This window comes from Euwallacea similis, chromosome 12 (genome assembly GCF_039881205.1).
Source record: "Euwallacea similis isolate ESF13 chromosome 12, ESF131.1, whole genome shotgun sequence".
NCBI lineage: Eukaryota > Metazoa > Arthropoda > Insecta > Coleoptera > Curculionidae > Euwallacea > Euwallacea similis.
In genome coordinates this window covers 4,267,021-4,496,986 of record NC_089620.1, presented here as the reverse complement: position 1 = coordinate 4,496,986, position 229,966 = coordinate 4,267,021, and the positions used below count along the sequence as shown (strand labels likewise).

The following is a 229,966-nucleotide window of genomic DNA, read 5'->3' as shown; positions in this document are numbered from 1 at the left end:
GCAATTTTTTTTTCTACTCCGTTATGGTTTACCCAAATGCCTATTCTATCTTCTCTAAACTCTCCAAGTATATTAAATTGCTTTAAAACATTTATGATCCACTTACTTAGATCTTTAATATATAGCTTTATATCGCATTTGTTTCTTTTTTTAAGGTTTAACATTAAATATATGATGCGCTGTCCTGGACCATGATATGTGTGTTTACCACCCCTTCCTGTTTTATATATGGGAAATAGTTTTTCAACAATATCATCAGCTGTTGCACTGATTCCTGCAGTGTAAAGTGGAGGGTGCTGGAGTAGCCATACTAATTCGTCTGCTGAATTATTGTGAATTTGTTGAATTTTCTCTTCCATAGATTTTACGGCACAGTTATAATCAATAAGCTGATTAGATATTAGCCATTCTGTCATGTTCAATTTCTTTTTTTTTAGTATAGCAGTTCGTTCTTTTCCTGTTATTCCAGTGTGTGACACTGAGCGCAGCCTTTCTTATTCCTAATATACTTAATACTAACTTCTGTGCTATTTCTCCTTAACAAACATAGTACATGACAAATGTTTAATTGTTTGTCAACACAGGTCCTCTTTACGTATAGGCAACTTTTTTTATTGAAAAATTCAGAAAAATGTTGTATAATTATTAGTAGATTTTAGGTAAAATACATGGCAAACTCAAAATTTAGCATAACTTTCAACAACGAAATTTCAGAGTGTCTTGCTGGACTGGCTAAAATAAGAAATAAGTCCATTAAAGAACTAACAGAGAAGCTAATACAAGAAGCAATTGAAAATGAGGAAGATAAAATACTAATTGAGCGTGCTGCTAAACGTAATGTTTCAGGTGTAAAGAAAATTAGAAGTGAGGATGTAGACTGGAATACAATATTATCTTCATAGAAAGCGTTCTTGAGAAAGACCTTCCAGCTCTTCCAAAAACAATAAGATTAAGGATTATAAATGCGATAAATAAGCGCCTTACAATTGATCCCATTAACCTTGGTGAGCCATTATATTACAGATTTAAAAGACAAAGAAGATTAAGGGTAGGTGATTATCGCGTTATCTATTCCGTAAGTATTATAAAATATGAAGTGGTTATCACAGAGATAGGACACAGAAAAGATATTTATAAGTAAGTACATCATATAAACATTAAATATATTTTTACTCCTTCCTGATTCATTTTCTACCTTAGGTGGCTTCGCTCAGCTCAAAAAAAAAGCTCATTCTTTTTGCTACCCCTTATTGTGCCTGCCATTTAACTACTGTGTAAAGATTGCTCTCAAACATAATGTTCGTACGTTAGTATATCCTTCCTGTGACACCAATTGATATAATTCTACCACAAATTCAATTTTTTAGGAGGCACATATGAATTTCAACATCTTTCAAAGAAAAAAAAGCGCAGTATTTACTAAATATTCTGCTTTGCAGCTAATGATGGAGCCAAGTTGGAGTAAGCGTGATTATGTAAGTTTTGCTGAGGAAGGTTACATAAAAAATGTTATTGCCTTTCGAGCAATCAATATGATTGCAAATGCTGCATCTTTGGTACCTCTTACTCTCTGCCAGCTTACTGATCAGGGGAAATCACAATTAAAAGTTCATCCATTACTGAAATTACTTTATTCTTCTAAGAAACTCTTTCTGCTAGTAGCTCTTTTTTAATCAAGACATAACCAAATTCACTAGCTTTCTTGCTTAGAGTCTTCACTATTTTTTCCTTATATAACTTTTCATAGTAATCAATGCCCTTCTCTACATATTCCTGTCCATACTTTAGCATACTATAAAAAATGCACGCCAATTTCCTAGCCGTAGCGGTAATCGCTTTCGGTGCTCCTAGTCGTTTTTTTAACCTTCTGCAATATGCACCAATCCCACCGTTGCTTCTTGACACACACTGGGCAGCCATCCTAAAAGCATTTGCAGCACGAGCAATAACTTTGCGAGTTCTCGTCCCAAATACTTTTTCCCCTGTAACTTTATTAGCAGGACTTAGCCCCAACCAAGAAGTAAAGTGCTTCTCTGATGGCCATTTATCGTGGTTCAAACCAACTTCTGAGATAATTGTTTGTATAGTTAGCACATCAAGCCCAGGAACTTTAGTAAAATCAATACCGGTTACTCTATACAGTTCTTCGTGTAAAGGAAAGTCTGGTCTGTTTTTTGAAAACCTATTCTTTATTTTGCTGCATCGCTTATTCTCGTCAGATTTTGTTTCAAATGTTTTGTAATATTGTTCGATGCTTTTGTCGCATTCTGCTATTTTTTCCTGATAAATATTATACAATTCAAATTCTTGCTTTAACACAAATAAGAGTTCCTTTCTGTAGTCGCCTTTTAGCGCTTTTGCCATGGTAGATCTATCATTTCTTATCCGTACATCTCTCAATTCTGATAATTTTTCAGGATTCCTTTCACCTTCAATTATTGCTTTGATAATTTGCATACCGGTCACTCCAGTAATATCACTTATGACTTTGTGTAATTGAACGTTCATTTGAATTAACGCTTTTTGCATACGTAGAATATGTGTGGATGCACTTTCAATCAGGTTGCTACGTTGCCTAACGTAATTACGCAACACACACATTTGATCATCAGGTCTAAACGACCCATGGAGTAATCCATAGCTGTGTAATTGTTGTAACCATTGACAGTCTTGAACGTCGGATTTTCTACCAGGCACGTTCTTAATATATCGTGCATTTACCAATTTTACCTCAAATCCATATGACTCAAGTATTTGAAACAAAGGAATCCAATATACTCCTGTTGATTCCATAGCTACTGTTCTAACTTTACATTTCTTTAACCACCCTGCTAAGTTATGAAGATCAACTGTAAAGCATCCAAATTTTTTGACACGTTGTTCATCTCTTCCTTCAGGTACACATACATAATGTACAGCTGAGCCGATATCAATTCCTGCTGTATCAGGATTCACTATTTCTAGTTTACTTTTTGCCTTTATCATGGTAATTATCCTACTATAACTTATAATGGAGAAGCACTTAAGCTTGGGACGGTTAGATTATACAATCTTCTAATCGAGGTAGTCATAATAGACTCCATCAGTGGTTTAACCGTTCCTCCAAAACCACGCTCCTAAACGGGCACTTAAGCACCATTGATCAGTCGGTTATAACTGCAGAAGTACTTCTTGATAAATTATATATAAAAATTGCTATGGAAGTGAAGAAATAGTTTCTTTCCGGTTTAACAAGATTTTTTTCTTGTTCGACGCTCCTAATCCAATGACATCAAAATCGGAATTTATTGAGGGGATTGTAACTTATCGGTTAGTTAACGGCAATTCTTATATATTGATGATTGAGTCACAGAATAGTAGAAAACCACCAACAGAGCTTTATCTTCTGCGCCCAGATAGGGTTGAAATTGTTCCAGGGAGAAATAACGTTCCTTATATCTATCGTTATACCATAAATAACAACAGTTATGACTTTAAAGTTGATAAACTAACCGGACGTTCAGCAGTGTTGCACCTTAAAACCTTTAACCCTTTGAATGATTGGTATGGGTTATCACCAATTGAGGCAGCTGCATATAGCATAGATCAACATAATCAGGCGGGTGCTTGGAATCAAGCGATGTTGCAAAATGGGGCAAGACCAAGTGGTGCAATAGTTGTAAAATCAGCAAAAGATGGAAGTGGTGGAAGTTTAAGTCAAGAGCAGTACCAATGCTTAAAAGAGCAAATAAATGACCATTATTCAGGTCCTGTCAATGCTGGAAGACCGATATTGCTTGAAGGAGGCTTGGAGTGGAAAGAAATGAGCTTATTGCCAAGGGATATGGATTTTATTGAGTCCAAACACAGCTCAGCTCGTGATATTGCGCTAGCTTTTGGCGTTCCGCCGCAGTTGCTTGGCATACCAGGTGATAACACTTATAGCAATTTAGTCGAAGCACGCTTGTCCCTCCGGGAGCAGACGGTTTTACCAACGCTAGAAAATATTATCTGTCACCTGAATTCTTGGCTAACACCAAAATTTGGTGAAGATCTGTGCTTGTCGTACGACAAAGATGCAATAGAAATTCTCATGGAAAAAAGACAAAAGTTGTGGAAATACGTAGAAAACGCAAGCTTCATGACGCTCAACGAAAAGAGAGAAGCATTTGGCTTGCCACCACTGCCAGGTGGTGATGAGTTAGGTTAAGTTTGTATCCGTTCAGATGAGTTTATTGTCCCCTAAACCGTACACGTCTAACAAGCTACCGCTAGAGCTTGTGAAAAATTCTCTATTTTTATTCCCTTTAATTTACTGGATAAGTTGTCTACAAACAAATCTGATTTAGTGCAGATCTGCTCTATTTTCTCAGAAGATAAAGAGGAATCTAATTGATTCGCTATACCAGACACTCCATTTAAAACTACTCCAGCACCATATGGTACATATGACGCAGCGTACATAGCACTTGACGTAAAATCTAGTAAGTTCTGAGAAGAAGTGGTAATTTTATACCCTACTGTGTTTTTATCTTCTCCTTTGCATTTTTTAAGCACTTTTGATGCACCATGGGGAATATAAGACATACCAACTATACCATATGAAGCCCCATTTAAGGCGTATGATACAACTACCGTTGTTGCTGATAGCGCTTTAGATCCATATTTTGCAGTATAAAGCAATGGCTTAAGGGCATAAGAAATAGTTTTACCTTGTGATTCAGATTCAAGCAACGAATTTAGTTCTTCTTGTGTTGCTGCACATTCAAAAAATTCTTCCTCATCAATTTCTGCAAGATCGATCTCTTCAAAACCCTCATCAATATCTACAGGAGCCACTGTTTCTTTTATAGGGCTAACTTCTACATCACTTCCAACAATACTTGGATTATTAGAACTTCTGCCAAAAAGATTCGAAAGCATGCTAAACATTTTTTTTACCTACAACTTAACGCTCATATCAATATATTAACCTAATATTAACCAGGTGTCAAGCACATATGACTCTTATAAACAGATGTTAGTAAATTAACTATTTTTCTTGCCAACCAGAGCGATGAAGATTTGGTCTACATCAAAACTCATCTTAGGACGCCAAATAGGGCCATCCAAATGCATATCGATATAGATTGGATTACTATAATTTGGTGGTATGAAAAAGAACCTGAATATAGAATTTAAAGCGAAGTTAGATAAGGTTAAATTAGAAGAGATTGATCCTGATGCTTGATCAATCCCGAACTGTAAACTAGTTGAACATATACCACTCTTAATACTTGCTTTTCCGCTAATATTTTCAAAAAATGTCTTGCCATTATATATATCAACATAAGCAAGTGTGGAAATTTCAGATTTATTCTTACTGCTTAACAAATTAGTGATAAATGAATTGAAATCTACATTAGTAACTTCTATTCCTTGCGCTTGTAAGTTTACATCTCCTGATAAGTTACTAGCCCAATCATGAAAACTTTTTCCTTGAGTTTTGATTTCACCATTTAAGCTTACCTGACCATTTACATTGTCAATTCCTATAACCTTACCAATCTTTTTAGTGTCCAAATTTACAATAGAAAACCTTGTATTCATTGAGTCTGATCTTAAATAACCCTGAAAAAACACTTGCCCGCGTTCTAATACGTAACTTGCCTGCCTGATAGTGATAGTGTTGTTTCTTATTACCGCATCCAAATTAAAATCTTTCAAAACATTATGCTCGGTTTTAAATTCTGCAGTATTGATTTGCACATTTGCATCAAAGCCTTCTTTGTCATCCAAAAAATCAATCTGCTTTGTTGACCATTGAATTTGATCTATCTCATTTCTTGAATTTCTTTTCGTCTCTACTAAATTCGGTAATGTAATAATTTTTCCATTAAATTTACTGCCCGTAAGGTTAACATCTAATAAAGGTTTGGCGTATTTTTGATCTGCTAATATTTTTGCATTACCGGTAATATCGAAATCTTCTCCAGATAGTTTTATTTTATCTGCAATTAGCTTACCTTTTTCCATTTTTAGCAAAAAATCCAAATTTTCAATTTTCGTATCATTCAATGTAAGGTTATTAACACGGGCCTTTATATTTGTATCATACTGAAAATTTTTCAGCCATTGCATTTTAGGTAAACTGCTAAATAATGAATGATCATATTTATCTGCATCAAGATTATGCATGCTAAATTCACCATCGATCACACTGCGTTTTTTTGTGTGGCTTACTCTAATTGATCCTTGCAAGGATTCCTTATTATTTAGCAGTCTAATGTCTGAGATAGATAATATTCTTGGTGCAAGGTGCAGTTTAGAACTTAGTGTAAATTGATTTTTCTGGTTTTCTTTCATCTTTATAGAAGGGAAAAAACATGAAATGAATGACTCAAAATCATTTCCTTCGACTAATAAATCACCGTTGAATTCAGATAGGACATTATTGTTTGAGATCTCTCCTGATAAATAAGATATATTATTGATTCCAGGAAATTTAAGAAGCGTATTAACTTTTACTTTGCCATCAGTGGATTTTAGTACAGCACGGAAATTGTCCAATATTTTGTTTTGATATTGAATGTTAGAAGCTTCTATATTAAAATTTAAGCTCAAGTTCTTTGGCACAACTGCTCTAAAACATTCCAGAAGGTCTTTTATATTCGTTGTTCTTTGTGAATCATTTTGTATGGAATCTAAGTCAACTTTACTGAAGCTAATATTGAGATTAGTGTGATCGCTTTTTCTATCGTTTTGTATTGTACCACTGGCTTGCATGCTTTTGGAATCAATTTTTAAGTCAGTTACCGTAAACTCACTTTCGTTAAGACTTATATTGGATGATATCTTGATATTTTCGCTAGGAATAACACAAGGGAGAAAGCTAAGATTAATGATTTTTGCTAAATTACTCACAGAACCGGAACTATTATTAATCGTTAGTGTTAAATTACCCTGGAGTTCTTCTTGATTTCTATTACCTGTAAATAGCAAATTTACAAAATTTGATTCAACACTAATGTGTACGTCCCTTTTTGTGATATCAACCTTTCCTGAAAAATCGTAATTATTATCACCTACCTTTACTTTACCAGAGAATTGCCTATTTTTTTTTACAGCAACCTCCTTTATGTTAACAATATCAGCGAAATCACTCTTAAAACTTACTTGGCTGTCTTTTATTACTATATCAACTATGTTACCACTGGCTTTTGCATTTATAATATTAAGTAAATTTTCTTTATTGCTTTTCATGCCAAACAATGTGATTGACTTTGGTTGCAATGAGAATAAAAGCAACGATAGGAACGATGGCCTTATTTCAATTTTTCTTACACTAATTAAATCTGATAACTTTTGCTCTTTATTTTCGTTGTATTGTATATATACATTATAGATAGTGAGCTTTGGGGTAATCAACGAAACTTTAATTTTTCCTCCAATATGCACTTTAGCATCATACGTCTTCTCCAACTCTTTTATAACATATCCTTTGTAGCCACTCCAATCCTTAAAAGTTGCAGCAACATGCATGAGAATTAATAGCAGCGAGATTGATAATATAGCATATAAAGAAAGTCTCATAATTTACACATGCTTAAAGTTTCCCTTAAATATTAAATAGAGAATACCAAAATAAACAATAACACTCAAAGCTATTAAAGTCGTTAAATAAACAATACGAGCCAACATTTTATCAAAAAATAATCCTGCCAACAAAGAATTAAAAATATAAAGGGCTATTGACATGACTACCGTTGCTACAAAAATTTTCATGACATTTAACAATAACGCTTGGCTAACCTTATACATTTTATTTATTGTTAAATAACTAATTAATAGAATAGAGTTTATCCAAGTGGAAACGGAAGTAGCAATAGCAATCCCCGTATGCTGATACTCGTTCATTAACAAAAGGTTTAGCACTACATTAATTCCAAGACACATTAGCGAAAATATGGTTGGTATTTTCAGATTGCCTTTAGCAAAAAATGTGGGTAGCAATACTTTATTTATAATAAATGCAGGTAAAGAAAGAGAAAATGCTATTAAAGTGGGAACAGTTTGCTGCACTGCATAATGATCAAACCGGCCGTAAGAAAAAAGCGTAAGTAAAATTATGTCGGGAATAATGATAAAGGCAGCAGTTGTTGGCATAATTAACATTAATCCTATGTTGAGAGCCTTGCTTTGTATTTTGACTATATTTTCAGTATTATTTACCTGTTTTGAAATTAAAGGAAGAAGCACTGTACCAATTGCAGTACCGATTATTCCCTGCGGTAGTTGATTTAGTCTATCGGCATAATATATATAGGACACCGCATTTGGTATAAAACTCGCCATGATTGTGTCAATCCATACACTTATTTGAGTTACACAATTGTTGATAATTACAGGTATCACACGCTTAAAAAACAACCTTACTTCATTGCTTAATTCAAGGCTAAAAGAAAAAGCTGCCTTTAACTTGTATGCACTAAATAGTATCAAAAGTAGCTGGAAAATTCCTCCTATAAGGACAGCTATAGAAAGGTTGTGCGCTGGAGTTTTTACGTAAGGCACAAACAAACTGATGATTAAACAGAGATTCAAAACGATTGGTGCAATAGCTGTTGAAGCAAAATGCTGCTTTACTTGCAGCATTCCACCAATAAGTGATGCAATTGAAACAAAGATTATGTAGGGCATCATAATTCTTGATAAAGTAACAGTAAGGGTAAACTTACTTTGGCCAAATCCAGGAGCAAAAATTTGAATTATATAAGGGGAGAAAGTTTGCATGATAAGGCAAAAAATTACTAAGATAATAAACGTAATGGATATTACACCACTTGCAAAATTAAATGCCTTCTTATTATCATGTGATTCTGTTGAATATAACGGTATAAAGGACGTGGTAAATGCTCCCTCTGCAAAAAATGCGCGAAATAGATTGGCAAAGCGAAACGAAGAAAAAAATATGTCTGCAAGAGAGTTTGCACCAATAACCGTAGCAATCAATACATCTCTTATTAACCCTGAGATCCTTGAAATAGCCGTAAAAAAACTAAATGTGAAAATACTTTTAAACATACCACTACTTCATTAGTATCAATACAATTAACTATAATAGTAAAAGTATCAATGAAAATATTTATTGGCTAAACTTAAAACCCTCTGCAAAAGGAAAGTTAAATAATCAATTGACTATTTGCGCTCGTATGTTAGATATTTTATATCTTGGCGGGCGTAGCTCAGTTGGTAGAGCGTCAGTTTGTGGTACTGAATGTCGCCAGTTCGATCCTGGTCGCTCGCCCCACTAAAATTTTCTGTTTGACGGAGATATGAACAAATGGTAATATATCAATTAATTAGGGAGGTTATATGGATGAAAGAGATTTAATACTTTTAGGTGCAGTATCGGTAATAGGTGCATTTACAGGTCTGGGATTGAGTTTTACAGCTTTATCACCTTTGGTTATAGGTGGAATTATTGCCGCCATTCCTGTAATATTATTAACTGCATATTTTATATGCGATAGTGTAAAAGAAGGAAAATTCTCCAAAGAAGCTCTTTTCTTCTTTGCTTGTATATGCGTTGCAATTGGAGTTGGCCTTGCTGCAGCCGCAACTGCTATTTTTCCTGGTGCAATGCTTGGAATGGGCTCTGCAGCTTTAGCATGTGCAACAATAGGAGTGATAGCACCGATAGCAGGGTTATTTGCAACCATGGCTATAATATTTGCTGCTAAAAAAGTGAATGAATATATTATATCATCTATAGTTGAGTGTTTTTCTTCAAAAGAGAAGGGGTACGAATCACTTTAAACCAATTAAGTAAGGTTTCTGCTTTCTGTTATTCTAGTGTGCAGCATATAGCTGTACGAACATTTGTTTGCAAAGGCAGTGTGTTAAGTGTTATAGCCGGTTTTGCCTCAAACACAAAGGGGTGTCATCCCAGTGCCCAGACACTGGGATCCAGAAATTTTATTAAGTTGGTAAGCATAAAAGTAGCCTTTTTATGTTAAAATACAACGTTTTGATGATTATGAAAAGGCTGGATTCCAGTGTCAAGCACTGGAATGACAAGAAGAGGACACTGAGATGACATTATAGGGGCACTGACTACCTGCCACACAAATTACCTGCAAACTGCAATGTTTGTACAGCTGTACGTTACGTGCTGGCATGACATCATTTGTCGTGCGAATTACCTTAGCAAAAACGAATGTGCGTATAGTTGTATGTGCAGTACGGAGTAACAGGAGAGGTATCACTATAAAATTTGACATTAACCGCTAATAGTCGGAATATTAGTAGGGTACGAATTACTTAAAAAGCATGCATAAATATGATGTAGTGGTGGTAGGTGGTGGTCATGCAGGGTGCGAAGCTGCTGCTGCTGCAGCTCGCCTTGGTGCAAACACGCTGCTTATAACTCATAAAATTTCAACTATAGGGGAAATGTCCTGCAATCCAGCAATCGGAGGAGTTGCAAAGGGTGTTGTAGTCAAGGAAGTTGACGCTCTTGATGGAATAATGGGAAGAGCAATCGACCGAGCAAGCATACACTCAGTCATTTTAAATAGCAGCAGAGGTGCGGCAGTGTGGGGACCACGTGCACAGGCAGATCGAAAATTATACAAGCAAGCAATACAGGAAATTATTCTAAATTATAATAATTTGACGGTAAAAGAAGAGTCAGTTGACGATTTCCTTATAGAGAGTAATAACAATGGAGAATTGTGCATTAAAGCTGTAATAACAAGCTCAGGGGAGCATATACTGACAAGCAAAGTCATTTTAACTACAGGAACTTTCCTGCAAGGTGTGATTCATATAGGAGAGCAGGTAACTCCTTCGGGGAGAATGGGAGATAAGCCTGCCGTAGAACTTGCAAATACGTTGAAGAAGTATGATTTTAGATTAGGTAGACTGCGTACCGGAACTCCACCAAGGCTTGATCGTGGCACTATAAACTGGTCAATATTGCAAGAACAAGTGGGTGATAACTCACCTGTGCCGTTTTCTTATCTCACAGAAAAAATTAACCAACCTCAGGTATCATGCTTTATTACCCATACTAATGAAAACACGCATAAAATAATTAGAGAGAATCTGCACAGGTCAGCTTCTTCGTATTTGGATGATATTATAGCACCAAGATACTGCCCATCAATTGAAGTTAAAGTTAATAAATTTGCAGAAAAAAGTAGTCATCAAATATTTCTAGAGCCAGAAGGCCTGGATGATGATACTGTATACCCGAACGGAATTTCAAATTCATTGCCTATTGAAGTGCAGCGTGAAATGATAAAGAGTATCAAAGGACTTGAAAACGCAGAAATACTAAGGCCTGGATATGCAGTTGAGTATGACTATATTGATCCACGAGAACTAAGCCATACTCTTGAAACTAAGAAAATTAAAGGCCTATATTTTGCTGGCCAAATTAATGGCACCACTGGATATGAAGAAGCAGCAGGGCAAGGAATTATTGCCGGGATCAATGCAGCACTTTCTGCATCTGAAAAAAAAGAAAGCTTTGTTCTTCATCGCACAGACTCATATATCGGCGTAATGATAGATGATCTAGTCATCAAAGGGGTGATCGAACCTTATAGATTATTTACCTCGCGTGCAGAATATAGGCTAGCTATCAGGTCAGACAATGCAGATAGAAGATTAACACAAAAAGGTTATGATATTTCCCTCGTTTCGCATGAGAGATACTCTGTTTTACAGAATAAACTTGAATCCATTAAGCAGCTTGAAGAGAAGTTAGGGAGTCTGACGATTACTCCTGAGCAGCTTAGGTCTTATGGTATCAAAATATCTTATGATGGGATAAGAAAAACGGCACTAGATTTACTTAGCTATCCAAACATCGACTGGAATAAATTACAAGAAATATGGCCGGAGTTAAGCAGCGTCACGCGCTGGAATGACAAAATGGGACACACCAAAGCGGATAATAGAGCTAAGAATGAAATATGCGAAGCGGTTGAAATTGAAGCAAAATACAAACCTTATCTAATAAGACAAGAAGCGGATATGAAGTTTTTACGAGAGGAAATTAACACTCAAATTCCAATTGATTTCAACTATTCACAAGTTAAAGGCCTGTCAAGTGAAGTAATAGAAAAGTTGCAGACGATAAAACCAGCGACGATTGGCATTGCAAAGCAAATACAAGGCATCACTCCTGCAGCGATAGTGAGCATATTAGTGTATTTGAGAAACAGGAAAACGAAAGTGGCTGCTAATTTTGTATGAGGTGTTCTATGTCAAAAATCGAAGAATTTCGATCTTTTATGCGTGAAACAAATGTTGACGCATTTATATTGCATACTAAAGATGAATATTTAAATGAGTATTCAGAGGAGCTAACAAAGCTGTGTGGCTTTACAGGAACAAATGGGCTACTTATCGTTACAAAAGACAACAAGTGCCCATTTTTTACGGATGGACGCTATATCACACAAGCTCACAATCAGCTCGATCAGGGCAATTTTCAAGTATATAATATACAAGAAGAGGATCCACGCGAATGGATAAAAGCAAACTTAACATCGACTGCCTCACTAGGTTATTATTTGCAATATTTTACCGTAAAAGATATAAGAAAGTATGAGAATATCTGTAAATTAATACCCTGTTTAGCTGGAAAAAAAAGTGACTATCGAAAACAAGCAGTGGTTTTACATTCTATTGAATATGCTGGTGAAAGTAGTAAGGACAAATGTGAAAAAGTCGCTAAAAGTATAGATAAAGAAGCTGAAGCAGTGCTTTTAACTGATCCAAATTCAATTTCATGGTTATTAAATTTAAGAAATGAAAATGCTAAATATACTCCATGTATATTGGGCCGTGCTATATTGTATAAAAGCGGTAATGTTGATTTGTTTATTCAAGATAAAGAACATTCAACTATAGAAGCAAATTTAGGCAACCATATAAATATTTTTGATATTAGTGGGCTAGAAAATTCGCTGCACAAGCTAAATTCAATAGTTGTAGATCCAAACACAACTCCAATGAGTATCATGGCTGTAATAAAAGATAAACAGGTAGCTGAAAGAGAGGATCCTTGTTTAATTCATAAAGCAGTAAAAAATCAAACTGAAATAGCTGGGGCTATAAATGCGCACATCAGAGATGGAGTGGCAGTTACAAACTTTCTACATTGGCTTGAAAATAATGTTGGTACAGAGCTTGAAGCTGAAGAGAAACTCTTAGAATACAGAAAAGAGCAGAATTTGTTTAAGCAACTAAGTTTTCCAACAATTTCAGCATTTAATGAGAATGGAGCAATAATTCACTATCGTGCAAGCAGTAAGACGAATAAGGTAATTCAGAAAAGAGGACTATATTTGATTGACTCTGGTGGCCAATACCTTGACGGCACAACTGATGTGACAAGAACTGTAGCAATTGGCAGTCCAACTAATGAGCAAATAACCCACTATACAATAGTGTTGAAAGCTCACATTTCTATAGCAAGTGTTGTCTTTCCCCCCGGCACTACTGGTGGAGAATTGGATATATTGGCACGTACGCATTTATGGAAATTTGGAATGGACTATATGCATGGTACAGGGCATGGAGTAGGAAGTTACCTATCAGTACACGAAGGACCACAAGCAATATCAAAAAGTAATAAAGTGAAACTCACGCCAGGGATGATACTTTCCAACGAACCTGGCTATTACATTCCGGGAGAGTATGGAATAAGAATTGAAAATCTGATATATGTTGACAGGCAAGAGAATGGCTTCTTAAACTTTAAACAACTGACCTCTATTCCATATGATAGAAGACTAATAAATGTGCAAATGCTTACTAAGGATGAAATTGAATGGATAAATGGCTACCATCAATTTGTCTATAAAAACTTAGAAAATAGCGTAAAAGATAAGGAATGGTTAAAGAAGGTATGTGACCCTTTATAAGCAAAGGAGCATTTTTTATTATTTAAAAAGTATTAATGCAATTGTGACAGGTATTTTGTATTGTTTTTAATTTTAAAATAATATATAATAAAGAACACGTATTTTTAGGTAGGTTATAATTATGATAGACAAAGGGCAAGAAGATGAATTTATGAAGCAGTATATGGATACTTGCAAAGAGCAAATAGAAAAATTAGCCAAGGATCCTGAATTGCTTAATCAGACTTTAAAACCATTTATGCAAATGTCTCAGCAGCTTATGGCTGGTGGTATGTTAGAAGGGGATATGCCTGGCATGATACCTGATTTGGGCAGTATGGATGTTAACAAGATGATTGCTCAGATGAAGGAAATGATTGACTACATAAGAGGTAACTATAAGGAACTAATGAAAGAGCACAGCTCGCAGATTCAAGAGCTTGATGAATCCAGTAAAAAGCTAAGAGGCTTAGTTAAAAAATTGATAGAAAAGATCGAAAGTAAGTAAATAACATCTGGATTTCTGTCATTCTATATACAACTTTCTAGTTGGACGGTAAGTCGAGGTCAATTATTGATGTCATGAAAGTAGCTGACACTGGTTCCTTTATGACGGCAGTGCCCAGAGGTGTCATTCCAGTGCTTGACACTGGGATCCAGGAATTTTATTAAGTTGGTAAGTATAAAAGTAGCCGTTTTATGTTAAAACACAACGTTCTTGATGAGATTACGGCAAGGCTGGATTCCAGTGTCAGCTACTTTCATGACACCATTTGCTGTGCAATTTACCTTCAAAAATGAATGTTCATACAGTTAGTGCGACCCGAAAGTCGTGATTTTGTGATGGTAAAATTCCATCTTCCCTAGACATCGGGGGTAATGTATGTCTCACATTTTAGAGAGTGGCAACCTCTAGGATGCAAGCATGAGATAAAAGCAGGTAACACTAAACCTTATAGTGAATCCCTGCAAACAGAGTTAGATATGGTTACGAGAGGAACCAATGCCTGAATTGTCGTAACGAACGATATGCGAAATAAGGTTGGTTAACGCATAGACCAAAAGGTACGGAGAAAGTGGATAATTAGAACTTGACTGGTCTGATTAAGATGTTTCCCATCTCCCGGCAAAAAGTTGGAACCTAAGTCTAACATGAAACAATTTCATGGAACGGAGTAACATTATAGATGCTCTTATTCTTTAAGCAGGGAGCCACCCGTATGCACCTATAATGAGGGATTGTCTAAGAAGCCAAGGCCTAAAGTAATGTTTAGGATATGCTGACGTGGACACTGTAATTTGGAAGGTAAAGTTGTGAGTAGTGGTTAATATGTTATGAGCCAACATTAAGTGTTAGGTATGAATGAATACGACTTCTCTAGTAATATAGAGAATGCTGTATTTAAGCTATAAAAACAAATTTACCAAGCTTTGAAATGTTAATTACATGGAGAAGTATGTATGACAAACACCAAGTTAGAGAGAAGCCGGATGTGGTGAAAGTCACTAGTCCGGTTTTGAAGTCGAGTGGGGAGAGGTGACTTTCTCCACTTAGATAACTGAGCTAGTGTACATAATTGCACATGGGTTTTTACAAATTTGAAAATTAGTGTTAAATAAAAATATAAATGCAAAAGGAAAAGAAATGATTGAACTTAAAGGCCCAGAAATTTGTGCAGGCGGAAATAAGAAAAATTTGATTATTTTTTTACATGGTTGGGGCTCAAGTGGCGATAATTTCATTCACCTTGCTAAAGTTATGAGCAAGTTTTTACTGGGTTCATATTTTGCAGTACCCAATGCTCCGTTTGAAAGAGAAATAGGTGATGGTTATCAGTGGTTCAGCTTGGAAGATCGTAGTGAGGAAGCGCTATATAATGGAGTAAAAAATGCTACATCAATTGTAAATCATTTCATTGATACAAAATTAAAGGAGCTTAATTTAGAAGATACGCAACTTTCTTTAGTTGGATTTTCTCAAGGAGCAATGCTTGCAATACATACAGCTCTCACCCGCTCTCAATCCTGTGCATCAGTTGTTGCATACTCTGGTAGGTTTCTTTCACCTTCAAAAACTGCACCAGAGATCAAGTCAAAACCTAACATATGTGTTATCCATGGTGATGCTGACGATGTGGTACCTTTTTCGTCTCTCGACTTAGCGGTTAAAGCTCTGAAAGAAACAGGGGTAAATGTTGAAGGGCACCCAATTCATGGATTAGGGCATATTATCAATGAAGAGGGAATAAAATTAGGAGTAGAATTTATTAAGAAGAACTTTAAAAATTAATTTTCATGCACTTGTTTTGCTTTGGTTATGGATATGTAGCTAAATTTTTATCGAAAAAATTACTGAACTTAGGTTGGAAAGTTAGTGGCACATCAAGAAGTAAAAATATACAAAATGTAATCCTCTTTAATTATGAGAAAGTTAGCCAAGATCTACTTAAAAGCGCAACGCACGTTTTAATTTCTATTCCTCCAGATGGTGATGATGTTGTGGAGAGATATGGTGATTGCCTGCAAAATGTTAAATGGTTTGGTTATTTGTCTGCAACTAGCGTCTATGGTGATCACTCTGGTAATTGGGTGAATGAGGAATCTGAAACAAAACCTATAGAAATCAGAGGAGAAAAGCGCCTTAGATCTGAAAAGAGGTGGCTGAATAGCAAACTGCCTGTACATATTTTTCGTTTAGCTGGAATATACGGTCCTGGTAGGAACGTGTTAATTGACTTGCAGCTTGGCAAAGCAAGAAATGTGAAAAAAGAAGGGCATTTTTTTTCTCGTATTCACGTTGAAGATATATCGAATATTTTATTTTCTTCCATGCAAAACATAAAACCTGGTGAAATATACAATTGTGCAGACGATTTACCCACTACACAATCTGAAGTGGTAATATATGCGACCAAACTTCTCAATGTTAGCCCTCCAGAACCAATTGAGGCTTCTTCCCTACCAGATTATGCACAGAGTTTTTATTTAGGATCAAAAAAAGTAAGTAATGTTAAAATTAAAAAAGATCTTAATGTCTCTCTAATTTACCCTAACTACAAGGTGGGATTAGAAAGTTTGCATGTAAAAAAAACTGAAATCACATCAGAATGATAGATAGGCTTATTGTCACTGCCATTAAGTTAAGGAAAGAATAGTTAAAAACTGAACTAAAAAGTCAGAAATAATTAAGGATTTATGACAAATACTGAAACAGAATAGAGTAAACTTTAAAGCAGATAAACTCTGAAGTGTAAATTACTTAAGAAATAGTGACCTTACCCAGAAAAAGTGGAGAGAAAGAAAAGAGTTTTTTTGGGTAAAATAAAATTTTGGAGGATTAGAAATGGTAAGAGAATATACAGCAGAATTCAAATTGGAAGCTGTTAAACTGGCAAATGAACAAAGAAAGGCAGGTCAAACAATTACAAAAACAGCAAAGGATTTAGGAATAAAGGGTGGTTTATTAGGAAAATGGATAAAGAAACACAACGAAAAAAAGTCGGCAGCAGAAGCATTTCCAGGTAGAGGTAACATGGCTCCTTACGACAAAGAGAGGTTTGATTTACAAAGAGAGTTAGCAAGAGTAACAAGGGAAAGAGACATTTAAAAAAAAGCCCTGGCCAGTCAAAAAGAGTAAAATATTTTTTTATATAGTAACTGCTATAAAGTACAGGAATTATGTAGGATTTTCTGCTAGTGGCTACTATAAGTGGACCACAAGAAAAATAAGCAGTAGAGAATCAGCAAATAATGAGCTACTCGCAGCTATTCAAAAAATATATCAAGTTTCTAAATGTAGATATGGAGCTCCTAAAATTCATGCTGAATTGAAGGCTTTGGGTAAAAGTTGCAATTTGAAAACGGTGCAAAGTATTATGCAGAAAAATGACATCAGGGCTATACTGAGAAGAAAGTTTAAAATTAAAAAACAACGAACAGATAATAGAGCTGTAGCTCCCAATATACTAGATCAAAACTTTATTGTTGATCAACCAAATAAAGTATGGGATTACTTACATCAAAACCAAGGAGGGATGGCTATATTTGGCAGCAATAATTCTCACGTATGGTAGTTAATGAGTAGTGCAATAAATAAACAATTGGTTATGAACTCTTTATTAATGGCCATTAATAGGCGTAAACCTGTTAAAAATCTACTGCTGCACAGTGACCAAGGTTCACAATATACTGCGCAAGGGTATCAATATCTCTTAGCTGTAAAGAATATAGATGAGTAATAAAGGCTGTTGTTACGACAATTCTGTTGCAGAAAGCTTCTTTAGCTCATTGAAAAGAGAAATACTTATTGATACTTCACAACACTCTGCTCAACAAACTAGAACTGCAATATTTGAATACATAGAAATTTTTTATAACAAACAACGTCACTATTAACTATTGCATTCCAGAACAATTTGATGCATCATTCTTTTTGTAAAAAACATTCCAAACTTTCTCTCCACTTTTTCTGGGTAAGGTCAACCAATGATTACCTATCAATCTCACCAAAAACTATATCGAGTGAGCCAATAATTGCTGCAACGTCAGCAAGCATGTGTCCTTTTGCCATAAAGTCTAAGGCTTGTAAATGCGCAAAGCCAGGTGCTCTTATTCGGCACCTATAAGGTCTATTGGTACCATCTGAAACTATATACACTCCAAACTCACCTTTTGGTGCCTCAACAACTGCGTAAGCCTCACCTTCTGGTACGTGATATCCTTCTGAATAGAGCTTAAAATGGTGAATCAGAGCTTCCATAGATTTTTTCATCTCTGCTCTTGACGGTGGAGAAATTTTTCTATCTTCAGTTTTTATTGGCCCTTCAGGCATTTTCTCTATGCACTGCTTCACCAAACTGATAGATTGCCTAATCTCTGCCATTCTAACTAGATAACGGTCATAACAGTCGCCATTTTGGCCGATCGGTATATCAAAATCTAGTTGATCATATATCTCATATGGCTGGCTTTTTCGCAAATCCCAAGCAAGCCCAGCAGCGCGCAACATTGGGCCACTAAAGCCCCAATCAAGTGCCTGTTTAATTGATATTTCACTAATTCCTACAGTGCGTTGCTTCCATATCCTATTTTCTGTTAAAAGTTCATCAACATCGTCTATATATTTTGGAAATTGCTCTATAAACTTTGCAATATCCTCAATCAAATCTTCTGGAACATCTGCTGCAATTCCACCTGGCCTGATGTAAGCTGCGTGAAACCTTGCACCTGAAGCTCTTTCGTAAAATTCCAGTATTTTTTCTCTTTCTTCAAAGAGCCATAAAAGAGGGGTCATTGCTCCAACATCAAGTGCTTGAGAAGAAACGTTCAGTAAATGATTTAGTATTCTCGTAAGTTCACAAAACAAGACACGTAAATACTTTGCCCTAATTGGCACTTCACATTGCAACAATTTCTCCACACAAAGTGAATATGCATGCTCTTGTGACATTGGTGATACGTAATCAAGGCGATCAAAATAAGGCAAAGCTTGAAAATACGTTTTATGTTCTATTAATTTTTCAGTACCGCGGTGCAAAAGCCCAATATGGGGATCTGCCCTCTCGATCACTTCACCATCCATCTCTAAAACAAGACGCAACACTCCATGTGCAGCTGGGTGCTGAGGTCCAAAATTTAACATCATTGTCTTTAGATCGGGCATGTCCAGTAATTTAAGATATTAAAATTGTATAGGCTAAAGTGCGCTCAAAGTCAATAAACTTCTTGCATAGGCTACAACTATCATTCAATAGAAACAAAAACTTTTACAATGGCTAATAAGTGTTGGTAAAACTAAGTCACTTTAGCTATAGAATGACAAAAAAGGTTTGCATTAGCCAAATTTTTAGTTGAAGTAGCATAAGAGGTTAAAGGAAAAGCTTTGTGTTAATGGATTCATTTCAGGTATAGTATAGATAATACCACAATACTTATAAAATGGATCATGTTGTTAATGCGTATAATAGACTTGACACTCCTATAGTCAGGGGAGAAGGGGTATATCTTTTTGATAAAGATGGTAAAAAATATTTAGATTTTGCTGCAGGTATTTCTACAACTTCTTTAGGGCATTGTCACCCATACATTACAGATAAGCTGAAAGAGCAATTGAGCTCACTATGGCACTGCTCTAACATTTTCACTATTCCCGAGCAAGAAAGGCTTGCTGAGCGTTTAACAACCCTGACTTTTGCAGATAAAGTTTTTTTCTGCTCAAGTGGGCTTGAAGCAACAGAAGCTGCAATTAAGTTTATTCGTCGTTACTTTTATTCAAAAGGGCAAGCAAAACGTAATCGTATTATTACAATTGAAGGAGGCTTTCATGGCCGCAGTATTGCTGCAATTTCTGCTGGAGGCAGTGAAAAATCACGCGAAGGTTTTGCTCCGCTCCTTTCTGGTTTTGATAAAGTGCCAAGAAATGACACTAAAGCATTAGAAGAAAAAATCAATAATGAAATAGCTGCTGTATTTTTAGAGCCCATACAAAGCGAAGGTGGAGTATATCCACTAGACGTAGAATATCTTCAAAAAGTAAGGGAAATAACAAAAGCTCAAGGAATAATTTTGTGCTTTGATGAAGTGCAGTGCGGATATGGACGCATCGGTTCTTTATTTCATTATCAAAATGTCGGCATTGAACCTGATATGCTAACCTGTGCAAAAGCTATGGGTAACGGTTTTCCTTTAGCTGCATGTTTAGTGAAAGATTACATAGCAGAAGCAATCACTCCAGGAACTCATGGATCAACCTATGGTGGCAATCCACTTGCCATGACTATTGGTAATGCAGTGCTCGATATAATGCTAAAAGAAGGCTTTTTTGATCATGTTAAAAAAATTAGTAAAGATTTAAAAGAAAAGTTGTTGCTTTTAGCTAAAGAATTTCCTGAGATGATTTTAGAAGTTCGTGGAGAAGGGTTACTAATGGGAATAGAACTAGCAACTCCTGTAGCTAATAAAATTATTAGTCGATCTCTTGATAAAGGTTTAATAATAACTAGGGTTTTAAACAACAAAGTAGTAAGGATAACCCCACCACTTATTATTGAGGATGAGCATGTGAACGCAGCGTGTAATATGCTTTATGATTTATTTTTTAAAATTAAAGATATATAAAATTTGGCAATATAAATTTAGGCTTGCAAATGCCTCTCATAACATGTAAAATTAATTTTGTTTTTTATCACAATAACATCGTACTTTAATGGATTGGTTATTGGTCTTAGTATCATCAGCAATTTTTATTTTGTTAATTTTATCGTTTTTGTTCTCAGGAGCAGAAATAGGCTTAACCTCAATTAGCCGTTCTCGAGTTAATAAGTTAAAGCTAGACGGTAACAAAAGAGCCAGGATAATAGACCGCTTATTAAATAGGAAAGAATTGACAATAGGAACGGTATTGCTCGGCAATACAATTATTAATATTACTTGCTCTGCTGTATTTACAGCAATATTTATCAATCTTTTTGGAAATGAGGGCATTCTCCTATCAACAATTATAATGACATTTTGTATTTTATTGTTCTGCGAAGTTCTACCAAAAACTTATGCTATTCAAAATCCTGAAAAATTTGCATCATTTTCTGCTTATTTTGTATTGTTTTTTGTAAAGATTTTTTCTCCATTGACGCTAGGTATTCAATTTATTGTTAACCTCATCTTGAAATTATGTGGACTGCATAAAGATAAGGAAGTGATATCTGCAGCGGATGCAATGCGTAATATGATTACTCTTCACCGCAGTGAAGGAACTATGTTACAACAGGATTTAGATATGCTAAGCAGCATACTTGATTTGGCTGAGACAGAAATATCACAAATTATGACCCATAGAAGAAACCTATTTTCTCTTGATATAGATCGGAATAAAGAAGAGTTAATAAGAGAGATTTTAACCAGTAGTCACAGTAGAGTACCTTTATGGCAGAAGGAACCAGATAACATTGTCGGGGTGATTCACGTGAAAGATCTAATAAACGCCTTGCGTGAAAAGGATAGTAAAACAGAAGAAGTTGACATTGCCCAAGTTATGTCAAGGCCTTGGTTTATACCAGAAAGTACGCCGCTCAGCGTGCAACTTCACAACTTCCGTAAGAACAGGAAACACCTTGCATTTGTTATTGATGAGTATGGAGCACTGCAGGGAATTGTAACCCTTGAGGATATACTGGAAGAAATAGTTGGGGAAATTTCGGATGAACATGATTTGATCACGGAAAATTTTATAAAGAAAATATCTGATAATATGTATCACATAGAAGGAAAATCTACTATTAGGAACATTAACAGGCAGTTACACTGGAATCTCCCTGATGAAGAAGCTACAACTCTAGCAGGTATGATTGTGAATGAAATAGAGCGCATTCCTGACGAAGGCGAGGAGTTTTCCATGTATGGTTTTCGCTTTAAGATTTTAAAAAAAGATAAAAATATTATTACTGTTGTTGAAGTGCAAGTAAAAACTGGTAATACTAGTAGCAGCAATTAATTAGTGGAGTTTCATGGAAGATACAGTAAAAATAACGGCTGAAGAGTTGAAGGGTTACATAGAGAGAATCGAAAAACTTGAACAAGAAAAGAGGGATGTGCAAGATCACATTCGTGATGTATATGCAAAAGCTGCAGATGAAGGTTGGGATACAAAAGTGATGAAACAAATTATTAGGCTGAGGAAGATGGATGATGATGACAGAGAGGAACAAGAAATATTGCTTGATACCTATAAACGTGCATTGGGAATGAACTACGAAGAAGAGTTAAGTGAATAGCAGAATTGTAATTGGAATAAGTGGAGCATCTGGTTCTATTTACGGTGTGCGTATTTTAGAAGCGTTGAAAGACGTCGATTATGAAACTCATTTAGTGATAAGCAGTACTGGGAAAATAACTTTAGCTCACGAGATTAAAGAAAAACTTGAAGATATTATATCGCTTGCAGATTTTTACTATTCTGAAGAAAAAATAGGAGAAAAAATAGCAAGCGGCTCATTTAAAACCTCAGGGATGATTATTGCTCCATGCTCTATGAAAACAATGTCTGAAATCGCATCAGGTGTTACTTCCAATCTATTGACAAGAGCTGCAGATGTAACGCTAAAAGAAAGAAGGAAATTAGTTCTTATGGTGCGAGAGTCACCACTACATCTTGGGCATTTACAAAATATGTTAAAATTAACGGAGATGGGAGCAATAATTGCTCCACCAGTGCCAGCTTTTTATATTAAACCGAAATCGTTGGATGATATTATTAATCATTCTGTTGGCAAAGTATTGGATTTATTTGATATCAAATTACCTGACTTTAAGGAGTGGCAAGGAAGTGACAATTATTATTGATGGTAAAAAAATAGCAAATGACCTATGTGAGAGGCTATCACAAAAAATTGATATTTTAAAGAGAGAGTATAACATTTTTCCTTGCCTGAAAGTAATTCTCGTGGGTAGCAATCCAGCAAGTCAGGTTTATGTTTGCAACAAACAGAAAAAAGCAGAATCAATAGGCATAAGTTCTGAGACCATTGTTTTGCCTAATAATATTTCAGAAGATGAATTGATTGAGAAAATCAATGAGTTAAATGAAGATCCATCTGTGCATGGCATTTTAGTACAGTTGCCTTTACCAAATCATATTAGTGCAAGCAGAGTAATTAATGCAGTGAGTATTGAAAAGGATGTAGATGGCTTCCATGATGAAAACGTTGGCAGATTAGTTAAAGGTGAAAAAAACTGCCTTATACCTTGCACTCCTAAAGGTTCTTTGCATTTAATTAAGTCAATTGAAGAGAACCTTTCCGGTAAAAACGCAGTGGTAATTGGTAGGTCAAATATCGTGGGCAAGCCAATGTTTCACCTGCTATTGCAAGAAAACTGCACTGTCACCATCTTGCATTCACAAAGCAAGGATTTAGCTGAATATTGCTCTAAAGCGGATATAGTAGTTGCAGCAGTCGGAAAGCCAAATTTTGTTCAAGCAGACTGGATAAAGAAAGGTGCAATAGTGATCGATGTTGGCATAAATAGCGTTAACGTAGGAGAACAAAGTAAGCTCGTAGGTGATGTTGACTTCGGGGGAATAAAAGAAAAAGTCAAAGCTATTACCCCAGTACCCGGGGGCGTTGGCCCAATGACCATTGCATTTCTAATGATGAACACTGTTATTGCTGCTTGCTTGCAGAAGGGAGTTGATGCTTCTAATTTCATTAGTTGAGGTATGAAGAGGAAGCTGTATGAAGATAGAATGTACCACATCTCACAATTAATAAAAAATTGAGATTTTTGAAATTCCTCGGTAGTCAAATTTATTAAATATTTAGGATCATCATCTATTCTTTTTTCTCTACAAGTATAGCTAAAGTGGCTTAGGTTTACCTACAATTTGAAAAACAACAAATTCGTCATTCCGCTACTCGTTAGCGGAATCTATCCTGCGAATGAATCCATAGCTATACGAACATTCATTTTTGAAGGTAAATTGCACAGCAAATGGTGTCATCCCAGTGCCCAGACACTGGGATCCAGAAAAATTGATTGTAAACAAACGACTATACAACATTTTCAATAAAATTACAAAAAAGCTGGATTCCAGTGTCAAGCACTGGAATGACATCGTTTATTATGTGATATCGTGCCATATTGCAATGTTCGTACAGTTGGTGCGACCCGAAAGTCGTGATTTTGTGATGGTAAAATTCCATCTTCCCTAGACATCGTGGGTAATGTATGTCTCACATTTTAGAGAGTGGCAACCTCTAGGATGCAAGCATGAGATAAAAGCAGGTAACACTAAACCTTATAGTGAATCCCTGCAAACAGAGTTAGATATGGTTACGAGAGGAACCAATGCCTGAATTGTCGTAACGAACGATATGCGAAATAAGGTTGGTTAACGCATAGACCAAAAGGTACGGAGAAAGTGGATAATTAGAACTTGACTGGTCTGATTAAGATGTTTCCCATCTCCCGGCAAAAAGTTGGAACCTAAGTCTAACATGAAACAATTTCATGGAACGGAGTAACATTATAGATGCTCTTATTCTTTAAGCAGGGAGCCACCCGTATGCACCTATAATGAGGGATTGTCTAAGAAGCCAAGGCCTAAAGTAATGTTTAGGATATGCTGACGTGGACACTGTAATTTGGAAGGTAAAGTTGTGAGTAGTGGTTAATATGTTATGAGCCAACATTAAGTGTTAGGTATGTATGACAAACACCAAGTTAGAGAGAAGCCAGATGTGGTGAAAGTCACAAGTCCGGTTTTGAAGTCGAGTGGGGAGAGGTGACTTTCTCCACTTAGATAACTGGATTTAATCCCAGTATTTTAAATGCTTTATCTTTGGACATGTTACTATTACCGGACTAGTATGATTTTGTCTTGTAAATTTATTCAACAACACTACTCTAACTATATAATGAAAAGTTATCTACAAAGTGTTTATGAAGATGGTATGAAAATCCAACTATCTAAAATCAACAAATATTTATTAGTTTTACTGATTACTGTCTCAGCATTTCTCATATCTGGGCAAGTATCCAGTTCAAGCAGTATCGAGAATGATTTTCAAGATTTACAAGAAAAATTACCATTATTGAAAGATCAGGATTTGTTATTTTTAGATCCAGCTTCAGCTTTAAATTATGGTGATAGGGCCGGTGAAAAAGTGTTAATGGTTATAGTTCACCATACTGAAACATCAACATTAAAAGGTACAAAAGATATGCTGAATGCTAGAGGATTGTCAGTTCATTTTATTGTCGATAGGGACGGCAGCGTTACCTTAATGGTTCCATTAGAGAAAGAAGCATGGCATGCTGGTATTAGTTATGCAAGAGTTAAGATAAATAGCAAGCTTGAAGAGCTGCAGAAGCTTAACAATTATTCTGTAGGTATTGAAATTGTAAACACAGGACTTGAGCCTTTTCCGGAAGAGCAAATGAGATCTGTTAAAGAGCTGATTTTATACCTTATGGAGCGTTTTAAAATTAAAAGGGATATGATATTTAGTCATTCTGAAATAGGAACTATAGTGCATGATCCAGAGCTTAGCTATACAATGCGTAAACCAGATCCACACAAATTGTTTGATTGGGAGTTATTAGAGAAAAATGGAATTGGATTGCACATAAGTGATAGAATAAACCCTAAAAATGCTAAACAGCAAATGGGCGAAATATTGTATAAAGCAGGTGATAGAAATGAAGGTATTTTGAAATTAAAACAAAGGCTGAACAAATTTTTCTATAAGATACTACCCTGGAATGATAAGAAAGGTAATGTAATTTTTCCTGATAATAATACTGATTACTCAGATGAGTTTGATGAGAATTTTGCATGGGTTATTTATCAGTTTTCAATACATAATTTACCAAGAGAAATTAGAAAAGATTTACTTCTGAAATTAGAACAAGCGGATATATTTCCTGAATTCTTTAGTAAATATAGTCATGGTATTTCTTCTAGCTATCTAACCTTTAGTGAAAAAATTAAATCGACTCTACAACCATGTTTAAGCAAAGTAGATTATGAGAATTTATTATCTTCTCTTGCACAATATGAGAATAACATTTCTCCTGATGCATCTACCACTTTAATGTACAAAATTAAGTTATACTATGATTCTTATTTAAAATATCGCATATGGTCTTCACTTTATGAACCATTTAAGCTTAATGTATTGGAAGAGTTAGACATTTTAAAGAGTGGAGTGTTATCTTTAAAATCACTAGATAGCTCTAAAGCTGCAGAAGTTTCCAGTTTAATTGATAGCTTTAAAGTAGATATTTCTTTAGAATTTCAGGGTTTTGAAAAACAGTGGTTTCAGGAGTTTAAGAATGCTTGGAGACAAGAATTTATACCTTCCCTGGAAGAACAGATAACATGGACTGCGCTACATGAAGCAATATTGGAGTATTTAGAAAAAGCAAAGGAAGAAATTTGTTAAACGAAAACTTTTTTTAAGATCATTTTTTCAGCAACCTATCACGTGCCGCGTTTAACTTTTGTGCAAAATATTCCGAGCCTCCCTTATCTGGGTGAACTAACTTCATTAAATTTTGATATGCTTTATTGATTTCATTTTGACTTGCCTCAGGATTCAGCCCTAGTATCTTTAATGCTTCATCTTTGGACATGTTATCACCAGTGTAATTTTCAGTACAACTTCTACTGCTATTAAATTCGTTCAAAAACTTACTCAATATAGAGTTCATCATGAAACTTATGTTATTTTTTTTTGTCAGGAAAAGAAAAAATACAACAACGCTAGGCAAGACAAATGTAACTACTATGAATATCAAAAAAAGGAAAAAGATGAATGACATGTATATTTTTTTATCATTTTATGATTAAATAGTAACAATTATAATCGTCATGGTAAATAACATGTTCATCCAGATTGAAGAAACACCAAACCCAAATACGCTAAAATTCCTTCCTGGATTTGAAATTTTAAACGAAGGAGAAACGGCTGATTTTTCAAATGCAAATGAGATAAAAAATTCTAAACTAGCAGCAAATCTTTTTCAAATAGAACATGTGGTAAGAGTGTTTTTTGGTCATGATTTTATTTCAGTAACAAAATTGGGTGGAATTAATTGGGATATATTAAAAGTAGAAATTTTAACTACAATTATGGATCACTTTACTTCAGGTGGAAAAGCACTAGATAAAGAAGGAGTGAATGATACAGATAAGGAATTTTTTGATGAAAGTGATATAGAAATTGTAAATAGAATAAAAGAATTGATGGAAAGTTATATCAAACCTGCAGTTGCTCAAGACGGTGGTGATATCAAATTCCGTGGCTATAAAGATGGAATAGTTTATGTTGAGCTGCAAGGAGCCTGCTCTGGATGCCCAAGTGCTGCAATTACCCTCAAGCAAGGAGTGCAGAATATGCTGAGCTACCACATACCAGAGGTTGCGGGTATAGAGACCACACTATGACTAATCAAACGGTTAGAGGAACAAAAGATCTCCTGTTTGATGAATGGTACAAGTTTAAATACATTCAGCAAACAGCAAATAGAATCTCAAGTCTATACGGCTTTTTGCCCGCCCAAACTCCAATATTTGAATACACGGAGGTTTTTACAAAAACCTTAGGTGATAGCTCAGATATCATCACTAAAGAGATGTATAGCTTCAATGATAAAGGGGGAAAGAGCATAACTTTACGTCCTGAGTTCACTGCAGCGATTGTCAGGCTACTCATTGAAAAAAAACTGCAAACACCGATAAAATTATTCTCAACAGGACCTGCATTTCGCTATGAAAGACCGCAAAAGGGAAGACAAAGGCAATTTCATCAGATAAATTTTGAGGTTTTTGGCATAGAAGATCCAAAAGCTGATATTGAATTGATATCACTCGTTCAGCACTTACTAACTGAATTTGGCATCAATAAAAATGTAAAGCTGGAAATCAACTCTTTAGGTGATGGTGAAACAATAACTAAGTATAGAGAAGCTTTGATCTTATACTTTACAAAGTATCAAAATGATCTATCAGAAGATAGCAAAAATAGGTTGATCAAAAACCCACTCAGAATACTGGATTCCAAGGATGAGAAAGATAAATCAATAATTTCTGATGCGCCTAAAATCAGCAATTATTATACGAAAGAGTCCTCAGATTTCTTTGAACAAATACTAAATGGATTAACAATTCTTGATATACCTTATACCGTAAACAATAAACTAGTTCGAGGTTTGGATTATTATTGCCACACAGTGTTTGAGTTTGTTACAGAGGATTTAGGTGCACAAGGGGCAGTTTTTGCCGGTGGAAGATACGATAATTTAGTATCTTCAGTAGGTGGAAAACACACTCCAGCAATAGGATTTGCAGGGGGTATTGAGCGCATAATGGAGTTAATCAATTATTCTCCGAAAGAAGAGCGACCTATTTACCTAATTCCAATCGGTAGAGAGGCTGAAAAACATGCTTTAACACTTGCAAATGAATTGCGCAGAAATGGTTTATATGTAATCTATGAATATAGCGGAACGCTCAGAACCCGAATGAAAAAAGCAAATCAAGCAAATGCTAAAGCTGCTTTAATTTTTGGCGATGAAGAATTGAATAGTAAAACTTTAAAGATTAAAAACATGGATACAGGTGAAGAAAAAATAATTGCTCGCGATAACACAATAGAAAATATCTATTAGGAGCAATGCAAATGTTTTTCTCAGTCAGCTATAGAAGAAAATTCGTCTGCACAAGAATTTTTCATAGCATTCAATGTATCATAATCTGTAAAATCTAATTTTACTGGTGTGATAGTAATAAATCCTTCTTTTATTTTATTTACACTACCACTGCCTGAGTGCTCTCGAGACCAATTTAAGCTAAAAGAGCCATTCGAATTTTCAGTAAAAGTTAAATCCCCATCAATGTTATATTCACCTTGTTCAGCAAATTCTACTCCTTTTACTTTTTCCGTAGCAGGAAAATTTACACTCATCACTATGTTTTTAGGCCAACCAACCTTAACTAGCTTGGCAATAACCTTTGGTGCAAAAACCTTTGTATTGTGCCAGTCTATTTTATCATGATAAACTTGGCTCAGCGCAATAGAAGGTATAGACCTTGCAGCACCTTCCATTACAGCACCAATTGTTCCTGAATAACAAATATCGTCCCCGACATTTGATCCAATATTTACTCCGGACAATATTAAGTCTGGTTTTTTATTCATAACTTTATTTAGCGCAATAATGACACAATCTGCAGGAGTACCAGACACACTAAATTCCCTTTCACTATGTTGTTTTATTCCAATAGATTGTTTCACTGGATAATCAAGAGATCTTGCAGCTCCGCTTCTATCAGTATCTGGTGCCACTATCCATATTTCTGGCGCAAAATTCCGTGCAATCTCTTTGAGTAATTTTATTCCTTCACTTCCAAAGCCATCATCGTTTGTTATCAATATTATCATATACAATACTCAGCTATACAGTTCCAAATTATGTAAACCACTGGCTGTAAATAAACTCATGAGGCTTTAAGTTTCTTTGCATAACTGTGGACTGTAACAAAGAACCTGCTGTAAATCAATAGATTTCTTGCACAGGCCATAACTGTCATTACAATAGAAACGAAAAAACTTACTTGACAAACTCCGCCAGCCCCCTTATCATGAGACTGAAGCTATTTATTTATCTTCGCAATCTGTGCAGGTTAATGACAAAAAGCTTAGGGTATTTGGCGTCTCATGTTTAATTTTTCGCACTACGTGCATCGCATGTCTTTAAAAATTTCTGGGTTTTTACCTATATAAGCCGAAACGCGCTTACAAAGCGTTTAAGACAGCAAAAAACGTCAAATTGACAAGGGAGAATTTGAATGCTAGCTACTACGGGGTTTCTTTGCCTTTTTTCCTGCTTAGTAAGTTTCTTAAACACTTGCGGTGTAGGTTAGTTGCAAGTTAAAAGCAGCTAAATCGCTCTTAATCAAGCGTTTTAGAATAAAAAAAACGCCGATATTTTAGTACATAGTAAATAGCCAACCACCACGGGGCTTCTTTTGCCTTTTTTTTCGTTTGGTAAATTTCTTAATGTTTGTAGCTAAACGACAACCGTCATCCCGCTGCTTGTTAGCGGGATCTAGAGATACCATGACGGTATAGTATCTTGCTGCTTGTTAGCGGATGAGATACCGCGAATGAATCGCGGTATGACGTGTTGCTTGGGTCAGCTATAGTATTTCTTAAAATTAATAATAAATTTCTTGGCTAGCAAGAAGCTGTAAATTTTTCTGCGAGACCTAAGCCGCTTTTGATATAGCTAAAGGTTTACTGATGATTTGTCTCATTCCACTACCTGCTGACTTACTTTCTGCTTAGCATATCCATCAAATCAGATTCTTTGAGTTTACTATGGTCAACTTTACTGAACTTATTTACCATAGAGCTCATTTGATTATACTGCTTAATCAGAAGATTAACGTCAGTTACACTTGTTCCGGACCCCTTAGAAATTCTAAGTCTTCTTTTGCCATTTAAAATATCTGGATTTTGCCTTTCTTTTTCAGTCATTGAGTTTATGATAGCTATATATTTTTTCACTTTACTATCATCTGGCACTCCACTGCTTAGCTTTTTTGTGAATGAACTAGGGATGAATTTCATTATGTTGCTAATGCCATCCATTTTACTCAGAGTTTTTAACATTCCCACTAGGTCGTTTAGGTCGAATTTACCCTTTTTTACTTTCTTTTGTAACTTATCAATTTCTTCCTGACCAACAATCTCAGCAGCTTTTTCAACCAATGATACAACATCACCCATGCTAAGTATCCTTTTTGCAATTCTATCGGGATAAAAATCATCGAGGTCACTTAATTTTTCACCACAAGCAATAAATTTAATTGGACAATCGGTGATCATTTTCATAGAAAGAGCAGCACCACCACGTGCATCACCATCAACACGGGTGAGAATAATGCCGGTTACACCTATTACCTCATTGAATGATTTGGCAATGTTGACCGCATCCTGGCCTATCATTGCGTCGGCTACTAAAATAACTTCTGCAGGTGAAGCTATTTCCTTTACGGCTTTCAACTCATTCATCATATTATTGTCAATATGAAGCCTGCCTGCGGTGTCTAGTATTAATACATCATAATTATCGTTCTTTGCTGCTGCTAGTGCCCTTTTTGTAATTGCAATAGGCCCTTCATTTATTACTATAGATAAAGTTTGTACGTCTATTTGTTTACCCAGCACCTCAAGTTGTTTCTGGGCAGCCGGCCTATAAATGTCTAAAGAGGCAAGCATCACTTTTTTCTTTTGCTTTTTTAGCTTTAAAGCAAGCTTTCCTGAGGTAGTTGTTTTACCTGCACCTTGTAAGCCCACCATCATAATCACAGCAGGGGGTTTAACTGCTAGATTTAAGTCACTTTTCTCTGATCCGAGAACTGCAACTAAATTATCCTGCACAATTTTAATTATCATTTGTGCTGGAGAAACACTTTTTATGACTTTTTCCCCAATCACTTTATCTTTAATGTCGTTGATGAATTTTTTTGCAACTTCAAGTGAAACGTCAGCTTCAATTAAAGCTATACGTATTTCACGCATGGCAAGATTAAAATCATCTTCAGAAATGATTGACTTTCCTCTCAGTTTACTAAATACAGAATTTAAACTTTCAGTTAACGATTTAAACATAATAGCATTAGTAGAATACTCATTAAAAAGAGAGAAGAGGCTGAAACAAAACTCACTGAGTTATAACCCAGCACTTCTTTAAGTTTAGTAATATTATTAAAGTATAAACCAGTAAGTGAATTAGTCAAGTTTTGCACTACGCTGGCAAACATTTCTCTAGTTTTAGAGACTAACTGATTGAACAGCAAGACAATATAGGATATGAAAACTCTAAAAATCCAATCAACATCCATTTTAAAATTTACTCTCGGGTAAAATAACTTGCGTAAAGGAATAAACAATAAAGTGGTACATAGTAACAAATTAAATTGCGACAAAATATTTTTTGTGTTGTACACAAAATCGAAAATCGAAGGTTTATTGTAAATAGGTAAGTAAGGATTGCCAGCGATTACGCATATAAATGCTAAAATAATCATAGTCATTTTGCCTCCCCTCTCTGCTAAAGGTTTTGACTTACTTTTTGCAATAAATAAGTAATAAAGAAACTTTAGCCCAACGCTTAAATGAAGCAGCAAATTTAGAACCTTATATAAATTTTTGTACCCTTTTAAGGCAACAGTGTTCATTTCAATTTCAGCTGTGATATATGATTTACTGATAAATCCAACGGTTCCAGGAAATGCAGCCATTGTAAGTATTGCGATTATAGCACACATGCCTTCCATTGATATCAGTTTACCCACTCCATTAAAACTAATTGTTTTTGTTTGTGAAATAATCGAATTACTAACCACAAACAATAATGATTGATAAACAAGAGAGAAGATTATATGCAGTATCAAAATTGGTATTGCTTTTTCCGAAGGACTGAGCAAACTTCCTGCAATAATCAGCAAGCCCATTTGTCCTACAACGTTATAGCATAAAAATCTGCGAATATTTTGCTCAAGAGAAGCAAATATAATACTGTAAATTGCAGTGATGGCGCCTACAAGCGCTAATATTTCAGTACAATCTTGCCATAGGTTATAAGTGTGTAAAAGCATCACTAAAAAAGAGACTTTAGTGGTAAATAAAGAGAGATATGTGGTGCCATGTAGCGATGCAGCAGGATATGCATCAACAACCCAAAATGAAAAAGGAAAACAAGCGCAGTTTATCAATAAACCCAAAATTATCAGGTTAGTGCTTTGAAGTGCCAATCCTGCTATTAATATAACTCCAACGAAAAAGTGTACACAAGCGTACCTTATTGCAGGTCCACTATCTCTACAGCCAGCTGCGATAGTAAAAAATGCACTGACGGTCATTAATTCACAGAATATTATAACCAATATCATATGTTCAGATAAAACTGCATAAAGTGAACTAATAGTGTAAGCAGCAAAAGATAGCATCTCTGAAAAAGTCAAATTTTGTGCTGGTAGAACAGCTAAAAATGCAACTGATAAAAAAGATATTAGTATGGTACGAAAAGATAAATCAAAATCTAGAATTGGGAGAGACCAATTTACTGCAATGCTCAAATTTTCAGGTAATTTTAGGACTATAACTATTAATACAGTCAGTAGAAGTAACAGTGACGATTTATAAAATTGCACAATAATTTAAACCAATATGGTTTATGCTATCTCAATATATGAATAAAATCAATTTGCATATTAACCACTAATTAAACTAATTATCATATAATTATATCAGAGTTTAGAGGGTTATAGAGAAACCGGTCAGATTAGGTTTTTAATCTAATCTGACCGATAGCTTTAATAGTGAGGTAAGCTTTAATATAGCATTCTTAGTTCACAATGCTACACTCGTGCATAATTTATTTTTAATTTGTGCACGAGCGTTAGTAAATTATTTACTTTTTGAAATAAAATTTGGCATCACTTTAATATTGAGACTTAGTAAACCTCAGTAGGGCTGCCAGTTGGACCCATAAGAATTATTTGCTCACCTTCTCTTAAGTGTCTGCATAAATTAGTGGAGCCGCCAGTTTCAAGCACAACAGTGGAAATAATTCCTTTTTTTTTGTCTACTTCAGTGCCGGTTACAGCTATACCTTCCATAGCAAGGTTTGTATTATTGGCTTTTCTGCCATTGGTTTCAAAATTTTGCAATCTAAAGAATTGCCCAGGCTTAAAATTCTTTGCCGCAAGTGGTACTTTGATCACTATTTCCACAACTTTGTCTGTTAAATATTGAACTTTTATAACCTTTGCAGTGAATTGCTCTTTGATTCTATTAAAGAATTCTTTATTAGCCAGGTCTTCAACACTTGACCACGCATTTTTTTTCTGGCCCACAACATCACACACTGGAATGACAGAAACGAAGCTATTAACTCCACTCAAAAGCTGAGAAATAATAGGGTAGCCGTTCTTAGCACTTGCCATAGCTTTCACGACGCTGCCACTATACGAAGGGTGAAGATCACCAAAAAAGCTGATTGTTTTATTGCCTTGCTTATACACTAATATTCTATCTTTATTTGGCATTTTTGGAGAAAATATTGGATCTATTTCTTTTCCCAATGAATTCAATTGAGCAAAATACCCATTACTTAATTTAAAATGCTTTTCATCTTCTGTTGCAATAACCGTATTTGGCTCAGTACCTGCTGCTATAAAAATAGAACGTGCTTTTATACGTTTGATTTCGCCGGATTTTGTGTCTATTAGTTTTATTGATTCAGCATGGTTATATTTATCCGTCACAACTTCAACTGGCTCTAAGTTTTCAATAAAGTAAATCCCTTCTGACAGCGCATTTTGCACCTCTTCGCTATTTAATCGATAACTTGGTGAATCTTTTAGCTCTTTTCTATATATAACTTTCACTCCCCCGAGACTCTGCATCAACTCTAATATTTTTATTTCTCTATTCTCTTTTTTTGCTAACTTTTGCTTTTCTCGGATCAATTGTGCGTGTGATATAAACTCATTCGCAATTTCGCGCTCTTCTTCTGTCCAATCTTTTTCAACACAGTCCTTTCCATACTTATCAATTAATATCTCATAACGAAGAAGAAATTTTTCTACTTGAATTGGATAATACGCTAAAGCTTCAGTGGCAGTGTCAATTGCAGTAAGCCCAGCCCCTATTACAACTATCGGCATACGAACTTGCAGATTTGCTATAGAATCAAATTTAAGAGCGCCAGTCAGTTGTAACGACATAAGAAAGTCAGATGCCATACGCACTCCACGAGCTAGTATATTCTTTATTTTGATCATTCGTGGCTTGCCAGAGCCAAGTGCTAGGGCAATGTGATCAAAACCCGAGTTGAACGCGTCATCAACATTAATCGTGCCACCAAAACGAATGCCTCCATAAAGTGCAAAATGCTCACGTCTTTCCAGCAGTAATCTAATAATCTTTAAGTAATTCTTATCCCACCGAGAAGTAATACCATATTCTGCCACCCCACCAAACCCTCCTGCCACGCGTTCACTCAATTTTTCGTGTTTGAAATCTTTAATTAGCTGGAAATTATCGATCAAAGGTTCAATCTTTAGTCCATCAATGGCGATAACGTTATGCCCATCATTCAACAAATGATGAGCTAAATTAAAACCAGCAGGACCAAGGCCTACAACTAGAACATTTTTTCCAGTGTTTCCTCTTGGCAATGGACGCTGAAAATTTAAAGGATTCCAACGGCTGAGCAGAGAATATATTTCAAATCCGTACGGTAAACTGAGCACATCATCCAGAATCCTTGTTTCAATTGCTGGCACATTTACGGGTTCTTGTTTTTGATATATGCACGAATTCATGCAGTCATTGCATATTCTGTGTCCAGTAGCTGCACATAACGGGTTATCTATCATCACAATTGCAAGACTTGCTATGCTGTACCCTTCGCTTTTCACCAGATTCATTTCTGATATTTTCTGCTCTAGTGGGCAGCCGTGCAGTTCAACTTTTAGTGGAGATTGTCTAAAAGTATTGTCGCTATTAATTAGCCCCTTTGAGCAGCTGTCCTTACTTTGCTTATGACAAAATATGCAGTAGTGAGCATTATCTAGTGCTTTATTCAAACTCACCTTTTTGCTTGTTAGATCAAAACCATATCGTCTTTTTACTTCATTTGAATGCAGCACTTCAACTTTGTCTACTTCTTTTTTAGAAAATGGTATGAGGTTTTCGTGGTCGATTTTTTTATGAATACTGAATAATATACTCTGTTTATTTTTTACTCTCCACACTGCATATTGTGCTGCAAGTTCTATTTCTTCTTTGTGATTTTCTTTATCTTCAAACCAATGCATCACCTGCTCAGCAAAATTTTTTTCTGTTGTTGGCAAAGTGAGAAAATGACTTAGTTTGTTAGTAATATCTATATTCGCCACATTAGTGTATTTCTTCAATGCATAGCGTTGGACAAATAATCTTTTGCACTTATATATTACAGCAAAGTCGTTGTGCTTTTTCTTTAGCTCCTCTATTTCTTTTTCAACATTGAAAAGTTTTGCAATAAATTCATCAAGTAAATATGAGAGGTCTACTATTAACTGACTATCTGTCATCCAAGTAGCTGACCGTCCTTCTTGTTTTCTAGATCCCAGTGTCAAGCACTGGGATGACGGGGGGTGAAACTGGGATGATGGGAGGTGACACTGGGATGACATCGAAGAAGAAGCTGCTTTTTCTCTTGCTTCAATTAATGAACAAAACAAGCTCTCATCACATGATTTGATATAATTCAAAAATGTCTCATCTAATTTTATTAATCCATTGCGAGTATATAGATTAGAAAATGAGATGTTGAAATTCAGCTTCATTGCTATACTATACAGTGTACATGCTGTTTCTTACAGATGAAGATTTTATTTATTTTGCAATACTGCTGAGATTGTTGCTTCTGCAACTTTTTCTTCGCTAACAGATGCAATACACCTAAATTTGTGTACACCTAAACACACACTTTGAATGTTAGCTTGAAGAATCAATGTGTCCCCTGGAGTAACTAGCTTTCTGAATTTTGCATTTTCAATGGATCTCAAGTAAACAACTTTATTTTCTATTGTTTCTTTACCTAGAACACATATAGCAGATGCCTGAGCTAGAGATTCAATTATCAAGACTCCTGGCATTATTGGATGACCAGGGAAATGGCCAATAAAAAATGGCTCATTGAAAGTCACATTTTTGATTGCTTTTATACTTTTACCAGGATCACACTCTATAACCCTATCTACTAAGAGAAACAGATAAGAATGTGGTAGTATTTTTATAATATCACTGATATTAAATTGCATAAGCCTACTCAATGCCTTTTAAAGCAAATTCAGGTATTTCCTCATTTATATTGTTTAATACCACATCCGATAAATCAACTTCATTCATGGAGTATAAAACTTGGTTCTTTTTTGAAATAAATAGTACCAAATCTATGTTGTTTTTTTCTGCCGTTTTTTTAGCGACTTCTTTTATCTTGTTAAAAACACTCTCTACTGCGTCTCTATAGCTTTCTTCTAAATGTAACATTTTTTTAGCGTAATTATCTCTAGTATTTACAGTGTGCTTATTAAACTGTTCTGTCTTTTCTTTTTTTGCTTCTTCTGACAAAAGTTCAAATTCTTCTTTTGATGGCTTAAGTTTTTCTAACTCACTTTCAAATTCTTGTTGTAATCTAGAATTCTGCTCCTTTATTTGTTGTTGTATGTTTTGCAGAGCAAGAGATTCATTGATAACTTTATCACTATCAATAATGGCAGCCTTTGTGTTCTGAGGTTGATATCCTACAAACTTATACCCCACAAATAAGGAAATAATTAAGGCAATAACTGATATAAATAACTGTATATATTTCATTCAAATCCCCGCTTCAATAGAAAATTTAACATTTGGTGATGGTATTATATCATAAGATTCCTTTACTAAAGGAAACCCAAAATCTAATCTAAGTCTACCAAAAGGAGAAGGCATTGAAAAGCCAAAACCTGGTGACACTCTTATAAGCTTACTATCATTATATGGATCTTTACATTTCCCATTTTTATTATCTAAGCCAAAAAGTGTTGCATAGTCAACAAATAATGAGCCTTTGATACCAGCATAGTCATATAGTTTTGGTAGTGGAAAATCTACTTGCTGTGTTAAATTAAAATAAGTTTTGCCTCCTAACGAACTTTTATTGTTGTCTATTGTTCTTGGTCCGATACCAGAAAGATCAAACCCTCTAATCTCATTACCCCCTTTAAAAAAGTGCTGGCCAATGTTTAAATCTTCATCGGTATAAGAAAAAATATGACCTGCCGCCATCTTAAAGCGTAGTATTATGCTATCGTCAATTTTACTTAATATAGGATGCGTGTAAAAAGACAAGAACTCAGATTTTAGGAAGTTTACATTCCCTCCCAATCCTGAAATATCCTGACTTATACGCAATAAATATCCTTCTTTTGGAGCATAAAGATTATCCAGTTTATTATACGCTAATGTGTATCCTACTGATGAAATCTGATGTTCACCTTCTTGCCCCTTTATTATATCAGAAATGTCATTGTCTTTTCCACCCTTATTATCCATGTTTATACGGTTATACTTGTAAGAGTAGCGAATGGAATTAGTTAAGTTTTCTATAACTTTGTATGATAATTTTGTTGAAAATCCCATGTCACAACTATCGAAGCTAGTGTGTGGTTTATCTTGTTTTTCATAAAATATGCCCACACCTAGTGATGTATCAGAATCGTTAAAATTATTTTCAACAACCTCTACATTAGTAGAAAGTGAATATTTATTTTTCTCAAGAACAAAAGAGAGCTCTTTACCACTACCAAATAAATTACGATCTGTGAAATCAGTTTTTACAAATACTCCGCCAGGAAAGGACATACCTCCTGCTAAAGATAATGAGGCAGTTCTTTTTTCTTTAACATTTAAGTCAAGATTTACTGCATCGTCATTAACTGCGTAACTATTTACTTTCACTGTTTCAAAAAAATCACTACTCATTAGTTTTTTACGTGATTTTTGAATCTCAGATATATTGTATGCATCACCTTCTGCTATACTTAGCTTACTTCTGATCACCTTATCTAAAGTGCGATCGTTACCATCAATTGTAATTTGATTTATATAAATCTTTTTACCTGGCAGCACTATGTAGGTTACATCTACAACATTGTCACGCTGCGCATACTCTGGATTAACTTTTGCAAATATATATCCTTTCTCATTTAAATATTTGTTTATTTTTTCTACTGTATTATTAATTTTAACTCTATTAAATATCTTATCGTTTTCCTCTGTTATAAAGTCCAATATTTCTTCTTTTAGGCTCAAATCCTGAATTTCAGTTTCAATATTAACCTCATTATTTCCAAACAAATACTGCTGTCCTTCGTCAATCAAAAAAGTTAACTCTGTTTGATTGTTATTATCAACCTCAACAATTGGTTGAATATTATTTTGAAGATATCCCTTAGACGAATAAAAACGATCGAGCAATTCTGTGTTAATCAATAGATATTGCGGTGAATAATGATTTCCGCCTTTAAAAATGGCTCTAAATAACTTACTAAATATGTCATTACTATGTCTTTTGATAACTTGCTCTAGCTCATTTTCAGAAAAGTTTTTATTGCCTATAAATCTTATATCCTTGATTTTAGAGGTTTTACCTTCTTTTATTTTGAAAATTAGATTGACCCTATTACTATCAAGCTTATTCAGCTCATATTCAATTTTAACACCAACCTTACCGTTATTTCTATAAGTAGTGACTAAATTCACTAAATCGTTTTGCAATTTTGTTTCAGTAAAAATAGTTAGCGATTTTGACTGAATTACATTATTTAGCAGCTCTTTGCTGTTAAATAATTTATTACCCTTTAATATTATCTTGTTAATTAGTGGATTTTCTTGAATTTTTACTACTAAATTTTTTTTATCATCTATGTAAGCATTAACACTAGCAAATAGCTTTGTTTTATATAAACCTTTTATAATCGAATCTATATCATCGTCGTTTACATAATTACCAGGTTCCAATTTTATATAAAAACCTATTGTTTGATTGCTTACACGCTCATTACCAATATATTTGATATCTTTTATCTGCATTTTTTCCTTATTTTCTAAAGCAATAAGTAAAGCGGGAAAAATTACTATTAATAATATGTAAAGTAGCTTTTTCATATTTATTTTAAAAAAGACTCCTAATATCATTCGAAATTGCAATTGTCATCAGCAAGAACAAAATGAAAGCACCAAAGGTAGCCTCATATTTTTGATATTTCAAACTTAAATCTCTACGTATAACTGCTTCTATAATATAACGAAATAAATGCCCACCATCCAATGGTGAAATTGGTAGCAAGTTAATCGCAGCTAAACTAGTTGAAATCATTGCCATGAAATACACAAACGTAATAAATCCCTTTTTAGCTGATTGCCCTGAATATTTTGCAATTTTTATTGGTCCACCTATTTCACTTGCACTTCTCTTACCAACAATAATTTGAAAAATAGCTTTAATCGTTAAGCACATAGTGTGGTAAGTTTCACTTACTGATAAGCTCGCAGCCCCAAGAAAAGACGACTGCTTTAATGTATTGACTGAAATAATCCCTATAGTTTCTCTTTCTATTGTGTTGCCAAAGACATCTCTACCCTCAACTGTCAATGGAGTCAGGCTAGTTCTATGCTCCTCATTATTTCTGCTATACTTAATTTCCATCCTCGTCTTGGGATTCGACATTACCACACGTGAAATATCTTCAAAGTATTTTATTTTATGCTCATTGATTTGTGTAATAGTGTCACCTGGCAACAAACCAGCTTGCTTAGCTGCACTACCTTCGATTACATTTTCAATCACCGGTGGAGTGCGATAATAACCTGCTATGCTAAAAAATATTGTAAAAGCTATAACAGCAAATACCATGTTTGCAAAAGGCCCTGCAAAAACTACTGCTGCTTTTTTATGCCGCGGTTTTGTATGAAATGAATACAACTTTTCTTCTTCCGTTAATTCTTGTTGATCAGCTGGAACACTCGCTGCATTAGTATCTCCTGGCATTTTAACATAACCACCCAATGGAACAGCGCTTAATTTCCATCTAGTTCCAGACTTATCGTTAAAACCAAAAATTTCAGGGCCAAAGCCTATAGAAAAAGATTCAACTTTAACTTTGCATGCTTTGGCAACAACATAATGCCCATATTCATGCACGAATACTATGACAGAAATTATTAAAGAAAATGATAAAAAATAATATATTCCATCGCTAAATTGATGGATAAGATTAGAAATTAATTCCACCTGTATATTTAGATCTTAACAAAATGTTAAGTATATTAAAATGCGCCTCGCTTGACAAGTATTTAGTTTAACTTTTAAATTAAAAAAAGTTTAATTGTAATGACAGATACCTCACTACTCAGAAGAAAATTAATATATAGAAGCTGGCATAGGGGTTGCAAAGAAACCGATATACTTTTAGGGCATTTCGCATTGAAATATCTTGATAAATTTTCCTTAAGCGAACTAATCGAATACGAAAAAATAGTTGATCTTGATGATTACGAATTATATTGTTACATAACTCGTAAGACAAACCTCCCTCCTGGCTTGAATAGTCAGATAGTTAATTTAATTGCTTGCTTTATTGAAGCTAATCCTTTATGCACTCAAGATTAGTGATAATCTTATTTACCTTATCTAGTACCTCAGTATATTCTATTCTTTTCTCGTTTCTATACTTTGCGCGCTCTTGATTTACTTCATCTAATCGCTTTGTTAATTCTAAAATTTTATCCTCAAGAATTAGTGCTGCAAGTAAGAAATTTAATGCATCCGAACCCTTACCTCCAGTTTTTTGAGATACAGAACTAACTAACTTGTCAAAACTATTAGCAAGGCGTAATAAATGATTCCCCTTCCCACTTTCGCAAGATATTTTATATGTGTTATTACGTATAACTATTTCTACTACTTGCATATGGTGCTAAAAATTTCTATCGTACAGTATAAACTCAAACCCCTACTTTCATCTTATTTATGGTATAAATTTTTATTCATTTATCAAATCAGATAATTTTTTACTGCTACGAAAATATGTTTTAAAGTATTGATTCTTTGTAAACTTCTGTAACATTAAATGGCTTGTTTCTTTCAAGTTATAACTTCTAACTGAAAAAGAACCAAACCCCCTAATTTCAACTCTATTATGATGTTTCAATGTGCTTGAAAGTATCCCAAAAAATCTATCAACTATAGCTGCTATAACAATCTTATCTAAAAAAGGATGTCTTTTTGCTACCCTCGCTATTATATCAGACTTTGTTGCCATTTATATGAAGCCAAAATAAGTAAACCTTATCACTTAGCAGATAATGCTATGTTATATTCTTCAACACCCAATACTTCAACTTCTATTTTTTCTGATATAGAGAATTTTTTATTCTCTGGTAAATGCTCTTGATCTATTAGAAGGGTTACATCGTTCTCAACTTCAACGACTAGTCCATTCTCTTCTCTCTTACCTACAGTAACCTGTATTTTATCGCCTACCTCAACTTTCTTTATCAGTTCTTCAAGAGGATCATACTCTATTTGTTTTATTCCAAGATAAATTCTTGCCCGATTCACGTTAGCCCTTATTACTTTTGCTTCTATTTTATCACCTACATTATACTTCTTTATCTCATCTGAACTATTTTTAGACCAACTAAAATCTTTCACATATATTGTCCCTTCTACGTTCTCATCTATTTCAGAATCACCGAAAGCAACAGATACATATGAGCCGGTATTATTCTTCACTTCACCAGAAACAATAGAACCAGGAGGATATTTATTGATAAATACTTGCCAAGGGTTGTCTACACACCTTTTCATGCTTAAACTCATCCTACTCTTAGCAATATCAATACTGAGAATTTTTACATATACTTCTTGTCCCCTTGTTACGAGACTACTAACTGGTAAATTACTCTTAACCCAAGTTATTTCTGACGAGTGCACTAAACCTTCAATTCCAGGTCTAAGCTCAACAAATAATCCATAATCTTCTATGCTTGTTACATAACCCTTATGCACACTATCAACTGGATATTTTGACTCTGCATCTTGCCAAGGGCTATCTTCTAGCTGCTTCACACCCAAGGAAATTTTAGCATTTTCCTTGTCTATTTTTATAATTTTAACTTTTATAGTCTGACCACAAGTAAAAACTGCAGACGGATGACTTACCCTACTCCAAGAGATATCTGTAATATGTAACAATCCATCTATGACTCCCACTACATCTGATTCATGAATACCGACAAATACACCGTAATGAGTGATACTTTTTATTTTCCCTTCTATTATATCGCCTTCATTTAAAGATTCTAAAAATTTAATTTTTTCACCAGCGTGCAATTTTTCTAACACCAGCTTTCTTGATACTACAATATTGCCCTGCTTCTTATCCATTTTAAGCACGATGAACTTTTGTTCAGTTTCAATAAGGTGCTTCGCATCTTTTACTTGCTTCAAATCCACATGACTCAGCGGTAAAAAAGCGCTTATTCCGTCACCAAGATCAACAATAAAGCCACATTTAATTGAGCGTTTAATAACTCCGCTTACTTCAGCCCTTGTAACTGTATCTTCTTCCAACTTATTCCATTTTTCGTCCCTAATTGCTTTTTCACGACTAAGAACAACATTACCATGATAATCTTCAATTCTTTCCACATAAACTCTGATTTTCGAGCCAATAATGACCTCATCATTACAACCGAGTTCCTTGATCAAAATTCTCCCGTCAGATTTTAAACCAATATCAACCACAACGTCGTTAGGGTTTATTCTTGTAATTACACCTTCTACCACATCTCCTTCTTTAATTTTATTAATAAAAGAATCCTCAAATAGGACATTATCCTGATCCTCAAATTGACCTTGAAATATCTCTTCTATAAACTTGTTTGATGATAGCTTTCTGATAGTAATCGGTAGATTTACAACTGGATTATTATTATTCATACCTTTAACTTAAACTTTATTAGAATTCATACATTATATAATATTAACAATTATTGACAAGTAATTTTTCATTAATTCATTTCGAGAATTATTTGAGCTATATAAAACTATAGTGAGAAAATTGTATATGTATCAAGAATATGCTATTTAAGGATAGTAAGTGGATTAGGTCGTTTTCCAGAAGGTCCAGATTAAAACCGGATGTTGATGAAACATTGGAAAAATATTCTATCCAAAATAGTAAGAAATCTATAGAAGAGATCATAAACTCGCACAAAAGAATATGGGTAGAAATAGGCTTTGGCAACGGTGAAAATATGCTTTACCAGGTGCTCAATGAACCTGATCTATTGTTTATAGGATGTGAGCCCTACTTAAAGGGGGTTTCTCGCTTGCTAACAAACATAGAAATACAAAACATAAAAAATATTTTAATGTGGACAGAAGATGCAAGAGAATTGATTGCAAATTTTCCTGATAACAGTGTTGAAAGATTCTTTATTCTCTTTCCAGATCCATGGCCAAAAAGAAGTCACAATAAAAGACGATTAATTAATACGGAATTTTTAAATTTATTAGCAAAAAAAATACTTATAACAGGGGAAATATTCATTGCAACCGATCATCAGGACTATGCAGAGTGGATAGCATCACATATAAAGCAGTGTAACTCTTTAATCTATAGGGAAGACGATTTCACAAGTTATACTCTTACAAAATACCACAGAAGAGCGCTCAAAGATCAGCGTAAAGTGAGGTTCTTTAAAGTAAGTGTTATTAATAATTTGCAGACTATGGATCAATAGAGTTTTTGCATATCTCTTTTACGTTAACTATAGATTAAAAATAATAAAAAAAGAGGGAGAAATAGAGTAAATTCCTTTAACTACTTCTCCTTATGAAGGAATAGACTTCTCCTAAGAAACTCACTCAACTAACTCTTCTTGTTGAACTAATATGTAGCCAAATTCGCTCGCTTTTTTGATCAAATTTTTTACAATTCTATCTTTATAGCGTGTTTCATAGTATTCCATTCCTTTTTCTACATATTCCTGTCCGTATTTGAGCATACTATAAAATATGCATGCCATTTTTCTTGCAGTAGCTGTTATTGCTTTTGGTGCTCCTAGTCGTTTTTTCAATCTTCTGTAGTATGCACCCAACGCACTTTTACTCTTTCCTACAGAATGAGCAGCTATTCGCAAAGCATTTGCAGCACGGTTAATGACTTTACGTGTTCTTGTATTAAACACTTTTTCCCCTGTAACTTTATTAGCAGGACTGAGTCCCAACCACGACGAAAAGTGCTTTTCTGTTGGCCATTTACTGTGGTTTATACCAACTTCTGAAATTATGGTTTGTATACTTAATACATCAAATCCAGGAATTTTAGTGAAATCCATACCAGTGATTCGGTGCAGTTCCTCATACAAAGCAAAGCTTGGCTTACTTTTGCTATTTTTATTCTTTTGCTTACTTAGCTGTTTGCTTTCACAAGACTTTGTTTCAAACGTTTTATAATAGGCTTCAATATTTCTATCACATTCTGCTATTTTTTCTTGATAAATATTATATAGTTCAAATTCTTGCTTTAGCGTGAATAAGTGTTCTTCTCTATAGTCACCAGCTAACGCTTTTGCAATAGTAGACTGATCATTTTTCATTCGCACGTCCCTGAATTCTGCTAATTTTTCAGAATCTCTTTCGCCTTCAATTATAGCTTCAATGATTTTCATACCAGTTATCCCAGTAATATGACTAATAACCTTGTGTAATTGTATATTCATTTGAATTAATGCCTTCTGCATACGTAGAATATGCGTAGGTGCACTTTCAGTGAGATTTCTGCGCTGCCGCACGTAACTGCGCAATACACACATCTGATTATCTGGGTCGAGTAGACCAGTGGAACTTCCCCCCCAGCCCCTCACAGAACTGTGCATGAACCTCTCGATTCACACAGCTCCCATTATTCAGTACTTTGATTACCATACCAACCTCCAGTGGTAAAAAGTATTCGGATTTTCTGTTCTCATTTTTCCTAGAAGTTTCCTTGCTAGTCTTTTTCCAATCAGATATTTCTTACTTACCCACTTTTCTAGATGCCGCTCTACATTATTAAGAAGTTTATACATCTCCGTTTGGTAAAACCTGCCATAATACTGACACCAGCCTCTGACTATTGGATTTACTTCCTTTGATATTTCCTCCAACTTCTTTCCTGTAAATCTATGTATTTTCCATGACCTTATGGTTTGAGTGATCTTTTTCTTGGCCTTATTGCTAATTGCAGGTAGAAATCCAACAAAATATTCTCCTATTTTGCTCTTTGCTCCTCTAGGTCTAAAGGTATATCCTAGAAAATCAAAGCTTTGTATAGGAAATGTATTCTTCCTGTTGCTATTCTTACAGTACACTATCCGTGTCTTTTCGGGATGCAACTTTAGCTTATACTCAGCCAATCTTTCTTCAATCTTTACTCTCATAAAGTCTGCCTGTCTCTTAGTTTTGCAGTGCACTATTGCATCATCAACATACCTTTCAAATGGTATTGTGGGGTAGTTTTGCCTCATCCACATATCAAACGCATGATGCATAAATATGTTAGAAATGATTGGGCTTACAGAACCTCCTTGCGGAACTCCCTTATTCCTCACTTCCCTAGTGCCATCTGCTTGTTGAATAGGGGCTTTCATCCACCTCTCAACATACAGTATGACCCATTTGCAGTTTGTATATTTCTTGATAGCTTGCAAAACTAATTCGTGATCCAGATTGTCGAAAAATCCAGATATATCAAGATCTATCGTCCAATCGTACCTCCAGCATCTCTTGCGTGCTGTATCTACCGCATCCAGTGCAGATTTATTCGGTCTATAACCATATGAATCCTCGTGGAATTTTGGCTCTACTAGCGGCTCAAGATACATAGAAGCTGCCGTTTGCCCTATCCTGTCGAATACTGAAGGAACACCTAAAATTCTTTGTCCTTCTCCCGTATCCTTCGGTATTGCTACAGCTTTTACTGGCTCTGGAAAATAACTTCCGGATGACATCCGATTCCATAGTTTGTACAGATTATCTTTTAGATTTTCCTCAAACTTTGTTATCGAAACCTCATCTACACCTGCAGCACCTTTATTTTTCGATACTTGTTTATAAGCTCTCCAAATAAGTTGTTTCGGTATATCAAAAGACTTTGTTTTATTCATTAACTCCTCCCTTTCGGTTGATAAATAATTAAAACTAAATAACTCAGCCCCTTCGCTCCATTTCCATTACAGAAACTTCTTCGCTACTACGAGCCGATCCGCCCCTGTTTTCCGCATCAGTACTCTCATCCTTAGAGTTTAGCTCCTCGAATTTCTCCCTTATCATCGAAACGACAGGTTCCCGCAGTTCCACACAATAGCCTAAAATAGATTCACGCCACCTCTATGCCGGACGCCACCTATCCAGTAAACAAGTTCCTGATAGGTTTATCCCAAGAGATTCAGGAGCCCATGGTTTTGACGTCGTCTTTGGAATTTCGACACTTCATCAGTGGTTCATTTTCATTCACCTCTCTATTTTACACATGATGCATAATTGCACCTTTTCCATAACGCTCACTACCATAGCTCTTTACCACAGCAGCTTATGGCTGTTTGAAGCCTATTCTTGCAAACCGACTTCAAGGGGCCCACCCTCATCTATTGTGCAGCTTTGCACTTAGTTTGCTCATTTTTTTTTTTTAAGCATTCTTTGTGTCTCTACGGCACACCCTAAACGATCCATGAAGCAGTCCGTAGCTATGCAGTTGTTGGAGCCATTGGCAATCTTGAACGTCAGACTTCCTACCAGGTACATTCTTTACATGCCGTGCATTTACCAATCTTACCTCGAATTTATATGACTCAAGTATTTGAAATAAAGGAATCCAGTATACTCCTGTTGATTCCATAGCTACTGTTGTAACTTTACACTTTTTCAACCACTGTGCTAAGTTATGAAGGTCTTCAGTAAAGCAGCCAAATTTCTGAACGCGTTGTTCATCTCCTCCTTCAGGTACACACACATAGTGTACAGCTGAACCAACGTCTATTCCTGCTGCATTAGGATTCACTATTTCTAATTTACTTTTTGCTTTTTTCATGGTAACTCCTACATATAATTTGTTACAGGGAAACGCTTCAGCTTGGAACGGTTGATAGTACAATCTCCTAACCGAGGTAGTCTAAATGACTCCATCAATGATTTGACCGTTCCTTCCAAGACCATGCTTGCATACGGGCACTTAGGCACCATTGAAAATGTCGATCATAACTGCAGAGGCGCTCCCTCTACAACTATACTTGAAAATTACTAAAAACTTAAATTTGTGTGTTTCTTTCTGATTTGACAGATTTTGTCTGTTCGATGCTTGCATAACCCAAACTAAGTAGAAAAAAGGTATCATCCAAGTAGCCCCTTTCTCGTCATGCCGCCGCGGCGCTAACACGTAGCGGGATGATGAGGCTTATCGTCATGCCACCGCGAACCGTCATACCGTCACGGTATCTCTTAGCCGCTAACAAGTAGCGGGATGACGGTTGTCAGGTTAGCTGTTATCCCAGTTTTTGACACTGGGATGACAACGAAGGGCTACTTGGATGACAGGGAAGGATGCTGGAATGAAGGTTTTTCAAATTGTCGATAAACCTAAATCTATAATAACTATTTGCCTTTTTTCTAGGTTATGCAAGAAGTCTACTGAATAACAGTAAGATTTTTCAATCCTGTTCCACAGCAAATTTTAGTGCCATGTGAGTAGTTATGGTGCTGTTAACAATCAAAATAACAAAAACTAAGATGGTGATTAGTAGTGTATAAATATTCAAGGATAAATTTTCAAATTGAGTTAGCATTTTAAAATATACAAAGGTTGGCATTATCATTGGCAAAACAAGAATTTGCGATACTCCTGATGCTAAGTTGTTTTGACCAATCATCAATGCATTTCCAGTAGCTGAAATATTAATGATTATCAGCGTATTAAATAATAAAGACACTCCAACTGCTATTGAGTGTTCAATACTATTGCCTAGAATTGCAAAGCTGAATATGGAAGAAATTACTGAAATCGGTAACCCAAATAATAACCAGTGAGCGAAAATTTTATAAGCAACTATAAGCCTAGAAGAGAGTGGCTGTACAAAGATTTGCTCTAATATTCCATCATGATAATCAGATGTAAACAAATTATTTGTAGAAATCTGCAAAACAAATGTAGCACATATCCATGTTAATATTAACATAACTTCTTGTTTATTGTTGTTTTCAAGTGTAAATGAAGATAAACTTAACATTATGATAAAAATACATACTATATAGGTAAAGTTCTTATCATCTATTACTAATTTTTTTATTGAGTCGATCATACTAGGCTTTTAAATGTTTATTATAAATTATAGTGTTTACTTTGAGGTAGTATAATTTTTTGTTCATAAATTATATAGGTTTTATTATTTTTTTGATAATGCAATTATGGAAAAGTTACCAAAAATAAAGTCACCAGAAGATTACACTCCTTCAGAAGATGAAGAATATATGAGCGTAAAACAACTGGAATACTTCAGCTTAAAGTTACAGTCAATACTCGCTGAGCTGGAGAAACAAGAACTAGAAGAGAATAGTATTGATACATACTATTCTGATGGAGATAGTGGAAACGAGGAATTAATCAAGCGTCGAAAAGATAGAAAAGAAAAAATTAAGGAGGCGTTAGAAAAAATAAAATTAGGTACTTATGGTTACTGCGATGGAACAGGAGAAGAAATAGGAGTCGAAAGACTTAAAGCTAATCCGCTTGCTATATATTGTATTGAAGAGCAAGAGAGAGTAGAAAAAGAAAAGAACGTGTACAACATTAACGATTAATTTACACATAAGTGGTGAGCCCATTGGACTTCAAGAGGAGCAAGAGGCGCTGAAGTATGTTATGCTATAAAGAAAGTGGAAAATTGGACATTCTCAACTTGACTCCTGCAGATTAAAAATTAAGTTGTATCCGTTCAGGCAATGGTGTCAACTTAAGGAAAAATATCAGCGATAGTGTATAAAATTTCTCTCTAAATTTTTTATCATTAAATTATCCAAAGAGTGCAAGGGACAGCACTTTTGTTTCTATTTTATTGCAACAAAAAAGTTTAAAATGTGTCTTTTTTAGGTGAGGCATGCAAAAAGGAAAAGATCTTATCTTACAAATTAAAAATGCAATATACTCGAAAACTTTTCAGAAAATCCATTGTGTTGAGTTTTACACGAACAAGAAAACTTCCTTTTTCGACAGTATTTTCTATGATTTTAAAGTTAATTAAAAAAGTTTGGGAATAGAATGTGAACTTATGGAGCCATTGATATGTACCCTCAAAGCAAGCTTTTTCTAAAGCTAAAAAATAAAATGAAAGGACAGAAAGTAAGAGTTATAGTGCTGACATTAGCCAACTGAGAAACAGAGCTTTTGACCGAGACTTTGGAGCAAAGCTTATGTGTTAAGGTGGCACATAGAGGAGTGCTATAAACGACTCAAAGTAGGAGCAGAGTTAGAGAATTTTTCTGGAGAGGCTGTATTACAAGAATTTTGGGCAAACTTGGTCATGTGCAATATATTATCGCTTCATATGTGTGATGCACAAGGGCCCAGATCAAATTACTGAGTATCGTTTAAATTTTTCAGTTTTATTTGGTGTAATGAGGCAGAAACTCTATCAGGTACTTATTGCGCCAAAAAACTTTCAAGTCCTTTTTAAGTATACGCGCTAAAGTTAAAATCCGACCGGGACAGCCGCAATAAAGTAGATAAGCCTAAACGCCATCATGTCTTTAGGAGAGTTTGCTAATGAAAGTTCTTAAGTTGACGCCATTGGCTGAACGGATACGGAATGACACTATCCTTTTTTCTGGATTCCAGACTGGAATGACACCTCTGGACACTTCCGTCGTAAAGGAACCAGTGTCAGCTACTCGGATGACACCTTTTTTCTACTTAGTTTGGGTTATGCAAGAAGTCTAATGAAGTGAAAATAAATTTATTTACCAAAATAGAGTTGCCTTGGTCTACAGATCTTAGTTTCTTTATCATTTATCATTTCATACCACTGAGTAACCCAACCAGTGGTTCTTGCAAGTGCAAAAATAGGCGTGAACATACTTGAAGGGATATCGATAGCATTCATTATTATACCTGAGTAAAAATCAACATTTGGATATAACTTACGCACGATAAAATATTCATCCTTTAAAGCTATTTCTTCAAGTTTTTTTGCAATCTTGAGCAGTTCATTGTTTTGTTCTAGTTTACTTAGAACCTCATGGCAAGCGTCTTTTAATATGCGCGCGCGCGGATCATAATTTTTATAAACACGATGTCCAAATCCCATCAATTTAAATGGATCTTTATCATCTTTAGCTTTTTCGATGAATTTATCTATATCTCCACTTTGCTCTATCTCTTTTAGCATATTTATAACTGCCTCATTAGCTCCACCATGTGCTGGTCCCCAAAGTGTAGCAACCCCTGCAGAGAGGCTTGCAAACAGATTAGAACCAGCCGATCCTACCAGTCTGACAGCCGCCGTAGAAGCATTCTGTTCATGATCAGCATGGAGAGTAAATATTTTATCCAAAGCTTTTGCAAAAAGGGCGCTTTTATCATTATCAACAGCATCGCCAAATATCATCTTTAAGAAATTTTCACTGTAACTTAATTCATTGTTAGCATTTATGAATTCCTGATTGTTGATATGCCTATAAATCATTGCAACAATTGCAGGAACTTGCGCTATTGCAGAAATTCCAAAGTCTAGATCTTCACCATTGACATTGTTGCCATGCTTTTCATAGTAAGATGCTGACAAACTTGCAAAACATGCAACTAAGATTGACATAGGGTGAGCAGTTTTTGGAAATGCTTTAATTACATTTGTAACTTGCTCTGATACTTTGGATGATTCTTGTATTTTGAGAAGAAATTTTTTGTGTTGCTCTGAACTGGGTAGTTCACCATAGAGTAATAAATAAATCACAGCAGTAAAACTATTATTCTCTGCCAAATCAGCTATATCATGTCCCCTATATTTAAGTACTCCTTCATCTCCATCAATAAATGTAATCGAAGAAGAACATGAAGCTGTGGAAACAAACCCTGGATCGTAAGTGAATAATCCTGTTGTCTTATATAAATCCTTGATATTTAACACATCAGGACCTGTTGTTCCGCTTAATACAGGTAGCTCGATTTTTAATCCATTACTTAGTTCTAATAGCACTTTTTTATCCATCACTTAAGCTACTTAAATTTTATACAGAATATACAAACTGAGGAGTATATATTAATACAGTTAACTTTACATTAACCGTATTAAGCGGTCATCAATGCTTTTACTTTTGCATTTAAGCGACTTATTTTACGCGCAGCAGTATTCCTATGAATAACACCTTTATTCACACACTTGTGTAAATTAGATTCAGCATTCCGAAATGCCAGAACAACATTTTCTTTGTCGCCAGACTTGATTATATCAACCAAATTTCTAATAGCAGTGCGAGTTTTACTTTTCCGCATCTTATTTATTAAAGTGCGCTTTGCTATTACCTTTATCATTTTTTTAGCACTCTTATGATTTGCCATATATTAATACCTAAAATACTGTACTTTTCTTTTAATTATAAAGCTTTTTTGTTAATTTGCAATATCAGTTTTTTCTGTGGTTAATTTACTACTTCTCTCTTCAATAATTTTTTCTAAACTTTGCAAGAATTCATTTTTGTTTAATCCAGGATGTATTGGAGGCAATATTTCTATTACTGCCTTTCCGGGATTCTTTCTCAGAGAAAGTATGCTTTTTGGCCAAAATAAACCAGTGTTTAAAGCAACCGGTAACACAGGAACAGATAATATGCTATATAAAGCAGCAATACCTGGTTGATATTTTATATTTTGGTTTATAGTTGTTCTTGTACCTTCAGGAAATATTATTATGCCTCTATTTTCTTTTATACGCATTTTTGCTAATTTAATGATATGACGCATAGAACTGATACCATCTGAGCGGTTAATAAAAATCATTCTGAGCGCCATGAGATGCAAACCAATGAATGGAATCCATTTCAATTCACGTTTTAAAATAAAAACCGCTTTTCTAAATAGTAGTATAAAAATAAATGTTTCAAATGGAGATTGGTGTTTTGATGCAATTATAAAAGGTTGCTTAGGAATGTTTTCTATTCCCCTCACTTCATATTTAATGCCACATAATAAACGCAGCATGAATAATACAACTCTCACCGAACAGACGAGGAAAATAGTCATTATACGCACAGGGAAGAGAATTACAGGGAGAGTAATTAAAGTATAGAATACTTCCCATAATATAAGAAAGAAATTAAACAATAAACTTGAAATCACAAACTCACATAAATTTATTTAAATTTAACTTTATTACAAATTAAAAACAATAAATTTAATTATTGATCATCTGAGTAATAGGATGCGAATCAGCTAATTTGTCCTTTAACTTTTCGTTAGCAATATGAGTATATATTTGTGTTGTAGAAAGGTTAGTATGGCCAAGAACTTTCTGTATCAACACAATATTTGCTCCGCTATTTAGTAGATGGGTAGCAAAAGAATGCCTAATCACGTGTGGAGAGATTTTATTTTCATCAATATTGCATTTTCTTGCTAACTCCTTCATTAATTGACCGACCCTCTGCCTTGTAATTGGTTTATTAGGTTTATCACCTGGGAATAGCCAATCAGACTCCTTTCTGTTAGAGAGCAGATTGTCACGAACTGATAAATAATTTCTAAGGCTCTGCAATGCTTGTTCATTAAAAAGAATTTGCCTCTCTCTACCACTTTTTCCTTTTATTATTATATAGCATTCTTTGTTATTACTGTTTATTAAATGCGACACTTCACATAATTTCATACTAATTAGTTCAGAAACACGCATTCCAGAAGAGTAAAGGATATCTAAAATCGCACATAGCCTTTTACTGCTTATCTCTTTATTCGATTCGCTTGCTGATTTTCTCACTGTGTCCATTAGCAAAAATATTTCTTCGACACTTAAATACTTAGGCAAAGGACGAGAAACTTTTGGATTCTTTAATTCAGCATCATTAGCCGGCGTTGGATTAAAATCTATTATTCCGTCATTAAATAGACACTTGTAAAAATTTTTCATAGCGGATATTTTTCTTGATATAGAGCTACTTTTATATTTTTTTTGTGTACATAAAGATTTCACATAATCTTTAATATTGGTTTTGTTTACACCAACCAAGGTAGTGCCGCTTTCCAATAAAAATTCTTCAAACTGGTGTAAATCCGAACGATAACTTTCCAGAGTATTTTGTGTAGCGGACCTCTCTGAAGCTAAAGCATCTATGTAATATGTTATGTAAAGATTTTCTTTTTTATTTTGCGACTGTTTATTTTTCATTATCAGCTCCTATATTTATTTCTTTGGCTATAATTTGATTAGAAGTGTTCCCTGTGTTTCTTATGAGAAAATATGAGACAAATAAAGCATTTATCAATAGAGTGAACATCACAAACTTTTGCTTTAACCTTTTTCTTAAATTTAATCTTACTCTTATCATAGTTAAATTATAACGTTAAATCTATAAAAAACACCTTATAAAGTGAGCTCTACTATAAATATAGAATACTTCTTAGCTGTATCTATCTATATTTATTATAACATAACATTGATTATAATTCTAACATGGACAGATAGAGATTTCAATTACGTTAGTGTTATGGGTGTTAATAAATTTTTAATATACACCTTTACAAAAGAAGAAATCAAATGGCATCTTTTTTTAATAAAGTGCTAATAAAAGGAACTGTCACATTCGACCCTATAGATTCATTATCTATCTTCTCTATAATTTTATCAATGCTATAGAAAGAACGTTCTATTCTTGCTAAAATATAATTAATCACTTTTAAATCAATTTTTAACTGTTTATCTGAAAATCGTTTTATTAGCATAATTCTTAATAATTCCTCGCTTGCAGGCAAAACTTTTACGCTGATAGTTGATAATATTCGAGAACTTAAATCTCTTAATTTGAAGTTAAGCTTTTTTGGTGAAATTGAAGAAGTGATTAGCAGCCTCTTGTCACTTTCTTTCATGTAATTGTAACAATGTAATAACATTGCTTCATCTTTAATGTTTTGTACGTCTTCTAAAATAAAAGCATCGCTATACCTAATCTTGCTTACGAAGTTATTCACATTGATAAAAATTGCATCGTTTATTGATTGCCAAATATGAGCAAGATGAGTTTTACCGGAGCTTTTAGGTCCAAAAAGAATCAGACATTTCCAAGATAAATCATTAACTACCGAATTATACACGTGCTTATTTTCATCTAAGACGATGTAATTTTGCCGACTATAATCAGCTTGATTGTTGTTAAATAAATTTAATTGCACGTTGAACCTCTTACGTAACCTCTTTCTGGTAGTAATTTTTGCGCAGAAATTTACTTACGCTCCTCAAATGTGTCAGGTATTCTGGGCTCATTTCTCCTCTTACCATAAATTGATTATGCAAAAGGTCTGTTAGCCGTTTTTATAAAGCTCACTTTTAAAATATTTATTGATTGCATATTCTACTGATACATTGAACATTGCTATTATTGGAATAAAAAGTAATATACCTATAAATCCAAAATATGAAGCGCATATAGTAATTCCCAGAATAATTACAGTTGGATGTATATGAACTTTTTTTCCTATTAATAAAGGAACTAATATGTTTGAATCTATTAATTGCCCAACACCAAATAATAGCAAAACAGCAGCACTTTCAAACCATCCACTAAATTGAGTGATAGCGCTCAAAAACCCAATAATGGTATATAATAATGGCCCTACGTAAGGTATGAACGTTAACATTCCTGATAAAATTCCAATAACAATAGAGTGTTTCAATCCGATTATGCTCAGGCTTACAGAGTAAAAGATCATCATGACAATACATACATTTACCTGCCCCTTTAGATAATTAGATATAATGAAATCCACTTTGAAAAAATAATCTGCAATTTTTCCCCTGTAAGGAATAGGGATTAATTTATTAGCTTTTTCTATAATTAAAGGCCAATCACGTAATATATAGAAAAACACTACAGGAGTAATCACCATTAATGATACCGTGTTAAAGCTTGAACTTAACACTTGGATTATAAAGTTACTAGCAATATCAAGAGCATTCATGAAATAAGATACATAGTTGCTGTAATTTTCTGCTAGATTTTTAGATAAGTGATCAAATAAACTATCCTCGATTTTTATATTAAGAAATTCTAATACAGAGGGGATTACTTTAAGCTTTAATGAAGGCACTTTACTCACTAAGAAATTTAATATTGAAGTAATTTGAACATATATAATAGGTAAAACAAATGTTATGACTAGTATAAAAGCTATTAATAAAACAAGTATTATAAAAATTACAGAACATGAACGTGGTATTCTATACTTTTCAAACTTGACTACTAGCGGATTAAACAAATATGCAATAATAATAGATATTAAACATGGAAAAATCATAGGACGCATCAGGAATAACATCCCTATTATAAAAAGCAGTATGAAACAAATAGTTATATGACGTTTTTGCATGTGTTTAGCATAGCTAATTTAATGAAAAATATGCAATTTATTTTTCCTATGTTGAAAGTATTTTACGATTTGTAATACTATCGTTTTTTACTAAAATTTAGTTGTTTAATCCGCAGGCAAAGATAGATTTTGAGCTCTCTAAATATCTCTTTTGCTATTATAATTATGCTAGTTAATAGGGGAAGTAACTTTTATATGATGTCAGAAATTTTATTTTTCGGAAAGAGAGGAAAGCTTCTACAAAAAGAAATATGTGCGCTAAGAAATACAAAATAGCAGCATTAATAGTTGCAGCGGGAGTAGGCAGTAGATGCAATTCTACGATTCCTAAGCAATATATAAAACTGGCAGGTAAATCTGTTTTATTTCATACAATTAAAAGATTTCTGGCTAACCAATATATAGATTACGTAAGAATAGCAATTCATAGAGACCATGAAAGTTTCTATGAGAAAGCTATATCACTAATTACAGACACTAAATTACTAAGCCCTGTATACGGAGGAGAAAACAGGCAAAGTTCAGTTAAACTAGGGCTTGAAAGCTTACAAAAAGTTAACCCAGATTTTGTAGTTATACACGATGCTTGTAGGCCTTTTGTGTCAGATGTTCTGATAGATAACTTGGTTGAATCTATGATTAATGATCAATATACAGGAGTAGTTCCAGCAATAGAAGTTGAAGACACTATGTCATTGGTGAGTAATAGTTTTATTGAATCTACGATTTCAAGAGGAAAGCTCAGAGCCATACAAACCCCTCAAATTTTTAATTTCAAAGAATTATTATCATGCCATCAATCAGTCAAAGAATTTACTGACGATTCATCACTAATGGTAGAGCACAAAAAACATGTTGCGATTATTAAAGGTGAGAAAAGCAATTTTAAGTTAACCACAAAAGAGGATATCAATATGGCAAAGCTTCTTTTTGAAGAGCCAAAATTTCGTGTCGGAGCCGGTTATGATATACATAAGTTCATTAAAGTTCAAAATGGTGCTGAAAGCTTTATAAAAATTTGCGGTGTGAAAATTGAGCACAACATGGCAATAGAAGCACATTCAGATGGTGATGTTGCAATACATGCAATCGTTGATGCAATACTCGGAGCACTGGGATGTGGCGACATAGGAGAGCACTTTCCTCCTAGTTCCTCTGAATGGAAAGATTGCAATTCATCTCACTTTCTTGACTTTGCTGCTAAAAAAGCAAAGGAAAAAGGGTACAGCGTGTCTAATTTAGATATTACTATAGTTTGTGAAGAGCCTAAAATATCGCCTTACAAAGTAGAAATGAAGAAATTCATATCAAAAGCATTAGAAATTGATGATGAATTTGTAAATATCAAAGCAACCACTGCAGAGAAATTAGGTTATATTGGAAGAAATGAAGGAATAGCAGTGCATGCTTCTGTGTTATTGCATACAAACTTTTATTGGGAATAGAAACGAAAAAACTTACTTGACACCCTTCGCCAGTCCCCTTATCATGAAACTGAAGCTATTTATTTATCTTCGCAATCTGTGCAGGTTAATGACAAAAAACTTAGGGTATTTGGCGTCTCATGTTTAATTTTTCGCACTACGTGCATCGCATGTCTTTAAAAATTTCTGGGTTTTTACCTATATAAGCCGAAACGCGCTTACAAAGCGTTTAAGACAGCAAAAAACGTCAAATTGACAAGAGAGAATTTGAATGCTAGCTACTACGGGGTTTCTTTGCCTTTTTTTCCTGCTTAGTAAATTTCTTAAACACTTGCGGTGTAGGTTAGTTGCAAGTTAAAAGCAGCTAAATCGCTCTTAATCAAGCGCTTTAGAATAAAAAAAACGCCGATATTTTAGTACATAGTAAATAGCCAACCACCACGGGGCTTCTTTTGCCTTTTTTTTCGTTTGGTAAATTTCTTAATATTTATGGCTAAACGACAATCGTCATCCCGCTACTTGTTAGCGGGATCTAGAGATACCGCGGCGGCATGACGTAGAACTGCTGTCATTCAAGTAGCTGACGCTGGTTTCCATCCAAGAGGGTGTCATCCCAGTGCCCAGACACTGGGATGACACCCTTCCTGGCGGAGATTATTCTCAAATCACAATGTTCGTACAGTTGTGGCGGTATGACGTAGAAAAACTGTTAACTTAAATCTATATTGACATGTCCCATTTTACGCTTATCCCTAACCTCTTTTTTCCCATATATGGTTAAACTAGCTTTTTCGTTGCTCAAATACTTATGAGAATCATATATATCATTACCTATTATATTTTTCGTTATACAAGGAAAGCGTAATACTACTTCCTGCATAGGTAGCCCGCATATTATCCTAACTAGCTGTTCAAATTGACTAACGTTACATGCATCCAAGCTCCAGTGGCAAGAATTGTGAGGTCTGGGAGCTAGTTCATTAACTAACAATTCGTTATCTTTAGTAACAAAAAATTCAATAGCCAGAATTCCTATTACATCGAGCGCATTTGCTATTTTCTTTGCAGCTCGTTGTACCTCTTGAGTTAATTTACTATCTATTTTAGCTGGCACTGTTGAAGTATCAAGTATTCCATCAACGTGGTAATTTTCTGCTATAGGAAAAAAAGCTACTTTACCGTTTTTATCTCTTGCAACGACTATTGAAACCTCTTTCAGTAAATCAACACTTGCTTCAAGAATGTACTCTGTATTCCAATCAAAGGAAGCAAATTGCTTCACTTCAGAATCATTCTCAAGCACATATTGCCCTTTTCCATCATAACCCATTTCTGTTGTTTTCAGCCTTGTTGGATAGCCAAAAGCTCTACTGTTTTTCAGTAGCTCATTATAATTTTGTATACTTTTGTATTCAGCAGTTTTTATACTCAAGCTTCTAATGAAATCTTTCTCTCTAAGCCTATTTTGCGCAATGTGTAACGCTTTTTTACCCGGATAAAAATTTACATCGATATCAATTGCACTACATGGAATATTTTCAGACTCAATAGTGACCAAATCCACACTCTGTGCAAAAGATTCAAGCGCTTTCTTATCAGAGAAATCTGCTATTGTGAAATCATCAGCAACAGAGCAAGCCGGATCGTCTTTAGCACTGGCAAAAACATGTGTTTTTTGTCCAAGTTTTGTTGCAACGATAGCAGTCATTTTACCTAATTGTCCACCACCTATTATTCCTATTACTTTTTTGCTAAGCGCATCTGGTTCGTTCATACTATAAATTGATATTTCCTAATTAAAGTATACTTGAAAAATCTATGAAAAAAGTATATAATTAGAATATTATCTTTTTATCATGAATATTCTATAATGATTCTAGAATACACATTGACTACCAACTTTGTTGGAGTTACAGTTTTACCAATTTACATTGAAGAGCAATCCATTCCTTATGAAAATTGCTATGTATGGATGTATAACGTTAAGATAAAAAACAAAAGCCAATCAACTATTCAATTGTTAAGTCGTCATTGGCAAATAATAGATTATAAGGGCAAAGTAAATGAAATTGCCGGAGTTGGTGTTATCGGAGAACAGCCTGTGATAAAATCTGGAGAGGTATTTAAATACACAAGTGGAACATACTTAAATGTACCGTCAGGAATAATGCAGGGTAAGTATGAATTTCTGAATGAAGAAAGCATAAAAGTTTTTGAAGTTATGATACCACCCTTTTCTTTGGATAGTCCATACATCAAAACTAGACCCCATTAACTGTCAAAATAGTTTATTTGTAACCAGACTGCATTCTGTGATTTTTAGCAAAGTACGATCTTTCATTTGAGCTTTCTTCAATTTAAAATAAATACAGAAACTAGCTATCTTCAAAAATATGGTTGAATAATTGTTAATAATAGTGTATAATTATTAATATTTTCAAGCATTTTTGCCATGGCTCTTTCAAAATTTCTCGATCCTCGCAATGATTTGTGTTTCAAAAAAATCTTTGGAACGGAAAAAAATAAGAATATCCTGATCCACTTTTTGAACGATATTTTAGGGTTTACTGAGATAAATGCAATACAAGAAGTTGAGTTTCTTAGCACTATTATGGATCCCGAAGTTGCCTCTGATAAACAAAGTATTGTTGATGTTCTCTGCAAGGATTCTCACGGAAATAGATATATAGCAGAAATGCAGCTCGCTAGAGACAAGGGCTTCGAAAAACGCGCTCAATTATATGCCGCTAAAGCCTACTCAAGACAATTAGATAAATCTGGCAACTACATTGATTTAAAGAAAGTCTTCTTTATTGCTATATCAAATTGTAAATTACTTCCTGAAGAAGTTGATTATATTTCTACTCACAATATACGTGATATAAAAACTAACGGCCATTACTTAAAAGATTTTCAGTTTGTCTTTATTGAGTTGCCTAAATTCGCAAAAAATAAAGTAGAGCAGTTAGAAAGTATAGTAGAAAGGTGGTGTTTCTTTTTTAAATACGCAGAAGAAACAACAGAAGAGGACTTAAAAGAGATAGCAGAAAAAGCGCCAATAATAAAGCTAGCATATGATGAATTAGACAAGTTTCGTTGGAACGAAAAAGATTTAGTAGCCTATGAAGAAAGGATAATGGATCTACGCAAAGAAGAAGCTATTCTTGAATACAGACTTGATCTTGCTGAAGAGAAAGGTATACAAAAAGGTATAGAGAAAGGGAAAATTGAAGTCGCAAAAGCAATGCTGGCTAATAATGTTGATGTCAACACTATTGTTAAGTTTACTGGCCTTTCTATTAGTGAGATTGAAGAATTAAGTGGAAATCTGTGAACGGTTACGTTTATTTTTTATCCTTATCATCAAGTGTAAATAAGGTTATTGTAGAGATTAAGCCTATTATAACTATTATTAACGAAAATGGGGCAGCTTCTCTATAGCGCTCATCGCTTACAAGTTCATATATTCTAGTTGATATAGTTTCAAAATTAAATGGTCTTATAATAAGTGTTGCTGTGAGCTCTTTGATAGTATCCATAAATACGAGCAAAAATCCCGATAATATACTCTTCTTGATGAGAGGGATATGAACATTCAAACATGTGGAAATAGGTCCATGACCCATAGTATATGCAGTCCACTCAATTTCATTTGGTGTTTTTTTGAGCCCTGACTCTACCGCCTTGAAAGATATAGCAAAAAAACGAAATAAATATGAGTAAACTAATGCGCCAATAGTTCCTACCAAGCTAATTTCCACAATATATTGAGTAATGAAAGAGGATATTCTGCTTAAAAATATTATTATGCTAATTGCGATAATTGCATTTGGAATTGCGTAGCCTAAAGAAATGAGACGTGCTACATTATTGATTACCTTATTTTTACGCGCCGTATATCCAATCATTATTGCAATGCTAATTGAGATTAGTGCGGTAATAACTGATAAACTAATGCTATTTGCTATTATGTTATAGAATCTTGCTTCGTATATGAACAACCCCTTCTCTATGCTCCAATATATAAGTGGGATCACTGGCAAAGCAAAACCTATCAATATTGGTAATGCACACATAATATAAGTGCAAATTAACGGTATAGCACCACTCACACTCCGTTTATTGTGATAATCTGAATTGGTATTGATTGAAGAGTAGGATATTCCTTTTTTTTGTAGTTTTTTTTCGATAGCTATTAGTGTTACAACGAAAATCAATTCTGCAACCGCTAAAACAGTAGTTGAATATTTGTCATGCAGTAAAAACCAGGTGCGATATATTCCTGTCGTAAAAGTATCAATAGCAAGAAACTGTGGTGTGCCGAAATCCGTAATTACTTCCATTAGTACCAAGGACAACCCTGCTATAATTGATGGACGTATGGAGGGTATGATGACAGAAAACAGGCTCTTCAATGAGGAGAACCCAAGCGTTGACGCAATAGTGACTGAGTTACTAACATTCTTTAGACTTGAGCGGACTAACATATAAACGTATGGATATAGGCTGAATCCCATTACTAATATTCCACCACCTAGAGATTTTATTTCAGGAAACCAATAGTCACCTTTGCTCCAATCTAAAATGTCTCTTAATAAGCTCTGCACCGGACCCGAAAACTCTAGCGTATTTACATAGACGAACGCTACTATATATCCAGGAATCGATATCGGAAAGAACAAAGCAATCTCAAAAATTTTACTTCCAGGAAATGAAAAAAATGTAGTGAGCCAAGCTGGAATTACTCCAAATATGAAGGATATTCCCCCCACTCCTATCATCAAAATTAACGTACTCAGTATATATTCAGGGAAAAGTGTGCTGATTACCCATCCGGAATTTGCTGTATCTGTAAATAGAATTGATATTAATGATAATATTGGACAGACGAATAATATACTTACTAGAAATAAGAATATATTTTTAAATACTCTTAAAAACATTAATTTGAATCTATATTTTATATTAAAATGTTATATGTAAAAACTGAAGATATCCAGTAATTATAGCTAACCCAAGAAAGGTTTCCCTACGTTATACCGCCCAGTTATCTAAGTGGAGAAAGTCACCTCTCCCCACTCGACTTCAAAACCGGACTAGTGACTTTCACCACATCCGGCTTCTCTCTAACTTGGTGTTTGTCATACATACTTCTCCATGTAATTAACATTTCAAAGCTTGGTAAATTTGTTTTTATAGCTTAAATACAGCATTCTCTATATTACTAGAGAAGTCGTATTCATTCATACCTAACACTTAATGTTGGCTCATAACATATTAACCACTACTCACAACTTTACCTTCCAAATTACAGTGTCCACGTCAGCATATCCTAAACATTACTTTAGGCCTTGGCTTCTTAGACAATCCCTCATTATAGGTGCATACGGGTGGCTCCCTGCTTAAAGAATAAGAGCATCTATAATGTTACTCCGTTCCATGAAATTGTTTCATGTTAGACTTAGGTTCCAACTTTTTGCCGGGAGATGGGAAACATCTTAATCAGACCAGTCAAGTTCTAATTATCCACTTTCTCCGTACCTTTTGGTCTATGCGTTAACCAACCTTATTTCGCATATCGTTCGTTACGACAATTCAGGCATTGGTTCCTCTCGTAACCATATCTAACTCTGTTTGCAGGGATTCACTATAAGGTTTAGTGTTACCTGCTTTTATCTCATGCTTGCATCCTAGAGGTTGCCACTCTCTAAAATGTGAGACATACATTACCCACGATGTCTAGGGAAGATGGAATTTTACCATCACAAAATCACGACTTTCGGGTCGCACTAGCTGTACGAACATTGTGATTTGAGAGCAATTTCCACAAGGGAGGATGTCATCCCAGTGCTCCTTTTTTTGTCATCCAAGTAGCTGACACTGGGATCCAGCTTTTTTGTAATTTTATTGAAAATGTTGTATAGTCGTTTGTTTACAATCAATTTTTCTGGATCCAAGTAGTCTGGGCACTGCCTTTGTGTTTGAGGCAAAACCTGCTATAACATTTAACATACTGCTTTCACAAACGAATGTTCGTACAGTTGGTGCGACCCGAAAGTCGTGATTTTGTGATGGTAAAATTCCATCTTCCCTAGACATCGTGGGTAATGTATGTCTCACATTTTAGAGAGTGGCAACCTCTAGGATGCAAGCATGAGATAAAAGCAGGTAACACTAAACCTTATAGTGAATCCCTGCAAACAGAGTTAGATATGGTTACGAGAGGAACCAATGCCTGAATTGTCGTAACGAACGATATGCGAAATAAGGTTGGTTAACGCATAGACCAAAAGGTACGGAGAAAGTGGATAATTAGAACTTGACTGGTCTGATTAAGATGTTTCCCATCTCCCGGCAAAAAGTTGGAACCTAAGTCTAACATGAAACAATTTCATGGAACGGAGTAACATTATAGATGCTCTTATTCTTTAAGCAGGGAGCCACCCGTATGCACCTATAATGAGGGATTGTCTAAGAAGCCAAGGCCTAAAGTAATGTTTAGGATATGCTGACGTGGACACTGTAATTTGGAAGGTAAAGTTGTGAGTAGTGGTTAATATGTTATGAGCCAACATTAAGTGTTAGGTATGAATGAATACGACTTCTCTAGTAATATAGAGAATGCTGTATTTAAGCTATAAAAACAAATTTACCAAGCTTTGAAATGTTAATTACATGGAGAAGTATGTATGACAAACACCAAGTTAGAGAGAAGCCGGATGTGGTGAAAGTCACTAGTCCGGTTTTGAAGTCGAGTGGGGAGAGGTGACTTTCTCCACTTAGATAACTGGATTCATTTGCGGTATAGATTCCGCTAACGAGTAGCGGAATGACGGTTTTTCAAATTGTAGAGCCACTTTAGCTATAACAGCCGTACTATTGAATATCTTTATAATTTTGTATATCATGTTTTTAGTTGATAAGTGAATAATCATGAGCTTCGTCATTGCAACTTTCTATCATTTTGTAGAACTTTCTAATTATTATGACATGAAAGACGAAATAAAAGCTACATGCAACAACGTTGAGTTAAAGGGCACTATACTCCTTGCAGAAGAGGGTGTTAATGCAACAATATCTGGTGAAAGAAACGCAATTGATAAAATATTCGATTTTCTACGTTCTGATTATAGGCTAAGGGATCTTACATGGAAAGAGAGTGCAGCAGAATATCAATCATTTAGCAAGATGAAGGTAAAATTAAAAAGAGAGATTGTGAATCTTGGTGTAAGCAATCTTGATATTTCCCTTAAGGGTAAATATGTTGATCCAGAGCATTGGGATGATTTTACTTCTCAACCTGACGTTTTAGTAATAGATACACGAAATGAGTATGAAGTGAAATTAGGCAAGTTTAAAAATGCAATTAATCCACACACACAATGTTTTCGCGATTTTCCTGAGTGGGCAAAGTCTTTCTCTGAGAGTAAAGACCTGAAAGTGGCTATGTACTGCACTGGTGGGATTAGATGCGAAAAATCAACAGCGTACATGAAAAATCTTGGATTTAACGATGTGTACCACCTGAAAGGCGGCATTCTTTCTTACCTTGAAAAAACTTATAATAAAAATGGTAATTGGGAAGGTGAGTGTTTTGTTTTTGATGATAGAATTGCTGTTGATAACTTACTTACTCCAAGCAACACAATAAAATGCATATTCTGCTCAAATCAAGTTTCAACTGATAAACTGAAATCAGTTCCACGTGGCCAGGTGGTTTGTTCTGATTGTAAACTTCAGTGTTATAGATATAATAAATAAAACATCATACTGCTGCAGTTGTATGCATGTTGTGATTTGAGAGCAACCTCTACCAGAAAGGGTGTCATGCCAGTGCCTAGACACTGGCATCCAGGTTCTTTTTTTCTAGATTCCAGCGTCACACGCTGGAATGACAAAAAAGCTGATTTTTAACGTAGATAATGGTTATGCAAGCATCGAACAGACAAAATCTGTCAAATCAGAAAGAAACACACAAATTTAAGTTTTTAGTAATTTTCAAGTATAGTTGTAGAGGGAGCGCCTCTGCAGTTATGATCGACATTTTCAATGGTGCCTAAGTGCCCGTATGCAAGCATGGTCTTGGAAGGAACGGTCAAATCATTGATGGAGTCATTTAGACTACCTCGGTTAGGAGCGTCGAACAAGAAAAAAATCTTGTTAAACCGGAAAGAAACTATTTCTTCACTTCCATAGCAATTTTTATATATAATTTATCAAGAAGTACTTCTGCAGTTATAACCGACTGATCAATGGTGCTTAAGTGCCCGTTTAGGAGCGTGGTTTTGGAGGAACGGTTAAACCACTGATGGAGTCTATTATGACTACCTCGATTAGAAGATTGTATAATCTAACCGTCCCAAGCTTAAGTGCTTCTCCATTATAAGTTATAGTAGGATAATTACCATGATAAAGGCAAAAAGTAAACTAGAAATAGTGAATCCTGATACAGCAGGAATTGATATCGGCTCAGCTGTACATTATGTATGTGTACCTGAAGGAAGAGATGAACAACGTGTCAAAAAATTTGGATGCTTTACAGTTGATCTTCATAACTTAGCAGGGTGGTTAAAGAAATGTAAAGTTAGAACAGTAGCTATGGAATCAACAGGAGTATATTGGATTCCTTTGTTTCAAATACTTGAGTCATATGGATTTGAGGTAAAATTGGTAAATGCACGATATATTAAGAACGTGCCTGGTAGAAAATCCGACGTTCAAGACTGTCAATGGTTACAACAATTACACAGCTATGGATTACTCCATGGGTCGTTTAGACCTGATGATCAAATGTGTGTGTTGCGTAATTACGTTAGGCAACGTAGCAACCTGATTGAAAGTGCATCCACACATATTCTACGTATGCAAAAAGCGTTAATTCAAATGAACGTTCAATTACACAAAGTCATAAGTGATATTACTGGAGTGACCGGTATGCAAATTATCAAAGCAATAATTGAAGGTGAAAGGAATCCTGAAAAATTATCAGAATTGAGAGATGTACGGATAAGAAATGATAGATCTACCATGGCAAAAGCGCTAAAAGGCGACTACAGAAAGGAACTCTTATTTGTGTTAAAGCAAGAATTTGAATTGTATAATATTTATCAGGAAAAAATAGCAGAATGCGACAAAAGCATCGAACAATATTACAAAACATTTGAAACAAAATCTGACGAGAATAAGCGATGCAGCAAAATAAAGAATAGGTTTTCAAAAAACAGACCAGACTTTCCTTTACACGAAGAACTGTATAGAGTAACCGGTATTGATTTTACTAAAGTTCCTGGGCTTGATGTGCTAACTATACAAACAATTATCTCAGAAGTTGGTTTGAACCACGATAAATGGCCATCAGAGAAGCACTTTACTTCTTGGTTGGGGCTAAGTCCTGCTAATAAAGTTACAGGGGAAAAAGTATTTGGGACGAGAACTCGCAAAGTTATTGCTCGTGCTGCAAATGCTTTTAGGATGGCTGCCCAGTGTGTGTCAAGAAGCAACGGTGGGATTGGTGCATATTGCAGAAGGTTAAAAAAACGACTAGGAGCACCGAAAGCGATTACCGCTACGGCTAGGAAATTGGCGTGCATTTTTTATAGTATGCTAAAGTATGGACAGGAATATGTAGAGAAGGGCATTGATTACTATGAAAAGTTATATAAGGAAAAAATAGTGAAGACTCTAAGCAAGAAAGCTAGTGAATTTGGTTATGTCTTGATTAAAAAAGAGCTACTAGCAGAAAGAGTTTCTTAGAAGAAGTCTACTTCTTACCCTTAATCAACTCTAAAGCCTTCTTCAAATCTATGCTTTCAATATCTGCACTCTTGCCCAAAGCAACGTTTGTTTTACCGCATTTTATATAGAATCCGTACCTACCGTTGCAGATAAAAACTTCTTTTCCTTTTTCATTAAGCCCGAGAGATTTTAACTCTTTGCGTGGACTGTTTGCAATAATTTGTACAGCTTCGCTCAATTCTGTATTCAGCACCTCTTTGGAGCTTTTCTTAAGAGAAAAGTATCTACCATCATAGAAAATATAGTACCCAAATCGCCCAAGGCCTATTTTTACTTCCTTTCCGGTTTCAGGGTGTTCTCCGATTACTTTTGGCAAGGAAAGTAACTGAGTAGCAGTGCTCAGATCAATATCATTAACATTTATATCTTTTGGTATAGAAACCGCCTTTTTCTTTTCTGACTCATTATTAAACTGCAGGTAAAGCCCAAAAGGACCCTTTTTAATTACTACCTCTTGTCCTGTTATATCATCTATACCTAAACTTTTTGGATATTCTGAATTGTCGTTACTACCTGTAATTTCTTTTGTATGGTTGCATTCAGGATAGTTAGAACATCCAAGGAACACCCCGGCTTTTCCAAAGTTCAATTTCAATATGCCATCAGAGCAAGCAGGGCATTTTGTATTCACCTCTTTTCTTCCTTCTTCTGAACAAAACCAATCGACTACCAAATTGTGAATGCCGCTGAAAACTTCATCATGTGTCATTTGCTTGACAGAGTTTACATGACCAAAAAATGGCACCCAAAAGTGGCCTAACTCTTTTTTCCAATCTGCATGTCCATTTGAAATTAAATCAAGCTTTTCTTCCATTTGTGCTGTGAAGTCATACTCTACACAACGCTGAAAGAAGGTTTCTAAAAATATAGTAACGATTTTACCACGACTGCTTGGAATAAACCTTTTGCTATCCAATGAAACGTACTCACGATCTTGTAATACCGAAATAATTGCTGCATAAGTTGATGGACGACCTATACCGATTTCTTCCATTTTTTTTACGATACTCGCTTCACTATAACGAGGTGGCGGTTGAGTGAAATGCTGTTTTGGCTCAACTGAAATCAGCTTACATGCTTCCCCTTCCTTCATGGCAGGTAGCAGGCCTTCATTTTCAGCTTCCATGTTATCTTGATAGACTTTATAAAAACCATCAAAGAATATACTTGATCCACTTGCTCGCAGAATTACTTTCTGGTCAGTAGAACTAATTTCAACTACCACTTGATCAAGGATCGCCGATTCCATTTGACTTGCAATGGTTCTTTTCCAGATTAAATCATACAATTTAAATTGCTCTGGCGTTAAGTAATCCTTAATACTACCCGGCGTTCTATTGATATCAGTTGGACGAATTGCTTCATGTGCTTCTTGAGCATTTTTGACCTTTTTTACATATTTACGAGGAGACTGCGGTAAATATTTATCACCATATAATGACTTAATTGACCCTCTAATTGAGTTTATAGCCTCATCTGCAATATGAAACCCATCTGTACGCATGTAAGTTATCAACCCTACAGTTTCACCACCAATATCGATACCTTCATATAAATTTTGCGCTATGCGCATAACACTTTTCACATTAAAATACAGTTTATTCACTGCATCTTGCTGAAGACTTGAAGTAATAAACGGAGGAAGCGGGTTTCTCTTAACTTGCTTGCGTTCTACTGTGCTTACAGCATATTGCCTTGATTCAATCTCCCTGACTAAGTTCTTTGCTTCTTCTTCATTCTTAATATCAAATTTTTCTAGCTTTTTATTGTCATAGTGGCTTAGCATAGCAAAAAAAGCCTCATCTTTGCTATTTTGCATTTCTGCTTTTATGCTCCAATACTCCTGTGTTATAAATTTACTAATTTCATCTTCTCGTTCGCATATAATCTTTAATGCAACAGACTGCACTCGCCCTGCAGACTTGCTTCCCGACAATTTTGTCCACAGCAGTGGTGACAAACTAAATCCAACTAGATAATCCAAAGCTCTACGTGCTTGTTGTGCACGTACTAAATCCATATTAATTTCACGTGGATTTTTTATTGCTTCTTGTACTGCTCTTTTTGTTATCTCATTAAAAACTACTCTATAAATGTTGTTTTCATTACTGATTGCTTTCTTTTCTTTTAATGTCTCTATCACATGCCAAGCCATTGCTTCCCCTTCTCTGTCTGGGTCTGTTGCAAGATATATATCTGATGTTTTGCTTGCGGCTTTTACTAACTCTTTTATATACTTTTCTGCTTTTTCAATGGTCTCATACTTTATAGCAAAATCATTATCCGGATCGACGGAGCCGTTTTTTGCTGGAAGATCCCTCACATGTCCAAAGGATGCAGCTACTTTGAACTCTTTACCCAAATATTTACCTATTGTCTTTGCTTTCGCAGGTGATTCAACTATTAATAATGCCATATTGTTAATTATTTTAGTACTTAAAGATAATATGTTGAGAAATATACGATAAAAAGTAAAAAAATATTTTAATAGGTCTTGTGAATTTTACAAAGTAGGTTGTTCATGGTTTCCAGAAAACCCTTGGACGTTGCTATTTTCAAGTGACTTTGAAGGCTGATTACAATAGTATATGATCGCAGCAGCAACCAGACAACAAGCTCCAACCACTATTCCCACCGCTAACATTTCTAAGTGAACTGCAATAGCTACTCCTAAAGCAACTCCAGCCACTGTCAGTACAGAGGCAGTTACAATAGGCAGTTTGCTCCTCTTTTCATTTTGTGGACTTGGTCGTATATTATTGTTCTGGATGTCATTTTCTTGATCTGAAACTAGTATTTTAGTACTGCCACCTTCAGAAACTTTACCATGCTCACTATCACTTGCACTTATGTGTTCAATAGTGCCGGTTGTTTCACTTACAGGCTGAGAAACTTGCTCATCAACACTGGAAGAACAAGCTTGATCAATTGTTTGATGTTTTGAGCTGCTATTGCTTTCGTTTATTATTTTATTCTTTATGACTCCTGCAAATGCATATAGCTTCAACCTAGGAACATGCCTCTCTTCAAAATCTACAAAGTCGGTAAGATGCTTCTTTATATTCCTAGGTATTAGTGTGGTGCAATCTTTTTTGTATTCCTGAAAGAAAGTTTCTATGTCAATGAACTTCATCGTGTGAAAATCACGTTTATACTGTTCTGATAAAACTTCAATTAATGGTTTATAATTGTGCAGAGAAATTTCTTTTTTTATTTCGTTAGCTTTATTAATTAGAGTATAAGCATATTCTGGATATTGCCTTTGTAAGCTTTTTTGGTTATCAAACTTACTGCATATATCTTCATTTTTTTCCCATATACTTACTAATGTACTAGTGTCACTTTCCTTCAAAAAGTCATGTAGTAACTTATCTTCCTCCTCAAGTTTTTCGTATTCACCTAGGCACCTATTCCAATATTCTGACATTTCCCTTGTAAAATTAGAATTATGTTGTACTAGATATTCTGGCTTTTGTGCATTGGAACCTTGTAACTTAATTTCATGTGCTATCAGAAACTCCGCTGCACTTTTGTGTTTCTTTTCAACAGCCAAATGCAAAGGAGTTTTGCCACGCGCGTTTTGTAAATTAACATCAGCCTCTGCTGCTAATAGAGCATTCACTGCATCTGTATGGCCATTTTCAGCAGCCAAATGTAAAGGAGTATCGTAAAGCCAACAATCTCTCACATCAACATCAGCCCCTGCTGCTAATAGAGCATTTATTGCATCTGTATAACCATTTTCAGCAGCCAAATGTAAAGGAGTCCATCCATTTTCACTCTTCGTATTAACACTAGCTTTACTTGCTATTAGAACTTCTACTATCTTTTTATGGTCATTTGCAATAACCCAATGTAAAAGAGCCCATCCATAATTCCATAAACCATCACTCGTATTAATATTAAATTCTTCTGCCTCCAATAGAGCATTTACTGCTTTTGTATGGCCATTTTTAATAGCCAAACGTAAAGGAGTTTCTCCATTATCATCTATTGCATCAATATCAGCCCCTTCTGCTAATAAAGCATTTATTGCACCCGTATGGCCTGTTTCAGCAGCCCAATGTAAAAAAGTTTGTTCCTTCTTACTTTTTGCATTAACATTAACCCCCGCCCCCGCTTTTATTAGAGCATTTACTACCTCCTTGTAACCAAATTTTGCAGCCCAATATAAAGGGGTCAGTCCATTCATATCTTTCGTATTAACATCAGCTCCATTTGATATCAGAGCTTCTACTACCTTTTTGCAGCCACCCTTAGTAGCCAAATATAACAATGTAAGTTTAAAAGAGGCAAGACCTGTATATAAGGTGAATTTATAATTTATGTTAAATCTATCATTTTTCCAATTCTGGAATGTACTTAAATCTATCCTCTGTAACCTCTCTTTTATTTTTTCGATTATGTTACCCTGATTTAAATCACCATCAGCATTTACTGCACTTAATATTTTTATCCACTGTTCATATTTCATAACTTTTCTCTACTAAACACTATACAAGCGTTTTATCCGGTATTTCAGCAACTGTCAATTTTGCTAACAAATCACGTAAAAATTTGTAGAAAACACTGGACTCCGTAGCATTACAAAAAATCCAATTATTTTCTCCTAAGAAACTCACTCAACTAACTCTTCTTGTTGAATTAATATGTAGCCAAATTCGCTCGCTTTTTTGATCAAATTTTTTACAATTCTATCTTTATAGCGTGTTTCATAGTATTCCATTCCTTTTTCTACATATTCCTGTCCGTATTTGAGCATACTATAAAATATGCATGCCATTTTTCTTGCAGTAGCTGTTATTGCTTTTGGTGCTCCTAGTCGTTTTTTCAATCTTCTGTAGTATGCACCCAACGCACTTTTACTCTTTCCTACAGAATGAGCAGCTATTCGCAAAGCATTTGCAGCACGGTTAATGACTTTACGTGTTCTTGTATTAAACACTTTTTCCCCTGTAACTTTATTAGCAGGACTGAGTCCCAACCACGACGAAAAGTGCTTTTCTGTTGGCCATTTACTGTGGTTTATACCAACTTCTGAAATTATGGTTTGTATACTTAATACATCAAATCCAGGAATTTTAGTGAAATCCATACCAGTGATTCGGTGCAGTTCCTCATACAAAGCAAAGCTTGGCTTACTTTTGCTATTTTTATTCTTTTGCTTACTTAGCTGTTTGCTTTCACAAGACTTTGTTTCAAACGTTTTATAATAGGCTTCAATATTTCTATCACATTCTGCTATTTTTTCTTGATAAATATTATATAGTTCAAATTCTTGCTTTAGCGTGAATAAGTGTTCTTCTCTATAGTCACCAGCTAACGCTTTTGCAATAGTAGACTGATCATTTTTCATTCGCACGTCCCTGAATTCTGCTAATTTTTCAGAATCTCTTTCGCCTTCAATTATAGCTTCAATGATTTTCATACCAGTTATCCCAGTAATATGACTAATAACCTTGTGTAATTGTATATTCATTTGAATTAATGCCTTCTGCATACGTAGAATATGCGTAGATGCACTTTCAGTGAGATTTCTGCGCTGCCGCACGTAACTGCGCAATACACACATCTGATTATCTGGGTCGAGTAGACCAGTGGAACTTCCCCCCCAGCCCCTCACAGAACTGTGCATGAACCTCTCGATTCACACAGCTCCCATTATTCAGTACTTTGATTACCATACCAACCTCCAGTGGTAAAAAGTATTCGGATTTTCTGTTCTCATTTTTCCTAGAAGTTTCCTTGCTAGTCTTTTTCCAATCAGATATTTCTTACTTACCCACTTTTCTAGATGCCGCTCTACATTATTAAGAAGTTTATACATCTCCGTTTGGTAAAACCTGCCATAATACTGACACCAGCCTCTGACTATTGGATTTACTTCCTTTGATATTTCCTCCAACTTCTTTCCTGTAAATCTATGTATTTTCCATGACCTTATGGTTTGAGTGATCTTTTTCTTGGCCTTATTGCTAATTGCAGGTAGAAATCCAACAAAATATTCTCCTATTTTGCTCTTTGCTCCTCTAGGTCTAAAGGTATATCCTAGAAAATCAAAGCTTTGTATAGGAAATGTATTCTTCCTGTTGCTATTCTTACAGTACACTATCCGTGTCTTTTCGGGATGCAACTTTAGCTTATACTCAGCCAATCTTTCTTCAATCTTTACTCTCATAAAGTCTGCCTGTCTCTTAGTTTTGCAGTGCACTATTGCATCATCAACATACCTTTCAAATGGTATTGTGGGGTAGTTTTGCCTCATCCACATATCAAACGCATGATGCATAAATATGTTAGAAATGATTGGGCTTACAGAACCTCCTTGCGGAACTCCCTTATTCCTCACTTCCCTAGTGCCATCTGCTTGTTGAATAGGGGCTTTCATCCACCTCTCAACATACAGTATGACCCATTTGCAGTTTGTATATTTCTTGATAGCTTGCAAAACTAATTCGTGATCCAGATTGTCGAAAAATCCAGATATATCAAGATCTATCGTCCAATCGTACCTCCAGCATCTCTTGCGTGCTGTATCTACCGCATCCAGTGCAGATTTATTCGGTCTATAACCATATGAATCCTCGTGGAATTTTGGCTCTACTAGCGGCTCAAGATACATAGAAGCTGCCGTTTGCCCTATCCTGTCGAATACTGAAGGAACACCTAAAATTCTTTGTCCTTCTCCCGTATCCTTCGGTATTGCTACAGCTTTTACTGGCTCTGGAAAATAACTTCCGGATGACATCCGATTCCATAGTTTGTACAGATTATCTTTTAGATTTTCCTCAAACTTTGTTATCGAAACCTCATCTACACCTGCAGCACCTTTATTTTTCGATACTTGTTTATAAGCTCTCCAAATAAGTTGTTTCGGTATATCAAAAGACTTTGTTTTATTCATTAACTCCTCCCTTTCGGTTGATAAATAATTAAAACTAAATAACTCAGCCCCTTCGCTCCATTTCCATTACAGAAACTTCTTCGCTACTACGAGCCGATCCGCCCCTGTTTTCCGCATCAGTACTCTCATCCTTAGAGTTTAGCTCCTCGAATTTCTCCCTTATCATCGAAACGACAGGTTCCCGCAGTTCCACACAATAGCCTAAAATAGATTCACGCCACCTCTATGCCGGACGCCACCTATCCAGTAAACAAGTTCCTGATAGGTTTATCCCAAGAGATTCAGGAGCCCATGGTTTTGACGTCGTCTTTGGAATTTCGACACTTCATCAGTGGTTCATTTTCATTCACCTCTCTATTTTACACATGATGCATAATTGCACCTTTTCCATAACGCTCACTACCATAGCTCTTTACCACAGCAGCTTATGGCTGTTTGAAGCCTATTCTTGCAAACCGACTTCAAGGGGCCCACCCTCATCTATTGTGCAGCTTTGCACTTAGTTTGCTCATTTTTTTTTTTAAGCATTCTTTGTGTCTCTACGGCACACCCTAAACGATCCATGAAGCAGTCCGTAGCTATGCAGTTGTTGGAGCCATTGGCAATCTTGAACGTCAGACTTCCTACCAGGTACATTCTTTACATGCCGTGCATTTACCAATCTTACCTCGAATTTATATGACTCAAGTATTTGAAATAAAGGAATCCAGTATACTCCTGTTGATTCCATAGCTACTGTTGTAACTTTACACTTTTTCAACCACTGTGCTAAGTTATGAAGGTCTTCAGTAAAGCAGCCAAATTTCTGAACGCGTTGTTCATCTCCTCCTTCAGGTACACACACATAGTGTACAGCTGAACCAACGTCTATTCCTGCTGCATTAGGATTCACTATTTCTAATTTACTTTTTGCTTTTTTCATGGTAACTCCTACATATAATTTGTTACAGGGAAACGCTTCAGCTTGGAACGGTTGATAGTACAATCTCCTAACCGAGGTAGTCTAAATGACTCCATCAATGATTTGACCGTTCCTTCCAAGACCATGCTTGCATACGGGCACTTAGGCACCATTGAAAATGTCGATCATAACTGCAGAGGCGCTCCCTCTACAACTATACTTGAAAATTACTAAAAACTTAAATTTGTGTGTTTCTTTCTGATTTGACAGATTTTGTCTGTTCGATGCTTGCATAACCCAAACTAAGTAGAAAAAAGGTATCATCCAAGTAGCCCCTTTCTCGTCATGCCGCCGCGGCGCTAACAAGTAACGGGATGACGGTTGTCGTTTATCCATAAATATTTAAGAAATTTACCAAATAAAAAAAAGGCAAAGAAACCCCGTAGTGCGAGTTTTGACTCTCTAATGCTTTAAGTTGGCGCTGTAATAATGTGCTGACGCTTAGTTTAAGCGCGATTTGGCTGAATGTAGAAAAAATTTAAAAGACATGCAGCCGCTATAATTTTATATAATCTGCTAATAAACACCTGAGTTTTTTACTGGATTTTGTTGTTGAGTCCGCGCGGATCAAAAACAAGTTTTGAGTCAGAAATACTCTTAGTGCCATGATAAGGGCGCTGGCGGAGTTTGTTAAGCAACTTTCTATATAATATTTTCTAAAATAAATAGACTTCTCGCATCCAATTTCAGCAGCGCGTGACACACAACTGCAATGACAAGGTGTCGCAAGATAAACATCATATTCACACGAAGTACTTGACTTCACTTGTACTAAGAAGCATTTTATATATGTTGTGTGCCCGTAGCTCAGCTGGATAGAGCAACAGCCTTCTAAGCTGTGGGTCGTAGGTTCGAATCCCACCGGGCACACTCTTATATCAATACTTTCTATAAATCTTCAAATACTCTGGCACCACATTTTCAATTGCTAATGGTCGAACCTTCATTGTTTCAAGGTCAACTGACTTTTCGATTGAACTATTCATCATAACTTTCACCTGATCTTGAGTAAGCATAGGGTTCGTATCTCCGGTTATTGGTTTTAGCAGCATAGAGATAATTTTATTTTCTAAAAAGAAAGCTATTAACTTTGCCATTGGAAAAGATACATTGATCAACAAACACTTTCTGTTAGTAACATTCAGAATAAACTTCAATAAGCTTTTGAAGGAGTAAACCTTTGGTCCACCCATGTTATAAATTTTCTTGTCTTGCTTATTAAAACTGATAATACGATATACTACTTCAGCTAAGTCTGTTACACATATTGGCTGAAATTTAGTCGTTCCATTGCCAATTAGTGGTAAGCAAGGAAGAATAGTTGCTAATCTTGCAAATTTATTAAAGAAGTTGTCTTCTTTACCAAATACAAGGCTTGGCCTAATTATTATTGCTTTTTGAAATGCTGAAGTTACAGCTTTTTCACCTTCCAATTTACTTTTGGCATATTTTGACAACTTGCTATTTTCTATTCCCATAGCAGAAAAATGTATCATCATAGATACATTTTTCATTTTTGCAGCTTTTGCTATCCTTTCAGCTATTTTAACGTGAACAGCGTAAAAATCGTGCTTTTTTGCTTCATATAATATTCCCACTAAGTTTATAGCTACATCACATTCTTCCATACCCTCCAGAACTGATTTTTCATCAAAAAAATCGCCTTTAAATATTGATATTTGTCCTAAATTGCCACACAATTTTAAACAAGCAGCTTTTTCCTGATTACGAGTGAATATCTTTATCAAATATCCTTCTGCTGCCAAGCGTCTTACGATGTGTTTCCCTATAAACCCCGTTCCACTAAAAATAATTACACGTTTTGTCACGATTAAAGTTCCTAACAATTTATTACTGTAAATTAATACAATGATTTTACTTAATATTCTATTATGAATTCTTGTATAATAAGGTCCATTTTCATTCCTCGTGAGCCTTTAACTAGAATTGCGTCATTATTCTGAATAATGTCAGCTAAATTACTTTTCAATTGATTAGAATCATTAAAATGTGCGCCTCTCATATTATCTGGCAAAAGCTCATGCAATTCTAACATAAATTTACCAACTGTATAAACTTTATCTACATTATTTTCTGTGATAACCTTAACCAGATCTGTATGAAATTTTATGCTTTCATCACCAAGTTCCAACATATCACCAAGCAAAGCTACTTTTCTCTGATTAGAATATGTACTCAAAGTTTTTATCGCAGTTTTCATCGAAGCAGGGCTGGCGTTATAGGAGTCATTAATTAAATGTATATATTTTCTATTGCATTTGACCTTATGAATATTGCCTCTACCTTTCGCTACACTAAAATTCTTAAGTGCAAGTGGTAATTTTGATAAATCAAGTCCGAGGCTTTGCACAACTGCTGCAACAGCAAGTAGCGAATAAGCAAAATGCTCACCTTGTACACGTAAATTACAGTTTATAATTTGATTATCACTCAGCCTGATTTTTAAACTTAATCTATTAGCAACTCGGTTTGATGTCATTCCAGCGCGTGACGCTGGAATCCAGTCTTTATTATACAACCGTCTGATATGCTCATTTGCAATTGAACTTCCTGGATCCAAGTAGTCAAGCACTGGGATGACAGAAGATAGTGCTGAAATGACAGAAGATTCATTGTTTCTTATTAAGTTTAGTAAACAAACTTCAGCATTTTTATCTTTACCGAAGCTTATTACATTTCTATTGGCGCGTGATGAGAGATAATCGTAATATTTATTATCTCTGTTCAAAATCAAAGTACCGTTATTTTTCATACCATATAGAACTTCTAATTTTGTTTGTGCAACGTCAAATAGTGATGAAAAATTTTCAGTATGTGCAGGTTCGATGTTGGTAATAACTGCAATATTCGGATTACTAATTTTTGATAATTCTTTTATTTCACCAGCTTTATTCATTCCCATTTCAAGAATTAAGTACTGGCAGTTTTTTGGAGCTTTCAGAATTGTCAAAGGCAATCCTATATTATTATTTAAGTTACCTTCGTTTGCATGGGACACTCCATATTGCGATAAAACAGTATGCAGCATATCCTTTGTAGTGGTTTTCCCGACACTGCCTGTAACTGCAATAACTTTAGCATCAATAAGAACATTTCTAATGTAGTATGATGCCATATCGTGCAAAGCTTTCAGGGTATCTTGTACAATCATGAGAGGGAAACTTTTATATTTACCCTCACTCACTATTGCAGCGACAGCCCCTTTTAAAAACGCTTCATGCAAAAAATTATGGCCATCAAAATTCTTTCCCTTGAGGGCAATAAATAAATCACCTTTTTTTATGCTTCTTGTGTCCGTTGAAATATTTGAGCTATGTATCCAATTACAACCATTTACGTCTCTTCCGCCAGTTGCATCAATGATATTATTTGTGTTCCATTTAAACATAATTTAGAGTATTCTTTATAATAAATTGAACAATAAAAGTAGCGAAAATACTACATGTTTTAGACAATGTGCAAATAATGGTTGCAATCCCTATAATTCTATCTTATAATGAATATAGAAGTTTAAATTTTTTCGTCTATAATTAAAATGTATTTAGTTATAGAAACTACCTTGGAGGTATGTATGGCAGAATCTATTTGGGCTAAGATAGGCGGAGCAGTTAAAACAGGTGTAGAAGCTACAGGTCGGGTGTTTGCTCTTGTGCCTAAAGCACTTATTTACCCTATAAAGAAGCCGTTTGCTTCAACGGGTGAAATGAAACATGATGCTACAGTTTCGTTAAAGAAAGCTGTTGGTATAGATGTACCTGAAGAAGAAAGGGAATATGATCCACCTATAGAAACCACACAGGCTAGTAAGGATCTTGGTGTGCAAATAACAGAGCAAAAGAAAGGGATAGGAAAGGTAAGTTTTTTAGTGTCAAGAACTCTGACGGGAGATATACCTTATTTGAATGATGAACAATTGAATAAAATAAAAGCACTAAAAAGTGAGTATTCAAACATCACTATACATAGAGAAGAAAATAAAATTGTAATTGAAGTTGATGTTAAAAAAATAATTGAAGACATTAAAACTGACTATAAAGGAAAGAGTCCAGAGGAGATAAAAAAGCTTGCTATTGAAGAAATTAAACAAAAAGTTGACGGTAACCTTAAAGATCTAGCAAAAATTACTGGTGGAGAATTTAAAGTTCACACAGACTTAAAATTGCTGTATGGTATTGCAGAAAAATTGTATAAGGAATATGATAATCAAAAGCAGTCATCAGAAGCTACGAAACCTGCAGGACTTACAAGTAGCGAAGGGTTACTAAAGGCTGGTCAGCCTTCAGAAACTATAGCTTCAGGTGAGAAAAAATGGGCGCAAGAAGCTATAAAGCTAGGTAAGTCGCAAAGTTGTGGAATGCAAAAATAAGTTATAGGGGAGTATTATGAGTGAAGCTAAAAAAATAGAGGAAAGACATCATAGTCTAACTGTTCCTGGGGATATGTATCACTTACAACCAGGAATTATTACTGGAAAAAGGGTAAGTGGAATAGAACCCTTTTTGAAAGAACAGCAGGACATGGTAAAAGTAAGGGAACTTGTAAGCTCTTTAAATCTTGAAGATGCTTCTGGTGAAGCGATAAAACCACTATCTACACCTAATGTAGAGAAAAACGAAGAAAGAGGGAAAGGTCGCTCTTAAAATATGAGCAATGAAGTTTATGATAGCGATAACATCTTTGCTCAAATATTAAGAGGTGAGTTACCTTGTGAGAAGGTACATGAAAATGAAAATGTACTAGCTTTTCATGATAAGTACCCTGACGCGCCAGTTCATATTTTAGTTGTACCAAAAAATCAGTATATTTCATATGATGACTTCATTCTAAAAGCTCCTGAAGAGGAGATAATAAGTTTTTTCAAAACTGTTAGAGAAATAGCACACAAATATAATCTAGAAAAAACAGGATATAGATTAGTCACTAACTACGGTGAAAATGGAGAGCAGGTTGTACCACACTTTCACGTGCATATTTTAGGTGGTAAAAAGTTAGGAAAGCATGTAAACTCATAGTGTTATATGTTTTGTTAAATGAGCGAATATTTAACCATAGTAATCTTTATCTGCGTATCAATTGTAGTATCTTTTGCTTTAGGTATATTGCCTATGTTTCTTGCAGTGAGTAAGCCAGATGGTGAAAAGCTTTCCACATATGAGTGTGGCTTCAATCCACTATCCAGTGCAAGGAAAAATTTTGACATTAAATTTTACCTAGTTTCAATATTATTTATAATATTTGACTTAGAAATTGCTTTTCTTTTTCCTTGGGCTGTTTCTTTATCTAAGATAAGCTATGGTGGATTTTGGTCTATGATGGTATTTCTTGCAATACTCACTATAGGTTTTATCTATGAATGGTGTAAAGGTGCATTAGAGTGGGAGTAGTTTATGACAAATCAAATTCTATCTAATGATGACTGGTGTCGTTATAAAAAAGAAGGGTTTCTTGTCACTAAATTTGGTGATTTAACAGATTATGTAATGAATTGGGCAAGGTCTGGTTCATTGTGGCCAATGACATTTGGTCTTGCATGTTGCGCAGTTGAGATGATGCATACTGCATCCAGCCGTTATGATCTTGATAAATATGGTATAATGTTTCGTGCAAGCCCACGTCAATCAGATGTGATGATTGTTGCTGGCACACTAACTAATAAAATGGCAGCAGCATTGCGCAAGGTTTATGATCAAATGGCAGACCCGAAGTATGTTATTTCCATGGGAAGTTGTGCAAATGGTGGTGGTTATTACCATTACTCTTATTCAGTAGTCCGAGGCTGTGATAGAATTGTGCCAGTTGACGTGTATGTCCCTGGATGCCCACCAACCGCTGAGGCGTTGCTATATGGAATGCTATGCCTACAAAACAAAATAAAACGGACTCGGAATGGATAAAACTGCAAAGTATATACAAAAAAAGACCAAATGCGAGTGCATTCAAAAAGATGATGGCATTATTGTAATATATTCAACTTTAGATGAAATTGAAAAGCACCTATTCTTTCTACGTGATGATGAAAAGTGTAGGTTTGAACTATTAGTTGATATTTTTGGGGTTGACTATCCAAATAGAGAGAAGCGTTTCGAGCTAATATACAATCTGCTCAGCATTGTGCATAATATTAGAGTACACATAAAGCTTCAGTTATGTGAAAGCGACATGCCTCTAAGTGTAGCGAAGATATTTAGTACGGCTTTGTGGTTTGAGCGTGAAGTGTTTGATATGTATGGAATAGAGTTTTCTGATCACCCTGATTTGCGTAGGATTCTAACAGACTATGGATTCAAAGGTCATCCAATGTTAAAAGATTTCCCTCTCACTGGTTATGAGGAAGTAAGATATGATATAGAGACAAAAAAGGTTGTGTATAATCCTATAGATTTACCGCAAGATTTTCGTATGTTTGATAGCTTATCGCCTTGGGAAGGTAAAACCATAAAAGTAAATACAAAGGAGTAGAAAATGACAGTACAAAGAAAAAAAATATCTTTAATCGGTGCAGGAAATATCGGTGGAACTCTCACCCATATGATTGCACTAAGGGAACTCGGTGATGTTGTTTTACTTGATATTAGTGATGGAATACCACAAGGTAAAGCACTCGACATAGCAGAATCATCCCCTATTGATGGATTTAATGTCAATATTACTGGCACAAATAGGTATGAAGATATAAAAAACTCCGATGCAATTATAATAACCGCTGGCATCGCTAGAAAACCTGGAATGAGCAGGGATGACCTCCTGCAAACCAATGCTAAAGTAATGAAGGAGGTTGGCGAAAATATTAAAAAATATTCTCCAAACGCGTTTGTAATAGTGGTTACCAACCCTTTGGATGCCATGGTTTCAGTGGTGCATAAATTTTCAAACCTTCCAACTAATATGATTGTTGGCATGGCAGGAGTGCTTGATTCTTCCCGTTTTCGTTACTTTCTTGCAAGTGAGTTAAATATCTCAGTTGAAGATATATCTGCTTTTGTGTTTGGAGGACATGGCGACACTATGGTACCACTAATCAATTGTGCTTCAGTTGCTGGAGTTCCACTTACTCAGATTATCGATATGGGTCTTATCACACAGAAAAAAGTCGATGAAATAGTTGAACGCACTCGCAATGGCGGTAAAGAAATAGTTGATCTGCTTAAGTCTGGATCTGCATACTACGCTCCTGCATCTTCAGCTATATGCATGTTAGAATCATATTTAAAAGATAAGAGGCGCATATTACCATGTGCTGCTTACCTTAATGGTGAATATGGTGTAGAAGATTTGTTTATTGGTGTTCCTGTAATTATTGGAAAAAACGGAATTGAAAAGATCCTAGAAGTTAAAATGAATGATAGTGAACAAGAAATGTTTAATAAGTCTGTAAACTCGGTGAGAGAGCTGGTGAAACTTCTAAGCTAAATTAAGTATCCGTTCAGCGGAGTGGCAAAATAAGGTAGACAAGATAAATCAAAAAATCAAGAAAAAGTGAGTTTACAACAAATGATGTCATCCCAGTGCTTGACACTGGGATCCAGGGATTTTGATTGGATACTGAGTATAAAAGTAGCTAACCTTATGTTAAAACACAATATTTTTGGTGAGGGGTTGCATTAAAAGCTGGATTCCAGTGTCAAGCACTGGAATGACACAACCATAAAGTGAAACTAGATCCCAGTGTCAGCTACTTGCATAACACCACTTTTGCTTCAATATTTGCATATTAGCCACGCCCTTGAACAGATACTAAATTAATTGCTCTATAGAGTTTCTTTGAGCTTAAGTTTCGTAAATAGCCTAAAAAAGTTGTTTGTAGTTATCTCTGCCACTTTATCAGGTGACTCATTCCACAACTCTGCCAGACAATCAACAACGTATTTCACCATTGCTGGTTCATTCTTTTTTCCCCTATAAGGCTCAGGTGATAGATATGGTGCATCAGTTTCGACTAAAACACGCTCGCGTGGTACATTTTGTGCAATTTCTCTGAGTAAGCTCGCATTTTTAAAAGTAATAATTCCAGAAAATGAAATACATAACCCCAAATCTATAGATTGATAAGCAAGTTCTTTAGAGGAAGCAAAGCAGTGCATTACTCCACTAAAAGCACCGGCTTTCATTTCTGACCTTAACATATCGATCATCTCATTATCAGCGCTTCTTGTGTGAATAACTAAAGGTAGTTCAGTTATTCTTGACGCTTCTATATGTAATGCAAAACTTTTTTTCTGATTGTCTTTGTTGTCAGATTTATAAAAATCTAACCCGGTTTCACCGATACTAATTACCTTTTGGTTCTTGGTAAATTCAACTAATTCATCAACATGTATACACTCACCGTTTTCTATAGCAGCATCAAGCGGATGTATACCAACAGAGGAGTAGACCTGATCATAGGATGAAGAAATTTTTAATAACTTAGGAACATCGTCAATGCTTACGCATATGTTATGCAAAACCTTTACACCATTTTGCTCTGCCCTTGAAATTACTTTTGGTATTTCATCGTCAGAAAAATAAATCAAGTGGCAATGAGAATCTACTATCATGAGCTTATTGTTGAGGCTTTTATTATAGAAGAAAACTCTTCTATCACTGTTTTATAAACTTCTTTTTTAAATGATATAGCACTGGCTACTAAACTATCTATACCTTGCCAACGCCACTCTTTGAACTCTGGATGACCAGTATAATTAATATCAATGTCCTCATCCTCTCCGCAAAACTTCATTAAGAACCACCTTTGCTTTTGACCAGAATATTTTCCATTCCAGCATATTGGTATAACTTCTTCAGGCAAGTTGTAGTATATCCAATCCTTGCTTTTAGTTATAACCTTTACTTTATTAGTACCAACCTCCTCTAGCAACTCACGTAACGCTGCTTGTTCCAGTTCCTCACCATCATCAACACCTCCTTGTGGCATCTGCCAGTAAGAATCGCTATCAAAGCGTTTTCCAATAAAGGCATGTCCTTGTCTGTTAAATAGCATTATGCCAACACAAGGACGGTACTTATCTTTCTGCTCAACCACGAGTACGCTCTGTTTTTAAATGATTTGTTACAGAAGTTTTAATTAATTTTCCATTTTTTTCTTTCTTCATCTCTTCAACAATTTTCTTTGCAACTTCCTTTGCACTCAAGTTCGAGTTATCAATTTCAAGCGAACCCTCAGGTATAAATAGCCTTTTCCCTTCAATTTTCTTTATAGCAAAATCCGGATCAGTAATTTTATTTTCCTGATATCTCTCTTCTGATTGGACACGTCTTACTAGTTTTTCATTATTACAATGTAATACTACAGAAAAAATTTCCATGTCCATTTTTTTACTTAAATTTACCACTGAGTTATATAATCTTTGGTCATAGGGATCACCCTCTATCAATTCATTTGTAAATATATAATGTTTTGATTTTACGTAGTGTTTTTCCAGTATTGCTAATACATTTTCCCTAACTGCAAAAATTTTTTCCCATAGGTCATCTGGAACTTCAGCGTTTTGTAATTTAACAATATCAAATATAATATTATTGAATAGATTATTGCTTACTATTACTGCACCAATGATTTTACACAGTTCCTTTGCAGTAGTAAACTTACCACTGCCTGGAAAGCCGATTAAGTAGATGAGAGTCTTGCCCATAATGAATACTAGTAAAAAGCTATTTTCAATTATATAAAAAGTATATACATTGTACATACTAAAAACATGATGATAAAATAGATGCAGGTAATACCTTTAACAAGTAGTTGCATTGAAAATAGTTCATATTTAGAAATTTTGAGTATATAATTATAAATGAATCATATAACCTGTAAACAATGCTTAGCAATATGGAATCGATAAGAAGTACAATTGAAGAGATAATAGATCAAAATAAAGGTCATGATATAGTAACTTTTGATGTGCAGAATAAAACCGTTATTGCAAAATATATGATTATTGCATCTGGTGATTCAAGCCGTCACGTTAAAGCTTTAGCTGAGCACGTAATAAAAAGCCTCAAGCCACATGATAAAATAGATGTAGAAGGTATGGATGAAGGCAATTGGGTGGTTTTGAATTTTCAAGGCATAATGGTTCACATATTCAGGCCGGAAGTAAGGGAGTATTATAAAATAGAAGAGTTATGGAATTGATTATCCAGATAGCTGGTACACAATTGCACAAACGTTGTAATTTTGAAGGCAACTCCTGTACAGGTAGTGGTGTCATGAAAGTAGCTGACACTGGAATCCAGTTTTTCATGCAATTTCATCGAAAACGTTGTATAGTGTGCTTGTTTATAATTAAGTTCCAGTGTCTGGGCACTGGCTTCTCTATTAGGGTTACCTTCGGCATTAATGACAGGATAGACTGGGGTTTATAAAATGAAACACGCATCTGAATTTTTAAATTTCATCCAAGAAAGAGGGTACCTATACCAATGCACAAACATTGAAGGACTAGATCAATTATTATTGCAGAGCAATTATATAGTTGCATACATTGGGTTTGATTGCACAGCACCAAGTCTTCATGCTGGTCACCTAATTCAGATTATGATGCTCTGTCACCTACAAAAATTTGGTTATAAGCCGATAGTCTTACTTGGAGGTGGCACAACAAAAATTGGTGACCCATCCTTCAAAGATAAAGCAAGAAGCATCTTGCCTGTAGAGAACATCAATCAAAATACATCCAGTATAAGGAGAATATTAGAGAAAATGGTGTCTTTTAATGACAGCAAGACTGGTGCAATGATAGTAAATAACGCAGATTGGTTGGATAACATAAAATACATAGATTTTTTGCGTGATATAGGAGCTTATTTTTCTGTAAATCGTATGCTAAGTTTTGATAGTGTGAAAACCAGGCTGGATAGAGAGCAAACCTTAAGCTTTCTGGAATTTAATTACATGCTATTGCAAGCTTACGACTTTATTGAATTAAACAAAAAATATGATTGTCGTCTGCAGATTGGAGGGTCAGACCAGTGGGGAAATATAGTAAACGGAATTGAACTTGGAAAAAAGTTGAATTTACCTGAGCTATTTGGCCTTACCATGCCTCTTTTATTAAATGCACAAGGAAAAAAAATGGGCAAAACTGAAAGTGGAGCAGTGTGGCTTGATGATAATATGCTAAAGCCTTACGACTACTGGCAATATTTTCGCAACGTTGATGATCAAGATGTTGGACGTTTTTTAAGATTGCTCACTGATGTGCCAATTGATGAGATTAGAAAATTAGAGTCTTTAAAGGATCAAGAAATAAATGAAGCAAAAAAGGTCTTGGCAACAGAAGTGACAAAAATATGTCATGGTGACAAAGAAGCGGAACTTGCACAATTTGCTGCAATTTCTGCTTTTGAGAATGAAGATAGCTCACTACTTCCTGATTACATCATAAAAAAAGAACAAGTGGCAAGCGGCATATCCTTAGTAGACCTACTACATGACACCGGTTTTGAACCTTCAAAAGGCGCTGCAAAGCGTTTAATACAGGGCAACGGATGCAAGATTAATGATAATGTTGTAAACAATATTGATCATGTAATAAATTTCGAGAGCTTTAAAGATCAGCCATTTATAAAATTATCTGCAGGAAAGAAACGCCATATAAAAGTTGTGGTAGATTAGGTCTCGAAGTAAGAAAACAAATTTTATACAAGTGAGAAATTAGATATGGAGCAAATTTTCAAAATTCGAGAATTATGTATAAAACAACTGGAAAGATAGTAGAAAGCGAAATTCTATTATATATAGCTAAAGTGGCTTAGGTTTACCTACAATTTGAAAAACAACAAATTCGTCATTCCGCTACTCATTAGCGGAATCTATACCGCGATTCATTCCAGTTATCTAAGTGGAGAAAGTCACCTCTCCCCACTCGACTTCAAAACCGGACTAGTGACTTTCACCACATCCGGCTTCTCTCTAACTTGGTGTTTGTCATACATACTTCTCCATGTAATTAACATTTCAAAGCTTGGTAAATTTGTTTTTATAGCTTAAATACAGCATTCTCTATATTACTAGAGAAGTCGTATTCATTCATACCTAACACTTAATGTTGGCTCATAACATATTAACCACTACTCACAACTTTACCTTCCAAATTACAGTGTCCACGTCAGCATATCCTAAACATTACTTTAGGCCTTGGCTTCTTAGACAATCCCTCATTATAGGTGCATACGGGTGGCTCCCTGCTTAAAGAATAAGAGCATCTATAATGTTACTCCGTTCCATGAAATTGTTTCATGTTAGACTTAGGTTCCAACTTTTTGCCGGGAGATGGGAAACATCTTAATCAGACCAGTCAAGTTCTAATTATCCACTTTCTCCGTACCTTTTGGTCTATGCGTTAACCAACCTTATTTCGCATATCGTTCGTTACGACAATTCAGGCATTGGTTCCTCTCGTAACCATATCTAACTCTGTTTGCAGGGATTCACTATAAGGTTTAGTGTTACCTGCTTTTATCTCATGCTTGCATCCTAGAGGTTGCCACTCTCTAAAATGTGAGACATACATTACCCCCGATGTCTAGGGAAGATGGAATTTTACCATCACAAAATCACGACTTTCGGGTCGCACTAACTGTACGGACATTGCAATTTGGGCCTACCAGGAGGGCAATGCCTCTTATCCAAGTACCCTCTTCTTGTCTTGTCATCCCAGTGCTTGACACTGGGATCCAGGAATTTTATTAAGTTGGTAAGTATAAAAGTAGCCGTTTTATGTTAAAACACAACGTTCTTGATGAGATTACGGCAAGGCTGGATTCCAGTGTCAGCTACTTTCATGACACCATTTGCTGTGCAATTTACCTTCAAAAATGAATGTTCATACAGTTAGTGCGACCCGAAAGTCGTGATTTTGTGATGGTAAAATTCCATCTTCCCTAGACATCGGGGGTAATGTATGTCTCACATTTTAGAGAGTGGCAACCTCTAGGATGCAAGCATGAGATAAAAGCAGGTAACACTAAACCTTATAGTGAATCCCTGCAAACAGAGTTAGATATGGTTACGAGAGGAACCAATGCCTGAATTGTCGTAACGAACGATATGCGAAATAAGGTTGGTTAACGCATAGACCAAAAGGTACGGAGAAAGTGGATAATTAGAACTTGACTGGTCTGATTAAGATGTTTCCCATCTCCCGGCAAAAAGTTGGAACCTAAGTCTAACATGAAACAATTTCATGGAACGGAGTAACATTATAGATGCTCTTATTCTTTAAGCAGGGAGCCACCCGTATGCACCTATAATGAGGGATTGTCTAAGAAGCCAAGGCCTAAAGTAATGTTTAGGATATGCTGACGTGGACACTGTAATTTGGAAGGTAAAGTTGTGAGTAGTGGTTAATATGTTATGAGCCAACATTAAGTGTTAGGTATGAATGAATACGACTTCTCTAGTAATATAGAGAATGCTGTATTTAAGCTATAAAAACAAATTTACCAAGCTTTGAAATGTTAATTACATGGAGAAGTATGTATGACAAACACCAAGTTAGAGAGAAGCCGGATGTGGTGAAAGTCACTAGTCCGGTTTTGAAGTCGAGTGGGGAGAGGTGACTTTCTCCACTTAGATAACTGGAATGAATCGCGGTATGACGTAGGGAAACCTTTCTTGAGTTAGCTATAGCACTATAAAATTGTCCGCAGGGCCATATAAAAGTCGTGGTGAGTTAATAAATTTTTATGGAAGAAAGGATATATTAGAAAATTGAGGGTTTTAAAGGAGGTAAAAATGAGACTGTATTATAAAGATATCACAGGTCTTATCAAAGAACCCTACCGCTCCAGAGGAAGGGATTATTTTGACAAAAGAAAGGTACAGATTATATCTGTTAATGAATCTCAAGCTAAATCAAAGGTAGTTGGATCAAATGTATATCGAGTAACACTAAAGCACGATGGTCCTCTTTTGAGTGGAACATGTTCCTGTCCTGCATTTGTGTATTATGGTCCATGTAAGCATATGGCTGCAACAGGTTTTGCTTTGGTTGAACTTGATAGAAAGGAGTATCGATCGTCTGCGCGCCCAAATGAACAGACTCTCTTTGAAAGGTTTTACTAAGAAAAACAAAGCAAGAGCTAATTTCAATAATTACTCGTTCCAGTAAACATTATCCTGAGATTTTTGAAGAACTAGAGGATAAAGAATATGAGCAATTTATTCAAAGTGAACTTTCAGAATCCGAGAATTATGTATAAAACAACCGGAAAGATGGTGAGATCAGGTAATCTATGGCTAAGACGTCATACCGCCGCGGTATCTCTTAGCATAGATCCCGCTAACGAGTAGCGGGATGACGATTGTCGGTGAACCTAAGTTACTTTAGCTATAAATATTTAAGAAATTTACCAGATGAAAAAAAAGGCAAAAGAAGCCCCGGTTACTATCTATTTTCAGTATTGGCGTTCTTTAAAGTCTTAAACACTGCAATTTAGCTGCTTTTAAATGCAACTCACCTTAGTTTAAATGTTTAAGAAATTTACTAAGCAGAAAAAAAGGCAAAAGAAACCCCGTGTTAGCTAGTTGTCACTCTCTAACCCTGCAAATCGGCGTTCTATACTGTCTTAAACGCTTTATAAGCGCGTTTTAGCTTATATAGCTAGAAATGTTGTGAAGACATAAGGTACACATAGTGCAAAAAATTAAACATGAGACGCCAAATACGTTGAGTTTTTTTGTCATTTAATCTGTACAGAGAAGATAAATAAATAGCTTCAGTTTCATGATAAGGGGGCTGTTAAGGCTTGTCAAGTGGTTTTTTAGCCACGTTTCCCTGTTATAATGTTTGTTTGCTTGACCTAAGATCCAGGAGTATTTAAACTGAACCCTATATAGTACTAAAAATGATAGGAAATCTAAGCGGAATAGTTGATGAAGTGTGCAGCGATCACATAATCCTGAACGTGAATGATGTTGGCTATATAGTGCACCTTTCAGCCAAAACTTTAAGTACTTGTGCAATTGGAAGTAGAATCAAATTACTTATCGAAACCTATGCAAATAACAGAGAAAACACTACTCAGCTATATGGTTTTATAAGCAAAGAAGAACAGCAGTGCTTGAGGTTGCTAGTTAAAGTAAGTGGTGTTAGCTATAAAACTGCAATGTCAATTTTGAGTAAATTAACTCCAGAACAGCTATTTTTGGCAATTATGAATGAAGATAAAGTAACACTCAAGATGAGTGGACTTGGCTTGAAACTCATAAATCGAATCATCACTGAATTGAGTGGCAAAGTAAGTAAACTAGAAATAAATAACAATAACTTTAATCCAATTAATGAAGATGCCCTTTCAGCATTGATCAATCTTGGGTATGAAAAAATGAAAGCTTATGATACGATAAAAAAAATACAAGACGAATCGTCAAACCTGGGCACTAAGGACATTATTCGCATGGCGCTTAAGGAGCTCTTAACATTATGAAATCAATATCGTGCGGTAAAGAATATACTGAAGATGTGCGCAATATTAACATCAGGCCTGAGCAACTTGATGATTTTGTCGGGCAAAAAGACTTAATACAAAATTTAAAAGTGTTTATAAACGCTGCACAGACAAGAACTGAAGCTTTAGATCACGTCTTATTGTACGGTCCTCCAGGGCTTGGCAAAACAACTTTAGCACAAATTGTTTCTAAAGAATTAAGAGTTAGCTTTCGCGCAACTTCTGGTCCTTTACTTAGTAAAGCTGGGGACTTAGCTGCAGTGCTTACCACTTTAAATGCAAAAGATGTTCTATTTATCGACGAAATCCATAGATTAAATCGCAGCATCGAAGAAGTTTTATATACTGCTATGGAAGATTTTTGCTTGGACATATTAGTAGGTGAAGGTCCATCTACTCGCACTTTAAGGATAGATCTACCACCATTTACGCTAATTGGAGCAACTACACGGCTTGGATTACTTTCTGCGCCACTCAGAGATCGTTTTGGCATTCCTTTGCATCTTGAGTTTTATTCTTTTGAGGAGCTAGTCGATATTATAAAAAGAGGCGCAAGAGTTCTTTCTGCTGAAATTGAAGAGGGTGCTGCACGGGAAATTGCCTGCCGTGCGCGCGGTACTCCAAGAATTGCTTTGAGGTTACTCAGAAGGATAAGGGATTTTGTTGAAGTAAAAGATGATAAAAAAATCACTTATGAAGTCGCTGATTCTGTATTGCTAAAATTGGGTGTAGATAAAATGGGACTCAATAAACTTGATGTGCATTATCTAAGATTTTTATTTAACACCTCAGGACCTGTTGGAATTGACACTATATCTATTGCGCTATCTGAGGATGTTGGCAATATTGAAGAAACAGTAGAACCTTATTTAATCAAAATTAGTTTTGTAAAGCGCACACCAAGAGGACGCGTTCTAACCGACCAAGCAAAGGAGTATTTGAGCTTTCAACATTAAACATCATAATTTATATTGACTAATTGGCATGACATCTATATGTTAACATTTATATATTAAGAATAATGGAGGCATATATGTTAACTAATAGCACTGAAACTGTATCTTTGATTGGAACTTCTTCTAATCTAAATATCAGTCCTTCTGATAATAATCCAATTTCGGATACTAAAAATGTACCTAAATCAACACTGGATGAGAATGTACCTAAATACGTCACTCTTAATAATGAAGAAAAATGGAATGAGTTCTTTGTAATGCAGAACAACACTTCTACTAATACCACTAATAAAAAGAAACCAACACCTTATATTCATAAGGATAGTAATGGTATATATACATATACTGCTCGGGATGAGAATAAATATGGTGGTAAGAACATTATAGGCAAAGTTGCTGAACAAATTAAAGAAGCGATATCTAAAAATATAGAAAATAATGATATAGAATTTATAAAACTTAAAGAAAGCAAAAATGAAGATAATATTATTGAGCCTGCCGTAAGAATTGCGATGGGTAGTAATACAAAAGAAATAAGCATGAGTGACATTCTAAATAACGATTTGTGCAAACAATATGGCGGAAAGCAATTACATTGTTGATAAACATGGAACAAGAATTTATGAAGTGGCAAATGGGTCATATGAGATGACTCTGAAGTGGAATGCTCAAGGAAAAGAGTGTAACATAAAAATTAGCATTCACGATGATGGTTCTATAAAACTTATTGAGGGTAATGGTGTTACTATGGAGCAATTAGCTGCACATAAAGAAGTAAAAGTAGGAAGGCAATATGAAGCAAAACCTTTACATGAAGCGCTAGCACCACAATTACGACAAAAAAGCTCTGAAGCAGTGAAAATTTTGTCGCAACCTTCAACAGATGTAACAGAGAGCACAACACAAAAACATCAGGCTCCTGCTGCTCAAATGAGTAAGTAAGAAAAAACAAAAGTAGTAATTAGTATAAGTTGCTTGCACCTGCAAGTAACTTATACTCTTATAATGAGCAACATAATACTACCAAGAAATTTCTACGGGCGGCCGACCTTAACTGTAGCTGGAGAGTTATTGGGAAAAGTCCTCAAATTTTCTAACTTTAGTGGAATAATAACCGAAGTTGAAGCCTATATAGGAATGAGTGACCCAGCTTGTCATGCAGCTAAGGGTTATACTAGCCGAACCTCAGTAATGTTTGGTATGCCGGGGTTTTCATACGTGTACTTTATATATGGGATGTATTACTGTTTAAATATTGTAACAGAAGCAGAAGGGTTCCCAGCAGCAGTGTTAATACGGGGATTAAAGCTCATTGAACCGCTTGAGGCAAATTTAGGTGGGCCAGGAATATTGTGTAAAAGATTAAATATTACAAAAGAACATAACAAACAGGACCTTACTATAAGCCACGAATTTTGTGTTTATGAATCTTACCTCAAACCAGATTATATTTGCACCCCGAGAATCGGAATTAGTAAAGGCCAAGAGAAATTTTGGCGGTTTAAGATTTTCTAAACTTAAGACCTTGCGTAGACTATTTGCCAATCGGATAATCACCAGTGAAACAAGCATCACAATATTGTGGTGCAGCATTGTTACGCTTTTCTGCTTTAACAGCCTGATATAGTCCATCAATACTCAAGAAGGCTAGGCTATCTACTCCTATAACTTCCTTAATTTCCTCTACAGATTTATTTGCAGCAATTAAATCTTTGTACTCTGGCGTATCTATTCCATAAAAACAAGAATGCTTAATTGGTGGGCTTGAAATTTTGAGGTGAATCTCTTTTACTCCTGCATCCTTTAACATAACTATTATATTTGTTAACGTACTACCACGCACTATACTATCATCTATTAAAATTATGTTTTTACCTTTCAAAATGTGCTTATTAGCATTGAATTTTAATTTTATTCTAACTTTACGTACTTCAGCGGTTGGTTGTATAAAAGTTCTTCCTATGTAATGATTACGAATTATTCCCAGTTCCATAGGTAACCCTGAATGCTTTGCATATCCAATAGCTGCAGGTATTCCAGAATCAGGTATTGGTACAACCATATCCATATTGTTTTTTGGTGGGCTCTCTTCTGCAAGTATTCTTCCTATTTCTTTTCTTATATCATATATGGACCTATTCTCCATTATGCTGTCTGGTCTTGAAAAATAAACGTATTCAAAAATACAAAAACTTGATTTTTGCTGTGGGAAAGGAAATGCTGAAGCTAGATTACCATTTCGATCAATGGTGACTAACTCACCTGGTTCTATTTCTCTAACAAACCCTGCATTTACTATATCAAGAGCACAAGTTTCAGATGCAAGAACATAAGAACCGTTTAACTTCCCTAAAACAAGAGGCCTGATTCCAGACGGATCACGTACTCCAATAACTACTTCTTGATTGATTGCCACAAAAGAATAAGCACCTTGTATTTGCTTTAATGCATATATAAAACTCTCTAAGAAGCTATCTTTTTCACCGCTTGCTGTCAGATGCACTACTACTTCTGTATCAATATCTGACTGAAAAACGCACTCTTGTTTAATTAATTGTTCGCGTATTGGAGAAATATTAATTAAATTACCATTATGTGCTATGGCAAAATCCCCAAATTTGCCACTTTTGCCAAGCATGGGCTGCACTCCAAACTTATTACCACTTGTTGAGTATCGAACGTGACCTATTGCACAATCTCCAGGTAAGGATTTCTTTATTTCATCTATATCATCAAATACGCTGCTCACTTGACCTTGAAAGTGATAAGAGTGCAGCTTATCGTTGTTACTGGTTACTACGCCAAAAGACTCTTGACCTCTATGCTGCAAAGCGTGGAGAGCAAGTATAGAGTTAAAAGCAGCACTTTGGTTGCAACTTATGCCAAATACTCCACACTCCTCACGCATTTCATCTAGCATAAAAACTATTAAGTAAAGTTAAATTTTACTTTAGCATAGGTAAAATACAAGTATTTTGTTGTTCATCTGCTTTTATTGCTAGCAATAGCCCTATACATATTAAGCTTGCAGCAGTTGTACTTCCTCCATAGGACAGAAATGGCAATGGGTCGCCTATTACAGGTAAGAGGCCCATTGTCATTCCGATGTTTATAAAGAAATGAGCACTAAAAAAGGCAAAAATGCCGATAGATACCGACTTAGAAAAATAATTTTTTGACCTATAAGCAATAGAGAGCATTATAGCAAGCAATGTAGTATAGAGTAAAATTAAAGCCATGCTACCTAAAAATCCCCATTCTTCACTCAGCACTGCAAAAGCAAAATCTGTACGTTTCTCCGGCAAAAATCCAAGTTGAGTTTGACTTCCGTTAACAAAGCCCCTACCAAGCAAACCTCCTGAACCAATAGCTATTTGAGATTGCTGCGCATTATAACCTATTCCAAGTGGATCCACTGATGAATCCAAAAATGACAATATCCTTTGCTTGTGATAAGGACGTAAAAAAGGCCAAATAGCTGGTACTGCAAAAATGCCAAGCGTTCCACATATTATCGAATGAGATCTTTTTATTATTGCTGTGAATATAATTGACATCCCTATAAATAACATTACCATAGCTGTGCCTAAATTAGGTTGCTTTAACACCAAGAACACGGGTAAGAAAATAATTATAAGTGCCTTAAGCAATCTTTTAAATTCCATCATTTTATACATACTCTGCTTATCAAAATAGCGAGCAAGCGCAAGTATTAAGCCTACTTTTGCAAATTCTGATGGTTGCAAACTAATTGATCCAATTCTTATCCACCTTGTTGCACCCATTATGTGTGAGCCAAAAAAATTTACTGCTAATAGTGAAATCGCTGCTGCTATATAAAAAAAGTAGGCGTACTTCAAATAAAAATCTAGCTCTATGAATGACATAGCTATAGCGAGTAGGAAAAAGAAGGAAAATATGACCAGTTGGTGAATCGCAAATGGCACCCACTTTCCTCCAGCAGAAGAGTATTGAACAACAATGCCAACGCAAAACAGCGCTATCACGTTAATGACTAATAACCAATGAATCTTCTTCAGCCTACCCACAATAAAGACCTTATAACCTTAAAGTATAGTAAAATATGAAACAAAGATAAAAATCAAAAAACCAACTTCTCAACTACTAACCGAATTGGAGTGCTATATATTCCGGTTACTACTGTTAAAGCTGCCATAAACAATAGACAGAAAAGCATAGGAAATGGCACATCATTAATTTTGCCTAGTGTCATTCTAGTGCGTGACGTTGCATCATTTTCAAAATACATTTTCTCTACCATCTTCCACATGTATATTAGTGCAAGAAAAGAACCGGCAGCAAAAGCTATCAGGGAAATCCACGCGCGAGATTCGATAATTGCTTTCATTATATACCACTTGCTTACAAAGCCATTTGTTAAAGGCACACCGATTAATGCTAAACTGAGTAGAGTGAACGCAAGTGCTGTATAAGGCATTGATTTCTTGAGTCCCGATAAATTCTCTATTTTTGTTGTATCAAATTTGTAAGAAATACATCCTGCAGCCATAAATAAAGATGTTTTTATTATGCTGTGGTTTACTATGTGAAGAATTGCTGCAAATACACCTGTTTTTGAGTTAAAACTCAGTGCTAAAATTATATAACCAATTTGGCTAATACTAGAGTGAGCAAGCAGTCTTTTTATGTCTTTTGCGGTTATTGCAAATATCGACCCAAATACAATAGCGCAAAGTGCGAGGATAATTATCACATTGTCCAGTAGCGGCTTAAACAAGAAAAAATTTTGATGAAAAACAGTATAAAAGATTCTGATGAAAACATATATCATCACTTTTGTCACTGTGCCTGAAAAGAATATGCTAATGAAACTTGGCGCCTCACTATATGCATTAACCAGCCACCTGCTTAATGGAAACAGTGCCATTTTGATTGAGAGACCAACAAAAATGAACAACGTGCCAAGTTTTATGATGTTGTTATCGTATAATGGAACTATTCTTTCAGCCATGTCAGACATATTGAGCGTTCCAGTCATTGAATACAAGAGCCCGATGCCAAATAAATAAAATGTTGCACCTATTGTTCCACTAATTAGATATTCAAATGCTGCAACCAAGGCTTTTTTATCCCTTCCCATTGAAACTAATACATAAGAAGAAAGAGATGAAATTTCCAAGAAAACGTAAAGGTTAAATATGTCGTTTGTTACTAGAATCCCGAGCAGTCCGCTTAAGCATAGTAGAAATAGAGAGTAAAAACCAGTGATTTTGTTTTTGCTAATCTCTTTTTCGTTAATATAAAAGCTATAAAGCACACTAATCAGCGCTATAAAATTCACTAGGGTTAGAATTAAGGAATTTAACACGTCGATTCTTAACTCTATTCCATACGGAGGAGCCCAATTTCCAAGGTGATAAGTTATAATTTCACCTTTATATGTTTTAATGAGTAGTATTGATGAAATGATAAGAGTGATTGTTGTTGCAATAAAAGAAATAAACCAAGATACCTTGTGTTTCTTGGCAAGAAAGCAAAACATTGATGCAATTATTGGGATAATAACTTGTAAGATTGGTAATTGCATTAAATTGTTGTTAATATATCGTTAAAGTATTAGTATATATAATACTTTTTGTTTTAATACCCTTATGTTATCTAAAATTTGTAATGCAATAAAACGCCTATTACGAAGAGAAGATAAATTTGTAGGAAGAGATGAAAATGGAAATTCTTACTATGAATCAAGTAAAGGAAAAAGGTGGGTTATGTATGGCAGTGTTTCTGAGCCTACAACAGTGCCTCCGGAATGGCATATATGGCTTCACTATACTGATAATGTAGTACCAGTTAATAATAAAAAAAGAAAAGTAAAACACACTCCTAATTTAACGGGTACAAAAAATGCATACTATCCAAACCAAAAAGTGAAAAATTACTATAAAAGCTGGAGTCCTGATAACTAAAGATGCGAAGGTCAAATATACTTGAAATAACCGCTGGATTATTTGTATTAATTTTTACTATTTTTCTGATTTTCTTTGCTATTGATAAGCTATCTTACATAAAGAAAAACTATAAGGATTGCTATAAAATATATGGTCTTTTTGCTAACGCTAACGGTATAGGAGTTGGTGATAGTGTCAAGATCTCTGGTGTAGATGTTGGAAGCATAACTGGTGTATCACTTGACAAAGCTACCTACGTAGCACGAATCGATATGTGTATAAGCAAAGACATAAAATTGCCAATTGATAGTTCAGCTCTGATCACTAGCAGTGGAGTTGTTGGCAGTAAATTTGTTAATATATCACCTGGATCAGATATTAAACTAATCTTGCATGGTGGTAAAATAGAGTATACTCAAGCTGAAGCAAATATGGGTGGAATAATGGACAGAATTCTTGGTATGTTTACAAAGTGAAAATGGCAGGATTCCAAGTATATCCGTTCAGGTAAAGCCTCCTGTAGTTCTAAAGTATTTAAGGAGTTTGCCTTATTTCTTGCCTTTTCTACCGCTTGCTTTGGGGTTTATAGTATAGAAAGTGCCTTAACAGTTGCAGTGCATGTCTATTAATGATAAAATGAAGATTAATTCATTTTGATATTATGATTGGTTTACTGTTTGCCGTACTATTGTTCCTCTGTGGTAGTGATGCACTTGCAAAACAAGAGCCACGTTCAATAGCTGGAGATAATCACATAAAGGTAATAAATTATAACCCACAGGCTATACATAAGTATACGGGTTTTTATGGTTATCAGTCCAGTATATTGTTTGAACCAGGGGAGGTAATACAAAACCTTTCAATGGGTGATTCAACTGGTTGGCAACTCCTTCCTCAAGGTAACAGATTGTTTATTAAGCCTATAGATGATATTGCCGATACTAACGCAACTATAATTACCAATAAAAGAGTTTATTACTTTGAACTTCATGCTGAAGAAGCAACTGGACTAGATGATCCAAGATTAGCATATGAAGTAAGGTTTCTTTATCCACTATTTAGCAGTGATGAGATTTACACAACAAATAACGGTGATATCCTCGAACAAGCTAGTCATACCATTATTCCTGATATAAACGATATTGAAGTTGTAAAGAAGGGTTTAAATTTTAATTATTCCATCTCGCACGTTAAAGGCAGTCAGTCAATAATACCAATCAAGGTTTTTGATGATGGAAAATTTACATATCTACAATTCAATAAAATAAACTCTGATTTCCCGGCAGTTTTTATGGTTGATTCTGCAGGATATGAGTCTTTAGTAAATTTCCGTACAGTTGACAACTATCTGATAATCGAAAGGGTAAGTTCAGTGTTTACCTTAAGGAATGGATCGAGTACAGTTTGCCTATTTAATGAAAACATGCCTTTCAAAAAAGGTAAGTGATTACTATCTAAAGGCTATAATGCCCGAGATATGGGTGCAAAGTTTTTTCTATGATGTTCTGTAATTCCATAAAGGCCAATAGCGTTAAGGTGCTCTTTTGTCCCATATCCTTTATTTTTATACCAATTATATTCAGGATGCTTATTGTGCAATTCTTGCATAAGCCGATCTCTCGTAACTTTTGCAACGATTGAAGCTGCTGCAATTGATGTACTCAAATTATCACCATTTACTATGGATTTCACTTGCCATTTCACTTCAGGTGGTTGATTACCATCAACTAGCACATAATCTAACTCTAGGTCCAAGTCTATCAACGCACGTTTCATTGAAAGTTTTGTTGCTTGCAAGATATTGTATGAATTTATTTCTTCTACGCTTGCCATTCCTATACCAAATTTTGCAACGGATATTATTTTTTCATATAGGACTTGCCTACATTGAGGAGTCAACTTTTTCGAGTCGTTGATTCCATCAATAATTGTATTTCTATCAATAAACACTACGGCTGCGGATATTACTGGACCAGCTAGCGGACCTCTTCCAACTTCATCCACTCCTGCTATCACTCCTGATAATTTATTTTCTAATGTAAAGTCTGGGTATTTCATAGGTTTTTATAATAAGAAAGTTATAGTAAAAACTGAACAGATAATAGAAATTATCCAAAATTTCATAACGATTGCATTTTCTGACCATCCCTTCTTCTCAAAGTGATGATGTATTGGTGCCATAAGAAAAACTCTTTTTCCTTCTCCATATTTAAACTTTGTATATTTAAAATATGATATCTGAATAATAACAGATAGAGTCTCTATTACAAAGATTATTCCAATAATGGCAAAAAGCATTTCTCTTTTAATTAGGACACTAGTTAACCCTAAAGCCGCACCTACCGACAAGCTACCAACATCACCCATAAATATTTTTGCTGGATGTGTGTTAAACCACAAGAAACTTAGAATAGCTCCTATAAATGCAATGCAGAATAAAGTAATATTCATATCTGCCTGAGTTATATATGCAATTAGCCCCAAAAAAGCAAAGGAAGTGATAACTTGAGTTGCAGCAAGGCCATCCAAACCATCTGTGAGATTCACAGCATTAGAAGAGCCGACAATTACAAACGCAGCAAACGGAACATATAGATAGCCAAAATCTATTATTACTCTTTTAAATAGGGACGTTTTTGTAAAACCTTCAGCAGAGTATAGCTTAAGTATAAACACACCAACCAGAGCAACAATAAACTGAATAAGTATTTTGGTTTTTGCACTTAAACCTCGATAGTGATTTGTCTTCAATTTTAAATAATCATCAATAAATCCAAGTAGAGCAAAAAATAGAGTTATCAATATCAGCAGCAAAATTTCTGGTGTTAACTGAGCCCAGAGTAAAATTGGTAATAAAGAAGAAATCAGTATTATTATTCCGCCCATAGGTGGTACATTCTTTTTTGTTATTAAATGACTTTCTGGTCCACATGATCTAATTGGTTGCCCATCTTTGCTTATTTTTTTTAGAAGCTTTATAAAATAGGGAAAAAGAATAAACCCAAAAACAAATGAGGTAAAAAATACTTTTGTAGCTAAGATCATCTGCTTACTTAAATTGACTAAGTGTCATACCACCTATAGCTAATAAAGTCAACTTCTGTCATCCTATAGCCTGACCCACTTAGATAACTGAACCTGTGGCAGGTATTACATAAGAGCATTTCCCTCTTCTAAATTAAAACGCACTTTTGCCTCCTTTGCAGTCTATACTTTAGATGTATTTAATTTACAAATACTAATTATTTATTAATAATGGTGATATGTAAATATAGTTATAAAATAATTGTTACACTTGAATTCCTTCCTGGTTTCTGTTGTTATCAGAACATTTAAAACACTTTAAGAAAGCTGCTTAGTTAAATTAACTTAGACAAGTAAATAGCAGTTTTGCAGCCTGTTTTTATGAATGATGATAAAATGTTGTAGCCAAATGCGCTTTCAGCATTGTGCTGAATTGCAATATCTTTGTGCTCTAACTCCTCGTCGCGAAATTTACTTATAGTTTCTCTTAATTCCCCATCTTCTAAATGTGAAACTTGCTCTTTGTAGTGCTCCCCGATAACTTCTTCAACTGCAGCAGTGCAAGCCATAGCAGCTTTTTTGCCCATAATGGCAGTTGCAACGCCAAGCGACACTCCTAAAACACGCCAAACAGGCAACAAAACAGTAGGACGAACTTTTTGCTCTTTGATTTTCTCATTAAAATAGTGAAAATGCTTTTTTTCCTGCTCTTCCATTTCAATTATTTCATTGATTATAGAAGATTTCTTAAGAATAAATTTTTGACCAGAATAAATGCAAATAGCTCCATATTCTCCAGCGTGATCTACTCTAATTGCCTGTTGCAAGAACTGATTGTTGCTGTACCTTAAATTATTTAGATTTCTTTCTTTCTCCACAATACACCTTACCTGATACGAACAGAGCTACTATGAGATAAATTAGATTCCATGTTGCTAAGGAAACACCTAGAACGTAATGAGGTCTGTCACAAGATGGAGAGTAATTAGGATTTAGTAGATTATTTCTGAGCTCTTCTATACTAACGTTACCACTTGCTTGCTCTGTACAACCTAAAACATCATGAAATAAGTGGAATTCAAGACCTACATGATAAAAAGATATTACTGCACCTATGAGGTAGCTGCAAAACATTGCATAGATTAGAATTTTGTTGTCTTTAAGCATGCACGCTACTGCAAGTAATCCGGCGATATAGTAAACTATTCGCTCGTATGTACATAACTTGCATGGCAGCATGTTGAAAAAGTATTCTAGCACATATGCAAAAATTAGAGCAGCGGCACTCGACAGCAGAAAGATTGCAGGAATTCTGGAATTATTACACATAACTTTAAGTAAATTATCCCTGAAAGTATAAAGCAGAGTATTCATTTTACATAGGGATTTTTATTTTTTTTCAAAAGCAATCTAACTGGCACACCGTCTGCAAAGAAATTTTTTCTGAGATCGTTAATTAAATAGCGTTTGTAACTTTCATCAACACTTTCAGGTATGTTACATATCAAAGAAAAAGCTGGAGGTTTAGTACCAATTTGAGCGATATACTTCATTTTAACTGCTTTGCCTTTTACAAGAGGGTGAGAATGTTTTCCTACAGCATCTATGAGCCACTTATTCAGTTTTGCAGTGCTGATCTTCTTGTTCAAGGATTCACTCACTTCAAGACACTTATCTATCACATCACCGCAGCGCATGCCTTTTAACGCAGAAATTGTTATAGTTGGCACTTCCAAGAATAACCTGGTTACTTCCTGTTGTTTGACAAATTTTATTAACCTGCTTCTGTCATCCTTACCTATTAAATCCCACTTATTTAAAACAACAATAATCCCTTTCCCTCCCTTAATTGCAGCTTCACCAATTGATAAATCCTGCTGCTCAATACCAACTAGGGAGTCTAGCATTAAAACTACCACATGAGAGCGCTTGATTGATTCCATGCTTTTCTCAACAAATCTTGATTCTAAGCCATCTACAACATTCGCCTTTCTGCGGATTCCGGCAGTGTCAATTAGAGTAATTAACTCTCCATCATGATCATATGTAATATCCACAGAATCACGTGTGGTACCTGGCTCTGAACTTGTTATTAGTCTGTTTTCTGCAAGTAAACCATTTAAAAAAGTTGACTTGCCTACGTTTGGGCGACCGATTATCGAAATTCTTAATTTACCGGACTCATTAGAGCTCTTATTGTCATCCCAGTGCTTAACACTGGGATCCATACTATTTTTTTTCTGGATTCCAGTGTCAAGCACTGGAATGACACCGAAAGGAGGACTATTTGCACTGATATTTTCAATAACACTAGCCAACGCATCATAAAGATCAACCATACCAAGATTATGTTCGGCTGAGATGTATACCGGGCCAAGAAAATCAAAAAACTGTAAATAATCAACATTTTCAGACTTATGACTCTCGCATTTATTTGCTATGAGGATTACAGGTTTATTTACTTTTCTCTTCAGCCACTTTGCAAACTCTTTATTTCGCTCATTTTGCACTTTTGCGTCAACAAGAAAGAAAATTATGTTTGAACTGGATAAAGAAAACTCTATTTGCTCAATAACTTGCAGTGAAAAACTAGTTTGGTCGTTCCATCCTCCTGTATCTATAACTTTAAACTCCAAATCGCTAATTCTCCCTATTCCCTCACGTCTATCCCTCGTCACCCCTGGGATATTACTCACTACTGCTGCTTTTCTTCCCACTAATCTGTTGAATAGGGTCGATTTTCCAGCATTTGGTAGGCCTACTATGGCGATTTTTAGCATAATTCAAGGGCATCTTCTATGTAAAGTAAATTATAATCAAAATTTTTCAATTTAACTATTGACTTTATAGATCACGCGAGCATACTAAACTAGAGTTTCTTGTTTTATTATGTCAAGTGGGGGGTATATGATAGGTTAAGATAAACAAAAGCATAATCCAGATTCGATAGATGAGGGGTATGATACTCGTCCTCCTACTCCTACTAATTTTGAAGATGGTGCCATAGATGAGTCTGAGGATGAAGGTACATCTGATCATAATGTACCAAATAAAACGTCTATAGGTGAACGATATCCTAGTTTTTATAGGTATTTTACAAATGAGCCTGAGGATGAATCTGATCGCAATATATTAAATAAAGCTTCTATAGAAGATGATAAAGATACACCTGATCACATATTAAATAAAACGTTTATAATAGAAAATGAAGATGAACTTGAAGATTTAGAAGTAACGGGCGCGCCTCAACCAGACATAGCAATATATAAACAAGTTGATGAATGTGTACGAAAAAATACCTTAAGTACATTATTGAATACAAGATGTCAAACTAACACCTCACACTTGTATAGCAATGAAACAGTCGCAGAGGGAATAATAAAGAAATCGCTAGAACTCATAGCACTTAGAGAAGATAAAAAGATCCTGTTTGGTATGCCATGTAATGTGTTCTCTGAGAATACATCATTGATAGATCATTTGGTGCAGAGTTTAAATGCCATAAAAATAGAAGAGTTATCCACTTATGAAAGAGATCAACTAGACCTTCTTTCGTCAAAAGTATTCGACCTAGTTTCAACAGGCACTTATATGAGTGAGGAAGCTTTGAAATTCTTACCACCAGATTTGATAGAAAAACGTAGCAACTATTTATCGAGCCTAAAACAAATTGTATCTGACAGCATTGAAAAAGATGTGACAAAAGATGTTACAGTAGAAAGAGATAATGGACTTTATTATATACAGTGTCCAGAAGAAAGTGTTATAACTCCTGCAAAATTTCTGAATAATCCAGAATTTCAAAATTTAGATGGAGCATTAAAGATTGGGGAAGGAGATGATGTAATACGAATACAAGATGGAAAATATCATGATATAAAGGGCAGGTTCCAGATGACTTTTCCAATAAGCAACAGTGAAAAGATTGTAATGACTCTATCTTCTGAAAAGGCTGACAAACCAGAAAATGCCTCAAGCTTTGGCAAAATAATAGTACATATGGATGATAAAAGTTGTGAAATCTTCTCAAAGTACCTAAAAGAGCTAGAAAAAGAACCTCGTATAAGCAAGGTTGTTGAAGCTGCTAAAAGTTTTGCACAAACGAAAAGCAGTGCAGTTAGTCCACCTCTTTCTAATATGAAAAGTGTTGACACATCGCAACATTTTCAAAGTAGTGACCATGAATCACCAGAGCATTAACAATTATCATACATACATTGTTGCATATAGCAATAGTGTATGTGTATAGTTAGTAGGGTTTGTAAACTTAATAAAGTCTACAACTAATTTGAAAACTACTTTATTGTATGCAAGACTTTAAAATACTAGAAAATCTAAAAACCAAAGCACTAGAAGCTGAAAAAGGAGGCGGTTCTGACAGGATTACCAAACAACATGAAAAAGGGAAATTAACTGCTAGAGAAAGGCTCAGTATATTGCTCGATGAAAGTTCTTTTGCAGAATACGATAAATTCGTAAAACATCATGCAAATGATTTTGGCATGCAAAATGCTAATTTTTTAGGTGATGGGGTAGTGATTGGTCATGGTACTATTTATGGCAGAAAAGTTTTTGTCTATTCTCAAGATTTTACTGTCTTTGGTGGATCACTTGGTGCGTCACATGCAAAAAAAATATGCAAAATTATGGATATGGCAATTAATGCCAGGGTTCCAATTATTGGACTAAATGACTCTGGTGGAGCCAGAATTCAGGAAGGAGTAAATTCTCTTGCTGGTTATGGAGAAATTTTTCAAAGAAACGTAAATGCATCGGGTGTTATACCACAAATTTCTTTAATTATGGGCCCATGTGCAGGAGGTGCAGTTTATTCCCCAGCATTAACTGACTTTACTTTCATGGTGAAAAACAGTTCATATATGTTTATAACCGGGCCAGATGTAGTAAAAAAGGTTACCTACGAAGATGTAAGTTTCGAAGACCTCGGTGGAGCAAAAATTCATACAAGCAAAACAGGAGTAGCGGATTTTGCATTCAATAATGATGTTGAAATGCTGCTAAAAATGCGTGAATTCTTTACTTTCTTACCAGCAAATAATCAAGAATCACCAAAATCTGCACCAATCTGTAATGATGTTGACGACATTGATGAATCCTTAAACACTCTAATTCCTACCAATCCTAATACTTCTTATGATATGTATGAACTCATTGAAAAAGTTTGTGATGAAAGGAATTTCTTTGAACTGAAACCTGATTTTGCTCGTAATATCATAACTGGTTTTGGTAGAATTGGAGGAAATACTGTCGGTATTGTTGCAAATCAACCTATGCACCTTGCAGGATGTTTGGATATTGATTCTTCAAGAAAAGCTGCGAGGTTTGTAAGGTTTTGTGACGCATTTAACATTCCGATCATCACACTTATTGATGTTCCAGGATTTTTGCCGGGTACAAATCAAGAATACAATAATATAATACAACACGGAGCGAAACTGCTTTACGCTTACGCTGAAGCGACCGTGCCGAAAATTAGCCTTATCACTAGAAAAGCGTATGGTGGTGCATACATTGTTATGAATTCGAAACATCTAAAAGGTGATATAAATTATGCCTGGCCAACTGCTGAAATAGCTGTGATGGGTCCTGAAAGTGCAGTTGAGATTATATTTCGACACGAAAAAGATCAGCAAACGTTAATTAAAGAATATAAAGAAAAATTTGCTAACCCATTTTTTGCTGCATCATATGGATACATTGATGACATTATAGTGCCAAGTAAAACAAGGTATCACTTTTGTAAAGCATTAGAGCTACTCAAAAACAAGAAGGTAGAAAGGATATGGAAAAAGCATGACAACTTACCTCTGTAACTTTCTTCTAAGCCTTGCTTACAAGTTAAGCAATATTATAAGTATAATCAGTGTGCCGTTACCAAGACTCGAACTTGGGACCTCGTCATTACCAATGACGTACTCTACCACCTGAGCTACAACGGCAAGTTTATATATTATGATAATGAATAACACAAAAAAGAATAAGGAAAAAGAAGAGGAGAAAAAAAGATTAGCGAAAGCTTTAAAGCAAAATATTTTGAAAAGAAAAAAGCAGCAACAGAGTAGACAGAGAACCCTTTCAAAACTCGTTTGTGGTGAGGAATTTTTAGGAGAAAGCACCGCAGAATACTCGAATGTATTTGAGAACGACAAAATTACCATCAGAAACTTAAGTTTTGAAGGAGGTATCATGCCAGAACTACCGGAAGTGGAAGTAATCTCTAATTTTTTGCTTGATAAAATTAAAAACAAGCAAATCAGTAATGTTATAGTGAATAATTGGAATTTACGTGCCCCAATAACAAAAAATATTGATGATATGCTAAAGGGCAAAGTCATACGCAACATCAAGCGTAGAGGTAAGTATACCATCTGGAATACAGATGGTAGTGTGGCTGTAATCATACATCTTGGCATGAGCGGAAAGCTTATATATGCTGACCACGATCAAATGCGGAATAAGCACGATCACGTGGTATTTTTATTTTCCGACAATACTTCAATAATTTTTAATGACCCAAGAAGATTTGGATTAGTTATCGTTTTAAATAAAGAACAAGAAACGGATTTTTTTAGCGATTTTGGAATAGAGCCCCTCACGGATGAATTCAGTGGAGACTATTTACAGGAGTTGCTGAAAAACAAAAAAGTGAATATCAAATCAGCGTTAATGGACAATAAATCAATAGTTGGCGTAGGCAACATATATGCTTCTGAGAGCTTGTTTAGAGCCCGTATATCACCACTCAGGTCAGCAAAAAACTTGACCTATAGAGAGTGCGAAAAACTTGCTGCTGAAATAAAAAATACTCTGAGTGATGCAATTGCTGCAGGCGGTTCAACACTGAAAGATTATGCACAGCCATCTGGATCTGCTGGATACTTTCAAAATAACTTTTACGTATATGGTAAAGTTCAAAAACCTTGCAAGATTTGCAATAATATCATAACACTTATACGACAAAATGGCCGTAGCACTTATTTTTGCAACGCGTGCCAGAATTAAGATTTTATTTTTTGATATGATATTTTCACTTGAAAAAGATCCATTTGATTTGTTTTCAAAGTGGTACAAAGCAGTACTTAATTCTCCGTGTGAACAACTAACTGCAATGACGCTAGCAACTTGTAGCAAAGACTGTATTCCATCTGCAAGAGTGGTATTACTAAAGGAATATAGCAAAGAAGGTTTTGTGTTTTTCACTAACGTAAACAGTAAAAAAGGGAAAGAATTGACTGAGAACCCCAAAGCTGCGTTAGTGTTTCATTGGATAGAATTTGCTAGGCAAGTGCGAATTGAAGGAGAGGTTAAACTTCTAAACGATGAAAGAACTGACAAATACTTCTCTTCTCGAGCGCTGGGTAGTCAAATTAGCGCATGGTGCTCAAAACAATCGAGCATTCTGAAAGATTGGCAGGATTTTGAGCAAGCTATAAAATTGAAGGAAAAAGAATTTCACAATACACAAGTTTCTCGTCCTGATTTTTGGGTGGGATTTTGCGTAATCCCAAAAGTAATTGAATTTTGGCAAGAAGGTGAATATAGGAAGCATATTAGATTTAGATACACCCTTGTTGAGGGAAGCGATTGGAAAGTGGAACAATTATATCCCTAGCTACGCAGATCCTTCTTAATTTACCATTGAGAATTGGATGACACCCTACTAATCCGAATTCTGGATTAAGGATAAAAAAGAGCAAAAATATCAATAACTTATAATTTTATAGCTAAAGTGACTTAGGTTTACCGATAATTTGAAAAACAACAAATTCGTCATTCCGCTACTTGTTAGCGGAATCTATGCTGAGATACCGCGGCGGTATGACATAGGGAAACCTTTCTTGGGTTAGCTATAGAAGGTCAAGGACTGCAAATTTTTCATTAGACAGGCTTCTTATACTTTTGGTGAGGTTAAATTTTGAAGTGAAAATTTTAATAAATAGCAAATAAACAAGTTTATCAAAAAAAGAGTTAAATGTTAGGATTTTAAATAATACAGCATTCCGGACAATTTAAAATCAACCTGGGATGGAGGAAGTTAGTGGCGGTCACATACTCTTTCATCACAATGATAAAGGAGCTTACCTTTATCTCTGACGTATTTTAAAGGAATTTTGGGATTATTGATGTCTTTACCACCAGTATCATGCCATTTCTTTTCCCATGTAATATAATATGGTTCAAGGTCTTGCGGCGTTAATTTATATATTTCTTTTAGCTCTATTCCTTCATAAATAGCAAATACCCAATCCACCTTTCGGTATTTTGCAATTATTGTCGGATTCATATGATGATGAGTAGAAAAGCTTTTTGTAAGAAGAGCATTTACTAATTTAAGCTTATATTCATTACCATACTCATCAATGGCATCATTTCCCTCGCGTGCTGGAAGAATAGTGAGTCCAGTTAGTAATAAGACTTGTAGGATTTTCCCGCCGTTATCCTGAAAGATATCATTTATACCATGCTTAACAGCAAACTCCTGATACTTCCGTATATGAGGAAATATATCTTTCAGACATTTTCTGTCTTGATCCTGATTTAGAAGTGCAGTAGGTTCAACACCAAGGGCATCTGCTATGCGCTCAACATTATCTATAGAGATATTTCTCTCACCACGTTCAACGGAGCCTATATATGTTCTGTGTAATTCACATAAATCAGCAAGAGTTTCTTGGGAAAGCCCTTTTATATTTCTTATCTTTCGTATATTCTGGGAAAGAAGTAACCGCAAAGATTGTTTTTTTATTTTTGTCATCTTTGTAAGATAATAGTTGACAATTATAAGTCTACAGACTATAAGTATCTTTCATATGGCACATATATTGGAAAAATTTAAATTTAATAATAAACCCACATATACTACAGATAGGGGAGCTGCATATTGTGGAGACTCTCTTAACCTGTTGCCGCAATTACCAGATAATAGCTTAGATCTCGTAATAACCAGTCCACCGTTTGCTTTGCAAAGAAAAAAAGAATACGGAAATGAGTCTCAGGAGGATTATGTTGCATGAATTTGTAAAATTAGTATATAGAAAACTTAAAAGTACTGGAAGTTTTGTATTTGATCTAGGTGGGGCTTATGAAAAAGACGTGCCATCCAGAAGTTTATATAATTTTAGAGTGCTTCTACATTTCTGTGATGACATAGGCTTCTTCCTTGCAGAAGATTTCTATTGGTATAATCCTTCTAAATTGCCAAGTCCAATTGAATGGGTAAATAAGAGAAAAATCAGAGCAAAAGATTCTGTTAATACAGTATGGTGGTTCAGCAAAACTGAGTGGCCTAAAGCAGATGTCACAAAGGTGCTAGTGGAATACAGTGGCCGCATGAAAAAACTTATCGAGAATCCAGAGGCTTATTATACTCCAAAAGAACGACCATCAGGCCATAATATTGGTAGTAGCTTTGGTAAAAATGATGGAACCATCAAATCTTTTGCAGATTCCCAATTCAGAATCTAACAGCCAGTATCTTGCTGCATGTAAGGAACTAGGTGTAAAAGAGCATCCAGCTCGATTACCTGCTAAATTACCTCAATTTTTTATTCGGTTTCTAACACAACCAGGTGACGTTGTTTTAGATATTTTTGCTGGTTCTAACACAACAGGTTTTGTATGTGAGCAAGAAGACCGTTACTGATTAGCATTTGAAGAAAATAGAGAATATCTTGCTGCATCTACTTTTAGGTTCTTAGAAAAAGAACACTCAAAGGGAGAGTTAGAAATTATCTATCAACGCATTGTTCATGGTGAAGAGCAAGTGTTAAAGGCTAAGCAGTCTGTATTGGATCTTAAGTTCACTCAGCAGTCATTAGTAGTTTAGTTATGCTCTTTGTTCATGGTTTTCCCGTTTTGAGCAATAATTTTTTATATAAGCATTTTTGTTGCCTATCCTCAACACTTTCCACATTAGTGTTACTAGCAGAAGTTACTCTTAAATGTTTGTTCATGTTAGCTAAAAACGTTAAGAAATTTACCAAATAAAAAAAAGGCAAAAGAAGCCCCGGTTACTATCTATTTTCAGTATTGGCGTTTTTTAAGTCTTAAACGCTGCAATTTAGCTGCTTTTAAATGCAACTCACCTTAGTTTAAATGTTTAAAAAATTTACTAAGCAGAAAAAAAGACAAAGAATCTCCGGAGTAGCTAATTATTCCACTCTTTATTTTAAAATTTGACGTTGGGTGATGTCTTAAACGCTTTATAAGCGCTTTTCAGCTTACGTGGGTAAAAACCCAAAATTTTTATAAAGACATAGTATGCATATAGTGCAAAAATTAAACAATAGTACGCCAAATACAAGTCTTCTTGTCGTTTTAACTTGCACAGATTGGGAAGTTAAATAATATAGCTTCAGTTTCATGATAAGGGGGCTGGCGAAGGGTGTCAAGTAGTTTCTACCCGAAACCACAATATTCGCACAGTTGGAAAATGGTTGCGGGAGTAGGATTTGAACCTACGGCCTTCAGGTTATGAGCCTGACGAGCTACCGAGCTGCTCCATCCCGCGTCGTTGTTTATTTAGTTATTATATATACAATAATAGAAAATAAAAGAACAAAATCACCCCATGGTTGTAACTTTTCTCGACATAATAATTAGTTATATACGTCATAATGAAAAATATAACTTGATACTGTGGCTTCCTGTTTTTCAGTGTGCAGGAATTTTAACCTATTTTTCCCTAAGTTTTGAACCAAGCTGCATATCTATTTTTCTTTTGCTTTTACCCACACTAATTTTGATTGCAATATTGTATAAAAGGTACGCGATATTGTGTATCGCTTTAATTGCAGTGCTCATAGGATTTACAGCTAGTAAATTAAGAACAGCTTTAGTTGATACTCAAATTCTTGATAAAGAGAGATATGTAAAAGATATCGTTGCCACAGTGAAGGATATTAACGACAGGGGCTCATATAAACAATTTCTGCTTTCTGTTGAAAAATCCCCTACTATCTCAAAATCCTCTCCTGTTATCCCAGTGCCCCCTTTTGTCATCCCAGTACTTGATACTGGGATCCAGAAAAAAAAGATATGGATTCCAGCGTCACGCGCTGGAATGACACCGGATAGAGCTCTAGATAACATCAGAATATCAGTTAGAACCAAAGTGGAAAAAGGCATTAAAATAGGCGATCAAGTAAAATTATCAGCAAAACTCTTCCCTCTAAAGATTGCGCCTTCGGAGTATGCATACGATTTTGCAAGAATAGCATATTACCAGAAAATAAGTGCAACAGGTTTTGCAACAAGCAAAATAGCCCTACACAAAAAGGCTGAAGCAAGGCAATTTCTAGAGTATATAGAATCTTTCCGTCAATACATTTATGAAAACCTGCAGCAAAATATCAAAAAACCACATGCGGATATAATCTCTGCATTACTGATCGGTAAAAAAGATGGCATAGATCAAAAAACTATGGACGCGATACGAGATTCAGGTATAGCACATTTGTTTGCCATATCTGGTTTGCATTTATCATTTGTTGCTGGTCTGTTTTTTGTAGTGTTTCGTAATTTATTCGCAATATCTGAAACTTTGACTCTTAAGTATAACACCAAGAAAATATCTGCATTTCTTACTATCTTGCCAACCACGTTCTATTTGTTGATTACCGGTATGCAAATTTCTGCTCAGCGTGCCTACATCATGGTGATTTTAGTACTCGTTGCAATAATGATAGAGAGAAAATATCGAGGGTTAATAGCAATTGCGTTTGCTGCTGCAGTGATACTTATCATAGAACCAGAAGTAATTTTAAAGCCTGGCTTTCAGATGTCATTTTCTGCTGTTTTGGCACTGGTTGCCAGTTATCAAATTAATGCTAATAAATTGTTCAAAATAAAAATAATGAAATATTTTGTGTCGATAATGATTAGCTCAGTAATAGCAAGTTTAGCAACTGTTCCGTACACGATATACAATTTTAATTATTTTTCAATTAGTGGCATTATCACAAATTTAGTTGCTATACCAATAGTTACATTAATTATTATTCCACTTGGAATAATCTATGTTTTGTTGATTCCTTTCGGTATTGAATGGATTATAGCGCCACTTATAGAACGCCCAATTGACAGCATTTTGTATATAACAAACGCTATCGCTAGTCTTCAGTATTTGGTTATTCCCATTCGCACTTTTCCTGCATCATCAATTATTATAATAACACTTGGTTTATTGTGGCTGTGCTTGTGGGAAAGAAATTGGCGTTTCTTCGGAATTTTCTTTATTGTGCTGGGTATTTGCTTTAGCACCGCATATAAAACCCCCGACATACTAATAAATGCTGATAATGTTGCTGTAAAAGAAAGTGATAACTTACTATATTCTCTCACCAGGAAAAATAGGAACTTTGTTGTCAAAACATGGGCGAAGCAAAATGGGCAGAACCAAATTTTGAATCATAAAAAATACAATAACTCAGATAAAAGGCTAAAGTGTAACGATTATGGCTGCATATATAATAAAGGAAATAATAAATCAGTGTTGCTAGCTTATAAGGAAGAAGATATCTTGAGAAACTGTAATAGTGTTGATCTGATAATTCAATTAAGTGAATTCGACTATTCAGCTTGCAACGCTAAAATTATTAAACATGCTGATCTAGAAACGTATGGCACACATTCTGTTTGGTTAACAAATCGTTACGTAAAGATTAATACAGTGCGCTCCAATAGGCCTTGGCACATGTTGAAAAATTAAGAAACTTGATTTTAAGGTTTGGTTAATGTATACCTAAATAAGTTTAAACTAGAAAAATGTTATGGTTACAGACACTCAAGATCCTTTCAAAGACTATTTTGATTTTTTAGGATTTAGAAAACTTTCTGACCAGCCCAGTAGAATTTTGAGCTCTATAAGAAAGTATTCTGGTACTATATCGATAGCAAGTACCATTGCTACTCTTATAGCATTTACTGCCTTTTCTATTCAGCCTGTTACAGTAAGTATTGCTGGGTTTGCGTTCACGCCAGCACCTCTTGCCTTTATTCCTCTTACAGTTCTCTTATTTACTGCTGTTATAAACTTTATAAATACACAAAAAATAAAAGAGAATGAGATAGATAAAAAAATAGGAAACTATCAAGTTGATGAACAGTACAGCCAGATTGCTCAAGAAGCTAAAAAAATTGAAATTGTAACAAATTTAGATAAAAAGGGGAAAAAGCTTTCAATAGTTTTACCAATTTCTAAGACGCAGAGAAAAATACTAGAAGATATAGAAGCAGAAAATAGAAATAGGATTCTCTTGTTTACAGGATCATATGTATTTGGTGCTATTATAGTAGTTTCAGCAATATCACAATCCATTAATGCTCCAATAATATTAATAGCTTTATTAGTCGCTATTCTTTTATGCATCATATCAACACTTAGCAATCTAATAAGTAATAGCGTGGATCATGAAAATCATACTATTAGAAAACACAGTTCTTTAGGTCTTCTACTTCCATACTGGTCTGGAAAGGGCATGGTTGTATCAGTAATAGAAAATAAGCTTAGTAAAAAGGAAAATGAACTAATATCTCTAATGAAAGAACTGCTTAGTCCGTTTTACAACTCATTTGACAGTAACTTTAAAAAAGCTTGCGATTTACTTGATAATAGTCTTTTAAAGCCTGCAAATATTAACATTAAAGAAACGCTTGATCGCCTAAAAAAAATCAGAGAAGACATCAAAAAAGATTTAGATTGGCTACATGCAGAAATTTCAGAAGTTTTAAACAACACTAAAGAATTGACAAAAAAAGCACATTCACTAGATATTGAAGGTACTTTTTCTAGGTTAGAGAATGCTATTAAAATTGCTGAAGATAAGATTGAACGATTTGAACCAAGCCGCTTTGTAGGCTGGCTTCAATCAACTACGCAGTCTAATAATAACGAGTTCCTTAGCATGCTAAAAAAGTTAAAAGAGGAAAAAACGGAATTGAAGGAGCAATTAAACGTAGTAAGGAATGAATTAGAAGAAATAAAAAAGAAGCAAGCTCAACCAAGTACGCCTGATTTAGAAGCTAACAATGGAAATAATACTAATAAATTATTAGTATTAGAAAATAAAGTCAAAGAACTACGTGACACAGTTAGAAAGTTAGAGCTGGAAGCAGAACAAAATAAGCTGCAGCAAAAGAAGGAAAAGTTAGAGCAAAAAAAATCTGAACAAGAAAAAACAGATGAATGGAAAGAAAAAATCAACGGCAAACCAAGTGACTTTCTATATTATTTATTAGAATCTATTAAGCTGGAAGAAAAAGATAATAAAGAAGAAAAGGTTGAGGCAACATTACGAAATTTTGATAATAAAGTGACGATCCACTGGAAAGATGGCTCTCAAACAATTTGCCATATTAAAAAACAAGGTGATCTGCAAATTGAGTCTAGCGCAACAATGTTTACAGACCCAAATGTTCAAGCAGCATGGGAAATGGCGCGGGGTAAATCACTATAGATCACTCAGTAATAACCTTAAGTGTTAATAATGATAAAGAGAAATTAAGGCTAGATATCTACGTAGCTGAAAAGTGCAACATATCACGCAGTAAAGCTCAAAGATTGATACAAAATGAGCAAGTGAAATTACTTGGCATACCGATAATTAATAATGATCACATAGTAAAACCAGGTGAAGAGTATATAGTACATCTCGTTCAACCTGACATATCCACATCAATTGAGCCTAACTACGACATAAAGCTCAATATCATCTATGAAGATGAGGACATTATAGTTCTGAGTAAACAAAGTGGATTAACAGTGCACCCAGGTGCTGGGACAAACAATGATACGCTTTTGAACGCAGTTATCGCTTACCTTGATGTAAGACCAGGAATTGTTCATAGACTCGATAAAGATACCAGTGGGCTAATGGTAATTGCAAAAAATGAAGAAGCCATGGTTTTTTGTCTGAATTGTTATCAAATCGTAAAATAAAGCGAGAATATTTAGCAGTAGTTTGGGGAGCATTATCTTCCCAGCAGGGAGCTATAGAAATTAACATTGCTCCCAAACGCGGTAATAAAGAAATGATGTGTGTTACAAAAACAACCGGAAAATTAGCAATCACTCACTATTTGGTGCAGAAAATTATAGGACAAGTAAGCTTAGTCAAATGTGTTCTAGAGACAGGCAGAACACACCAAATTCGAGTCCACATGAGCCACATAGGACATTCCATAGTTGGTGACCAAGTTTATGGAAAAAATAGTAGTAAAAGCACAAAATATGCTAAAAACTCTAGTTTCATTCGTAATTTCAACAGACAAGCACTACATGCTTACAAATTAGGATTACACCACCCAAAAAGTAAGGAATACATGGAATTTATCTCTGATTTACCGCAAGATATAAAAACTTTAATTGGTGAGTTTGACAACATATCTTAATAACATTCGTATTAACCTGTCAATATTATCATCCATGTTATCAGGAAGTTAATTAATGAAAGAAAAACTGCTGCACTACCTAGATCTTTCACCTTTTTTGAAAGTATGTGTTGTTCACTGGAAATACGCTCAATTGTCGTTTCAAAAGCAGTGGGAGTGTTAAATAAACTGTGTCAAACCGCATTTTTAATTCAACTCAATTTTCAATCTACCAGGAAAGAAAATATCAAGCTGAGAGATGGTTAACGCCCAGTCATGTACAGGCATAGTCCATTTTTCCTCTGCTTTCTTTATAGCACAATATACCTGTTTATACAAGGCATTTGTGCTGGTAAATGAACCCTTAGTTTTAGTGAATTTTCTGATCTGTCTATGCAACCCCTCAATTGGGTTGGTAGTATAAATTAGGCTTCTAACAGGGCCAGAATACTTGAAATAACCAGACAAATTTTCCCAATTGTTCTGCCACGATTTTACAACCAATGGATACTTTTCTCCCCATTTTTCTTCCAGCTCAAGTAAGTAATTCTCAGCAATTTCTCTACTTGTAGCACGATATATTTTTTTCAAATCATTCATGAAAACTTTTACATCTTTGCTCGATACATATTTTAGTAAATTCCTTATTTGATGCACGATACATAGCTGTACCTCTGCGTTAGGAAATACGCTGTTTATTGCTGTAGGAAAGCTTTTTAGACCATCAACACATGCAATTAGAACATCTTCTACCCCTCTTTCTTTGAGGTCATTTAGCACCCCTAACCAGAAGTTAGCTCCTTCGCTTTCAGCTAAATAAAAGCCCAAAACTTCTTTTCTGCCATTCTGATCTATACCTAATATATTGTACATACATTTACTTACACAACGTCCATCTTCTTTCACTTTAAAGAACATTCCATCCATAAAAACTATTGGATAAATCGCTTGCAGCGGGCGGTTGCGCCATTCATTGATTACTGGTAGCAGTTTATCAGTAATGCTGGATATCTCTGCTGCTGATATTTTGTGATCATAAATTTCCTCGACATGTGACGCTATATCTCTATAGCCCATACCACTGGCAAATGTACTTAATACCTTTGCTTCAAGCTCTGGATGTAGGCTTGTTTGTCTTTTTCTGACTATTTGCGGTTCAAAACTTCCTTCTCTATCTCTTGGCGTTAAAAGCTCAAACGACCCTGCACTTGTGCGCAAAGTCTTCGCATTTCTTCATCTTCATTTGATAAGTGATTTTCTATTTCACCTTCCAAGCTTGCCTCCAACAGCCTTTTTATCAATGGTGTTAATGCTCCACCCCTTCCTGTTAGCGGTTTACCTTCTCTGATAGATGATAAAATATTTGATTCTAGTTCTTTGTAATCTACCAATCCGTTAGTTCTATTTGCTATTTTTTGACTCATGTCAAACCTCCATTTTTTTATATCAATTATTACTTTGTTTTTCGGTTTGACACAGTTTATTTAACACTCCCGTTTATCGCAAAAATTCATATTTTACCCAATCGAAGCGGGGAAATGCATTCCTTGAACGGATAATTTCATTATACTTGACATGGAAACAAAGGGGTCTCAAACCTTTCTAAAACCTCTTATCTATCATCTCTTACACCGCTTAGCTGAACGGATACACGTGAATGTTGCAATTACAAAAGCGATCTCTACTAGGAGGATGTCATTTCAGTGCTCCTTTTTTTGTCATCCCAGTGTCAGCTACTTGGATGACAGGGGAGGGAGGTACTACCCTGACAATCGTCATCCCGCTACATGTTAGCGGGATCTAGAGATACCGCGAATGAATCGCGGTATGACGGTCTGCGGCGGTATGACGTAGGGCTGCACTAGCTATATCATGCATTTTATTAACCGACACTATAAACAACATCCTTACAATTATGAGATTGAACCACAACTTGTTCAAGTGTTAAACTACTGCGTTTAGCGTCTTTACTGTGGTTTTCTTCAAGAACCTTTGTTCTTTCTTGTTTTATTTCCTCGATTAATTCCTTATTAACGCTTTCAGGGTCAATCTTTTCCTGAGAATATATAAGATTAGTGCAATTTGTTTTTCTATAATAATGTATGCCAAAACCCACAATGAATAATGCAAGTATACCAGAACCTATAAGTAATGATAGTCCTATGTTATTAGTCAAAGGGTTTTGGTAAAATTTTTGTACGTTATTAACACCGCCTTCCGCATATAGCCATAGAGGAAGCGCTATGTTTGCAGCAACTACACCAGTAAATAATGCAGTAAATATTGGTCTGTCGTTAATTACTGATTCTATTTTATTAGTTCTACTAACTACTTTTTCGTCAATATTAATGAAGCTTCGTTTAGCTTCCCAAGCATTAAGTACAAAATTTGAATGAGTGCCATTGCTATATTCTAGCCTTACAGATTTCATCACTTTGTCCTTTGGCTGGTGTTCTAACACCTTAGCTAAAATTTCATCCGCATCTTTCCCTTGGGTTTGATATTCTCTGGTATTTCTAAATTGCTTTATTGAAAAAAATATTGTGCTAATTGCAAGCAATGAAACGAGCGCAATTGCTGGTATAGTAATACAGTTTGGATTAATTGTAACCAATTCGGCAAGTGTTGCTTTATCTTGCAAATTCACCAAAATTGCAGGTATGCTGAGCATAACAGCAGTTACACCAGAAATTATAAAGCCCTTCTGCTGCAAGGCATATTTTGCTCTTGGCCAGGATCTGTTTGCTTTCTTACTCTCTAAAGTTGCATTGCTATTTGTATCAAATTCACTCAAAGACTTTTCAGAGCCATCTTCGCTTTTATACGATGGTGGAGGAGTTAAAGGTGTGCTGCCGGATAGACCTACTTTTTTAGAAGGATCTTTCTCTTCTGAGTTTTGACCACCTATTCTACTATCTGAACTCTCTTTCGAAGTTTTTTTACTATGATTCTCCGGACCATCATCCCCTGGATTCTCAAGATTCTGTATAGGCTCTTTAATCCATTTTCCTACTTTGTCTAAATAACCATCATCCCCTGCTCCGTCTGTTCCTATTGTTGGCTCACTAGATACATTAACCCCTTTAAATGCAATATTGTTTATTTCCTCTTCCCTGACATCAACTTCTGCTATTTCTTGATCTATATTTTCTAAGAGACCCTTCATATCTTTTTCTAATAATCCTTCCTTGATGCTTTTATAAAAGTCATCAGCAGGATTAATGCCCCGCTGATTACCATCAACTAACATGACTTTTTGCGGTAACATACCTTTGTCTTTCTTATATGCTTTTAAAAGAGATAAAACACATAGATGTTTTCCAATTTGTGGATCTTGAGGCTCATTCATTCTTTTAGCTACTTCTGCTGAATTTAGTGGATCTTGACGCTTAGTCGTTCCTCCAACTACTTTAATACCTTGCGCCTGCTCTTCTGTTAAACCTAAATGATTTTTCACTACATACTCTACTGCTTTTATATATTTTGCAGACGATACAATAGCAACTTCTACTCCGCTTGAAAGTGCAGAACCTAATACAGACCTTAGCTTTTCTTTATTTTTGATTCCTGAGCCTTCCTTTTGTAAAAATTCTTCTATTTTTTCTTCAATTACTGCTTTTTCTTTGCCAGAATCATAATCATCATACCCCTTGGATGTAAAGAAATTGCACATAGACTTATTTGTAATTGTTTGATCAAAGTCAAATATTAATAGTGCATTCTCTTCAGACGATGGTAGATTCGTTACTGGTCCCATATTTACTCCAAAATTAATTATTAATGCTGCATTGATTACGCTATAGTTATTAAGATATAGTAAATACCAATTTACGGATAATTATTAGTATAGAAATTGTCTATCAAAGATTCTTTCATTCAGAGGGTAATCTTTGTCAAAAAGCAAAGTTATTGTGTTTTCGTGGTCTTTTTGTATTTTTATCTGTGATATATTATGAAACTCCTTGTAATCTGATACTACAAGTGCTGGACGGTTTTTTGTGTCGTTAATGTCAATTTGTACGATTGTATCGTTTGATATTAACGCTCCATTCCAATGCCTTGGGTAATAGCTATTGATAGAGGTTAATGCAAGTAAATTTGAATTTAGCGGCAAGATTGGGCCACCGGCAGAGAAGTTATATGCAGTGCTACCTGTGGGAGTAGATAATATTACTCCGTCCCCTCTAAATTTTTCTACTTTTAGCTTATCATTAATAGTGATATTCATTTCTACTATTTGGTTTGCTTTTCTAAAAACATATACCTCGTTTACCGCTATGTAGTGATACCTCTTGCCACTTGTGTCTGTTGCTTCCATTTTTAGCAAAGTTAACTGAGTTGAAGTTGCATGTTCTATATGATCAATTAAATCTTCACTGCAGCTAAAGCATTTATTCATCAAAAACCCAACATTGCCAGTGTTTATCCCATACACATGCATGTTTTTATTTTCTATGACGTAATTGTGCAAAGTGCGTAGCATAAAGCCATCACCGCCAACAACTATCAATAGATCGATTTCGGACTTATTTTCTTCTGTTATATTGATAAAATTAAGTTTCTTTAATAGTTTAGATACTTCCTGCGATTTTGGTGATGGAGAAGCAACATAGCCTATATTTTTGTATTTATGCATACTTCAGTAAACTCTCTAAAACTTAAAGAGGAGGAAAATTAGAAAATGCTTCCATATTTATCGTTAAACTTGGCTAATTTGCTAGTTTTACTTGCTAACCCGCTTGTCAAACTTCCAGTCCATGCAGGGTGAGTAAGAGGATCTCTATCAAGTTTTACCCTATCTCCCTCCTTTCCATAAGTGGAACGAGTTTCAAACTCTTGACCGTCTGTCATAACTATAATAATTTTATGATAATTCATTGTTGTTTATAAACTTTTAGTCAGTTAATATTCTAGTGAACTTAATTCACTAAGTCAATCATTATTCTAAAATATTGACAAAAAATAAATAAAGTAGTATATTTAATAAGGAATAAATAATAACTATCATGATTTTTGCTTTCCCCGGTCAGGGCTCTCAGTTTGTAGGAATGGGAAAGAGCTTATATAGTGAGTTTTCTGTTGCAAGACAAGTATTTAATGAAGTAGATAGCATATTGGATAGAAAGCTGTCTCATTTAATCTTCAACGGTCCTATTGAAGAATTAACCATTACAGAAAACGCTCAGCCAGCTATAATGGCAGTATCAATTGCAATGCTACGTGTTATGGAGCATGTGTTTGGCAAATCTCTTTTCACTGATCACAATGTTAAATATGTTTGTGGGCATTCAGTTGGCGAATATACAGCGCTGTGTGCTGCAGGAGCGTTAACGCTTGAGTCTGCAATCAAGCTGCTGAAAGTTCGCAGCGAAGCAATGCATGAAGCTTCACTGAAATGTAAAGGCGGAATGGTTGCGTTGCTTGGAGCAGAGATAAATGAAGTGGAAGATATATTGAAATCAGTTCAAATTGACGGAATTTGTGAAATTGTAAACGATAACGGTGGCGGACAAGTGGTTATAAGTGGCACTAGAGAAGCTCTTGAAATGTTACCCGATTTATTCAAAAACTCGAGTGTGAGGAAACTAATTAAATTACAGGTTAGTGGGCCTTTTCATTCATCTCTTATGAAACCTGCTGATGAAAAAGTTTTGGAGTTTTTGAAGGGTATTAAAATAACCCGTCCTATAGTTCCTTTGATATCAAATGTTACAGCTAAAGAGGAGAGTGATCCCAAAGTTATAAAAATTTTACTCGCCAAGCAAGTTGTAAGCAGAGTGAAATGGAGAGAAATGGTTTTGTATATGTCAAGCCGTGGCGTTAACAAATTTGTTGAAATTGGCCCTAATAAAGTTTTATCTAATTTGGTCAAAAGAATTGACCAATCTATCAGTACAAAAAATATAGATAGTATTGGTGATATTGACAGCTTCTTTAATGAATCATTAGTACTAACAGCGAAAAATTTAAAAGTTGGATTAAGTTAAAACACATCTATTTGATGTCATTCCGGTGCATAACGCTGCCTAGCTGGAATGACAGAGGGTAATGCAAGAAATCAACGAACTGCCTGTCATTTCATCCGGTTTCTTAATTCCAAGTAGCTGTAAAATAGTAGGGGCAATATCAGATAACTCCTATGATGTCATTCCAGTGCTTGACACTGGAATCTAATCTTTCACTATCAAAGATATTATTTTTAATATAAGATTACAACTTAATCTTTAATCTGGATTCCAGTGTCAAGCACTGGAATGACACCTTTCCGGTGTCTCAAACTACAACAGCTGTGCATATCCAGTTAGAGAGTAATGCGAAAAATTATACAATCAACGAACTGCCTGTCATTTCGTTTGGTTTTTTAATTCCAAGTAGCTGTAAAATAGTAGGGGCAATGTCAGATAACCTTCCGTCTCTTAGTTTTAGATTATCGCAAGACACAATAAATGGCACTTTATTTAGAGTGTGTGCTGTATGAGGTGTATTATTTTCTTCATCGAACATACATTCCACGTTACCATGGTCTGCAGTAACAATTAATACGGTGTTGCTTGACTTTTTAACAGCATTCAGCACTTTCGCAAGACAATCATCTACAGCTAGCACAGCTTTCTCGGCTGCTTTTATATTACCTGTATGCCCTACCATATCAGGATTAGCGTAATTTACAACTATCAGTGCGAATTCTTGGGAGTGAATTTTTTCTACAAGCTTTTCTGTGAGCTCGAAGGCTGACATTTCGGGCTGCAAATCGTAAGTTTGAACTTTTGGTGAGGGAATGAGTATTCTTTCTTCACCAGAGAAAGGTTCTTCTTTTCCACAATTGAAAAAGAAAGTCACATGAGCGTATTTCTCGGTTTCGGCGATACGTAATTGTCGTAATTTATTGTCTTCTATTGTTTGTCCTAGAGTATCAGCGAAAGAAGTAGGAGGAAAAATATAAGGAATTTTGAGATCTTCTTTATACTTCATCATACTTAAAATTGAAGAGAATTTTGCTACCTTAGCGTAATCTGTTTTGCCAAGCAAAATACTTGCTAATTGTATCATTCGATCAGCACGAAAGTTAGCCAACAGCACTCCATCTTCTGGTTTTATACCTTGATAGTCACCTATTACTGCGGGCCTAATAAACTCATCAGTTATGTTATTTTGATAATTTTCATCAATCAACGATACTGCATTATCATGACAAGGTGCCTTTGCAAATGCGATAGCCTCATAAGCTTCGATTGTTCTCTTCCACCTGTTGTCACGGTCCATAGCATAGTAACGCCCAGAAACAGTAGCAATTCTTGTGTCATTTCCCTTTATACTCTTTGTAAATTCTTGAATGCATTTTTTTCCTGAATTTGGCAATGTGTCTCTGCCATCTAAAAATGCATGTATCACCACTTTTATTCCATGCTGTGATATTTTATTTGCTAAAGTTGAAATATGCTTTTGATGCGAATGAACACCACCATCGGACACCAATCCCATTATATGGCATACTCCGTTCTTACTTTTTAGATCATTAATAAAACTTTGTAGATTTACATTGTTTTCTATTGTTCCAATCTCTTGATTAATGCGCTGAAGGCTTTGTATTACCACTCTACCACTGCCAATATTCATATGGCCAACTTCTGAGTTACCTATTTGACCACCAGGTAACCCCACATCAGTTCCACAGGCGGATAAACTGCATTTTGGATAATTAGAGCTAATATATTGCCAACAGGGTGGATTTGCGTTGCTAATAGCATTGTATTTACTGTTTTCTACTCCATTTCCCCAGCCATCTAGTATACATAAAACGACTGATTTAATGTCCATATAAAATCAACACTAAAATTCAACAGAGAAGAGCTCCCCGGGCCGGATTCGAACCAGCGACCAATTGGTTAACAGCCAACTGCTCTACCACTGAGCTACCGAGGAATAAACCGTTTTTAATTTACCATGTTAAACGTTGGTTGTAAACGTTTTTTGTGTAGACTTTAAGTCCAACTGGTCACAGAAACGAAAAAACTTACTTGACAAACTCCGCCAGCCCCCTTATCATGAGACTGAAGCTATTTATTTATCTTCGCAATCTGTGCAGGTTAATGACAAAAAGCTTAGGGTATTTGGCGTCTCATGTTTAATTTTTCGCACTACGTGCATCGCATGTCTTTAAAAATTTTTAGGTTTTTACCTATATAAGCCGAAACGCGCTTACAAAGCGTTTAAGACAGCAAAAAACGTCAAATTGACAAGGGAGAATTTGAATGCTAGCTACTACGGGGTTTCTTTGCCTTTTTTCCTGCTTGGTAAATTTCTTAAACACTTGCGGTGTAGGTTAGTTGCAAGTTAAAAGCAGCTAAATCGCTCTTAATCAAGCGTTTTAGAATAAAAAAAACGCCGATATTTTAGTACATGGTAAATAGCCAACCACCACGGGGCTTCTTTTGCCTTTTTTTTATTTGGTAAATTTCTTAATGTTTATGGCTAAAGATTGCACGAATGTTGCAATTACAAAAGCGTTTCTACTAGGAGGGTGTCATCCCAGTGCTTGACACTGGGATCCAGCCTTTCTGCAATCTCATCGGAAACGTTGTAACCACTTTCTATGCTAGTTTGCTTGTGAGCAACCTGGATCCCAGTGTCAAGCACTGGGATGACATCATAGGGGGCTACTTGGCTGACAACCGTCATCCCGCTACGTGTTAGCGGGATCTAGAGATACCGCGGCGGTATGACGATAAGACACAAAGCCTAATGGAAAAAACTGCGAACGCCAGTGAAAAACATAGCAATTTTATTTTCATTTGCAGCTTTTATCACATCTTGATCTTTCAGCGAGCCGCCGGGCTGAATTATAGCTGTAATTCCATGTTTTGCACTTTCTACTATGCTATCTGGGAATGGAAAAAATGCATCTGAAGCAAGCACTACACCTTTACATTTTTCACCTGCTTTTTTCACTGCAATGTTCACACTATCTATTCTGCTTGTTTGCCCTGCGCCGATGCCAATAGCACAACCATCTTTTGCTATAACTATTGCGTTGGATTTCACATGTTTACATATTTTCCAGGCAAAAATAAGATCTTCCTTTTCTTTTTCTGTTGTAGTGCACTTTGTTACTTGTTCTGCTTTTATTGTGTGGTCATTATTTTCTTGCACCAAAAACCCACCAACAACATTTTTAATTTGGTATTTCACATTTTGTTGGAAAGATTTATGAATAATCACTCTTAAATTTTTCTTTCTTTGTAAAATTTTTAGTGCCTCATTGTTTACCGATGGTGCTATCACTACTTCCAAAAATATCTCGTTTAATTTTTCTGCTAGCTTTAAATCTATCTCCCGATTTAAGGCAACTATGCCACCAAAACTGCTTACTTCATCACATGATAGAGCCTTTTCATATGCCTCCAAAGCATTATTACTAACAGCAGCGCCACATGGGTTATTGTGCTTTATTATCACTGCTGCAGGCTCTTCGAATTCAGAAGTTATGTTAAGTGCGGACTCTATATCTACTATATTATTATAACTCAACTCTTTTCCATGTATTTTTTCCAGCGGATATTTGGTGAATTGATTGCTATAAAATGCAGCTTTTTGATGAGGGTTTTCACCATACCTTAATTCTTGTGCTTTATGCCCATATAGTGCGAAAAACTCTGGCAACTCATTATTTTTACTCTGGGATAAAAACCAACTGTGAATATTAGAATCGTAGTGTGCAGTGAGAGCAAATGCTTTTGTTGCTAAATGTTTTCTATATTCCAATGTTGTTTCATTGTTATTTTTTATCATCTCAGCTTTTAGTGCTTCATAGTCTTGAATGCTAGAAATGACTGGAGTAAAATGAAAATTTTTTGCTGCAGCTCTAATTAACGCCACTCCGCCGATATCAATTTGTTCTATAATTTGCTCTTCATTTGAGCCGCTACTTACTGTCTCCCAAAATGGGTATAGGTTAGTTATAAGCAGGTCTATTGGCTCAATACCTAGATTTTGTATTTCCGTTTTGTGTTTTTCTCTATTGCAAAGTATTCCTCCATGAATTTTAGGGTGTAAAGTTTTTACTCTACCACCCAGTATCTCTGGAAATTGTGTGTAATCTGAGACCTCTTGTGTTTTTATTCCTGCACTAGATAGCGTTTTATAAGTATTTCCCGTTGAAAGAATTTCTATTTGTTGCTGCATTAAAAACGATGCAAGATCAATTATATTCGTTTTATCGTATACTGATATTAAAGCTCTTTTTATTTTCATTTTTATATGGAAAGTTTTTTAAAATTATATCTAAGAAAAAGGAATTTGTCTATATATAGCTACTACGTCATACCGCCACGGTATCCAGTTATCTAAGTGGAGAAAGTCACCTCTCCCCACTCGACTTCAAAACCGGACTAGTGACTTTCACCACATCCGGCTTCTCTCTAACTTGGTGTTTGTCATACATACTTCTCCATGTAATTAACATTTCAAAGCTTGGTAAATTTGTTTTTATAGCTTAAATACAGCATTCTCTATATTACTAGAGAAGTCGTATTCATTCATACCTAACACTTAATGTTGGCTCATAACATATTAACCACTACTCACAACTTTACCTTCCAAATTACAGTGTCCACGTCAGCATATCCTAAACATTACTTTAGGCCTTGGCTTCTTAGACAATCCCTCATTATAGGTGCATACGGGTGGCTCCCTGCTTAAAGAATAAGAGCATCTATAATGTTACTCCGTTCCATGAAATTGTTTCATGTTAGACTTAGGTTCCAACTTTTTGCCGGGAGATGGGAAACATCTTAATCAGACCAGTCAAGTTCTAATTATCCACTTTCTCCGTACCTTTTGGTCTATGCGTTAACCAACCTTATTTCGCATATCGTTCGTTACGACAATTCAGGCATTGGTTCCTCTCGTAACCATATCTAACTCTGTTTGCAGGGATTCACTATAAGGTTTAGTGTTACCTGCTTTTATCTCATGCTTGCATCCTAGAGGTTGCCACTCTCTAAAATGTGAGACATACATTACCCACGATGTCTAGGGAAGATGGAATTTTACCATCACAAAATCACGACTTTCGGGTCGCACCAACTGTACGAACATTGTGATACAAGAGACCAAGAAAGATGTCATCCCAGTGCCCAGACACTGGGATCCAGAAAGCTTCACTTTAAATGAGCACACCAGGTGGCTGTACAATAGAAACTGGATTCCAGTGTCAAGCACTGGAATGACACCATCTACTACTCAAATTACCTGCAAATTGCAATGTTCGTACACCAAAACGCAGTATCTTGTTGTAGATTCCGCTAACAAGCAGCGGAATACCAAATTGTAGAAGTTGCTTTAGCCCTCCTAACCTTTCCTTCAAAGCAGTCTATTCTATAAATTTTTTTACCATGCTTGATTTCAAACCACGAATAAAATCTTCAATACTACAAGGATTTCTTCCTTCCATTTGTACAACTTTAGGAATTAAAATGCCACCTTTTAAACTTATGTGCATATTATCGTTAACAATCTCACCTTGTTCTGAAGCGAAAGCTTCAAAGTCAGCATCAAGTATCCTGATACGTTTATTCTCTATCTTGATAAACGCTTTTGGGTAAAACGCTTTAACCTTTCTATAAGCAACTTCACAGGCATCACTTGCATAAATTTTATAGTCTTCCACTTTGTCAGCGTAACATGCATCGTTATCGTTCTGTTTTAAGGGAAGCTGTTTTTCAATTTCGTTTAGCACTTTCAGCAGTAAATCACTGCCTAGCTTAGATAATTTATCATGCAATGTCTTGTAATTATCGTTCTTTTCGATAAGAAATTTTTCCTGTTTTAAAATAGGGCCGGAATCTAATCCTTCATCCAATTGCATAATGCTAACCCCGGTTTCTTGATCTCCTGCTAAAATTGTGTGCTGTATCGGGGCTGCACCACGCCACCTTGGTAGTAATGAAGGATGAATATTAATACAATCATATTTTGGAATATTCAAAATTTCTCTTGGAAGTATCAATCCATACGCGGCAACAACCGCAACGTCTGGCTTGAAATTTCTAAATTTTTCTTGCTCTGCCGAGAACTTTAGAGAGATAGGAGTACATACCTCTATGTTACTTTCTTCAGCGATAACATGTACTGGAGATTTCATTGGCTTCTGTCCACGCCCCGAAGGTTTTGGAGCCTTGGTGTATACTGCCACCACTTCGCTCTTTGATTTCAGTAACAAGCTCAGAGAATTAACAGCAAATCCTGGTGATCCCATGAAAATAATTCTCATGGTGTTTTTGCTTTAAGAATTCTCCGCTAATTTACCACTTACAGTTTCTACTAATTTGGCAAAATCATCCTTATAATTAACTGCCATCTCAGCAAGAATTTTTCTATTTAAATCAATGCCGGCAAGTGTAAGACCATGCATAAACCTACCATAAGTAAGCCCATGCTCTCTTGCTGCTGCATTAATACGTATTATCCATAAGCTACGGAAATCACGTTTACGGGTTCTTCTGTCTCTATAAGCATATTGCAGTGCTTTTTCAACTCTTTGTAATGCAATTCTATAACAACTTTTTGCGCGCCCTCTATAACCCTTTGCCAGTTTCAATATTTTTTTATGACGAGCGTGAGTAGTGACTCCACGTTTTACCCGAGCCATTTTATTTTACCTCCATTTTGTTAAATACCGTAAGGCATATGAAGCTTAACTATACGCGAGTCAGATTTACCAAGAATCGTTGTACCGCGCTGATTACGAATATTAGATTTACTTCTCTTTACCATGCCATGCCTTTTGCCTGACTGAGTAGAAATAACTTTACCCTTAGCTGTAAGGTGAAAGCGCTTTTTCACAGAAGATTTGGTTTTTAATTTTATTTTCTTCATATTCCAAATAAATTTACAAGCACTACTATTGAGTTCTTTAATAGTAATTAAGCATTAGTATAAATAATTTTATTAAAGAATCAAATTAAAATTGTATATTAAAGGAGTTTAAAAGTAATTACGCCCAATATGTGTGTTATACCTTCTTTATTCCCAAGTGGCAACAATACTTGCCTCATTTTAACACTTTCACTTTCTTCCTCTTCATTGATCGGGCATTTACTCTCTATTACAGTATCAAGTTTATCAATAACTGCATCTATTTTATATAGTCGCAAAAATGGTGCATCAATTGCATACTTATTATCAATGCGCGTCTTTTTCTCAAAACCATAGAATTCAACAGCCTTTTCTCCTGCATTTTCACAAATATAACCTTGATCCTTGACTTCAATGACAAAACAATGCTGCCATGATTCCATTATTTCTGCAGTGTCTATTTCATGCCTTTCTGGCCAATCTCTGTCTGATCCTTTTATGTCATTCCAGTGTTGAGTCACCACATTTGCTATTCTTTTTTCTTTGCCTACATAAATTTCCATTCCAATTTCCACATATAAAACACAGATATGAGGTAAATTTATCGTGAATATATTGATTTTTTCTTACCACAAGGTGCATGTCACTAGAAGTTCTGAGATCTAGAGAGTGGTATTGATTTTATTTCCATTACAACTTATTATTTATAGATAACCTCAATAAAAACGATGAAGCTAAACGAAATCAGAGAAAGATTTATAAAATTTTTTGTAAATAATGACCACGAGCAGGTTTCTTCTTCTCCTTTGATTCCAGAACATGACCCAACGCTCATGTTCACAAATGCTGGTATGGTGCAGTTTAAAAATATTTTTACTGGTGCTCAAAAAACTGAAATGAAACGTGCTGTCTCAAGTCAAAAGTGCCTAAGAGCAGGCGGTAAACACAATGATCTGGAAAATGTTGGCTATACAACTCGGCATCACACATTTTTTGAAATGCTAGGAAATTTTAGCTTCGGTGATTACTTTAAGGAAACTGCGATAGAATTTGCGTGGGAATTTATCACTAAAGAGTTATCTCTTGATAAAAACAGACTATCCATAACCGTCTACCATACTGATGATGAGGCGTACGAGATTTGGCGTAAGATAAGTGGCTTTTCAAGTGATAAAATCATAAGAATTACAACGGATGATAACTTTTGGAGTATGGGAAGCACTGGTCCGTGCGGTCCATGTTCTGAAATTTTTTATGACCATGGGAGTCCTAATTTACAAGAGGGCGATAGAATTGTTGAAATCTGGAATCTGGTATTCATGGAATTTAACAAAGATGAAGAAGGTAATTTACACAAATTGCCAAAAAAATGCATCGATACTGGAATGGGCCTTGAAAGAATAGCGGCTGTTATGCAAAACGTCCATGATAACTATGATATTGATCTATTTTCTGCTCTGATAAGTAAATCACAAGAGTACTGTGGAAGAACGGAAAATAAAATAGCGCATAAGATCATAGCAGATCATCTTCGCGCGGCTGCATTTCTCATCGCAGAAGGAGTGCTTCCTGGAAATGAGGGCAGGAATTACGTATTACGCAGATTAATTAGGAGAGCCACACGTTATATTCACCTGCTTGGATATAATGATTCCCTACTCCATCGTATTTTTCCAGTGTTGATAGATAGCACGAGTTCGGCTTATATGGGAGCTGAATTAGTCAGAGCTAAAAGCTTAATAGAAACGACGTTAAAATCAGAGGAAGAAAACTTTAAAGACACTTTGATGAAAGGTATCAATCTCCTGGAGAAATTCACTACAGATTTAAAATCGGGCGATACTTTGCCTGGAGAATCAGCGTTTAAGCTATATGACACCTACGGATTTCCTTTGGATATTACACTTGATATTTTAAAAGAGAAAAAAATAAATTTTGACCAGAAGGGTTTTGATGATGCAATGGGAGAACAAAAAGAGAGAGCACGTGCTAAATGGGCTGGATCTGGTGAAAAATCTGTTGAGCAAGTATGGTTTGATTTGATCAATAAATTTGGCAAAACAAAATTTGTTGGTTATGAGTTCAATGAAGTAAGTGATGCGAAAATACTAGCTATAGTTTCCTCCAAAAATGAAGTAATTGATTCTGCAAAGGAGGGAGAAAAGATAACCATTATACTTGATAAAACACCTTTTTATGGCGAGTCAGGTGGACAGGTGGGAGATACTGGCAGTCTGATCAAACCTGGTAGAAGTATTATTATAGTCGAGAATACCAATAAGGTTAATGACCTATATTTGCACAGATGCATAGTTAAATCTGGCTCAATGTGTAAAGGTGACACAGTTACAGCAAGCATAGATAAGGAAAGAAGGCAAACCTTAAGGAGAAATCATTCAGCTACACATCTTCTGCACTTTACACTCAGAAAAATTCTAGGTGATCATGTCACTCAAAAAGGTTCCCTAGTTGCACCGGATAAGTTACGATTTGACTTTAGTCATAACACTCAAGTTACTCAGGATCAGCTATTCTTAGTAGAAGATATGGTAAACTCTCTAATCAGAGAAAACCTTTCTACGTCTACAAAAATTCAGAGCATGAATCAGGCAATAGACGAAGGAGCTATGGCGTTATTCGGTGAAAAATATGGCAACCAAGTAAGAGTAGTGAAGATTGGAGATTCAAGGGAACTGTGTGGTGGCACACACGTTGAACATACTGGAGAAATTGGTTTGTTTAAGATAGTAACAGAGAGTTCTGTTGCTTTTGGAGTGAGGAGAATTGAAGCTTTAACTGGTCAGGAAGCAATCAATTATGTACGTGATAATGAAATTAACTTAAAAAAAGTTGCAGAATTCGTAAAAGCGCCAGTGAGTGAAATAACAAGCAGATTAAGTATTTTAAGTCAAGAACACAAAAAATCCGAAACCAAAATAAAAAACCTATATAAAAAGCTTGTGAGTGCAGAGAATATAAAAAGCACCGAAATAAATGGAATAAATTTTATAAGCCACACTTTCACTGATATTCCAGCAAATGTAATAAGAGAGTTTGTTTTGCAGCAACAAAAACCAAAAACGGTAATAGCTTTCACGGCAACAGAAAAAGATAAAACAGTCTTGATTATTAAAGTAAGTAAAGACTTAATCAATAAGATTAGCGCAAAAGAACTAATATCAATAGCAGTTGAAAAGAACTGTGGTGGAAATGCTGAACTTGCACAAACAGGCTGTGATAGCAATAAAATAGATGATGCCATTACAGCCATTTATAGCAAAATAACAGCTTCTAAGCACTCTACGTCATACCACCACGAACCGTCATACCGCCGCGGCGCTAACAAGCAGCGGGATACTTAACCATCGTCTACACCGTCATACCGCGATTCATTCGCGGTATCTCTTAGCATAGATCCCGCTAACAGGTAGCGGGATGACGGTTGTCAGGCTAGCTGTCATCCAAGTAGCTCGACTACTTGGATCTAGGAAAAAGAATGGTGTCATGAAAGTAGCTGACACTGATTCCTTTATGATGGTGTCATCCCAGTGCCCAGACACTGGGATCCAGAAGACTTAATTTCAACCAAGTGGCTGCATAATAAAGGCTGGATTCCAGTGCCAAGCACTGGAATGACAGCAATCCTACGTCATACTGTCACGGTATCTCTAGATCCCGCTAACAAGCAGCGGGATGACGGTTGTCAGGCCAGCGCCCCTATGATGTCATCCCAGTGTCAAGCTACTGGGATGACATCATAGGGGCGCTGGAATACATCACAGGGGCACTGGAATGACACCATTTTCGGTCTCTTAAATTGCTTTAGCCATAAACATTAAGAAATTTACCAAACGAAAAAAAAGGCAAAAGAAGCCCCATGGTTAACTAGTTATTTATATGTACTTCAAAATATTGGCGTTTTTTATTCTAAACGCTACGATTCAGCCGCTTTTAAATGCGACTAACCTAAATTATAAACGTTAAGAAATTTACTGAGTGGAAAAAAAGGCAAAGAAACCCTAGGGTAGCTAGCATTCAAATTCTCCCTTGTTCTATTTGACGTCTTTTGATGTCTTGAACGCTTTATAAGCGCGTTTCTGCTTGTATAGGTAGAAACCTAAAAGTTTTATAAAGACATGAGGTGCACATAGTGTAAAAAATTAAGCATGATTTACGCCAAATACAAAGTTCCCTTTGTCGTTTTAATCTGCAGATTGCGAAGATAAATAAATAGCTTCATCTTTATGATAAGAGCGCTGGCGGAGGGTGTCAAGGAATTCTTATTAAAACTAAAGAGCTCAAATGAAAGAAGGTAAACTTTAAAGTATACATTTAATAGCGCTTTCTATGAGAGAAATCGTATTATCCATTCCATAAAGCTTTATGAAAGATCCCATTCTTGGACCGGTTTTTTGGCCAAGTAACGTTTCATATAATAGCTGAAACCAGTCACGTAAGTTAGTGTAATCATATTTTTTTCCAATAGAAAATACCTGAGATTGAATTTCTTCAGCAGTAGCAGTTATAGATAGAGAATGTAAAGTGTCCTTCAAATCTAGTAACGCTTCTTTCTCTTTTTCATTTGGAGTTTTATATGATTTTGTTGGCTTGATAAAATCGTGATAATACTTTACTGCAAAGTCTGAAAGTCTATCAAGCATTTTATTATTTTCTGGTGTAACGTTCGGTGCATAAGAGGATATAAAACCCCATAGGATCTCTTTGTTTTCAGCATTACAAGCTGCTGCTAGGTTTAAAAGTAGTGAGAAATTTATGCCTGAAGTTTCTATACTGGGAACATTGCCCTGGTGAATGTGCCAAGCAGGATTATTTATATCCTTTTCTTTGTTCTCATGATAACGCTTTACAAATTCTAAATATTCATCAGTTGATTTTGGTATCACATCAAAATATAAACGTTTAGCTTTTTTAGGACTCTGAAAAATGTACAATGCTAAGCTCTCTGTTGGTGCGTAAGTTAGCCACTCTTCAATTGAAATGCCATTTCCTTTTGATTTTGATATTTTCTTTCCTTCTTTATCAAGGAAAAACTCGTAGCAAAACAGAAGTGGTGGCCTTTCTCCAAGTATTTCACATATTTGACTTGAAAGCACAGCAGATGGAGTTAAATCTTTTCCGTGAGCTTCGTAATTTACTCCAAATGCGGCCCACCTCATTCCCCAATCAGGTTTCCACTGCAATTTACATTTTCCTTTTGTCACCGAAATTTCTATTTTTCCCCCGTTTGGGTCTTCATATGTGATTGTTCCTTTATCTGTATTTGTTTCAATTACTGGAACTTGTAAAACTTGAGAAGTTTTTGGGCATATTGGCAAGAATGGACTATAAGTCTGCTGTCTTTCTTCCCGAAATGATGGAAGCATTACGTCCATCACTTTATCATAATTTTTCAGCAAGAGTAAAAGTTTTTCATCGTAAACGCCAGATTTATAACACTCTGTTGCACTCCTGAACTCGTATTCAAATTCAAACATATCAAGAAATTTACACAACAATGAATTCATATGATGACCATAACTCTGATGAGTGCCAAATGGATCAGGTATCATAGTTAGTGGTTTATTTAAGTGCTCTCTTAGCATCTCTTGATTTGGCACATTATCTGGTATTTTTCGCAAACCATCCATATCATCTGAAACTGCAATGATTTTGGTTTTTATACCAGGAGCTATTTTTTTTAATGCATTTACAATAACTGTAGTGCGGAAAACCTCTCCAAAGGTTCCTATGTGGGGTAAACCAGAGGGTCCATAACCAGTTTCAAATATTATTTCTTTTCTATTCGGAAATTCTTGCAATATTTTTTCTGCTTCTTGAAACGGCCAACTTGTCATTATCTGGATTAAATAATGTATCTTAACTTAAAGTGCTACTAGTTTCAATGGATTTTTAATATAATGATATAGTATTAGTTATTATTAGAAGGTTAAAGATATGTCCACAGGTAGTATACAAACAGATCAATTATTCAAAGGTCTTACAAGACCTGCAATGCTTTTTGGTGTGAGTTATATGTTTGCAATATTAAACGTCCTGACTTGCATGCTAATTTTCATTAATTCAAATGATTTGAGAGTGATTCTCTTAATGTTACCAGGTATACATGGACTTGGTTATATAGCTTCTGCAAAAGAACCGTTGTTTATTGAATTATTTATGGTAAAATTAGGGAAGTGCTCGAAATGTTTAAATCGTTTTTATCATGGAGCCAATTCTTATGATATTGCTTAATGTTGTGTGATGCTGAGGTTTGGGGCTGTTCAATCAAAGAATAAATCTACTCTGAGCAGGGAAGTTCACGCTGCTGAATTTATTCCTTATTCTTGCTATTGGAATAGCACAACCTTGATGACAAAAGAAAATTGGTTGGTTAAGGTTATAAAATTAAGTGGCTTTGCATTTGAAACCGCCGATGACGAGGATTTAGTAATACAAAATAATATCAGGAACCAGATGCTAAGAAGCATTTCATCTCCGGCATTTAGTTTGTATTTTCATACTATCAGACGTAAGAAAAATATTTTTTCTGATGAATTTGCAAATCAAGGTTTGCCGAATTTTTTCGCTAATCACGTAAATCTAAAATGGAGAGAAAAACACGCAACAAGGCAATCATTTATTAATGACCTATACATTACGATTATCCGTAGAGCGGACACAAAAGGAGTAGAATTTTTGTCACATCTACTAAAAAAATTCGGACATGTAACTTCAAAACATGCTTGGGAAAGTGATATACGTGCCACGTATGAAGATTTAGAGGAAACGACAAATCGTGTAGTGACAAGCCTTAGAAATTATTCGCCTAAAATTCTTGGAGTAAAAGAAACTCCAGATGGTTTGTTCTGCGAAATAATGGAGTTTCTATCTAGAATCGTAAATTGTGGATTCGTTACAAATACGCTTTTTCCGCTAAGAACTGAAATATCAAGGTACTTACCAGTACATAGGTTATTCTTTGGCCGTAAGATGATACAGGTTGTGACTCATAATGAGAGTAAATATGCTGGAATAGTTAGTATCAAAGAATATGGAAATCATACTTCTGCAGGAATGCTTGATTCGTTTTTACAACTTCCTTACGAGTTTATAATTACGCAATCTTTTCAATTTATAAACAGGCAAATGGCGATTGGAAAAATGCAGATACAGCAAAATCGAATGATACAGTCTGCAGATAAAGCTATTTCTCAAATAGCAGAAATTTCTCAAGCGCTTGATGACGCAATGAGTGGTAAGATTGCCTTTGGTCAACATCACCTGACTATTTTATGTATAGAAAAAAGTCCTAAATCATTGGATAACGCTCTGTCGTTGGTAGAATCAGAGCTTTCTAATTGCGGTGTTTACCCTATACGTGAGAGAGTTAACCTTGAACCAGCATTTTGGGCGCAAATTCCTGGTAATTTTGATTATATAGTGAGAAAAGCTACAATAAGTAGTCTTAATTTGGCTGGATTTGCATCTCAACATAATTATCCTACTGGCAATAAATTCAATAACCACTGGGGAGATGCTGTTACAGTTTTTGACACGACATCTGGTACTCCATTTTTTTTCAACTTTCATATAAGGGATGTTGGACACACTATGATAATTGGCCCAACTGGTGCTGGTAAAACTGTTTTAATGAATTTCCTGTGTGCCCAAGCGATGAAGTTTTCTCCAAGGATATTCTTTTTTGATAAAGATCGCGGTGCAGAGATTTTCTTAAGAGCACTTAGTGGTATCTATACTGTAATAGAACCAAGAACTAAAACAAATTTTAATCCTTTACAACTTGATGATACCTCTGATAATAGAACATTTTTAATGGAGTGGATAAAGTCTTTAATTTCGGTATATAATGATAAATTTACTTCAGAAGATATTGCACGAATTAATGATGCAATTGAAGGAAATTTTAAATTAAGAAAAGAAGACAGGTTCTTGAGAAACCTTGTACCGTTTTTAGGACTTGCAGGTCCTGATACTCTAGCTGGAGCAATATCTATGTGGCATAATAATGGTTCTCATGCTGCAATATTTGACAATAAAGAAGATTTACTAGATTTTTCACGAGCAAGAGTGTTTGGTTTTGAGATGGCTAGCTTGCTCAAAGATCCTGTTGCCCTTGGACCAGTATTGATTTATTTATTCCATAGAATTAGCATATCTCTTGATGGCACTCCATCTATTATCGTTCTTGATGAGGCATGGGCATTAATAGATAATTCAGTTTTTGCACCCAAGATAAAAGACTGGTTGAAGGTACTGAGAAAACTAAATGCTTTTGTAATTTTTGCTACTCAGAGTGTTGAGGATGCAAGTAAAAGTGCTATTAGCGATACGCTTGTACAACAAACAGCGACACAGATTTTTTTACCAAATCTGAAAGCTACTAGTGTCTATCGGGATGTTTTTATGTTAACTGAACGTGAATATATATTAATTAAACACACAGATCCAAGTACTAGATTCTTTTTGGTGAAACAAGGAGTCAATGCTGTGGTAGCTAGAATAGACTTAAAAGACTTAGATGATATAATCAACGTATTATCTGGACGTGCAGAAAGTGTCATACTGTTACATGATATATTAAAAGAAGTTGGAGATAACCCAAAAGTATGGTTGCCTATATTTTATCAGAAGGTAAAAAATGTTTAAGACTAAGCTGTCATTGCTATTAATTGCAATATTTTTACTAAATATAGATTTCTTACTCTCATATCCAGTGCTTGCAGATGGAGTAAGTGGTACTGACAAGACGGAATTTGTTAGTAGATTTAATTCTACTGGCAGCTTTAGCCGAGCTTCTAACCCTGATTGTGGAGCGTTTAAAACAGCTGCAGCACTTGCTGGAATAGCGATTGCTGTTGGTGCAATATTTACTGGCATTGTTTTGATCGTTTCTTCTGCTGGTTTATTTACTGTTCTTGTTGTCATTGGAATGATAGCTGCAATTGTTGGAGTCTGGAAAGCGATAGGAGGGCTTGTTGTTTGTGAACATAGTTTTGTTAAACACCCAGTTGCACGTGGTCATGATGGAAAGTATAAAGATTTCGGATTCTCAAAACCAGAATACTCAAAATATTCAGAGTGCATAAATAAGAATTACCAAAAGGAAGATGAATATTTTAAATGTTTTGATAAGGAAAATGGATCAATAGAAGTAGGTAAAAAAATAGAGAAGGGCATTTTAAACTCCATACCTGATCAAAATGCTGGTAGTTATTACTGGCCAAAAAACGGTGTGCAATACAGTGAATATATAGAAGTATGCCATAGAAATCCTTTAACGTTTGGTAATCTTTTTGGTGATATAGACTTTAATGTTAGAGAGAAAGATACTGGATATGTAGATGGGTCATGGTCACCAAGAGTTGATGGTAAGCTAGAGTGTAAAACGATCAAAGCTGGGGGTGAGCCTGCAACAATACATGGATCAACATTCAAAGCAGTGAAAAAAATGGGTAGATTATGTGTGGAGTTAGCCAGTGTTAGCATGCTTGGTATCGAAATGACTCCTTGGCCGCAAGGGGTTGATATGGGATGCACAGAATTGCCACCTGACCCACTTGCTCCTATGTGTGAAAAATCTGTGATGATATTCAAAAATAAAGATGGCACAGGGAAAGAAGAAGTTTCTATTGGTAGTGATAATGACTATAAAACTAATATAAGAAATAGGGAAAAAGAAGGAAAAATTTTTGTAGGTTACGACAATAAAGGCTGTTTTAGCTCGTATGTCTCTGAAGCTTGTTACAATCAGGCAGGGAGTAAATCATTAGCTCCTATTCCCGTAACTTCTATGATAGTGCAATGCATTAAGGAATCGTTAGATAATTTAGTTGCAGGTATTGATTCAAGTGGCAGCCCACTTAAGGATCAAAATGGACATAACAAGGGCAGTTTCTTGTCTGTAGCACAAAAGAGGTTGAAAAACGCTGTCACTGCTGTTTTGGTTTTAGCTTTAATACTGTTCTCTATAAAAGCCATGTCTGGTGGAGTGCGCAGCCCACAAGAAATGTACATGTTGATTATTAAATTCGCTTTAGTGATTTACTTCACAACAGGCAGTACCATGTCTCATTATTATGGAGAATTAACTCGTCTTTCAAATGGTTTGTCAGAAATAGTGCTGAAAGCTTCATCTGAAAGCAAAGGAATATGTAATTATGAAGCTAATGATTATAAATATAGTACAAGAAATTATAGCTACCTTGCTCCTTGGGATAGGCTTGATTGTAGGATTATATTCTATTTAGGAGCACCTTTAGAAGGGATTGGTGGCAAAATTGGTACTGGAGGTGTTGCAACGTTAGCAGTCTTGCTTGGTGCTGCCCCTGTCTTGTTAGTTGCAGGTTCGATAATCGGTATTATTTTCGCTGGTGGACAAATTTTAGTAGCTCTTGTCTGTATATTTATGGCCATTCTGATGATGATGGTTATTTTGTGGCTGTGCTATGTGTTTATTTTATCTCTAGTTGCTTTAAGTGTAATCATCATTTTATCACCTTTGTTCATTCCTATGGTTTTATTCCAACACACCAAAGGATATTTTGATGGCTGGGTAAGAGAATTAATCACCTATAGCTTATACCCGGTTATCCTTTTTGCGTTTTTGTCCTTTATGTTCATAGCGTGTGATAAAATTTATTTTAAAAATTTGAACTTTAAGTCGGACAAGGAATATGAGGATAAAATAAAAGCCTCGGGTGGTAGCAAAAAACAATGGTTTAAATTGAAAGATGGAGAATGTAATAACAATGAAACTACTCTAGCATGTATGATGCAAAACTATAGCTTTAAAAAGAGCAGCATACTTGGTCTATTCGACTTTACATACATGGAGTTTGGCAGCTCTCTCATCGGAGAATTATTAAAATTGTGTCTAGTGTTATTCCTCTTTTACCACTTTTTAAACATTCTGCCTAACATGGCTGCTGAACTTGCTGGTAACCATAGAGCAGCACTTGGCTCAGGTCAGACACCTGGACAAATGGTGGGCAAAGCTTTATCTGCTGCCAAAGCCGCTGCTGGAGGTGTTGGTCAAGCTGCTGCTGCGGCTGTCAAGAAGGCAAGAGGTACTGGTGGAGGAGGTGGAGATAGTGGTAAAGGTTCCAGCGAAAAGATTAACTAAGGTGGCGGTGATGCTAGTTAAGGTAAGTAACAGATGCTTAAACGTTTAAGTAACCAAAACTTGGGTAAGTTATGCATAAGTTTTGTGGTGCTTTTTTTATTGTCTGGATGCGGGGAGGATCACTGTATTAAGCCAGAGAATTTATCAGGTTTGCGTGAAAAACTAGATATAGTGTCAACAGAGCAGAAATGGGTTGATTCTGGTGTCTATATCTCAGGTAGAATAAGAGTAACAGAGATTGATATAGTGCCTAGTAAGGTTAATTTTTGTCCTAAGCAGTATGCAGATTTTGCAATTGGGCCTGGGAGAAATGACATTACATTACCATTTGCACTTGAAGCTGGTGATACGATAAGCTTTAGTGTTATTGGAAGTAAAGTGTGTAAAGATAAAGAGAGTGAGACAAAAATCAGGTATGTGAAAATTGATGAAAAGTGCAGCGAACAAGAAACCGAACATTTTGCACATGTTTTAAATCGAGAAGGATGTCAGGATGGAATATGTCCTAATAAATACATACGAAGCAATGAATACTGGCTGCATCAAAATGGAAAAGAATATCAGAGTTCAGATTTTTCAAAGTCAGATCAAGATGAAAAAAGAAAGGAGATTGAAAAGATTGTCAATTCTATAAAACAACAAGGAAAAGATATAGACTGCAGCTCGCTTTCAAGTAGTCAAGCAAGCAAGATAGATACATATATCTTAGATCTAGCCTGTAAATATGTATGCTTTGATGATCGTGGAAAAAAGCTTTGTTTGCCTAATCGTGTACAGAATGCTACAAAACGCAATCTGGATACATCCATTACAAGTGCTTTAAATTCTGTTAATAAAGAATCTGTTGGTGAGGCTATTAGTGACATTTTAGAGGATGCAAAAATAGAAATTGATGTTCGATACTTAAGTGTTTATATGAATGGTGAAAATTTTGAATATGCGCAAGAGGGTAATATATGTACTAGTTGTGACCATCAGATAAGTAAAAACCATGCAATAGGCTCAGAGTTAATTTTTACGTTAGGTGATGATGCTGGCAAGGGCGGTTATAACATTAGGATAACAAAGAACCACAGTCTGGAGAATAGCTTGTATATAAGCGTCTCTGATAAACTCCCTGAGCATGAGCCTGGCGAAACTCAGGGAGATATACTCGTAGATATTAGCAAAGTTCGTGATGTTCAAGATATGGAAAGCTTAAAAGAAAAGTTAAAAGACAAAACAGGCACCATATATTACGGAATAAGAGACCATGGCTGCGATTACAAAAATGAAGGTCAGTTTAGCATTAACCTCACAACTAAAGAGCCACCTACAAAAACTTTTAGTGCAATATATAATTTTTTTGATGAGAAAGTGAAAACTGCATTTTTTGGCTCTAGCTACAAAGACCCTAACGCAATTCACGCTGATACTAGTCCTGTAAAGTCTCTTTACGAAAGTTTTATAAAATCAAGCAGAACAAACACCATTAGATCTACGATAATATCGCTGTTAGTATTATACATAACCTTATATACCCTTTACTACTTTTTTGGTTTAACTCATATTTCTATATATGAGTTTTTAATTATGTGCGTAAAGATAGGAATCATCGTCCAGTTGTTGCAGGATAATAGCTGGAACTTTTTTTATAACAATGCATTCTCTATGCTTATTAACACTCCAAAACAACTAATAGAAATAGCAAATTTTAGAGGTACGACATCAAATGTTTTTGAATTCCTTGATTTGCCGCTCAATAGGTTCTTGTCATCGCATTCAGTATTGTTAATAGTATCTCTTATATTTTCTGGCCCTTTAGGCATTGTATCTTTTTGCTTGGTGATCTGGGGTTTAATCACAGTGAGCTTATCTATTTTCAATGCCTTATTTTCTTTTATTACATCTATAGCAATAGTTGCGTTATTACTTTCTTTAGCACCTATTTTTATTATTTGTCTTTTATTTGCGTATACTAGGCAGATGTTTCACAACTGGGTTAAAAATTTAGCAAGATTTGCGATTCATCCAGTAGTGCTTTTAATTTTTATATCACTGATAAGCCAGGTTATGGATTATATTGTGTATTCAGTATTTGATTTTGAAGTCTGCTCTACGTGTATACTTAGTATTAACCTAAAGATTTTTAACCCTTGTATCTTCTATGGTTATGCTTCCAAATATACACCTAATATTACCGCTATGATGGCTTTTGTTATTTTGGGACACGCTATGAAAGCTTTAGTTGAAGCTTCTTCGACAATATCTGACTCGTTGTTTGGTGTTTATGTAGCAAACGAACCTGGAAGACAGTATCAACAAAGCTTAATGGGAACAGTAGGGTTAGATAAGGAAAGCGTTCAAAACAGAGAAAGAGGAGGTGTTTCTCAACAGTCAGGTACGTCAAGCCGAAGACCTCAAATACCGCAGCAAAGGACTGAGCAAGCAGCTCAAGGGCCTAGAGGAGGCCCATTATGATAAGTAAAAGATCACTATTATTGATACTGTGTCTTGCAATCACTGGTTGTAACATGGATTGTGTCGAACCTGGGTTGCAGAGCAGAAACACCAGCGTTAATGTGGATGTTCCAGTTCATAAAGCCGATAAAATTCATTGGGTTGATTCTGGTCAGGTAATTAGTCAGGGTGAGAAAATCAAATTCACCCTCGATGGATCAGTAAATTTTTGCCCTCTTAAAGAAGACAAAAATCCAAGGGAAGTACTTGTGCCTGCTGTATTTTGTACTGATGGCTCAGAACCAAATTATAGTAAAGCTGCAAATATTAACGATGTGCCTAATAATTATGGCGTTGAGGAAAAAGGCGTAAATGAAAACGAATTGTGCGGTGGTAAAGGATTTGGCAGCAATAGACGTTATGTGGATACTGGAATTAAAGTAAATCCTGGTGATAAGTTAAGCTTCAGCTTAGTTCCCAGAAAAATAACAATTGATTATGACAATCCAGGAGGGAAAGGTATCAGCTTTGATGACAATTGTTATAGAGCTGAAGAAGGAGGTGAAAAAGTGTCAGCAAGTGAAATATTGAATGTTAGCAAGCAAGAGGGAGAGGAATTTTTTTGTGAGGGCAAGGATGGAAAGAGAAATAAAATAAAATTTTTACCTCTTGATAAAACAAAAGCAAAGGAAAGCAAAGTGCTAGTTGGCAATGGGTACACTCCATATGATAATAAGGTACATTTTAATAAAGGTTATGTTAAAAACAACGAACCATGGATACATGGCTCGCTGTTCGATTTACGCCGAGCTAAAATAGGATTGAATGAGTTATGTGATGGAAAAAACTGTAGTTTGGATGAGAAAAAAAAGTACAGTTCTTATGAGCTTAATTGTTACTATCAGAATATATGCTATACTAGAAAAGGTATATGGAGCTATGATTCAGGTCAAGCAGGAGAACGGAACTGTGTCTCTTCTATAAGATACGATAAGTATGATAAAAAAAATAAAGAAAACAAAAGAGAAAATAAATGTGACATGTACTCTCACCTCAAAGAGGTTGAAGACAAACTTAAGAAGATTGAAGAAAACACAGGGAGTAACATTGATCTTATATTAAACACTAAAGATGATGACTCTTGGGCTGAAGCGCTTGTTGCAAAAATTGGCAAGCCTGATGATCAAGATACTGCTAAAGGCATTCAATGTCTTCCAAAGAAAGAGGGTGCAAAAGGGGATAATATGTGTTCGCAAATTGGCGGTAACAATAAATTCGAGGATTTTTCTCTGGAATTGAACAATGATTATCCAGTAAATGACGAGGTAACGCCCGGTAGTAGTGTGATGCTCGCTATCGCAGATTATGGTCATTATTACTATAATAGAGGAGGGTACCATGTTAAAGTGACTAGATCATGTGAATATATTAATGGCGAAAAATTATATGTATATTTAGGTGATGAGCCACCTAAAGATTTGCATGGTGTGGGAACTAATGATTTTAAAGTGGTAGGAGTGAGAGAAAGAGTAAACGGAAAAGATGAGTACACCATATTAGATGTAATAAGCGGAGAACACTTTCAGAACGAAGAATCTAAGAAGATATATTTCGGCATCAATGTAAGCAACGTAGAGAGAGATGACATTACAGATAAAAATGGCAAATATTATGAAAATAATAAGTACACAGTAACTTTATTTGTTAAAAGAAAAATTAATGATTTCATTTCATCGAATGTAAACGGGGTATTTAAACTTATAAAAGAAGAAGTAATTGGGGACAGCGTTAAAGATTCATACAAAGGATATGCAAGAGGTCTTCTTCAAGGGGTAAGAGCTTTGCTTACTCTATACGTTATATTTACTGTCGTTGGCTATATGCTTGGAACAATACAGCTAAGTAAATTTGATTTCATTGTAAGAATGTTCAAGATAGCATTTATAGCTTTTGCCTTTAGCGATAGAAGCTGGGAACTTTTTGGTACAACTTTATCCAGACTTTTTATAGATGGTAGCACTTATTTAGTTGATAGCTTTTCTGGCTATATAGGGGAAGGGGGGAGAAAATTTGCATTCTTAGACTTGACAGCAGGAGTATTATTCACAGCAGAAACTTGGTTAAAGTTTTTATCATTGATGCTCTCTGGTCCTTTTGGCTTTATTGCATTTTTGGCAATACTCTACGCTACTTTTATGTTCTTAAAATGCATTATTAGCGCTACGTTTAAATATGTAATATCTACTGTTTTAGTAGCGTTTTTATTGTCGTTAACACCTTTGTTTATTGTATTTATTCTATTCCAACAGACTAAATCCTTGTTTGATAACTGGATAAAAACGCTGGCTCACGTTGCAGTACAACCAGTTATTTTATTTTCATCTTTATCTCTTTTAAATCAGTTGATGTATTCAGTTCTATACAATCTCACAAATTTTTCTGCATGCTATCAATGTTTAATTAGCGTAAATTTCTTATCGTATGATCTATGCCTGGTGAAATCAATACTGCCTCTTGGATACAGTCCTGGCACTAATGTTGATGTTGCATTAAGTACCGGAGAAAGAGCTGGTGGGCACTTTGCAGCATTACCTATAGACCTAATCCAGGCGTTTATATACCTCATTATTGCCGGTGCAATGGAAGCTTTTGTTTCTATATCGGAAGCTATGGCACAAGCACTATTCAGCTCTGGTTTTGGGGTTGCTGGCAGTGTTGGTCAAGTTGCTAAGAGCGCATCGCAAGCTATGCTGTCCACCGTTGGCCTTGATGATAAGACCCAAGGTATTATACAGAACATTAGGCAACAAGTGGGTAAAGATCGGACGGAAGTTGACGTGAAGGATAATTCCATGAGCCCTAAATCTGAAATACCAGAACAATCAGGTAAGCAAGAAGGTCCTGATAAAAAGGAGAGGGGGAGCTCTAAACCTGAAGCACCAAAACAATCAGGTCAGCAAAAAAATCCTGATGAAACAATAAGAAGTGATCCTAGTGATAAAGCTAAAAACAAGGAAGGAAATGGAGAGAAGTAAGATATGAATGATGTTATGGAGTAACTAATTAAAAAGATATTTTAAGTAAAGTTTTAGAAATTTATTTCTATATTTGGAAAAAGTTTAGATATGCAATCACGCTTAGGCAAATGTTGGTTTAGGGTATTACTTCTTGCAGCTTATATGCTGATCACAGGTTGTAGTAAGAATGATATGCCTTTTCCAAGGTGCATATCTGCTGACTATTTTGGTCCTAAACCTATTGCAGTAAGCGCTCATTTTTCAAGCGACCACGATGCGTTTATTCCAGGAGATGGAGAAGTTATTGATCCTGAAACTGGCGAAATTAATTATGGTTTTCACCATAACCAAGTGGTGAAGTGGGAGGATACCGGACTCGAAACCAATGGAGATAGTTTAAAAGTGCGAGTTAATGGTGCATGGACATCTTGGAGTAATAATAACAAGAAGGAATCTAAAAAAGGCAGTTATACCTTACAAAGCTTGGAGCAGTTAAAATATGCAACTAAATTTGAAGGTAAACAAAGTGATAATAGTTTACCTAATTTTCACTTAGTTTGTAATGATTATAAACCTAGCATACAAAAATTTTCAAGTAAGTCTGATACAAGTTGCACTGTAAATTGCAAGTGCATTAATGAAGATGATAGCGCAAATACAGTATCACGTGGTGCTCCATGTTGGTTTACCAATGGTCATGGTGCTTATCTTTTGTTTCAAACGGGGAAAGATGATCCTAACGAAAATCTAAAGTTAATGCGCGATCCTCAATATCCTACTGTACATCTAGGTTATAACTCCACAGCAGAGGGCGACAATGGATTTTTTACTTTAGACAGAGATAACACTAAATTAAAGGACAGAAATTGTAATGAGTTGAAGTTAAAAAAGGGATGGAAAATATATGTAAAAATATTAGATAGATATTACTTAGATAATGTAGGTGGCTACTCTTTTGAGTTCTTAAGTGGAGTGCAGCAGCCAAGTAGTTTTGGGTTTTTTGATTACATTTATAACTATCTAAAATGTGTATTATTGATTAACGAAAATTGCAAAGAACATTTTAATAGCAATGATCCTGCAGTTGCACAAGCTATGTTCGAAAATATAGCTGAAAAAAGTACGAGCTTTCACAATTTTGTTCTTTCCTTGCTTGTTCTATTTGTAATGATTTCATCGCTTCTTTATCTTTTTGGCATGATACGAGAAACTAAGCATGATATGCTCATCAGAATGATGAAAATCACTCTAGTAATAGTGCTTATATCTCCTGGAAGTTTTAGATTTTTCTATGATCATTTTCTTGTTTTATTCGTTAAAGGTCTTGAACACTTGATAAGTGTAATTACTAACTTTGCTCCCAACATGAACACCGGAAGTATTGCTCAAGGAGATGAAGCTAAGTTGTTTAGCTTCATGGAGGACATGTTCAATAAATTTTTTGCTTATTCTGTTTGGAAAAAGTTTGCAGCGTTTTTACATTACCAAATGTGGGCAAGCCTTCTTATGATACCGGCAATTTTCATAGGGATTGTGCTATACTTCTTGTTGTGCTTATATGCTTACATAATATTTCTCTCTGGCTTTATGGGTATAGCTTTTCTTATAGCTATCATGCCACTGTTCCTGATCTCTATTTTATTTTCACCGCTGAAAAGTCTATTTGAAGGTTGGATAAAATTCTGCATCAGCTTTTGTTTACAGTCGATTATGATATTTACCCTGCTGTCATTGCTGGCTGCTATTATAATGAACACCTTTTATAGACAACTAGGTTTTACTGTATGCTACAATAAATGGTTCGAGGTAAAGTTATGTGCTCCAAAATGGGTATTTGGCGGTTTTTGTATCGTTGATAAGCAGTACTTTGGTTGGACCCCAGGGCAAATTTTTGTACCTTACACTCTTGGAGAAGCTTCTTCTCTTAACATAGATAAAAGTATAGAAGGTATAGAAAAGATAAGCAGAGAAGGTGGTACAATAAAATTTACTGGAGGTGCTGGATATATCCCGCTTCCACCGGATTACCCTAAAGATAAAAATGGTGAACATATAAAAGGGTTTCGTTATATAGATTATCCTTTCTTTAATCCAATGCCTGGAACTAAAGGTAATCCAGCAGACCACTATATTGCAGAAAGTGATATGGTAGTTAGTAATGGCTGCAGTGCAAAAGATCTAGTACGCTTAACAAATAGTTTATCCCATGCATCAGAGAGGGCTGACATTATATTACTGATCAACAATATAGAGAAAAGGATAGGTGATGTTAGTGAAATAATAAAACGCTACTGTCAAGATATAAATAAATGCAATAGTTATAGGGAAATAATTAATGAAATAAGATCTTTAGTGCGGAGTGCGGTAGAAAAACAAGGTTGTAGAATACTGAAACTTCATGATTTATATAAGGATCCCAACAGTGAATACTGTCAGAAATGTAAAGATTGTGAGGATTGCAAAAATTATCAAGAAAATAGCGATTACCAAAGGGTACAAGACATACAGAGAGGTTATTTAATCAATGCAGGAGAGATCTTTGTACTATTCTTGCTTTCATTTTTAATGTTCTCCTTACGCGAGTTCGTACAACAGATGGGCTCAAGTATAGCTGGTGGTGGATTCAGCGTTTACAATATATCTAGAATGTATGAAGCATCGCCTTTGGTTGGCATAATGGAAGGATTAAAACGGCATTATTGGCAAGACGCAATTGGTGGAAAACTAGAATCTTTAGGTAATTGGGCTACTCATTTACCGGATAGATTAGCTGGAGGTACAGCTAATTTGCTGGGGAGGATACCAAGAGTTGGAGGAGTGCTGAAATACGCTATTGATGTGCCACGTAAATTTGTAGATGCTACTATTGAAGCAACAAAGTTTGCAACATCGCCTGAAAATGATGTTGATAAGCTCGAGGAAAAAATTTACAGGGCATTTGGAGTTGATAAGGAAGATATTACGCACAGAAGAATTGGTAAATATTTAGAATATTACAAAGGATATGTAGGATCACATTTGGGCTATACAATAGAAGATGCTATGAAGTTTACTTGGGAGCATGGTCTTGATTCTATAGGAAAGCATGGCTATGATCATAACCTACTCTATAGAGCAAAAGAATATAGGCGAGATTTCTTAGAGAAGCTTCATGATTACACTATCGGCCGTAAGAGAGAACCAGAAAAAGACAATCCTGATCAATCAAATAAGGTAGAACGAGAGTTAGGCACGGAACTAGTAAGAGATAACCATGATCAGCCACTAGAAGAAGGCGACCCTCTTCGACTACGAGGGGGAGGTCAGCCAGATAAGGTAGTACGAGAACTAAGCACAGAACAAGAAGACAAGCCTAATCAACTACAGCATGATCAGCCAACAGAAGAAGATAAGCCTGATCAATCAAATGAAGTGACACGAAATTTAGGCACGGAACCAAAAGGTTCAGATGAAATTGATGATTTTGGATCTGCTTTTGAAGGTATGGAAAAACGTGCTGAAAGAGAAGGCAGAAGAAATCAAGATAAAGTTTACAACCTCTCACCACTTTTTGAAATGAACACTCCAGAAGCTGTAGAAAAACGTGCTGAAAGAGCTAGAAAAAAAGAAGAAAGAGATCGAAAAGACGAAGTTTATAATCTTAAGCCTTTATTTAAAGAACCAAAAAATCCAGAAGAGTACGTTAAGGCACTTTTTGAAATGAATACCCAGGAAGCTATAAAAAAACGTGCTGAAAGAGAGGAAAAAAGAAATCGAGAAGACAGTAAAAGGAAATTACCGGAACCAATGAGGAAACCAGATGCAAAAGGAGATGAGAAGAGGATTGAAGATGAAGACTAATAAAAATTTCAAGGACCTTGATTATTATAAATTGCAGCAAGACAAAGATGGCAACATAAAGTTAAATGACTACGACGACATTTTAAATGCGCGTAGGGCAAGGGTAGACTTGTTGCGGGATAACACATCACTTGACAAGGATGTCAATTTTGCTAAATTGAATAAAGCTTTGAGTGAGAAATTTGTAGATAATCATGGTTTATTGTCTGAATTTGATAAGGAAGACAAAGAGATTGCACAAGAAAGGCTTAAGATGTCTAATATTTTAGACAATCTTGATAATCTTGCAAACATTAAAAGTGAAGAGCTATTAGAGGTTAGTTTATTGCTATCAGACCTTAGCTTCATAGAGAGAAATGTTGTACTAAATACCGATCAGAATTCTGATCTTACAGAGTTTAAAAGTCTATTTATCGAAAAAAAGGCATCTGGTAAAGAGTATAGTGAAGAAGAATGTAGAGGCTTTCTTGATAATATAGATAAAATCAATACTATAATTAAGTTAGAGTTAGAAAGCAGAATTGAAGGGCTAAATCATGATGAAAAAAATGATCATGATGATTTACAAGATGAGATTGGTCAAGCAATTAATGCAGCAGGCAAATCAGAAAAAGATAACTGGTGAGTCTTGTGTTTGTGTTTTTCTTACAAGCGACTCGATAGCTTCTCTCTATTAAACTGCTAAAGCCATATTGACATTAATCATATAGTATAAATAATTAATTATTTTGGAGCTTATTTAATATGCTACGCATCATTGCAGGCAAATATCGCGGAAGAAAAATAACTACAGGTAAGCATTTAGCTGCACGGCCAACTATGAGTATTGTCCGAGAAGCAATATTTAATATGCTTTCCTCAAGAAAACCTATTTATAACTTGAATGTACTTGATTTATTCTGTGGTAGTGGTTCTTTTTCATTTGAAGCGCTTTCTCGCGGCGCTAAACATGCATTCATGGTGGATTCAGATTATTACAATTTGCAACTGCCTAAAAAAACAGCAGAAGATTTTGGAATTACGAACAATGTCACGCTAATTTGTTGTAGTGCTAACAAATTGCCACAACCTATTTCAAAGTGCGATGTAGTTTTTATAGACCCACCTTACAATAGCAATCTAGTTGAATCAACGTTGAATGGACTAGCTCACTCAGGCTGGTTAAGTGATGATGCATTGATAATTCTAGAGATTAGGAAAAACGAAGGTTTTGAGTGCAATAAAAACTTTAGTATAATCTTGGAACGCACCTACGGTATAGCGAGAATAATTTTTCTTTTTCTATTAACTTGAACTTGCATATACTTTTCATTGATGAGTTCCAGTTCTATTGGGAGTGTTAAATAAACTGTGTCAAACCGAAAAACAAAGTAATAATTGATATAAAAAAATGGAGGTTTGACATGAGTCAAAAAATAGCAAATAGAACTAACGGATTGGTAGATTACAAAGAACTAGAATCAAATATTTTATCATCTATCAGAGAAGGTAAACCGCTAACAGGAAGGGGTGGAGCATTAACACCATTGATAAAAAGGCTGTTGGAGGCAAGCTTGGAAGGTGAAATAGAAAATCACTTATCAAATGAAGATGAAGAAATGCGAAGACTTTGCGCACAAGTGCAGGGTCGTTTGAGCTTTTAACGCCAAGAGATAGAGAAGGAAGTTTTGAACCGCAAATAGTCAGAAAAAGACAAACAAGCCTACATCCAGAGCTTGAAGCAAAGGTATTAAGTACATTTGCCAGTGGTATGGGCTATAGAGATATAGCGTCACATGTCGAGGAAATTTATGATCACAAAATATCGGCAGCAGAGATATCCAGCATTACTGATAAACTGCTACCAGTAATCAATGAATGGCGCAACCGTCCGCTGCAAGCGATTTATCCAATAGTTTTTATGGATGGAATGTTCTTTAAAGTGAAAGAAGATGGACGTTGTGTAAGTAAATGTATGTACAATATATTAGGTATAGACCAGAATGGCAGAAAAGAAGTTTTGGGCTTTTATTTAGCTGAAAGCGAAGGAGTTAACTTCTGGTTAGGGGTGCTAAATGACCTCAAAGAAAGAGGGGTAGAAGATGTTCTAATTGCATGTGTTGATGGTCTAAAAAGCTTTCCTACAGCAATAAACAGCGTATTTCCTAACGCAGAGGTACAGCTATGTATCGTGCATCAAATAAGGAATTTACTAAAATATGTATCGAGCAAAGATGTAAAAGTTTTCATGAATGATTTGAAAAAAATATATCGTGCTACAAGTAGAGAAATTGCTGAGAATTACTTACTTGAGCTGGAAGAAAAATGGGGAGAAAAGTATCCATTGGTTGTAAAATCGTGGCAGAACAATTGGGAAAATTTGTCTGGTTATTTCAAGTATTCTGGCCCTGTTAGAAGCCTAATTTATACTACCAACCCAATTGAGGGGTTGCATAGACAGATCAGAAAATTCACTAAAACTAAGGGTTCATTTACCAGCACAAATGCCTTGTATAAACAGGTATATTGTGCTATAAAGAAAGCAGAGGAAAAATGGACTATGCCTGTACATGACTGGGCGTTAACCATCTCTCAGCTTGATATTTTCTTTCCTGGTAGATTGAAAATTGAGTTGAATTAAAAATGCGGTTTGACACAGTTTATTTAACACTCCCTGCAGCATTATTTCGTGTAACCGTTTGCGGGTCCACTTAATTCTGCAATTCTTTGATCTCACTCATGGAGAGGCCAGTAAACTTAACAATAGTGGTGACATCAACATTATTAGCAAGCATTGTTTTTGCAACTTCAATTTTTCCTTCCTTTTTAGCATCATCAAGTTTTTGTTCAAGAACAGCCCGTTCATCACGAATACGTTTTATTTCCTGTTCGTAGGCAATAAATTCTTTCTCTGACCAGTTGAATCTATTTAGTTCTTCATATGCCTTTTTAATTATTACATCACTACCTATTATCTTTTCCAATTCTTCTTCGCTAGTTTCATCTGCATATTTAAAATAATAGATCCATTTTTCAACTATACTTTCCAATTGGTCTTCTTTAGTTTTAGGAAATTTTGGTAACTCAATAAATGTAAAATAGAAATCTTTTAGATCATGCTCATTAGTGTCTTCATCTCGAATAGTATGCTTTGATTTGTACTCAGATTTATTAGGAAAGAGAATACAATCAGCAATAGCTATAAAAATGATTTCTTTAAGATCCTGATATTGATCACCTTTATCATCTTGCCTTGAATAAGCTTTAGCAGCGTAATATTGAGCGCGTTTTTCAAAGCCTTTAGTTTTGGCAACTTGCATTTCGACTATTACTTGCACCCCATTTTCATCCCTGCAAAGAACTGACCTTACCCAGAAAAAGTGGAGAGAAAGAAAAGAGTTTTTTTGGGTAAAATAAAATTTTGGAGGATTAGAAATGGTAAGAGAATATACAGCAGAATTCAAATTGGAAGCTGTTAAACTGGCAAATGAACAAAGAAAGGCAGGTCAAACAATTACAAAAACAGCAAAGGATTTAGGAATAAAGGGTGGTTTATTAGGAAAATGGATAAAGAAACACAACGAAAAAAAGTCGGCAGCAGAAGCATTTCCAGGTAGAGGTAACATGGCTCCTTACGACAAAGAGAGGTTTGATTTACAAAGAGAGTTAGCAAGAGTAACAAGGGAAAGAGACATTTAAAAAAAAGCCCTGGCCAGTCAAAAAGAGTAAAATATTTTTTTATATAGTAACTGCTATAAAGTACAGGAATTATGTAGGATTTTCTGCTAGTGGCTACTATAAGTGGACCACAAGAAAAATAAGCAGTAGAGAATCAGCAAATAATGAGCTACTCGCAGCTATTCAAAAAATATATCAAGTTTCTAAATGTAGATATGGAGCTCCTAAAATTCATGCTGAATTGAAGGCTTTGGGTAAAAGTTGCAATTTGAAAACGGTGCAAAGTATTATGCAGAAAAATGACATCAGGGCTATACTGAGAAGAAAGTTTAAAATTAAAAAACAACGAACAGATAATAGAGCTGTAGCTCCCAATATACTAGATCAAAACTTTATTGTTGATCAACCAAATAAAGTATGGGATTACTTACATCAAAACCAAGGAGGGATGGCTATATTTGGCAGCAATAATTCTCACGTATGGTAGTTAATGAGTAGTGCAATAAATAAACAATTGGTTATGAACTCTTTATTAATGGCCATTAATAGGCGTAAACCTGTTAAAAATCTACTGCTGCACAGTGACCAAGGTTCACAATATACTGCGCAAGGGTATCAATATCTCTTAGCTGTAAAGAATATAGATGAGTAATAAAGGCTGTTGTTACGACAATTCTGTTGCAGAAAGCTTCTTTAGCTCATTGAAAAGAGAAATACTTATTGATACTTCACAACACTCTGCTCAACAAACTAGAACTGCAATATTTGAATACATAGAAATTTTTTATAACAAACAACGTCACTATTAACTATTGCATTCCAGAACAATTTGATGCATCATTCTTTTTGTAAAAAACATTCCAAACTTTCTCTCCACTTTTTCTGGGTAAGGTCATATGTGTACATCCCCATCATGAATGCTATTTTCGGTAAAATCTCTTACAACGCTCAAAAGCAGAAAAACAAAAACTTGATTTTCTCAGCTAAATAGTGGACCATCAAAAGCACGCATAAATATCTACAATGAAAGAAAAAACTTTCACAATCATCGATGGCTATGGTTTTCTTTTCAGAGCTTACTATGTACTACCTCACTTAATTACCACAACAGGAATGCCAATAGGTGGTGTATATGGCTTTCTGAATATGATTCTTAAGTACATTGCCCATTCGGACTACTTAATTATAGCACTTGATGCAGGGAAAAAGAATTTTAGGCACAATTTATATTCTGAATACAAAGCAAACAGAGTAACGCCTCCTGAGGATCTCACTTCACAGTTTGCAATATTGAGAGAAGCGGTAGAAGCTTTTAACTTCAGCTATGAAGAAATTGAAGGTTATGAAGCAGATGACATAATCGCAACACTAGCTGCAAAATACGCCAACCACCAAGACTTTAAAGTGGTAGTCGTTTCATCAGATAAAGATTTGTTTCAACTCTTGAACCACAATATTTTAATATTCGACCCCATTAAAAATATATACATAGATGAAAAACGAGTAGTAGAAAAATTTGGTGTAAACTCACACAAGCTTCTTGATTTATTTTCTCTAACTGGTGATGCATCTGATAACATTCCAGGCGTTCCAGGAATAGGCCCAAAAACTGCCACTAAATTATTAGATGAATTTGATTCATTGAATAATATTATAGAGAACATTGATAACATCGAGCAAATGAGGATTCGTAATATTCTTACCGAACATAAGGAAAAAGCACTAATTTCAAGAGAACTTTTATCACTATGCGAAAAAGTAGACCTTCAACATGATATTGCAAAATATGAAGTCCATTCTCCAAACATGGAGAAATTGTTATCCTTTTTAAAGAAGTATGAATTCAATTCCTTGATAGGGAAAGTGGAAAAGCTTTTTTCCTATAGTGGGTCTAGCACAGAAGAAAAAATAGAGTATAGTAGTGAAGAGTTAGAGAAATTTTTAGAGCACTGTAGATATGAAGGCAGAATTGCAATTCATTACCACCTTGAAAACAATGTATTAAGTCTATCTTATAGCGAAAGTAATATTTTTTATATAGAGCAAGACAGCATACAAGATGCACTTATTACAATTAACTCAACTTTACTCTCAAATGGAGTGCTTAAAATAATACATAACATTAAAGAGATCAGGAAAATCTTCCCTGCAATAGAGAAGATGTTAGATTCAGTTGATGATTTGATGATAATGTCGTATAGCTTGGATACAGGAAAACATGATCACAGTATTCCAAACATAATTGCACATAATTTGAGTGGAGATGTAGAAATTTTCTCGGCAAAAACTTTAATAGCAATTCATGAAAAGCTAAAGCAAAGGTTATTTCAGGAAAAATTGTTCACAATTTACGAGCGCTTCGATAAGCCACTTATGAAAGTAATATTTGATATGGAGAAAAATGGGATATTACTGAACATACAAAAATTACAGGAGCTGTCCGATAAATTTCAGCAGGTAATTGCCGTGCTTGAAGATGAGATATATAATTTGGCAGGAGAAAGATTTAATATTGCTTCGCCAAAACAATTAAGTGATGTTTTATTCAACAAAATGGGGCTTAATAAAAAGAAAAAGTCAAAAAAATCTGGATCGTATAGCACCAATTATGAAGTTCTAGAGGCACTCGAAGAAGAAGGGGTAGAAATCGCAAGTAAAATCTTAAATTGGCGACATTTAAGTAAATTAAAAGGCACCTACACTGATGCATTAATAAAGCAAGTTGATCTACTTGATGGTAGAATACACACAAGCTTTTCAACGACTGCAACTGCAACTGGAAGGCTGAGCTCCAGCAATCCTAATTTACAGAATATTCCTATCAGAAGCGAAGAGGGAAATCTTATCAGACAAGCATTTATTGCGCCAAAAGGGCATAAGATAATTTCTGCTGACTATTCGCAAATAGAATTAAGACTCCTGGCACACGTTGCAAACGTTGCAGCATTTAAAGAAGCTTTTGCAAACGGACAAGATATTCATGAGATCACCGCAAGGCAAGTTTTTGGAATGCAAGAAATAGATGAGCAATTAAGACGCAAAGCAAAATCCATCAATTTTGGAATTATATATGGCATTAGCCCATTTGGTCTTGCAAAGCGGCTTGGAATTACCATTGCGGAAGCTGCTGAATACATTAATTACTATTTTTCCTGTTACCCAGAAATAAAGGCCTATATGGAAAAAGCAGTGTCTATCGCAAGATTGCATGGTTATGTAGAAACTTTGTTTGGCAGGAGATGCTTTGTAAGAGACATAAACAATACAATTCCTTATATAAGACAATTTGCAGAAAGGGCAGCAATAAACGCACCACTGCAAGGAACCGCTGCTGATATAATAAAACGTGCGACAATTCAGCTTTTTGACCAATTGAAAGTAGGTAAAATAATCCTCCAGGTTCACGATGAACTACTGGTTGAAGTAGAGAACGAAAAGGTACAAGAAACAGCAAAACTTATGAAAGATATAATGGAAAATGCAATAGAAATTTCTGTACCACTTGAAGTAGAAATAAAAGTTGGCGATAACTGGGGTCTAAATTCCCTTAATTATGACTTAAACATCGTGAATTCTAGGAGTATAAATCATTTGAACTAATACGAAAAATATGTTAGAATAGAACATAGCAAATGCAAATAGGTCAGCCATGACAGGCCCACAAGTAAAAAGTTCAAAACCTCCAAAGTTACCTACTCAGGTAACTAACAAAGATGAGAAAGTTTTTAAATTTGAAAAAGAGAAACATCAGTTAATCTATCGTACTTTCCTAGATATTTTTAAAAATCCAGAAAAACTAGAAGAGCAAACGAAACAGGAAATAGAAAAGAAGAAACAGAAATTGAAAGAAAAACAAAAATTACAGAGTGATCTGAAGTCATTAAAGGAACGGTTACCTCGATTACAGGATGAAAATGAAAAGAAAATTTTTACTTTTATATCAAAAAATCATGAAGGTATATTCAAGAATATTAATCAAGAAGATATAAAGTTACTAAGTGAAGAAAATTTTCTTCAGTTTTTAGTTTCCGTATCTAAAAAAATTAAAAAAGAAAATTTAGCTAATGAAGAGAATTTAGAAAATGGTAAAATAAAGCAAGTAGTAAATGATTGCATAGCTGATATACGTAAAACAGAAGCTAAAGATTCACTAATAAAGCTTCTCGGGTGGCCGTTTGGAATAAAGGTAGATCCTAAAAATATTTCCAGCTCTTTTATGAATGGGGTAAAAGAAAAAATACCATTCTTAGGTAAAGATGAAAAAGAAGAGGATGAACCACCACTCAGTGATGAAGAGATGGTAACAACGTTCTTACGTAAGATCTTTCTTCCTATTCTTTTTTCCATTGCTTCAATATCAATTTTTGGTCCTACTACACTTGCGGTAGTTGTTGCTGCTATTGGTGCAATATTTGCTATAAAAGGAGGAGTGGGAGTTCTTTTTTCAAATAACAAAAAAGGTACTTTGTATGACCCTAACTCACAAGATAAAAATGATACAGAAAAGAGAGAAAAACTGAATGGAAAAATTCTCGAGGGCATTGATGATATTTTAAAAACCCCAGTTACAGAAGTTGAGAAAGGCACCTCTGTTTCTGAACAAATTTCCCAAGGAAAAGAAAAGAGTGAACAACAGCCTGTTCCTGAGCAAATTTCCCAGGTAGGAAACGAAAAAAGTGAGCAGCACGATCAATCTTGGACAGGAAAGGAAAACAAACGAAGGGAAAAACCACAGAGCAGCAAAGGTAAGACTACTCAGGTTTGCCAAAAGTGAATTGTGTAAGAGATCTGCTATTATTCTATAGCACATACAACGGGAGTGTTAAATAAACTGTGTCAAACCGCATTTTTAATTCAACTCAATTTTCAATCTACCAGGAAAGAAAATATCAAGCTGAGAGATGGTTAACGCCCAGTCATGTACAGGCATAGTCCATTTTTCCTCTGCTTTCTTTATAGCACAATATACCTGTTTATACAAGGCATTTGTGCTGGTAAATGAACCCTTAGTTTTAGTGAATTTTCTGATCTGTCTATGCAACCCCTCAATTGGGTTGGTAGTATAAATTAGGCTTCTAACAGGGCCAGAATACTTGAAATAACCAGACAAATTTTCCCAATTGTTCTGCCACGATTTTACAACCAATGGATACTTTTCTCCCCATTTTTCTTCCAGCTCAAGTAAGTAATTCTCAGCAATTTCTCTACTTGTAGCACGATATATTTTTTTCAAATCATTCATGAAAACTTTTACATCTTTGCTCGATACATATTTTAGTAAATTCCTTATTTGATGCACGATACATAGCTGTACCTCTGCGTTAGGAAATACGCTGTTTATTGCTGTAGGAAAGCTTTTTAGACCATCAACACATGCAATTAGAACATCTTCTACCCCTCTTTCTTTGAGGTCATTTAGCACCCCTAACCAGAAGTTAACTCCTTCGCTTTCAGCTAAATAAAAGCCCAAAACTTCTTTTCTGCCATTCTGGTCTATACCTAATATATTGTACATACATTTACTTACACAACGTCCATCTTCTTTCACTTTAAAGAACATTCCATCCATAAAAACTATTGGATAAATCGCTTGCAGCGGACGGTTGCGCCATTCATTGATTACTGGTAGCAGTTTATCAGTAATGCTGGATATCTCTGCTGCCGATATTTTGTGATCATAAATTTCCTCGACATGTGACGCTATATCTCTATAGCCCATACCACTGGCAAATGTACTTAATACCTTTGCTTCAAGCTCTGGATGTAGGCTTGTTTGTCTTTTTCTGACTATTTGCGGTTCAAAACTTCCTTCTCTATCTCTTGGCGTTAAAAGCTCAAACGACCCTGCACTTGTGCGCAAAGTCTTCGCATTTCTTCATCTTCATTTGATAAGTGATTTTCTATTTCACCTTCCAAGCTTGCCTCCAACAGCCTTTTTATCAATGGTGTTAATGCTCCACCCCTTCCTGTTAGCGGTTTACCTTCTCTGATAGATGATAAAATATTTGATTCTAGTTCTTTGTAATCTACCAATCCGTTAGTTCTATTTGCTATTTTTTGACTCATGTCAAACCTCCATTTTTTTATATCAATTATTACTTTGTTTTTCGGTTTGACACAGTTTATTTAACACTCCCGCTGAATTAGGGAATCTGTTTTAAAACTTTCGGCATATAGTTCTCATCATGTTTTGCAAACACTGTATCTGCAAGAAAAGTACTATTATCAAATATTTTACCTTGCACAACAACACCACTTTTTTCTGAAAACATTGGTGGAAGTATCCCTTGATATTTTACCACAACGCTTTTGTTAAAATCTGTCATTTGAAAAATTACTTCACTTTCGCTCCGTATCACGCTATTTTCAACAACCATTCCACCAACACGGATTAGTTTTTGACTATTTTGTAAAACTATTGCCTCACTTACTGTATAGAAAAATGAGATGTTTTCTTTGAGCGTTGTTAAAATAAAAAAGACTATGCAGCTTAAAAAGCAGAAAATTCCTGAAGTTATAAGTAATCGCTTATGTTTCTTCTTCATTATTATCTTTCAGGCTTTCTAGAATTTTTTTACTTTTAGTATAGCAAGAAATGGTAAAAATCAGCTCTCCGGTAATCAACGTAAAACTAACAAGGTAAGCAAAAATTACATATGTGTTCATAATGTATTACCAATAAATAATTCACCTGCATCAAAATAAATTAAGCTTTCATCCTTTTGCTGCAACACCAATTTACCACTTTCATCTATATCAGCAAAAATTCCTTCATACAATTTGTCAGCTAACTTTACACTGATTTGCTCATTCATTTTGAATGCTTTTTTTAACCACATTTCTCTTATAGCATAAAACCCATCAAATAGCCATTGCTTTCTTAGTTTATTAAAATTTATTATTAATTCCTTTAACAAATCCATGTTAGACACAGACTCACCATAATTGCTAATGCACGTTGTTCCTGGAAGTGGTGCATGATTGACATTAATTCCAATTCCTACAATAAGCCAATTCGAATTGGATCTTTTTTCAAGCAATATTCCACTGATTTTTTTACTATCAACTAGGACATCATTTGGCCATTTATATTGAATGTTACTATCATCCATAAATGACAGTAAAGTATTCCCTACAACAAGAGCAGTCACAAAAGTCAATTCTGTTAATTTGCTGATGTCTTTAACTTGACTCGTTAAGCCTACTGTTATCCCAGTACCATCCGATGTCATCCCAGTGCTTGACACTGGGATCCATGCTTCTTGATTCCTAGATTCCAGCGTCACGCACTGGAATGACACCGAAAGCTGGCTTTCATTCAGATAATCGTTAAAGAGGTTTATCACCAAACTCGCATAGAAATTACCTTCTGGAGAAACCCAACTTTTTCCGGTGCGCCCCCTGCCTTCTGTTTGTTTATCGGCAATAATAACAGTTTCATTTGATATTCCTCTGTTAATTAAGTCCAGTGCTTTTCCATTAGTGCTTAAAACTTCTTTGTAATGATGAATATGAAAACCCTCATGGATCACCTTGTCAGCCCTTTAGTTCAATGAGTGAGTAAAACGTACAAGAAAAGAACGAGGTTAATCAGTGAAGCCACCGAAGTGATAATGAATAGACCCTTAGAATAAGTAACCTTATTACCACTAGCTTTATCGAAATACATAGCTTTTATAATATTTAGATAATAGTAACACGATATAACACTTGCCATTACAAGGATCAAAGACAGGGTGATAAAGCCAGAATTTATTAAACTTTTGAATATAAAAAATTTAGCGATAAAACCCGCAAGTGGAGGTATTCCCGACATCGAGAGTAACAGCACAGAAAGATGAAATGCTACAATTGGGCGTTTCTTCCCTATACCAGACAAGTTTGCAATATCACAATCGTCATCGTCAATTTGTACGAGATATGAGAATAGCCCTATGCTTGTGATGATATATATCACTAGATACATTAAGGCACTATCTGTTCCTGCTTGTGTAAAAATAGAAAGTGAAGCAAATATAAAACCAATGTGACCAATTGAACTGTAAGCAAGCAGCCTTTTTAAGTTTTGCTGACGCAAAGCCCCAAAAGCTGAGATAAGCACAGACAATGCTGAAACGTATAAGAAAATAGGCTGAACATAACTTTTTACATTTACTAACTCTTCATTCATCAATCGAATTAAAAATGTTACAAGTGCAGCTTTTGGGGCCGTAGAAAAAAACGCAGTTACTATGGTAGGTGCACCTTGATAGACATCTGGAGCCCACATATGAAAAGGAGCAATAGCAAGCTTGAAACACAAACCAATAAGGATAAAAACTAACCCAAAAACTATTCCATAAGTTATCTGATGGCTTTGCAAGAATGAACCGAGCTCAGAGAAATTGACTTGTCCTGTATATCCATAAAGCAGCGACATTCCATATAGCACAATGCAGGAAGATAGTGCACTAAGTGTAAAATATTTCACTCCTGCTTCACATGAATAAGCTGAATCTTTATTAAAGCTCGCAAGAACATATAAAGATATACTCATCAACTCAAAAGCTAAGTAAAAAGAAATCAGACTATTTGCTGAAACTAAAGTTATCATGCCAAATAGTGCAAAAAGAATCAGTATTGAAAATTCATATTTATAGTCATATTTTGATAAATTCAGCATCAAAAGTATTAAAATTCCTGTGCTGAGAATTAACCCTTGGGCTGACCTGATGTGTAAATTGAGTTTTAACAACGAATTAAAGAGAAAAATTTCATTGTTTTCTGCCGAAATAATTAAAATAATCAAAGTTACCACTGTGCAGCCAAGTGCTAATAAGTTGATAGTTCGGCGGTTAAATATAATTCCAAGCAGTAGCAACACTAACGAGGAGATAATAGAGAACGTTTCCGGCAATATCTGTATATAATTCATAGCGCATCATATTTGACTAACAAATTTGCCATACATGGCTTCAAATAATTCAGTGCAAGGGTTGGGTAGAATCCAAGCAAAATAACAAACACTGCAAGCAGAATTAAGACAGAAAATTCTATGCTATCCAAACGGTTATTTAATAATTTAGAATAGCTAACCCCCCATATTATTTGCTTACATAAATTCAGCATATAAACTGCGCTTAAAATAGTGCCAAGTGCGATAAATCCTGTAAAAAACCCTATGCTCTTAAACATCCCAACCATAGCCAAAAACTCACCTGCGAACCCAGATGTTCCAGGTAGCCCTATTGAAGCCATTGAAAATAAAATGAACATAAAACCAAATTTTGGCATTGTGTTTACTATGCCAAAATATTTTGCAATCTCCAAAGTCCCAGTTCGAGTATATAGCATTCCAACACATAAAAATAAAGCAGCAGAAATAAGGCCATGACTAATCATTTGAAATATACTACCCAGTACTCCTTCCTCACAAAATGAAAAGAGGCCAGCGGTAACGATCCCCATATGTGCTATTGAAGAATAAGCTATTAACTTCTTTATATCATCTTGAGCAAACGCAACTAGCGAAGCATATATCATCGCAATAATGCTCAGCACAACAACGAAATTTGAAAAATACAAACTTGCCTGAGGAAGCATTGGAATAGAAAACCTTAAAAATCCATATCCCCCCATTTTAATAAGCAAGCCAGCTAAAATCACAGATCCAGAAGTTGGTGATTGCACATGTGCATCAGGAAGCCAAGTGTGAAATGGAAACATTGGAACTTTTATTGCAAAGGAAATAAAAAATGCAATCCACAGCAATGACTGCACTTCAAGATCAAGGCTTGGCACTAATGTAGCTAATTCTTGTATATTAAACGTCCCAAAAATGCTATAGATGTAAACCAGTCCAAGTAGAAATAATAATGAGCCAGTTAATGTATAAAGAAACAACTTAAACGTTGCATATACCCTGTGTTTTCCTCCCCAAATGCCAATAATAAAGAACATTGGTATTAAAACAGCTTCAAAAAACACATAAAAGCTTATAGCATTCAGTGAAACGAAAAAACCGACTACAAAACTCTCAAGCAGTAGAAACAATGCCATATATGGCCTAAGGGTTGTATAACTCATTTTGCAGTTGTAGAGTATACAAATTACAAACAAGAAAGTTGTAAGCAGAAGGAAAAGCAACGATATACCATCTATCCCTATTCCAACATTTCTAATTGGGTAGCTGACAAACTGAAAGTCCGCATCGTTATAATCAAATTCTATACAAGCTACAATGTTAAGCAAAAATGGAAGTACAGCAAAAAATAGAGCAAGGAATCTTAAGTGTATAGATTGATGATTAATCCTGATTAAGGATAAAATCAATGCTCCTATCAGTGGAAGTAAGAATATACTAAGTAACAACACCTTCTATTTAATTCCAATAATATATAAAGCACCGATTATTAGAGTAACAAACATAATAAATGCATAATCAAATATATAACCAGTTTGCAACTTTATAGAACTTTTTGAACATTCATTAACCAACCTTACAACACCATTTGGCCCAAATGAATCAATAGCCTTAACATCAAACTTCCATAAAAGCCTAGACATAAACCTTATCGGTGCAATGATAACAAACTCATACACCTCATCAAAGTACCATTTATTCTGCAAAAACTTAAGTAAAAATTTACTCTTAATTTGCCTAATTACTTGATATTGGTAAATTAGGTACGCAAGTGCTATTCCACTTAGGCTCGCCAAGGTTGGTAGTAATTTTATAAAGAAATTATGAACTCCATGCTCATCAATCACCATTAAACTTGATTTCCAAAACGCATTACTAGTTATGTTCAAAATATTTGCTCCCCACACTCCAGAAAATACCGATCCAAAAGCGAGTATCAGTAATGGTATAAGCATAATCTTTGGTGCCTCATGTATATTAATTTTACTTTGTTTTTGGCTGTGGAACACAAGAAGCAATAACCTCCAAGAGTAAAACGCTGTGAAGAATGCAACAACTAAGCTTATTACAAAAGCAAAGCTATCCGTGCTATAAGCATGTTCAATTATCAAGTCTTTTGAATAAAAACCTGCAAATGGAAATATTCCAGAAAGCGCAAGAGACCCAATCCACATGAGAGTGTAAGTGCAAGGGATTTTCTTCCAGCAATTTCCCATTTTCTGAATGTTTTGCTCATGATGCATTGCATGAATTACATTGCCAGCACCAAGAAACAGTAGAGCTTTAAAAAAAGCGTGTGTCATAAAATGAAAAATAGCAACATTGTAAGCAGAAAGCCCACATGCCATGAACATATAACCAAGTTGACTGCAGGTTGAATAAGCAATTATTTTTTTTATATCATTCTGAGTCATCGCAACGGTGGCTGCAAAAAAAGCAGTAAGTGCACCAACGATAACTATTAATTCTCGTGCCACATTTGATAGCTCAAACAATGGAGAACATTTTGCTATTAAAAATATACCGGCTGTTACCATCGTTGCTGCGTGAATGAGTGCAGAAACAGGGGTTGGCCCTTCCATTGCATCTGGCAACCAAACATGTAAACCAAGCTGTGCAGATTTACCCATACAGCCAATAAAAAGTAATATGCATATTATATGAATTATTTTAAATTCACAGCAGAATGCCCTAATGTTCTGCGCGCCAAGAAGATCAGCTGTGTCAAAAACTTCAGTAAATTTCAAAGAGTGAAATGTATAATAAACAAGAAAGATTCCAATTAATAGTGCAAAGTCTCCTACCCTATTCACAACAAATGCTTTAATTGCTGCATTATTTGCAGAATATTTTTGGAACCAAAATCCTATGAGTAAATAAGAACATAGGCCAACCCCTTCCCAGCCAAAAAAAAGCTGCACGAAATTATCGCTTACAACCAGCACAATCATGCAAAACGTAAATAGCGATAGGTAAGAAAAAAACCTCGACTTCCCCTTATCATGCTCCATATAACCGATAGAGTAGAGATGTACTACCAGTGAAACGGTGGTAATAACAATAAGCATTAAGGATGAGAGAGCATCCACACTAATTGCCCAATTTACTTTTAAGATGCTCAATGAAAACAAAGGAAATAAACTCAAGTGATAATTTTCAGAGAAGGTGAGAAAAACATACCAAGATAAAACTGCAGATATTCCAATCCCTGCCGTTGTAACTAACTGACTTTTTCTAAAAAGTGCTGCAAATAGCGAACCAAAAAGTGGCAAAAATACTATTAATTTCAGTATATCCATCATACTTTCATTCTTTCATTAAATTTGCTTGTTCAACATCTATATTGCCACGGCTTCTATAATATACAACCAATATTGCAAGCCCAACTCCTGACTCTGCTGCCGCAACAGTCAACACAAACATCACAAAAATTTGCCCAACTATATCATTCATAAAGGCAGAAAAAGCAACTAAGTTGATATTAATTGCCAGCAATAATATTTCTATTGATAACAATATATTGATTATGCTCTTACGGTTGATGAAAATACCGCACACTCCAATAGTGAACAAAACAGCAGCAACTATCAAAAAGTGATTTAATCCTATTTCCATTCTACTCCTTTTCCAAATTTAGCCTTAATCAATTTTACAGATGAAGATTGTGTCAATTGCTTTAATACATTCTGTTTTTTAACTCCTTTTTTCTTGTCCTGCAAAGTAAGAGCAATTGCACCGACAATTGCAACAAGCAGCAGAATACCAGAAAGATGAAAAGCGTACATGTAGTCGGTATACAGCAAATTACCAATAGCTTTCACATTATTGGTATTATAGTTTATAACATTGCTTATATTCGGTGCTGAGCTGCGGATTACAAAGCTGATGACTAGAAAAAACACAACACACAACATAGCACCAAGAGTGCAATGCTTTGCAAAACCCTGGCGCAACCTTATGTAGTCAATATCGAGCATCATAACTACAAAGAGGAACAACACCGCAACCGCACCGATGTATACTATCAGCACCATCATAGCAATGAATTCAGCTCCAAGGAGAATAAAAAGCACTGCAGAGTTAACGAAGGTGAAAATTAAAAATAATACTGCATGCACAGGATTTCTTACACTAATTACACATACAGCAGATAAAATGCTAAGAATTGCAAAAAAATAAAAGAAAAAAGGCATCGATACTTTAACTGCAACAATAGTTACTAATTTAAAGTAACTATCGTGGTAAAGTCAATATTATATTAAACGTTTGAAAACATTGTACTACAAAGCTCCAGCTCCATTTTAAATTATTATACAGAGCATTTTCTCAGTAATGCAATAAACACTTAAACTTGTTCTTGACAACTTTAATTTATTAATGCATAATATATGTATATTAATAGTCAGCGGTAGCTCAAAATGTACAACATATTTGGTTATTTCAAAAGCAACAATAGTTCTAACGCACAAAGTGACAAATTAGATGGAGAAAGTTATCAATACACCGCAAGAGATTATGTGACAATTTACTTTAATAACACACTAGCAAGTTTCAGTAGATCATTGAGAGAATTTAAAGAAAAAGCGTATGGATTTATGTATGATATCGGAACTTGGTTGAAAGAAATATATGAAAATCTCACTGAACGACCTGCAACGCATAATCACTATACCCCAAAAGAAAAACCCCTTGTTGAAGTTGAAGAAACAGAAATGAAGGAACTAGATCGTACATATAAGCCATTCCAAACTCCACCTATCCACCCAACAACTGGTGCCAATGACTTAAATCAAGTTGTTGTTACTCAGCATACACTTGAAACTACCCCAACAAGATAGATCTACGTTTAAATATGTAGTACTTGAGTGAAGCATTCTTTAACTGCTCTATTCAATAAAACCTTTACAATACTTTGATCATAGGTTTAACTTTACGAAGTTATAATCTATAGGGCTACGATGAACGATTATCTCTCACTGCTAAATCCAGAACAACAATCAGCTGTAACTAACATAGATGGACCAGTTTTGATACTGGCAGGAGCCGGGACGGGAAAAACAAGAACGATTACTTCAAGAATAGCACACATAATTAGAAACGGTCACGCTTATTCTGATGAGATATTAGCAGTTACATTTACAAATAAAGCAGCAAATGAGATGGTATCAAGGGTACTTGAGCTAACGGGCACAAACATACCATGGCTTGGCACTTTCCATGCAATTGCAGCAAAAATTTTGCGCCTGCACGCAGAAATTGTGGGCTTAAACCCCAATTTTACAATCATTGGTGTGGATGACCAATTACAGGTAATAAAAAATATTATCAATGAAATAAATCCTGATTACCTATCAGAAAAATGTAAGACCATTATGAATATTATTCAGCAATGGAAAGAGAAGTGCTTATTGCCATCTGAAGTGGAAGATATTCAATCATTTAGGCCAGTATATGTAACTGCACTCAAGGTCTATCACCAGTATCAGGAAAGGTTGAGATTCCTTAACTCTGTCGATTTTGGTGACTTATTGCTATATAACATACAACTCTTTAATCAAAAGACCAAAGTTCTGTCCTACTACCAAAACAAGTTTAAGTATGTCATGGTAGATGAGTATCAAGATACAAATGCAATACAATATCTTTGGCTAAAATACCTTGCAAAAAAGCACTCAAATATTTGCTGTGTGGGAGATGACGATCAATCAATATACAGTTGGCGTGGTGCAGAAGTTGAAAATATTTTGAAATTTTCCGATGATTTTAAAAATGCAAAAACCGTTAAACTAGAGTGTAACTACAGGTCAACATCCCACATACTTGCAACTGCTTCATATGTTATCAATCACAATAAGACTCGCTTAGAAAAAAAATTGTGGACAACAAACATTGAAGGAGAAAAGGTAAACGTAATAAAGTTATGGGACGGAAAAGCTGAAGCAAGGTTCATAAGCGAACAGATATTAAAGCTCAATAAATACAGATTTAGTGACATTGCAGTGCTGGTAAGGGCCACTTTTCAAACTAGAGTTCTGGAAGAGTATTTTATAAAATATTCAATTCCCTACAAGATTATAAGTGGCGTAAAATTCTACGAACGTCAGGAAGTCAGGGATATAATTGCATATTTAAGACTTGTTACAAACAATAACGATGACTTAGCTTTCGAAAGGATAGTAAATCGGCCAAAAAGAAGCATAGGAGCTACAACTCTAAAGAAAATATACACGACTGCTCAGGATAACAAAATTTCTTTTTTTGAGGCAGCAAAAATATTAGTTAATAGTAATCAGGTAACCGAAAGAATTAAACTCTCACTCAACGATTTTTTAAATAAAATTAAAGCTTGGGAAGAAATAGTAAGCGTAAAACCACTGCATGAATTCGTTAAAATCGTAGCAAACCAATCAGGATATATTGAAATGCTTGAAAATGAGGAGGTAACAGGCTTAGCACGAATAGAAAATGTTAAAGAGCTCATCTCATCTTTAAAAAATTTCGATAATGCCACAACTTTCTTGGAGCATATAAGTCTGGTGATGGAAGTGGATAATATGAATAACGATGACACCGTATATGTTATGACTCTTCATGCAGCCAAAGGACTTGAATTCCCGTGCGTGTTTCTACCTGGTTGGGAAGAGGGATTATTTCCTCATCAAAGATCTTTTGATGACAAAAGTGGTAAAGCTTTAGAAGAAGAAAGGAGACTCGCATATGTTGGCATAACCAGAGCCAAAGAAAGGTTAATCATTTCATGTGCAGATAGGAGGGAAATTAACAACCAGTGGCAACCGATGCGCACTTCTCGGTTCATTAAAGAATTGCCAAGAGAAAATGTTGAGGTAATTAAAAGCAACATTGCCTACTGTTGAAGCTATAATTGCAGATAAACATATCTTACAAATCTGAATTACTTTAACTATATGTTTCTCCTGGCAAAATTCTGTAACCGTTCACACTTAATTCTTCAATCTCATACCAATTTCTATTACATGACAAACAAATAGACAATAGAAGTGAGAAGGTTATACTAAAGCAGTATAATGATGGAGTTTTGGAATGGCATTGGTATCAGGTTGCAATTTTAGCTTACATTGTGCCAATCTTTCTTCAATTGCTGCTCGCATAAATTCTGCCTGTCTTTTAGTTCTGCAGTGCACTATCGCATCATCCACATATCTTTCAAATGGTACTGTTGGGTGATTTTGTTTCATCCATATATCAAATGTATGGTGCATAAATATGTTTGAAATGATTGGGCTTATTGAACCTCCTTGCGGAACTCCTTTTTTCCCTAACTACCTTACTGCCATCTGCTTGCTGAATAGGGGATTTCATCCACCTTTCAACATACAGTATGACCCATTTGCAGTCTGTGTGCTTCTTGATAGCCTGCAGTGCTAAATTGTGGTCCAGATTGTCGAAAAATCCTGTAACATCAACAGCTTTCTTGGTAATCGTATCCTGTCTCCAATAAACAGCGGTTTTGCTATGTATCCTTGATCAGCAAAAAACTTACGTAAAGTTGGAGCCTTGTATTTAGCTTGAGTGAAAAGATTTAGAGCACCATCACGATCTTGAACACTTGCACTATGAACATCAGCCGCAATAATTAAGCCCACTGTATCTACAACAATATGACGTTTTCTACCCTTTATTTTTTTTTCAGCATCATATCCTCTGGATCCCCTTTTTGAGTGGTTTTTACTGATTGACTGTCAATTATTCCTACTGAAGGTGTTTCATTTTTACCAAACATTTTTCTTACCTCTTTTACTAGCATATTATGTATTTTTTCCAATTTGCCATTACTACGTCACCTGAGAAAATAGTCATACACCGTCTTCCATGGAGGAAAATCTTTCGGCAGCATTCTCCATTGACAACCACCTCTCATTATATACCTTATTGCATTAATAATTGTTCTGATATTGTGCTTTCTTGGCCTCCCTATCTTTCCTTGTGCAACATGTGGCTCCAAAATTTCCCATTCCTTATCACTTATATCACTTGGATACAATTTTCCCTCCTATTTTTTACTTACACTATCATATTTTTTTCCTCATTCCTTTTCAAGACATACTCTTAGACAACTGGACGTCAAGCCTATCCTAGTGCTGCATATCAAGCTCATACTCAGTATGTAAATCTTTGACCAAAGCTACAACGTATTCTTTTTGAACAATTATACTGATTTTGATTTCAGATGTTGTGATAGCAAGTATTTCTATCTTTTTTTCGCTTAAAACCTTGAGTGTGCGGTGCATCACTTCAGTGTTAGACATAACACCAATACCAATTATTGAAATTTTAGCTACATTATCGTTTATAACGTAATTTTCATTCTTATTCAGTGACTTTTCCATTAAATCAATATCAAATTTGGAGATAACAAAACTTGACCCATGTATCATATCAATTTTAACGTTTGCTCCTGCTATATCTCTTAAAGTACGCAAGTTATTTGCAAGGTTAGTGAAAGTTACAAGAGCTTCATTAGTGCTATAAGTTATTCCAGTAATTAAGTATCTCTCTAGTACATCCCTTTTGTGTAGTACTGTGGTGCCTTCTACTTCCTTAAAAGTGGATAGCACTTGCACTTTAATGTTATGTTTCATTGCAAGTTGTACTGAACGATTATGCAGTATTTTAGCACCAGATGACGACATTTCCAACATTTCATCGTAAGAGATAAATTTGAGCTTGCATGCCTTTGGAACAATTTTCGGGTCTGCTGTATATATTCCATCAATATCAGTAAAAATTTCGCAAGCTCTAACACCAAAGGCTATCGCGAAGGCAACTGCTGATATATCAGAGCCTCCTCTTCCAAAAGTAGTGATTCTATCATCATTTATACCCTGAAAACCAGCGATGATCGCAGCAGTATAACCCTCAGCAAAAGATCTTTTCACACGTTCAATCTTTATTGTTTTTATTTTAGACTCAGAATAAAAATCATCAGTTACAATTGGTAACTGCCAGGCAAGCCATGATTTAGCATTAACTCCGATCGATTGGAGAGTGATAGCTAATAGACCGCAAGAGATTTGCTCTCCTGCTGAAAGCATAACGTCATACTCTGATAACTCTTGTCTGCAACTTAAATTTGAGATTTGTCTAGCCTGAAAAGCCATTTGGTCAGTAAATCCTGCAACAGCAGATACAACAACGATTACATTACAACCTTTCTCAATATCGTTTTTTATCAAATTTGCAACTCGGTTTAAATCAGTTAGCGAAGTCCCACCAAATTTTTTTATGATTATTTTGTCCATAGTTACAATATAACTCTCTTCTGAAGAAAAATATAGTTTTTGTAGAGATAGCAGCTTGCAAGCCATTTAGAAAAGGGAGGACAAAGCTATAGCTAACGCGTCATACCGCGAATGAATCCAGTTATCTAAGTGGGGAGAGAGGTGACTTTCTCCACTTAGATAACTGGATTCATTCGCGGTATAGATTCCGCTAACTAGTAGCGGAATGACGAATTTGTTGTTTTAAAATTGTCAGTAAATCTAAGCCACTTTAACTATATAGCACGAATTAAACCACTAAGCAGCAGAAGACCTTGCATGACCTCCAAAAAATGCTTTTACTCTTTCAAGATAAGTAGGTGGTTCTGCAGGGATTTCTATTTCATCTATTTTAGAATATATTGCCGCGTCTACGACTTCATCCGTTATTAACTCCCTTAACCTTTGTTTTATCTGCCCTTTCTGAATATGCTCCCCATAGTCGTTATAAAACTTTACATATAATTCCTTAAACACGAATTCTTTTATAGCATCTCTTGTATAAGAAATGCCGTCCTTTACTTCATCACTCACGTTGCTCAAATCCACTTCAGAACTTGGTGAATACAAATCATCAAAATTTTCTTTCAAAACTTTTATCTTATAGTAGTGCTTATCCACATATTTCTCAAGAAATCTTTTAGTAGCATTACCAGCCAACTTCCCCATTAGCTGAGGCTCCAGTTGAGCTGCAAAGTTGTTTTCTGCTTCAAGGCCACTTAATGCATAAATAATACGGAGAAGCATTCCAGGACCACATTGGCGGTTACTTTCTTCAAAGCGAACCAGTAATATAGATTTCAATAGTTCTACGTCTGCATTTTGCTCTCTTGCCGCAATTAAAACTAAATTTATAGCCTGTGTCAATGTCAATCCGGTTTGTGAATCTACCCAATTTACCCACTCCCCAGTTTCATAACCATCCAATCTTAGATAAGGTTCTATCATTCGTTTTTGCTGACTTGTTAAACCGCTTATATAACTTTTAAACTCTTCATCCAACTCATTTAACGGCGTACCATGTTCTTCCTTTAATTTTTTGGCACATTCAATAACGCTTTGCTGAAAACTTCTAGTATGAACGCTCTGACTACTAGTACCCACATCACTTACATTAAACAAAAAGCTTAGCTGCTTTACATTCAAACCCAAAGGTGAAAAGAGTTTTACTGATGGATATTTTATTAACTCAAGAAGTGCTACTGGAATTAGCAGTGCATAATTTAACAATAATAAACCAAAATTAAATATAAGAAACCCACGTAGAGCTGATACCTTTGATGCAATGTACAAAAATGGAAGCTGTAGGTAATATATCAAGTGTATACTGAAGAATAAGATTTTGTCCTTTAATTTTATTGTTGGATCTTTATAAACCTCAAACAACATGCTATTGCTATCAATATTGTCGTTTTTAAAGGAGGTATAGTTGTTTATGATCTTCTCTTGCAAGGGAAGAAGCATTTTATTCAGGCAAATAAACGCAGCAATAACAATAAAACCTGTAGCCAAAAATGCTAGTGCAGGGCTAGAAGTGCTTGTAGATAAATAGGCATAAAGACCATCAACAATTAAGTTTTTGTATAATCTTTCAAAGGGACGAACTAGAATCGGGTCAAGGATATAGTTAACAAGAAGATTTAAATAATACACGAGAAACAAAAGTGCAATAATACTACAAACAACCAAAAATGCTTTTAACCTCGGATCCATAATCTCCTCTTAATAACTTGTTAACATAATCTATTTTAGAAATAAATTGAGAAAAATGCAATTTTTTATAAAGATCGATTGAAATTTCCGAGCTTCAGTTATATTGTTAATCTATTCAGATAGAAATTAGAAACTATTGTGTCAAATAAAATAGGTTTTTGGGCTATTTTTGCCTTAGTGATTAGTAGCCAAATTGGCTCTGGAATTTTTATGCTTCCAATTAGCCTTGCTCCATATGGCATGTATAGCCTTATAAGCTGGATAATATCAGGGCTTGGTGCTATATCTCTTGCTTTAGTTTTTGCCTCACTCTGCGCAAAATTTCCGGAAACGGGTGGCCCTCACGTCTATGTAAAGCATGCTTTTGGCCCTGCTGCAGCTTTTTTTGTTGGTTGGACGTATTGGGTGATCTCATGGGTTAGCACAACAGCCGTAATAGTTGTGGGTGTTGGTTATCTTACACCATTTTTCCATGAAGATATTCAAAACGTACATCTGTTTTTAGAGATGTTATTACTTACAATTATTACACTAATAAATTTTAGAGGAGTAGCTACTGCTGGACGTGTTGAGTTTTTATTGACGGTGATAAAAATTTCTGTATTGCTTGTAATACCTATAGCAGCATTGTTTTTTTTTGATAGAAATAACTTCATCATAAGTGAAGAAATATCAAATCTTTCAACATCGCAGATTCTTGCCCGTTCTACACTTATTACTCTATGGGGTTTTATTGGAGTTGAATTGGCAACAGCACCTGCAGGGTCAGTTGATAATCCAGCTAGAACAATACCAAGAGCTGTGGTACTTGGAACAATCTCTGTTGCTGTTGTGTATTTTATCAACAATCTTGCAATTATGGGATTAATAAATGGCAATGATTTAGCAAGTTCAAGAGCACCATATGTTGACGCAATAAAAATTATGGCCTCTGGCAATTGGCACTTGATTATTTCTATAACTGCGTTCATTTTTTGTGTTGGTACTTTAAACGCTTGGGTACTAGCTAGTGGACAAGTGGCCCTTGGCCTTGCAAAAGATAAACTGATGCCACAGTTTTTTGCTCAAAGAAACAAGCACGGTTCTCCTTTCTGGGGCATAACAACTAGCTCAGTTGGAACTGCAACTTTACTAATCCTCACTTCAAGCAACAATTTTGCTAAGCAGATCACATCAATTATCGACTTTTCTGTAGTTTCATTTTTATTTGTTTACCTTGCATGCAGTCTTGCTTTTCTCAAAGTTATTGTGCAAGAAAAGAGTTGTTACAAATTTTTAATTGGCAGTATAGCAACAACCTTTTGCTGCTGGGTAATATTTGAAACTTCTGTGAATACCTTGCTGATCGCAAGCTTATTCACTGCAAGTGGCGTACCTCTTTATTTATTTTGGTATCGCAGAGTTTCTGTATAGCAAATGTTATGTATCTGTTCAGCAGAGTGGCAAAATAAGGTAGACGAGAAAAGACAACTATAGGAAGAAATGGGTGTCATGCCAGTGCGTGACACTGGCATCCAGTTCTTTCGCGCAGTTCCATCAAAAACGTTGTAAAGCGCTTTCGTGTTTACCAACTTAGTGCCCAATCTGGATCCCAGTGTCAAGCACTGGCATGACAAGAAAGGGAACACTGGAATTTTTGTTTCAATATTTGTACATGAGCCATGCATCTGAACAGATACAATGTTGTAGCTAGAGATAATTTTTAAATGATTGATATTTATGAACCACGACTTTTCTTGTTGTCCACTTGTTCAACATTACCCTTCTCAAGTTTACTATCTACTTCTTTTGTGTGTTCATCATCTATACTAGTTTCATCTTTTATCTTACTAGGGTAATCTTCCTGCGATTTTTTATATGCTTCCATGTTGTCATATATAGGGTTACTGATGATTTCTATTTTTTCAGGTGTGAAAATCCTTGCTAAAAATCTCCTTATTATTGGTATTGACCTTAAGAGATCTCTTAGCTTTGAAGATTCTTGTCTTTTGTTTAGAGACTGTTGGTCTATTTTAGAGGTTTTTACACCATACTTTTTATCATCAAAATTTATTGTAGGCTTTCTTTTATTCGAAAGAACACTTTGGGCCTTTGATCCATTGGTTCCTTCAGGCCCTTGAGGTGTAGACATTGCAGGTTTAACCTTAGTTTCATCGTATTCCTTACTCATCTTTCATTTCATTATGTAATATTACTAATATTGCATAATAATAGCTAAATTACAATTAATTGCAAGGTAAAAATATTAAAACAATTGTAAATTTTGTCAGTAAAAATATAATAGAACTTTAAAATTAGAGGTTCATCTATATGGGATACAAAATTGCTGTTATTGGAGCAACCGGAAGAGTAGGGCGTGAGGTATTAAGCACGCTTGCTGAATTTCAAGATGAGGTGATAGATTGCGTTATTGCACTTGCATCGAAAAAATCAGAAGGGAAGAAGGTGAGCTTTGGTGACAAAGAGTTAACAGTTTTATGCCTTGAGGATTATGACTTCGTTGGAACTAATGTAGCCATTTTCTGTGCTGGATCTCATGTTTCTGAAGAGTATGTACCAATTGCAACACAGGCTGGATGCATCGTGATAGATAACAGTTCCCATTTTAGAATGAAAGAGGGTGTGCCACTCATTATTCCAGAGATTAATAAAGAAAAAATTATGGAATATAAAAACCACAACATAATATCCAATCCAAACTGTACTACAATACAGATGCTGCTAGTACTACATCTATTACACCAAAAAGCAAAAATAAAGAGAATCGTTGCTTCAACTTATCAATCAACTTCTGGTGCAGGCAAAGCAGCAATGGATGAGCTCTATGACCAGACAAAAAAAATCTTTATGAACGAAGCTAAAAAACCCAAGATATTCTCTAAGCAAATAGCATTCAATTGCATTCCCCATGTAGGAGAATTCATGGAAAATGGTTCTACAGAAGAGGAATGGAAAATGCAAGAGGAGACAAAAAAAATTTTAGAGGAAGATATAAAAGTTACTGCAACTTGTGTAAGGGTACCCGTCTTTATCGGTCACGCTATGGCAGTAAATGTGGAATTTGATCAACATATCACTGAAGAACAAGCTCGTGAAGTGCTAAGTGAAGCCGAAGATAGTGGAGTTTTAGTGTACAACAGGCGTGAAGATAGTGAATACATAACTCAAATTGATGTTGTACAGGAGAATGCTGTATATGTATCGCGTATTAGAAGAGACAATACTGTTGAGCACGGATTAAATATGTGGATAGTGGCTGACAACCTGCGCAAAGGCGCAGCATTAAATATAGTGCAGATTCTTGAGATTTTGATAAGAGAGCATTTGTCAATCAAGTGCATATAGAGCGCACGTACGTTGTAATTCGAAGGAAATTTGTATACCACATGGCAGCGCGTGACGCTGGAATGGCTTTGTTGCATCGCTACTTATGAAAGGCTAACTATAATTAGGATTATAAGCAACTTATTGAAAATCTTGTTTTTTTTGCAATCAATCTGATCAAATTTAAGAATAGTAACTTGTTATTTATATTAATAAATTTAATTCTATTGAAAATAGCTAAAGCATTGAAATTCTTGAATTTTAGCCGGATTAGTGAGTGGTAGTGAAATTTCTTTTACTCAAATTTAGGTATTCACTGACCGTTCTTGTTATAAATACCAGAATAATAAGCTACTGATATTCTCCACCTTTTTTATCTTTAATCCATCATAGCTAGCGATGCAACAAAGCCGGCTGGATTCCAGTGTCAAGCACTGGAATGACACCATTTGCTGTGCAGTTTACCTTCAAAAATGAATGTTCGTACAGCTAGTGCGACCCGAAAGTCGTGATTTTGTGATGGTAAAATTCCATCTTCCCTAGACATCGGGGGTAATGTATGTCTCACATTTTAGAGAGTGGCAACCTCTAGGATGCAAGCATGAGATAAAAGCAGGTAACACTAAACCTTATAGTGAATCCCTGCAAACAGAGTTAGATATGGTTACGAGAGGAACCAATGCCTGAATTGTCGTAACGAACGATATGCGAAATAAGGTTGGTTAACGCATAGACCAAAAGGTACGGAGAAAGTGGATAATTAGAACTTGACTGGTCTGATTAAGATGTTTCCCATCTCCCGGCAAAAAGTTGGAACCTAAGTCTAACATGAAACAATTTCATGGAACGGAGTAACATTATAGATGCTCTTATTCTTTAAGCAGGGAGCCACCCGTATGCACCTATAATGAGGGATTGTCTAAGAAGCCAAGGCCTAAAGTAATGTTTAGGATATGCTGACGTGGACACTGTAATTTGGAAGGTAAAGTTGTGAGTAGTGGTTAATATGTTATGAGCCAACATTAAGTGTTAGGTATGAATGAATACGACTTCTCTAGTAATATAGAGAATGCTGTATTTAAGCTATAAAAACAAATTTACCAAGCTTTGAAATGTTAATTACATGGAGAAGTATGTATGACAAACACCAAGTTAGAGAGAAGCCGGATGTGGTGAAAGTCACTAGTCCGGTTTTGAAGTCGAGTGGGGAGAGGTGACTTTCTCCACTTAGATAACTGCGTCACGCGCTGCCGAACACTGTATGGTTATACAAGAAAAATTAAGGCTTAAAAGGAATTTTAAGTATCAGGACTCAAGGTTTTTATTCCTTCTTAATAAAACATAAAAAGCCCCTTTACCACCATGTTTTTTCGTAGCTTGTTGGTAGTATAGAACCATATGCTGGATTTTAGTGTCATTTAACCATTTATTTAAGTTACTCTTTATAGTGTCTGTTTTATTTGTTGCACTGCCGTATCCCGTAATTACCAATAAACATCTATTTCCTGCTCGATAATTTTTGATAATAAAATCTATCAATTTACAGTAAGCATCCTCTATATTATAGCCGTGCAAATCGAGCTTATCGCTTATAAAATATTTACCACTATCAATCTTTGATTTTGTGTTGTAGTCAAGACAAAATGATGAGTTACTATTATTGGTATTAAGAAAATTCCCTTGTAAGTCGGAGGTACCTTTATCAACCATAGACTTTATATTTACTTTATGATCAACTTTCAAAGTAACTTTTCCACATTCTATTGGCTTAACATTTTTTTGCCAATCCAACTCATCGTCCGACATAAACGCATTAATCGAATTGTATAATTTTACAACAATATCCAAACATAGTAAAATGTTGCTTATTCTATAAAAACCCGATTTTCAATAATACGATGAAATCGTCAAAAACTAATGAGAATTTTTGGCTGTATGGAAAGCACACCTGCATGTCAGCACTGAAGAATAAAAATAGGCGGTGTATAGAACTGTTAGTAACAGAAAATTTCTATAGAGAACATGAAAAAGAAATTAGGCAATGTGCAAATAGTAAGGGCATTAAAGTTCGATTAGTAGAAAACAAAATACTTAATGACGTTTTATCTAAAGGTGCTAACCATCAAGGAATTGCTTTAAATGTTGCCCCTATTCTTTATAACTTAAGCATCGAAGAGGTAGCTGAAAGCTCAAACGACAGCTCTACTATAGTCATTTTAGATCAAGTCACTGACACGCACAATATTGGATCAATTTTAAGAACTTCAGCTTGTTTTAATGTCGACGCATTGGTTTTACCACATAATCATTCACCGAGTGAAAATGCATCTATTGCAAAAGCAGCAAGTGGAGCTTTAGATATTGTTCCGCTAATATACGTTACAAATATAGTAAAAACTATGCAGTATTTGAAGAAGGTCGGCTACTGGTGTTACGGGCTTGATTGCAATGCTAAAGAAAATATAGATGAAATAAAGAGCTTTGAGAAAAAAAGAGTGATCATTTTTGGTTCTGAAGAGAAAGGAATGCGGAGGTTAGTTAAAGAAAATTGTGATTATCTTTTAAAAATACCAATGTCAAATGCAATTAACAGTTTAAATGTTTCAAATGCAGCAGCAATAGGCCTATATTCTATTTATATTAAAACAAATGCCAGCGCATAGCTGTTTATAATAAAAATACTTGATAAAAATGTGGTTTTATATTATAATGTGTTAAATAATGGACAAAAGGAGTTATATTTATGTCTTACATGAGAAATGAACAGGATATCCGCTCTCAGGGCGTTTATTATAGCGCTGGGCTCAGAAATTACCTAACTAAAGTATATAATTATATGGCTTTAGCTTTGGGCGTTACAGGGCTTGTTGCGTTTCTAACGGTATTTTCTGGTCTTTTTCAGGTAATTCATTCTAATCCCGTCCTGTTGTATACAGTAATATTTTCTCCACTTGTACTAGTGTTTTTTGTATACCCTAAAATTCTACATCTTAGTGTTCAGTCTGCATTCACCATATTTTTTGCGTTTGCAGTATTAATTGGAATGTCTTCATCCTATATTTTCATAATTTATACTGCAGAAAGTATAGCAAGAGCATTTTTCATTACATCAATCATGTTCGGCTCTATGGCTTTGTATGGCAACATCACAAAAAGAGATCTAACAAGTATGGGCTCTTTTTTGAGAATGGGAGTCTGGGGATTAATTATAGCATCTGTAGTGAATTTGTTCCTTGGAAGTGGTCCACTTGATTTTGCAATATCATTCATATCAGTGATAGTGTTTACTTTAAAAACTGCATCTGACGCTCAGAGAATCAAGGATGTTTATTACAAGTATAATGATGGTTCAGAAGCTGCTACTACTAAGCTGGCAATACTTGGTGCAACTAGTCTTTACCTAGACTTTATCAATATATTTCTCAGTTTGCTCAGGTTACTTAATAATAGGGACTAGATGTTTTCCTTTTTAAGGAAAGGTAGTAAGAATTCTATAGTTTTCTTTTTAGTATCTTTAGTCGTATTGATGCTATGTCTTGCATATGCATCGGTGCCACTATATAGCATTTTCTGTAAAGCTACCGGGTATGGTGGCACAACAAGAAAAGTAACTAATGCAACAATAAGTGCAACTGACCAAAAAATCAGGGTTCACTTCAATTCTGATATAATGTCCGATCTACCTTGGGAATTTAAATCAGAAACTAACTACGTTGACGTAAACATAGGAGAACAAAGTTTAGCTTTTTATTACGCAAAAAATCTATCTGATCAGCCTTCATTTGGAATGGCGGTGTATAATGTTACGCCTTTTAAAGCAGGTAAGTATTTCAATAAAGTTGCATGCTTTTGTTTTGAAGAACAAATGTTGCTACCAAAACGGAAAGCAGCTATGCCCGTATCTTTTTATATAGATCCTGAGATAATGCTTGATAACAATACAAAAGATTTGAGCGAAATAACACTATCATACACGTTTTTTAAGCTTAAGTAACAGAATGTTTGCAAACCATGTCATTTCAGTAATCAATAGGGTGTCATCCAAGTAGCTGACACTGGAATGACAGGAGGTAACGCAAGAAGTCTATTGATTGTGAAAACAATAACTTTGCAAAATATTAATTGTTAGATAACATAATCAAAGTTTTTATCTTACATTCATCATGGTTAGAGCTATACAAATAAAAAAAACTGGGGGACCAGAAGTATTAGAATTTGTAGATAAGAGCATAGGTGAGTCAAAAGGCGAGGAAATTTTAGTACGTCACACAACTATTGGCTTAAATCGTTATGATTTAGAGCACAGAAAAGGTATGCGCAAAGTTAAAGATCTACCATCAGTGCTTGGAGTGGAAGCAGTGGGAGTTATTGAAAAGCTTGGTAAAAAAATCAGTGATGGATTCAAAATTGGAGACAGAGTTGGATATTGCACAGCTCCTCCAGGGGCATATTGTGAAAAGCGCATTATACACCAGAAATATCTGATAAAAATTCCAGATGACATATCTGATGAAGTTGCTGCTGCAGTGCTGTTTAAAGGTATGACAGCTCACTATTTAGTTAATCAATCTTATAAAGTTAGGCCTGGTGCTTTCGTGCTAGTTCATGGGGCTAATGGTGGTTTAGGACAAACAATATGCCAATGGGCAAAGGATAAAAAAGGTGTAGTGATAGGTTCTGTAAGCTCTGATGAAAAAATGAAGATAGTTTTACAAAGTGGCTGCACATACGCAATAAACTACAATGATAAAGACTTCGTTTCTAAAATTATGGAGATTACGCAAAACAGAGGAGTAGGTGCAGTGTATGACCCTATAGGTTACGCTACAAGCAAGCTTTCTTTTGAATCTTTAGGCAGGTTCGGTATATACGTTTCCTATGGGCAGATATCAGGTAACGCTCCTATTAGTTTTTCTTTACTTAGTTCACGTTCGTTATTTGCAACTGGAACCTCAATATACCATTATAAGCATGATAGATTCACATTAGTGCTTACCACAATGGAAATCTTCGAGATGATAAGAAAAAAACTTTTAACTGTACGGATCAATAAAAAATATAAATTTGATGAAATAATCCAAGCTCATCGCGATATGGAAAATAGAAAAGCGAGTGGGTTAAATATTATCAAAATCTCTTAAATAAACTAGTAATTTAAACTAACCATTCATTAAATCATATCAACTAGGACTTCACATATTTAATTCTCCTTTTGGGGGAATTAAAAGCATATAGCTAAACTGACTTAGGCTTACCGACGATTTGAAAAACCATCATTTCGCTACTCGTTAGCGGAATCTATGCTGAGATACCGCGAATAGGCTTCTTGCATAACCCAAATTAAGTAGAAAGAGGTATCATCCGAGTAGCTGACACTGGTTCCTTTATGACGGTAGTAGCCCCCCTTCTCCTGTCATTCCAGTGCTCTCTTCTTGTCATCCCAGTGCCCAAACACTGGGATCCAGTTTCACCTTATGATGGTGTCATGAAAGTAGCTGACACTGGTTTCCATCCAAGACGGTGTCATTCCTTACTATTACCCACAAATATAAATGTACTTATAAATAAAGTATTACAATATTAAAGTTTGCAAATATTGAGGGTATAAAAATGGCAAACAAGAGTAATGAATGGGCTAAAAATGAATTTGGAGATGCTGTACTTGGAGATAAAAGATTAACTGACCGATTAGTAAAGATTGCTGATAGTTTGATAAGTTTACCTGAAAGCTCAATTAATGAGGCATGCGGAAGTTGGTCAGAAGCAAAAGCAGCATACCGTTTTTTTCAAAATGAGAATATAAAAGAAAGTGATATTTTAGCTACACATATTAATAAGACGGTTGAGAGAACAAAAGCTCACAAGAGGGTTCTTGTCATTCAAGATACCAGTTACATTGTATATAATAACCATAAAAAAACAAGCGGATTAGCAAATTTGTCCAGTTATGATACTGCAAAAGGTATTATAATGCATACAGCTCTTGCCGTTAGTATAGAAGGTTTGGTACTAGGGATACTAGATCAAAAAGTTTATTCAAGACCTGAAGAAACTGAGAACCTTAAAAAAAAGAGCGATCGCATTGAAGATAAAGAAAGCGTAAAGTGGTTGGAAACTTTAAGAAAAACAAATAATATTATTGATCCAACTCAAACTGAGACTATAACTGTATGCGATAGAGAAGCAGATATATATGACTTTTTTGAGCTTGCACATAATCTTAATTCGGCAGTGCTAGTTAGAGCATGCAGAGATAGAGCAGTAAATAGAAAATCTCGATATCCTGAAAAAGGTGAGCAGAAGTTATGGGCATTTATTAAATCCTCTCATTGTGCAGGTACGGTAGAAGTTGAAGTTCCTGTAAAAGATAATAAGCCAAAAAGAACAGCACGTTTGGAAGTTAGATTTGGAAAGTTTATGATGAATCCATCTAAGAATAATATTAGGCATAAGACGGAAGAACTACCTAAATTACCACTTTATGCAGTTTATGTTGTTGAGAAAACTCCCCTTCCCTTAAAAAAAAACCGCTAGAATGGATGCTATTAACGAATCTTTCAGTTAATACTTTCGATGAAGCTGTTGAAAAAATTAGTTGGTATTGCCTTAGATGGAAAATAGAGATATTACATAAAATTTTAAATCCGATCTCAAAGTTGAAGAATGTAGGCTTGGAATAGCAGAAAGACTAATGAGATATCTAACAGTTGTGAGTATTATTGCTTGGAGGATCTTCTTTATTACATCAATTGCAAGAGCTAACCCAACATTACCATGTACTACCTTATTAGCTGAAGAAGAATGGAAAGTTTTATACGTTAAAATACACAGAAAACCATGTCCAAGTGTAGTTCCCAACATAAAAGAAGCTGTTTCATGAACTTGGAGGCCATTTAGCAAGAAAAAATGACCCAGAACCAGGACCTTATGTTCTTTGGAAAGGATATAAACGTCTCTTTGATTTAGCAGAAGGATGGCGACTTGCTCACGAACCTCATATTTGTGGGTAATAGTAAGTTGTTAGCGGGATCTGGAGATACCGCGGCGGTATGACGTAGGGAAATCTTACTTATTATAGCTATAGTTCTACATGAATTACAAAAGTAACATTTACTAGATCTTAATATTTTAGATCTATATTTTAATAAATAATGAGCTGTAATTAGTATGAATAATCCATTTAAAAGTGAGAACTATAAAAAAAATCTCGATTCTCTGATCAAAGCTGTAAAGCTAGGAAATGCAGAGAAACAATATAACAAAACGTTAAGGGATTTATCTCATGCATTAGAAGGTTTTACAGGTGAGGCAAAAGGTATAGCTGAGTTTGTTATATATACTGACTTGAACAATTATGTAGAACAACCATTAGGTCTTTTTAAAACATTAATGAATAGAATTTTGGGAAAAAATTTTCCAACCAAGAACAGTAGTATAAGTAATTTTGTAAATGATGAGTTGTCAAGTTTCACTTTAGAAACAGCAGCTAAGTATACAAGAATTTTAAAAAAAATTGATCTCTTGGAACAATTAGAAAAAGATTTCAGAAAAAATAATATTTTAAAAGATTCTTTAAATTTAGAACAAAGTGAAAAGAGTCAAGGAAAAGATAGATCACACGAAGTGAGTTTGGAAGGTAGAAAGCAAAAGGAAGGTACTTTTGAGCTGCGAAAAGAAGAACAGCCGAAAGAAAAATTAGGTGGTAATCGCATGAGGCAAATAAAGCGACCAACAACAGCACCTCCGGCTGCTCCAGATTCGAGGAAGGTACGCTTTAAATCAGAAATATCCTCAGATGGAGAAAGCAAGGCAAAGTCTACATTTTCTTTACTAAAAGGAGCTAATAGTTTTAGTATGCCTGATGCTAAGGAAAATCCTTCTGAGGATTCAGGCTATGAAAGTTCATTAGATCAGGGGTCTGAATATGAAGACATATCAAATTATCAAGAGAAGAAGAGTAAAATTTTAATAGAAAATTCGCAGAGTTCAAAATCGCCCAAAGAAGAGCCAATTTATGCAACAGTTCCTAAAGAACATATAGAAGCAAAAAGAGAACGTAAGCAGAAACAACAACCTCAATCCCTCGTATCACCAAAACCACCGCAAGTGCCAAAAAAAATGTTTACTACTGGTCAAGAAGTTAGACAAGGATCGAAAGTGGTAATCAAAGATAAACCTGCCGTACCGCCAAAGCCTAAAAATCTAAGCCGTGCTAATCAAAAAGTAAGCACAGAGCCAAAAGTAGTAGGAGTAATTCTTAAAAAATCAGCTGAAAGAGTACCACTAAAATCTGAAAATCAAGACAATAGGAAATCAGCACAAAAAGCTGCTGGTAAGGCGATACCAAAAGTAGCAGCAGCTACTATGAAAGGAGGAGCTAATCGCGAGATGGGCAGTAAAGTAAAGGCATTAAAAGAAAAATTTGAGCAAAATCAAGCAAAAGGAAATGCTAATGTACAGCTTGCTGAAAGCAAAACCACTCCAGCAGCACAAGCGGATATCGGTGTGAAGAAAAAACAATCTCATTCATTTCTAACAGAGAATAAAAGATCTGCAACGAAACACGTAACAGCAAAATCTGATCAAAAATCTCATGTCAGCAAAAATTCCCTTCTCACGCATGCAAATGTAAAGGAAATGGTTGCACAAATTGAGAAAGGAAAAGGAGGAAGATAGTAACATTTGGGAAAAAAACATATGTGTCAAGTCAAGAGATTGTGAGCAAATTTAGGAAATTATAGCTAAACTGACTTAGATTTACCGACAATTTGAAAAACCGTCATTCCGCTAACTATAGTATTTTCAAAAGCGAATGATAAAGGTATAATATGTTTTTTTAAAGTAGGGAAAGCAATGGTATATAGTGTAGATTTAAGGGAAAAAGCAGTGTCTTTGGTAGAAAAAGGAAAGTCAAAGGTTGAAGTTGCAGAGGTTTTTGAGATAGGGATAGCAACACTATATAGATGGCTAAAAAAGAAAGCTACTGGCCAAGGTCTCAAAGCGGTAAAAAGTACTGGTTTTATTCGAAAAATAGATCCAGAAATACTCAAAGAATATGTCAAAAAACACCCAGATCACACACTAGCAGAAATGAAACAAAACCTTGGCTTTGGGATAAGTGCAATTTGGTATAGATTAAGACAGCTAAAAATAACCTTTAAAAAAAGTCACATTCTATCAAGAGCGCAATCAAGAAGATAGGCAGCAATTTATCGATAAAGTCTCAAAAATAGACCACTGTAGCATTTTATATATAGATGAAGCAGGAGTTGATAATAGACTATACCGAGAATATGCACGAGCTCCAAGAGGAGAAAAAATATATGCTGATGTTCCAGGAAAAAAGCGGGAAAGAGTGAGTATAATAGGTGGATGAGAAGTTTATTGCACCAATGACCTTCACAGGAGGGTGTAATAAAGATATATTTAATGTATGGTTAGAGCGAAGATTACTTCCACAATTACAGCGTGATACAATCATAGTTATGGATAATGCTACATTCCATAAAACTCCTGGGAATGTTCAAAAAAGTGTGTCAAACCGAAAAAAAGTAATAAATTGATATAAAAAAAATGGAGGTTTGACAATGAGTCAGAAAGTAGTAAACAGAACTACCGGTTTGGTAGATTATAAAGAATTAGAAACAAACATTCTGTCGTCTATACGAGAAGGAAGGCCGCTGACAGGAAGGGACGGAGCGTTAACACCGTTTATAAAAAGGTTGCTGGAGGCAAGTCTAGAGGGTGAAATAGAAAACCACTTATTGGCTGAAAGCGAAGAAAATAACCGAAGAAATGGGAGGAATGCAAAAACTTTACGTACAAGTGCAGGCTCATTTGAGCTATTAACACCAAGAGATAGAGAAGGAAGCTTTGAACCCCAAATAGTCAAAAAAAGGCAAACAAACCAGAGCTTGAAACGAAGATTTTGAGCACATTTGCCAGTGGTATGGGCTATAGAGATATAGCGTCACATGTTGAGGAAATTTATGATCACAAAATATCGGCAGCAGAGATATCCAGCATTACTGATAAACTGCTACCAGTAATCAATGAATGGCGCAACCGTCCGCTGCAAGCGATTTATCCAATAGTTTTTATGGATGGAATGTTCTTTAAAGTGAAAGAAGATGGACGTTGTGTAAGTAAATGTATGTACAATATATTAGGTATAGATCAGAATGGCAGAAAAGAAGTTTTGGGCTTTTATTTAGCTGAAAGCGAAGGAGTTAACTTCTGGTTAGGGGTGCTAAATGACCTCAAAGAAAGAGGGGTAGAAGATGTTCTAATTGCATGTGTTGATGGTCTAAAAAGCTTTCCTACAGCAATAAACAGCGTATTTCCTAACGCAGAGGTACAGCTATGTATCGTGCATCAAATAAGGAATTTACTAAAATATGTATCGAGCAAAGATGTAAAAGTTTTCATGAATGATTTGAAAAAAATATATCGTGCTACAAGTAGAGAAATTGCTGAGAATTACTTACTTGAGCTGGAAGAAAAATGGGGAGAAAAGTATCCATTGGTTGTAAAATCGTGGCAGAACAATTGGGAAAATTTGTCTGGTTATTTCAAGTATTCTGGCCCTGTTAGAAGCCTAATTTATACTACCAACCCAATTGAGGGGTTGCATAGACAGATCAGAAAATTCACTAAAACTAAGGGTTCATTTACCAGCACAAATGCCTTGTATAAACAGGTATATTGTGCTATAAAGAAAGCAGAGGAAAAATGGACTATGCCTGTACATGACTGGGCGTTAACCATCTCTCAGCTTGATATTTTCTTTCCTGGTAGATTGAAAATTGAGTTGAATTAAAAATGCGGTTTGACACAGTTTATTTAACACTCCCTTGCCCAAGAAAGTGGATAAAAAGGAGTAGCGCAATCCCTCTTTCTGATAGTAATTTTTGCGTCAAAAAATGCATCAACTCGGTCCTGTGATTCCTCCTTCACTAACTCGTGCAGCACTTGAAATACCTAAGTGAGAATTTGGCTTCATTTCCTGAGCTTTCTCATTAACTTTTTGTTCTACCTCTTTTATGTCACTACCAATTGCCATAATTTTAGGTTGAAATTCGCTCATAAAACCTACAAGTTTCTCCATATCTTCCTCATGAGTACTAGTACCCTTGCTCATAAGATTGTTCAAAAGACCAGCCTTATCTTCCCCTATTAACTGTCCTATGGCTGCTAGTTGCCCTTGATTCTGAAGCATTTTTATTGTTTTTATTTCATTACTAAGCATTGTTCTTTCTCTTTCATCAGCTTCAAGATTCTTTTCCATTAAATTGCTTATTAACTTTTCAAAATTATTTTCTCTTTTTTGAACCTCAGGTAATTTATCTATTAAATCCTTATATGAACTTTTCACTGCTTTTCCTGCTTCAATCGCTCCTTCTTTTATTTTTTCTCCTGCCTTTCCTATACCTATTCCTACATAACGCGCTCCAATAGCTACAAGCGCTATTAATGTAGCAAGCACAATAAGCGGAGAAAATGCTACTCCCAATACTATTCCAGTAGAAGCTATTCCAATTTTTTTATTTGCAGATGCTGATTTAAAATAATTGACTAGATTGTCCAGCGGACCTTTATTATTATTTATAACATTACTTATTGCTTGCTGATTAACAGATTTTAACGCCTCTTCTATTATTTTTGAGTCAACGTTTTCAGAAGTTAACCCTTTAAGTGCTTCTTCAATGAGTTTTATAAATAATTCTTTATTTACCTCCTTTTGCAAGCCTTGGTCATTAATCGCTAAACCTAAATCTTTGAGGTTCATCCCTTTAACTTGTTCTGATAGGGTTGTAAATAACTCTTTTTTCCCCTCTTGTGAGGATTGTGCAATACTTTCTATTATATCTGAAATAGCTTTTCTTAGTTCTGGATAGTCAGTATCAAAAAACATACTATTGCTAGATTCCATATTCAGCTTCGTTGATTATAAATATGCCTAATTATACATACTAATCATTAATTATATTATAATTGATATAACATACCCCTTTCCAAATATAGAATTTGTATTAAAATATCTAGATTATATGAAATCAAGGTACTTTATGGGTGAAAAAAAATTAAAAGCTGCTGTGGTTTTATCAGGGTGTGGTCACCTTGACGGTGCAGAGGTAAGAGAAGCGGTTTTAAGTCTGCTTGTGCTTGATCAACAGGAAGTGGATGTTAAATGCTTTGCACCTGACATCAATATCACACAAGTTATGAATCATAAAACAAAAGAGGCAGTAAAAGAAAAAAGGAATGTGCTTGCAGAATCAGCAAGAATCGCAAGAGGCGAAATATATGACTTAAAAGGAGCCAAAGCTGAAAATTTTGACATGCTAGTTGTACCTGGTGGATACGGGGTTGCGAAAAATTTATCTGACTTAGCTGAAAATAAAGACATGGTGACAGTAATGCCTGAATTTGAAAGATTAGTTTCAGAATTTTTTGTTACAAAAAAGCCAATTGGAGCGATATGCATATCTCCAGCCATCATTGTTTTAATTTTAAGTAGCAAGATAGGTAAAGAAGAAAGTAAGGTTAAGGTAACTATAGGAGATGACAGAGAACAGTTGATAGAAAGGCTTGGCGGCGAGCACATAAAATGCGATACAGAGTTATCAATAGAAGACGAAGAACATAATGTATTTTCCTGTTCTGCTTATATGCGTAGCGACGAAAGTACATACTCTGTATATCAAGGGATAAAGCATATGATTGACAGCATGGTAAAAAAGATTAACAAAAAAACTAAACAGCCATTCCTATAAGGTGTACTAAATAAGACTTCTCTATTAATCACACAATTAACTGTTGAATTTTACATTTCTAGCTGTATTATGGGTACGTAGCTAAAGTAACTTAGGTTTATCGACGCTTTACTACTTGTTAGCGGTGTGGTGTAGTGGCCATATATGTTTAGTTCTTTTTTTTAAGGTATTTTGTATGTCAGATCTTTTCTATATTGAAACTACGTGTTGTGTGGACGGTCAGTGTGATGTCTATACAGGGGAAGTGAGTTTTAATGATGTCATGTTAGGCAAGTTCAGTCTAAATTCGTGCAGCGGGAAAGAAGCTATGATAAATCTAGACATTATTACATTCGATATTAATATCGCTATTGATGGTCAAAATGGAAAGACAATAAAAAAAGACCTTAAAGGTCTTGAATTTGTAACTAAAGATGATGGTTCTTGGTATATTAATAAGGATTTTGGTAATGATAAATTTGAAATTATAGTAAAGCAATCATAATTTTACATCTCAGGTGTAACATTTAGTATAGGTGCTACTCTATTTATAATGTTTCTTACTATAGGCGCAGCAATTACTCCCCCGGTATGGTGCATCCCTTGAGGCTCATCAATAGCAATTAGCACTATGTATCTTGGGTCAAGCATAGTTAGCACTCCTATAAATGATGCTATGTTTGCATCTTTGCTATATTTACCATCTACAACTTTCTCCGCCGATCCAGTTTTTCCTCCTATTGAATATGCCTTTATTTTTGCTTTTCTGCCAGTGCCATCTGTTACTGCTGCGCGTAATAATTTTCTCATTTCCCTGGAGGTTCTTCTTGAGATAATTTGCTCTCCTATACTTCTTTTATTCAACATCAAGGTTGCGTTATGAAATATCCCATTGTTGATTAATGCTGCTGCAGTTTGTGCAAGATGTATAGGAGTTACAGCTATGCCATAACCATAAGATGCTGTTATTAAAGTGTTTTCACTCCATTTATCCGGGATTATCGGTGTGGACTTTTCTGGTATTTCTATTTTCAAAGGAGAAAATAGCTTCATAGCTTTAAAGTATTCTACCTGTTTTTCAATACCTAATTTGACTGCAATTTTTGCTGCACCAATGTTGGATGATTTTACAAATATATCTTGCACAGTAATTTTTGGAATTTTAGATTTGTGAAAATCCTGAATTTTATACTTTCCAATGGTGATTGGTGTTGATACGTCATATAAATCGCTAGTTTTTGTAACGTTCGCATCAAGCGCTGCGGCTATTGTAAAGAATTTTAATACCGACCCCATCTCATACACCCCAAGACTGGCGCGATTAAACTTTTGTACGTCTTCTGCCTTATTCTGTAGGTTGGGATTAAAATCAGGTAGACTGACCATCGAGACGACTTCACTATTTCTCACATTTAAAACAATTCCTACTCCGCCAAGTGCCTGATATCTGCTTATAGCTTTAGTTAGCTCTTCATGCACTATGCTTTGCACTCGTGTATCTAAGGATAGTTGAACATATTGAGCAGCAGAGCGTGACCATCCCTGTCGGATGACAGAAGATTGTGCAGAAGCTTGGTCTGCAGTGCACTGACACTGGAATCCAGTTTTATGCGCAATTTCATCACAAACATTGTTTTTGACATATGTTTCTGGAATCCGTTGTTCATCACGTAATTTGTCAGTATTTTTATATCTGGATCCCAGTGTCACGCACTGGATCTGTTGTGTGGGGAATTGCTGTGCAGGAATTGCTTTCAAGTTGCAACATTCATACAACTGTATATCAGGTACTTGGATAACAGAATGTTGTTTGTTTTTACTTATATATGCCTCAACTCCTGCAATACCGTTGCCATCTATGTCAGTGTAACCAAGCACGTGTGAAAATAAATTACTGTGAGGATATATACGCTTTATGTCGTCATAAAAATTTACTCCTGGTACACCAGCGTTTTTGATCGCTAGTAATTCTTTTGGAGTCAAGTGTCGCTTTATCCAAGCAAATTTCTTTTCTGAAGTAAGTACTCTATATAAGTTCTTGTATTCGAGGTCATGCAAAGTAGAACACAGTTGTGCTGCTATACTTTCCGGATTCTTTACTTTGGTTGCATCTATATATAGTGATGTTGTGGGCACATTTGTTGCTATTACCACTCCATTTCTATCTAAAATATCGGGTTGTTTATGTACTATATTATCTTTTCTAACATTTTCTGAAGTAGTAAGTTGATCAAATGTGAAAGAGAATATGCGAAAAATAATTATTATATAAAATATAAATAGTGGTACTATAAAATACAGTGAGCGGAGCTTATTTTTAAGTAATGCTTGCATATTTACTTGATTTGACAAAAATGGAAATCATCTTAGCTGAACCACGAGGTTTTTGTGCCGGGGTAAAAAGAGCTGTGGACATATTAGCTATTACTTTAGAAAAATACAAAAACGAGTGCCAAGTTTATGTGCTACACGAAATTGTTCACAATAAATATATAGTAGAGGACTTTAAGAAACAAGGAGTGGTTTTTGTAAGCAGTATCGAGGAAATTGAAGATAATGAAGGAATACTGATCTTCAGCGCGCACGGAGTATCAAAAAATATAGAAGATGAGGCAAAAAGAAAGGGTATTCAAGTGATTGATGCAACATGTCCTTTAGTCAGCAAAGTGCATAAAGAAGCAAAAAGGTATGAAAACAGTGGTAAAGAATTAATTCTCATTGGGCATGAAAACCATCCAGAAGTTAAGGGAATTAGGGGAAGAGTAAACAATCCTATCACTTTAGTGCAAACTTTGCAGGATGTATATGATTTAAAGGTTAAAGATCCAGATAATTTGTCTTATGTTACACAAACTACGTTAAGCATCGACGATACCCGTGACATTATTGCTGCCCTAAAATTAAGGTTTCCAAGCATAACAGGTCCAGATTTAAAGGACATATGCTATGCAACGCAAAATAGACAAAATGCTGTTAAAAAGCTAGCTGAAATTGTAGACATGGTGTTAGTTGTAGGAAGTAAAAATAGCTCAAATTCAAACCGCTTATTAGATCTGTGCACTGCTAGAGGAAAAAGAGCCTACTTGATTGATAATTACAGCTGTGTGAATAAAAGCTGGTTTCAGGGCGTAGAAAAGATAGGAATCACCGCAGGTGCTTCCGCTCCTGACATATTAGTTGATGAATTAATAGACTACCTAAAAGTAAACCTGAGTGTAAAAATTTCAGTTATGCCAGGTGGTATTACTGAAAATGTTCAGTTTAAAATACCGAATCTGGTTTAAAACACAACTTATCTACTAAACTTCTCTTGAAATCACACAAACCAGCATCTATAGCTAAAACATCATACCGCGATTCATTAGACTTCTTGCATAACCATATAACAAACTTTTATTGGGAATAGAAACGAAAAAACTTACTTGACACCCTTCGCCAGCCCACTTATCATGATAGTGAAGCTATTGTATTTGCTTTCGCCAATCTGCAGATTAAAAGGTAAGGATTACTTAATGTATCGGCGTCTTATGTTCAATTTTTTGCAGTATATAGATACTGTATGTCTTTACAAGACTTCATCTACATCTAGATTTTTATCTAAATAAGCTGAACGCGCTTATAAAGCGTTACAAGACATCAAAAAATGCCAATACTCGACAGAGATAGTAAAAGACTAGCTAACTCGGGGGTTCTTTGTCTTTTTTTCTGCTTAGTAAATTTCTTAAACATTTGCAGCGTAAGTTAGTTGCAATTAAAAGCAGCTGAATTTCGCTTGTCAAGCGTTTAAAACATAAAAAACGCCAATATTTTAAAGCGGATAATAACCCCAGGGCTTCTTTTGCCTTTTTTTTTATTTGGTAAATTTCTTAATGTTTGTGGCTAACATAAAGCTAAGTATGAACTTTGTTAAACACAACAAATGGTGTCATCCCAGTGCCCAAGCAACAAGGACAACATTGCAAATTTAGAGTTCAAAAGGGTTATTCCTCGAGAACTACTGCGTCAGAAAGCTGGCGTTGAATTTGTATATAATGTTGATCTTGGAGGTTTTTATGAATAATAGTGAGAGAAAAGAGAAGTTGGAAACTCGTATTCTATCAAGCAGAGGTAGGTCTTTGCTTGACCATGAGCTACTGGAACGTAATCTATCTGCATACACAGAAGGAAGAGAAGTTGCCAAAAAGCTAATGGAGCTCTTTAGTAGTTTAGGAAGGGTAATTAATGCTGATCTTCACGAGCTAAAAAATGTTACAGGAATGAACGATGGAGCAATAGCAAATATCTTCTGCCTGAAAGAGATTTTCGATAGGATATTAAAAGGTAAGTTAAAAAAGCTGTCGATTCTTGATAATAGAGAAGAGCTACTAAAATACTTTAAAGCAGCAATAGGACAGTCAAGAAAGGAAAGCTTACGAGTGGTATACTTAGATCGAAGTGGTCATTTAATATATGAGTATATTCAAGACTGTGGAACTATAGACAGAGTACCTCTGTATGTGAGGGAAATAATAAAACAGGGATTACTGATTGACGCATCATCTGTTGCAATTTCACATAATCATCCAAGTGGAGATATAGAGCCATCTAAAGAGGATGAAGATAACACACTTACATTAGCTGCAACCTGTGAAAATGTAGGAATGAAATTGATAGATCATATAATCGTAACACAAAAGAGCCACTTTAGTTTTTATGACAGTGGTTTATTGTAATCTGTAAACCAGAAGGAAAGTTCTCTAACTTTCCTTCTTTTTTTCTACTTCATAAATTAAAAAATTCAATATAAGCTTGAACAGCTAAAATTAGTAATGAAAGGTGGAATTAGGCAAAAAAATAAAGGAACTTAGGTTATACTGTGGTTTGACACAAACTGAATTAGGAAAAAGAATAGGTGTTTCATATAGACAGATACAAAGGTACGAAAATGGTTCAAATTGCATTTTAGCCAGTAGACTGTATGACTTAGCAAAAGCCCTATCGATTAATGTTGCTGATTTTTTTACTGATATGCACGCCGACTCACATGAAAGTTACGATGAAGAAATACTAAAACTAGTCAAAGGATATAACGAAATTAAGAGCAAAAGGTTACGTAGTGTAGTTTATATATTGGTAAAATCTTTTTCTCAAAGTGATAATACATAGGTAATATTGTCTGATACGTAAAATGACCATACAACATCCTATCGATAAGCAAATAGGTGAAAGAATAAGGAAAAGAAGGCTAATGTGTGGTTTTAGCCAAAGAGACTTAGGAAAAAAGCTTGGAATTTCATTTCAGCATATACAAGGATATGAAACTGGAGAGGTAAGGCTTGTAGTTGATAGATTGTATAATTTGGCAGAAGCTTTGTCTGTTGATATGTCATATTTTTTTACCAAAGCCTCTGAAGACTTGCATGATAAGGCCTTCCGTAGCGATGTGGGCAGCGAAGAAATATCAAGATTAGTAAGAGAATATAGAAAAATTAAAGATGAAACATTGTGTAACATAGTTCATTCAGTAATAAAAGCGCTTGCCAACAAGTAATAATGCCCAAATGTATCTCCGACTCACCTTTACAAGAAAATTATTGGTTAAAGTAAATTATTTATGGTAAACTTGATTGAATTTTAAAAACTACTTTACTTCGCAATAGCTAAGGCTATGTAAAAACATAGCCTCCGATCAAGATCGTCCTACGGATGTTGTTTTGTTGTCTTTTAATTTATTTACCCAAGAAAAAGTCTCACTACTTTTAGAATTTTGGTCACCCCACCTTCCACACCTAGTAAAACTGCCTCTTTCTACTGCTTCTTTAACAGACATTCCACCAAATAAACACCCCTGTCCTATGATTTCTCCTATTTTTTGCAATTCATTCCACATTTCTTCATCTTCTACCTCAATTTGTACTTGATGATAGTCTGCTGTGTCATGATATACCATTAAATTTAGCTCTCCTAGGCTGGTATAAAATGTGACTGCAAAAGCGCTGTTATCGGATATATCTACGTAATTTCTTTTACCGTCTTTCCCGGTTTTGACCTCAACTTCACCATTACCTATTTTTATGATATTACCGCCAAGGTTTAAGTCTCCTTTACTTAAGCCCAAATTTTTTGCACCTTCTACAACTTTGGCAACATCAACTATGCAGCTATGTGAAAATTCAATATAGAAGGTCTTATTATCAATTTCTACATCTTCAACAGTTCCTTCTATAGTAGCGTCTTCTCCAACTTCCCTAAGTTTCTTGAGCCTACTATATATTTGTGGCTCAATTTCTTTTTGCACTTTTTCAGCTATTTTCTTATCAACTTGTACATTAAAATCTGCTCCATGTAAGGCTAACTTTCTGATTATATCTTCTTGTTTATTTTCTTTGAATTCATCACGATACATCTTAAACATTGTAACGTTAGCGAAGCTAAAGCCATCTTCGTTGCGAGCGTTTACTCTTATTCCTAAATCCAAAGCTTCATCGACGATTTTACTTAATTTGTCTAGATTTTCAGCTGCAATAGCTTTTTCCAAGAATTCATTTAATTTCACATTTTCATATTCACTTAGCCTTATCTTGCATAAAGCTGATCGAAATGGATTGAGCTCCTCAGGATATGTTAAGACAGGTAATTTACTAATCTTTTTATTCGCTGTTGGAGCAGCTTTTATAAAATTAGGTAATAACCCTTCTTTTGCTATTCGCTCTACCGCTTTTAACATTTTACTAGACAATTTTTTACCATTTATTTTTTTCATTGTAACCCTCACTTAATTTCATTACTATTCGATCATATCGTGATAAATATTATTTAATTGTTAATATTATATGACTTATTGATTTACTGTATGTTATAATAACAAGTTTTACGGGCATTTACACTAGAAAAACACATCTTGTAAAAATTATTTCAATTTCAATCAAAGTTGGGTATTGTGATTGTAAAACTGAAAGAAATGGATCTCTTGTCTTACTCCACTGAAAAGTTGAAGAAGCATTGTCAGCTACTTGATAATGAAGAAAAAATAATTCTATATGAGCAGCTGCTAGACAAGACTAAAGACATACTTGAAAATTCAAGAGATAATATTTCTGAACTGAAAAAGATCAGTAAAGCTGCTGTAGCAATAGAGGAAACCACCTATAAGCAGTTACTAGAAAAGTTTAATAATGACCACCCGCTAAGAGAAGTGGACATTTTAATCTACTCTCCTCAAGGAAATACTGAATATCTATTCAGCATAGATAACTCGTCAGAGCTTTATGATTTAAAAGAAGATAAGGATAAAGCTCTTTATAATGCAGTAAAATCAAATGATGTTGAGCTTGTAAAAAAGCTGCTAATGATCCTTTTACCTACAGAAGTAGGTAATTTTGATGTAGAATACTTGGAAGAATTAAAAATATTGCTGTCAGGAATTCACAAAGAATTGCAATTATCACAAGATATGAAAAATTATCTTGAGAAGACGATAAAGTTCTATAGTTTTTTATGTAGTAATTTTAGCTTATTAGTTGCAAATCCCACTGACGTAAAAGCCATGATGGATCTATTTGCTGCTCAACCAAATATTGATTACCAAATAGATAAACTTCTGCTTTCTTTTATTGTGAGAGATGTTGAGGAAAAAAAGCTAAATTCTGAAATTAGTCACATGATAGAACTCCTTGAGCAGCATGAAAGATTTGCTGAGCTCGAATATAAGGTCAGGAGATTAAGATCAGAGTTTGCAAGTGGCAAGAGCAGATATTCGGCTGAAGTAATACGAAATAGCATTGCAGAACGAGAAAAAGAGATGAGGGAAATTGAGAAAAGATATACAAGGCCATATGATCTAATGACTGAAAGAAAGAGCTTATTAAAGCAATTAAGATCTTAGATTTTTTTCCCTTGCTAAGAATGTTGTAGATGTGAGTAAAGAGTGGAAAGTGCAATTAGGTAAAAAGATAAAGCAATTAAGGCTAGATCGTGCTTTGACACAGACCGAATTGGGAAAGAGAATAGGTGTTTCATATAGACAGATACAAAGGTACGAGAATGGTTCAAATTACATTTTAGCCAGTAGACTGTATGACTTAGCAAAAGCCCTATCGATCGATGTTGCTGATTTTTTTACTGATATGCACGCCGACTCACATGAAAGTTACGATGAAGAAATACTAAAATTAGTCAAAGGATATAACGAAATCAAGAGTAAAAGGTTACGTAGCGTAGTTTATATATTAGTAAAATCTTTTTCTCAAAGTGATAATACATAGATCTGATACGTAAAATGACCATACAACATCCTATCGATAAGCAAATAGGTGAAAGAATAAGGAAAAGAAGGCTAATGTGTGGTTTTAGTCAAAGAGACTTGGGAAAAAAGCTTGGAATTTCGTTTCAGCATATACAAGGATATGAAACTGGAGAGGTTAGGCTTATAGTGGATAGATTATATAAATTGGCAGAAGCACTGTCCGTTGATATGTCATATTTTTTTACCAAAGCTTCTGAAGATTTGCATGATAAGGCCTTTCGTAGCGATGTGGGCAGCGAAGAAATATCCCGATTAGTAAGAGAATATAGAAAAATTAAGGATGAAGCATTGCGCGATATTGTTCATTTAGTGATTAAAGCTCTTGCTAACACAGGCTTCAAAGGGGATGTTAAATGCACATCAACCTCAGAGTAGAGAAGTTAAGGTATTATTTCAGCATTCTTTCCTTAAGCCACCTAATCAGCTATTTGTACTTTAACTATAGAAAGACAGCAATTTTATTTTCTTTAACATGGATAGCGCTGTTTCGCGCAGGAAATTACTTTATTCCAGAAGGCTGTATTCTATTTTGTAATTATTGAGTTTACTCTACTTTCCGGTCTTTTCTGTTTTCCTTTAATCCAAAACTTGCATTTTTAAAATAAATATTGCGCTGTAAAATATTTATACATAACCTATTAATGCAAAGAGCTTTTTGGTGAGGATTTTGTCAATTTTAGAGAGGGTTAGATGCCATCAGAGCAGTTTGAAAATATAAAACAAGCTATAAGAAATAATAATAACAGAAAAGTTGTAGAACTTATAAACGATAATGTGACTATTGCTGGGCATTCTGACGTAGATGGGTGGAATTTGCTACACTATGCTGCTCAGTATGGCAACTTAAACGCTACAGAATTTTTAGCAAATTTAACAGATATAAACCTTATCGATGGTAAAACCAATGCTCAGCAGAAGCCTATACATATTGCTGCAGATAATGGACATACAAAAATCGTAGAGTTTTTTATTAATGAGAAAAAAATGGATGTTAATGATCCAGGAAAAGATTACGTGACGCCACTTCACTATGCCGCTAAAAAAGGTGAACTTGAGATGGTAAAGTTTTTAGTAGGAAAAAACGCAACGATTGATGCTCTAGCTAATGGTGCTTGGACACCATTGCATTACGCTTCTGAAGAAGGTAAGTACTCAGTTGTGGTATTTCTCGTAGAAAATGGAGCAGATATTAGCAAAAAAAATCCTGATGGTAAAACATCATTACAGCTTGCTGAGGGAAAAGGATATCAAACTATTACGGACTTTTTAAAAAGTAAAGAATCAGAAAAGGAAAAGTTACGACAAAATAAAGCATTGCTTGATGCTGCAAAGGAAGGAAGTAGTAAAAAAATTCAGGAATGTCTTAAAAAAGGAGAAATTGATTATAAAAATCAGAATGGTTGGACAGCCTTACATTATGCTTCTAATAGAACAGTAGATGATTTGGAATTTGTAAGGTTTTTAGTAGATAAAAATGCAGACATTAATTCTAGAAATTCTGATAATAATAAGCCTTTACACATTGCTGCAAGGAATGGACATGAAAATATCGTAAAGTTCTTTCTGGATGAAAAAAGATTAAGTGTTAATGACCCAGGAAAGGATAATTGGACACCCCTACATTATGCTGCTGAAAGTAATCGCGTTGATGTCGTTAGGTACTTGGTAGAGAAAAAGGAAGCAAATATCAATGCTAAAAATTATGGCAATGAAACTCCATTTGACCTCATTAAAGACAAGGACTATAAAAAAGTGAAAGAAATACTGCTAGGTAAGGCATTAATTGATGCCGTAAAGCAGAATGATATTACAGAAGTTGAAAATCTTATTCAGAGGAAAGCTAAAGTTAGCTATCTGTATGAAAGTAATAAGTGGACTCCATTACACTATGCTGCAAGTTTAGGTTATAAAGCTTCAGCAGAAGAGCTCATAAAAAAAGATTCAAATGTTATTAATACTAAAGACCATGAGAGAAATACGCCTTTACATATTGCTGCTGATCAAGGTCATAAAAATATTGTAGAGCTTCTTCTTGAAAAGGGAGCAAATATTGATGCTATAAATTCTGGTAACAAAACACCGTTACAATTAGCTAAAGAAAAAGACCATCAGGCAACAACACAGTTATTATTGAGTAAAGCATTGCTTAATTCAATAGAAGAAGGAAATATTAACAAGATCAGAAAATGCCTTGAGGAAGGAGCTGAAATTAATCGTGAAGATAATAACGGATGGACCCCGTTACATTATACTGCTAATAAAAAAACAGAAGCTCAAGAGCTGGTAAAGCTATTAGTGGAAAGAGGAGCAAACATTAATGCTACAACTAATGATGGAGATAAACCCTTACATATTGCGTCCAGCCATGCACATACAAAAGTTGTAAAATTCTTCATTGATGAGAAGGGACTAGATATTAATGATCAAGGAAAGGATAATTGGACACCGCTACATCATGCTGTTAACAAAGGTAGCAGCGATTTAGTAAAGTTTTTGATAAAAAAAGAAGCAGATATTTATGCTGAAAATTCTGATAGTGTAACTCCACTTGAGCTTGCTCAACAGCTTTCCCAAGATGAAAGTAATTGGCAAGAAGTTAAAGCAATGTTGCAGGGCAAGGCGTTGGTTGATGCTATAAGGAAAAATGATGTATCAAAGGTCAGAAAATATATTCAAAATCTTAATTATTCATACGAGAAAAATGGATGGCAGCCGTTACATTACGCTGCTAGCTTAGGATATAAAACGCTAGCAACAGAACTTATCAATAAAGATCCAAATGTTGTTAACGCTAAAGATTCTGACGGAAATACACCTTTACATCTTGCTGCTACTTATGGCAAAGGTGACGTGGTAGAGCTCTTTTTGAGTAAGCAAGCAAGTATTGATGAAGTAGGAAAAAATAACTGGACACCGCTTCACTATGCCGTTTATGAAAATCGATTACCGGTAGTAAAATTTCTTATAGGAAAAGGAGCAAATATTGACGCTACGGGTTTAAGTGAAGAAACGCCATTGCAACTTGCTGTTGAAAAAGGAGATAGTCACAGGGAGGTGGCAAAGTTATTGCGGAGTAGAGAGCTATTCAATGCTGTAAGAGGAGATAATTTGGGTGATGATATTAATAAGATTAAAGGTCTTTTTGCAAATGAGATTGATGTTAACTATTCAGATCTAAATAACTGGACACCACTCCATTATGCTGCTCGCAATGGTTATACAAAAGCAGCAGAATTTCTGGTAGAAAAAAAAGCAAATGTAAATGCAAGAACAGATAGTAGGGAAAAACCTTTGCACATTGCTGCAAAAAATGGGCATAAAGATATTGTAGAATTTTTTATCGATCAACAAGGATTAAGTGTTAATGAACAAGGGGAAAATAAGTGGACGCCCCTGCATTATGCTGCTGCAAGCAATAGTCTTAATGTTGTACAGTACTTGATTGAAGAAAAAGAAGCTACTATTGATAGCAAAGATAGAAATAATTGGACAGCTTTACATCATGCTTCTAAAGAAGGTCATATTGAGATTGTAAAGTTTCTTATAAAGAAAGGAGCAAATATTAATGCTCAGAATTCTCAAGGAAAATTACCAGTAGATCTGACAAGCGAGCCTGAAGTAATTCAATTCTTACTAAATGAAGGGTTGTCTGGTGCTGTAAAACAAAATAAAGTATCGGAGGTGAGAAATTATCTCAATAAAGAAGTTAAAGGAATAAGGGTTAATATTGACTATAGGGATCAAAATGGCAGAATTTTCCTTCATTATGCTGCACATCATGGTTACTCTGATGTAGTTGAGCTTTTAGTGCAAAGTTGGCCAGCTGTTAATGCAACTGATTTAAACAAGTGGACTCCACTGCATTATGCATCTGAGGGCGGGCATCTAAAAATCGTAAAGTTTTTAACGAGAGAGCGGGCAGACATTAACATTAGAAATTCTGACGAGGACAAACCATTACACGTTGCAGCCAAAAGTGGGCACCTGCCAATAGTAAGATTTTTCATTGATGAGCGGGGAATGGATGTTAATGATTTAGGTAAGGATAATTGGACACCACTTCATTATGCTAGTGCAAACAACTATTCACAAACTGTAGATTTTCTTGTCAAAGAAGGTGCAGATATTACTATCCAGAATGCCCAAGGTAAAGCACCTTTAGAGCTTATAACTGGTAATCAGGAAATTGCCAGGTCATTACAAAATGAGGCATTATTTGATGCTGTAGAACAAGGAGAGTATGCTCAAGTTCAAAGATATCTTGACAATGGAGCTGATCCTAACTCTCTGAGCGATAATGATTGGACGCTGTTGCATTGTGCAGCTGAAAAAGGTCATTTGCTAATAGTTTCGCTTCTAGTAGAAAGAGGAGCAAGCATTGATGCTGAAAATTCTGATGGGGACAAACCTTTGCATATTGCTTCACAATATGGCCACATAAACATTGTGAAGCTTCTACTGAATGGTAAAGTTAATGATAAAGGTAAAGATAATAAAACACCACTACACTATGCTGCTGAGAGCAATCACTTAGAAGTTGTCCAATATCTAGTAGAAGAGAAAGGTGCAAATATTAACCTTAAAGATGCTGATGAAAGTAAGCCTATGCATCTTGCTGCAAAGAATGGACATACGGATATAGTAAAGTTTTTTCTTGATAAAAAACTCAGTGTTGACGATTTAGGTAAAGATAGCTGGACACCACTCCATTATGCTGCTAAACAGAGTAGGTTGGAAGTTGTGGAGCTTCTGATAACAAGAGGTGCAAATATCAATGCAGAAAACTCTGATGGCAAAACACCTTTACAACTTGCTCAACATGAAAAAGTCAAGGAGTTATTGTTAAATAAAGCACTTTTTGATGCTGTGAAAGAAGGAAATTTAGTGGGGGTACAAGACTCTTTCAGAGATGGAGCTAATGTAAACTTTACTAACAGATGGGGATGGGGGCTTTTACACGCTGCTTCTGTGAGAAATAATTTGCCATTAATCAGGTATTTAGTGGAAGAGAAGGGAGCGAATATTAATGCTAAAAGTAGAGATGGAGATAAACCTTTGCATATTGCTGCCGAGAAAGGCTCTTTAGATGTTGTAAGATATTTTCTCAGTAGAAAAAATGGTGTGAATGAAGCAGATGTCAACATTAATGATAGGGGCAAAAATAATTGGACACCTCTTCATTATGCTGCCAAGTATAACCACCCTGAAGTTGCAGAGTTTCTCATAGAGAATGGTGCAGATATTAATGCAATTGACTATGATAATCTAACACCTCTGCAACTAGCTAATGAAGGGCCAATTAAAAGATTATTACAAAATAAAGCATTATTACATGCTGTAAAGCAGGGCAATTTAAATGATGTAGAAAGGTACCTTAATAATGGAGCTAACGTTAATTATTCAGATAAGAATGGATGGACAGTATTACATGAAGCTGCAAGTAGAGGACATCTAAGAGTTGCTCAGACTCTAATGTCAAGAGGGGCGAACATTAATACTAGAGATCAAAATGGCAACAAGCCTTTGCATATTGCTGCTGATTACGGTCGTAGAAACGTGGTAGAATTCTTTCTGAAAGAGGAAAGAGCTGGCCTTAGTGTTAATGATGCAAATAGAAATGGATGGACACCGCTTCACTATGCTGCAAGCAGAGGTGGTTTGGCAATTGTAGAACTTCTGATAACAAAGAGGGCAAATATTAATGCTCAAGATTCTAACGGAAATAAGCCTTTACATATTGCTGCAGATAACGGGCATAGAAGTATTATAGAATTTTTCCTCAGGTGGCACGGGGATGAGCTAAGCATTAACGATAAAGGTAATAGTGATTGGACTATGCTACACTACGCTGCTGACAAAGGGTATCCAGAAGTTGTAAAGTTTCTAATAGAAAAAGGAGCAGATATTGATGCTAAAAGTACTGACAACAAAACACCTCTGCAACTAGCAAGCGGTAAAAACCATCAGGAGGCAGCAAGATTATTGCGTAATAAAGCATTATTTAATGCTGTGAAACAAGGAGAGTTAAGTAAAGTTGAACAGTATCTTGCTGAAGGAGCAGACCCTAACTACAAAGACGAAAATGACTGGACATTGCTGCATGATGCCGCTAGCAAAGGTTACATTGAAATCGTTAGGCTTCTAAAGGCGCAAGGAGCAAATGTTGATGCTAAGTCTTATAATGCAAAGCCTTTGCATTATGCTGCTAGGAATGGATACGAAGACATAGTAGCGTTTTTGATAGTAGGAAAAGAGAAAAGTGAGGGTGTTGACAGTCGTGGTAGGAATAATTGGACACCACTTCATTATGCTGCTAGACATGGATGCTTGGCAGTAGTAGAATTTCTGGTAGGAGAGGACGCGGATATCAACCTTAAGGATACTAACAGAAATAAGCCATTGCATGTTGCTGCTCAATATGGTCATACAAATGTGATGGAGTTTTTCCTAAGGAAAAACAGAGAAGGGTTGAGTATCGATGACAAAGGTATAAGTGGAAAAACAGCTTTGCATCAAGCAGCTGAGAAAAGCCATTTAGCAGTTGTAGAATTTTTGATAGAGGAAGGCGCAGATATCAATATTCAAGATTCTGAAGAAAACACGCCATTGCAACTTGCAACTGACCCTGAGATTATTAAATTGTTACAAGATAAGGTGTTATTTAATGCCGTTAAGCAGGGAGATCGTGATAAAATTAGTGAATATCTTACTAGTGGAGCTGATGTTGATGTGACTAACAGGTGGGGATGGGGAATGTTGCATATTGCAGCAGAAAATGGCGACTTATCAATGATAAGGTTTTTACAAAGTAAAGGAGCGAACTTAAACATGAAAAGCATTAGTGGTGAAAGCCCGTTACATGTTGCTACCAAAAATGGATACAAAAATGTTGCTGAGTTCTTGCTTGAACATGGAGTAAGTGCTAGTGAACCAGGCAAAAATAATAAAACGCCATTACATTATGCTGCAGAGGAAGGTTATTTTGAGCTTGTAAAGTTACTAATAGAAAAGAGAGCAGACACCAGCGTAAGGGATTCAAACGGTAAAACACCATTACAACTTGCTAAAGAAAAAGAGAATGGAGAAATTACTGAATTACTGTTAAATGAGGCTATGTTTCATTCTATAGGAAGGAATGACATACAAAGAGTTAGAGGTTATCTTAAAGAAGGAGCTGATGTTAATTATTCTAGTCACAATAACTGGACACCACTGCATTATGCCGCTTATAGAAACCACATAAAACTCATAAAACTTTTAGTAGAAGAAGGGGCAAATGTTAATGCTGGGTCTCATTACATAAAACCTTTACATATTGCTGCTCAATATGGCCATAAAGGCGTAGTGGAATTTTTGCTTAACAGCAGATCAAATATTAATGCTTCTGGTTGGGATAGCTGGACACCACTCCATTATGCTGCTGATTCTGGTCACTCAGAGATTGTGAAGTTGCTTATAGAAAGAGAGGCAGATATTAATGTTCAAGATTTTCATGGCAAGACACCGTTACAACTTGCTACAGAAAAGCGCCACCTAGAAGTCATAAAAGCTCTTTCAAACGCAGGATTATTTGATGCGATAAGTCAGAAAGATTTTAGAAAGGTTGAACACTATTTTAATATAGGTGCAGATGTTAACTCTAGAGATGATAACGACTTAACACCATTGCACAAAGCTGCTCAAGGTGGTGATTTAGAGATTGTCAAGTTTCTTCTTAGAAAAAAGGCTTATATTAATGCTAGAAATAATAAAGATTACCTTACTCCGCTCCATGAAGCTGCTAAGAGTGGTAACTTAGAAGTTGTGAAACTACTTATTAACTTTAGATCAAATATTCATGATCAAACGATAAGCGGAGCAAAACCTTTGCATATTGCTGCTGAGTATGGTCATAAAGATATCGTAGAGTTTTTCCTCAATAGGAGATTAAGTGTCAATGATTTAGATAAGAATAAGTGGACGCCATTACACTATGCTGCCAAGAGTGGTAACTTAGAAGTTATAAAGTTCCTCATCAGTAGAGGAGCAGATATCAATGCCAAGGATTCTAACAATTTAAAGCCTTTACACATTGCTGCTGAGTACGGTCATAAAGATATTGTAGAGTTCTTTACTGTAGAAAAGCAATTAAGTGTTAGTGACCAAGATAAAAGTAATAAAACATTAATGCACCATGCTGCTACAAGTGGTAACTTGAGCGTTATTGAATTTCTTGCTGGTAGAGGAGCAAATATTATTGCTTTTGATATTAATGGTGTGAGTCCTTTACATATTGCTGCTGAGCATGGACATAAAAACGCTATTGAGTTTTTCCTTAGCAGAGGATTGAATATTAACTATCAAGATAAGAATAATCAGACACCACTACACTATGCTGCCAAGAGCGGTAATTTGGAAGTTGTTAAACTTCTTGTAAGTAGAGGAGCGAATGTCAATGCTCAGGATTCTAGTAATGCAAAACCTTTGCATTATTCTGCCCAGTATGGTCATAAGGATATAGTAGAATTTTTTGTGGTGCAAAAGCAGCTAAGTGTTGATGACAAAGGCAAAGACAATTGGACACCTTTATATTATGCTGCTAAAGGCAAGAATAATAAACACATTGATGATGATAAACTTTTAGAGGTTATTAGGTTTCTCGTTCGTCAAGATAGAAACATCATCAATAATAAAGATGCTTACGGTGCTGGGCCTTTACATATTGCTGCCCAGCATGGACATAAAGATGTCGTAGAATTTTTTATACAAAAAGAATTAAATGTTAATGATGCTGATTATCAGCAATTAACACCTTTGCATTATGCTGCCCTTCATGGTCGCTTGAGGGCTACTAAATCTCTAGTTGAAGAAGATGCAGATATTAGAGCTGTAAGCAACGATGGAAAAAAAACTATACACTCTGCATCTAGCAATGCACATAAGAATATTGTACTGTTTTTCGTACAGCAGGGGCTAAGTATTAATGATCCAGATACTAATTTAATGTGGACGCCACTGCATTATGCTGCCCATTCTGGTAATTTAGATTTTGTCCAATCGCTTTTAGCTGAGGGAGCAAATTTTAATGCTGTGGATGCTGATAACGCAAAACCTTTACATATTGCTGCTGAACGTGGGTACCAAAGAGTTATAGAACTTTTAATAAACCAAGGAATGAATGTTAATGATTTAGGTCAGGACAATTGGACACCGCTGCATTATGCTGCAAGACATGGTCATCTGGAAACTGTAAGGTTTTTAGTAGAAGAGAAAGGAGCAAATATTAATGCTGTTGATCTGAGTAGTAAAATGCCTCTACATGTTGCTGCTGAGAATGGACATAAAGACATTGTAAAATTTTTCCTTGATAAAGGAATAAGTGTTAATGCTGTAGGTGCAGATAATTGGACGCCTCTCCACTTTGCTGCTAGTAATGGTCATTTAGAAACCGTAAAATTTCTTGTGGAGGAGAAAGAGGCAAATATTGATTTTCTCAGTATTGATCATGAAAAACCACTTGATGTAGCTATTTCTGCAAACCATGTAAGTGTGGTAGAATACCTAAGGCAAGCTCTGGAAGAAAAAGAGCACAATTATGTTGCTAATATCAGGCATAGTCATCTTTTTGTAGATCAGCCTACTGTAGGTCAGTTTCAAAGTAGTGGGGCAAGCAGCAGGCATTCTTCGCTGATAGGTAGCTGGGTTTCTTGGGTAAAAGGTTGGATACCTAATACTGAACAGCCATTTTTACCAGGTAAGGTGGCCAGCTGTAAATCATCTACACCTATTATTCAAGAAAGGCTTGGGAATATTAGTAATGCAGACATGATGCTTTATTATGTATTATATAGCTGGTTCAATGGAAATAAATGCAACATGAAATGTAGAGCTTATGAAAGCAGTACTTTATCAAAAGAGGAGACAATAGGCTGTACTTTACGTATAGTGGAAAAGCTAGAGCAAGTAATGAAGCAAGCAGCTTGTAGCAGTGGTATAGCATGGAAATCAGTAAGAATTGATTTTTTAGAAGTACAAAAAACTATCACAGCAAAAATTACAAGTGGCAATTATGATACAATTGCTAGTCTTTTAGACTCATATGTAGAAAAGGCATTTTCACAAAATTTAAGTCAAAAGCAAATTGATGGATTTAAAAAAGCCTATAATGGTAAGAAAGATCGAATATTAAATAATGCTGATCTGCAAATCCAAGCTAGCATCCAAGTACCTACCTCTATACAAAGTGTTCTTATAGAAAAAGGTATCACAAATGAAAAAAGCAAAGAGACCTGCTACTCATTATTAAAATAGCAGGTATAGAAGTTACCAGTTAATCGTTGCTTTATAAGGAACCATAATTATGATTTCCTCAAGTTTACTTATATCTGCATTGTTGACTTGAATATTCCAGTCAGTGCCAATTGTAAGTGAAGGATTAACAATCTTTTTAGAATTACGTTCCCAGTTGTAGTTATCCAATTTTATAGTTATTTTATCTGCATCTGGCGTTGCAGGTATGATACAGATGTTATTTAAATCAACTTCTGGATCCTTTACATGAATAGGAAAGATTTTAGGAAATAGCTTGAACTTTAACTCAGAGAATTGCCCCTTTGCCTGTTTAAACTTGCCCCATTCTTCCGGGTAGACCGCACTTAGATTGACAACTAATGTACCTTGATAGTACTTTATTTGATCAAGATTTTTTACTTGACGACTTAAAACCTCACCTCCATTTAGAGCTGTATAGTCCAAATGAATTATCACATCAGAAATAGTACTAATATCAAACCTATTGGTTGCTTGAGGAAGGCTTAATTCCCAAGTAGAAACTGCACCTGTACCTTCAAATGGTAAGTAGCGTTCATCACCAAAACTAAGTTCAAATAGACCACTATCTTGATCAGCTTTTGAGATAGCAATTTCTTGATTTGGCTTCCAATTAACTCTTAAAAGATCAGTTTCAGGCTGTTCTTCTTCACTTGGGTTCACTAAGTATTTAATTGCGTTTATTGCACCATCGCTTTTTAACACTACTTGGTTACTTGTTTGTTGCAAATTTGCATGAACATTTTCATAAGGACCAACTACTGCTGGAACAGTAATCTTTATATCTTTAATCTTACGAGCATAGTGACCAGGAAAATCGAGGTCAAATAATTTTTCCGTGAAGGAGAATTTACAGCTTCCCTTAGTTTTAAGCTCATGAAGTGCTATAGGATCAAGAGATTTAAGTGAGATTACTTTAGTGATTTCTAACCTTCTTTCATTGGTATCATGGTACTCTTTGTCAAGTTGCTCAAGTTCAAACTTTAACTTTTGCCCTGAAAGTAGGCCTTCTTTTAAGCTATTCCAGTGCCCTGGTTGAATGAATGCTTTGTCGTTATCAATCTCATACTGATAAGCCCTTTCAGCTTGCTTTGCGATCTCAAGGGCAAGTCTATAAGTTTTTATATATAAGCTTTTAAGCTCTCCCTTCATCCAGCTATATAGTTCTTGGTTAGTAAATTTACTTCTGAAAAATTGTCCTTTTTCCTTGATTTGTTTCATCGATTCTTTATGACCTTTAAGGTCTTGTACAGCGTTTGCTTGGTTTATTTTATTTGCTTCTATTTGATAGCCGATCTGATCAACGTCATGGGCGGCCACAATCTTCTGTAAATCCCAATCTTCAGCTCTTCTTTCATAACTTGCTGAAGTACTAAGGTTCTGTGAAAGAGCACCAGCCACGCTAGAAAATATTTCAAGCCCACGTGCTATTGAATCTGCAGAGCTACCAGGTTGAAAACCTCCACAAGAAAAGCCAAATATCGTAGGTATGAGATGTATAGGGGCCGCGACTTGTCTAGCAATACCTGCTGCAGTTAATGTAACAGTTGAAGCTACAGATGTGGCCATTGAAGAAATCTCAAGAGCAGACCACCCTTTATTAATTAATTTTTCATAATGAGATTTTCGGTCTTTTGCACTACTCAAACTTGCATTAAGTGCCTTAGCCTCTTCTTTTAATGCTTCAATGGATTTTTCCTTAATGGTTGTCATCAAGTTAGCCATTGTAGCTTCTTGTTTGTTGTAAAGTAAATTAAGTGCCTCAGCATCTTTTTTCTCTAAAACGCTTAGTAGCTCTGAACCAATTTGAGTAACAGTATCAGCAATTGATTTAGCGTAGGTAATCATATACTTAAAACGGTAATGAGGCACTTGGGCTATTTTTGGTAACCTTATAATACTTCCACCGACTGCAGTACTTATTAGTTGTCTTGGATCAATTGGTGGTTGGAATAGAGAAAGCTCTAAACGTTTACCTTTGATATCCAAGCAATGTCTTATTTTATAAAGACGATCCTCAATCCTATCCCATAAGGCAATAAAATCTTTATTTTCTGGAGTGCAGAAATAACTGCAATATGTAGTAAGATCAACTACAGCAGCACTAGAACTATTGCGTGTATTTTGAACAGTATCTCTCGGAGCTTCTGCTTCTATTTTACATATGTCATATTTATTATTCGACAACTCACATATACTCTCAGGCTCAGCTTTGAACTTTCCTTTCTTTTTGGGCTTTTCTCCAAGAAGGTTCCAAGCTCTTACATAAAGCATCGTTGCTTGGTTAATTCCTTCCCATGAATTTTGAGAAAAGAGCATATCCCCCCAATCGACTAAATTATCTATGTATGACATTATTACATACTTCTCATAAGAGATCTTTTTCTTGTCAGCCTCTTTGTACGGATCAAGTAAATCTATTAACTTTTCACTATCACACTTCTCATTACCATATGAATTTTCGCATTTAGTTTTAAAGGGAAGAAATTGCCATGCATTGCAGCCCCTATTGGTAGGATTGAAGACGTATTGATACCACCTGCGTGCCTCAGCAAACTTCTGCTCCTGGTTGAAAAGATATGCAACCAGTGTTGGAATATGGAAGAATATTTCCCATAAATATATCCCGTAAAATCCATAAAAATAGCAGTCTTTTGGCTGCTCCTCTGGTGCTAAGATTGCTTCTGATCCCTTAATGTAAGCTTCTTTATATGACTTATTGATTAAATTAAAAATTTCTATGCTTTTGTATTTACTTTGATCTACGTTATCGTTTTTCTCTTGAATAATTAATTCTCTTACTAACTTTATCTCTTTATCTCTTTTTCCATCCAATTGCTTATGCCTTTCCTGTTCAGCAACTTTATTATTACCGTCTTCTATTTCTTTTTTGTCTTTTTGTAATTGTAATATTACATTCTTAAGATACTCTTTCTCTTTTTCATACTTTTTTATTTCATCATCTAACTTCTTTATCTCTTTTTCATGCTGTTTTATACTTTCCTCTAATATACCCTTCTCTTTTTTTAATACCTCTATAGTTTTTTCTGGCTCTTGCAATCTGTTTATCTCACTTTCCAAATTTGTCACTTTTGTTTCTAACTCTGTTAGCTGCTTCAGCAATTCTACTTTTTTGCTTTCTGTACTTTGCTTGAGTAGTGCTAACTTTTGTTTCAAATTATCTGCAGCTACTCGAAGCTTTCCTTTTTCTCCTGACTCCTCTAGTGGATCTAGCTGTGCTTCTTGTAATTGTAAATCACTTAACCGTTTTATTATATCTTTTGTTTTTCTCTGTAAGTTATCATCCACAGTTTCCTCTGTTGCTAGCTTAGCTATGTTATTGATCAAAGTTGCCGTTTCCGTTTCTAGTGTTATTAACTCTTGCTGTAATTCTACATTTGTACTCTCTACATTTTGCTTGTGCTGTGTTAGCTCTTGTTTCAAATTATTTATTACTGCTCGTAAATTGCCTCTCTCTGCTGCTTTTTCATATGAATCACTTGATCTATGCGGAAATAAATTATTCAACTTTACTTTTAAATTCTCTATATCCTGCCATAATCTTCTCTTTTCTTTTATATCTTGTTCTACAGAATTTACCTTGCTTTGTAACGCATCTTTACTCCTTTTCTCGCCATCTTTTTTGTTTTCTAAACTAATTAACTCACTTTGCTTATCATTCTCTCTTGCCTTCTTTTTATCTATTTTTTTCTGCATTTCATTTATCTGGCGTGTAACAACTTTCTTCTCCTCTTCCTTTTTCTTATCGTAGAATTCTTTTATACTTTTTTCTGCCTCTGCAATGCTGTTCATACTATTAAAGTAACGCGTATAGGACCTTTCTGATGTTAGGTCCTCTTTCAGAATAAACTTACTATTTTGAAAACCGTTTTCACAAGATAAAATTAATATTTCACTATTCTGTACAGCTACTTTCAGCTTACCATTAAATTTTATATCTTTTGACTCTTTTACCTTATCTTTTATATCTTTATCCCACTTTTTGACCTTACTTTTAAAATATTCTATAGCCTCTTCTACAGGTCTATCTGTAGTCCATTCACCATTTTTGCTATAATTTACTTTTGTTTCTTCATCCTTCGCTTTCCAACTTTCACACAACTCTTGCTGACTTTTCTCCCAATTCCTGGAAGAAAAATATTGTCTTATGTGAGATTCACACTTTTCATCTACCTCAACATCAAATGGCAACTTTTGTTGAGCTGACCAACTGCCATCTGCTTTCTTAAACATATAATGCACAGCCAAAGTAGAATCATTAATTGACACATTTTCAACTTGTTTTTCCTTTTCAGTCTTTTGTAGCCAAAAAACAAATATCCTACCAAATACATGGACTATTCTTGCTATACTAACTGGTACTTGTGCTTCAATTTTCTGCCAAGCCTCCCAAATCTGTTGGCTTCCGGTTTTACCATCTTCAAAATTACCAACCCGATAATAGTAAGTATAAGGCTCTGCTATTGTTCGACCTAAAATATATAGCTCGTTCTTTTCACTTATAAAATAGGTATCTACTATTTGCAGATTCACAAGCTGTGCAAAATCCTCAAAATACTTAATATATGCATTCGCTGCTTCTTCATCTGTAAGATTACCTTGCATTAAAGTGTTTTGTAATACCTTATATTCTGCAGTTGCAGATTTACGTAGCGTAGGGTTGAGGTAATTTTCAGGGTATAATGCAATTTTCTTAGTTGCCTCCCATTCTCTATAATTATCTAATAAGTCCCACATTTCTTCAGTTAATTCAGAATTAACTGCTACTCCTTCTTCTAGCCCTAATATACAACGATGAATATATAGCTGAAGGCTATTTAGCCCTGCTTTAAGTGGGGAGATTTTTGAGCAGTCACTTATTTCAACATCAATCAATAAGAACGCATACAGACCTCGCATATTCTTATTTTTGACCTCAGAATATGTGTACAGCATATAGTTTGATAGGATATTGCGCTTCTGATTTTCTAGATGTTCTTTCACTCCCTCTACATAACTTAGCGATTCCCGTAGTTTCCTTTCAATGTTATTGTACTTATTCCATCCAGTAGATGATAGCAAATTATGTAAGTCTTTTAGTTCTAGCAAAATTTGACCATCAATACCTGTTTGTTCTGCCATATCTACAAGAGACTTAATTTTTAGCAAAGAGTCTATAGGATGATTTTCTTTACTGAAACATTTTTTAAAAGCATCAATTTCTTTGATTTGACTTAGTAACTTTTTGTCCCAATTAGTAAGCTGCGTTATTTTTTCTGTGACTTTGCTTTCATCATAACTGTCATGTAGCCATTCTACATATTGTGAAAGAGTAAGTTCGTTACCTGAAAAAGCATCTTGCAGTGCTTTATGATTTGAAAGGGTTTTAATCTGCTTCTCTGTCCATGTTGCTTTTAGGCCATAAATATTTGAATGACATGTAATGCTTTTTATATCTTCTGCACTAAGCTTAAATGTTGTAAAAACTGCAACATTATTTAGAAGTTCTTCAATCATTGCATCGTAAGTTATAGATAAGTCTATTGAGTACGTTTCTTTATATGTTTTTCCAGATGAATCTTTGCAAGTTAAGATCGCTTTATTATTTCGAATGTCTATCGAAGTACATTCACTAGGCTTATAAACATCAACAGTCTTCCAAGTTTTAACTATATTATCATAAATATCTATTTTTCCAGAGAACCTTGCACTACTCGTGATTTCTGCAAGCAAATCGTCATGCATTTCATTTCCTTTTGCAATACGTCTTGTCCAGTTTTTAGCTATAGAATTATTTGCAGAATAACCAGTAGAGTCGTAAATATATACTTGGCCAGCAATTCTATTATCCATCTCCTTTGTAAAGAATATAGCCCTTGTACCAATTACAGCTACTGATACGTTGTTATGCGCTCTGCTAATCTCACCTGTAAACTTCCAGCTATCAGTAGCGCCATCATAGACGTCTATATATTTAGAATATTCTTGATTTCCTTTGTTTCCACCAAAGAAAATAGCTTGTTTATTAACTACAGCAACTTGCACCATATCACGTGCTTCACTGGCAACGTGTTGAACTTCTATCCATTTCTCAGTTTTAGCATCATAAATATCTATTTTATTAGATCTCGTTTGACCTACTTTACCACCGAAGAAAATAGCTTTGCCATCAACCACAGCTACTGATGCATTTTCACGAGCTTCACTAACTGTATGCGTTGTCCATTTTTCAGCTTTACTATCATAGATATCAACCTTTGAAGAACATTGGTTATCACTTTTACTACCACCAAAGAAAATAACTTTCGTATCAATTATAGCTACTGATGCGTTTGATCGTGCTTCACTAGCTGTATCTGTGCGATTTACCCATTCTCCATTATTATATATATCTATCGCACTTGATCTTGTTTTATTAATTTTACCACCAAAGAAAATGGCTTTTTCACCAACTACAGCAACCGAAGCATTTGAGCGAGCTTCACTGGCTGTATGTTTTGTCCACACGCCATTATCATAGACGTCTACTTGTAATGAACATCGTCTATTATCTTTATTTCCACCAAGAAAAATAGCTTTGTTGCCAACAACAGCAACTGCAGCACTATCACGTGCCTCGCTGGCTGCCTCAGTTATCCAGCTTTTGGCTTCTTCATCGTAGATGTCTATTTTTCGTGAGTATTCATTTTCACTTTTTTTACCACAAAAGAAAATAGTCTTCGTGCCAATTGTTGCTACTGCTACGTTTTTTCGTGGTTCACGCATTGAAGACTCTACAGAATTTTTGCTGTGTACTTCACTCTTTCCAAGAAAAACGGCCTTATTGCCAATTATACCTACATCATGAACAATATTTTTATTTGGAGACTCAAGTCTTAATAACTGCAAATTTGTTGGCTGCTTTTCTGTAAATTGATGAGCTGCGGCTAATACGTCAGAGCTTATGTTAAAATGTTTACGTATTTCATTATGAAGATTCTCTCGTTCTTCTATTACCTCACTTATTCTTGTTTTGCATTTTTCAGAAAGTGTAGAATCATTGATTAATGCATCCAACCTTTCCTTGCTTGTTAGTTTTTTGTTTTCCGTTTTTTCTATTATTTCTTTTATTTTATATTCTTCAGAAAGTGTAGAGTCATTAATTAGCGAATCTAATTTTTCTTTGCTTTTTAATTCTTCCAATATACCTTTTATTTTCGTTTTACAATCCACAGAAAGTGTAGAATTATTCATCAACGCATCTAATTTCTCTCTGTTTTTTAATTTTTTGATTTCTGATTCTTCCAGTATTTTTTCTATTTGTATTTTCCACTCACCAGCAAGCTCAGCGTGACTCACTAACGAGTCTAGCCTTTTTCTGATTTCTAATTCTTGATTCTTTTCTATTTCTTCCTCTATCTCATTTATCTCCTTCATATGCTGGTGAGAAAGTGCAGAAGAGTTGATCAATGTGTTTAATTGCTCGATGGTAATAGAATTGTTATTTAGCCAATTATTTAATTCAACAATACGCTCTACATTATTTAGATTTAGATCAGTGATGTTTAGCTGCAGTAAAATTTGTACTATTTCTGCTGTTGATATATTCATCAACCTTGCTAGCAGAATTTGCTTATGTACTTCCGAGATTAATGATCTTCCAATCTTGTTGGAAATTTTATCGTTATAGTTAACTAAAGAAGTGAGTTCGTTATCACTAATATTCCAAATTTTCTTTAGTATAGTACTATTATTTGTGTTTATAACTAAGTCCTTAAGCTTAAATTCACTTGGTAACTCTGTAATTATCGTGTTTAACTTACCAAACAACAATTTTAGTTGCCCAGCAAGCTGAGTAAAGTTGTGTAGAAACTTTTGCTCTTTAACACTAATTTTTTCTTGCTTCTTAGCTTTTTTGACATGAGTAATAGATTGGCTGAGCAGCCATTCCACTTCCTGACGTCTTGCTCCAGTTCTTGCAATGAATTCATCAAAATTTTCTTCTTTAAATGGTTCAGAAGGTTCCTCTATACCATAAATTTTCTTTAAGTCTGATTCTTTTACTTCTTGTAAAAAGAATAGAGACTCTGCTGCATTGTTAGCATCTTTTTTATTAGTATTTTCTTCTATCGATATTGAAGCACTAGGATATAGCTTACATACTTCGATTAAAGGCTTTTTAAACTTTTCCTGCAAGCTTTTGATTCTACTTATTTCCTTTAAAGAATTTGCATCAATTTCATTCTTATCAATCGCAAGCAATACATTACACAGCTCATTAAATGACCAGCTAAGCTTATTTGCAAGACGAATAAAGCGATGCAAAAAGTTTAATTCCTGGTCATTAAGACCTTTGATAACCTGGAAAGTTTCATTCTTACCATTAATACTTCTGGTTTCGTTGCCGATAGTCAATTTTTCTGCACCAGCAAGTTTATTATAACAACCACGCAACAACTCTAGTCTATCAAAGTCTATGTTAGTTTGAGCAATGAACTTTTCAGCGTTTTTAAGTTCACTCGCACTTGCACTATAAACTTCGCTTAAATTAGAACTTGTGGAAGTAATAAGTTCATATTCTTCTGATGAAAGACCTAAAGATTCTGCAACGTTATCAGCTTCCGGTTTTAGCACCTTATATAGATCAGCTAAAGTAATGCCTTGTTTTTCTAGATAAGCACGTATACTAACTAAAGGAAAATTAGCAGGCAGATTAAATGGATATTTAGCTGTTGCTAACTTCTGTAGAGCATTGCCACCTAGTTTCCTATCTAGATTCTTCCCCATTATCTCATTAGCAATCTCTAGGTATAACTTTGTTTTGTTAGTGCTATTACAATCTAGTGGAAGCTCAAATAAGTCAGAACGACGTTCTTTAAGCTTATGCCCTGGAATATACTTTTCAATAGTCTCAACTAGCTTAACAAAGTAAGCTGCTGGACTTAAGACTGACTGGCAGTGATCACATTCGTTGTAACCATCTTCAGTTTTAAATATATCTTCAACTATGTTGCTATCTGCATTAGTATTTGTGGTTGTCATATTATTCCCCCTGTAAACTGTGTATAATTCCGTCGCACTCCGCTGCAGTATCATGATCAATATTGCAAACTCGTAGTGCTCGGTAATGTGGTTCGGTCATTTCTCTGGCGTTTTCTATATACCGAGAGACGAATTCCCTTCTTGCTAAGGCCTTATGGTAAATATCCTTAGCTTCTTGCTCTGTAATTACGTCTTTTACCCTTTCAATAAAGACATCCTCACATAAATCTGTTATCTTAAATGCTGAGTCATGTAAATACTCGTCATTTTCGTTTTTAAAGCTGAGTAATTTCTCAGTTATTTCAACGTTTTCAATTCCCATCTTTTCTAGGCGAAGTTGAGAATCATTTGCTGTATTTTTATTCATTGTAATTTCCCCTTTGGTTGTAAGAATTCTTATATTTTTGAGGTTATTCAGGTCTATTTATGCACCAGGAGCTCTTTTTTGCTTTTTATTAGAACTACTAGCTTGATTATCGTTAGCAGGTCTTTTCCGTTCATTATTTGTTATAGCTATTTCTTGCGTGCGTTGAATCAATTCACTCATGAGATTTTTATATACTGGCTTCAGTCTATGTTTATTAATAATATCTTGATTTCCACTACTCCTGCCAGAATCATTAAGCGTTACCGGGATAGTTACACCTAGTTCTATCTCTGGATTTAAAGCTAATCTGCTGATCTCTAATGGAATGGCATTATTCCTAACGTCATGTAGTATATCGTGAAAAGCAGATAAATAATCCTGTTTAGCCCAGAAAAGCAAATGGTGATCCTTTTCATCCATACTAGGAATAGGGTATGACTCTATTTTTTCAATCAATCCAGTCAAATAATTTGAAATCATCTGATTGCTAAGCTGTTCGCGCCAATTTTCTACTGCAAAATCATACTGGTATCGATCAACAGCATCATCTAGGCTTCCTTGCTGATTTAATTGAGTTGGAATTAATTCAGTTTTTCCAAACTGGGCTTTTACTATCATTCCTAGACTTTTTTTTGTATGATCTACTCCTCTACCTATCAATCGACCAGTAGCTTTTTCAGAGATGCCAAATCCTACAGTGTGAGCTGCCTGCTTACCACTTGAACGGTAAGCATTTCTGTCCTGATAATTAGCAGCTCTTTGAAACGGGTGTGGATCACTCCGACTATCCCGTAAGAGATCCTGACTAGTGAGATCTATATTATTACTTATGTTTAAACCTTGAGTTAATGCTATTGCACTAAAAAAATCAACAACACGATTGTAGGCATGATCTCTAGCTTGTGTGTAAATCGGTAATTTATCCTGAATTATTCCTTTGCGGCGTGCCATTCCCCCATCATCAACACTATTAACTGGATTTCCCCCAACAAACAGATAAAGATTCAACCCATCGACAGTCCCAGCAGGATCAGGATTTATCCACCTTAGGAGCCAAGGAGCGTAGTAACGTGCACCGTAGTAGTAAAGACCCGTGCTCTCATCTCTTTCCTTTCCTGAATATCTATATTCTTTTTCAGTTACTTCACGAGCTGTTTTTCCTGCAATAAGGGCTGTACCACCAAATGGCAGATATTCCTCATATGTCATGATTTCAGCATTATCATTTAACTCTAAGGCTGCCGAATCTAAATGATTACTCAGCTGATAACGATCTTGGTTTTCTCTAGTTTCATCTGAAGTTCCTTTTGTCCAATAATGATGTAGAGCTACTCTACTTTTATCGTCCATTATATGAACAGTGTATTTCTCTTTATTTAAACTATTATTTTGATAGGTTCTGGTAACCTCAATATCACCAAAGTAGATTTTTTCTACTCGAGTAGAGTTTGTTTCATTATTCTGATAGGTTTCAGTAACTTTACGTATCCGCTCTCCGCTACTATCATAAACATAATATTCACTATCATTTTTACCATTAGGCCTTGTTACAATATCAGCATACGCTATGTTATCACGGTAATTCCAGTGTAAATTCTGTGTACCACTGAGCTTCAATAAATTACCTCTTTCATCATAACTTCCATCTATACCATTTTCACTCACAGGCCTTCTATCTACTACCTGTAAACTGCGATTAGATTTATTCAATATGTAAAATTCTTTAGTAGAGCCATGAACTCCTGTATGCCTAATTCTTGTGATATTGCTTCCATAATCAAAGTCATAATACTCAGTGTAATTACTGATTGCATTTTGGTTATTTAGATGCGGAATCGGTGTAATAATTTCTTCCTTTCCACTTAGCGCTGGATGTTCCTTTCCAGTTGCTTGAGTCAGCCGATAAAGCGAATCGTAGTGATAATCGGACTTAGTATCTATACTTTTGTTATTTGGAAAAATTGTCTTATAAGACTCATCATCCATTGTGGTAATGTTACCAATAGGGTCATAAGTATAGCTAATACTTTGCAATTTCTTTTGTCCCTTTTGACTTTCCAGCTTAGTGAGCCGAAAAGTTTTAGGATCATAGCTGTAACGGGTTTCAACACCATTGCCATAGGTAATAGATGTACGCTGACCTTTAGAGTTATAGCTGATATTTGAAACATAGGTTTTTATGTTTTCCCCTTGTTTCTTAAGTTTAATTTGTTTTACTCTGCCAGCTATATCATAAATTGGAATATGAGTATTATTTTGCAAATCTGTTTTCTCAATTATTTCGCCTAAGGCATTGTACTTAACTGTGAAATTAAACACTTCCTGTTCAAGATCTGCATGTACCGTAACAATACTTTCAACGTTTTGCCAATTTGCCTCTTGTTTATAATTCTTCCTCAGAATGTAGCTACTTTTTAATGTCTGACCTTTAAAATCATTTTCTTTAGCTTCAGTTAGTCCTGCCTGATCATAATGGGCAATAAGCATTCCATAACGGTTTGTTGCCTTATCTTGAGTATTCTCAGAATAAAAGAATCTTTCAACGATATTGCTATTTAAATTTAGATCCTTATCAGTAACTTTTACCTTTATTGGCCGTTGCAATTTATCATATTCTGTGTAAGTAAGCGATCCTTTGCCATCCCAATTGTATACTGCACTTCCAGCAACATTTGCTAAACTCCAGGTTTCTCCAGCATCAATACTGCTACTCTTTAAAAGCCCAGACATTGAATAGATGTGGATAAAATTCTTTATTTTTTCAGTTTCTTCCTTACCCTGGTTTTGCTCATAAAATCTTGCATCAACACTTTCCAGCTCATTTCCTTGAATATCAAGTTTTACGTGGGATTTTAATTCTACATTGCTTTGTCCGTCTTTACTTAAAGTTTCTATCTGCAGAAACTTTCTTCCTAAACTGTCTAGATGCTCTATGGTTGGCGTATTGTAATACTTTTCTGCTTTGCTGAGTGCATCTTTTTCGTCCTTTAAAGCTGTTTTTCCTCCTGCACTTGCTTTATTCCATTTCTCGGTAAATTCTTTGTAGTATGTCGAATCTTTCACTGTATCATTAAGATCAAAATTCTTGATAGTCCACGAATCAAATTCTACTTTGCTGAAAAAACCTTTTGCCGTATCAATACGAATATTCCTCAGCAGAGGATCATAATAAAGAGTGTCAGATACTCCTTGATTACGCACACTCTCTTCGAGGTCATAAAAAGGTGAATTACTATAAAAAGGTTCATACTTTTTCACCTCCGTACCTTTATTGTTATATACAACTCTCCCTGATGCTAGCCACTTTTCACTCTCAGAATCAGTGAGCATTCTAGTCTCAAGGTTTCTACCAAAGCCATCAATGTGAGTTACAATTTGCCTTATTCTTGTAAAACTTCCTTCTGAAACATGAGTTTCTCTCTGCAGATTAATCACATGCACAGGTTGGCCATTTTTTCTCCAAGCATCTAAGTCATAATAAAAGAAGCTGGTTGCATTCTGTAAGTAGTACTCAGGACCATTTGCTCTATCTGCCAAGCCTAAAACATCTTCAAAATTTGGATTTTTTCTGACTTGATATTCGAGTAGTGGTTTATCACCTTTCTTTTCTCCTTTTTCACTGCCATAAAGAGATGTGGCAACTACCACCCCAAGTGGATTTAATATAACTTCTGAAACATTATCATTGTGATCAGTTAGTTTTACTGGCGTTAAACGTTGATAATCATATTCTACAGTAGTTTCATAATTTGAGCTTTCAGTTGCTTTTACTATCGTCTTTATTGGCAGTAAATTATACTGATCATAAATAACTGCTGTTTCGCTACCGAAAACATCAATTACTTTTTCAGGTAAATAGTATTTATCACTACCATAATAGTATTGTGTCGGACTTGGTACCCACCAAAAGTCAGAAGTTTTTTTATAGCCAAGATCTTTTAGCATTTGATCAGACGCGATTTTTTCGGCAAATACTTCTTTTACTTGGCTATCTGAAAATGCCATAGCTTCAGTATGGTGGAGAAGTGCTTGCTGAGTTACTAAGCCAAGTGCTAAGTTTTTAGTTTGTTCTTTATTCCAAAAGTAATTATGACTTTCACTTAAGAGCCTTACTTGTGGACTCGTATAATTTAAGTTCTCTTCAAATTTTATCGTATTTTGCAAGGACTGTGTTACGTGAGTCCTTAAGTCATTAATATTAGTATAGCCATCAACTGCAACTCTTAGGCCACCAATCTCAAAAGCTTGTGATTTATAGAGAGCTCCAAGTAAGTAAAATTCTTTAGTATTATTAACGTAAAAATTACGTTCTAAAGTGGCATGTAATTTTTGCTGCTCTGAATAATTATTTGGCTCTATTCTACGAGGGTAAGTAATACTTGCTGATTTAATGACATTACCATACTCATCAACTTCTAAAACAAAGTCGTGCTGAATACGTGGATCACAACAATTTCTTTCATAATGGTAATTGATAGTTTCTTGTAAATTCACAAAGAAAATTCCGTATTTGAATACTTTATGAGAGCTGTTTGTACTAGATTGTAGCAATTTTACACAAGCACTGGACTCTGTTACCGAATATGGATGCTGATAAAGATCAGGATTTTCATCCAAACCATATACTTCTTGTCTTAACATTTGCCCTTGAATAGCTCGGTATGCTTGTCTTTTATCCTCTATTGAGATGATATTTTCATCAAACACTTGCGGTGTTATTTTTAACGCTTCTCTATCTCCTTGGTAAAATTCCTTTCTATAACTTTCAACTAAATCTTCTGCCTTTTTATAAGCTCCAGTATGGTACCAAGTCTTGGTATAAATAGGAGCAACATAATGCTCTCTTTCAGTTTGGTCAGAACTGGAAAAATCTTCTGTATCCCAGGTTTCAACAAAACCAAATCCACGAAATTCTTTTTCAGTGTAATCATAAAATCCATGATGATAGCGATATTTATTGGTAAGTTTACTTCCTACTATATTATCTATGGTTTCTATTTTTTCAATTACTTGTACTGGGAACGGCAGACTTGTTACCCATGGACGATTTTCTTTTCTATCCTCTAAATAAAACTTAGTAGAAGCTGCATAATGAAGACGGGTAAGGTTACCCATATTATTATCTATTTGCTTCAGTAAGTGCGGTTTTACTCCATTGTAAAAATCATAGTATAAATGCTGTAACTTTAAGTTTTGATCCAGATAGCTAATAAGCAAACAGTTAGTTCCATTTCCTAGAATATCAGCAAACTCAATACGGCCAATTTGATTGTAATCTACCGGTAATTTCAAAGTTACTGCTTTACTGAAAGAGTTGCCGCTATTGTTATAATAGATATCTAAGCTATTGTGGTTAGCATAAACTAAATCAGTAGTGCCAGAGCCATCAATGTCAGCAAAGTATAAACGTTTGACATTGAACCCATCTCTAAAATATGGAGCATTTTTAAATACAACTTTTTCACCAAATTTACCATAGCCAAGATTTGGCCAACATTCTACTTTGCCATTTTCTATTTTAACTAGATGGCTCTTGCCATCACCAAACATGTCAGCAAAGCGTACCAAAGTACTCTCTGAATTAAAACGCTGATTTGGTAGATCTTTTTGCGCTTTACTGTAAATAGCTTGTTTGTATCCCTTTTTACCAGCAGATGGATATACTCTGACGTTTTCTCCTTCAAATACTACGATGTCAGTTCTTCCATCTCCGGTAACATCAATCATTTCTTGAATTTCGCTGCTCAAGTTGATTACTTGCGATTCAAGAGGCTTAAATTCACTCCATTTACTATTACCATCAAAATCATGGTAACCTTGAAAACCACTTTCATTTACATAAAGCTGCAATTCACCGTTACCTTCTAGGCTCATTAGTGAATAAGTAGTTTTTCGGAGTAATGATGGAAAGCGCTCGAGTAGTTTAGCTTGAGCAAACTCTCCATTACCATTTGGTCTAAAATAAAGGATCGTGTTGCCGTCGTTATATAATATTCCTTCAATACCTTCTTGATATAGATCTACCGATTGGAGTCTTCGGTCATTTAGGTAACCAGAAAACCCTTGAATTTTTACCGGGTTAAAAGAGTTTTTGTTATTTGGATTGTAAAGATTTAAAAAATTACCTTTTTCTTTTATGACAAGAGTTTTTTCGCTGTCTTTTATTTTCCAGCCTGAACTTTCTTCAGAAATTTCTGCATTTTGTTCTGAAAAGACAAAATCTTGTTCTTTTAAAATCTGCAGGAGCTCTTTAGATGGTTTGTTACCATTGTTAAGTGTTACCGATGAAACTGTTGAAACATAGGTAGAATCATCGCTGGTATGAGAAAAAACTAAAGTTGGTGTAGATTTTGTAAATCTTTTTTCTCCCCTCTCATAATAGCCAACTTGCTTTACAGCCCTTAAGTAGGTGATTGTTGGCTTTTCATCGTAGTCAAAATAAGTACCATTAACCAGTATTGGATCTCTACCAAAACGATGATAAATTCTTATCGCTCGGCATAAGAGTTCAGTTCTAACTGCAAACCCTGTAATATGAGAAGTAAATGGATCCGGGCGGATGATAGCTTTTCTTTCTTCATTATATTTTTTATCGACTGGACTTATAAAGTCGTTTTTACCATAATCAAACAGAACTTCAAAATGGTTGTACTTTAATTCTTTATTATGTCCATAAGTAATGCGATCAATTACTCTGCCACCACCTTGTTCTACTTTGCTGGAGCGGTAATAGTAGGATATTTTATTTCCATATACATCTCTTGATTCTTCAAGTAACCATTCTGCTATGCGGCTATTACTCTTTGGATCATAGATTTGTGCTTGTTTATCTTTGCCATAAACGGAAATATTCCCATCTTTGCTGGTAACTTGCCAATGAACCGTATTATCGTTTTTACTTATCAAGCGTTCTATTTTAGCAAATAATCCTTCAACACGCGGCTTATAATAAGTAATGTCATATTCGCTATTACTTGTTTGATTAATCGCAACCAAGTCATCTGCTCCTGTAAGTACGAAAATATCTTCATCATCATAAGTTGGAATTTTTTTTGATGTTTTTCTGATAATACTTGCTATTGAAACATTAAACCCTACACCAAATACTCCATTACCACCACCAGAGCTATAATCAACACTTAAAGAAGGCGAAAAATTACGGCACGTTGGAAGTGGAATTGGTATTGAGAAGGACCCAGTACCAGTGAACGAATTAGCTTCAAAAGCTTCGCTTATTCCTTTTATCGCTCCACCACCTTTTGGCAGTTCAAGCTTTTTGGCCTCAATAGTAGACTTTTGTGAAGTATCTTTGTTATGTTCCATTTGATTTGATTGCGTGAAAACGCGCTTTTATGTTATATATATACAAGATTGGTAAAAAAAACGTCCAAATTATTTTTATCAAAAAAGTCTTGCCTTAAACTTATATTATTTTGATAGCACAAAAATCATCAATTACTCTTTGATGACTTTCTATTATTGCCTTTGCTTCTTGCTGCAAACATTTAATATTTTTAGATGTTATATCATCCATCTCAGCTGATGCTACTTGCAATTGTGATTGTATTCGTATATATCTACTACCTATTACTTGCTCTAGTTGATAATCAACGCAATCCAATCCAGAGGCAAACATCACATTCAGTAGTGGCTTGACCCACCCTATTTTTCCAAATCTCCTTGAGTTAGCATACTTTATACTTCTATCTGTTCCACCAGTGCCTATTGATAGCAGTATAATCTCATCATTTCGAAATAACCTCTTAGCACTTGCATATGCACAAGCCGCTGGATTATTGGCAAACACTCCGCCATCTATCAATACTCTCTCTGTTTGGCTAATTTTCAGACGTTTTGGTGTGAAGTACGTTGGAGCAGCTGTTGTAGCTCTGAGTGCATCTTTCAACTTAATGTTTTTTTCTTTCCAACTTTTGAAGAAAAATTCACAACTATTGTGAATGTCATAACTGGTGAGCAGTAGATTACTCGCAACATCGGCCATAGTACTTTCACCAAAGTATTTGTTGAGAATAAATTCCATATTTCTATACGAGTACTGAGAACCACTCAGCCAAGAAGCAATTGATTTTCTCCAAAATGATGATTGAAAGATATAAGCTCCATACTCTTGGTAAAGTCCAACTAAATCATTGGCAGAGTATTGAGGTTTATTGCTTTTACAAAGTCCAGCAACAATAATCCCACCGGTTGAGGTTCCTGCCATTAAGTCAAAAATTTGAGAAATTGGCTTTTTTGTTCTAGATTCAATTTCTGCTAGAATAATGGCAGGAATTATTCCTCTGATTCCACCTCCATCAACAGATAAAATATACTTTGCCACTTTTTTATTTTTGTCTCTGCTCAAGTTCATTAACTTCCTCAGCAAGGTTTTTGACCCTTTCTTCAAGGCGATAGATGATTTCTGTAGTCCTTTGATTTTGCTCTATAAATTTATCATGCATATGCACTCTTAAATCGAGTTTGGCCAGCCACCAGATAAATGCTATTGTTTGTATCACCATAGTAGCAATTACTGCTACAGGGATCTTTCCTGTACTTTGGTTTTTCATCTTAAAGTTTCCTTGCATAAAGAGCTGCGTATTGATATATACAAGATTCATCAAAATTACGTCCAAAAAATCTTTTCTAAATAAAGTTAATTGGTTGCACTAAACAAGCGATGCAAATAATATAAGAGACATGAAATCTAGCCTTCTTGGAAAGTTATTAATAAACTCGATAATACCAATAATATGTGCTATCTTTTTGTTTCAGCACTTTAAACCTTCAAAAAACATACCAATAAAAAGTAAAACAACTAGTGAGGATAGAATAGCATTACGCATTGCAGCTGAAAGTTGCAATTTGGATAACGTAAAATCCTTAGTAAAAAACACAGTAAATATCAATGATACCTATTATTTTGGTGCAACATCATTACACTATGCCACAAGCGGAGATTGTTTAGAAGTTGTAAAATTTCTAATTGAAGAGGGCATTGATGTAAATACTACTGACGCTTTTAGCTGGACAGCTTTGCACTATGCTGCACGAAAAGGACATCTGGGAATTGCTAAATTTCTACTGCAAAATGGAGCAAATCCTCTTGCTAAAAACAAAGATAAAAAAACTCCTTTAGATCTTGCTGTAGAGGAATTAAACAATAATAAAGAAGATATTTATGAGGAAATTATCAATTTACTTTCTCACTATCAATTATTCCCATAGCAGCTGTGATGATAGTACGATAACCCAGGTTATCAATCACATGCTCAGCCTTATTTATTATCCATTCACCATAAACTCCCTTGTGAAACCCCAAAAGGTTGATCTTTGCTTCGGCAAATAATTCAGGACTCCCTGGCATTGTGATATTTAGTGTTGCTGCACCACTCATCAGCTGATTTAATTTTGCAGATGCTGCACTTTGCGCCAAATCACTACTTGCATAAATATCTCGTAGAATATAGCTTGGTTCCTGATTACCCATTTTTTCCGTCATCGTCTCTGCTTTCTCATAATCATACCAATAGGCAATAACCGAGCCATATTGATTACGCTCATTAAATCTTACTCTCCAACTTGTAATATCTGCAGGTGTTAAAGTAATAGTGCTTAAAGTTTTTCCGGTAACTGATTTTGCTTTTCCTTTTGAAACAAAAAGTAAATATCCTCCAGCAGGTTTTGCTATTGCTCCATAAATTTGAGCAAGCCTGGTCAAAAAATGCATATCGCTCTCTGCAGCCTGATCAATATGTGATATCATGATATTTGCAAACTCTGCAGCAACTTTAGCTTTATAGCCATGGTTACCTGCAATTTTTTCCACCAAATCATTTAAAGTAATTTGATGCCACTCATTAAATACTTGTTCCTTTAAAGACTGTTTCAAATCTGCTGCATGACTTTTAATCTTTAGTGCTTGTGGTGGACCTTGTATCGTAATTTCATTTACTATGTAATCTCCCATCGGCATAATGCCAGTTTCCTTATATCCAAGCAAAATATTCAGCTTTGCTCCAGTTCTAGGAGTCTCAAATAATGAATCACGGTCATCAAGATGAATTACAGCAGTATCACTTATTACTCCAGCTTCATCAGTAATATGTATTGATACTAACCGACTTTTTATCAACTCAGTGATGGAAATGCCTTCTACTGAAATACTAAAGTCTGGTGTCATTTTAATCCCATAGTTTTACTACTTGCTTTTGTATCGTTCTTTGAATGACAGGCAATTTAATAATTAAGCCTGCAGGAAGAAGTTCATACTCTGCAAGTCCAGGATTAGCTCTTAACACAACCTCAACTGCTTCTGAGCTGAATCCATAGTGCTTCCAACAGATCAAATCTAACATATCATTTTCTTTAGTTTTGTAGTACATCATCATCAAGTTGTATATTGTCAACGGGATTATTTAGTGATCCATCTAACAACACATTATCGTAGTGCTTCAAACTTAAGTGAAACTCAATCTTTCTTGGTTCACCATTTGGAAAAAAATACTTCTGCGTTTCTTCTATTTTCACGATAACAAAATGGCCTAAAATGTTACCTTGGCCATCAATGAGTAAGAAAGGGTTTGATGAATTTCTCATATTATTTATTTGCTTCAGCCCTCCTGAATAGATTACCCCTGCAAGCTCAACAATATCCTCTCCAGGACCAATACTTTGAAGCAACGGCTTTTCTCCAATACGCTCAAGTGCAGGCCAGCGATATTCATTCCTGCGTGTGAAACCTCGCTCAGTTAATGAAAATCTATATGGACCAAGAGATAACATAATTCAATTTGTATCATAAAGTGCGCCACTAAATTGCTCTCTAATTCGCTCCATTACTTCATCAGCAATGCTACGTGTATCTTGCCCAGGGGTTGAATGAATATTAATACTGAAGTGATTACTTTGCGTTCTGCTCTCTACAGTCTTACTGTGCGCTGCAATGGGGTGCTTAAGAGAATTGCTTACAACGTTATTTACAGACTTAACTTCTAGTTCAGCCTCATTTTTTTTGCTCCACAGATTATTGATTGTTTTAAAAGGCTGAGTAATATTATTCCAAAATTTTCCTACCCAATCAGAAAAAGATTTCCATACAATTTTTACTGATTCCCAGATAGTAACAAAAAAGTTCTTTACCATTTGCCATTTGGTAATTATCAAAGTTGCAGCAACAGCAAGACCACCAATAATCAGCCCCATAGGGTTGCTCATTACGGCAATTGTCAATGCTTTAAATCCAGCAATTATTGCTGGAAAAACTGCAGAAAGACCTATTTTTACCAAAGTAATAACAGATCCAAACACTTTCCAAGTAGATAAAAGAGCCAATAAGGAACCTTTTACAAAAGTCCAAGCATAGCCAAGAGATATGGCTGCTATTTTAATGCTAATCAACGCAGTAATCATGCTCATGATCACTGTAGTCAGTACTGGATACTCCTTGGCATAAAGTGCTACTTGTGTAGTTGCTGACTTCAGAAGATTAACAGTAAAATTTAAAGGTGGTAATAATACAGAACCAAGATTCATTCCCACTTCTGCCATTGAGTTTTTAAGTAACTGAAGGTTATTTGCTGTAGTATTTGCTCTGTTTTCAAACTCCCTTTGCATTGAGCCCTTATATTCCTCGTTTATTAATCGTAAAGATTTTTTGTACTCATCAAGACTACCAATGAGTAGTGCTATATCATCTTGATATTCAAGGCCAAAGAGATCAAAGAGAACACTAGAACGCTCTTGCTTACCTAATTTTGCAACTGTTTCTAAAAACTTAACTAATGTGCCTTGTGCATTCTTGCCAATTGCTTTTTCAAATTCCTTAGCATTTATTTTTAGCTGCTGAAAAGCTTTTTGAAAATTGCCACCTTGCTTACTTGCTGTTTGCAACTTACTGAGCATTGCATTAATTGCTGTACCTGCTTTTTCAGGAGTTTTACCTAGGCTAATGAAGCTACTTGCTAAAGCTCCTGCTTCTACTGCAGTTAAACCAAATTGCCTTGCTGTACCACCGATTCTGTTTAGCGCAGGAATAATGTCTTTAGCTTTTGCTGCAGTGTTATCAGAAATATGATTTATTGCATCACCAATATTTGCCATTTCACCAATTTCAATTTGATAAATATTAGAAAGTTTAGCAATAGCATCTCCTGCCTCTTCTGCTGACATATCAAATGCAGTTGCCATTTTGGCCACAGTGTCTGTAAAAGTCGTAAGATCTTTAGCTTTAATACCAAGTTGACCACCACTTGCAGTAATTTGCGCAAGTTCTGCTGCAGATAGCGGAATTGTACGCGACATTTCCTTTAATGTTTCCCCAAGTTTTGTTAAGCCATTTACATCTGTATCTTCAAACTTTACAACTTTTTTTACATCAGCCATGGCACTCTCAAAACTAATTGCAGCCTTAAGTGGTGCAGCAAGTGTGAGGCCAAGTGCTACAGCATCCATCATTTGAGCTCTAAAATTTGCTCTTTGCGCTAAAACTCCTTTACGTTTTTGCATTACAGAATTTAAAGCCGTATAGTTATTTTTAAGC

The 229,966-nt window shown here is 35.2% G+C and overlaps 24 protein-coding genes, 5 non-coding genes and 1 pseudogene across 29 annotated transcripts; 14 read left to right on the top strand and 16 right to left on the bottom strand.

The window, feature by feature from the left end:
- The first annotated feature begins 3,265 nt into the window (after positions 1–3,265).
- Positions 3,266–4,189, top strand: LOC136412444 (uncharacterized protein RF_0471-like). Its single transcript, XM_066395507.1, has one exon. The coding sequence runs from the start codon at positions 3,266–3,268 to the stop codon at positions 4,187–4,189; it is 924 nt and encodes a 307-aa protein (XP_066251604.1).
- Positions 4,190–9,192: 5,003 nt separating this feature from the next.
- On the top strand, positions 9,193–9,265 carry TRNAH-GUG (transfer RNA histidin (anticodon GUG)). The gene has a single exon. It is a non-coding gene; the product is annotated as a tRNA-His (tRNA).
- Positions 9,266–27,507: 18,242 nt separating this feature from the next.
- LOC136412443 (NFU1 iron-sulfur cluster scaffold homolog, mitochondrial pseudogene) lies at positions 27,508–27,822 on the top strand (annotated as a pseudogene).
- Positions 27,823–30,709: 2,887 nt separating this feature from the next.
- On the bottom strand, positions 30,710–32,053 carry LOC136412442 (signal recognition particle protein-like). The gene has a single exon (XM_066395505.1). The coding sequence runs from the start codon at positions 32,051–32,053 to the stop codon at positions 30,710–30,712; it is 1,344 nt and encodes a 447-aa protein (XP_066251602.1).
- Positions 32,054–42,332: 10,279 nt separating this feature from the next.
- On the bottom strand, positions 42,333–43,985 carry LOC136412441 (small ribosomal subunit protein bS1-like). Its single transcript, XM_066395504.1, has one exon. It carries the CDS (start codon positions 43,983–43,985, stop codon positions 42,333–42,335), a length of 1,653 nt encoding a protein of 550 aa, XP_066251601.1.
- Positions 43,986–49,490: 5,505 nt separating this feature from the next.
- Positions 49,491–49,883, top strand: LOC136412440 (RNA polymerase-binding transcription factor DksA-like). The gene has a single exon (XM_066395503.1). The coding sequence runs from the start codon at positions 49,491–49,493 to the stop codon at positions 49,881–49,883; it is 393 nt and encodes a 130-aa protein (XP_066251600.1).
- Positions 49,884–51,034: 1,151 nt separating this feature from the next.
- On the bottom strand, positions 51,035–52,285 carry LOC136412439 (citrate synthase-like). Its single transcript, XM_066395502.1, has one exon. It carries the CDS (start codon positions 52,283–52,285, stop codon positions 51,035–51,037), a length of 1,251 nt encoding a protein of 416 aa, XP_066251599.1.
- Positions 52,286–58,782: 6,497 nt separating this feature from the next.
- Positions 58,783–59,847, bottom strand: LOC136412438 (N5-carboxyaminoimidazole ribonucleotide synthase-like). Its single transcript, XM_066395501.1, has one exon. It carries the CDS (start codon positions 59,845–59,847, stop codon positions 58,783–58,785), a length of 1,065 nt encoding a protein of 354 aa, XP_066251598.1.
- A 7,986-nt stretch (positions 59,848–67,833) lies between these two features.
- On the bottom strand, positions 67,834–70,284 carry LOC136412437 (DNA topoisomerase 1-like). Its single transcript, XM_066395499.1, has one exon. It carries the CDS (start codon positions 70,282–70,284, stop codon positions 67,834–67,836), a length of 2,451 nt encoding a protein of 816 aa, XP_066251596.1.
- A 6,245-nt stretch (positions 70,285–76,529) lies between these two features.
- TRNAR-UCU (transfer RNA arginine (anticodon UCU)) lies at positions 76,530–76,603 on the top strand. Its single transcript has one exon. It is a non-coding gene; the product is annotated as a tRNA-Arg (tRNA).
- A 1,009-nt stretch (positions 76,604–77,612) lies between these two features.
- Positions 77,613–79,142, bottom strand: LOC136412436 (UDP-N-acetylmuramoyl-tripeptide--D-alanyl-D-alanine ligase-like). Its single transcript, XM_066395498.1, has 3 exons — positions 78,357–79,142; positions 78,249–78,259; positions 77,613–78,201 (listed from the first exon to the last, which is right to left on the bottom strand). Exons 1-3 carry the CDS (start codon positions 79,140–79,142, stop codon positions 77,613–77,615), a joined length of 1,386 nt encoding a protein of 461 aa, XP_066251595.1.
- Positions 79,143–90,598: 11,456 nt separating this feature from the next.
- LOC136412435 (Holliday junction branch migration complex subunit RuvB-like) lies at positions 90,599–92,157 on the top strand. Its single transcript, XM_066395497.1, has 2 exons — positions 90,599–90,991; positions 91,312–92,157. The coding sequence occupies exons 1-2, from the start codon at positions 90,599–90,601 to the stop codon at positions 92,155–92,157; spliced, it is 1,239 nt and encodes a 412-aa protein (XP_066251594.1).
- Positions 92,158–93,691: 1,534 nt separating this feature from the next.
- On the bottom strand, positions 93,692–95,065 carry LOC136412434 (amidophosphoribosyltransferase-like). Its single transcript, XM_066395495.1, has one exon. The coding sequence runs from the start codon at positions 95,063–95,065 to the stop codon at positions 93,692–93,694; it is 1,374 nt and encodes a 457-aa protein (XP_066251592.1).
- Positions 95,066–101,446: 6,381 nt separating this feature from the next.
- Positions 101,447–103,891, bottom strand: LOC136412433 (GTPase Der-like). Its single transcript, XM_066395494.1, has 5 exons — positions 103,288–103,891; positions 102,527–103,215; positions 102,138–102,163; positions 102,002–102,058; positions 101,447–101,957 (listed from the first exon to the last, which is right to left on the bottom strand). Exons 1-5 carry the CDS (start codon positions 103,889–103,891, stop codon positions 101,447–101,449), a joined length of 1,887 nt encoding a protein of 628 aa, XP_066251591.1.
- Positions 103,892–105,418: 1,527 nt separating this feature from the next.
- On the top strand, positions 105,419–106,945 carry LOC136412432 (propionyl-CoA carboxylase beta chain-like). Its single transcript, XM_066395493.1, has one exon. It carries the CDS (start codon positions 105,419–105,421, stop codon positions 106,943–106,945), a length of 1,527 nt encoding a protein of 508 aa, XP_066251590.1.
- Positions 106,946–106,998: 53 nt separating this feature from the next.
- On the bottom strand, positions 106,999–107,071 carry TRNAT-GGU (transfer RNA threonine (anticodon GGU)). Its single transcript has one exon. It is a non-coding gene; the product is annotated as a tRNA-Thr (tRNA).
- A 4,497-nt stretch (positions 107,072–111,568) lies between these two features.
- Positions 111,569–111,642, bottom strand: TRNAM-CAU (transfer RNA methionine (anticodon CAU)). The gene has a single exon. It is a non-coding gene; the product is annotated as a tRNA-Met (tRNA).
- Positions 111,643–121,507: 9,865 nt separating this feature from the next.
- Positions 121,508–122,488, top strand: LOC136412431 (malonyl CoA-acyl carrier protein transacylase-like). Its single transcript, XM_066395492.1, has one exon. The coding sequence runs from the start codon at positions 121,508–121,510 to the stop codon at positions 122,486–122,488; it is 981 nt and encodes a 326-aa protein (XP_066251589.1).
- Positions 122,489–124,352: 1,864 nt separating this feature from the next.
- On the bottom strand, positions 124,353–124,424 carry TRNAN-GUU (transfer RNA asparagine (anticodon GUU)). Its single transcript has one exon. It is a non-coding gene; the product is annotated as a tRNA-Asn (tRNA).
- An 8,472-nt stretch (positions 124,425–132,896) lies between these two features.
- LOC136412430 (lysine--tRNA ligase-like) lies at positions 132,897–135,211 on the bottom strand. The gene is made up of 2 exons (XM_066395490.1): positions 133,850–135,211; positions 132,897–132,983 (listed from the first exon to the last, which is right to left on the bottom strand). Exons 1-2 carry the CDS (start codon positions 135,209–135,211, stop codon positions 132,897–132,899), a joined length of 1,449 nt encoding a protein of 482 aa, XP_066251587.1.
- A 17,274-nt stretch (positions 135,212–152,485) lies between these two features.
- On the bottom strand, positions 152,486–153,094 carry LOC136412429 (uncharacterized). Its single transcript, XM_066395489.1, has one exon. The coding sequence runs from the start codon at positions 153,092–153,094 to the stop codon at positions 152,486–152,488; it is 609 nt and encodes a 202-aa protein (XP_066251586.1).
- A 1,504-nt stretch (positions 153,095–154,598) lies between these two features.
- LOC136412428 (DNA polymerase I-like) lies at positions 154,599–157,052 on the top strand. The gene has a single exon (XM_066395488.1). It carries the CDS (start codon positions 154,599–154,601, stop codon positions 157,050–157,052), a length of 2,454 nt encoding a protein of 817 aa, XP_066251585.1.
- Positions 157,053–167,312: 10,260 nt separating this feature from the next.
- LOC136412427 (probable DNA helicase II homolog) lies at positions 167,313–169,229 on the top strand. Its single transcript, XM_066395486.1, has one exon. The coding sequence runs from the start codon at positions 167,313–167,315 to the stop codon at positions 169,227–169,229; it is 1,917 nt and encodes a 638-aa protein (XP_066251583.1).
- Positions 169,230–170,468: 1,239 nt separating this feature from the next.
- Positions 170,469–171,635, bottom strand: LOC136412426 (aspartokinase-like). The gene has a single exon (XM_066395485.1). The coding sequence runs from the start codon at positions 171,633–171,635 to the stop codon at positions 170,469–170,471; it is 1,167 nt and encodes a 388-aa protein (XP_066251582.1).
- Positions 171,636–175,676: 4,041 nt separating this feature from the next.
- LOC136412425 (aspartate-semialdehyde dehydrogenase-like) lies at positions 175,677–176,711 on the top strand. Its single transcript, XM_066395484.1, has one exon. It carries the CDS (start codon positions 175,677–175,679, stop codon positions 176,709–176,711), a length of 1,035 nt encoding a protein of 344 aa, XP_066251581.1.
- A 1,877-nt stretch (positions 176,712–178,588) lies between these two features.
- Positions 178,589–180,147, top strand: LOC136412424 (23S rRNA (guanosine-2'-O-)-methyltransferase RlmB-like). The gene is made up of 3 exons (XM_066395483.1): positions 178,589–179,223; positions 179,685–179,857; positions 179,903–180,147. Exons 1-3 carry the CDS (start codon positions 178,589–178,591, stop codon positions 180,145–180,147), a joined length of 1,053 nt encoding a protein of 350 aa, XP_066251580.1.
- Positions 180,148–188,758: 8,611 nt separating this feature from the next.
- Positions 188,759–189,466, top strand: LOC136412423 (glyoxalase ElbB-like). The gene has a single exon (XM_066395482.1). It carries the CDS (start codon positions 188,759–188,761, stop codon positions 189,464–189,466), a length of 708 nt encoding a protein of 235 aa, XP_066251579.1.
- A 486-nt stretch (positions 189,467–189,952) lies between these two features.
- On the bottom strand, positions 189,953–191,779 carry LOC136412422 (probable peptidoglycan D,D-transpeptidase PenA). The gene has a single exon (XM_066395481.1). It carries the CDS (start codon positions 191,777–191,779, stop codon positions 189,953–189,955), a length of 1,827 nt encoding a protein of 608 aa, XP_066251578.1.
- Positions 191,780–197,702: 5,923 nt separating this feature from the next.
- On the top strand, positions 197,703–198,104 carry LOC136412421 (uncharacterized transcriptional regulator in ATPase CF(0) region-like). The gene has a single exon (XM_066395478.1). It carries the CDS (start codon positions 197,703–197,705, stop codon positions 198,102–198,104), a length of 402 nt encoding a protein of 133 aa, XP_066251575.1.
- A 19,378-nt stretch (positions 198,105–217,482) lies between these two features.
- Positions 217,483–224,748, bottom strand: LOC136412420 (toxin subunit YenB-like). The gene has a single exon (XM_066395477.1). The coding sequence runs from the start codon at positions 224,746–224,748 to the stop codon at positions 217,483–217,485; it is 7,266 nt and encodes a 2,421-aa protein (XP_066251574.1).
- Between the last annotated feature and the right edge of the window lie 5,218 nt (positions 224,749–229,966).

Excerpts from the sequence above, each read along its gene's own strand:
- LOC136412429 (XM_066395489.1), bottom strand. The coding sequence starts at position 153,094 with ATGCAAGTTGCCAAAACTAAAGGCTTTGAAAAACGCGCTCAATATTAC.
- LOC136412423 (XM_066395482.1), top strand. The coding sequence starts at position 188,759 with ATGGGTGAAAAAAAATTAAAAGCTGCTGTGGTTTTATCAGGGTGTGGT.
- LOC136412422 (XM_066395481.1), bottom strand. The coding sequence starts at position 191,779 with ATGCAAGCATTACTTAAAAATAAGCTCCGCTCACTGTATTTTATAGTA.
- LOC136412420 (XM_066395477.1), bottom strand. The coding sequence starts at position 224,748 with ATGGAACATAACAAAGATACTTCACAAAAGTCTACTATTGAGGCCAAA.
- LOC136412442 (XM_066395505.1), bottom strand. The coding sequence starts at position 32,053 with ATGTTTAAATCGTTAACTGAAAGTTTAAATTCTGTATTTAGTAAACTG.
- LOC136412430 (XM_066395490.1), bottom strand. The coding sequence starts at position 135,211 with ATGACAAGTTGGCCGTTTCAAGAAGCAGAAAAAATATTGCAAGAATTT. Across the intron at positions 132,984-133,849 it reads CTGAAGAAATTCAATCTCAG|TGCTTGGCACTGGAATCCAG; the intron begins GTATTTTCTATT and ends CTGTCATTCCAG.
- LOC136412424 (XM_066395483.1), top strand. The coding sequence starts at position 178,589 with ATGAAATCGTCAAAAACTAATGAGAATTTTTGGCTGTATGGAAAGCAC. Across the intron at positions 179,224-179,684 it reads GAAGAGAAAGGAATGCGGAG|TGTTCAGTCTGCATTCACCA; the intron begins GTTAGTTAAAGA and ends TCTACATCTTAG. Across the intron at positions 179,858-179,902 it reads CACAAAAAGAGATCTAACAA|CATCTGTAGTGAATTTGTTC; the intron begins GTATGGGCTCTT and ends GATTAATTATAG.
- LOC136412426 (XM_066395485.1), bottom strand. The coding sequence starts at position 171,635 with ATGGACAAAATAATCATAAAAAAATTTGGTGGGACTTCGCTAACTGAT.
- LOC136412425 (XM_066395484.1), top strand. The coding sequence starts at position 175,677 with ATGGGATACAAAATTGCTGTTATTGGAGCAACCGGAAGAGTAGGGCGT.
- LOC136412437 (XM_066395499.1), bottom strand. The coding sequence starts at position 70,284 with ATGGCATTATTAATAGTTGAATCACCTGCGAAAGCAAAGACAATAGGT.
- LOC136412435 (XM_066395497.1), top strand. The coding sequence starts at position 90,599 with ATGATAGGAAATCTAAGCGGAATAGTTGATGAAGTGTGCAGCGATCAC. Across the intron at positions 90,992-91,311 it reads TCACTGAATTGAGTGGCAAA|ACAAGAACTGAAGCTTTAGA; the intron begins GTAAGTAAACTA and ends AACGCTGCACAG.
- LOC136412436 (XM_066395498.1), bottom strand. The coding sequence starts at position 79,142 with ATGTTTAAATGGAACACAAATAATATCATTGATGCAACTGGCGGAAGA.
- LOC136412439 (XM_066395502.1), bottom strand. The coding sequence starts at position 52,285 with ATGGATAAAAAAGTGCTATTAGAACTAAGTAATGGATTAAAAATCGAG.
- LOC136412428 (XM_066395488.1), top strand. The coding sequence starts at position 154,599 with ATGATTCTTAAGTACATTGCCCATTCGGACTACTTAATTATAGCACTT.
- LOC136412444 (XM_066395507.1), top strand. The coding sequence starts at position 3,266 with ATGACATCAAAATCGGAATTTATTGAGGGGATTGTAACTTATCGGTTA.
- LOC136412427 (XM_066395486.1), top strand. The coding sequence starts at position 167,313 with ATGAACGATTATCTCTCACTGCTAAATCCAGAACAACAATCAGCTGTA.
- LOC136412441 (XM_066395504.1), bottom strand. The coding sequence starts at position 43,985 with ATGAATAATAATAATCCAGTTGTAAATCTACCGATTACTATCAGAAAG.
- LOC136412440 (XM_066395503.1), top strand. The coding sequence starts at position 49,491 with ATGGAAAAGTTACCAAAAATAAAGTCACCAGAAGATTACACTCCTTCA.
- LOC136412433 (XM_066395494.1), bottom strand. The coding sequence starts at position 103,891 with ATGCTAAAAATCGCCATAGTAGGCCTACCAAATGCTGGAAAATCGACC. Across the intron at positions 102,164-102,526 it reads TCTTTGCAGACGGTGTGCCA|GTTGTACAGAGCAAGCAAGT; the intron begins GTTAGATTGCTT and ends ATGATGTTTTAG. Across the intron at positions 101,958-102,001 it reads AGTAGCTCTGTTCGTATCAG|GTACAGCAACAATCAGTTCT; the intron begins GTAAGGTGTATT and ends AAATAATTTAAG.
- LOC136412438 (XM_066395501.1), bottom strand. The coding sequence starts at position 59,847 with ATGAACGAACCAGATGCGCTTAGCAAAAAAGTAATAGGAATAATAGGT.
- LOC136412434 (XM_066395495.1), bottom strand. The coding sequence starts at position 95,065 with ATGCGTGAGGAGTGTGGAGTATTTGGCATAAGTTGCAACCAAAGTGCT.
- LOC136412432 (XM_066395493.1), top strand. The coding sequence starts at position 105,419 with ATGCAAGACTTTAAAATACTAGAAAATCTAAAAACCAAAGCACTAGAA.
- LOC136412421 (XM_066395478.1), top strand. The coding sequence starts at position 197,703 with ATGACCATACAACATCCTATCGATAAGCAAATAGGTGAAAGAATAAGG.
- LOC136412431 (XM_066395492.1), top strand. The coding sequence starts at position 121,508 with ATGATTTTTGCTTTCCCCGGTCAGGGCTCTCAGTTTGTAGGAATGGGA.